This window comes from Camarhynchus parvulus, chromosome 2 (assembly GCF_901933205.1).
Source record: "Camarhynchus parvulus chromosome 2, STF_HiC, whole genome shotgun sequence".
NCBI lineage: Eukaryota > Metazoa > Chordata > Aves > Passeriformes > Thraupidae > Camarhynchus > Camarhynchus parvulus.
Genome location: NC_044572.1, coordinates 95,824,894 through 96,113,251, shown reverse-complemented (window position 1 = coordinate 96,113,251; position 288,358 = coordinate 95,824,894). Strand labels below are relative to the sequence as shown.

Genomic DNA, 288,358 nt, shown 5'->3' with positions numbered 1-288,358 from the left:
CCATTCAATTTTATAATTTCATATTTACCATGTCACTTGGACAGTTCACAGTAGATTCTGAACCACAGAATTAGACAATAGCAGCTGCTAAGTCTTTCCTCTGTTCCATATTCACACGTTTTTCATTTTCTCTCCTTCCAGTTAATTCTGTTCTGCAGAACTGTGATTGTGTCCTAAAAGTACCTCATTGCAAGATTTGGCCCAAAGGACTAAGATAATAATAAATATAACCAGAAAAGGATTAAACTGATTCAATGACACGGAGAGAATACTAAAGTCTCTAATTGTAGTCTGGTTATACCTAGTATCATTGGCTTCTTTAAAAACCTTATTTGAAGACTGATTTTTCTATGTTTTTTATTCCAAGAATGACTCTCATGTTCCTGATGATGTTTATGATACTGATAGATTGTATTCACTCAAGTCAAGAAAGCATAGCTTTGGAAAGGACAGACACAGTCAAGTAATAAAAGAAGTGTGAAGTATGTTCATGCAAAGTGTGCCAGAGACAGAGTGACTGATTGATTGAAAAGACAAAATGTTACTGCTAAGTGTTTATTTTTCTAATTTAATTTAAAAAGTAAAGAACATTTTGTTATTTTTAAACTGTTAAGCTTCAGTGAGATTCCAAGAGTAAACAATTCTCATTTCTCACCTAAAAGAAGTTAAGTAAGATTATGTCAAGAAGAGCAAAAGCTGTGAATGAACCATAAGAATTGTCTGTCAAAGTCTGCAGTTCACAGTTTAGGTGTTATAAAAGGTTAATGATAGGTTTCCTAGTACGAAACAAACTGACTTCTTTGCTCCCTGTATTTTTGAGACATTTTTGAGTTTTGTAGAGCTCTCCAAGGTTTCAGCAATGTTTTGGCAATACTGTGGTGGTTTGTGTGTTTATAAGTGAAGTCATAGTAAACCAAAAGTATCAGCTGAAACGTCCTTGAGCCTCAATGTACGAACAGAAAGTTATCTACAGATCAGCTATGATGAATCTGTATTTGGTGCATAGTAATTTGTTGGATCAAGCAATGCCATCCACTAGGGTAAAAAAAGCAAGAACTGCACCCCTCAGGCATAAGGTAATCAGGAATCACTCTCAGCTGAGTGTGAGCAATAAATATAAACACATTTATGCAATATAAAATAATATGAACTTTCAAATTCCTGCGTGCACACTTTCTCCCATCCTCTTTTGTTTTTCTTTCATTTCAGGAGTAGAAGAAACAAAGAAAAAGGGACGAGAATTTGGTTCATGCATGCTCCCTTTCTCAATAGGGAGTAATAGCTGTAAAGAAAACACTCAAAGGTTTTGAAGTTGCAAGAATTTGATCAACTTTTGTGCTGAAGTTTAGGGTTTAAAAAATTAAGTTAGTTTTTTAATGCAGTATCAAATCCAAAACAAATGTAAAAAATGCAGAACTCATTACAGAACACAGGTTTATAACATCAAGCATGAAAAAAGATGTCTTGTATATTTGTGTAATTCTAATGGATTTACACGAAGTGATTAGTCATAAGAATATCTGATACCCTTTGTTACATCTTCACAAAACCAATCTGAGTTTGAAATTTTCCTGTTGCTGAGGTTTTGTGAGTCAGTCAGGTGTGTTTCATTGTGACTATACACTGCCATGAAATGCACACGGCAAATACATTTTTGTCATAGCAGAAAAGCCATACATTGATCTCTGGTAAAAATCTACCTCAAAACTCCTAATGCAAATTTTGCAGTCTGAACAGCTTTGTTTATTTGGTGTTATGAAACCTGCATGCCTGCATTTTTTAGCAGCCATTAATTGCTGTCTCACACTGTTCTCTCTGCCTTCCACTTCATTAATCACAGGACAATGGTAGGCCAGGGGCTGCGTGATAGGAGCATCTAAACTATAAGGAGTAAATTTTCTGCTTCTGCTCAAAAATGTGCAGTAAGCTGCCCTTCCAATTCTTTTTTTTTTTATTAAAAATGTTGTTTGAAAACCTCTTGTGGCAAGTGAGCTTCCTCGAAGTCACTGTGAAAGGCACTATATTATGTCTAATATGTACCCACCTTAACTGTGGAAAATCCATGCTGGGACAGAAACACCCCTGAATGAGTGGGTCTTGAGGGGAGGCTGAAGTGTAAAATGCAGCAAAAATAATGGGAGCTGAACCTGTGGAAATGGGGATAAAAGAGGCTTCCTAAATGTTTATTGAACTGACTATGTCCTTTTTGTATTTGAATCAATAAAGAAACATTGCATTAATTGCCAGTAAATTAAATTAAGTAAAGTTACCCATGTTAAGGCCATTTTGCCCAAAGAAATGTGAATATTATCCCAATATTACTGCATGGAACGCGCCTGGGCTCGTCTGACCCTTCTGCTTGACCAAAGGTAGCAGCTGTGGTGTTTCACCTCAGATACGCCTTTGGCTAGCTCTATGTTGCAGCTAGGCACTAGGAACAAGTCCAGGCACGCAGGAACTCAGGTTTTACCTCTGATGGAAAGGCTTGAAGCAAGGTGAAGAGGAAAAGGAGACGGATTCTGCTGGAGGGTTAATCCAGAGTTTTATTCCAGGGTCACAGTTCTCTGAATCTTGGTAACAGCTCCAACAGTTTTAAGATATATTGAGATCATAGATGTTTTGATTTAAATTATCCTTAGTTCCTCTCTCAGTAATTTGACAATTTATTTTTCTGACCATGTGGCTATAACTAGAATCATAATCTATTGTATTTGAACTGAGGAACAAGGTGCTAAGGACAAATGATAACAGAATAATTCGTTTTCCATCTCTGCTATTTCCTGCAGGAATATTTTGCATAATGAAAACAACATTCTAAATTAAAATGGTTGCTTTTTACCAATCAAGATTCTTGACTTATTCAGAAGATTTTCTAAATATATTCAATGTTTTTTTAATGCTATAAATTTATATTCATTTTCATTTAATGCTAGATTTCTAGTAGAAATTGAATTCCTGGAGTCAGAAAAGGGGAAAAAATGCTGAGTTCCTGCTTTTATTGGTCAAACTTCTGATTAAATATTCTGTATATAGTGTGTAAAAAAGTATTGGCTTTTCAGCACTTAATTACTTTAGCCAGTTGCCATCTGTTCTTTGAGTTCTGACCTTTCTTTCCAAGTTGCAGCTACATGGAGTGTCTGCAGTCAAGCCAATTAGATCATGGATGTTTCACGCTGACATTACAAGAGATTTAATGTCCACCTGCAGAACCCTGGTTGACAAATTTAATAGTGATGACACAGTGGCCTTCTGCAACCTTCATCCAGCAACAAAATAACAGTTTATTACACTTGGCATTCTTCGTTTAAAATGTGGCACAACAAGCAGTGGCAAAATCACATTTTGATTTGTTTCTTCAGCCCATGACATTAATCATATACTGTCAAAATCTTTTCATGCTAGTTTCTCACAAAGATGATGCAGGTTAACTCTGAAAAGCAACCCCATAAAATTACCCTTTTCTGGTCTAAGAGGAATAGTCACAGGCTGAAATAGCTTTAAGCCACCTATTCTCCCATAAAATTCTCAGACGGTCAAGGTTGAATTTTGCAGGAAGTCAGCCACTCATATCACCTGTCATCTGTGTATGAAAATGACAGACTATCTAAAGGAGTTCTGGAAGCAGAAATACATACAAAATACCAACATATTTCTTATATCAGTTATATTATCAAATGATTGTCCATCAGCATATAATAGTAATACAATATTATTTCAATATTGTTCATTAGTAAATGGTACCAAAGGCATTAAAATCTATCTATGTAAGCATATAACGGGGACCAACCACTTCTGTTAACCTCAAAAATGTCATAATTTGTGAATGTAATATTATCATTGATGAGTATATTTCTATGGGACGTATAATGTAAAAGCTTCTTTACAAAGAATCTTCTGGAAAAATATATAGCTTCAGTACCTGTCTGAAAACATAAGAAGAAAAAAACCTCTTTCATTGAGGAACACTTTGAAGCCGATTATAGATACAAAGATGAGCTGTGAAGCCTATCAGTGTCAGTGAGAGTCAGCCCTTGTATTGATTTTAATGGTCTTTGAATCCGGTCCTAAGTGTGAGATTCTGAAAACCCATTAAGGCACCCATATTTTAAAACTGAACTTCGTGTTTTGAACCACTAACTTTGAAACAGAAAATAAATGCTACATGAAGAAGCACAAATCCGTATCGTTGTATGAGAGCACACTACTTCAGTCCTTCCTGTGCTTACAGTGCTGAGCCAGATGGCAGTATACGTAAAGCACTGTGCTGCAGTGTCTCAGAAGAAATTTTGCTGAGTTTCAAGGAGCCTAATCTCTTAATAGAACTGCAGATTATCTGTGTGCTCTTAATAGGAATCTTTTGTTCCTCTCTGCGCTTCCTCAATGCTGAAAAGTGCAATAAAGCCAACTGCATTTCCACTGAACAAAATTCACTCTATTTCGGTGCTAGGTGGTGACGAAAATTCTAATGAGCCATTTTGCTCATTATGTTTATTTGGCAGCATCAAACAGAAAACTCATACATCACAGAAAAAAGTCTGGCAGTTATGTCATGTTGCTGAATTTTTACTGCTAAATGAAACATTTTCAGAAGTCTGGATAAAGAACTAGGTGTCATTTCATCTTAAAAGTTTAGTCATAATACTGAATTTCTTCTGTAAAGATTCTGAGATTCTTCAACCATTTCACAAGAACATCTGAATAAAGAGAAAATTAAACTGACTTAAACAGCATAAAATATCTTTGTCAAAAGTAAACACATTACATTCAAAATGTTGCACAGAAATTAACTGTATTTTTAAAGTGATCTGTGATGCATATCATAAATATTAAATTTTTCATTTGAAATAATTAGTCACAATAATGTGTTCCTTTCCAATGAAAACTAAAAATCACAACAATAGAAAATGTCTCATTCCTTAATTTACTAGAGCATAACTGCCACTTCTGTGGTCCTTCTTCATTACCATTTAACCATGTCTGTGGCAAGACAATCTGCAAACCAAGAATGATGTCCTTTTGATGCTTTCAGCCATTACTTTCTACACAATTCTTTTTCAATTAAATTTGGGCTAAGAAAGAGTAGCATGCTCCATGTGCTGTGACTTTTTCCTCCTTTGTGACAATTAATATTTAAACTTAGTTTTGTATTTTTATTCTATGAACATAGTTATCATATGTGTGTGTAAACACACTGTCATACATGCTCAGTATCAGTCTTGTTCAGACCTTCTACTGTCCAGAATACAGCAGACAATATTCAAGCAAACAGAAGTACCATTGTTTTGTGGGTTTTTTTGTGACGCTTACATATACTTATTTTATGAACTTATTCTCAGCTGCCTGGCATTTTAAGATTTCTTCAAAGACCAGACTTTCTAACAGCATGGTTGCTATGGGTTGCCCATGTTGTCTACCCAAGCTCTTTATCTGCTGTTACCTGTCATTTTGGGCTGCAGTCATCTCTTCCCTTATGGGAGGCTAAGACCAGCTCTAACCTTTTCTTTTCTCTGAATTTCTCTAGCAAGGGGATATTTCTACCTACTACAAGGTTGTACTCACAACTGTTGCAAAGCTGTAGACTTTGGGTGAATTTTCTCCAACAAATCTTCTACCTCCAACAAATCTTCTACCTTCTCTCCTCCCCCTCACCTCCCTCAGTGTTCTCTTTCCATTATTCGTCACCACTGCAAATTCTATAACTCACCACCACTATATAAGCATATAACAAAATCTATACCAGACCTCTCTTGTCTTTATTTAGGCACCCCAATTGCCTTTCATCCTACCTGCATTCTTAGCCATTCACCTGTGCCTTCCTGACTTATACCGTCTAATATCATGCCCACTTTTACTCCTAATTCTTCTGTCCAAAGATATAGCTTGTATTATTGACTCCCTACATTTGTTTGTGTTCTGTCTTGGTGAGGTTGAGCAGCAAGGTCTTTGTGCTTTATAAAGATCTTTCCAAGACTTGTTCTCAGTTCTTATCCTCAGCATCTTTAGATGAGGTCTACTTGAATGTTTGTTGCCGCCATATTTTCTGAAAAATCCCTTCACCAGGATTTCGTCTCTTGGGAAGCTGAGAAACCTCAGAGAAACATGAAAGCAATAATTATCTGATTCGCTTCTCCTGTGTTTTGCTGCTTTGGAATGTGGTTTGGACATTGCTTACAAGCTGGTCATTGTTTCATTGCTTTCATGTGAATTGTTTAACTTAATGACCAATCACAGCCAGCTGTGTCAAGGCTCTGGCGAGAGTAATGAGTTTTTCATTATTATCTTTTAGCCTTCTCTCTGTATCCTTTCTTTATTCTTTAGTATAGTTTTAGCATAGCATTCTAGAATAGAATAGAATAGAATAGAATAGAATAGAATAGAATAGAGTAATAAATTAGCCTTCTAAGAGCATGGACTCAGATTTATCTTTCCTCTCCATGATGGGAGACGCCGAAAATACCACAAATGTTCAATGCAAAGAAAGTCAACCCAACTACCTAACTCCATCTCTGTCAATTCAGTATGTCAGCTGTCACTCGTGCCATCACTTGTCAGTCCGCCATGGTGCTGGCATTTGTGTGATGCAAACATCAGAGGCGATCAGGTCCCTGAACTTCTGACGTCTATTTTTCCAGACTGTGCCAGTTTGTTTTCGTCTGTTCACTGGTCATTTTTGGAGGGAATTATTCAAGTTCAATTAGAAGACTACAAAGAAGCATTTGACCTCCATGGATAAGGCCAGATTTGTGCCATGTTTATAGATTTTTTATTACTCTGCTCTGGAATTCACAGTGATACTATGAAGTAAATTGCCTCTAAGCAATTATGGATCCATCAAAACTAATGTTCTTGCTATTTTTATCTTTTACAAACAAGAAATAAGTACCAGGGAGCATACAGAACAGACCATTTTTAGGAATAGATTACTACCTCATTAGAAAGCAGTTTGCGCTATAGAGTATTAGAACATTCTTGCTCTTCATTCAGATTAGGCAATCACTGAGTTAATTGCTTGCTGGCTAGATGAGCTTTCATTAGTTCCGAAGTCATCTCATCAGTTATAGTAGTGATGACAGTGGAAATCACTGAAGGAAAAAAATACTACATCATCTTTTTTAAAAAAAATTAAAACAAATCAAAGCACCAAAACCTGATCTGTATCCTTCCAGCAGCTATGCAGTTCATGTCAATTGTCAATGATATACTGAGATACAGTGGCAATAGTCATAAGAGCTAGGAATAACAGCAGATACTGAGAAAAAAGCAAGAGGCCACTGTTCCAAGAAATAATGTTAAGAAATAATAAAAACCACTTTGTTGACAATATAAATTACATATTTTGACAGAAAGTGGTTTGATAAAAGTAAAGGAGATGGAGTTCATGTCGCTTCATTAAAAAGCTAACAGAATGTTATGGTCAGTGAAGACTAGGAGAATTATTGATTATGTGAACAACAACTGAACCGTTAGTAAAATTCCAAAGGTGTCTCTCAGTCTCAGTCCTAAAATCAGAAGTCAACATGGGCATATCTATCCTAGTCCTGTTAGTCATCCATCATTGTTATAGCCAGCCAGAGAAGAACGTGAGTGATACCCACAGTCATTCCAGCTGAGCTGAGGATTTAAGGCTGGTATACTTTATATACACTACATAAATGTTATCTGTGACTCTTGGGATTTAAGAAGAAGCTGAGCACTCTGCAGGAACAAAGCCCTAAATAATCACCTGTTTTCTATTTTAGTAGAACCTGAAGCAGAAAGCTAATTCACATTTGCTCATTGATTTCATTACAATGCACAAAAAGAAGCCAGTCAAAAATAGCAGAAATATTCCATTTCACAGTTTTTTGGTTTAACCACCAAATTAGACAAGAATAGCAAAGCAAATTTCCTTATTTTTAATGTCTGTGATCCTTTCAAATTTTTGAAGAAATTGATTTTGCTTCCTTGAATTAAAGATTATTTTTATCCTTGTGAAAGCAGTTAATGTTGCCAATTATTTCTTTTCAGGCATGCCTGAAACATTTTAATGGGAAAAATTCATCCTGGTGACATTTTTAAGAAGCAGATTTATGCATTCTTAGTATAAAACTATTCTTTATTTCGATTAAAGAAGCTGGGAAGTTGTTAATATTGCAAGATATTTAAGACATTTACTACAATTTAAGGCATTAAAGCTAACTATTTAGGAGAAAAGATTAGGCAGATAGATTTTATTCTCTTAAAATTTGCAAATTATCCACCCAGAAATAAATTATATGAAGCATTTGTTGAAACAACAGAAATAATTTCTAAAGATAAATTTTTAAAATTACTTAAAATACTATTTTAATTTAATGAATTTGGGGTTTTAAATAACTGTCAGGGGTTAATTCTTTTCATCTCAAAAACTGGACTAGGATTAATCTGAAGATATCAAAATTAAAGTTTTCAAGATTTTGGGGTTTTTTTTTTGCATTTAGCTGGATGACAAGTGTGTTCTCCCATCACTGAATTTGATTGAGATAAATTGACATTTTCTGAGAAAAGTGATCTGACAAATTTTTCCTCACAAACTAAAAAGCTGATGTTTAACCAATTATGGGCAAAAAGGTGCTATTCATGATCATTGAGGACAATCAATTCCCAGCAACAAATATCTAGAGCAGCAGTATTATTCCATTTGGTCTCTGAAAACTGGAAAAAACTCTAGTAATCCTTACCTTTACAAAGCCTTCTTTGTTCTTTGACACAGATCAAAATTGCTAACAGAATGAAAGTTGACTCCAGAGTGATGAAATTTACTATAATTTGTACAATGTTGAGAGAAAAAAGAATGTTTTTTACAACAGAACTGGGACAAAATTCTATGCTTGGCTAATATAATATGAACTATCTTAGAACAGGAGAGTGTTAGAATAGGTTTCTTGGTAAGCAGGGTACGAGCTAACAACCTATATCATCACAAACAACATAGAGTGACAAGAAATTTAATTGCCCATAGTTAATTTACATGAATCCAGCTTGAAATGTCTGGAACAATCTGTAAACTATCTGAAACCTCTTCTAAAGCTGAAGGAGCTGGGCTTGTTTAGCCTGGGAAAAAAAGGAGGCTCAGGAGTGATCTTTTCACTCTCTACAGCTGCCTGAAAGGAGGCTGTGGCCAGATGGGTACTAGCCTCTTCTCCCAGGCAACCATTAAGAAGATGAAAGGACATAGACTTAAGCTGCACCAGGGGAGATTCATGTTGGACATTAGGAGGAATTTTTTCGCAGAAAGGGTGCTTAGATATTCGATTATTGCCCAGGAAGATGGTGGAGCCACCATTCCTGGGGGTGTTCAAGAAAAGACTGGATGTGGCACTCAGTGTCACGGTCTAGTTGTCCTGGTGCTGTTCTGTCAAAGTTTGGGCTTAATGATCTCAGAGATCTTTTCCAGACTAATTGTTTCTTTCAGCAGCCCCAAGCAAACAGCAGTCTGGGCCTAATTTCTATCGCATATTTCAGAGATGAAATTTTCCTATCACAACTTCTTACATAAGTGGTTGCTCCAAAGACACTCAGGAAAAGTTTCACAGAATCTTGCTCAAACACAGAATTTTTAAACTTGACAAATAGTTTAAGCATGGATCTGTAGAAAAATTTAGGTTGAAAGAGATCTCTGAGACCCTCTAGCCCAGAATATGACTAATTTGGATGTTGGATCTAGTTAGAAAGTTAGATCAGGTTGTTCAGCCCCTCAACCAACAGAATTTTGAGCGTCTCCAAAGAGTTAATAAAACTGTCATTATATTTTCCTGACATTGTCAGTCAGCTTCCTCTCTAGTTCCAGCATGTACACTTGGTGAGGCTCCTTAGATTTGAAGGATTTGGATGGTTCTTCAGAAGCATTTATTTCAAGAATGGACATATTTGTGAAAATTCTTTAGTGCCAGTTTCACATACAGGCCCTTGTCCACAGGCTGGCTGTGAATGTGGAACTTCCAAACCTTGTCAGTGTTAGGTTAAACAAAGTAAGTGGCTCCTAGTCAGCTCTAAATGAGAGCAGAGCTGTCTAATGTCTATCTGTAAAACTGACTTATAGAATGGATATCCCTAGTATGATATATCTTATTTGCCTAAGGAGCCTGAAAGAACCATGTGGTTGGTTTTGATCCTCATAGTTATTGTGATGGGAAACTCATTCAGGCAATTCTTCCACAGCTGCAAAAAAAGTGGTGAGACAGGCTTTATTTGTGTGAGAGGAAAAAAAAAACCTAAAATGCTGTTAAATATGTTTCAGGATAATAGCATCAATAGCACATCTGATGAGTATTTAGAATAAGTGAATGCCGAATGCCTTATCAGTGATAACACAGGCAAAGGTTATCACCATGTGCCACACATCAAATATTGATCCCACTGCAATTAATCTAAGTGAAAAATTGTCTCCATCAGCAAATGCTTTTTAACAACATCAAAGCCCATTTCTTTTTTGTTCCTCTTCTTTTTAGTGGGAAGCTTCGACCTGTCCAACTAAGTTAGAAATCTGTTTCTTTTAATTTATTAGTTTCCCATGCTTTGTAATTAACCTCCCAGCCTTGGATCCTGAATGAAATTTTCCTTCCTGAAGAAATTTTCACTGATGTTTTTGTTAAATGAAAGTTTTTTTCACCTTCTGGGATTATTTTTGTAGGAATATAAGTGTTGTAAATATGATCCAAATCACCTTCAGCCAGTTTTGAACATAAGAGACCTTCTACTGATTCTACCTTTTACTATTAAAAAATCACTTGAAGCCCCTTTTAATGAATGTTCATACTCACTGGAATTTTGATTCTATGTTGATGTTGCTGTTAGAAGGTGCTTGTAACAAGGTGAGTTTCAAACAGACAAGAACAACCTTTTGAAACATGACAGCAACTTAGATACCACACACTGATAGAGTCAGTGTGTCTTTGCAAAGACACTGAAGAAAGTAAACTCTTATAATGGGAGAGAGGCAAAATTCTGTCAGCGGTTTCTTGAGCACAAATAGAAACAATGGGCCACCTTAGATATTTGTTGGAAATACCAAGTACAAAATGTGCAAAATAGAAACAGTAATTAGAGCACAGGGTAACTTCATTGTCCTCAAAATAGATCAGGGGGTAAACTGTTTGAGCAACAATTATGGGCATAATAAACCAGTTTTAGAGGTCACTAGAGGCACTGAACAGCGTGAACACAAAGCATGAATTTCACACACACTTTTGGTTTTACTCTGCCCAAGTCACATCATGGAACTGATTTATTGGTTGCAGTCAATGCCATAGGATTGACTACAGAAGGACTAAGGCAAAAAGTAGAGTAAACAACTTTGCTGAGCAGAGCACAATCAGACAGTCCAGTTTGTTTCCAGCTGACTGTGTTATTACCTTTATCTTCTTTTTAAATTATGGCAATAGAGTTATTATTATAAATGAAATTCTGGCAGACTTTTCAAAAGGACAGCAAAAAATATGACGAGGACTAACAGTAGAATTATTATAAGGCATTTGCAAATTATTGGTATCGTATATAAAAATACAGCATTATTACTGATTAGCTTAATATTCAATTTGCAAAAAGTTGCTCTCTTTAAAGAAAAAAAATATATTGATTTTTCAGTATCTAAGTGTTCAATACCTATATATGCATTATCTTTTTAATACATTAAATCTTTTCATGCATTTTGTATGAAGATTGATTATATTATAGTGTTGTGAACTAATATTCTATTTTTATAACATTCGCTGGAATAAGGAATGTTTCATTTAAGTTTGCTTGACTTTATCCTAATTTGTAAGAAAACATGCAGAACCAGCGAGGAATGCAGAGTAATAAATACTCTTAATTGCAATTTATGAAGTTGACTCGCCATCATCCAAAGTTATAAAATTACAGTTTGGCACATAAATGGATCCATAAGAAATTTTAGCAAGATGATGATGTGATTGTTGGCTGACAACGACACACGTAAGTGGCTGGAATAGGTATCCTGCTGAAAAGCAACTCAGCTTGCTTTTGGAGATACATGTCAAAGCCTTTGGACAGCCAGAGCGCTCCACAGTGAGAACAGTACAGTCCTTGTGGGAGAATTTCTATCTGATTATTTGAAGAATTATAATTTCCATAGAGAAGAAATGCTTCTCATGCTCTGCAATACTGTATCTCTCTTGGATTCACAGCAGATATAGGAAGAGGATCGGGATAAATAGAGACCAAGGAAAAAGGTGAACAAGGCCTTGGCAGTGACTAAATGGGAGGAGTGACTAAAATGCAGGCAGATCCCTAATCCACTAGTCACCTGACAAGGAAAATAACTGGTCTTTTCTCTGTGCTTGCATAGTTCTGTAAACTTAGAAAGCAATATCACTGGGCCCCCTGACCCCTTGTCTTATTTTCCCCTGGTTTCAGAAGTCCTACACAAGGAACAGAGATTATATATACTTGCCTGGTGACTTTATACCTTTCACTAGTGCTCTGCCTGCCACAGAAATACTATCAGATCATTCACTTCATGAATGGCACTTAGAACAAAAGTCACACATTTCTAGCCTTGCTTGGTAGTATAGCCCATAGGAACCTGAGACAGTGTCTGCTGTGTAGTTAAACCACCTCTTTCCAAATTTATAAATCACAAATAAAAGCCGGTTTTGAAAGATTTACAGTAAGATTTAGAAGGCAAACCTAAATAACAGAGCAATAGTTATCCAGATTTATATCAGAGCCTACAAATTGTAGAGCTACTAAAATCCTTTCAGTTCCTGACATCCAAGTTATATGATTTGCTGAAATTAAAGCATCCAACTCATTTTCATAATGGCCCACAGCTTTTTGCTACCTCAAGCTTATATATCTTTAGAAGGCAAAATAGTTGTACACCTCTACCAAAGCAGTAAAACATTTATTTATTACCAGATGTGAAAGGAAGGTCTTCTGCCTTTAAAAGCAGCTGCATTGAATTAATAATAGCAACATACTGTAATTTTTATATGATACAAAAAACCTAAGTAAATCACCTGATGTTGCTTTTGCAAATGCACATTTCCATGGAAATGCAGAAACTGGATTTATTTGGAGCAATATGTATCATTAATTCACCTTCAAACAAAGCTAGGACAAAATATGTATTTTAAATACTGGATATGAAAAAAGAAAAACATATAAGGGTCTAGTATTCCCATAGAGAAGTTTCCTTTGCTAGAAGAAAATATCTTCTGTCATATCATCAATGAGCTATGTCCATAGAGCAGAGTACTAGCATCCTTAAATTATTCTCCTGGGTTTAGACAAACTACAGTGTTATGTAGGACTAGCTTGAAAGTCCAGTGTAGTGTAATGTTGGCCAACAGTATACAAAAGAAGAGCAATATTTAAAGTGGATTGAATCTAAGCTCGTAAGCACTAGCGGCTGGTGGCTCTTTCTGGTCTACAAAAATAAAAAATATTTAACATTCCCAAATATGAAAGAATTTACAAATATAGAATATATCTGTAATATTCTAGGGTATCATGTGAAATATAACTTGACCACCCAACTTAGAATTCATTCTCAGCACATTTTCTTTAAACTATTTTTTAACTGATTGGGAAAAGATTTTTGTCCTTTTTAGTGTGACGGTATCGTGCCATCCAGAGGCCAACTGGGCTCATTACAATGTTTGGTTCCTAGGATTATACAACAGACAGCCACCTTCTGGTCGTCATAAGGTTTGGTCCCTACTTCATCATTACAAAATATATTTTTTGCTATAAGAAGACCTGAATTTGGAAAGAAATAACATTTATGTCTTAAATGACTCTCAACGTCTTCAGAGTTTTCTATAAGCAGTGCTGTTTAGTTGGTGGCAAACAGGAAGCTGGAGAGGAAGGACTAATGTGAAGAGCTCATTAGCAGAATAAAAGTTAAGCATTAGATAACGAATAAATTAAAGCATTTAGCTTCCCAAAATTCCCAGTTCCCTCACCTCCTTTCTGTCCTGCAAATCACAGTTGCTGAATTTCATAAAGTGGGAGGAGAATGTCCTCTCAGTTTTCAATGCCAATAGCAGAATGTTTATGTTTATATTTGAAAATCCTTAAGAGTTCATTCTCAAACAGAATTCTGCTCACTTACTGAATATTTAACAGTAAAACCAGAACAAAACAAACACATGAAACCTGTAATGCCAGACTATTTATCTTTGGATCTAATATCAAGACACAGTAAAGCATATAATTCTGGTAAGTTATTTTCCAGCCTACAGTATATATTCATAATAATTAGACCAGAATATTTTCCTCTCCTACCTAAAAGATAAAAATAAAAATGTATATATATATAATCAATTTATTCTATGTACACAAAAGATTAATTAAGCTTTAAAAATTTTTGTTCAGAACAACATTTTTCCATTTTTCCTCTGAAAAGGTATGTTAAAAGGATTTATGTTGCCTTACACTGTGACAAAATCATTGCTTGTTTATTATATAATTAATTTTATGTGGAAAAAAATTAAAAATGCTTTAAGACAAGGGCACATTAAAATAATAAATTCTCATTTCTAAGATTAGAGAAAGGAACTCAGGAACTGAAAATAATCAATAATTAAATAAGAAAAGGAAAATAAAATTAATTCAACATTTTACTTCTCAGAGTGACAATATTAAACTTGGTTCACTTTGTTGATTAACGCTAAGCAAAGATTAAAAACCTGACCTCTGTGATGAATCAGTTATTTTCCCAAAACTGGAAAAGTTATCCCCAAAGATTTCTTTAAGAAATGAGAGAAATTGACAGGAAAAATTATGACCATGCACCAGTCAACTCCTACTCACAGATTTTCTGAGAATCATCAGGTTGATTCTTTAACTATGGATTAGGAAGTAGGTAATGAGTAGCAATAAAAGCAAAGGATAACCTGGCAGGGAGAGACTCAGTCAGCAGCAGCGAGCACCACTGTAGGAGTTCAGGGAGTGGGTGAGTACAAGGAGGACTATCGAGGAGTGAGAGAGAGATAAAGAGACTTCTGAAACCACACTTTCCCTGGGACACGTCTCAGAGACAGACAGGATGCATGATATGGAAGACTCCCAGTTGTCCTGCTGCCTAACTGAACACTATGAGTGACTGAAGGGACAGGGGAGTAGCGGTGACAAGTTCCTTTCCATCACAAGGGGCAACAGTGACAAGCTCCTTCCCACTGCAGCACGTGTAGCTCTCCAGTGACCACTCAGGTGCCCTCACATCGTAGGTATGTGGCTCTGCAAGTGGAACCAAAGAATGGATGGTACATTTAGCATGGAGGTGTCACTGAGTTTAAGTTGGCCTATGCATTGTGTCAAAACTACTCCCATAAAGAAAATTGAATGGGTCACTCTCATAGGAAACTTCCTTCTAAAGAGAACAGAAAGCCCAATGTGCAGCCTGAACCCACTTAGGGAAGTCTGTCCCATATTAAAGGGCACCCTCAGTCAGTTTGCAGATGACACCAAGTTGGGTAGGAGTCTTGATTTGCTGGAGGGCAGAAAGAGTTTACAGAGGGATCTGGACAGGCTGGATCAATGGGCCAAGGCCAATCATATGAGGCTCAACAAGAAGTGCTGGGTTCTGCACATGAGTCACAACAACCCCATGCAGCACTACAAGGTGGGACAGAATGTCTGGAAAATAACCTGGCAGAGAAGGACCTGGGGGTGCTGGTTGGCAGCCAATGGAACATGAGCCAGCAGTGTGTCCAGGTGGCCAAGGTCAATGGCATCCTGGCCTGCATTAGAAACTGGGTGGCCAGCAGGACTGGGGAAGTGACCAGCCTCTGTACTTGGCACTGGTGAAGCCATGCCTTGAGTAGAGCATACAGTTTTAGACTCCTGACCACAAGAAAGACATTGTGGCACTGAATTTTGTCTAGGAAAGGGCAACAAAGGTTGTGAAAGGTCTGGTGCACAAATTTTATGAGAAGTGACTAAGGATGCTGTTTAGCATGGAGAAAATGAGGGTTGGGTGGGACCTTATCACTCCTTAAAATTACCTGAAACAAGGCTGTAGAGCGGTCTCTTCTCCCAGGTAGGGGGATGCAGGACAAGACAGAATGGTCTCAAGTTGCACCAGGAGAGGTTTAGATTGGATATTAGGAAGAATATCAAAAAGAGAGGGTTGTCAAGCACTGAAACCAACTGTCCAGTGAAGCTGTGGAGTCAGCATCCCTGGAGGTATTTAAAAGATGTGTGGACTTGGTATTTAGGGATGTGATTTAGTGGTGGACTTGGCAGTGTTGGGTTAATGGTTGGAATCAATGACCTTGGAGATCTTTTCCAACTTAATTCCATGATCATCACAGACTCTAGAAATGTGTAGAGTATTGGTGGCTTGCACAAATAATGTCAAAATCAGAGATGTATGTATTTCATGACCATTGAATTGCTTAAACCTTCCTGTTTGTCACTTCAGAGATTCAATGTAGAAAGGTAAGTTTGTTTCCTCAAGGGCTTATAAGAAATAACATGCTTAGGAAACAATCTTTGGAGTCTTCTTCATATTTGCTGTTTGGACTCATTTGATGGAAGTATAAGGGCAAAGTCTTAAGAGATGTCACTTCACTATCCCAGCTCTCTTCAGACACTCTGTTTCTCTTCTCCAGAAAGTTGCAATGGAAAGATAGCTTTAAGATTTAATATAGTTGCTTCTGGTGAAGTAGTAGAAAGATCAAGTGTTTCCTGACATTTACCACATAGCACATGGTTTCCTTATGCTACAAGGAGCAAGGGCCTACATTATTTAGTCCTCCTTGAACAAGCAATTGTAATCATAACCAATTGTAATCATAACCAATTAAAGAATTTGCATTTTATTATTTTCTTTACAATATTCTAAGTTCTTCACTCTCTCATATAGCAAGTTTTAAGCAGTAAGGCCAAAGGAGTTTAGATCTGTGATGTAGATTAAAATTTTCAGATTAGAAATCTTTTTAAATTTGAAGAGAGAAAATATTTTATGTGGTTTGGATAGGTAGTACTAATATCAATAGAAAAATCTATGGAGACTGTTACATTATGCTTTAACAAATTCATGAGTAAAGAGAAGAAAAAAATTGAAATTAATAGATTATCATTATTGCAAAGCGTTCAGTCATTGAATTTTTTCCTCTATGTTATTCTATGAACTGAAAGACTGTAAAATGAAAATACCACTAAATTAAGCATAAATTATAACTTCATTAAACTGGTCTTCTGTAACTAAGACAAAATTAGAATTCAAAATCTGTTATAATAGATTTATAACAGTGATGATTAATCTCAATCAGTCTTGATACATTGTATTTTAAATACTAGGTAAATACTGGAGCTGGTTTTGTAAAAGTATGGAAAACCTTTACCCCAGTCATCAAATAGCAAAATTCATATTATAAAATGTCATTGTCCTGTTGTCTTTGAATACAATCAGTGGTTTTATTATATTTCATTAGTATTTTTACTGTCCCTTGCTGTATTCTTGTCAACTTGCCTGTGTTGGAAAAAGAAAGCTAATACTTTAAAGAGTTAATTTTCTAGAGAATCTTTATTCCTTCTAAGTGTCCATGGGGCAAACAAATCCAAAGAAATATTATCCTGAAATTATTTTAATAAAAAAGTGCTATTTCCATTTGTAAATACTTTAGAAGGGCAGAGGTGTGGTCCTCTGTTTAGTAATCTCTGGATTATTGTGGTTATTACATTCAAATCATACTTACTTCAGCACTCCTCCTGCAGTCTTTCTGTAAAGGTTTATTCACCCACTTAATTGTGTACAACCTGAATAATCATCAGTGCAAGTAATCAATACTGCAAATAATCAAAAGTAGGGTTTGGTGGAATTTTATATTACATGTAAGGTTATGGTTCTGGCCATTCACTAGAAAGTTAGAATATAAGTGAATCAATGAACTCTGGACTTCAAATAAGCATGTCTATAAATTTACTATTTACAGTTTCATGCAGAATTTGAATTCTCAGGTTGGTCAAATCACCAAATTCATAACCTTCTGTATCTGAACAAGAAGAAGGCATGGGAAAATTTGGGGCTGGGAAGAAAACATGAACAGGATCACTTTTTAGGCATGGACCACAGGTATCCCCAAAAATTGTTATGGATAATAGAGCAAACCGTGTGCTATGCAACATGCAGTACAAAAATTGAATTTGGATATATTCTGCATCGGTTTGTACTTTGTATACAGTGCAAATGATGTATGAGTCTTCATTTTTTTAATGGCCAGTTCTTGGGGAGGGGGGGGTGTTCTCTATTCCTAGTTGTACTGTTGATTACTTTAAACAATATTGAGAAAACTGGAAGTTGCTTTCTATATAAGAAGTGAGCTGCTTCCAATTATGCAGAGAATGTCAGTTTTCCTTAGAAGGGTAATCAGTCTATAATGTTGCATTGAAATGTTGACTTAGCTTGCAATGAGATGCAGTTAATTAACTTGAAGCAGTATGAAGTTCATGTTAAAGAGTCATTTGAACTGAGTGAAAAAGTAAACTCAACTGAACATCAAAAGGTAGAATTATCTTTTTATCCTATGTTTTGACTTGCTCCAAAATCTTAGAAAATAACATCTCAATGCTTTATTACCTTCCTTTAATACTTTTTCTTCCCCTCTTCAGTCTTTTATTTTCTTTAATTTTTGATAAGGTTAACTTTAAGACATTTTATTTGTTAATTTGAATATGCTAGAGTTGATCAAATGGAAATTTGTCAGTGAATCCCTGAATGCCACAGCACCCCAGCTTCTTTCTCATATTTCCAGGCTCTTCTCTGAGCTAATATTTGCATTTGAAATGTATTTTCTGTGACACACTGGTCTCGCCTTTGGTTGATCTAAATGTTAATTTGTGGCATTTTCATCAGGTAGCCTCATCTCCTGAGGAAAAAGAAACATACAAAATGACATCCCTGAAATTATCTTACCATTGGTAGAAAAATTTCAGTGCACTAAGTAAAGGCAACCATTTTTTTTAATCCTAGAAATTAAAGAAAATATATATTTGGCTTTGTATGCCTATATGAAAGGGATATCTCGATATTTGATGCTTATATTTTTGGAATTCTGTGGATAATGACAAAATTCAATACTTTTTAGGACAAAAATAAATGTTGAAGTGTTTTAATTTATTTCAGAGCAGAAAAATCCAAATTTTTAATCAGGTTAATTCATAAGAGATGGTCCAGATTTCCCTTTTTTTCATATAATAATATCTGTCTTCTAAGTACAAGCTGAAAAGGCCAGCCCTAATTTATTCTAACAAACTATTTCTATGGGACAAAATTATTCCTTGTCTCATTAGCTTTCACTATTCAGTGAACTTGAACATATTTCAAGATTAATTTGAAGGATGCAATTTGTTTGGAGCAACTTGCGGCCTGGAAATTAGTTCTGTTTCTCCATGTTCCTTCTTCTCAAACTGGAACTTCATTAGAAATGGTGATTTGGTCTAACAAACTATTTCAATTACTCATAGTTCAATTTAAAAGTTTTACAGTCCAAAGGGAAGTTCAGCCACATGTATCATCAGATTATGAACTCTGAAGTGGTATTTTTTTCCACAGCATTTCTTAGTGTCTCAGTAGAAAATGGAAAGAGCATAAAGAACATATTTTTATATTTTTTGCCTATAACTGTGATTCATACTTAGATGAAAGTTAATATTGGCTCAGATTTTAAAGCAGGAGCAAAGCTAGTGCTAGAGCATAGTATCAAAAATACATGCATGGCAGAACCATACCACTATGGAGTGGTTGATGTTGGAAGGGACCTCTGGAGGCCCTCCAGTTCAAACCTGCTGTTCAAGCAGGGTCACCGATAAGCACAACCTCCTGGGCTTCAGTATTGCCTCTGGTCCTGTGCTGGACGCCACTGAACAGAACCTGGCTCTGTCTTTTTTGTACCCTCCCTTCAGCTGTTTACACACATTACAAAGAGCACTTCAGATGTGGTTCACCACTCCTGAGTACACGGGAAGGATCACTTACCTCCACCTGCTGGCAACACACTTAATGCATCCCAGAACACCATTAGCCTTTTTTTATCACAAGCATACATATTGAAGGCTCATGCTCCTGTTGAGTACCAAGAACTCCAGTATCCTTTTCTGGAAAACTGCTTTCCAGACAATCTCCTGCATGTACCAGTGCCTGGGGTCATTCTTCCCCAGCTACAGGACTTTTTACTCCCCCTTGTTGAACTGCACAAGGTTCCAGCCAGCCCATTTCTTTAGCCTATTGATGACATTCTGGATGGCAGCACAGCTCTCTGGTGTGTCAGAGGCTCCCACCAGTTTTGTGGCATCTGCAAATTTTCAGAGGGTACCTTCTGACCCATCATCCAGGTCATTAATGAAGTAGCTGAACAGGACTGGAGCCAGTATTGACCCCCGGAACACACCACTGGCCTACATCAAGACTTCATGCCACTGATTACCACAGGTTCAGAACATCTGTTTAGCCATTTTTTCAGTCCACCTCACTGGGCTGAAAATTTTTCAGCCCACTGCTCCTCCAGCCCATGCTCCACCAGCTTTCCTGTGACAATCTGATGGGTGTCATTGTCAAAAGCCTCCCTGAAGTAAAGGTAGACAATATCCGATGCTGTCACCTCACCTACCAAGCCAGTCCTAGTACACAATGGGCTAGGGAATATTGAATTTTATAGCCCCTAATAACTAAGATGAGAGAATAGTAGGTTCCTCATGTTTTTATTTAATGAATGAATAATTATTTCAGCAATAAGTTCACAACAATGGCAGCAGTAGGGAGGAATAAAGATACCATAAATGCAAAACCAGTATCATGATAAGTAGGGAGCTTCTAAAAATTCCCAATTAAGCCCTTCAGGAAGATCACTTCAGAATAGCTCCAAAGTAATGATAACAGAAAGACCATAAATAGTTAAAGGCAAAGCAGACCATGTGGGTTTTTTTCTGCAAGCCAAAAATAAATAGATGCATTAGTTAATACTTTTATTATCTGTAGAATTTGGAGAAAGTTATCATCATCACCAATCCTACATAAAATCTGATTATGTCATAACTTTTTTCATTAAATTAGATTTTTCAATTAATAAAAAATTTAAATAAATAGATGCAATGCTAATCTCCCTGAAACATTATTAAATTCTCAAAAGCTCTTATATGGAGTAATAAATTCTAGCCCAAGACCTATACAAATAGGTCACCACTGTGTGTAATATACATGCATTCATAATTGCATCTCTGAAACGAAGCCTATATGTCATATTTGTTAGTGTACATTCACAAGTAGAATTGATAAATATATTGAATTGTTAGATATGATTTTATGAAACATATTTAATGAGTTAATAGTGCAGTTCATATTACTGTAGAAGTCAAAGACAATAAATCAATAGCTTTTATGCAAATGCAGCATCTGAAATAATACCAGCACTTAAAAGTAAACATGTGCTTTAAACCTGGAATATTAATGTTAACATTCAGAATACAATGCAAATCTCTTTTTATTTGAAATGCATTTTCTAGTTCTTAAAATTTCATATTATTAAACTTCCTCTAAAGCAGATAGTTCATAAAATTCAGGAGTCTCCAGGGCAATTAATTCTCTGTTGGGTTACTAGTTTCACCATATAAGCCAAATCTCAAAATACAGCAAGTAAAAAAATAGATGAAATGTTAGTATCAATATGTCTCATGCTGAAATACCAACAAATTCTCATGTTGCAGTGTGAGGAAATATGCAATGTCCTCATGTAAGCCCATGTCTGCTTACATTCCTGATGAGACATTGGATTACGTGTTCTTTTGTGACCTGCTTTACTGAATTATTTGTGCAGATAATTTAAAATTTAAAAGTAATGTAAAGCCTCTGGCGCCTATTTTTCCTTGTTTATAGAAAAGTAAGTTTGTGACTGCTTTCATCTAGTTAGAAGGAGAATGTTCATGTGGAAGGTACTGTGAAGCTTCTACTTAATTTATAAAACAGATAGGATTTCACAAGACTAAAACTGTCCAAATATTGATAAAATCTTCCCAAAGGAGAGAAACCTAAAAGAGTATCTGAAACCATCTTAGAGAATTTATGAGGAGAACTGAGGAAGAATTTAAAGTGAGATTTAAACTAATCATATGCCTGAGGAGTGGCTTGTAGACAGATTGCAGAGCCACAGATCTGGACTTAAAATATTTTTGCTCACCCAGAAAAGCTGCAAAGCATCTGAAAGACCCTGGAATTCAGTTCTGTGTACACATCAGATTGAAGAACCATCAGCAATTTCACTGTGATAGGTAAGGGAGAGAGAGAAAGAAAAAAATTTAAATTGGTGGAAATCTTTGGCCATTGAAGAATATCTTGCTTACAGGAAGCTGAGTAAAGAATGCGGGAAAAAATTGTCAGGAGGGAGAAACAACTGTGGAAATTATCTGTCTGAATAAAAAGGGAGGGAAGCCAGAGAATTTAGGACAAAAGGTATCAAAAACTTTTATTTTTCAGCTCAGATGAAGAAAATAAGACTAAGCCAATGGAAAAGTTTGCTTTTAATGGAAAGCAAAACTTATCAGATTTTCTTTAATCTCAGTATCGTATTTCTACTGAATAAATTGAGACATTAATATTTCTAGCAAGACTTTTGAGGGGTGCAATAAACAATATTATGCCTATAAAAAAAATCTTAGTTAAACAGATCTGGCACAAACATTCGATATGTAGCTTGGATCCATAAAGCATCTTCTGTAACTCTGGTTCTTCTAATAGAAATGAACAGGTGTCAGGGGAAATAAATCTCTCTTGAACTGATAAAAGAGTTGGAAAAAATCAGAGTCACAGAATTGTTAATCTTGGAAGGGACCTCTGGGGATCATCTAGTGCAACCCCCCAGGCAAGGCAGGGTCACCTGGAGCACATTACACAGGAACGTGTCCAGGTGGGTTTTGAATGTCTCAGAGGGGAGGCTCCACAATCTCCCTGGGCAGCCCCAACCAGCACAGCTCTGCCACCTTCAGTGTGAAGAAATTCTTGCTCATGCCGAAGTATAACTTCTTTTGTTTTAGTTTATGGCCATTTGCTTCTTATCCTGTCACTGGGCATCACTGAAGAGTTTGGCACCATCTTCTTGGCACCCACCTCTGTGATATTTATATGTATAAATGCAAACCCCTCTCAGAATTGTCGTTTTCAGACTAAACAGACCCAGTCCCCACAGTCTCTCCTTATAAGAGAGATGTTCCAGACCCCTCATCACCTTTGTGACCCTCTCCAGTACTCCTTGTCTTTCTTGTACTGAGGAGCCCAGAACTAGACACAGCACTCCAGATGTGGCCTGGCTAGGGCTGAGCAGGGGGGAGGATCACCTCCCTCAGCAGGATCACCTCCCTGCTGGCCACACTCTTCCCAAAGCATCCCAGGGTCCCATTGGCCCTCCTGGCCACAAGGGCACTGCTGGCTCCTGGCCAGTTTGTCACCCAGCAGGACTCCCAGGTTCTTCTCTGCAGAGCTGCTCTCCAGCAGGTCAGCCCCCAACCTGCCCTGGTACTTGGGGTTATTCCTCCCCAAATCTAGGACCCTGCACTTGTCCTTGTTGAATCTCATTTGGTTTCTTTCCACCCAGCTCTCCAGCCTATCAAGGTCCCACTTAATGGCAGCAGAGCTTCCAGCTGTATATCAGCCACTCCCCAGTTTTGTATCATCATCATCAGACTTGCTGGGGGTTTCTCTCCATTCATCCAGGTCATTGATAAACAAGCTGAATTAGGCCAGACCCAGTATTGATCCCTGGGCAATGCCACTGACTGCAGGCCTCCAGCTGGGTTCTACTCCTCTGATCACAACCTCTGAGCTCTGCCATGCAGCCAGTTCTTGATTCACTGTTCATTCAACTCACATTTTCTGAGCTTACCCATGAGGATGTTATGTACAGTGTCAAAAGCTTTGCTGAAGTCAAGGTAGGCAACATCCGCTGCTCTCCCCTCCTCAACCCATCCTGCCACAGCATATAGAAGGCTATTGGATTAGTCAAGTAGATTTCCCTTTGGTGAAGGGGAAATGTATATTTCTGATTTAACCACATACCTATGTACTGCTTCTCAGCCAGATATTGATACTGAGATATTTAAATAGAAATTAAAATTTTTGCTATATGATCTACAAAGCAGAACAATAGAATGCAAACAAAGAACTAGATGGAAACTATCTCCATCATGTACCCTGCCCCAAACTGGGGGGAGCTGTGGACTCCCTTAAAGCCAGAGAGATCCTCCAGAGAAATCTCAACAAGTTAGAGGGCTGGGCAGTCACTACCTGTATGAAGTTTAACAAGGGCAAGTGCCCAATTCTGCATTTGGGATGGGGAAACTCTGGATGTAAATACAGACTGAAGAACAAGAGGCTGGAGAGCAGCACTGTGGTAAGGGACCTGGGGGTCCTGGTCAATGGCAAGTTAAACATGAGCCAGCAGTGCCCTGGCAGCCAGGAGGGCCAAGCCTGTCCTGGGGGCATCAGGCACAGCCAGGCAAGGGAGGGGATTGTCCTGCTCTGCTCTGAGCTGGCACAGCCTCAACTTGGGCGCTGGGGGTAGTTCTGGGAGCTGCAATATAAGACATTAAACAAAGTAAAACATTAAACTATTAGAGAGTGTCCAAAGGAGGACAACAAATATGCTGAAGAGCCTTGAGGGGAAGCTGGATGAGGAGTGGCTGAGGTCACTTGGATTGTTCAGCCTGGAGATGAGGAGTCTGAGGACAGACCTCACTGCAGTCTACAGCTTCTTTGTGAGGGGAACAGGAGGGACAGGCACTGATCTCCTTTCTGTGGTGACCAGGGACAGGACCCAAGGGAATCACCTGAAGTTGTGTCAGGGTAGGTTTACGTTGGATATTAGGAAAAGGTTCTTCACCCTGATGGTGGCTGGGTGCTAGAACAGGCTCCCCTGTTCCCAGGGAAGTGATTACAGCACCAAGCCTGACAGATTTCAAGAAGTGTTTGGACAATGCTCTCAGGCATGTGGTGTGACTCCTGGGGGAAGTCCTGTGCAGGGCTAGGAGTTGGACTTGATGATCCTTGAGAATCCCTTCCAACTCAGTTTATTCTGTGATTCGGTGGTTCTGTGATGAAAAAGCATTGGAACTGGTTACTAATTTCCATGTCTTGAAAGTATCAGTGCCTTGATCTCAAATAAAATGAGAAGGGACCATAGGGCTCTAACATGCAGGGTGCTCTGGTGCCCCTGCGTCATGGGAACACCATGAACATCCTGCTGCTAGCACCAGGCAGATCCCCAGAGATGGCAGCTGCTCTGAGCTTGTACATCATCCCGAGGGAGCACTGTGTGGCAGCGCACCAGGGATGGCTGCATGTACAGGCCCCAGACATTTGACACCCTCTACTGAGGGCATCAAACTGCCAGAATACCCTGGTCTGTGACTGATTGAGATCAGCATTTGATTCACCACGGACACTGTCAATAAAATATGCCAGTTTGCCAAAGGTGTTTTTTTGTACCTGGCCTACTGGGAAAATATATTTCTGGGCACAGCCCAGAAAGACAACTATGTCTTAGGCTGTATCAAAAGCAGTGTGATCAGCAGATTGAGGAGGTGATTCTGCCCCTCTACTCTGCTCTTATGAGCCCTCACTGGAGTACTGCTCCAGCTCTGAGGTCCTCAGCCAAGAAAGACCTGGACATGTTGGAGTGATTCCAGAAGAGCAGTGGTAAGATGATCATAGCTCTGAAGAAGTCTTCAGTGAGATGTCATTGGAACATTTCAGTACCTTAAAGGGTAGACCTGTATGCAGCTTCTTGCAAGGGCATGCAAAGGAAATCATTCTATGATTCTATGGTGTAGTAGAATACCAGCTGCTGAAATCCCCTAGCAATTAAGCAAACAAAAAGTGATTCAAAGACAAATCAAAGCCTAAACCAAGATAAGAGGATTAAAGTTTCAAGACAAACTGGGAGAAGTATCACATATGTGTAGTGCAGTATCTTAGCCTGCTAGAAAACTGCCAAAAATACTGCTCAGTAGAGACGAGATCATACAAATATCACTTATTAGTCTTATACAGTAATATTTGGCATCTGCTTATCTGGAACTAAAAGTAACATATCATAGACTGTTTTTAAGGGACGATTTTTCCCATAATTTGGCAAGAAATAGGCAAACTCGTGTGTATATCTGTATGCCTGTGAGTGTGTGTGAGGGCCTGTGCATCTATGAGTTTGTGTGTGTGCATTCACTTAGACATATGTGTTTGATAGAGGATGGGTACAGCAGCCATGTCAACGACAGCAGCTGCTTTGTAAAGATAAGCAGCTGCTGCTCTCTCAGGACGTGAAACACATCTACTGCACCTGAAGGTGCTGATATTCCTTTAGCCATGTCACACACCTCTCTCAATAGTTAATCTGTGGCTCTGCATTTACCACCAAAGATACAGTGTTGTCATAATATAAAGGGTGCAATTACCTGGGCATTAGAGTTTTGAAGTATTTAACCACTTTAAGTGGATAATTACTCATTAATCTGGAGATAACATCTGATTGCCTACTGCTGAATTCTGCAGTAATTATATGTTTATCCATATTATAAAGTAAAATAAACCTTTTAAGATAATAGCTTGTTTCTTAATAAGTTTACAAATGCATCATCCACTATAATTTCTCAGGCAAGATTTTAATTTTTTTCTTTGTAGAACAGGATCCGTTTGAATGAGCTAAAAATTTAGTGCTAATGTCAGTTTTAACACATTGCAGTAGAAAACAATCCAGGGGAAGCCACATTCATTCATATTTTGATACATCAGGGATAATGAAAATGGTAGTCTGTGTAATGGAACTTATAGGAAATCTGCTCCTTGCTTTACTGCTTGTTCATTTTGTCAACTAGTCTGTAAGTTCCAAGGTCAGTGACAAGCTAATGTTCTATCACAACTATGTTATGTTTTAGTAAGAGACATAGCTCTGTGATGCAAGAATACATTTCCTGATTCTCTTTATGAAGCTTTAGCCATTATTGAGGCAGAACTTATAAAAATCTACAGCTGCAGGAAATTTCAGTAGTACCAAGAAAGATAGCTCATGATTCCCATTTGGCATTTTTATCTGCTTCCGTGTGAGAGAAAGGGTAGCTGGACACAAAGTAGATATGACATTGAACATTTCAAAAGTACAATAAAAAATATAGATTATGCAAAATCATTTCTCCTATTTAACACAGCTGCATGAGCACACAAGTAATGGCAAAAGTAATGCTAAAAGTTTCCAGAATTTTGTTATTTATGTTGCACTGAGGACAAAAAAGAAACATAAGAGAGGAAAAAAGATGAGACAAAAAATGTTATTAATATTTCTGAATAATTTTTCTCTTTGAAATTAAGAAAAGATTTAGGGGAAAAGTTCATTCCATCTGTTAAATTAAAATATGTACTTTCTTAAAATAGAAAAAAATCTTGAAATAAATTTCTTCCAAAGGCAGCAATATTGATGCCTACAGACTGAGTGTACATAGAGCAGCAGAATGATTTTCTGTTAGCAATTAGATTTAATTATTTTTATTGATGTACTGAATTTTATTTATGAAATTCAAAGCTGTCAGCAAGATAAGATGGACTAAAAGAAAAATAAAGAGATCTAATAAAAATACCAAGTGGTCTTGACTGGTAGAAAGAAAAGACAGTCCTGAGTAGGGACAAGGACAGTGCTTTATGACGAACACAAAGCAGCTGCGTAAAGATACCATGGGGATTACCAGTAAAAATCTGGATACAGGATCACAAACCACTATGAACCAGTAATGTCATGTTGATGCCAAAAAGGACAAGTATGTATATATCTTCCTTGGAAGCATAAAGAATAATATGGATACACAGAAAGGAAAATATTCTTTACATCTGAGGAAGATGATGGAGAAGATTTACCCACGTCCTAATATCAGGATTCCAGTTCAAGGAAAGTGGTGCCTGAGAGAGAGAGACCAAAGGAAGTCGTGGTTATATGCTATAGAGCTCTGAGCATGCTCTGTGAAGCAGGCTTTTCAATGAACTAGAGATACTTGGTCTGAAAAATAATCTAACGGAGATACAACAATCTTCTCCTGCATAAAACATTGCTGAAAAGACTACTGCTCTCAGTAGTCAAAGGACAAGAAATAAGAAGTTTAAATTCCAGCAAGGGAGGTTCCAGATGGATGTGAGGGACAGGAATAACGGAATATGGAAAAGGAGGTTGTTAGAGAAGTTGTGGACCATAGAAAACTCAGTTATGGAGTCATAGAAAACTCATTAGAAATGCCTACCCTGGATTCCTAAGGTGTTCAGTCACATGTGACAGGTCTGTTCACAGGTCTCTGATCTACCAGATTTGGCTGAAGAGTATAGGTCTTCCCTTCCCTTCCCTTCCCTTCCCTTCCCTTCCCTTCCCTTCCCTTCCCTTCCCTTCCCTTCCCTTCCCTTCCCTTCCCTTCCCTTCCCTTCCCTTCCCTTCCCTTCCCTTCCCTTCCCTTCCCTTCCCTTCCCTTCCCTTCCCTTCCCTTCCCTTCCCTTCCCTTCCCTTCCCTTCCCTTCCCTTCCCTTCCCTTCCCTTCCCTCTTTCTTGATTTAGTTGTCAGCTATAGCTGGCTATATATATCTAGAAGGCTTCTCATGCTAATGTGATACATTTAGTTTTATTTCTAAATCAATAGCCTGAAATCAGAACAGGCTGAATTAGCAGTATTTTGCTCCCAAAATGTAACAGTTAATGACTGCATTACAGAAATTTCGTATTATACCAACTGAATTCTTTGACACTTACTGTTTTATAGAAGAAAAATAAAACATATAAAATGTTGAAAAATGGGAAATAACTAAGTTCTTGTTTTTAAACTAGTTTTCATTTGTATAGTATTAAAAATGTTTGTTCTCACAAACAAAAATTTTCCTTTTTATTTGATAGAGGGAAGAATAACCCTGTGCTCTATATGTGAGCATGACAAGCCATTTCTTTGAATTTCTGATGGCTGTAGAAAACTTGCCTTAAACACAAGATACAGTGTCAAAATATGAAATGGCCAATGGCAGTTCAGAAGAGAACACAACATGTGATCCAGGTCCCTCAGCCAAGTCCCAAGGCCCTGAGGTCCCTCTTGATTGTTCAAAGCCTTCTTGATGCTGCCCACCTGGAAAAGCAGTAGCAGGTCATAATCATTGGCCATAACAGGCTGGGACATTTCTTGGTGATGTCCCTTTACCCAGATCCCAGGAAGGCAACACACCTCCCCATGGACTGGACCTGCCTTGCATTTGGGACCTCTGCTGTGTCAGAAGGCAGTCCACAATGACGACTCCCTTCTTTTTGCCTTAACTGAGGATGTTGTGATGCAGGGGATAGGCTGTTCTGCCGTAGGTGACCCTTTCAAGCCAAGTGGAAATTCAGTCACATTCTCATTTCCCTGGTCCTCAGATTCCAGGGTCTGGCACCTACTGCACAAACTCAATTGCAGATGTGAGGTAGGTTGGAAAGGGATGCACCTGGTAACCTGAGCAGACACCAGGTTTCATTCCCCTCCATCTCTCAAGGTCCCCTCTTTCTGCCTGGTGGTGAAAGGGAAGAGGATCCATCGCTTCCTGTGAAGCAGATGGAAAATGAGTTTCTCTAAGGCATAGTAAAGTGTGGCTCCACCAGTCAGTCTCCTCCTCAGATTCCCTAATCCTTTTCAGTCTTTCTACTTCATCTCTCAGCTCCTCCACTAGGCTGGGCAGATGGACCTGAGTGCACCTCACACAGCTGTTGTCCCTGCTGTCCTCAGAGAGTGGCTCCAGGCTCTGGCACTCTCTGCAGCCTGAGACATAGCCTTCTCATCTGCTTCAGAGCTGCCTCTGGGTCATGACTCCAGCACTTTGCTTCTGGGAGCAGGGGAGGTGGGGCACCTCCCTCTGCTTTAGTTTCAAGGTCTTGCCATGTGAGAAAGCTTACCTTTCTTCTTCAGCATGATTCTTTACTCAAGAGAGCGTCTGTCTGTGCAGTTCATAGAAGAGTCTTCTCTGAAATGGCCCCTTCTCTTTCCCAAGCAGGAAAAAAAACCAGAGCCTTTGAGCAGGGAGACAGGCTTTCCACGCTGAATGAACTCAGCTCTGCAGCTATGGGCACAGCAGTTATCTGCTGAAATGCTCATTACAGCACCAGCCCTTGGAAGCACCAGGTAACCTCAGCTCCACTGACAGGGACATGTCATGTCACCTGATGCACAGGTGGGTTATCAGTACTGAGAAATCTGGACCCACACCTGCAAAAGGGTGTCTTTTCCTATGCTGTTTGCAAACATGTGTTTGAGGGTTTCAAGCATACTACCTTAATTCTTGAACAAAGAGGCAGATGAACAGAGGTGATAGACAAGTTCAATTTCCTTAAATATAAGTAATGCCCATCAGTCACACTGTAGGGCCTCAAAACTTGTTTTGTTTGTAGCAAAGGATTTCAGGCCAAAAATTATGACTAACCCAACCTAAATTACTTAGAGAGCTCTGAAAAACAGCTTTCTTCCCGTTCAACTCTTGGATATTCTGCCTTTTTCTTCCATAAGATTTATACTCACAAGGAGAAAAAAAAAAAACCAACAAAATTGAAACCTTTTGGTGGAAAATAAGAGTTCATTTGTAGCTCTGCATTTAGTTCAAAGCATGCCTGAGATTGATGACTAAAATATTTCATTGTACTGAAATAAGCTTGATTATATTCAGTTTTCTTAATTTAGGAAAATAAAATGTATTTTCAAGCACCCTGCACTATTTGGTCACAGAACTATAAGAAATAGGACAAAAATAAGAATTTCTAAATATTAGGTTTCCAGAACATTGTACGGCTCCTTGTGATGTTGTTTCTCTAAAATCCCTATTCTTCCAACATTAAATGCCTGTCAGTTGACACCTGAAATACAATATTGCCATTGGGGATACTGATAGGTGAAGCTACCAACAACACAGTGGAGTAACTATTGTAGTTTCAACTGTGACAAAATTTCTGCTATCGCCATTACTTTTTTGGCAAAGCATAGAAATCCCTTGCTTGCCAAAGTACTTTCAAGGTCAATGACAAAGCATTTACTGTGAATTCCAGAAGCTGTTTTTATTTTAACAAAATTTCTGAGAAAAAATAGCCTAGTTGCTAAGCTTAAAAAGCCCACAGAGCCTCTCAGCAGGTGGAAAAGTACAGGACTAAGAGTTTGGAGTGAAAAAACAAATAAAATATATTAAGATACAATGAAAATTTATAGAAAAAGTATTTATGACTTCACTTATCATTTGCTCCCTCTACAATTCTCTCTATTCTGTTCAAAATATATCATTTATATTTTTTTCCAACATTTAAATGGCACAAAATACAATATCTATTTATAACAGTATGAGAATGAAAGGGAAGACTTACTTAGGGCTTAATATGCTTTTGAGACCAAGTCTAAAACCTACGAATGCTCTGGAGGGGTATATAAACAATTTGGTAAAGCAGACATTGTTGTGTCTTAGCACTGCATTTAGATGTATAATGGAGTACATGTGCTCCTCAGAATGTGATTAATAACAATTTTCTGATATTTGAAACAGTACTAATTACTACTATTGTTTTTACACACAAAAAATTGAGAATTTCTGTAGTCTGTTTGGAGACTAAAGTCTGTGAGGATGTACTTGGATAACACTGTGTTTGAAAGGCAACTATACATCTATGCATTTAAATTCTTTACAATTAAAAGAAAAGGTAATTTTTTTAAGCAGAACACCCCACAGAATACTTAGGGGGCCAATGTAACTGCCTTTCCTAACTCTTCTTCTAGTAGATTCCTGCATCAGAAAATGGCAGAATTTTAAGAGCTTGACTTAATTTTGCATGACCATAACTAACCCTTCTCAGCCTCTTCACTGACATTATCTGTCTTTAGAGAGACTATTTTACTGAAGGACATGCATGCAATTGCAAGAGACAGCCTTTTCTTTAGTGGTGATCAGGGATCAGTGTAAAGTAACTTCTCTCAGTTGTTTTCTGGAAAATTTTTATAAGCTCTGAGGTTGTACTGAAAGGCACAGTACTAGGAGGCTCCAATAGTTTAAGTGTGAGGGCTATGCCCTATGTAGAGAAATATTTCTTATGTTCTTAATGTGTTTATGAAACTGTCTATGAAGGACAACATGATATGTATTCTGCTTATTCAGAGACTAGAGGAGAGGGTAAGCTGTATAGGTTTTCTGAGTCTCCTACAGGTTTGACTGAGTTTTCTTAATGAAGAAAAGGGGCCCTGTGTGAGATCTTTGAGACAGCAATGGGGAATGAGACAGGTGATATGGCTCCCTAAGCATGAAGAGTACAGAAGCATGCAGACCAAAGACACTGCCCAGACTGAATGCTGCAGAAAGCTAGAAAGCAAAAAGTACGAATTTCCTAGAGGACTCTGAGAGTAGTTAGTTGTTCAGAGCTGTAGGTACAGCACTAGATTATCACTGATGTTCAAAGTAAAGTCAGCTGGGATATAAAATGACAAAAACCCCTTCATTTGCAAGAAAGATCTCATATGATCAAACAGTATTTGAAATTGTATTTGTATACTATATTGTATAATGAGACTGGATCTTGTTGGTTCACATTGTTTTTTATGCTTTTCTTAACTAGGAATTATTTACTTCAGCTTCCAATAAAAGGCTGATAATCTTAATAGAAGACTACTCAGTAGTCTTGGAATGGAATAGATCTTGCAGATGTGTATGATGTCAAAACAAAAGTATTAATTAATCCATTTTCCTACATGGAGATTTTGAGTTACATTATACTTGACTCCCAACACGACTTCCCTATAAGGAATGAGTTACAAATGTTCTTAATGGAGCCTGGTGGCATGAATGGTGCTGTAGGAAGCACCCTTGAAATGTGTGGTGCTCCTTTGCTCTCAGTTGTGGATGAGGAAGACAGTGTTCAAGGCTTGTCTGTACAAAAACTAGCACACTCTTGCTTTTTCACTTTTGAATACCTTCAGCATTATGGTGGCAGCTCAGTGTGCTGCTCTCATTTTACACCACCTTTGTGAGCTGATAAAAGTTGAACCTGCACTGAGTTTTAACAAAAAGAGCCGGCAGGGATGTGAACGAGATAATTTCAGAGACTCTGATTGTAACTTTTCAACATCAGGATAATATGTTTCTGAATTGTGTAAGAAAATGCTGCCTAAAACTTTCTTCTGAATGAAGAAAATAACTACTTCCTCTAAAGGAAAATGTAGTTTCATTTTTACAATAAAATACTCCCAAACCTCATCACCAACAACACAACAAACCAGTTCAGGACCTGCAAAATATAGCAAATTTCAGATGTTTCTCCTATAACTTGTTGGGCTGTTTTTTGTGGTTTATTTTTTCCTGTACTGCTTCTTCATGTAAAGGCAGAATTCATCATATATTTTATTTTGGAATGCTGTGAAGGGTCAGTATGTAACATGCCTGCCTTCAGTCTAGCCTTCCCACTGGTCAATTCCATCCCTTTGATTGCAATTTCCTACTTCATTTCACTCAAAGCAGATTTCTCCCTCCTCCTTTTCTTTTTGCTTGTATTTGGCCTCTGAACTGAAAAAAACCCCATCAATTATTTTATTTAAGTATGGGGTTTACTCACCAATAATTTTCTTCAAGGTTCTTCTAGAAAGTGTCTTGTGGATAATCTTTCTGTCTAAAAGATTTCAATTACTTATATAATGCACTTGGAATAGACAATACATAAACAGAGAATCATAGCTTTGATATGCAAGGTGGTATCGAAGTCCTATTGGTCAAAACAGAACCAAAAAAAAAAAAAAAACATAGAGAAAAATAATTAAAGAGAAGGCGTTCTCATCTTTCCCTTTCAACCACTCACCACTCTCCCCTCTTCTCCCGCTCCTCTTTCATGACAAAAAAAAATATTAGCATCTATTCTTTTAAAGCAAATTCCTTCTCCAACAGTGCTGGTCAGCCTGCCAATCACGTAGGTTCTCTCATAACCTGCCACTGCTCTTATCCTATAGGCACACACTAAATCCCTTTCTCCAGGACAGTTTGTCTGTAGCTGAGTTACATGAAGAAATTTACAGAAGATGGTCCAATGAGAAACAGAGAATTACATTCAATGCTTATCAACTTCTCTCAGAAATACACTTGGCTTTCAAAAGCAGCTTTAGTCAGTACTCCCAGTAAACCTCCTTCTCCATGCAATTTCTTTTTTTCTTGTGTCTTTGTCATCAAATTATGGGCAAAGTCCCATTCCTCTTGTCATAGAGACTCTGGCATCATGGACGGTGCTTGAAACAAAACCAAATTGCCATTCAAAGAAATACAGCACCCAAAATGTCCATCCAACACAGTAGATAATGGTATACTTATTGCATGCTTTTGCTGAAGTCTTTGCAAAACCATTAATATTATAGAATTTATGCTTAGTTCTCATTCCATCTTGGTTTGTTGAGAGTCTTTGGTTACCTTGGCACTCACTGCTTGTGTGAATATCTGGTAAGTCTGGGCACAGCAACACCTGACAGAGAGCACATCTCCACTGCAGTAGTTCCATGTGCCTTGTCTGCTCTAGATGGACTTCACACTCACTGAGAGTTAACTATTTTTCTTTTTTTTTTTTTTTTGGACAAATTTGAAATGTGGGCTCTCTGAGGGTGTGGTGGGATGGTACTGATTTTCACTTCTCCTAAGATTATATTCTGAATACTTTCTAGACAATATGCCTCTATTGCAGTCTGCATGTCTCTTTTTCTTCCATCTACTTGCTCTAAGCTTTTCTGTTCTTGCTCTCTTCATCTCCACCACAATATACCCCTAAGTGGCACTATCAGGGAGCTTTCCAGGTCTGCTTCCAACATTTCAGATTTAAGTCATTGCAAGATCCCTCCCACCTCCAAATGTTAAAAGGCATGTAAAATGGGTGCAGTAATCTGAAAGAGACCAATCCAATTGTGTTATCTACATACAGTAATTTAAATAAAAAAGTCATAGTTTATTCTTATTAAGAAAATAAACGCTCTTATTTTTGTATTATAAATGCTTATTCCTGCGGTTCTTGGCAGGCTGCTATGAATATAAGCTATGCCAGACAAAAATAAGAATGAATCCTTATCCAAGTTGCTCAATTAACTTAATGAATCAATTTAATGCCATTTCAGTTATTCTCTTTTTTCTCATCCCAACCTCCAAAAAAATTAAATACCAGTTCTTGTTTTATCCAACAGACTGGAAGGGTTATGCTCTTACATCTGGAAAGACTGAATTTAATGTTGTTTTGTTGGTTAGGGTCTACTCAGTTTACATATCAAAGTATCATTTTCTCAATCTTCCTTAGTATGAAGAGCACATCATGGTCCACTGGGGCTAAAACTGAAAGATTGGAAAATTTTTGGAATAAAGTGGTTTTTTGATTGGTTGGTTGGTTGGTTGTTTTGGTTTTTTTTTCCCAGCTTGCTATTGATGGTGCAGATTGAAAGTAAAAAAGTCAACATTTTAAAAGATTAGTTGTTTCTAAAGTTTCATTATTTTGGCTATAACCCTTTTGTTACAAGTTTTGTATAGTGAAAAGTGCAGTAGTTATTCTTAAGAGACTTTTTCCACCAAAGTGTTATTTCTATATTTAAAATAAGTAATCAGAAAATATGCTTATTTTTATCAAAACTTCTAATAACACTTTCTTGCATTACTCTCTCTTAGGAAATAATATTGAATTATCATAGTAAATGGATATTGCATCTAAATAAAAGCTTTAAAATCAGATACTCATAATGAACAGAGAGCAGAGCTGTCTGCCAAATTTGCATTTAAAAAGTTCTTAAAGTTTGTTATAAATTTTTTATAAATTCTTAAGAGGTGAATTGTTCTGTTCTGACTGTTCACCTTGAGAAACGAAAAGTTTTAGGCCTTGAACATGAAAGTCCATGCCCATTTTTGTGATTTATTGTACTACTGTGTAGCTAATATTAACCTATGCTGCTGTACGAGTTTCACTTTGTTCAAGGTTAGGACAGTATTAAATTCAAAATATGTAACGTGTAAGAGACACAAAAGAAGTCAAATTAAGAAGTCTTCTGTTTTCACATTCCTTCATGTTACTTCAGGGAGTCTTATTCTATGTTTAAACTGACCAATGACATATTTAAATTAGGATTTTAGGTCACATCTTTCACACTAGTAAGTTCAGTACATGCTAAAAAAACTTCCAAAGTAATGCTCAATTGAATTATGCAGTAGGGTAATTAATGTTCATGCTTTGATCTTCTCGAAATTAGGCAGAAGTTAAAGTAAATGCAATCTAGAATGGATGCAGTAGAGAATGAACAGAAGCTCTTAAAAACTCAACTTTTTACCCAAATGCCTAGGTCTCAGAAGAAATTTTTCTATTTCTTATGCATGCTTTAATATCCTGTTGACTTCCTTTGCACATGGATTTTTGGAAGAATAATAGTGGGCTTTTTTTCTCTCATCACACTGGGGGGAAAACTGCAAACAGAAGTTTCTGGAATGCTTTTTCATGGAAAATATGACTGGAAAAAATCTTAGCAGTAAAACTATAGACTATAGAGCTATAAAACAATAAAACTATAAAGCGGGGGAAATGCAGAAAAAAATTTAAATAATAATTAAATTATTTTGCACCAGTATCTGATGCACTGATTCAGAGTTCCTTTTCAAAGCCTTGTTGAAAATGTGAACATAAGCCAATGCTTGCATTCATTTGCTCTGTATCAGCCCTGTGTTCTTCAGGTTACAGAGTGAAATGTTTGAAAGTTAACACAAGGTACAACTCCCTGTCATTGCACATAGTCCAAGGACAATCAAAAACCCTCTATGAAAATCCATAGTATGCCAAGTAACTGAAGGCTGTAGTACCAAGCACTTCAGGAAAGAGGTAGCTTGAGGACTATGTAATCAATCTGAATTCTGTCATCTCCAAATCCATCTCAATTCTCTTCCTTCTCCTGCTTTTGCAGTAATGGGGTGCTTCCAGGCAGCCTGGTGTGGCTGCTTTCTACATTGCTTAGCAGTAGTACAAACCTGGCCTGGGAATGTGCCAGGGTGAATTTAGCATGCAGCCAAGATTTTTTCCTGAAAAACACAAGTTAAGAGAAGACACATTTCATTTCTTTGTACCTTCAGTCAAATGTGAATGTGACTCCACAAAAAGAGAAAATTCAGTCTTGTCAGCTTCCCGGATTTCCTCCCTTCATGCTCCCCAGTCTGCAGAAAATAGCAGAAATGTGGACATTTTGAAAAACTTCAAATTGGAAAGCATCAGACATTTTGAATATATAAGCTCTAACAAGCTACTATTATAATATTCTGGAAAAGATTTTCTGAACTTAGGCCTTGACACAAGAAAGAATATGTCATTCACTATTAAAAATCAACTAACAAGTAAAAAAGCATTGAAAAGCTGAAAAAAATAATGCCAATAGATTAAAAGAAGTCCTGCTTGGTCTTTCTTTCTCAAAGCATCTCTATAAAATAGGTTTATTTCTTATGCAAACGTGCAAGGCAAAAAAATCCCATAACCTAAAGGGAAATTTTCGAGGCAAAAATCCTCAGTAGCTTCCTACACAGGACACAAATGAGGGACTGCACATTTTTCAGCATGTAAGTGGAATTATCTTTTTGTAAGTTATACATTAGACCCACTCAAAACCCAAATGCATTCGTACACACCGGTGACAGCAGAATATTTATTAGAGCTTTATTAGAAAGAGATATGGTAGAGCACTACAGGGCTTTGTAGCTGCTGTGGAACAGAGAGAGAGATTTTCACCTGCTGCTGTATGGCTGAGCTGTAGTAAGACATGATCCTTAGGAAGGTTTTAATACATATAAATATATACACACATATAAATCTATATATAAGTACATAGGTTGTTTAAAATGCACCAGGAAAATTATGTAAAAGCATTATATAACCATGAACTAGAAGGAAAAAATATTGAAGAAACCATAAAATAAATGCAATAAAAAGAAGAAAGCCAGCTTACACGATTTCAAATTTTTTTACAAGATTAGAGAAAAACTAGTAAAAGAGCTAGTTCATATGTTGGACCTGCCCATTCAGTCCTTTGCAAAACCCAAACTGTTTACGCCTTATAAGAAAACGGGAAAGTGTGAAGAGATTCCTTCCTCTGACATCACACTGTGACTACATCCTAACAAAGGTTTTATTTTTTTTTTTGTTGCTCTGAGGATCCCCATTTAGGTTTTCTGAATACCTGGCTAGTTACATGTCAAAGATCTTAAGCAATTTTTGGGAGTATTCAGAGGAGATCCTCTGTTACCTTTTTTTTAGAGTTTAATCCAATGTCACAGAGCCATTGAACACTTGTTAGACATTGCCTGATTCAGAAAGTCTAGAATGAAAAATGCCAGCAATTAAAACTTATGGTCACTCTCTCTCCAGAGCATGAACATATCTCCAGGAAGATTTTGAAACGGTGAGTTTTTCCTCTTAGCTTCACGTAGCACTGTACGTCTTTTTGATGATACATTAGTAGGTTTTATATTTTTATGGTTTTCAACTGGCATTCCTATGTCATGGGATTACGTGTACTTTCTCCATGAAAACGTAATGTCATTGGTTTTGTAAGGGAACGCTGAAGAACAGACTGTGTATTTCTCACTTCTGCACTGACCCAGCTCTATGCACAGGCATGAAGTTTCCTAGGACTGTGGATGACTTCATCTCTGGCTGCTTCTATTGGGCTCAGTCAAGATGCTATCTTTCACCTTTCTTCATAAAAAAAAAAAATCAGTGCTTCTAAGCAGTAAACGAAATTATTTCACTGAGTTTCCTTTAAACAGGGTAGGAGTGAAAGAGAGAGTTTGTTTTCCAGTTCTCTTCATTGGTTGGGATGGTATGATGACAATAAGAGCATGGTGTTGGGATGAAGAAAGTGTGTCAAACCTGTCTTTATCAATCATCTACTAACTAGGGACCTAAGTTGCAAGTTTTCATATTGCAGAGGAGGGAAGATTTAGTTTCAGATGTCTATGATGTTTTATTACTAGGAGGTAATTTTCTGTAAGCATACTTATCTACAGAATCTATTCTGAGTACCAAACAACCCCATAATAAATAGCAGTGAATTTGTTGGTTAAGTTTAAAATTTAAAAAAATTCCAAAACATAGTATTTTGGCAAAGGTAGAATGTTATTTTTTGTGAGATATGTTTTTAATTGGAAGGGAACTGCAAGACTTAGCTGTAATAACAGTAAAGCCATTACAATCAAAGCTGATCTGTAGTTAATATGTTTGTGCCTGTGTGTAGCAAGTAAAATTGATAGCTTAATGTATTAAATAATACTCTTACAAAAGGAATATTAAATTAGATATAAAGGATACACTGAATGAGTTTGAAGGTCTTGCTTCAAAGGTTTCACCAAAATGATATTTCTGGGGGTTATATGATCCTCTTTTCTGGTCTCCATTAAAGCACAGAAGGTAAACAAACAACTTTTCTGATTCTAAGGAGGGAGAATGTTGAATTTTTCACTTGAGTTCTGCTTAGGTGGCTTTCTGCTGTGACTTTTCTTAATGATCTTAGTGTGGCCAGTCAGGAATGGAATCAGCAAAGCTATGAAGAATTCATTAGGATCTTTTCAATGTAAAGTCATCTAGTTGTTAAGATTATTATGTCACCCACATTTAGGGTTGTTCTACTGCCCACCAGGCTCTGAAAACATCACCTACAATCTCAAACCTACTATTAATATCTATTTATTGAATTCCGGGAAAAGATCAAGAATGATGTCGTTCAAAAGCCTTGTTTTAAGTTCCCCTTCTTTTTAATCTTGGCAGATGCCTAACCACCACCATGCTTGCTGTCATTTCAAAGTGCCATGACCTTCATAGAGGATGAAAGAAATATGCTATTTGCAGCAAACTTCTTCAGTATGTTTAAAATTAACAAGATGGGGACTATAAAAGAGTATCAAACTTTAATTAATAAATATTTTCTAGCTAAAAATGCCTTCCAGAAAAGGAGTAATTCCAGAAAGTGCTGGTCTTAGAATATGAATTTCAGATCCATAGGAGGAAGAAAAAAAAAATCTCAGTTTTCAATAAAGATAATAGCTACTGGAAATTGTGTAACAGTTGCAATTATCTCAACTTGGAAATGAATAATAATGTAGGTTCCTGATTAAAATAGTCTGTCATATTTAAAAGGTAAAACTAGGATTATTTGTAGCAAAAAAAAAAAAAAAGAAAAATACAGGCAGGAAAGAGCAAACATTAAAATCACCTTCTAATAAAAGATGATAGGCAAGTAATAGAATTCACAAATTGACAGTCACAAATGGTCAACCCAGAAGCTTCTAGCAAATTATTGCCATTGCCTGAAAATACATTTAGTGCTTCAAACTGGTTAGGTTTGTGGAGAGTACTCCTTTAAAATTACTATGTTTGGAACAAAAGAATGAGCTAGGTGCCCAGGTCTGTATAATTAAATTGAAGCTATAAAAAAAACAACAAAAAAAATTGCAGTCAAATAAGTCAGATGCTGATGGATTCCTGGATGATATTTAAACATTCATAAAATGTTTAACTCCATTTTACAGACATACACAAGAGCTTTATTGCACTGTTAGGGCAAGAGAGCAGATAACACTTCTATTATAACTTACACTTTGGACCCTGTATTTATTTGTGCATGAACACATCCTAACATGCACATTTAGAAGCAAATGAATGCATGCTAGAGAAGATTTTCTCAGTCAGTCTAAAATGTCACAATTTTTTTTCTTTCAAATGTGATAAGAGAGCAATTTTTCAGAGAAAAGTTATCTCATCTGAAAAGCCTTTTTGAACTATTTGAGCTAGAAAAAAATTGTAAATTCAATTTTTTAAATAATGTCCATACATTTTCTATTTTCTCAGGCTGCAGCTTAAACTGCTTTATACAAGGAAAAAAAATATATTAACTACAATAAAATAGCAATAAATGTTAACCTTAAAGGATAAAGGATTGGCAATTAGCCATGTACACAATGTCATAGTACTTCTGGAGAGTTATAGAAAGTCTGTGATGTTAATATTGAACCATTCTGCAAAGGTATTCAGGTAAGATGAAATGGTGAAATCATACACATATGTGATTGAGGATAAGTAGGGAAATATTTATGTTTTACACTGTGCATTCCCTGAAGGAGTGCCTACCGCCTACTCTACCTGATATTGCAGGCAATGGAGGGTGAGGAATGACGATTTGGTAACACATTAAAAACAGCTCCACTTCCAGTGGCAAAGCACATGGCTGTGAAGACTGAAATAGATTTTCCCTCCTGCCACTCCCCACCTACCCACGCGGAGGACCCAAGCTGGAATTGCTGGGGTTGCGCTGAGCCGAACAAGCCAGTGTCAGCCCAGGGAAAATACAGAGTGCAATCAGGATTTCTGCACACTTCAAAAGAGTGATGCTTGGTTTCTCTCTGGATTTGAAGGCACAGCCATGTTCAGGATCATGTAAATGCCGTATAATCCCCAGATCTTGGGCCATTCCCACAAAAGTTAGACCTCCCTATGATCTCATACTTCTGTGAGTCCCAGTCTTGTCCTGCGAAAGTTACTGACAGCAGCCACAGAATGTCTCTGCAAATCTGACATCTATTTCCTAGAGTAGTCCAGATACACTCCTACAACAGTGGAGTATGCACAGGTTTGGGGTATGGTTACCCAGGATATTCTCAGACCAACAAAGGTTTGCACACTCAGCAGAAGGAGGTGTCTCATCCTGCTCCCAAAAGCTTCAGTACATTTTGCAGTAACATAAATAATGCGAGGTGTGATGCTGAGGCAGAGATTTGCCTCCTCCACTGCCACTAATACTGCAATATTCTGAAATAGGTGAAATCCACCAAGACTGCTCTTTGAACTAGTGAAGGCTGTGAATACCTGGAAAAGTTATGCATCCAGACACCTTTCTCTGCTGTAGGGGCAGCTTGCAGTGTTAGGGGCTGGTCAGTGCAGGTGGATTTTAAAGAAGCCATTTTGTGAACAAAACCAGTGAACTCTGAACTGCTAGAAATCTGTGATTTTCCTCCTCTGTTAGACATCCTGGTCTCAGTAATTACATCTTACCCACTGTCTCCTGCAACATCTGCACACAGAAAACTCACACTGTGTATAGTCCAGAAGTGTGATCAAAAGGATTGACTGGAAGATAACAGCAATGCTGAATATGTGATAGTTGAACATTTATTTGCCTTCCCTTACTTGTAGGACAAGTCACAGTCTGTGTTCTTCACCTGACATCAGTTTTCACAGAATTTCTAAGCTACTACCTTCCTTTCAATTTTTCTTACTCCCACCAGACTGGTCAGCCTGCAAGGCTATGTCAAGCTGCACAAGGATCCTGTGCACGTTCTGAAGGATGGTCCCTACTTAGACATATTTCCCTGGACCTTCCTGCACATCCAAACCTTTCCTACACAACTCTGGTAAATTTCTTTCTCTCAGATCTCCACACCAGCACCTCCCAGCTGGTTGGGAGTTACAAAAGGAGGCACATGTTTGTATATTTTTGAGCACTATGAGTAAAATCTAGATAATAAAACATTTGAAGTCCTACGTCTTAACAAAAGACCCATCACAGCTGTCATAATGAAATACATTAGTTTGCATATCACCACCAGAGTCAGCCTTCTCAACAGACAAAATTGAAGTCTATAAGAACAGTTTCCTTAAAACACGGAGTTGCAACAATACAGCAAAAATACAGAAAAAGAATAAGGCAACAAAATTTGTGATGAAGGCTATATTTAAGAATAGTCACATTTTGTTCCTCAGAATTTTGGCTAGATTCCATGCCTCTTTTTGTTAGGTCAAGCTGAAGTCTCCTTTGAATTTAAGTCAGATCTATCTTCCTCCTATTTTCCCAGGCTCTTGCTGTCTTCTCTCACAGAAATGGGTAAGAAGGGGAAAGGATGGGTCAATTCTAACACAAAAATATGCTAAGATATACTGTCCTAGCTTCCACTTGTGTTTTGGAAGACTTTGACTGTGAAATTTGGCACTGAGACACTTCCTTGTGTCACTCTCTTTTCTCCTCGTTCTTAAGGTTCTTCCACTAACATTTCTATCCTACTTCTTTATTTCCACATTTTTTGGTGTAGGCTGCTTTTTTTTTCCCCTTGTGCACACATTTGTAAAAGATTGTTCTTTCTATTAAAAGAAATATAAAGTGAATAGACCTCTTTTCTACATTCATTCTCCATATCACAAGGTTTAGCTTGCAATGAAATTTATCTTTTTGAAGACTCTATCACAAGACCAGGTTGAAATGCTACCTGAGAGGATAGAATTGGTGGAAAACCAGATAGGAAAATCAAATATAATAACTTCCCTATAAGACAGGAGGGATAGTAGGAAGACAACTTGCTTAGAATGCATTTGGTAGCTTTTGATCTACTGCATTTCTTTTCCTTAACAGACCATAACTCTGACTGTTTATAGACTAGAAACCCATATGAAACACAAAGAAAGGTAGTAAATAGGTGGAATATTTTTTAATGCAGGACTTCCCATGGCAGACATGCTAGAAAACTTGGATGAATTAGAATTCAAGTTTGTCTTAAGTCTTAAGTGCACTTAGCTAAGTTTTAACCTTCAAATCTTTTAAGATAATTATAATGGAAAATAGTATTTTTTACACAATATGGGATTTCATTCCCTAAAAGTTTTCATGGAGCTCTGTCTGAAGATTATTGGAGTATTTTAAGTAAAATGCCAAGCATATTATTTTAAATAGAAAGCTTACGTGCTATTCACCATGTTTCATGTTTAGAAATTGGCAGAAGCCAGTCAGAAAATTAATGTTTTTATAGCTATATTTGTTTGCAAGGGGATTAGGTCTAATGCATTGCCTAAGATTTAGCTGCCTTAATTTGAAACATTATTTCTCCACAAGCAGACACTCAGCACCTTTGTCTTGGATAATTACACTTCATGGTCAAATATATCACCCTAAGCCCTTTATGATAAAGTCAGTATACAAATTCTTCTAACATCACAGCTGCGGGGCGTTGCTCTCCAAAACCAGACTGAGGCAGATATCTGGAGAAAGTAATGCCTCTGGCTGGTGGAATTACCTCTGAGAGAGCACATCTGCCAAGAAAAAGATAGTTTGCCTACACAGTCACAGGGCCCCCAATCACACCCACAGTACTTGGTTTGGGGCAAAGTGGCAAAAGCACAAATTATGATTTGTGTCCAAAGTCGGAGTCTTGGAGGAGCAGAGATTTTGACTCTTACTGGCCCTCTGATAGAAAAGCAGAGGTGAAAATATTCCCTTTTCTGATCTCCAAAACCAGACTAATCAGCTATAATATATCACTCTATAAACTAGGAGATGACACTTTTTAAAATTCACCTTTCTGTCACAGGTTGGGAGAAACAGGGTAAGATACAAACCTAGATATCTACCCTCGAGTTGGGGGATAAAAAAAATAGGTACTGTTGGACTGGATAGAAAGCCAGTAATAAATATGTATGTGGTTTCATGCAGGAGCTAATGGCTTTGCTTTCTACAATGCCCATGGAAAACAGTAGTTTTTTAATATTGTCTATCTACATGATTTATATTTCATGCTAGTTCACAAAGGACTCTGGTTAGTATGTGATTTATGGTTGGACCAAAATAATTTTCTGAAGCCTAGCTGAAGGTAGGCTTTCAACACATTAATAATACATAAGTGAATGTTTCTTTCTTGGCATTGCCTATGCAAATTTCTATTATCATAATAAAAATGACTGTTTATTTTAAATTGGAAACAGCCTTTATGTGAGAACATGCTTTTTATCAGGTGTCTTGAATAAATACTAGCTGCCATTTACTGATAAACTTTTAACCACAGCTCTTCCTTTAGTCTCAGCTGGTATTTGGTCAGGGAAGTAGAGGGAGAAACAGGTAGAAATTGAGAGGATCTCTCTGAGTTCCTCTTTGACAAGTGTGGTAAAAGTCCACCCTGGCTAGAAACTTCAAACACTGAAAACCATCACTGGAAAATGATTCATGAATGTGAATCATTCACAAAGAGTGGACACATAATTTCAGATTTAAAATATATACTGCCTAAATGTGTTCATTTTGTCAAGTAAGCACAAGTGAAGATAATTTCATTCAAATTAATTACTTTCTGTCAGAGGCAAACAGCAATACATATTGTCTGTCCAAAATACTATTAGATTTGATTGCACTTATGTTAGGTAGATCAGAAATTAACTTCTCTGCTTGAAATAATTTGTGACTTGATTACCTGCTGAATCATTTCCCTTTCCAAATGATGATTTCACACTAGCAGCCATATAAAAACCATCGTATTTTTGCAAATATATAAGGCATTTATTCATGGCAATGTATTCTTCAGAAGGAATCATAATCTGTCTTCCCTGACACTGCTCACTGAGTTTGTACCTGTTGAGTTTCTGAGACCATTTGACTTCCTGAGATTTCTGAAGAGACAGAGCATTGGCATGACTGCTTTGAGGAATCTCCCTTCGTAAGTTGTGATCTTCTCAGCAAATACAATGTATGCATGTCACGTGAACACAAGAGTGTTTTTTTGGGGAAGTAACAAGACAGTTTGTCTGTATTCCTGTGATTCAGAGTGGCCTTGGTATGCATTTGTGCCCCAAGCTGCCCATGGGACTCATATGCAAATGAATATTTGATTATTCTGTCTGGTGCTATACAAAGCAGTGGAAAATAAATATCAGACTGATCATTTTATAAGCTTAGGCTGGCTAATTTACACTCTGGAGACCGTGGAATGAAAATGCTTTGTATTTTACACTTATTTTCCTTATCCTTTATGGTATTTTTGTTGTATTTTGTTGTAATAAAACAAGTAATAACAATGCAATTCATACATAGATTTTAAAGAAAAATACAGAAAAAAATAATTGGAGACAAATCTGTTGAAAATTACTATTAGCTATATAATTATTATAAATCAAAACAATTTTCCATTTTTGTTATATCATAAAACAATATACTTAAGAATAAATAGATGATTAGCTTCAGAAATATAGCACTGTCTTTCATTGGCAAGAAATTTTCCACTGTAGAGTTCTGACAAGACATGCATGTTAGGGAGGTGGCACAAATTCTGCTGTGTCCTTATTGCAGAAATTGGAAAACAAAAGAGTGCCCAGGAATGCTGTGTGTTCTGAAACTGCTGCTCTTTCTGAATGACAAACAGAGCAATCATATTAAAAAAAAAAAGATTGCATTAGTTCTATCTCTGTTTGAGAACACATATAATTTTTCTCAGATCCTACAATCCATTTTTGTGTAGCTGAGAGGGGCTGAAGAGGGGCAGGGACTGCATGTGAAACCAGTTCTACAAACTGACAAATCATTCAGGGTTAATCTGTAAGGAAAATGTCTTTTTGTCAGTTAATTGAATAGGATTATGTACTTTTCTGGTTGGCAATTGAAAGGAAATGTTCCTCTCCTTTTTGATCCTTCAAGAGCTTTCTGTACTTTAAACAATCACTAGTCTCATCTTGAACAAAGCTTTTGTTTAATATGTGGTAAGGTGTCTTGAAAGAATTCTCTCGTAGGCATATCCCAGTTTTCTCCCTAAAAATCACTGAATATTCTGACTTGACATATCTTTAAAAAAGAAATTAAGGAGGAAGTAATATTCTGCCCAAAAGTAGTTCAAACTCATCCTTTTGACATTTCACTAGAAATACCAAGGAAGCCACAATTATATATAGGCTAAGTATTTTTCTCTATTCCTTCAGATGACCTTATCTTCTATATAAAAATGCATAATTATAAGAAGTTTTTGTTTGGATAAAAATAATGCAGAGTCTCTATTCCTAGCAGTTGTTCCAAAATTTGCATAATTGGGAACTGAATTGCTAGAAAATAAATGGATAGGTAAAGTTCCACGTGCTTCACTAATTGCTATTAAATTAAGGAAAAAAGATTGGGAACAAATAATAAGGGTTATTCTAGGGAAAGGGAATTCTCTTGGCATAGTCTTGTAATTTTCACACTCCTTAGACTTGAACGTAAATCTAAAAGCAGTCAATGAAGATGCAAGATCATGATGTTAATATTCTGTTTTGTTTTGTTATTTTTTAAGTGGGATACCCTATGCAGTTGACAATTGTCAAGCAAAAATAATTTTGTACCCAGTAGTACCCTTTGGGTACTGCAAGAGTACTACAAGGTCACCCTGAAGACTTCTCTTATCCAGGCTGAACAACCCCAACTGTCTCAGCCTTTCCTCATAGGAGAGATTTTCCATCCCTCTGTTTGTGTTCATGGCCCTCCTCTGGTCCCTCTCTAAGAGGTCCATGTCTTTTCTATGCAAAGGACTCCAGAGGTGGACACAGTACTACAGGTAATTTTATAAAGTTACAATGTTTTTCCTTATAATTCCATCACCAAAACACTGTAATAATTTTTCTAGATTGTATCTTTCCTATTTGCTGCAAGGCTAATCTTTAATGTTGTCTGTTGAATTTTGAAAATCTGAAATAAATCTAACAAACTTTCAACTACAGAATTATGCTCTATAACCGAGACTGCAGCACACCACATACTGCAAATTCCTGTTTCAGAAAACTTCAGGGCAATGGTGCAGTAGAATGTAGATATCTAGCAAAAGAGTACATGAAGCTTTCGTTAAGCTTATCATATCAAACTTTTTCCACAGAAGGAGTTTACTGATCACAATTTTATGTAACAATAGTCATGCACTATCTTGTCAATCCCATATATCTGTAGTTCGTCTTTCTCAAGCAGTTTGGGTCCATTCTTGTCCATTTCTACTTTACATTTAAACAAATCAAACACAATTTCCTCTGGTTTCTTTCCCTTCCTAATGTCTCCTAAACATTATGATTTCTTCAGAAGTCATTCTTCTGCTAGGTCCACCTCAGTGAGCAGTAATTAAACACATGGTCATCACTGCTGAGAGCCTGTGTGTGACAACTAATTTTTCAACTTCAAATGGATTTGTGCCTTTTTTCTTTTTTTCTTCCTTCATTTCTGTAGCTTAGACATTGTTTCATTAAGTTTGTTGCACTGACACAACAGTTCCGCGTTCGCTGATGGGTGTCTACGCGGCTTCCTGAATGCACGAGGCTGAAAGATGCCCTCCCGGGCCGTGTTCCCGAAGGGATCTGCCACCGGAGCCGGGATGCCGCGGCCGGAGCCATCTGCCAGCCTGGAGAAAAGCGGGCAACACCGGGGCGGCCGAGGAGAGCACCCTCCCTGCTTCCCATGTCATGCCCGGGCTCCGCCGGGCCGAGGCGCCCCGCGCCCCCTCCCCGTGGCCCCGGCGGCGGGCGGCGGGCAGCGCCGGCGCTGGGGGCGGCTCCGCGGCCGCGGCGCCGGGGGCGGTGTCCCCGCTCCGCCCCGCCCCGCTCCCGGCCCTGGGCGCGGGCAGCCGCCAAGCCGCCGCCGGGCGGAGCAGAGCGGAGCGGAGCTGGGCGAGGGGCGGCGGCGGAGCGGGGCAGCAAGGGGCGGCGGAGAGCGGAGCGGGGCGGAGCGGCGCGGCCGCCACCCGCCCGGCGGTGCGGGGCGGTGCGGAGCTGAGCGGGCGCGGGCGGAGCGGAGCGGAGCGCGGCGGCTGCCGCTGCCTGGATGCCAGAAGCGCCTCTGGAGCCAGCGGCCGGCGGCACCCGGGAGGGCCCGGGAGAGGAGGAGGAGGAGGCGACGGCAGCGGCGGTGGCGGAGGAGGATTCCGGGCGCGGAGGGGAGGAAGCAGGCAGCGCTTGCCATGGCCTCCAACTTTAACGATATAGTCAAGCAGGGCTACGTAAAAATCCGCAGCAGGAAGCTGGGGGTGAGTTCTTTTTCCCTTCGCCGGCCCTCCCCGGGGTGGGGGCGAGGCACTGGGCATCGCCTCACCGGCCTGGGGGGCGGTGGTGCCCCGGGCCGGGGCCGCCAGCGTGGGGCGCGGCGACCTGCTGCTGCTGGGGCTGCTGCCGCTGCTGCTGGGGCTGCTCCTGGGGCTGCTGGGGCTGCCTCTGATGCTGCTACCGCCGGTGCTGCTGGTGCTTCTGCTGGTGCCGCTGCCGGGGCTTGGACTTCGCTCCCGGCTCCGGAGGGGTCGGTGGGGGAGCGCTGCCATTGCGCCTCGGAGGGAGCCGGCTGCTCCCGTCTCCGGGAAGGCGCCGCTCCTCCCTTCCCTCTCAGCGATCGCCCGCCAGGGTCACTGTCCGCGGAAAGCTGCGCCCCGTGCCCCTGTCCTCCTCGAGTCCCTCAGCCCAGGGCTGACACTCCCCTTTGGCCGTCCCTGCGCTCCCCTGTCCCTCGCCTTGCTGCCTCCGGCAAGGGCTTGGGTGGGGAGAGGAAGGCGCAAGCAGGAGCTGTAAACTTTGTGTACAAATTCTCCCTTTCTCTATCGCTCCCCTTTCGGAGTGGGATGTTTTCAATCAGGGCAGGGTCAGAAACAGAGTAACAGAGAAAAGCAGGCGTGGAGGTGTGATGGTGCTCTGCCCTAGGGCGCGGGGGACTGGGGAATGGGAGCCTGCAGCGCGCCGGGGATGGACAGGGAGGCAGCGAGGTGACAGCCTCATGAACCTAAAGGCTGATACAGAGGCTGACAGTGATTAAAACTAGGAGCAGCCTCTTAGGTGCGGGTGGCTATTCGCAGTGCCCACCAGGATGCTCCGCGACCCCGCGTGTGCTATCAGATTGTCCATGGGCACTTTCCCTGAAGGAGTGCAGCAAATCTTGAAAAGGCAGTGAAGTTGGAGCAGAGTGTGTGCAGAGGTCAGGATTTTCTAAACTTCAGTCGGTGCGGGGAATCATCGCTTTGGGCTGTCTCCTACCCTTTGTGAGCGAACAGGAATCCTTGCTTGCACAGCTACTGATGTTGCCGGTAATCCTGAAAGGTCCAAGTGCCTGTTGGCCTGAGGCTGGGAGGAGGTCTGAGGTTCTTTGTGTTCACTCTTTCGGTTTTTCTTCAGGTGTGCAGAAAAGTGCAGGGTCTCTACCAGCTCTCCCTTCCAGGGAGGTGGTCCCTGCTTCCCCCGAAACGTAACAACAGGGACCATGTGAAATCTGCCCTCCTCCAAGTCGTGCTCTGTGAGCTTATCACAGTGCTAATATTTATCTCCTCCTCCCCCTCTCTCATTCCCCCAGATGCTGTGCATTGCTTGCAGACACAGTGTGCAGGATGGTGGGACACTAATCGTGAATTGGCCTTTGGAGCACTTTGGTGACTTGGCAGGGTTGTTAATTTCAAAAGAACACAGGAAAGTTTGGTCCAAACCCTTAATAGCCTCAGCTACAAATGTTTGAGAGATGGTGTAAATTCAAAGAGAATGGATGCTCTTAATGATTTTGCAGCCCCAAAGTCACTTTGTGCATCAGTCAAGCATTAATCTTATCTGAAGAAGCAATTTCTAAGCTTCAGTTTGTTTCTGGCAGTCCTCTGTTTAACCTTTGCTCATCGGTTTTTCCCCTGCTCAGCAGTGTTATTGGATGGGCCCAACACAAAGCAGAAAGATCATGGTATCCCATCACCTTGATGTTTGTAGTTGGAAGCAGAGTTAATCTATTTGCTTTGCAAATCTGGCTTTGAAGCCATCTCAAGTGTCCTTTAAGTGTGAAATTACGTATATGCATATCTCTATGTATGCAAATACTTTTATATATCTGTGTCTATGTCATACGTGCAACAAATGTAGAGTTCATATCGCAGTAATCTTGGATGATACTTGCTGACCTGTGTAAAAAAATTGTGAAGAGAGTGATATTCCATTGCAGAATATCTTATGTAGCTTGAATATTTTGTTTTGAAGATGTTATCTGATTTTTTAAGGGAGACACATAAAACCTTTTTTTGCATAGATGCTTTCTGTGGTCATAACGATTATCGTACCTCTGCACTAAGCAGAAGGGAAATAGTTCATATGGTGTGTGTGGAGGATTTTCTCCTACTGAAGTATGTGAGGGTGACAATTCAGACTATACAGCCTCAGGCAGGTGGTAGTATAAGCTTAAATATGACATATGGAAATGCACATCTGAATAAATCTATTAAATACAATTTAAAAGGGATTATATTTTTTAGAAAATAGCATCAAAATTCAAATGAGTGTTATGGTTGAAAGGTATGAATATGTGTGTATATATCCATAGCTAATTGGATTCTTGTGACTGAATATCTAAATTAATGCAATTTTTATTCACCCAGTGAAACATTAAAGGTTTGTCTTTTTTTCCTTTATGTCTGTCTCCAAGTCCAAACCTTACACTGGAGCCATCATTAGGTAGGTGAATACATCAGTTTTCAGGGATATAAATGTCTGCTAGCAAATGAGTATTTTTAACCTCCAAAAATACTGAAAAGTGGGAAGAGAACTATAGGTTCTGGAAACTAAGGCTAAGATAATTTTAAAATATGGCAATAGAATTTTATCTCTTGTTATGTTATGTTTCATTCTTACACACTGGAAGTTACTGAGTAGTTTTTTTTGGGCATAATAGTCTACATTCTTTGAATATTTCAAAGTCTCCTGAAAAGCAGATTGATTAAAACTTGGAGAGCTCAGGTGTCTAATACCAATTTTAGTGCTAGACTTGGGCAATAAAACTAATTCTAACCTTTAGGCTGGTAGCCAATTCACTATGGAAATTCTTCCAATTCAGCTTTTATTCTGTTTTGTTTTGTGACTGAAGGAGCCCTGGCTAGGAATCAAATGGAAGTTACTTCAATAGTATATTTATATTTTATTGAAAAAACCCACAACAACAAGCTTTCATTTGGGGAGACCTTTCTGGTAGAATTTACTTCTTTAATTTACAGAAACCCAAGTAGTAAATCTTCATCTAATTGTAAAATAGAAATCTTCATGATTTTTTTTAAGAAGAAGGATGTTTACTTCTGATGTTTTACACCTATACCTTGCTTTAAGTACTTGTTACCCTTTCTGCCTATTTCCCACATACCTTCAAATTCTTAATTGTATTTATGAAGTCAGGACTCAAGCTGGTTTCCTGTCAGTAATTGATTCTGTTCAGAAAAGTGATTTGAAGACAAAAATGATGCCTAAATTATGGAAATACATGGCAAGAAGAACTACAAGAATTTGTCCTTACTTTTTTATTTAGCGATACTTGATCATTAACTTTTATTTTGCCTGCTTTTCACTGTGATCCTTACGTACTTGTTTACAGAAATTCATTAATAAGTAAATTGGATGGTATATTCTTCTGACAGTCCAGTATTTTCAGGAAGATCACATTGTTTTGATACCTTTATGATGCTAAAGTTGCTTTTGTTCTTAGGTTGGATAGTCAGCTGAGGAGGTTTACCAGCCCCTCTGCTGTTGTATTCTGACTCTGGGATTAACATGGTTTCTGCCATGGAGATGTCAGGCCAGAAAGAGACATCCAGCCAGTCTGAACACTTAGTCTGTCTCTTTACTTTTGTTAGGCATGAACTGTACATGAAACTTCTCTCTGGTGCCTTGAAATGTCAAATGTATGTTCAAGGCTATGCAGTAGGCAAGCTCATGTGTATTCGTCACGTCTTCATCAAGGTATCATGGTGTCTTTGAAACTTGGAAACTGTAGTCATTGAGGATGGCTGTAATTAAAATATCTTTATAAAATCTGTTTCCCTGCAGCCTAAATATGCCTTCTTTTCAGCGCCCTGGCATTCCCACATTGTTTGATATTTTGCTTTTCTCTAATACTACATAAAGGAAATTCTCATTCTAGCAGCCATTACATTTGATCTGTATGACCCTTCTTTGAAATAAATTTGATTGTAATGTGGTGTGCTGTTCAGATCAGAATAGGTCATTTGTGTAGTGTGGAACAGGACTGTGCTGCCTTTGTTCTTTTGGAATCTTTCATACTTGTGTCACATTAAAATTCATATGACACAATTTTGTACTGCACTGGCTGTGCTTATAGGCTGAAACTTTCTTGTAGCAGATTGGAATCCATTTGTTGCCTCCTAATAAACTAAGCTGGGAGGATTTCATGCCTTGCTGAAGTGCTGTTTCTTAGAAAAAAAAATTGATGTCACATTAGGAAGTCTAATTAAAAATGAACATTGTGTCTCTTTGTTTTGACCCATATCAACCTTTGAAGTCATAATCTTATTGTTTGTTTGTTTTTGTCTTTTTTTTTTGTCATGCCTCAGCCATAGAATGAAAGAATCCTATCTCTTGGAAATTTTCACTTGGTTTGTTAATAATTACTAATTTTTCCATGTTTCCACATACTAAGTGGAATTATTTTCTGGGTGCTTTATTTTATACTCTAATACACCTATCCAAAGAGAAAATTGTACCTGCCAGTCAGTCTTGATTGAGTAATAAATAGTAGGTTGCTCTTAGTCACCAAATTAGAAGTTTTACCATATAACCTCCCTCTATTTTTAACAATACTTTTAGATTTTTACAGGTACCTTTTCTGTAAATGAACACAGTGTTTCTCCTTCTGCTGTTAACCCTGTCTGAAATCAATCAGGACTAACAATGCTATGACTACAAACCACTGATTGCAGTGTTGTTCCTCTTGAAATAATGCTGTATGTGCCTTACAAAATCCTAACATTCAATTGATATTGTGTGTATATTTTGGCTGAAGAAAGAAAAGGGACCTGCAAAATTTCTTGGATTTGAGATTACATTGATTGATCGCACTGGCTCAGCAAGTGCGTCGTGATGAATACAGAGGGCAAAGTAAAGGTTCTTCTATTTCATTGAGTTGCCACAGCATATACAAAGGAACAAACACATGAAAAAGTATTAACAAGTAGTGCACTTGGAATGGATAACCTTTCCATAGATTGTTTTATATAATTATCTATGGGAAAGGTGCTCAGCCTGATTTGTAAGCGCCAAGACTGCCATTTGTATAACTGCATCCTGACCGGTGATATAAACTGTGAGTTACATCTTGAAGTATGAAAAAATAATTCAAATGAAACTATAAAACCTTACTTCCTATTTATAATAAATTCATTTAATTTTTATAAAGCTCCAGATGGACAGGATTTAGATTGCAGATTCCTTCCCATAAAGGAATTTCTTTTTCACCATCGTTCAAGGCAACCTGAGATATGGAATTAAAAGGATTTCACCGTAATCCATTAAAGAAGCTAGTCACGTTTGCTACTTAATACTGAAAGTATCATTTAAAATACCAATAATTACTCCTTTCATTCTTCTTGCTACAGTTATATGAATGGATTTGAAGAATTGAAGGTAAAATACACAGATTTCCGATTTGGTCATTATGGAAAGAACAATCATCTTGAGCTTCTGACCAGTTTTTGTTGATTAAGCCTATTGTACAGGAAATTGAAAGAAATATCTTGCAGGCATGGTAAACAAGGACAAAAAGTCCCACAACTTTTAATGCTAATGTTTGTGTTAAAGCAACTTGTGGGTCAGGTTTGTGGTGAGAACTTTGAAGTTGCTGTGCTTCCCAGTTATTTTCTTGATATGCTTTTCCAAATCTTAATTTCCAAGAGGTGTGATAGCCAAAGGGCTAGTAATTTTGTAATGGATGGCACTTACTTAGAGTCAAATAGTTCTCTTTTGTAGATAGCATATCACATCCATGTTATCAATGGATTATAGATGTTTCTATTTTTACTCGCGTGTAATACCTTTGGCCTCAGTGAGATTACACCTTATCTATATGAAGATTACACAAAGAAGTGTTTGTACAGATTCTCTCTCTTTCACTTGAATGTTGTGAGATGGTAAAATTTTATTGAGAATTTCTTGTATCTCCTGCAAGGACTTTTGTTTTTCATTTAGGAGTCTGTCATTTTTGTCTTATAATGGACATTATAACCTGATGAAAAGACCCAGCGAAAAGACCCTGAAGTCAATTTAAGGAACCCATTAACTTTGGTGGCTTTGGTTCAGTGTCCATGTGGGAACATTAGCCACATGCATAGAACATGAATTTCCTTGTTGTAAAATGCCTTTCAAATCCTACTCAAAGGAATTGTCCTTTCTGAAATTGGTAATTATGGAAGGAACATGCTCTATGGGTCCTTGAAATATACAAGGAATTATTCATGTAATTCCAGTAGTGAGTTTTCTTCCTAGTTTTTTAGAAATAATCTCTCTTCGAATCATTCATTCAGATTTTTGCAAGCAGTGCAAAATGCTTTATAGCTGTTGCCTGGCAACAACATATTCAGGCAACAGCGTATGTGAGTCAGTTGTTACATGTTTATATATGTGGCTGTGTATAGAGCATATATTTTAGATAGATACTGATGAGACATTTTAAAAAAGGCATGCTATGAAATGCTCTTTTTAAAAATAATAAAATTGAAATAAAGATTTACCCTGGAAAGTTTGTCTTTTGTTTTAGGTTGTGTGAAAGATCAGCTAGCTGAATAGCTTTTCACAAATGTCATGATGTAGTTAATATACTTCCATTCAGTCTGAGCAAGCAGTGTAAAATATTCTCTTTGTTGAAGGCGAGCAATATTTTATATGTATGGCTGCTAAACTATATCCCTCACAGTTCTTTAAATTAATAATGTCTTATTGAACCAAAAAGTGGGTCTTTTGCTGTGTACTGTAGCCTTACATGTATACTATATTTGAAATAACAACTGCAATTTTTGTTTTTAATCTTTGAAACTTGCAGTGCAACTCTAAGATTCAAAATTATTGTGCTGTATTATTGTAATGAATTATAGTTTGATTGAAATTTTTTTCCAGAAAAAATACAGACTTCAATTCTAAATACTATGAAATTTCTTGAAGAAAATCAATAAAGAAAAGCAAGGAAATCTTTTTCTACTGTGGAGAAAGTTTCTATGTGGTAGGACAAAATTGCAAACTAAGAAAAAAGATTTTAGTGAGAGTAGAGTGTGTGCAGTAACTGTCTTGACACTTGGGCACATAAATGCTTACTTTCACTTAATGTTTATTTTAGTATTCAGAAAACACGTTCACACATCATGTCTGAGGAAAAAAATCTGTGTGATTGATAGATTCAGCTCATAATCCACTATATCTGTAAACTTTGTACAAGTTGAGAGAGTTCCAAACACTGAGATTTGCAGCTGGCATCAGAATTGAAACTACTGTCTCCAGGAGTGCTCTTACTGGCTAGGATAGGGTAGGATAGCTTTCTTGGAAAGAGTTTTGAAGATGAATGTTAATTTTGAAGTCTACTTAGAAATTAAGGAAAAAAAAGCCTTTTTGTAAGGTAGTTATGAGTTATGAAATATGCTTCTTCTCAAAAGTGATCTCCCCTGCAAAATAAGTCTTCCACATTCTGACACTTTTTAACAATTGCAACGTGTGAAACATGGCATCGCTGTCATACTGAGAGGTTACAAGCCCATGCAAATGGAGCCTCACAGGAATTACTGTTCACTTAAGATGCACATAAATTAGGAAGATAATTAAGGGAAGTGTGTAAATCTTTTAAAAGATTGATCTTCTTTCTCTCTGTTGTTCAGTTGCCAAAATGTCCCTCATCATCTCCGGCTTATCTGGGCTGAACTTTGGAAAGGTTGTATTCATTAACATGTCAGTGAGGAATTAGAAGCACACAGCATTGACTAGACCTGGAGGAAAAAGTTACACTGTGTCTGCTGGAGGAAGGGCTCTTTGGCGTATTTCCCCTACCTGTTCATTGCAAAAAGAATTAATAGCAAAGTTTAATATCGAAAGGCTGTCACCGCTGTAGAACCAAATTACTCCCATTTCTCAGAAAGAAACCCTTGATACTTCCATTACTCTTTGTTTGTCCCTGGACTTTTTCTTTATTTGAGACAGTCTTGCTCTGAGGTACCCTGCCCTCAGAGTGAATTGTATATTCTCATTCCTCATGCAAACACTTTTTTTTCCTGCGAAGAGAAAAGAGTGCATGAAATCTTACAAAACAAGAGTACAAAGGAGTTTTCTGAATGAGTGGTCATAATTATTGGCTTTGTACGATGCCTAAAAAGAAGAGGAAGCTTCATTTTAACTGAAGTTGACATGTTCAATTATTAATTGCTAGATTAGTATGATAATAAGGTGTATGAATGTGTATAATATATATAAAATAGTATGACAATAAATCCCCTAACAGCAAAGGGTGGAGGTTAATTTTCATAGCTATAGCAAGGTTATTAAAAGATATTTTACTGAATTTTATTTTCTGTAGTTCTAGTATCTTAATCTATAGAATGAATTTTAGAGCTTTTTGCACTGTGGATGAAATAAGCTCACTTGAGAAGACAAAAATCTTTCTACTGATATGTTGGACTCAGTATTAGAAAAGTTAAATTTTAGTCTTTTGTAATCTTGAGCACTTTGATTTGTTACAGCCTTATTCTCAGTTATACTAAGCCCACTGTATACTACATAAATTAAATCTAAATCTGTGTTAAGGCCCCTTATACCAGCATAGTGAGTGCTTTTAGTGTAAATGGGAAACATTTCTGACCTTAACTTTTCTGTTTGTAAAATTAGTATAATCTCTTCTCACCCATGATTGCTTTATTTTGTTTGTCTCAACTATCAACTCATGTTAAGAACTTTAAAATTAATATGTTGGCTAATGCTGACTGTGGTCAAAATATTTTTAGGTGCTACAATTCTATAGAGAACACCGTAATAGTTCACAGTTAGTTTTTGATTTTTGAATTTCATAACTGTGGAATGGCCGAGGTTGAAAGGGATCTCTGGAGGTCATCTCATCCAACCTCTCTCTCAGGCAGAGTCACTGTCTATTTTAATATGATTTGAAGAGGTTTTTTTGAAAAGAAACTTGTGGTTGTGTTTCATTTAATTCTTCTATGGATTTTTTTAAAATCAGGATTTGTTCTGTAATTTATTTTATTTTTTCTTTTATATAAAGAAGAAAAATATTGTGCATTTTCTACCCAGATCTTACTGATAGAAATGACTACTCATCAGTTTTCAGTTTTCTTCGTAGAAACAAGTGTCAGGAATAGGAATGCTAGAAGTCTGAAGCTGCTAACTTTGATAGGCTCTATGTTTCTTTTGCCCTGAATTATTGCACAAAATCTAAAGTGTTGGAGAACTTCACTTTGTAAAGTGGATATTGAAATGTTTAAGGTAGAATTGTTCACATCTTACTTGGCAGAACAATCCTGAAAGCTGAATATGGTGCATGAGACAATTTCATAACTGCTTGGGTTGCTCGTCTGCAGTTGTGGGTGTAAATTTCTGACCTCAGCCATTCAGAAAAGCTGTCTTTGTCAAATATATGGCACATAAAGTAACAACCTTATTTTAAAGCAGGGAGATGGGTTAAAGATATTACTGCAATGTTGTTTTCCTTTCCTAGTGCAGTGTATTACTGGTCAGATTTTGAAATGACATTGGTTGTCTCATCTCCAAATTTTATAAAAGGCATATTCTTCCACATAAAAGTTGGAAACCCCTTACTCTGTAGGCTTATGTGAAGCATTCTGCTAAGAATTGCTAATACTTAGCCTTAAGTTGTATGTTTTACCCATAATGTCTTGGAGCCCAGCATGGGGAACATGTATTTGCATGGACCTAAAGATCTGTGGGACTTTGTGCAGGTTGTAGGGTGGATCAGTTGAGTCCCCTCACAGAGCCTAGAGATAACAAAATGCATTGTTTCTTGAGGAATTCTACCTACACAATATGTGCAGCAAAAGAGCACTATAGAAGCATTTATTCAGGGGAAATATATTAGGTTGCAAAAAAACAAAAAGAGAAAAGTCGAATTATGGATTGCCCATAATAGTAATAGTAGTCTGAAAGCTTCCAGAAGATTTGTAGCTTTCAATATTGTCAGGGAACTGCTTTGCCTATACCAAAAAAGTAAATTTTTTTCTGCAAAAAAGGAATAATTTTGAGATCACTGAGTGATTGGTATCTTCAGTGTGTCATAGCTTAAAGGAAAAGGTTGAAGATGTACTGGGTAGCCTTTGCTAATAAGTGTATTTGTTGAACCTTTTTCATTATCAACACATGTAGGTGGTGATGTATTAAATGAAGTCAAGTTCCCTCATCATGTTACATTTTTCCAATTATTGACTAATCTGGGTGGCTGGGTTTTTTTATAATGAAAATTCTAATGTAGAACCATCCAAAAGAAAAATAAGAGAAAGGAAGCTACTTTTGGCTTCAAGTGTGAGCATGTAGATGAATTGGATCGTCTGTTTCAGGTGTAGGTAATAGTTACCTTGATTAGATCTCACTGCTCAGTGTAGGCACATCTTTAATTTCTTCTGACAAGTTGTAAGATCAAATGTTTTTTACTGGGAAAGCTGTGCAACAGACAAAAAGTTTGTCAGCACTAAATCTGCATTTGCACATAAATTTTGGCTGGTGAGAATTAGTGAAAATTAGTTTTGCAAAAAGCAGAGTGAAAAATCCTGAGATCTGTCTTCCCCAATGGAGCAGAATCTCTGACAACTGTTATTCCCAGTAATGATGTGTGATGTAGTAAATTGATAAATATTTTTTTAAAATGTAGCAGAAGGAATAAGCAAAAGGAAGGAAGCAGTCTGCTGTAGTCTGATGTTGCAGAAAAACAAGAATAGAATTATTTTATGGTCCCAGAGGTCTTAATAAAGAAGAGCGCTGCAGTTTTTTTAAGATGAAGTAGATACATTAATGCAAAGGCTCTATTTCTAGAATATAAGCTAATACACATTATAGGAGTTGTCCAAGACCCAGGGGCCGAATGGAATATTGTGGAGTCATGGCCGTTTCAGAAGGTTCAGGTTATTTTGAAGAATTAAGTCTGAATGCTTGTAGTGTATCATTAGAGATGACTCTTTTCAGACATTTCCTAATCATTTGGGATGAAGATAATGCTTACAAATCATGAAAGGGAGCTGTAACTAATGGTAACAGCTTAGCAGCTGGTAGAGAACATTGGCTAAACTATCGGAATTAGGAATCTGAGGTACATTGAAAATGGAAACCTCACAGTGAGACGTAAGGAGAAATCTGTGGAGCAGCTATGAAATAGATTTATATGAGATTTATGGCCAGTGAGAGGAAAATTTATACTGGTGGACCTCATAGTGTATTTATTTGGGGATAAACTTTGCTGTAGCAGCTTTTACACAATAATATACCTATAGTGTTTAGATGTATTGCTTTGGGATTTTTTGAACTGAAGGAGAAACTTGCAAAGTAAATGCTACTTGTAAATATTTTTGACGTGATTTTGACATGATTATAACATAATGCAGTGTATGTCCCAAGAGGACCCAGAGGTCAAATATGTTTCAAAATGGTTTTGGAAGTGTATTTTCCAGAATTCTCGATGTCAGAAAATAATTTTTGCCTGGATTTTTTTTTTCTCTCTTCTCTGAAATGGAAAATCAGTACTTTCTGCTGTGTTTCTGTATAGTATTATTTTATGGCTACAGTCATTTCGCTTAAGAAAAAAGAATATTCAAAATGAATCTATCCTGTGCTGCAATCTAAATGAAATGGAATTTAAAACTAGTGAGGTGGTGCCTCTTGTTCAATTCTTTAGAATTCTTTCTTTCTTTTACCCCTGGCTTACCTGAAACATTTCCTAGACCAGGATAACTAATTGATCTTCAGAGAGCAAAACTAACAGTTTTTCTTTCTGTAATTTGGAAGTTACAGGAAAGAATATATACCCATTCTCATTTAAACAAACAGTACTTACTTGATTTACTTGTACTGATTTAAAGGGACTGAACTAATGGGCCAAATATCTACTTGTGGGTAGAAAAGCATATGAAGGAATACAGTGTCCTTCTGTACGTGCCAGGCTTTTAAGTTTAGGAAAATGTAAGAAGTTGTAAATTACATTGATTTTGTTGACCTGAGCTAACCTGCAGTGGTGGCACAGCATCACTGTCGCTGGTGCTCAAGGCTGAGCCGAATGCACAATAGATGAAATGAGTTAAGCAGGAGATCTGAAATGGGGAATGCTGCTAGCCACCCTTTGAAGTCAGCTTTAGAGAGCTATAAAACAAAGCAGAGCTGACTGCATAGCCATTAAGATGATCGTGACTGAAATAGTGAGAATGGAAGCTCAACTAGCAATACGTAATTACCAAGAGATTCTTGATTTTTGTCACTAGTGTTTGTTCATTAAGTTAGGCTTGCAGTGACTCTATAAACAAATACAGAGGAAAGACCTCTGGTAAAGAGGGCCAAACCTTCCCTAGATTGTGCAAGTGCCTCTGAAAGCGTGTGTGTTTGCAGGCATCATACACCAGTCTCAGGGCTCACCGTAGCAGTGCTTTGACCAAGCTTCATTTGGTCAGTCCTTTGTTACAGCAATTTCATAATATTCTGTCAATCCCAGCAAATGCTATCAAAGCCTAAGCCAGGCAGAGCAGATCCTCATCTTCAAAATTCTTTTTCCAGGTAGGCAGGTAGTTTTAGGACTGCATCCCATGTAAATGGGATTTGTTCAGATTTCATGCCTCAGCTTTTTTTCAGAATCAGAAAGGTTAAAAAACTCAATTTCTGAACCCAAAAATTGAAATGCTTGTGTAATATTTTGTCCTCAGGACCAGATGCTTTAGGCATAGGCCTTTAATCCCTGTGCCCTAGTTACAGCAATTAAGGTTCATGAAATATAAATTTTGTTACATATGCATCTTGTTTTCTTCTTTTTTCTTCAGTTTCAAAATCAGTCTGAAATATTAATGATCATATTAAATGGACTCCATTATGTGAATTGCTGTTAATATTGCATTCTAGTTATCCTTAACAGATGCAGTGAATGACATTTTCTAACATTTAGACTTAAATGCACGTTCTCTTGCTGAAGGAAATCTTGACTTTAATAACAGAGTTTCTTTGTAGGTATGCCTCTTTATCTGCATTTAAGTAAAAAGTTGCTGAAGGTATGCAGCACTTTGGAAAACCACGGCTTATAATTGTTCATCATTTCTAATGCTGCAGTGCAAATTAATCATTGTGGAACTGTGCTGGAGAGAACAGAAATGCCTAACAGCATTGTGGTCCCTGCCTGAAAGAGCTTACACTCCAACATCTGAGATGTTAAACCTATCCTTCAAAGTCTCATAGCATTTTTTTTTCACTGAAAGATTTCTCTCAACCTAAATCCATCATTCATTTCTGCCATCCTGTCTATGCAAATGGATTTCTGAAGCTTGATTATAACAGTTCCTTTCTCCCTCCACGCTGATGAAGAAGTGGTCACTCATTTGAATGATGTCCCCATCAGTACAGGTTTTTTTGGGACCAATGATAAGTAATGAGGGTGCAGAAGTGGAAAACCAATTTCATTTAAATGGTTCAATAAAAGAAGTGCTGCCTGCATAGCAACAGGTATAGCCATGCTAGATTATATCTCACTTATAGAGATAGTAGTCCCTGCAGTATAGATATGAAAGCTCTCAAATGAAAAATTCCCAGCCTTCTGGGGGATTTGTTTTTGTTTTTGAAGGCAGAGGCGTATGTCACTGTAAAACAACTATATGTACTTTAATGTGGCCAGAAAAGAGGCACTTAGCTGTTCCACTGCAAAAAGAATGAGTTAATAAACCCGGCACACAATCTGTCTCTGCTGTAGCTCTTGGCACACAACAGCCCTAATTGGTGGAAGCTATTGAGGCCTTAATTGCTGATTTTGCAGTACTGCCATGTTTACTGATAAGGTTTAATGCAAGCTAAAATTTGTTAACTAGAGAGAAACAGTCACACTTGCGTGAAGAGTGTGAGGACAAACAGCAGGCTTTTCTGAAGCACCAAATGACGACGAGGTATTTCAGCATGTGACATCATTAGATTTGTCCTTTGAGACTCTTGAAAGGCCTTTCTTTGAGCAGAAGAGCAAGAAAAACTTTGTGTCATAGGGCTAGTGCTGAAATAAGCCTATAGTTGAAGTGATAGTGTTCACCTCCCTGATTTACGTGATGTTGCTCTGTTCTGAATAGATGGAGGGCCATTGTATTTAGACATTAAGACCTTTAGTTCTTAAACTGAGATATCCTCACATTTTATTTTTAACGTTATTATTACACCATAATACAATGGCCTCTTGAGCTACTAACCTGCTGTTTCATTTCTGAGCTATTAAGTTAAAAATCATTGTTACTGGTATTTGAGTTTATGTAGTAGTAATAAAAATACCAAGTAATGATGTTTTATGGCTGTTTATGTCCAAAAAGCTAAAAGGGAAAATAAATGGAAATGTGTTTTGTACTTAACATAACACTCTGGAAGTGCCATTATTTTGTGTCTTAGCATGTTTTTTGTATACTGCATGCATAGCTTAGAGCAGAGGAAAGTGTAAGAAGCTAGCTGAGTGAAAACCAGATGCTGCTGTGAAGTCCTAATGAGTTTTTTCTTTCATATTTGAAAAATGTGACAGTATTCAAAGAGATTTTGTGCTTGCATATGATTAAGATCTATTTAATACTGTTACTGGACATACTGTATCTAGAGTGTATTCTCTAAGCATCTCACACAGTTCATAAAATGTGCATCTGCATGTGTATAAAAGGGCAGATATTGGAAGTACCTTAGTACAGTGCTTTAGTCCAATATTTATTAATGTTCAGGAGATGAGAAACGTCATGTTCGTCAAGTGTACTGAGAAAACTAATAGTAATTAGCATTATATTAATTTTTTCTACAGCTTAAATGGAAATTGTGTCAAACATACATTAATTATGATTGTAAATTTTCTCTACTCCTTAGACCAATTTTGTTTCAAACTGTATTCGGTTAAGTGAGTTGTGACTCCGTGTGGATCTATGACAGTATAAAATATTAAGACTTGTATTACATAGTGGTTTAGATACATAACAAAACAGCTTTACAGCTGTTTAGACACATAACAAGACAGGTTGGTTTTGAGTTTCCTCGGGGCTCTGCACTTCTGTAGTAGTCCTTGTTGGTTCAGTAGTTTTAGCCTTGAAAGGCTGATAGATAAAACAAACCTATCATCAGCGAGGCCATGGTTAAAACTTATCTATGCAGATGTGAGAGGAGCTCCCAAGTCCAAGTCAACAAGGGCTATATCTTTCTGCTGGTTTTAAAAACCTTGAGGGTTTGCAAGTCTGGCTTACAAGAACGACCTTCTTGCCAGGCTGTTTGGCAGACTTGTGCGGATATCCATGGAATGGGTAGCACTTCATTCTTTAAGCAATCTGATTCAGAATCCACTAATGTCTGCTGATGTTGTTACCACAGATGCAGCAAAATGTATCTAAATCCTGTTCATTTTACTAAAATTTGAATAGCAATGTATTTCCAAGGGTTATGGAAAATGCAAAATAATTTGCAGTAGCACAGATCCATTGTCTCTTTAACTGCAAAGCTGTGTGCTTCCTTGTGGGGTTAAAAAAAAAAAAAAAAGCCAAAAAACCTCCAAAAACAAACAAACAAACAAACAAACAAAAAAACACCCGCCAAAAACCAAACCAAAAATAGAAAAAAAACCCCCTAAAAAACAGAAAAAACGCCCGACAAAAAAACCAAAGGGAAAGGAAAAAAATATGTCACTTTCTTTCCTTTCTGTTGCCAAGAAACAGTTACAGAAATGTATCTATCTACTCCCTTAGCATAGGAAAGGGTCTTCTGTCAAATACCAGTAGCAGCAAGTCATGAGCTTTTCTCTGCCTTTTCCTTTCACCTCACTGAAGTGTGAAACAAACAATATAAGATAGTAAGATTTTACTGAGATAAAGTGGGAAATAAACTAATACATTCTTGAACTAGGTAACATTTTAGACATATTACATCTTGCACTTAATCTGGATGTGAGTGTTGGCAATATTATATTACAGTTCTGTCTTTAATTTTCTACCAGTAATTTTGAAATAGCATTTCCTGCATGAACTGTATGAGGTAAATCCCACTTGTGCTAACTCCTTTATAGTGCTTTACTGGTAATGGTCATGTAAGTTTTTGTTTTATCTCCTGTTCCAATTCTTTTCTGGGATACCTTCTTCCCCTTATAAATTGTGATGCAAAATTAAAATTTGGAGGACAAAGTTTTAGAAGAATAAAATGTGACTTGTTTTTGTCTTTCTACAGTATATATTAGCACAAACAGGGTGGTATTTTTTCTGCCTGCTGCTGTGCTGAGAGAGATGGTAGTTCCAATATTCTGTGTAAATAGCAAATCAAAGTTGTGAAACATAAAGTTTGTAGTTTAATGCACATTAAAATTGTGTGTTAATGGACATTATTATTTGCTTTATATTCTACAACAATAATTCCACAATTTGGTCTGTTATTAGGCTTTAGCTGTCCAGAACTTTTATTTGGTTTACCAGAAATAAAGAAATTTCAAATAGAAAATTGCCTTTGTCAGTAATTGATACTTACATACTTGCCTAATCTGAAATCAGTGGTGAGATAAATAGTTTGTTATTATTCCTTTCCTCTCTGTAATCAGTAGAGGGCTCTACCAAGCTAGTCGGTTTCTGGTCATGGTGTTTGCATTTGATTGAGGGCATTTTGAGTGATTTAAGTAGTTAAGATGTTTGCCGATGAAGGAGGTTCTTGATAGCTTTTTTTTTTTCCCCCATGTAAATTAAGAAGAAAGCTCGTGGATAACACATACAATGTAGATATTTCAGGTGCTAATTGCACTTAAGTGTTGCGCTCCTGCGATTGAAAAAGTCATATTCTGGGGCATCTTGTGCTCATTTACTACTTTGTATGTATATGTTTCAGCAAAATATCTTGGATTAAAGAGAATTTCCTGCTTTAAAAAGCAGTGGACTAAATAGTTTAATTTGAATATAATAATAATAGTAATAAAATATTTAATAAGAATGAAACAACTGATATTTTCATGCCTCTATTCCAGTTGGATTCCTCAATTCCTTTAAAAAACTGTCCTGTGAGTTCTTGTCCAGTATATTCTTCTATTTGCTGTTGTCATTTGTATAAGGCAAACAGAATTAATAGTAACTTATATTCTTTTCTGTCATGTCTGGTTTTAGGGCAGACATATGATCTGATTTAAGCAAGTAGGAGTTCTACTACTCCAAGAGAATTTCTCCAAAATTTCTGTGGACCAAGGCATGCAGTCCAGGAAGAAAAAAAATTAAAAAAGAAGAAGAAAAAAAGGCTGAAATGAAGAAACAGTTTGTTTCCATAGTTGCATTTTCCCCTTACAATTCTTTGATGCATCATAAATGTAGAAAGCATGGCTATTAACTTGATTCACTCTCTTTCACAATGCAATGTTGCTGCTCTGGAGAGAGATTTCAGACAGTGCTGGACAAGCAGAAAATAGATGTGGTGAAGCAGAAGTAGCTGTTGGAATGAGCAAATGAAGGAAACTTTAGAAACAGTCAATATAATGTATGAAAAACATTTTCTAAATGAGGAATAAAGGAATATAAGCTAGGTAGCTGAAATTGCAGCTTATGGTTTCCAGCATTGTTACACTTGTTATAGTGGGACTTTTAGCCTGCAATACTTGGTAGTCTTGTGTAGGAGGGATTTTGCTGCAGGAGAAGAGGTCCTACCTGATTCCTTACCATGGGGCTGTTTCAACTGCACATTAATATGACAGCATGTTCTAACAGGATAATATATAAGCAGCACACATGTTGCAATACAGTCATTAAATTTTAAATGTTTGGCTAGATCTGCCTTTTGAATTTCCTTTCTTGCAACTGCAGTGGTTACTAATGTATTATTGATGTAACTGGAAAAAAATCCCTGTAAAATTTCAGGCACTTGACTGGTCACATTTGAAAACACAGCTAAACACATGATGTCAGATATCATTTTCAAGGAAGATAAAGCAAGCCTGGGATCATCCAGTTCAGTGATGCTAATCATATATGGTCAGGATAAACATAAAAGGGAAAGATTAGGGAAGATAGGTTCATGTTTTAGTTCCAGGCTTCAGTTGGCCCTTTATTACCTACATTAAGGCAATTCAACAGTCATCTATGATGAATAATAGAAAATAAACAGCTACAATTTGTGTTTTGCTCTCTCAAACTCTCTGAACCTCTTTCTTTTACACATCTGCTGTCAGTGCTGTTGAGTCAGCAGCTTACTTCAATTCCAGTAATCAAAACTCTAAAAAATTTCTTTCCTGCTTTTGTCTGCCCCACAAAAGCAGCTTCTGTCAACATAATCTCCTTTCATTTTATAGAATCATAGAATTATTAAGGTTGTAAAAGACTTACAAGATCATCAAGTCCAACTTTTTACTAAACACCACAGTGTGATCTAACCCATAGCAACAAGTGCCCTGTCCAGTTGGTTCTTTAACGCTCCCAGGAATGGCGACTCTACTTCTTCCCCGCACAGCCCATTCCAGTGCTTGACAATGCTTTCTCTGAAAAAATTCTTCCTAATGCCTGCCTGAACCTTTCCTGGCACAGCTTGAGGCCATTTCCTCTTGTCCTGTCCCTACTTACCTCTGTTCTTCATCTTTTCCCTCGTGGAAATCTACCCATGTGTCTGCAAAGGTTTAATTTCTGTCCAAGGTCACAGGACTTTGGACTTATCAAGGTTTGGCAGCTGGAAAAATTACATTTGGCAGTATGACCATTTTCTTTGGAGCCCAGTTAATGCCAGCACACTGCTCAAGCTTTGCTCTTAGCTAATATCTTCTCTGCTGAAGGCCTTGAAAACTGCAGACAATTAAGATAATGTTTCTCTTGGTTTCATTTCTGCAAACAGCCCTCATACTACCTCTTTGTCAGCGTTGTAAATTCCCTTTTTCATGTTAGAAGTAATACTTGAGGTGATACACAAATCACAACGAGTATTGCTGGTTGGACGCCTTTTATTCAGTAAGGCAGTGTACCCAGAAGCAGGGGACTGTGCTGGCATGCCTGGAGGGGCTTCTAGTTGGGTATTGAGGAAGAGCTTCAGGGGGCTGTTCACTTATCAGGTCTGCAAATGATGCCATAGACTTTGTCTGTGTGCACCAGAAGCTGCTTTCTTGGGTGGCATGAGCTGTACTACATCTTGTTGATGTTTGTGTGTGCCTGTGGCCTTGTCCTTCTAACAACCCCATCAGCATCATGAGTGTAGCAGCTCTTGCAGTCTCAGTGGGACAATTGGTCTCCAGAGTTTATCAGTCCTTGGGAAACTCTCACATGCTGCTTTCTCAGCAGAGTTAGAGTTCAAATGTGTTTCCTCTCTTTGGGCAGTTTTTGCTAACTAGTTTCTCCAATCAAACATTTAAGAGCCTTTTGATGGCACAGGAAGTCCCATGGTGTGATTTTCTGCTATGTGATTCTTGTCTCATCAGTGACAAGAATAATCTTTTGCAAGCTCTGTGTTATATTTCACACTCCCTTTTCTGCCTGTTGTCTTGGTAATAATCATCAGTATTAGATTAAATCTGAATAAGAAGCTTCCAGCAAGTGGAACTGATGCAAAACTAAGTGCTGAGTGAGGAGTCAACCCATGCAGAGTGAAAGAATGCCAAGCTCTTTATTTGTAAAGTGCAGAAACATGTGATAAGAGTAACAGTCTTATTTATGGAATTGAGAATCAGTGTCCTCTCATGTAGTTACTGTGGCTGCTCAGCAAAATTCACTCTTTTTTCTTTTTTTTTTATTGTGTATTTATGCTATGATGCTACACTGATGGAAAAGCAAGCAGGAGGTTGATTGAACACAACATTAAAAGCCCAGCTTGTTTTGAGAAGGTATGTAAGTGCAGACATCCTCAAAAAATTCACTGTTTTTCACACCAGTTCAAACACTGTATAAGTCTGTTGATCTTTGTAGTCCTCCCTCTTTAAGTTGCCAGAGAGATTTCATGATACCTTAATTTAGGGTGAATTAGCTGAATGTTTCTCTTTACTGGTAACATTGTTGGAGAGGTTGTTGCACAACCGAACATGCATTTACACTAGTGAATATAAAAGTCATTTTATCCTTTTGCCTTATAGTCTGTGGCCCTTCATACTTAAATAAAATGCCGATTTATTAAATGAATACTTCTTTCAATTGTTTTATGTAGTTTCTAGCAAAAGCATAAATAATTGTAGTAATTAAAGGACAGTGTTTGGCATTTACAACTCCTTGTTGCAGTTTAGTTAAACAAAAATAATAGTTTTTGTTGCAAAAATAAACAAAAGAGAAATTACCTGTGTGAATAATAGTTCCATTAGATAGAGTTGTTACCTGACATTTTTGTCCAAACTCTAAAGTTACTTCCTATTATAGCTATGCATCTGGATGGTGAAGGAGATGACAAAGGAGCAAGAATCAAGTAAAGGAATATATTTAATTTCACCAAAATTACTTTAGACAAATAGCTGAATGCAATTTAATTTATTTGAAAAATTCTCTATGTCTCTGCAACTCTGCTTAAGGCCATGCATAAGCCACATAGTAAGAACTTCACCTATCTAAAGTATTTCTGAATTGTCAGTCAGTGAATAGCAAGGTGTCATACTGATTTGAAGTTGTCATCATATGTATTATGACAGAAGCTTCTTCCTCCATGCATGTTTCTGTCGTGTTTCTCAGGACTTCTATTGAGAGGTCACCTCTGGAATGACAGGAATGACAGTATTGGTAGCTTAGAGTCAGATCCCAGTATAAAAGGAAAATCTTGATTTCAGTCTGTGGGATTTTAAGCTATTTTTATCTTACATAAGATAGGATTTTCTTTCCTTATGTTATGCAGTCTTTAATCTTTCCATCAAAAATGGGATCATATGTGGTTATCTTCTCACAGAAACTTGAATCTAGGAACTTACTAAATAACACTGTGAGAAATTGAATTATGTGGGTTTAAGACTGACAATTATGTGAATATATGCTGTACACTTGTAGGCCTGGATTCAATATTTTTCTGCATTTACTTGAGGAGTATTGAGACCTCAGGCATTTCCTGGCCTTTAGATAAAGCAGCTTCACAAGTTTATGTCTGAAAGGCCTTTGAGCAATTTCTATGCAGCATTGGCCTGCAACTCTCTTGTATTATCAATGCTTTAAGTTCTTGGAAGACAAGTGCTCCTGAAATGTGTCTCCTATATGGAATTATTTTGTGGGTATTTTCCTTGAAGCTTATGAAATGATGCAGTACAATCTTATGTCAGACTCTGGTTTTATACACTATTTCTGGTTCTCTATACTATTTCACGATCCTTTTCTTATAAATACATCAGTCTAACACACTGGCATTAAAGAAGAGCTGAGCTGACTTCAGTACATATCCAAGCACATAGGTAGCAAAGCACTAAGAGGACAAAGGTATCTTTTGTTTTACTTATGATGCAATATGAGGAAGACTCTCAATGTACAATTAATGCCAGGCCACTGTTAGTGGTCCTGCAGAAACCATACAGGAAGGGATCAAGGTTGTTCTTCCTGTACAATAGATTTGGTGACCATGAGGCTGCATGAGGAATTTTGCATGGGATAACTAAAAATTGCTCTTCCTGGTTTGAGAGAGCTTGGCCATCCCTTCTCTTCACACCCTGACAAGTCATTTAAAGATCCTACAGCAGCAGCATTCAAAGATTGCTTGCACAAACTGTTATGCTGGAAAATATTTTACATATTGGTTATATGTGTTGTGTGTAGTACAGTGTGGCTCAGTGACAAGTCCTGCAGTAAATAACCTCTTTTTGTGTCTATGTGTTAGGAGCTTTGCCTTAGCACTGAGCAGGTCATCCTGCAAGGAGAATGGCAGTCAGATGGGGAAAGGCCCATTTTTGGGAAGCATTTTTGTCTGTGTGTTTGTTGTTACACTGTCACAGTTGTAGAGCTGTTGTGTGCATCGTTTCACATTCCCACGTACCTGAGGCTGCAGGGAGTGATGCCCACTGTCCTCATGGCATCAGGCTGTGAATTGGGCAGAGAGCTCTGTGCTGAGGGTGCCAGTGGATGCTGGATGTGATGATGTGTTTGTCTGCCAGGCATAATTCCTAAGCATGTGCATGTCATGTTTCAAATAGCTGGCAATCCTCTGCAGTGCTTTCAACAGGAGTGGCTGAGCCTGAACATACAAAGCTATTGAGACTTCATGTTCTTTTGGGTTAAATCTCACTTTTTCTTCAGATTTTTCAAGGGGGTCTAACCCAAATTCTAAGATCTATAGGATATGTTTGCTCAAAATCTTTTAAAACCTGTTTTTATGTGAAAAGCACAGTTGTATGAAACAAGTCTTCAAGTGTTGCAACTCTTTTCCTTCCTTCACACCCATAATGAAATGCCCTGCCATTTCCCAAGATTTTTAGAGCAGAGAAACCAATTTATATAATATAAATTGGTTTCATTTTGTGATGTCTTGTTACTATTCAATAACAAGATTAAAATAATTTAGCACTTATTTTTAGCTTGGTTAGCATTCATAGGGCTGTTTTAATCAACCTGACTTCAGGAAGATTCCATTATGTTAAGCTTATCCCTGGCTGCAGATGAAATAGTTCTGGATTAATGTCATCAAGGTGTGCTTTGAAGGTGGGAGAGTTGGCCTTACATTGATAGCAACTGTATTAATAGCTGAACGTATAATTTTTCTTACAAAAATTGGAGAAATTTTTCTTTGGTTATGCATTCACATGAGACTGAATCTTTTTTTTAGCATGGGTAAGGTGCCCTGAGAAGAGTAAGGATGCTAACAGAAGAATAGGAATCTAGCTTTTGTCTTCACACTTGAGATTCAGTTTAATATACTACTATTTCATATGAAATTAGTTGCCTCAATACTAATAAAAGTAGGTTATTTAAGGGTGACTTTTTATGAGAGTGGTGTAGAACTTCTCTAGCAAGTCTGACTTACTTTCTGACTTTTTTTCATTTTATCCTGATTTCTCAGTGATGCTTTAACTGATTTCATATCTTCTTTGCCAGAACTCTGCATCATTTTATCTCTGTTTTCCTCTATAATTACTCCAGAAGTTATCCTGAAGCCCTTATGGTCCACTTTATGCTTTGCTCACGATGTGTAAGATCACCAGAGTTCACCTTTCCATTTTATTTTTCATTGGTAAAATGGAGATGATGTCAGCCAAAAACCACATAACATGCCTTTTGTCTTAAAGAAAATTAGACCCTGTACTTACAGTATGAACCTTATATCAAAAATCCTGAGTGCCTGGCTCGCTTAAACCCTCTGCAGATCTTTAATTAGAAGTGCAGATTTTCATGCCTAAACTTAAGCATAAAAAATTCAGTGAATAAATGTACTATGATAGGGCGAACTCAGTCCCTTTTAATGAAGAGGTGCATATGCTAACCAGTGATATAATATGTTGAATTTTTTTTTAATTGCGGAATGAAATTCTTTCATTCATGATTGCCAAAGAGTCTGGTCCACTAGTCACATTTGGGAATGGACATCTTCTACCAGTCTATAGTGCTTTTGTAACTACAAATTGTTTTTCATAACTTTTTGTACTGACAAAAATGCCATTAAAATTTATCCTTCTGGGGAGAAAAATCTTCTTAGGGGATTATGCCACTTGTGTCATGGTTAGACAAAGTATTTCAGCCCTATTTAATGGTTTATTCTAGTCATTATTAGAACAATACAATTTCAGGTGTTCTAAATACTAAGGATTTATACATTTTCACTTTATAAATGTGTTTTTCCTTTCAGAAAATACAATCTAGGTTCTTTACATAGCTTTGGTCTTAAGTTACACTTTCTGTAGTATGTAGAAATCCAGCTGTGCATACAGTGATGAAAGTGTAGGGTTATAGCATTATGATTCTAATTATTTCATTTCAGTGATCTAATTATTTAATGGTGCAATATTTTATATATAAGCCTAAAGCAGAATTCCATTTTTGAACTCCTGGAGTTTGGTAATTGCTCATCATTTGCAATTTGTACTTATTCTGGACAACAGATATGTTACTCAACAAAACAAACTTTTCCATGTCATTTGCTTCATTTTAGAGGGCAGCTGAGGAATAGTAGCAGAAATATGTTTGCAGAAGGCAAAGAGATTACAAAAAGACAATAACTGATAGTAACAAAATATTTAATAATAGTATTGATGAAGGTTTCAAATGCAAGTCTGTGATAGGCTGCAAAGTTCGCAGTTGAAATATTATGCATATGATTTTTCTCTGTAGTGTTTGGGAGCTAGAGTGAATAAGCTCCAAGACACTGAATGTGGATGGAAAGGGAAAATGCTGTTTGCCTAAGAACAGAGAATGCCACCATTATTTTGTTATAAAAAGTTGCCCAAAAAAAGAAAAAAAAAAAAAAAAACAAATCTGACATTGTGCTTGGAAACAGTCTGTGCTTCAGTTTCTGTTGAATTCTGTACAGACAGATTATAAAATTACTTTTGTGGCAATGTTTTTGTTGTTCCATACCTCTTTTAAGGTAGCATAAATATAGCAAGTCTCTGGTGTAGGGAAAAAAAGCAAACACAAAGGTAAGATTTATAAGATATAATAAGATTGAAAGTGAATTATTTTAAGAGAAATATCTAATGTTGGTTTGATTAACTGCAAAATATCAGAGAAAGTATAAACTAAAGCTAGGAATAAAAGCATCTGTACAATATCTAGGCACAAAGTTCAGACAACTCCATCATTTTAAGCAGCACACAAACATAATTACCTTAGTTATGGTCTCTCTATTAGTGGAAGAAGCTTCAGGTTTTTTTTGTTCTGCTTTTAACTAGGGTCCCATCTTATACCGTGTCTTCAAAAACTTTGCAGTTAATTACAGAGTAAAAAAAAATAAAACAAAACTAACAAACTAACACACATTTCCAGCAAACCTAGCACCTATTCAGCCAAGCCTAACTGGTTTATGTGATAATGTAACAGTATTCTACCTCAAATTAATGTTTCCACATAAAGTACTGTGGTCAGAAAACCAAGATCCTTGATTTGAATACAACAATTAAACACAGTCCTAAAATTCTCGTGGTTCTGAATTAGAATGAACATAAAATTATTTGTTTTAAAGTGTGTGCTTAACTTTCATGTTTATCAGATGGATGTCTATAAAAGTAGAAACCTGAATGAATTGATTTTGAGAGGACAATATGTTGGAATTGGAGAATATAAACAATGCAGACAAATGTTTGAATAATTTTGCAGGATTTGATTCAGTAAGTCCACTTGCATGTGCCAAGGAAACATGTTATTCAACAAATACTCTTTTTACTCAGGCTGTTTTTTAGATTACTGCCTGAAATTCATAAAATAAGGAAGAACGTTTCTGAAACATTAAGATATCTTCGTGACAGTTGAAATGCAGTGCTACAGGGCTCACTGCATAAAAATTATATCATTCTGCTGGCTTTGAAATATTTTATGACACTTCTTGAGGGCCTCACAACATTAATTTTAAATCAAAAAATTATTCAAAAAATAAGTGGAATTGCATGTCTTTGGAAATGGCAGAATGAACTGTTAGAAAAGAGATGGAGCCATACAAACCCAAATCCATTTCAATTCCCTGGTGTAGTCAATAATGCTTATCAATATACTACTATCAGAGTGTAAGATTGTTCTTCTTTTTAAACCAGAATTTCCTTTACAGAAGAAATTATGAATGTCATTGCATCCCAATATTAATAAGTATTTCCCATTCTTAATGATCAATGAGAAGTACTTATACAGCAGTCTTTCAAGATCAAATACTGTCATGTTTCCCAATTCCTTTTCTCTCTGCCATCTCTTTTCTTCAAAAGTGTCTCTCCTGAACAAGTTACTGGGGAAAAGATGTGGCGTGGTAACAATGGGTGTCTGAGAGTGCCTTTAGGAAGCACATAATTGATGGGCTTGTTATGAATCAGGGGATGACTGTAAGAAAAACTAAATTTTTTCTGAAGCACAGCTTGCCCTTTCATTATGATTCATAGGTATAAGGGTAATGTCTTCTTCCAGTTGATGGAGGACTTGAATGACACTTCCTGTATGGCGGACTGATCTTAATGTGACCGTCATGTTCTTGAGAAAGATAGTGCCAGCATTGCTTCTCTTTTAGCACCACTGTGTCAGGGATAAATCGTAGCATTCCTTATCCCTCCTTTGCACTGGTAAGTACAGTGATCATTCATTTCTGATCTTCACTTCACTTAGGACTGTAAAGCTGGGCAGAGAAAAAGCAAGCTGTCATCATTAGGAAAACAGCAGGTTCACAAGTAAAAACAATGCTTTCTTATTTGGAAGTGAGGTGGAATTGTTGTCCCTTAGGTGAGGTTAAAGAGATTGCTTGCCCCTTAGGTGAAGGTTGCACACTCAATTTCATACTCAAAAAGATTGATCCTAACTCCCCAGAAATCAATGATTTTTAAATTTTTCCCTGCCTTAATGGACACTTTCTTGTGTCATAGCTTTACATCTTGAAAAATTTGATCGATTTTTTAAGCACTTTCAGTAAGTCAATGATCCTTCGTCATTTACCATAATACATCAGGCAGATTTGAGACAGGGGATATATCTTGCTTTCAATCATAAAATAACTTCTTATTTTGCTCTATGGAAGCCTTATTCTGATATCTGTGTGGAGTCAATCCTACAGCTGCTTATTTCCTGAGTAGTTTGGTAGCTGTGCAGTCACTTGTGTGGGGTTCTGCACAATGTCACAGGGTGGCCCTGAGTCCCACTCTGCTGGCGCCCGACCATCGCTTATTTCACTGAAATAAGTGTGCAGCAAGTGGCACTGGGGGCACATGTAAACTCTTCACACAGAAGGGATGCAGGACTTTGAGTGTGGATGCTGTGTCATCATACATGGCATTTTTTTGGTGCTGACATTTCCTATGAGGTTTAGATATGTGATTGTGAAGGACGCTTAAGTGAGAGTTTAGAGTCTCTGCTTCTCAAGAACATTTTTATAAAATTAGTGCCTGCTTTATTACTTATGCCAAGGTTATTTTTTAAAGTGTTTATTCAGTGTATTAGTTTAAATGATGGAAAGCCTTTCCTCCTCACACCTTTGTTCAGTCTTGTTTTTTATTTAAACACTCCATGAATTGTCATGCCTGTGTTTCAATATATTTGTGGAACATTTTATGCTTGGTATTATGTGATTAATCCTCAAAGATTATGATGTCCTCAAATCTGTGTATAATTCAACAAATGTAGATTAAAAAGCTTTTAGGTATTGAAAATCATGGATCTCTTGGGGACCTGAACAATTATTTCATTATTTTGCCAAGGAAACTAAGCCATTAAAAATCATGTGCTGTAAGTTCTCTGAAACCAGAGGGCTGAGTGACACTATTGCCTGGTTTTAATTTGCTTGATCATTTATTTCTTTCCAGCTGGCTCCTTAGAAGCTGATTTTGAAGAGCTCTTCCCACACCAAACGTACTCATTCATATTGCACAAATACCTAAACTTTGTGAACAACAGAATAATTTATCTTTCACTTGATTGCAACCCTTCCCTTCTCATATTTTTAAAGAACATCTGTTAGAATTAAAAATGTAGTTAACAACTTTGGCCAGTTATGTGGAGCTTAGCAGCTGAAAAATTAATTGTAAAAGTTATGTTTGGCCTAATCCAGAGAAAAGCATTTTCTGTTTTGAGGTATGAGTTCTGAACTATGGTAATTCTGATTAGGAAGGCCTCCAAAAGGTGGGAAGTTTCAAGTAAATTCAACTGATACTAATTTATCCAATTTGGTGTGTAAATTTTGTGGAAGTTAGATTCTTGCTACCCAAATACTGATTGGTCCAATTTTTTTTTAATCATTCCATGTGTACAGTTCTGTTGGAGTTTGCAAATGGATTATTTCTCTCAACTAATCTCTCTGTTTTAGAGGAGGCTTTTGGGTTTGGTGTTTTGTTCTGTCCTGTTTTTTTTTTTTTCTTTTTGAAAGGAGTATCTTCAAAATGGCTTACAGTAAGAATTGTGTTTAATACCAGTAGGCCTGGACCATGATGTAGTAGTGACTTGGAATGACAAGCCGCTGTCTTTTACAGGTCACTAAGAAGCCTTCCAAAGGAAGGGAAAAAACAGTTTGATCATTAATCAGTGGTTTATCCTAGATGGTAGATCATATGTATATATGATCACTGAAAATATTTGGCCTTATACTAACATACTAAAGTGATATTTTTCCTTTTAAGGCGAATGCATTTTTTGTTGGCAGTTCGTTGCCATAAAGGTATATTGCAAAATGCGAAATTGTAAGTTCTGTTTATTGTCCCTGGAGACATAGAATGATACATGATTGCCCAGGTTTAGGCTGAAAAGATCTGAATATTCAATCCTCTGTTCTTCTCACTGAGCTACTTGCATTCAGTTGAGGTGGGTAAATCACCTGTCAGGAACTCGAGTAAATTTGGAAATGTACAATGAAGAACTAGAGATGGATACCTCTAAAGTACAACATCCCAGATCCTATGGAGATGTGGGTCACGGTTCTGAGATACTCCTTTGCAGGTATTTCTTAGGAAATCCCAGGTAGAAGTCAAGGATGCAGAAGATAATACCGGGTGATCATTAAATCCTAGATGAAATATTGTTAATAAGACTGTGAGACAGAAAGTAAATGTAGTAGGGAAAGAAAAAGTATTATTCAAAGCTTCTGATTTTTAGAACTTCATGGTTCTCTAACTCACCTAGGAATGTGACACTTGGCTGAGTGCTTCCTTACTTCTTTTCTGCATGTTTCTTGTTACAGTAATAATTAAAGGTTGTTCATTCCCCACATTATCAGGAATTCTAATGGTTGTACTAAGGAGAAAATTTGCCAAGAACAATACCCTTTGAATCACTTAAAGATAATTAGCTTTTTTTTTCCCCCATTCTCTTCTTTTTTTTTACTCTGTAGGCATTTAGAGGAATAAAAGATTTTTAGCATTAAAGGACTAACGGACTTTTTAGGATAAATTCAAAGGTGGGCTAAGATAGTGTTTCTCATGAAATTTTGTACTTATTTAAGTATATAGTACAGTATATGTCCTTCTGTCTGCAGGATTTAAAACTAAAAAATAAATTTTAATACCAATACCAATACTACTACTACTAATAAATACAAAGTTTATAATTTTTCCACTCAGGTATGATTCATGACACAAAGCACATCACTTGTTCATCACCAAAGTATTTCAGTAACAGGAAGCAACAGAAATGGCAGAAATATTAATTACTCACTTAGAAGACAGAAAACATATTGGAAACTTTTTTCAAACCATTGTGGACATTTTCTTGGACCACGTATACTGACTATATTTTCCATATTATCATTTTATAAATTCTTTCATCTTGTCCCAGTTGATTTTTTCTTACATTTCTCCAAGACTCCTGGAGATTTATTACATGGAATTGAAATATGCTTTTAAAAAAGCTAAAATTCTCCTGAGATTTTGGGTTTATACAAGCTCTATTTTTTGTGTGGTAATTGTATAAAGAATTTAGAGGCTGACTCAGTCCAGTGTTGCTGCTTTGCTTACACAACATGTTCTCTGCTGGAGCACTCATGAGGATGACAGTACAGGCATGTGAGCGGGTTTAAGTCAGTAGGTTAAGTACTGACAGAGGGATGCTCTCATTACAAGTATTAACTGGTTCTAGGAATTTATATCATAGAAACAAGGCAGCAAATAAAAACACTCATTTTTCTTACACAATTAAATTGAATTCAATTAAATTGAATTCATAATGAAGGTCATTGTTGATGGCTGAGTGAAAGGCCATTCCAATTCACAATGCAAAGTCAGGATAAGAAGAAATTTAATTCAGGAAGATTTAGTGTCTCTTCTTCCTCTAGTATTTCTCTTGGAAAGGAGCTGTGAAAGCTTTTTAGCTTGTATTAGATAGCAACCAAATTACGGGTACACTCAAGATGTTGTCAATTTTGTGATGTCTGTAGTGCCTTCTGCTTTTTCTCATTTTACTACTACACTTCATGATTTCTGTGCTCTGAAGACAACAGCATAATATAAAAAGGTTAAAAACTTAAGCTAAACATGCTAAAAGCCATTCCTGGAAGTTTGTTCATCCTTCTTTACCTATTCCAAAGTGTGATCTGACACATGGGCAGCCTGGAGAATTCTGTCTGAGTCCAGCAGAACATGCAGCTGCTTTGCATTCAGAGATATTCTAAATCCTTGGGTTTGAAAGGGAACCTTTAATGAGACTACTTACCACATCGCACTTTTTTCCTGAGTTTGACTTCTGCCTGCTTGAAAAGGACATGGTTGTACTTTTTGCAAATTCTAGCACCAGCAGCTCTACTTATTATACAAGTGCATTGAATTAGTGAATGAAGGGAGAAGAAAACTCAATGATTGGCTCTGTCATTCTTGATCACATGTGTCAGACTTAGTCCTGAGGATGAAGTTCAGTGCTGTGTGGTTTTGAGGTGCAGCATGCCTCAGAAAACTGCATCTTCTCTCACTGTGTGTCTGGATAGTATCCTTGTGAATTTTCTTTGTCTGAGGCCATTCCCACCCCCAGGTACTTTCATGTATGTTCTTTCTTTGATGGCTTAGCTGGTTTTGCATTGCTGTTTATGATTTGTCTTGGTTCATGGGTTGCTAGAAATCCATAGGAATTTTGAACAAGAATGCTGATGTGACTGTTTATGTGGCTAATCTATTAATAGCAAGTCTACTGACTTCAAACACACAATATAGTCACTAAAATTTCACCATATAAAGTAAAGTTTTCTAGATTGTTAATTTTATTTCCTTAAGGAAAGTGGGATGCCTTTTTTAAGTACTTTAAATACATCTAGCCTTTTCTTTTAAGGGCTTGCATTCTCACAAGGGAACCACTCAGTGCTGTGATTGGATTAATGCAAATTGGATGGGAAGATTGGGCTGGGGTAGGAGCAATTGAATTTGGAAAGTTTATGAGAGCTGCTAGTTCAGAGTGAATAATAAAATAAAGACAGCAGTTTTGCAATTTTGAAAAGCTCTGTGCTATGTAATAGACTATAATTTAATTCTGAGAGACTTTTTTATTAGATTTTTTCCCAAGTAAAATCACAATTCCTATTGTTCCTTATCATATGTCTCATTACTGCTGCAAGTATTATCCTCTTTATATGATTAGAATGACTCATACGTAGCTGTCTTCGTTGTTTTGTACACAATTGCAGGTAAATAATGGAAGCAATTTGATGCTTCTAAATAAACCAATAGGTACTTCGGGGTTTTTTTTCTAAACAGCGATGTATATTTTAGCAAAGGAGTGATGATAAGCCTTACATTGAGATCATCAACTGATGCCTACCTCTGGTAAAATATTTCAGCATTGGTCAGAGTAATAAGCCAGTGCCAAGCAGTGGTTCCGAGGTTCCCAATAAAAGTGTATGAAGTTTGTCATCATTTACCCTCTTTATCCTTTGTAGATACTTCTGGAAAATATGTTATTATCATTTGTATATTTGAAAATAAAACTGTCATAAGAAATGTACCTAACAAACAAAATAATCAGTCTTTGAGGGAACTTGGCTCTGTAAGAGATGGAACACTTTTCATGCTCTGTTGAGTACTTCCAAAACCAGACAAAGTTAAAGGGAATTGGAACAGTGAGGTTTCAGTCCACTACATTGTGGAATTGAAGGGACTTCGTTGGTTGGGCAGAAAAAAGCATTCGATTCTAGTTCCTGAAGAAGCAATGGTTTAAGAAATCTAAAACCAGGGCAGTGATGACATAAGAAATGTGTTATTGTTGAAACTGTATGATGAATTGAGGCTTCATTCTTACTCTTGCTCAGAGTTGTGTGTAGCTGTAAATTCAGCAGGGTGGCAGTGTCTGAAGTTATCTTAGTGTTGATCACCTGGTTATTTTTTACTTCAAAAATTATAATTAATGATTACCTGGGGTAAGAGATCCTACATTTTGACTTCTGGATTTTACTTATGGAGCAGAGCACAAGTTTAAGTTCTGCTAAAAAAGTTTGGATCAAAGGATATTGGGTATTACTTTTTGCCTGCCTTAGGGCATCTCGAGAAATTTAGTTTACTTACTGCATGCCTACATTAATTATTGTGTGATAGTGCTAGAACATTTTTTATTTATTATCTTTTCTACCTCTTGAATTTTCAATTTTAAACTGATGATTAAAACTTTGCTAGAGCTACTGACTCATATTTTTACATTTCCTTCCCTATTCGCCTTCCCCTTTTCCCCTTTGGATTCAGATAGTAATTAACATAGTAGATGTCATTCAAACTAAGAGGAAAATCAGTTGAAAGTATTATACTGGGAAATGTTCTAGACTAAGATATAAAAAGCATAATTAAAATATTGACAAATAACTGAGAAACTGAGTTGTAAAATAAAGGACAAATCCTACCTATATTTTTTTGTGAAAATACTAATTTTACTTTTTTGGATGTATAAATAATTTCAAGTGATTCATTGGTCTAAATATCTTGAGAAACTAATTATTACATTTTTTCTGTAGAAGTCAGTGTCACCTCCTTCTTCATCATGGAAAGGTCCAAATGGCTGGATCTGCCAGACAGGTTTCCACTGTTAGATCTATTCACTAGATACTGTAATAAGCCCACCAATTCCGCATCAATAATTTGTTGAAGTGCAGAGCTTTCTTAAAAAACTAACGCTCCTTCACCTTAGATTGTTAATTTTTTTTTACCATTAGACATGTAGTCAACCAACAGCATGTACAAATGCACAAGCAAGTATATGTTTCATAGTTGTTCTGAAAAATTTAGATGCTATTTGTATATTTACAATCTGAGCTACTTTCCAAGGTGGAGGTAATTTTTTTCATGCTTTATGAAGCATGAGACCCAGACACTGCTGTTGTTTGTGACAGTTTTTCATTGTATCTGCAAACATATGCTTTAAAATTCAAAACACAAACTACAGTGAAATTTAAGTGGAATAAAAGGGAACAGTTACAAAGGGATATGATAATTGCAGTGAGAGAAGCAACAGTTTAAGAATCTATATATATGGGTTCAAGGTGCTCTTCTTCAGGATATAAATAATACATTACTATCTAACTATAGTTTTAATTTATTGTGTTATGTTAATTTGACTTCGTTTCTTATGAGGAGCCTTCCAGGGACATTTTTCAGAATATATTATCATAATTTTTGGGTTTTAGTATTTCTTAATATTAAAATAAATATTAATTATTTGTATTAACGTGGGAAATAAATGTAATAGCAATAATAGGGTCTAATAATGGAAATAATACCTGTCAGAAATGTAGAGATCATCCTATAACATTTGTGTGATGTCAGTTAAATGAGTGTGAAAACCATGGATTGGTAAGAATGCAATGGTATTTCTCCAGGTGGAAGTAATCTTTAAGAGCTTGTCCAAAAATGGTTACAGATGATTTAAGAGGCCTTTAATTATTTTAGCAGGTTTTGTGGATGTTTCTGTTAGGTTTTATTAGCATTTCCACTTCTGGACTGTGGCTTTTATTCAAAGCCAAGATGTCATGATTTCATGATGTCTGTGTTTATGAGACTGCCACATGTTGCTGTGGAAATTATTAGCAAGTCATAAACAGAAGGCCTACTTCTCTGTGAGGCTTTGCTCTCTTTGCTTCTCCTTATTTATGAATTTATTTGGCCATGCAGCTACTACAAATAGTCAGTATTATTTAGGATACAATTATGGAAGTATCAGTGCCAAAAGTGCAAGAATTCACCAGATGTTTTAAGAAAAGACTGGAATAATAAATAGGAATTTCATATCCCTTTTATACATGAATCCTGATGTTAAAAACAGTTGGATTAATATATTCATTCCAAATGTCTTTTGATTTGCAGCAGTTATATTACTTTTACTTGTAAGTGCTTTTCATCTGTTTCTAAGCTTTCTTTCTCCAAAGCGTTAATTAAATTAATGTTCTGATGTACAGTAGGTTAATACAATTTTCATTTTACAGATGAAGAAACTATATCTAAAAAGGTCACATTTCATGTCAGTGACAGATGGAGGTACACAGCACTCTTCTGCTTTAGCCACCAAGAAAAAAAATCTTCAATCTGTATATTTGCAACTATTACCATAACCAAACACAAATGCACAGAAACTGAACTTTTCACTCTAACTCTACATAATTCCATCAGCTGAAGGAGGGGAGGAAGTAATGAAAGCTTTAGGAGGTAGCCAAAGCAGAGGAATAGCGTCATTCAGGTAGATCAGTCACTAGACATTGGACAAAAATGTGTACATATCATATGTGTTTATGTGAATAGACATGGTGTATGTGTTTATGAATTTACATATACTTAATGTATTTTTAAGCTAATTTTCAAAGAGCTGTGGAAGATATTTTGGGAGATTCGCAGTCTAATTTTATCTTGAGGGGTTTATCATAAAGTGCCATACTTTACAGATATTTCTATTTCCCCAGAGTTTGAAAGTGCTGCTCCAAACCAGAAACTAATAGGAAGAAAAAAAAATCTGTAGTGGAAGGAGCAGCTGGCATTTTCTGCAGAATTGAAATTCTAGAAGTTTATTTATAGACAAAATATTTCATTTCAAACTTGTAAGTAGGCTTTTGAGACCCTCTCTTCTTGAAAATCCTACACTTTCTTAAATCCAAGCTCCTGGGAATTTTATCTAAAGAGCATCTTGGTCAGATTGAAGACCTGGTATCTAGGTTTTCTAGGATTTCTAGGTTGTTCCTGAGATTTTGAGATGTCTGAATGTATTTCTCAGTTGAATTTGAAAGCTTTGATATCTGTATCTCCTCACCAGGCTAGTTTGAGACTCAAAGCTGAAAAACCTGTTAACTTTGGCTTCAGGATGGTTTGAGATGCAGGTAGGATGTTTTTAGGTGACTTGGAACACTTTTCTGAAAGAAAAATTATGATTTCTTATGGAAACTGAAATTTTCCATTGTAAATCATGACACTTGTAGAATACACATTTTCTACCCAAGCCGTTGGCAAAAGATAAACTTCAGCCATTTCCAATAGCATTATTAATGATTACTGAAGACACTAGAGATGTAAGCAAAGAAAACTAGCTTTTGTAATTGAATATAGCAGGATATTTTACATGGTGAGTAATTTGGTTACCTAGAAATGCAGCTAGATACATATTTATCCAAATTTAATTTTTAGCAAGACCCTGAGGTAACTACCATTGCTTGTAATTTTTTCTCTCTATCCAGAGTGAATGGCACCACAGTAGAACATCTGAATAACTTCATCCTCATGGACGCACATACTGCTGCATTGAAACACCCTGCTTTGGTTGCACTTGACATTTCGTTTTTCACCTGCATAGATGATCTTCTGTCCCTGTCCTATTTTCATTTATGTTGCCAGGGAAGCACGGAGGAGCTGTTCAGCAACATGTGCACAGGACATTACACAACTCTGCTCTCCTGTACCTGGTCTTAGACTCTTTACCTATGCTGTAGGTGACCCCTAGAACCTCCATCTCCCCACTTGCAGCTCTTGGACCTGTGAGCCCCTGACATTCATGGTCCCACTTGAGTTGCTGGCACTCAGACCTCACCCTGTGCTTGCAGACTAATCCAGCTCGAAGTTCACTGGCTCCCGCATGTACATGCTGAGAGCTGAGAGTGTACCCACGCACAGTCAGGAGATAGGGTGGGCCGTGCTGTAGCACAAGGTTCAGGCATGCAGAGCAACCCCTTTACATGCAACCAACCTCTGTCCTTTTCTATTTTCCCACTTTTATCCCTCCCAGATCCATCTTAATCCCTCTTTTTACATATCTTTGGTCCTGTCCCTAAACAACTCTTTTTAAGTGTTACAGAATATCAAATATTTTCTCTGCTTTATTCCCAAATTCTTTCATAAAACGTCCTACACCTTGATGACCCTATTTAATGAACATGGCTTCCTGGTGAGAGTTTCCTTGTTTACCTGCTTTAGTGGGTGTCTTCAACAGGGACAACCATCTGCTTGTTTTCCTTCAGTGGCCTTTGGAGATGCCAGTGGTGTGCTCCATTTTCCTTTCTTACGTTACTGAGGATCCTACTGACGTATCACTGCCCCTCTGTGTTTATGGTGGTCAGCTGTTTTTCAGAAAACCTAACATTTGCCATAAGAAAAGATCACTGTTAATGATGTTATTCAGGAGGCCACATAAAAAGTTGCCTCACATTCCTAAAGCAGAGGTTGTGTAGGACTAAAGGTCCTCATGCAGAGCTGTGATTTGCACTACCCCTTTTCACAGCGGCTTTGTGTGAATTCTCATGCTCTCTTATGTCCAGTAGAACTTTAGTCCTAAGGTTTCAGAAATTAAAATTGCTTCCATTTTTACCTTGGGAAAGCTAGATTTATGAGACATGCTCAGGTCACTTTTATTAGATTGAAGCAGAAGTTGCCAATTTCTTTTTGTAGCATAGCCACTGCACTATATATATATCCTACCCTAAAGCAGTACTTCAGGAAATTAGTGTAGTTCAGATCTAGGTGGAAACTGACCTCACCTGAAAGTTGCCTAACACACAGAGGGAGTGGATTTAAAGAAAAATTAATCTCTTTTGTCTTTCTGCACGATATTTCTGCAAATATGATCAGGTAGCTTCTTGTGTAGTAATAACTTGTTTTAGGTTTCTTCTGTACAGAAAATATATTTATAAGATTGTAACCTTCCCCCTAATTTTCTAGATAAATAGGTATTTTCGTTAGGACAGTTACTTTTTGTGGGATCTATTGTCTAAAAATAGAAAATGACAGATAGTCAGAATATCCAAGGAGTTTATTTCTTTATGGAAATAAGGGTAAAAAGGCATAATCTATGTTATTGGTTTTAAATAAACTTAAAGACAATTATTACTGTCATCTGGGAAAGAATATATGTAATCATAGGAAAGCTGAGATTTTCAACTACAGCTTTAAAAGCATTTATATATATATATATATATATATTTAATTTTTGCATGTCTTAGCTGGATTTATAGCTGGAATTTTATAGCTGGAGTTTCATTTGGAGAGTGGCGAACTCCTGGAACAGTTGCTTTTTCCCAGAAATTATTTTATTCATAAAAGAAATTGTATTGTTTGGTGAACTTATTTGATGCAACTTTATTGGAATAAAAGCAGTCATCTGTAATACTCTATTGGTTAAGCTGAACTACATTTCAGGACAAGTAGTTCAAGCTCCTTTTGGAAAACTATATTGAAGTCTACAATACCTCCCCCACCTTCCCTTGCAAGTGACTTTTGTATTTTATTAATTAAAAAAAAAACATACAGAAAAGTAACAGTAGAGGGATTTTTACTGTTAGATGAACAGTTGTTAATGACAGATACACAAGAGGACATGTGCTTCAGACAGGTAAATTATTGAGAGCTTTGTTTTGGTTTAAATATTGATGTTTACTGATTTTCTAGAGTTGGAACTATATCATGCCTCACTGGTTTTTTTTGATGTTTATTCCCTTTGGAGATTAGTAATACATTTTTCATTCTCTTTTGAATTTCTCTTAGCTAGTTTCCATTGATACTCTTATTAATGTGTTTTTCAGTTTATATTTTCTTGTATTGCACTTTTCTTCAGAAGCATTTTGTTCATTGGGGTAAAATGTAGCCTGGTGTACTAGGTTCAGTCTTGCAGAGCTCTGATGTCTTGCCTGTTTCCAAATGATGCAGGCATTCCACATATATGGTAATGAAACCTCCGTGTCTTATAATACTGAAATTTTGTCTGTGTTCTCTGAATTCATGTACAAGAGTAATTATAGTGTCAGATGAGATGGTAGGGTAGAAAAAACACCACACAACAAACACACACAAAAGGACAGCTGATAATCATCTGGTTACTGCAAACTTCAATTTTGTGACACTTACTGAACAGCTAATGCTATTCACTGATGTGGTTTTTAAAGATGTGGTATTTATCTTGTCCATATAATGTGTTACTGAGAGAAAGAAGGGCTGATGTGCTTTAATGATATTATTGAAGGAAGGAGAGGTGACAGAGTTCTTAAGAAATGATTTTGCAGTCAAGTTACTAATATCCTTGGATATGAAAAGCACAGCGCTGTTGGTTGCATGGAAATTTGTGCTGTACAATTTTTATGTGATTTTCAGCTCTATTCTGCAAACAGAGTGTGGTAAGAGCCACATAATATAGGAGAGCATGTCACTGTGGGCTCTGTGGAGTAGTAGAAGGTTCTCTTAAGAGAGTTCTGATGTTTTACATTAAGTATATAAATACTGTTTGAATTGAAAGCTACATTTGCATAGCTTTGTGTAATTAGTTGGCTCTAACCAGCAGCCAGGTACCCGCACAGCCACTCACTCACTCTCCCCACTCAGCAGGTTAGGGGAAAGAATAAGAAAAATGAAAGTGAAAAATCCATTCATTGGATAAAGACAAAGTAACAGATGAAGAAAAGAAGGGGGAAACCGATTCAAAGAAATAACCTCTTACAAGCAGACTGTTTTCCAGCTGTTGACCAAGCATCAACCGCATTTGGAGGCAATCCCTTCCTCTGTCTCAGTTCTTCTTGCTGAACATTGTGTTACATGGTCAGCTAATTTGGGTCAGCTGTTCCAGGCTGTTTTCCCTCCCAGCTTCTTGCCATCCCATGCTGGAGACAGAGTCAAAGTAGTCAGAAGAGAAAACCTTGATTCTGTGCAAACACTGTTCCAAGAATGGCCAAACCATTGCTGTGTTTGGCTATAAATCCAGAACACAGCATCCTGCAGGCTTCAGTGAGAAAAATTAACTTAATCCCAGACAAAGCACACCTTGTTAGAAGAACTAATAAATGGAATATCATGTACCATTTTTAGAATCATATCTGAAATGAAGAGAACTTAACAGCAGTAGGTAGTAAGTAACACGTTTGCATGGTGTGAACGGAGATGTACATTACGTAGAAGTGATGGTGGTTAGAGGTATATGAAAAAGTTGCAACCCTTTAAAAGTTGCTTTATTTCTGCAGATATCTTTGCTCATTCTGCACTGTTTTCCATTATTTCTGTTTGAAGTATTTGCTATTGCTTGTTCATGGCAGCTTACAATGAATGGTTTCATTTGTCTCTCAGTACAGTCAGGCATTAGATCTTGCTGACCTTCAGCAATGCAGTGTTAGTCAGCACACTCATGTTTTTAAGTCTGGATTGAGTAAGGCCAAAAGTAACTGGCTTTAGATGTTCTTTTTTTTTTTCTAATTCATGCCTAATCTCTTTGAATTATACAGTGAATGTATAATTCACTGTATTAGAACTGTTCATTCTTTAGCTTACAAAGGCAGATAAAAATGCAAAGATAAAGGAAAGGAAAAATGAAGTACACAGTGAATATAAGATAATTGTGTTGTGCAACAGAGAGGGAAGAAATTAATTTTATTGTAAAGATTTGAGCTCTGCATTTTATTTTATTCCAATCTCCATTATTGTAATAATTTTGCTTTTTTGCCGAGCACATTGCTGGAGCAGAATTTAGGCAATAATTATTTTGTACATAAGCATACTTGAGATTTGAAGTCCATTACGTTCTTGATATAACAAGTTTTATAAGTCATTAAAAATGGATTTTTTTATAAATCAACCCCCCAAAATTTCAAGAATACAAAAAAATGTGATCTAACACCTAAATTTCAACATTTACCACCATAAAAAAGAGAACTGCCAATAAATATTCATGTTTAAGAACATGAAGTAACTGAGGACATACATTGTGTATTTTCAGTATGACTGGTAAATTGGAAGCAGATTAAGGTAAACTAAATCCTGAGGAACTGGCAAGGCATACTCCAGGTCTATATGGATCTTCCTTTATGTTTGCAAAAATTAGCTTTACCACAGTATTTGCTTAGTGGTATCTTCAGTTACAGATACTTTGTTAATCCTTAAAATGTAGCCTGAAACATTCCAGTCCTCCTTTTGGATTTTTCTTTTACCTTCCTGTTGGATATTTTCTCTAAATGCAGCCTTTTTTTTTCTCTATGAAAAGTCTTACATAAATACACATTTTTAAGAAGATATTCAAATGTCCATCTGTTCCCTGAAACTAATTCTATAAAAAGCTGACAGTAGACACGTTTTTAAACAAATTTCAGATTCAATTCAGAATTTATATTTAAAACTGATTTAATGGGAAGGTTAGAGAAGTCCACTTGATATTTCATAATATCATCCATACTATTCTCTAAAAATTTTTTCTTCAAATAAAAGCCTATGTTTATCTGTTTCTTAATAAGAGAAATGTAGATTTTTCAGATATCTTTGTCTTCTAGGGAGGATTCAGCTCTGTGAAAAATAATTGGGTTTACGAGTGGACAAAAGACCAGGGAGTTACCAACTTGTAATGTAAAACCTGAGTAAAAATATATTGACTTCTTTGTGAGACATCTACTGGACTTAAACACAATTTCTGACTCATATGTGTAGTTAATTATTTATAATGACATATAAAGGGAGAGTCTGAATCAGAACATAAATTCTAACTTCACAGTGAGGTTTAGCTTTATTTCAGCTATTAGATTTTTATCTGGTTATATATATGTATATATATCAAATGATACTATTGCTGTATTAGGCCTGTACAATGTGTTGCACTTGGTGCATTCTTAGCATGTAATAACATGTGCTATCAAATTCAGTACTAGAAAAATTGAAAAAATACAATTGTTTGAGTAGCACAGTAAAGAAGGTGTTGTTTTCTAAGTAACCAATGTTATCCAAAACTACTGTCTGTTCTTAAAAATGTCTTGGACATATGGACTAAATAGTTGATAGCAATGAAAGAATCTTTGTGTATGAGTGTGTAGGAGTTTAGGAGAAGGAAGGAGAAGTAGGTGTTAAACATGACAGTAAGGTGGGAACAAGTGACAATGGGGGAATGAGAAATTTAATGCAGAAACGTATCTTGTGCAAGTAATCCTTGACACTTATGTAATTTTGTGTATGACTGTATCTACAAGCTATATCTGATTCAATACCTCTGCACTCTTGCTCTGCTGTAAGTGTGAGGCAGCTAATTCCTTTTTATTTTAAGGCAATTTTTATACATAAATTTTTATGCACATTCTCTCAAAGAAAATAATCTTGGTTACTGTCTTATGTGTCTACCAGGATGCTGGTAGCCATTGGTATAAGTTGCTTTTCATACAAGACACATAAGACTCTTCAGTTGTGGCTTGGAGGCCCTTGAGTACTTATAATGAAAATTTCATGTCATATCTTTACTTGTATCTTTACTTGACAGAATTCATAGATACTGAAAAGGTGACAGATTTTGTATTTGTATGGGAAAAGTCATATTTATCATGTACCCGATACTTTATCTTTTCAGGTTACATTCCTATCAAGTGTTTATACAGTAATTGAAAACAATAGTTTATTATATATTGAAATAAAATCAATTTATTTATAATGTGTCTAGAATATGGAATATAAGAAAGAAATTATTTACTCTGCTTAGGTTTGGGGAAAAGTTTTCTAACCTTTAACAGCTAATTAATTTAGTTGCTGAGTGATTAAAAGAGCAGTGGATTATATTAAGAAGTTAACAACTCTCAGTAATGACCTGTTCCCCATTGGTATGCCTCTAACTTTATTACCTCTTGTGATAATTAAATAAAAACAGACCTGTGTAAGCTCCCAGGAAACACAACAAATGCTAAATTATGATCTATCATCTTTGTGTCATGCTGATTTTTGTTGCATATTTTATGGTTTTGTTTTCCCTCTGATTGATCGCCACAGGTTTTCTTCATTACAAGTGTTGTTTTAGCATGTGGTTTGGGTTTGCATATGGAAGAACTAAAGATGAAAGGTTAGAAAGGCTGTGTCAGAAGCTCATTGTCATAAAATAAACTTGACAAGGAATTAAGTTTAGTTTTATCAATAACATAAGCTTTTAAAAAGTAGCTGTTGTGGCTTATGACAGTTTACATTGTTTAGATCAATGGTTTTCTCTCCATCGTATTAACAAGAAAGGGCAACTAAAATGACCAAGCTCAGACTTGTGTATAGATAAGAAGGGATATTTTCAGTGTTTTGTAGAAAATGCAGGTTGTCTTAATCTAAAAACATGTCTCTTCCTTAAAACTCTCATTTCTTCAGGCCAGTCATTAAAATGTGACATTTTCAGTTGTGCTGGCACATTCCTTCTGTTGATAACCATGTACAGGAACACCACAGTGAGGGCTCCACTGTCTGTCTCATACAGAGTGTCCTCATGAAGTGAGCTCACAAACCTGAAAGAGCTGGGAGAACCTGTCACCAAGAGCACCAAAGGATCCTATGTAGGTTCTTAGGTCCTTTTATTTAGGGCATGTGCATCCTCCCGTAGTTCATTCATTATCTGACAACCACTCAAAAAATTTTAGACTTTTTGATGTGTTTTAATTTTTTTTCAGTTGTTTTAGGTTCTAGAAGAAGCATGAGTAAAGAATTACAATGTTTAGAAGAGAAAATGGTGACAAGTTCATTCCTTTTTGTATCCCAAAGTTAATTCCAGACTTGTATCATACTTGCTCTGATGAACCCACTTCCTTCAGCAGTTTATATACCTACATAGAGAATCCATTATGAGTGAGAAACAAAACTTTTGACCTTGGTCCTTTGTCCCGCTGCTTTATATATTCCCCTGGTGTCCAAGATCTAATTTATTTATGAACTTGTAGATGAGAAAAAAGACTTTGTGTCCTGTAAGCAGCCAGTGTGGAGTTGTGGTATATTTTCAGTTTCTTATATTTCTGTATTTCTTGCTCTCTTGTGAAACTGTTATATATTCCTCAGGGTTGATGGCTTCATGCCCAGGAGTGTTGCATTTCTGGAGCTAGGAGGCAGGAAAGTATACTTTATATGCTCTCAGTCTATAATCTGCTTGGATGAAAGTCACTGTCTCAGCCAGCTGTAGATAACAGAACACCTTCTTTACATAAAGTATAAACTATCATCATTTGATGTCCTAAATTCAGGAGCAGTTCTACATTGTAGTCTGTGTTAAACAGTTTAAAAACATAAGTTTTTTAACAAAGGAGATAACATTATAGATAAAATTCTCAACATATTTTCCTTTGCGAAATACAACCATACAAAATTTATCCCAAGCTATTATCAGCCAAATATTATTCATACAGCCAAAATATTTAACTGTAGTGGAGATTGTTTTGGGTCTTACTGTTTATGCAAAGAAGTTCTGCAATCAGGATATACATAACTTGAATATGTAAATCAGTACTTTCTTACCTGATACATAAGAGAGAGGTACGACCTATTGAGTTCTTAGTTTAATCAGTAGTGTGCTCACCATTCCAATGTCTTCACTGACCAGTCAGACAGCATTTTGGAGAGGAATAGTTGGTATCTGGAAATCCCTGGAAAGATTCTTCATGGCTCCTATGTGTCTTTCCTATACTGTCAGCACTGATGTGGATGACACAAGATATGAAGCCCTCCTGTGTTGGCATTTACTTCCTTAAGCCCTTGACCTACTCATAATTAATAACCCTACTTCAGTTTATAATTGCAGCTAAATTAATTCAGCTGTTTCGTACCTTGCATCCTTGGTACACAACCAGGGGTTCGGAGTGAAGGTTGGTTAGGCTGAGGGGGGACTGTAGCTGGAGAAAGAAATGGTGACAAGTTATAGTGGTTAGGTATCCTTTGTATTTGTGTATATTTTTTATACATCATGCAGGTGTAATTTTCCAGACCTTACGGCTCACTTCACATGTTCCTCTGTATGAGAAATATAATAAGGATTCTGAAGTTTAAGAAATTTTAGCCTAGGTGATGATCCCTAGCAGAAAATTTCTGGCTTTTTGCTCAGAGCATTTATATACATTCGGTAAATTGCCACTGTCACCAGTTGGAGTAAGAGTGTCACAGGGCAGTACAGGATAATTAAAATTAATGGATTCCCACCAACCAATGACAGCAAAGGACCGCTAAAAGTCATCCAGTTCCGCAGACTGCCCTGAACCTGCCTTATGCCCATCTAAAATTGTGAGCAGGCCTGAAGAACAGGACTTGGTAGATGAGAAGCTGGACCTGGGCCGGCAATGTGCGCTCACAGCCCAGAAAGCCGACTGCATCCGGGGCTGCACCAACAGGAGAGGAGCACGATCAGCAGGGCAAGGGAGGTGATTCTGCTCTTGTGAGACCCACCTGGAGTGCTGCATCCAGCTCTAGGGCCTCAAACACAAGGACATTGGCCAGCTGGAGCAGGTCCAGAGGAGAGTCAGAAAGCCAGGGATTGTAGCTCCTCTCCTGTAAAAAAACAATCTGACAGAGTTGGAGTTGTTCAGTCTGGAGAAGAGAAGCTTCAGGAAGACCTCATAGCAGCCTTTTTGTACCTAAAAGGAGATTGCAGTCAGGATTCATGCAGCATAACAGGTTTATTTCAGGTCATGTGTCTCTGTGTGTATTAGTTCTTCACAAGGCCTAGCCAAGAAGGAGTTACTTTGTGGTTCCTAGAACTCAGCTGGCCAAAGTGTGCAATAGAAAAATAATTACTGTTGAGAAAATGGTTTAATGTTTAGGGTGAAGTTCATCTATTTTTGTTTTATGGAATCTGACCCTAGATATTTAGGGAAGAATTTGAATGTCTGTGAAGAATTGCAGTGCACCTCCAGCAATAAATATGAAATAGTAGTATCTCCATAGTAAATCTGAAAATATATATTTTTATATGTCTAAGAAAAATATAGCAGATTTTAGAGGCAATGGAAAGATAACATAACGTAGTATAGTGGCATTTAGGGATACAGTTTCCTCTGTTGTAAGCATATTAAAATAAACTGGTATCTGCTATTCATCTTTTCTGACTTCAAGAGAAAGGGCAAAACTGTCATGTTTCTACAATTCTAATGCCTTTTCATTGTTTTAAACTTTTGTTTCTCAATTATTATTTACATTGTAAGTTTTCTAGTTTATTAGTCATGCAAAAATACCTCTCAGTAGCAGCCTGATCTTTTCTGATTTTACAGTCATTACACTATAGCACTGATTGATTTACATTACCAATGGCAATGAAGTGGTGTTGCAGCAAACTAGGCTTGAGTTCAATCAGGAAGTGTAATTTTAGCTATGTCCATGTCCCAAACTCAAGGGAAAAGACTGAAGATGGATGTGAAGACACGTCCATTTCACGTGGATGGAGAGAATATTTTGCTACCAGAAGAAATGTATCATTAAGAGCTACTTCAGTAATTTTTAAGAAGTGTATTAGATTATAGTATTACCTCAGGTACTGCTACAGGAGCACAAATAAACAGTATATGTTATTCAGCTTGAGTTTAATACAAGTCTCTGCTCCTTCATAAAAGGAAAATATAGTATCAATTTCTGGAAGTTTTGCAGTTTATGGTCTATGGAAGGTCAAATGAAATGAGATCATTTTCAAATTCTAAACATTTTAAAAAAGGAGTCTCAAGGACAACGCCTAAGACATTGAACAGAGTTTCTGTGTTTGCATGGTTATGTTTATACAGTAAGATAATATTTTTTTACTTCAAAAGGATCAGTTCCTTTCCAACCTAACTTTTTCTTTTTTCTTTTTTTTTCTTTTTTGTTAGAATTTCAGTACCTATAAATAGAAGCTCTTGACATTTTGCATCATTCTCTACCCTTGCTCTTTATATAGAACTCTCATTGATTTCAATTCTGTATATTGAATTAGACTAGGGTGGATAGCTTTTCATTTGTCAAAGATGGGACAATATTAACCTCTGTGCTCATAGAAAGTCTGTTAAATCTCCTTTAATTATGAAATGCTTTAAATAACATCTCAGGATTAAATGTTACCATTTCTGGGCCATCACAAATTGAGTTGCTGTGAATTTATGAAGGAGAGTACAATGATTTCTGAACATCTTTCTTTGAAATTCACTGTTTCCAAAAATTGTGTGAAATTCTGCTTGTTTCTGCAATGGGCATTTGGAGTCATGGTGTTATCTGGTGTCCATCTAAGAGTATTTCAAATTACAAAAACGTTATAATAATCACCTTCTATGGACTCACAAGGATGTATTTGCATTGACTTCCCTCAGAAGTTTTCCCACATTATTACTCTGGAGAGGAAAAAAATTCTCCATGCAGTTTTGTCCATGACAGAAAGGGTCAATGAATTTTTGTCGGTCCAAAATCTCTGCTGCTGATCTCTGTTCTGACTGATTTAAAGATGAGTTGAACTATGAAGTCTTCCTGGACATTGATGTTCCTTAAGAGTTGTCTTAAGAGGAAGGTGACAGTGAAGGTAAAAGACATGGAAATATATAATATTTTGAACTGTAATATTTTTCCTTTTTTGTTTACTCCTCTTTAAACAGCTTTTTCATAGTCTAAGTAAAACTGTCTATGATACTGCTGGGTTGCTGCAATCATGATCCTTGAATATCTGAAAGTTAAAGAGGATGAAATTTTTGACTTGGGATGAGAGTGGAATGGCAAAAACCCTATGAAATTCCAATAAAATGAGTTAATTGTTGAGAAATAAAGGGGATTAATTTCTCTAATACTCATTACTTCTGCATATACTATCTCAGAAGATGCCAAGGCAATACGTTTTATGTCCAAGCTATTTGATATATCCAAGTAGAAAATATAAAAATTTAATTCCCCTAACATATGTAAGCTAAGTCCTTATGATCCCTTAGTGGACAAAAACCATGTTTATCAATACAGAGACACTATAGAGGGTGGTTTTTATTACATACAGAACTTCTGATAACAAAGGCATTAAATTGCTCTTCTGTTGATTGGGTGGATATTGGATGTGCCACATGGACTCTACAAGCAGTAAAGAGAATACGTGAGTCAAAATAACTTATACACAGATCACAGAAATTGGCATTTCCATTATGTTTGAGTCTCCAAGTTCTGCAAAAGTCAAAGTGACTTGAATACAGCCCTTCTCTAGTATGGAAAAAAATTACCCAGCTTTAAAACAAAGCATAACATCCTTTTTACTATTTTACTATTGATTTTCCTGTTTTATATTTGGCAGGTGGAAAGATATAGCTAGTGTCTCTGAAAGCATTGTCTTGAAAGGAGTGCATATGGTTTTAAATGAAACATTTTTCTCTAGTAAAAAAAGGAGCTGTTGTGCATATGTTGGAGGGATAATGCACAGTGCTCCTTCTGAATAGTTATTTAATGTCCCAAGCCTTGATTTTAAAGCTTTGAGTAGCTACAAAATACTGAAGACCTCTTCTGCCATAGAAACAGGTTCTTTAGGAACAGTTCAGTTTTTAGAAACTCTGTTCTTTAGCTACAAACCAAACTGTGTTTTCCCTACAGAAAATTTTAAAGAGAGAAAGTGGAAAATACTGCAAACCAGATACCCAGAAAATGAGGGCCTGTATTTGATGTATCTGTGTTTCCTTTTGCAAGGTTGGTGGTTTTTTGAACTAGAAAACTTTTAAAGATTTGTGTATTAGTTCTTTGTTTGAATAGCGTTTTTAAACATTGCCTTGAGAGCTTAGCATCTTCCAAAATCCCTTTATTCAGATATTTCTATGGAGCAAACAGATTTATTCCTTGTTACAAGAAAACCAAAGTAATAGAATTTTGCATCAAAATACTAATTGAGATTAGCATTACAAGGAGGAAGTCTAACAAGTATATTGTTTATCAGAGAGATGTCTTTATTAATTGCACAGGCTGTTCAGTTTTTCTTTGATATATTTTTCAAAAAGAGTTTCTCAATTAAAAGTGTGGTGGTAAAAGGTCTTACAAAAGGAACGCCTTAAGTAGGTAGATTTTTTTCTGCTATTCTTGTGAACAGAAATTATGCAAGAAAGAATAAAGAAGGAAATTAACAGAGGTCCTTATTAAAATAACTTAACCTTATACTCAAAGCGATTTAAAAATTTGTGGCAGATAATTAGTGTCTAATTCCTTGTGTGTGCAGTTTAAGAGATCAGGAACTTTGGCTACTCCATTATTTCCTCTGCATTATGGTTAAACAGATATGGAGCCAGAATAAAATTTGGGGTTTGTTTTGGTGGAAGAGGAAAGATGTGCTATATCTTTCAGTTCAGGGAGACAGTATGTCAAGAAATCATTTAATTTAGAAAAGTAGGAAATATTGATCTCTAGTACATAATGCTTGAATTCATAAACGTCGTGGTTCATTATTTTATCCAAGCTTTTGCTTCAGGCTTAATCTATATTTGCTCCATTTTGTCAAGAGAGTACAGACTGACACCTGACTACCGACTATCTGATGTGTGAATATGTATTTTTAGGAAACAGTTGAGCCTGTCTTGATCACAGAGCCATATCAAATGTTGGCCAAACAAAGCAAAACAATCCAGCATTTTAGAATCCCTCTGTTAAAAATGTATTACAAAGCCGTTTTCTCCACTGCTGAAGGAAGGTAATCTGGCCCAGTATGTAGTTTATATTTTTATACTTCAATTTACCACAATTTTTTGAATGCTTGCTTTTGCCTTTGGAAAGAAACACAAATTGTTTAGTTTAATCAAAGACTTATCAAGAAATTCAAAAAGATTGCATGTGATTGGAATTAAAATTGTGTTGTTAAAGGGCAGATATAAATATTAATTCAATTTTATTTTTAATTTAGCTAGGCCTGTAGTAAGAATTTTCTTTGAAGAGAAATAAACCTTTCAAACTCCTACAAATACAGATATGCAGACAAGTGATTATGGAATTATGATCAGCAAAGCAGTTGTTATGTTGGCTCTGAATGAGTGAAGCAACACCACTTACCCAACTTTTTTAGCAGAATCAAAAACTGGGTGCAAATGTGAGATTTTTTTCTCAAGCGGAAGCCTTCTGTGCAGTCACTGGTGGTCTGCTTTGAAAAGGTCCAAGTCGCTGGAAAGAGGACACTGATAAATAAATAAAGTGTGGTAATCAATATATGAAGTTATTAATTGTTAAATAATTAATGAACTTTGCAACTGCAAAGAAGTATCAGAACATTATATTATACAAACATGGTTTTTCATCAATTTTACTTTACTTTATTAGTATTTTCAAGATTTCCTGACATTTCTCATTACAAAAATTAGTTTTAAATATTTGTGGCTTATAGTATTTTTTTATATTTTTGCAATATTAATCAGTCTAGAATTTAGCCCTTATTTTGAATGACTTTTTTCAACATTTTTGGTTCAGCCTTTCGGAAAGGATTGTTGAAGGAAAAACTTGTTCAGCTCCTTTAAAAAAAAGCTGTCATGTCATGTCATGTCATGTCATGTGTCATGTGTCATGTGTCATGTGTCATGTGTCATGTCATGTGTCATGTCATGTGTCATGTCATGTCATGTGTCATGTCATGTCATGTGTCATGTCATGTGTCATGTCATGTCATGTCATGTGTCATGTCATGTCACGTCATGTGTCATGTCATGTCATGTCATGTCATGTCATCTCATGTCATGTCATGTCATGTGTCATTTAATGTGTCATGTAATGCGTCATGTGATGTCATGTGTCATGTGATGTCATGTCATGTGTCATGTCATGTGTCATGTCATGCCATGTGTCATGTCATGTCATGTGATGTCATGTCATGTCATGTCATGTCATGCCATGTGTCATGTCATGCCATGTCATGTCATGTCATGTCATGTGTCATGTCATGTGTCATGTCATGTCATGTCATGTCATGTCATGTGTCATGTGATGTCATGTCATGTGTCGTGTCATGTGTCATGTCATGTGTCATGTCATGTCATGTGATGTCATGTCATGTCATGTGTCATGTAATGTATCATGTCATGTCATGTCATGTCTGTCATGTCATGTGTCATGTGTCATGTCATGTCATGTGTCATGTCATGTCATGTGTCATGTCATGTGTCATGTCATGTCGTGTCATGTCATGTGTCATGTCATGTCATGTAATGTCATGTCACATGTCATGTGTCATGTCATGTCATGTCATGTCATGTCATGTCATGTCATGTCATGTGTCATGTCATGTCGTGTCATGTGTCATGTGATATGTCATGTCATGTGTCATGTCATGTCATGTGTCATGTGATGTATGTCATGTGTCATGTCATGTCATGTCATGTATGTCATGTCATGTGTCATGTGATGTCATGTCATGTAATGTCATGTCATGTGTCATGTCATGTCATGTCATGTGTCATGTCATGTCATGTCATGTCATGTCATGTCATGTCATGTGTCATGTCATGTCATGTCATGTCCTGTCATGTGTCATGTGTCATGTCATGTCATGTGTCATGTGTCATGTCATGTGTCATGTGTCATGTCATGTCATGTGTCATGTCATGTCATGTCATGTCATGTGTCATGTGTCATGTCATGTCATGTCATGTCATAGTGTCATGTCATGTCATGTCATGTCATGTCATGTCATGTCATGTCATGTCATGTCATATGTCATGTCATGTCATGTCATGTCATGTCATGTCATGTGTCATGTGTCATGTCATGTCATATGTCATGTCATATCATGTCATGTCATGTCATGTGTCATGTCATGTCATGTCATGTCATGTGTCATGTCATGTGTCATGTCATGTCATGTGTCATGTCATGTCATGTCATGTGATGTCATGTCATGTGTCATGTCATGTGTCATGTGCATGTCATGTCATGTCATGTCATGTGTCATGTCATGTCATGTGTCATGTCATGTCATGTCATGTCATGTCATGTCATGTCATGTGTCATGTCATGTCATGTCATGTCATGTGTCATGTCATGTGTCATGTCATGTCATGTCATGTCATGTGTGTCATGTCATATCATATGTCATGTCATGTCATGTCATGTGTCATGTCATGTCATGTCATGTCATGTCATGTCATGTCATGTCATGTCATGTGTCATGTCATGTCATGTCATGTCATGTCATGTCATGTCATGTGTCATGTCATGTCATGTCATGTCATGTCATGTCATGTCATGTCATGTCATGTGTCATGTCATGTCATGTCATGTGTCATGTCATGTCATGTCATGTCATGTCATGTGTCATGTCATGTCATGTGTCATGTCATGTGTCATGTCATGTCATGTCATGTCATGTCATGTCATGTCATGTCATGTGTCATGTGTCATGTCATGTCATGTCATGTCATGTCATGTCATGTCATGTGTCATGTCATGTCATGTGTCATGTCATGTGTCATGTCATGTCATGTCATGTGTCATGTCATGTGTCATGTGTCATGTCATGTCATGTCATGTGTCATGTCATGTCATGTGTCATGTCATGTCATGTCATGTCATGTCATGTCATGTCATGTGTCATGTGTCATGTCATGTCATGTGTCATGTCATGTGTCATGTCATGTCATGTCATGTGTCATGTCATGTCATGTCATGTGTCATGTCATGTGTCATGTGATGTCATGTCATGTCATGTCATGTCATGTCATGTCATGTCATGTCATGTGTCATGTGTCATGTCATGTGTCATGTCATGTCATGTTATGTCATGTCATGTCATGTCATGTCATGTCATGTCATGTCATGTGTCATGTGATGTCATGTCATGTGTCGTGTCATGTGTCATGTGATGTGTCATGTGTCATGTAATGTCATGTGTCATGTCATGTGTCATGTGATGTCATGTCATGTGTCATGTCATGTGTCATGTCATGTGTCATGTCATGTCATGTCATGTCATGTGATGTGTCATGTCATGTGTCATGTCATGTGTCATGTCATGTCATGTCATATGTCATGTCATGTCATGTCATGTCATGTCATGTCATGTCATGTGTCATGTCATGTCATGTGTCATGTCATGTCATGTCATGTCATGTCATGTCATGTAATGTCATGTCATGTGTGTCATGTCATGTCATGTCATGTGTCATGTCATGTGTCATGTCATGTTATGTCATGTCATGTCATGTGTCATGTCATATCATGTCATGTCATGTCATGTCATGTCATGTCATGTGTCTATGTGTCATGTCACGTCATGTCATGTGTCATGTGTCATGTCATGTCATGTGTCATGTCATGTGTCATGTCATGTGTCATGTCATGTCGTGTCATGTGTCATGTCATGTCATGTCATGTCATGTGTCATGTCATGTCATGTGTCATGTCATGTGTCATGTCATGTCATGTCATGTGTCATGTCATGTGTCATGTCATGTCATGTCATGTGTCATGTCATGTCATGTGTCATGTCATGTCATGTCATGTGTCATGTCATGTGTCATGTCATGTCATGTCATGTCATGTCATGTGTCATGTCATGTCATGTGTCATGTCATGTCATGTCATGTGTCATGTCATGTCATGTCATGTCATGTCATGTGTCATGTCATGTGTCATGTCATGTCATGTCATGTCATGTCATGTCATGTCATGTGTCATGTCATGTCATGTGTCATGTCATGTCATCATGTCATGTGTCATGTCATGTCATGTCATGTCATGTCATGTGTCATGTCATGTCATGTCATGTCATGTCATGTCATGTGTCATGTCATGTCATGTCATGTCATGTCATGTGTCATGTGTCATGTCATGTCATGTCATTTCATGTCATGTCATGTCATGTCATGTCATGTGTCATATCATGTCATGTGTCATGTGATGTCATGTCATGTGTCGTGTCATGTCATGTGATGTCATGTCATGTGTTATGTCATGTGTCATGTCATGTCATGTGATGTCATGTCATGTGTCATGTCATGTGTCATGTCATGTCATGTCATGTCATGTGTCATGTCATGTCATGTGTCATGTCATGTCATGTCATGTGATGTGTCATGTGATGTGTCATGTCATGTCATGTCATGTCATGTTATGTCATGTCATGTCATGTCATGTGTCATGTCATGTCATGTGATTTCATGTCATGTGTCATGTCACGTGTCATGTCATGTCATGTGATGTCATGTCATGTCATGTCATGTCATGTGATGTCATGTCATGTGTCATGTCATGTGTCATGTCATGTCATGCTATGTCATGTCCTGTCATGTGTCATGTGTCATGTCATGTCATGTGTCATGTCATGTCATGTGTCATGTGATGTCATGTCATGTGTCGTGTCATGTCATGTGATGTGTCATGTGTCATGTAATGTCATGTGTCATGTCATGTGTCATGTGATGTCATGTCATGTGTTATGTCATATGTCATGTCATGTCATGTCATGTCATGTCATGTCATCTGTCATGTCATGTCATGTGATGTCATGTCATGTGTCATGTCATGTCATGTTATGTGTCGTGTCATGTGTCATGTGATGTCATGTGACGTCATGTCATGTGTCATGTGTCATGTCATGTCATGTGTCATGTCATGTCATGTCATGTCATGTCATGTGATTCATGTCATGTGTCATGTCATGTCATGTGTCATGTCATGTGTCATGTCATGTCATGTCATGTCATGTCATGTGTCATGTCATGTCATGTTATGTCATGTCCTGTCATGTGTCATGTGTCATGTCATGTCATGTGTCATGTCATGTCATGTGTCATGTCATGTGTCATGTGATGTCATGTCATGTGTCATGTCATGTGTCATGTCACGTGTCATTTCATGTCATGTTATGTCATGTCATGTCATGTGTCATGTCATATCATGTCATGTGTCATGTGATGTCATGTCATGTGTCGTGTCATGTGTCATGTGATGTGTCATGTGTCATGTCATGTCATGTGTCATGTCATGTGTCATGTGATGTCATGTCATGTGTTATGTCATGTGTCATGTCATGTCATGTGATGTCATGTCATGTCATGTCATGTGTCATGTCATGTCATGTGATGTCATGTCATGTCATGTGTCATGTCATGTGTCATGTCATTTCATGTCATGTCATGTGATGTCATGTCATGTGTCATGTCATGTCATGTGCTGTCATGTCATGTCATGTGATGTGTCATGTCATGTGTCATGTCATGTGTCATGTCATGTGTCATGTCATGTCATGTTATGTCATGTCATGTCATGTGATGTGTCATGTCATGTCATGTGTCATGTCATGTCATGTCATGTAATGTCATGTGATGTCATGTCATGTGTCGTGTCATGTGTCATGTCATGTCATGTGATGTCATGTGTCATGTAATGTGTCATGTGATGTCATGTGATGTCATGTCATGTGTCATGTGTCATGTCATGTCATGTGTCGTCATGTGTCATGTAATGTGTCATGTGATGTCATGTGATGTCATGTCATGTGTCATGTGTCATGTCATGTCATGTGTCATGTCATGTGTCATGTCATGTCATGTCATGTCATGTGTCATGTGTCATGTCATGTGTCATGTCATGTCATGTAATGTCATGTCATGTGTCATGTCATGTCATGTCATGTCATGTGTCATGTCATGTGTCATGTCATGTCATGTAATGTCATGTCATGTGTCATGTCATGTCATGTCATGTCATGTCATGTCATGTCATGTGTCATGTCATGTCCGTCATGTCATGTCATGTCATGTCATGTCATGTCATGTGTCATGTCATGTCATGTGATGTCATGTCATGTCATGTGTCATGTCACGTGTCATGTCATGTCATGTCATGTCATGTGTCATGTCATGTGTCATGTCATGTCATGTCATGTCATGTCATGTCATGTGTCATGTCATGTGATGTCATGTCATGTCATGTGTCATGTCATGTGTCATGTCATGTCATGTCATGTCATGTGTCATGTCATGTGTCATGTCATGTCATGTAATGTCATGTCATGTGTCATGTCATGTCATGTCATGTCATGTCATGTCATGTGTCATGTCACGTCGTCATGTCACGTGTCATTTCATGTCATGTTATGTCATGTCATGTCATGTGTCATGTCATGTCATGTGATGTCATGTCATGTCATGTCATGTCATGTGTCATGTCACGTGTCATGTCATGTGTCATGTCATGTCATGTGATGTCATGTCATGTCATGTCATGTCATGTGATGTCATGTCATGTCATGTCATGTGTCATGTCATGTGTCATGTCATGTGTCATGTCATGTGTCATGTCATGTCATGTGATGTCATGTCATGTCATGTCATGTCATGTGTCATGTCATGTCATGTGATGTCATGTCATGTGTCATGTCATGTGTCATGTCCTGTCATGTCATGTCATGTGTCATGTCACGTGTCATGTCACGTGTCATGTCATGTCATGTTATGTCATGTCATGTCATGTCATGTGTCATGTGATGTCATGTCATGTGTCGTGTCATGTGTCATGTGATGTCATGTTATGTGTCATGTCATGTGTCATGTCATGTCATGTTATGTCATGTCCTGTCATGTGTCATGTGTCTTGTCATGTCATGTGTCATGTCATGTGTCATGTCATGTCATGTGTCATGTAATGTGTCATGTGATGTGATGTCATGTCATGTGTCATGTCATGTGTCATGTCATGTCATGTGTCAGGTCATGTCATGTGTCATGTAATGTGTCATGTCATGTCATGTGTCATGTGTCATGTCATGTCATGTGTCATCATGTGTCATGTAATGTGTCATGTGATGTCATGTGATGTCATGTCATGTGTCATGTGTCATGTCATGTCATGTGTCATGTCATGTGTCATGTCATGTCATGTCATGTCATGTCATGTGTCATGTCATGTGTCATGTCATGGCATGTCATGTGTCATGTGCAGAGGCTTAAATCCTGAAGCTATTTTTTTTCTCAGTCTTAATGTTTATTAGGGCATTTCATTTGAATATGTAAGATTTTAACATCTGAAGTAACTATTTGCTTTCTTAAGACTTTTGTGCTTTACACCCATTCCAAGGTGGCCATACTAGAACTGTGGAGCCAGAGCAAGTGAACATACCTTCTTGAAAGTAAATTTCTTTTCTATAAGAAGGTCAGAGCATCCTTTTTTTGTGACACTAAGTACTGCATATTTTTGGCACCTGATGTGAGAGTAGAGTATAACTTTTTATCAGGTATAATCTCTAGGAATCACAATATCATAAAATCTGTCCAGATTCTCAAAAAAAACCCCAAAAAACTCCAAACAGTACTGATGTGACTTTTTTCACATAGTTTTATAGAAGATGTACTTCTTGCCAGCATAGATGCTTTAAGGATTCAACATATTTTCCTCAGAGACACCATATTAATCCACTGATGTCTATACTCAGGCTACATAAAAGGAGCATTATTGACCAGCCAAAGGAATCAAATAATGACTTCTTTCTTCATATATTCCATGAGGAAAGGAAAGAGTTTCAATGAAATGCTAGGTCATGCTTTGTAAATGCTTCTCTGTCTAGCTGTCTTTCACCTTATGAAGGCTTCAAAAGGGACAGAGAGTGAATCACACTCAGTGCTTAAAAATGAAGCTGAAGTTTCTCATCGACTTTGTGAGACTGAGTCCTCATTCAGAATTTATCCTTTCTGGCTGTATTTCTGGATTTAGGAGCCCTTAGTATCACCTCTGGTTTCCAGTTCGACACTTGTGAAGGCTAAATGATCTCTTTTATTCATACAGTCCAACAGTTGCATGTAGGAAAATGTTGGTGGAAAATTTCAGTGTGGACATTAGAGTACGAGATTAGTAGAAGAATCTTCAAAGGTTTCTTTTTACACAGGTTTTCAGTTCAAAATTTCGTATAAGAGTGCAGTTAGATTCAAGACTCAAAATCCTTAAGGAGTCAATGAAGATATTTTAAATTAATATAAGATATAAATGTATTAGAAATGGCTAAGTAAAGACCAGAAATGGCAAAGGAAATGGATACTGGAGAGGGGGATGGTGCAGGGACTGTTCTGAAATGTGTTTTCTGTAATGGCCATACTGTCTCTCCAACTCAAGTGTCCAGTGAAATTAGTAGAGGACTGCTATATTATTAGCAGTAAAACACTGGAGCAAATTCAGAGTGATACTTCTTTCCTTAGGTTGTAATATTCAGTGTTTCCTGATCTAAGGAATTAATTAGTAGGATCATAAATGCTATTCCCTTGTAAGCATTTCCCTTCTGAGTTTGTCTACATTTACATGTGGTACTTATTGATAGAGCAGTAAGTTCCACAAAACTATTTTTAAGGATATGAAGGATATCCTTTATTATTTTATTTACTGCAAAAGTTTCCTCTCATGCTAATTTTTTGCGTCATGAAACAGTGAGCACTTATTCCCTGTCCATCTTTGCCATGGCAGTCATGATTATCTGTGCTTGCACAAGCTCCTCAGGCATGCTTTTTCCAGACTGAGGCATTTCCATTGTTTTAGCCAATCCCATTACAGAATCTGTTATACATTTTTGGTATGCATTCTTTCCCTTCTCCATACATTTCTACTGCACCATGTCTTTTCTGAGAAGCAGTAACTCTGGTTCCAAAAGCTATGTTGACATTTCACAATTTTATAATACTTATTCCTTTCCTATTCAGTCTGCTTTTTCTTTTGTTTTTGACTAATTTGAGTGGTATGGCAGCCAGACTTACTGCTCTGTATTTCCACAGTCCATATCCAGTCTCTAGGAAAAAACAGTTTTTTGGTCACAATTCCTACTTATTGCACTAGTAATAGGGCCAGTTTAAAGGCTAATTCATTCACTTTACTTAATCTTTGAAATTTGCATTTGAGTTGTTCAGCTCTTGTATAACTGCTGTTGTGTTGTAGTAATCTTTTTTTATTCATTTTATTGATTATTTTCCAAAGCCTCTTTTACTAATGCTTTCACTGAGAAAGCCACTTATTTGATGCCAGGGAAAACCCAACCAAAACCAAAACAGTGGTTTAGATGTCACTCAAGCTCCTTGGTAGATTGATGCAAAGAATTAATTTAATTGCTTGTTTTATTTTTTTCTTTTACAGCCTTATATTCTTTGAACGTTTCTTTTACATGCTGATAATCTTTTGGCTCTGCAGGCTCCCACTAGCCCCAGATACTCTTGTTTTTCAAGATTTTTATGTCTCAAAGTGTTCTTTGGCCTGACTTTACATTTAACATGTTAAAATTTATGCTTCATCTCTGTTTTCTTCAGTTGTATACAGATTTCACTTTTTAAAGAAAGCATTGTAAAAATTATTTCTGCCAGTTTCTAGCTGTTAAAAAGCCAGGTTTCATTTGGTCCTTCATGTGTCATATATATTCAAACTTATGTTTTGTGATAGTGTTTATGAAAATTTAAATCATGCTTTAAAAGACTTTAAACATCTCCATTTAATTTCAGTTTACTAATTTAGATACATACATAGCTGATATATTTGAAGTGAATGTTACTGTGTTAATGTTTTAATTTATTAACCTCAATTATCTTGTTTCTTCATTAGAACACCATATATCACCTCCTATGTAGTTTTTTCATTTCTATAGTAGAATGTATTCAACTAATTATTTTAAACACAATTTCCTAATTGCCTACCATTTCAGTGTCCTCATTTGTAATGACTTAATTAATTTGAATTCTTTTTTTAATGCTGTCACCTCAGAGGTGTCATGTTGAAAGTCTTTGTTTCTTTAAAAAAAAGAAAAGTCATTATTTTTTACCGAGAAGAGAGATTGCCTGTGATAGGTAACTGTGCTTCTTTTCCTCTTTCCACTGAGACATTGAGAGATCTTTGCTCAAATACCTCCTTTTCAGATAACTTGTGATACCATTTGCTCACAGAAGGAGTTCCAGCTCCTTAAAACCCAAACAGATTCACTATCCCTTTCCATCTCTCTGATTTCCTTTTTCTGGAGACCTAGATCCCACATCTATGTTTCTGCTTTTATTTCTATTACCATTAGTGCCCCCTTGAAATAAAACCAAATTCCTGCTTATAGGAAGTGCAAATTGAATACATGGAGATTTCCTAACCTGGACACACCAAGATCAAAGGGAGAAACCTAGTTCCTGATTTTATTCTGGCTTTTATATATCATCCAATCAATTACCTCAATATCATTAAGCTAAAACTACAGGAAATAGGAGTTTTGGAAAGATAAGAGACTAATTTGGAGCAAGGCATAACTCCGCAGGCATGAATTCCTCTCTTCAGACATGGAGTAAGGAATCTTTGAAAAATAAAAGTATATAAACATTAATGAAATAATTCAGCACTAAATAAGCATGCAAATGCTTAGCTTCTGAACTATTTCAAAGAATGCCAAAGGAAGCTCTGAGACATTTTTGGCATTCAATTTTCCTCCTTTGTATCCTGTGAAAATTAGTTAAGATTTGCTGGCCAAACCAAGGCAAGCCAAGTCGTCTCCCCCATTGTTGCTATACTTCCTGTGTCTCATAAACAGCCAAAACTCACAACATTTGGTTAACAAACAATTTGTTATATAGACAGTAACAGGTTACCTGTACAGCATCTGGGCTTGTTTGCTAAAAATAGTCCTAATTGCAGTGAATTTTGTTATATGAATATATATTCATTTATCTTACTGGATAATTTCAGCAAACTCATCAAAAGGTAACATTTTACCTTCATTAGTTGAGAGAAACTATTCATAGCATCTCTTATAATTTGGAACAGTTGTGATTTTTTTCCTTTTTTTTTTTTTTTTTGCTCCCCAAGAAAGATTTTTGTAATTTCTAATAACTTTGTTATGTGTTTTTGAATTTGTGAGTTTTTATTTGTTTTACATAATCACTATTTTGTTTATGCATTCAGTGGTAATATTCTCAGCCTAGAAGAAACAAATAGCAAAATGTCAGCCTCCTTGCATGAACATTCCCTCATATGTGTTGCACATAAAATCTCCTTTTTCAAAAATCTTGACATTTCAAATTTGCATGAATCAATACAATGTTTTGCTTTCTAGATGATGGAAAACACATTATAAAAGATTGAAAGTGTAATTTTTGCTGCGTTTTTTTTCACTGTGGATATTTTCTAGGATTAATTGTTGGCAATTTGTATTTGAAGAAGATGCACAGTGGGGTTTTTTCTGTAATTTTCTCCTGAACTTTAAAGTAGTCACTTTTCTAGTTGCACCTTTTCGGTATCAGCACTATCATTGTTCAAATAATCTGCATCAGTTATAATATTTTATACACACAGACACACACATATATATATACATATATATATATATGTGCACTGTCTGCACTTTGTATGTGAAGTTAGGAAAATATCCATGAAAATTATGATTCCATAAAAAAAAAAAAAAAAAAAGCTTTTTACCTCACTGTTTTCCAATCTGTTTTTTATCACCTTCATGTTCCTGGAAAGAGGTTTAAACCATCTATAGGATTCTCTTTCAGGTTATTTTGTATGTAACCAGTGTATGAATACCAACTTTCTCCATTAAATACAGTAACAGTAATGAGGTACTGTTTTACTGTTTTCTCATGGGCTGTCAGCTCACAAATGTTTTGTTCCATGTCTTATTACTGATATTTTTCAGGATGCTATTGTTAATGGAAATTTGTGACTGGTCACTCATGCTTGTCCTTAACTTTAGCTGTTAGTAATGAAAACTTTCTCAATCAATTCACAAACTGCAGTTTTGCTGATGCTGCTCATTTCGTGCTGTGAATTTCTGCCAACGCTAAGCTTGTGAAGCCCTAAGCTAATTGACTTTCCAATTTCACAATTGAAGTAATATTGTGCCAAATTTCTTGGAACATTATTTTATAGAAGTTCGTGCACGAAATTGACCCACATGAGTTGTTTGCCATCTGTTAATAAAACCAGAGCAAACAAACCACAAACCAGAAGTAAAAGAAATTTACAATATCCTTCATGCAGAAGTTGACAAGTTGGTGTGCGAGAACACCATAGAGAAGCTTACATTGACAATCACATTTTTAATGACACTATAGGCTAAGAAAGAAAAAAAAACTTGTAGTAAATATTATAGAATAAAATATGCTAGGATATTCTTCCTCTACACCCCTTTTCTTGTTTCCTCACCAAATCAAACATGTCCTGTGGTTTTGTTTCATGGAAGACATTGTACACATCCACAAATGTTACAGTGGGTGTAGCAGAGTTTTACAAACAATATTTCCAGCTGGAATAAAAATAGAGGATGCAGAGATACAATATTTTATCTGTCAGAAACATAAATGCCAATTTTGGTGGTTTTTTTTTTAATTTAGGTGGTATAGTCTGCTGAAGAAGGAGTTTGCCACACAGGCAGGCTTACAATTTTAATGTGCCTAGCAACATCTACAATACAGTGATAAATAATAGCAAAAAAAAGAATCAGATTGTTTGCTTTATTTTCCTGTAAAAAATATCCTGTCAGTTCATTTTTACTTTGTCCTTTTTTCTTTGACATTTCCACCAAGCACTTAACACTCTTTTTCTTTTCCTGATTTACAAGGAGATTTTCAAATGTGCCTTGCCTCAGCTTGTAGCAAGTCGGCATGTTTGAATTTGCAAATTAAGGTAAAAACTTCTACTGTAACATGTTTTTGAAGGCTAAGTTGGGAATTTTTCTAAACATTGGAAAAGTATAATTTCATCTCTGGCTTCTGCAGTGAAATGCCAAATTTTGGAGTTAGTTTCACTGACTTTCCCTTGAGAGGCTTGGATTGCTCAGACTGGGTTCCAAAATATGCTGACTGAGGAGTGGCCATAAGAAAAGAAAAGAAAAGAAAATTGTAGCATAAGAATAGTCCTTGTCAACTGAAAGATTATTCAGAAACATAGCTTAACAATGTTTTGTTGGAAAAAGCATTTTAAATCTTTCCAAAACAAAAATCACCCTTTTCTCTTCTAAAAAAGTCTATAGCTAGGTTTTCTATTGCAGTATCCTGAAGAAAACTTTTCTTTGAAGATCCAGTCATGGATCTCCTGTATGATAGGTGTCCCAATATCTACACAATCAAATATAAGAATAGGAAAGAACAGTTCCTATATTTTCTTCTTCCTTAATTATAAGCAAGAAAAAGGTGTACTTCTGTCCACAGAGTTGTTTTTTCCTGTTGGAAACTGGAATGGGCCTTGAGGGTTTGCCTTGCCCGTGTCCAGTGGCTTTGTAGGATCAGGTGTTCCAAGGAATTCCCTAATGATTCTCTAACTTGTTTAGAAACAGCCTTTTAGTCACTGTATTTTAGTACTTTATGATCAGTTTATTTATTTTAGGACTGGGAGGCTTACAGGATTTTTTAAGTCATAGGTGTGGATGTATGCACTCATTGCATTCAAGATTTTCAGTTGGAAACTAAGTACTTACTTGGATATGCTTTTAATAGTATTTTTTTAATTATATGTTTTTGTTTACTTATGTTGATGTTGCTGATGGCATTTTCTTTTATTTTTTATGGTGTGAGATTACCTTATATTTGTTACGTCTTCCAGCTTGTTTTTAAAAGATATATGAATAGATTTGTAAGATGAGGCAGTGTCAGGAATGATATTTTATTTTTTGATGTCAGAAGAATTTATAAACAAAGCCATTTACCTACAGGAAAGTGAAAAAGGGTTGTCACCGACTTTTGGTTGAGAATGCACAGTATGCACAGTGGTATTCCTCAGGAACTTTCAAAAGGGAGGCTAGTCAGTGAAGAACTATATTTCTGCATGTTTGCATTCTCTCCTTTCGATGTCATTGCCTTCAGCCTTGTCAAATTCTGCAAAAGGTAACATTTAGCACAAGAAGGCATTTGAAGAGAAAAAATAAATTACTGCCGAAAATGAAATGTTGCTTCTTTTGAATTGTCATGGACACAAAACTCAGCCACTGTTTTGTCAGAAGTTGTGTTACAAATCTTGAATTAATACAAAGCCTGAAGTTTTCATTTTGTTTTAATGTCCCTTTTAAGACTTTTGCCAAGAGCAGAGAAGCAACTGCTTGAGACTGACCCAGTTTATTAACAGAAGGTGTGTTACGGGTCATAAGAATGAAAAGTGCATCTACCTCAGTTGTTTTTCTCCATCAGTGCCCATAAGCTGATATGCAGTGAGCACTAAAAGCAAAACAAATTTATGTGTTTTTCACAACCAGTGTCCCAGCTTCCAGTGGTTTCTGACCCATGAGCTTTCCATGGTTTCTCTGCTTGGTGGTTCTTAACAGATCCCTCTTCCAGCACCTGTCCAGCCTTTCCTTGAGTCCACTGCTATATTTGCATCTGCAATACTCTTTGCCAAAAATGCATCCATGGTTTCCTACCCACTACCAAACAAACCATCTCCTGTGGCTTGTTTGAATCTGTATCTTTCTCTCTTCGTTTCCTACCCCCAGTTCCTCTATTAGGAGAGTTGGTTAATAATTTACCCCCAGCCCTTTCACACCACATTGCTTTTAGATCTAAGACATCTGTGCTTCATTCACCTTCTCTGCTGGCCTCTCCACTGCTTCTCCAGGCTGAAGAGGCCTTTTTGCTCCTCTGACATGAGATGTTTCATACTTTTTCCTCTCTGACCCTTCCTTTTCTCCCTCTTTGAGAGGAATGAAAGGTGGGGTGAGCTCAAGTGTGGGTAAATCATGGTCATAGTGGCACAAAAATGCTCTCCATTTTTCTTTGTTGCTTTTGTGACCAACCTTAGCACTTGATTTACTCTTCTGACAGCTGCTGAGGACTGAGCAGGTGTTTTTAGAGAACTCTCTATACTGTGCTGAGGCTTGAAGCCCCTCTTTTCCTAAAATAGATGGTCCTGATTTCCAGACTTGTGTTAACTGATATGTTTCTGGGTTGCGATTTCCCCGTTTCCTTAATAACCAGCATCAAAAGTCTTTTGGAAACCCAAAAATGTACTAAAAATTAATTAAATATGGGCAATCATACTTAGGTAAATCGCCCTTGTATTTTAGTGTGTATGTTATCTTCTTCCTGTGTCATAATGTGAAGTAGCTGTATATGCTCTTTAGTCATGCACCTCTTTTCTTCTGAAATGCAGCTTCATTACAGGGACATTAAAATGCATTAATGACGTGAGCTATATACCTATATCAAAGTTCAAACTTCTTATCTCATAGAACTGGAAAAAAATTGGCAGAAAACTTTACAATTCAAATAAATCTTTCTATTCTTTTTAAAGAGAACGGGTTGCTAGTTTCATCCTCTAAGATCAATGAATTAAATATGGGTTCAGTATAAATTTTGTGCCCTCCTAATCCAATGATATTCATCTGTTGCATAAGAAATTAATGCAAATTCAGTGTTTCAGGTAAAGATAGTAACCATAAATATGTGGTTTAGATAGATATTCTTATTTTCTCTAAATGATGATACAATGAATTAGCTGAAAAAGTTATGTTTTTAGATTGGTCTATTGTGAACTCTTTTCTTGAGATAAAAAAAAAGTAAGATTTTTCTGCCCCCAAGCAGAAATGGTTTAGAAAAGAGAAATAGGGTACAGGAAGGTATATATTCAGCCAGCTAATAATTGTTAAATGAAATATCTATATAATTCCAATAAAAATTCCTTGCACTCCCAAATTCGCTATTGCAATTCAAAATTCAAATTCAGGTGCTTATGCCTACACATGAGAATATATTTTATGTATAAATAAGGTAATTTTAGCAGACTGCTCAAAAGACAGGAATTTTATCCCTATTTCTATTGTTCAGTGAAGCAATAAGCAGCAGCAATCATGCTCTCAAGAAAGATAAAATGAGTAAAATCCTGTGTACCTTTAAAATAATTGGCTTTGTGTTTGTGCATGCACAGCAGCCAAGGACTTAATGAAAACTTTTAAATCCTTCATTCATACAGCCTCAGAGAGTGTAAACAACCAGGTAGAAGACTTTGATAGACTGCCTCATTATAGTGGTGCCTGTGCCATTTAATCACAAAGCAAAGGCAAGCCAGTGGCCTCTTACAATGTAGAATGTAATTTTTCTATTTGAAAACTACTTTGCACAAGCCAAACTCAATTGCTTTAAAAATAAAAGCTGAGGCACCTATTCCAACCTACTTATATTGACCCATATATATTTTCCTTACAACTCAGGATGGATATGCCTGGATGATACTCAAACTTGTCAAAATATTAGCATACAATACTAAGTTTATTTATTAAAAAATTAGCTTTGGCTATGGAAGTTCTTCATAATTTCTCTCTCTTTCCTTTTTTATTTTATCATAATGAGCATAAACAGAACCTCCATCTTTGGTGCAGCTGTTGGGACTTTGTTAATTTTCTAGAACTCTGTATTTTTTTCAAAATACAGGCCAAAATTTCAAAATATAGATAAAAATGTGTTAGAATCAGATACAATTTAAAATTCTATATTAAAAGCATTTGGGTTTTGATACAAACTGTTTTATCATCTGCATTTTAAGAATGAAGTCTATTTGAAGATGTTAGTCAAATCCATTTTACAATGCTGTCTTATCATAGACTTTAGTTTTTTCTTTTCAATCTTCATTTAAATGTACCTTGCTTACAGCAATATTTGAGTATTTTCTAACTACTAAATAATTTGTGTCTTCTTAATCATGAACGTGCTCTATCTTAATTATAATACTTCATCTTACCAGTATAATTAAACTGTAAGAAAATATGTAATTAAACCTTCCCTGATGGAATACAATTTCTAATTGTCCTGGTTTAGCACCAGCCAGCAACTACGCCACACACAACCACGCACACACTTTTCCTAGTGGGATGAGGGAGAGAATCAGAAGGGTAAAAGTGCAGAAACCCATGGATTGAGATAAAAATACTTGAATAGGCAAAGCAAAAGCAGTGAGGGCAAGCAAACCCAAACAAGGGATGAATTCACAGCACCCCATGGACAGGTAGATGTTCAACCATCCCCTGAAACCAGGGTCCCATGACACATAATGGTTACTTGGGAAGACAGAGACACTCCAAACATCTCTGTTCCCTGTTCCTCATTCTTCTGCCAGCTCTATATGCTGAGCATGACACCATAAGGCCTGGAATGTCCCTTGGGTCAGCTGGGGTCACCTGTCCTGGCTGTGTTCTCTCCCAGCTCTTTGTGCACCCCAGCTGCCTCACTGGTGGGATGGGTTGAGGAGCAGAAGCAGCCACGACTCTGTGTAAATGATGCTCAACAGGAGTGAGAACATCAACTATTTGCAGCACAAATCCAAAACACAGTCCCATACCAGCAACTGTGAAGAAAATTAGCTTTTTCCCAGTCAAAACCAGCACAGTAATATAATGCTTAGCAGGTAGAATCTCTCATTAAGTTACGTACTATTTTGTTAGTAGTGCGTCTTCTATGTATTTTGTTATCGTTCGGTTTTCGGGGTTTTTTTAAGAAGGATATAAATACTGGACTACAAAGTTTACAAAGCCTGTTAGGCATAAATAACTTTGTACAAATGTATACAGTTCTTCAGACCAAGAATGGAATCCTGTGCTATGCAGAACTGCAATGAAAGTCTGTGCAAGAACTTAACATTCCAAAATGCTTGTCAAAGTGAGACCAAAGAGTCTTGAACTGTCAGCTTTCTGCATAGAGATGGATTCTGCCCTACAATTACAGCAGGTTGAAGCATGAATTACTTCTGCCACGACATTTTCTTGCATTTTCGGTGAAAGTTTGAGTCAGCAGATATTTGCACTGCTCTAGCCTGCTTTTTACAGTCAATCTCACTGAAGCTAAATGGAGTCTGCTTATGTCTATCAAGAGGTTCTGTATGCAAATATATGTATATGAGAAGAATGAGGTAGCTGATAGACTGAGTGATGATATTGACAGGGACCTTCTCTACGGCTTCCTGAGTTCCATTATCTGAAGTGAAATAGGAAATACAGATACTTTTTCAGGTATTGAAACTATTCAACATTATTAACTTCATACTTAATATATTGCTAACCATGTGTCAAAGGGAAGCAGAGAAATACACAGCAGAAGCCTTTAATGCAGTTACAGCAGGAGAAGGAGTGTCTGTGAACACCAAGTGCTGTCGGTGAGATAAACCTTCTGCTGTAGACGTGACGAGTAAAATATGCAGAAGCTACCCAGGTCAGAGTAAATCAAATTGATGAAGTAATCAGGTTGCCATCTCTACTTTTCATTTTGACTAATTAGATGCCCAACTAAAAGCCAGTACAATTTACATAGTCATTTTTCCTTGATGTTGTCTTTGTTTTGCTGATTCTTTAAAAAAGATACCCAGTGAACTATAAATTCTATGTATTCTTCCACAAGGCTCGTCTGTTGCGAACAGATACTCAATATTTTTGTTTCATCTGGACCTAAGTTTCACAGGACAGAGTAAGTAATTTCAAATGCAGGAAGTCAACAGCTCCTTTGCTGTATTTTACTTTCTACATATATACATAATTTTTTATTGTGTGCATTTTTAAATTATTTTTATTTATATTTAAAAAATATGTAGGAAACATGGCACCAGTTTCTGGACTGGACTCTCACAGAACTTGGCACAGTCATTCTTTGTCCTGTCATGAAAAATCTGCATTTTTCACTTTTCAGTGAAGAGATTTGTGGCTTGTGTCATGATAAACCAGAGTCCTAATAGTTGTCATTTATCATCCAAAGAGGGACATGGATCTGAAGAACAAGATGATTCCTATTAATGCTTCAGAAAAATGAAGCTTGGCTTTTCCTTCCTTTTCTTTAGGAAACCACACTCATAAGCTCTGTAGAGTAAAACTCTAGGAGAGTCAACCTTTCTTAGAAGGTTTCAGGGTTTCTAACCCCTTCTTAGAGGGTTTTCTCTGCTTACAAACAATAAGGTCTTGATTGTGTTCTTCTGGAATAAATGGAAGGCTGATTTAAACGGAGATAATGTAAAAATAAAAATCACATCCTTATGCAAGAGACCAAATGAAAACTACTGAATAGTTTGAATGATTAAAACCTATATGAAAACCCAAGAAGAACTTCAAATTTAGTACTTGGAAAAAAATTAGATTTCAAATCTGGCTGGTTTTGTTTGCTTATTTACCTTATAAAAGACTACTGAAATTAAATGCTTAAATGAAGACATTTATGGAACTGACAGATACAACAATTAGAGGTCAGCTGGAAAGTTTCTCCTAATATTAGTTTTAAAGAAATATAGTTCTTATAGGAATTATGTTTGTATAAGGAATAAAGAATAGCTTTAAATTGATTGTTTCTAATTAAAAAATTTGATTAAAAAAAAGTTGTTGTGTTAGGCATGGAAAGAAATATTTGTTTTTTTTCCTGTCCTGTATTTGCTTTTCAAAATTCATCTCTCATAATACAAAGTTCTGTTTCACAAATAGCTACATGTTTCTGGGAGAGTCACATGAAAGGCAGTGTAAAATTCTGACCTTTGGAGAAAATGGTAGCAGCCTGAAATGCAACTTAAATGCAGCAGAAGCAGTTCATCACCAGTGGGAATTAATTCTGAATGTCTGTGTTTGGAAAGTGAGAGATTTCCAGTTGTTTACTTCAAAACTATCTTTATATAACTTAAAGAAACTCCAGTTTTTATCTATTTTGAAACTACAACACTTTTCTAGTTTGCTCTTTGCATAAGTTAGTGCTTATTTCACACAACCAAAATATATCTGCAATAACTGAGATGACCAAAGGCAGCAGGCCTGTTCACCCAAAGGTTAATAGGTAAGAAATCTGGTTAATTTAATTTGTAACTCTTCTTGTTATTGTCTCCCTTCTTGTAGTGGTTGCCTGCACAGCTGCTGTAGGTATAATAGAAACTGCAATAATTTTTTACACAGACCAAAATGGTTCTCTCAGATTCTGAGTATAGCCATACTAATTATAGTAACTGTATTTTAACTGTTAAAATTCCCCTTTAAGATGAGAAAACATAAGCTTTCAGAGTTTAAAAAGTGGTATTGCCTTTTTACTTCCTTGGGATTTTTAGATCTATTGAAATTAGAGATTTAAAGTTTTATGCAGGCATGTAATCATCCATATTCAGTGATTTGGTAGAAGCACAGTGAGAAGTAGGGATAATTCCACCATCCTTTCTCTTCTCAAAGCTTGGCTTGGGTAGACCTCTTATACCAAATTACATAAACATCTTTGTTGTACTTTTTAAATCTTCTGCATCTTTGCTGACATTGCTTAAAGGTGTGCTAATTACTGACAGTTGCTGTAATACTGGACACCTGTGAGCTTGGAATTAGGCAAAGACAACCAATTCATTTTATGTAGGGCACTGAACAGGGAGCAGATGGTAATAAGCTTCAGTCAACATCAAGCTGGAGAGGATTCACACCATCAAGCTAGATGTGGAAAACTCAAAATCCTTCGGCTAATCCCATGAGCCAGCCATTCTCCCTAATTGTGTCTTTCCATAAGAAGATGTACTTTACATGTTCCAGTCTCAGCTGAATGAACAAACATGATTTAATGTACTGACTGTAGGATTTTACTAATCTATTTATTAGTTCCCCTTTCAAGGGAAGTTATAATGATGTGTTTTCACTTAAAGCAATTAGAATGTATTTTTAACAGGGGAAATGACTTAGATTATAATTACAGAGCATTATGCTGCACTTTTAATGATTTTGCTCTTTAGAAAAATGAACAGTGAGAATCATTTTGCATAAAGTTATTACTTTGCTCTAACAACCTAATACTAACTTCCTTCTCAGGCTGTTGGGTGACCACAACTGTTGGATCAGGGATATCTTAGATGAAATAAAAAAGAAGAACATGAATGAACATATGCAATTGCATCTGTAGCAGCTGAAATAGTTGAGACTTTGTATAGTTTTGAGGCAAAACCAAAGCTAATTTTTGAAGATTTTACTGCTGTTTTTTTACATTTATAGTTCCCAGTGTTGAATGTCGTAAAATAGAAAATTAAATCTAGTGCTATAGCAGCAACAAATGTATGAGACAGTAAAAGCAATCATGCCTTGTCGTATATGTTTAACAGACAGCAAAGAAAAAAACAAAAGAAAGGACAAATACAATTCTACCCATTTGCCAGGAAGAAATTATGTGACACAAGGGCTTGGCAAAGAGTTGGTTTAGTCTCATGAGAAAAGTGTGCAATCACAAAATAGATATGGAGCATAACAGGTAGGTCTTCCGCCTTCTGCATCCAGTGGTTTGTATGCGTTGTGTGATGGGGGAAGTGGCAGGTGCTATGGGGTCTGGACCAGTACTACAAGAAAATTTCATCCTTTTTCTTCTCAGATGCAGTGTAGACTCTTCTCTTAGAGGGCTATTTGGCTAAGCAGTTTTTGCAATGTTTTTTCTCAAAGTACATTAAGGAAGCTATATACATTTTCCTAACCCTGAGTCTTTCAACCAGCATAGCAATTACTGAAATAATTGATAGTCAATAAAAGAGATGTCTCATGTTAGTGAGGTTATCTCAATCAATCCTCTGTACAGAGACCTAACTGAAAAGTGAACTATTACTCTTCTCTTTAATTCTCTGAAATTACCTCACATCAACAAACCTTACTAGGCCCCCTCCTGTGGAAGGTAATTTTCTAAAAGCATGCAAATAAAAAGCAGAAATGGCACTGTGTTGTAAAACTAAGACAGAATAGGAGAAGGTTAGAGATTATGGATTTACAGTCAAATGGTTGGAAACATTAGTCCTTTGACAGTATTGCTGTAATCTCTTAGGTAAATACTTACATTTCTTAGAAATTTCACTGCACAGTGTACATTATTAAAGGGTGCTTTGGTGATTTGTGCAGTCTGAAAGGAGGGAGATTCTAAGGACTAGATATTTCAATTAAGAAAGAGGGGGTCACCTGCTCATTGCTTTCCTGGACAGGAAATGCATTGGAAATAAGTGAGGATGAGCTGGTTAAATTTGGACCTTGAATGCATGTCTGAAATATGGGCCTGGGTGCAATAAGAACAAAAGTAATGAAATTGAACAAGTTCTTAGTGCAGTGAAATTGGAAGAAATAGGAGGCTGAGATGGTGGGGAGAAGTGGATGAGAAGGGCTCGGCAGATAAGTGGAATAGGAAGGGTGTAATAAACAAGTAGATTCATAACACAGCTCAGATCTCTTGCAGACATGTTTCTGATAAGTTAAAAATAAATTTTAGCTTCACATATAACTTTTGAGGTTCCATCACTATCAGATAAAACATGGATTGTAAATTATGACCTACCTGCATCTCAAAATACTTCAGCCATCATACCAGTTCTCTTTTTCTCCACATGGATACCAGACACTGTGAATCAATGAGCTAATCAGGAGTTTGTGTGATACATAATACTGGAAGATGATCCATGTTGTTCTTTAGCCTTCTTCTGACTCTGTTCTGAAATATCTTAATTTGATTATAGACCCATCTTATAATGTGGGTCATTCATTTAGTCACAGCAGTTTATTAAATCCTCTAGGTGTGGGATGGCTGCTTAAGATGAACTGTCTGGGTGCCACTAGAAACATTTGGCTCTTGTAAAAGTCTATCAAGACTCAACATTTCTGTTGTGAATCCCCGAAAGGGTTACAGGATTTGAGAAAAAAGCTGATACTGGCTCTTGGGGTATGTGGGTGAGCTGGAATTTTTAAGATGTCAGTGAAGAACAAGAAAAGCATGGAAGTTTGATTCAGAGCAGTTCTGTCAAAGATAGGGAGACTCTGGAAGACAGAGCATGTGTTCAATGTGTTATTAATTCTTCCTCCTTTTGCTTTTTACTTTCCTATCACAAGGCTGCTATTGTGTAGGCAGCTTGTCAATGTACAATGCATTTGAAATTCTCTGATAGGAGCAGAGTGACTAATTGGCTTGGCTGTATTGAAGGCATAACAGTTTGTAGTCAAATTATTTCTTTTGTCAGCTTTAAGATCTGTTCTGAGAAATATACTCTATGGGACATTCTTGGAAAAAAAACATTCTAAAATTTCATCAGAGTTCTGTATCTTGCTAAAAAACACTCTAGGAAGTGCTTTTTTGCTTGTTTTCTCTTTATGAATTATGACCATTATTAATGTGGGAACTTTTTTCCAGAGCTTTTTTGTTTGTTAACCAGTAGTGAAACCTATGCTGTTGTGAATATGAATTTACTATTAGTGTTGCTTAGTAAGTAATAAATGGTGGCAGTAGGCAAAACATTTTCAATCAACTTCGTGTCCAAAACGTAGTGTACATTGTATTCCTCTATCCTCTGAGGGCTTTATATTGAGTACTGCTGTGGTAACGCATGTGAAGAGCTCATCCTTTATTTAGATAATTTGTGTTTTCATACAAATGGTATAAGAAATGGGAATGGACTTTAAAATCGAGTGTCTATTTTGAAGTATACATCCATTCACTGTTTGACATTTACTGGAAGTAACTAAGGAACTTTGATGTTATGATTGATTTAAAAAAAACAAACCAATGAAACAAACCAAAGCAACACAAACCACAGCAAAAAAACCAAGGATTTGTTGGTTTGTTTGTAAGTATCTGTGTTAGTATTCTAGCTGAAGATAGTTTGATCCACTTTAAGAGCATACTTGGAACTAGCTCCATGTTTGAATGCTTGACAAACATTTCCTCAGCCTTGCTTTTCTCTCAGCTTTCAGTAAGAGTAGAAGCCATGACGGTGCTTGGGAAATTGGTGTGTTGCTATGGAAATAGATGTGATACCACAAGTTTATGCTTCATTGCCAGATCCAATCTGTGGATATAAATGAGAGGGAAATCTCTAGAATACTGTTTCTGTACAGGGAAAAAAATAAAATACACCAAATATTAACTATGAGTTAATTGAGGTGTTTTTAATACACCATGACATTCCGATTTTTTTTCATGTGGCTGATCCGTAAAGCACTGGCCTAAATTTTGAGAACTTCAGGTTCTGTGCCTGATTCAAACTGGTTGGTTGCAAATCTGTTTCAGCCCAGGAATGAGGGTGCCCTCATAGATATCAAATTACAGCAGATCTTACATAAATACTTTATTGTTCTACTCTCTTGGTTTCATCTGGGATAGAGTTAATTTTCTTCCTAGTAGCTGGTACAGTGCTGGGTTATAGATTTAGAATGAGAACACTGTTAATAACACACGGATGTTTTGGGTTTTGCTGAGCAGTGTTTACACAACATTAAGGCCTTAGCTCCTCACACCACCCCACCAGCAAGGAGGGTGGGAGTGCACACGAATTTGTGAGGGGCACAACCAGGAGGGCTGACCCCAACTGACCAGAGGGATATTCCATATTTTATGGCATCATGCTGGGTATATAAGCCAGGGATAAAGCTGGCTGGGGACCACTGCTCGGGAACTGGCTGGGCATTGGCCAGTGGGTGGTGGGTGAGCAATTGCATTGTGCATCATTTGTTTAGTGCGCTCTAACTAATTTCTCAAATTGTTGTTCCTGTTGTTTTCTCTTCCATTTCTATGCTATTTAATGGTTGTTATCTAAACCCACAAATATTACTTTCCCCCCCCCAATTTTCTCCCCCATCCTGCTAGCAGGGGACAGTGAACGTGCAGGTGTGGCATGTTTAGCTACCTGCTGGGTTAAACCATGACACCTACATTTTCAGTTCCCTGAAACAGGATGATTGTTCTCTAGTAAGCTGTAAGCAAAGTCTCTTTACTAAATTCAATAAATTAACATGGTCATTGATGAAAGAACTGCCAGCAATCATGTTGAAGTTTCTGATTGGGTATCTGCGTGTACATGCAGTGGGAAAGGTTCTGTTAGACATTTATTTTGCTGGGTTTGGAGGGATTAAGCAAAGAAATTGGCAGTGGGGTGGGGGAAGTCCAGACAGGGAGAGAAATTGTCATTTCTGAGACTTTCCCACTCTGCTTGTTTTACTGCAAAACAGGAAATATCTGTCCTGTGGGTCTGAACATGATCATTCATGTATGAGATGAGTGATTTTAGAGGTTGTCCTTTCTTGGACCTCTCTTTCTCTTCCGTGTTTTAGTCATTGCTGCTTGGATAGGTGCAAAGTTTCAGGTGCAGAGGTGAAATTCTTGCTCATAAATGAGACAGCTGAAGTGTGAGCTTTTAAATCACAGCTGCCATTTTCACTGGCAAAATTCCCTTGTTTTCAGATTTTGACTATCCAGGAGTCTCCTTTGGAGACTAAATGCTAATTATTTTATTCTATCGGAAAAAATGGTTCTTCACTGACATGAGAGAGAAATTTATTTCTCCTTTTCTTCCAATTCTCAGAAATCAATTTTTTTTTTTTTTTTGAGTTTGTATTTAGTAGTGAATAGTTGCTTCCCTGGGGTGTGGTGAATACCACAGCAAGAGAAAAGAAGCAAGGTAACATGACAAGAAGGATAGTAAATTTCACTTTATTTATATATTTACCACTATCATATTTTTTCAAGGAATCTACTATTGGGATTTGAAAATTGATTTTTTTGGAATTTTTTTATTGCTTCTGGTGTATCTGACTACATGTCAATAGATTGAAGCAACTTGTTCTGCCTGTCTTCAGCAGTACTTGTAGTTGTCTAGATAAGAATTGAAAGACATAAATTCTAGTTATTCATCCCAGGTGTCATCACAAAGAAGTGTTTGCCCTGTTCATTCAGCTATCATTAATTGCAGATGATGTGCAGAAAATCAGATTTTTGGAATGCTTAGTAGTAAATTCCGTTTTTCATTTGAGCAGTAATTTACATCTGTGGAATTACACCAGTCTCAGACCCTTAGGACTCCTGGATTGGTAATGAAAATGTGTAAAGTATAACAGAAGAAGATTTTAAGATCAATGAAATTTCAACAATGTCCCTTGTAGATTGCAAGGTGTTAAATATGTTTTTGAAATTGTCAGAAAGCAGTTGATTTGAGCCTGTGGTCCCTCTAGCCTAGGTTGTGATATGATTTTGTGATGGATGCTGCCATCAAAACCACTGCTCCAGCAGTGGCAGGACTTAAAACCTGATATGGAAAAGAGGAGCCAGGTGCCATTACAGAAAAAAACCCACCTTAATTTAAGATCTCATATGTTGGCCATATAGTATTTCTTCTCTAAAATTTAAGAAAATTGCCATACTTAATCTGTGCAGGATACTGGTTATCCTAGACTGGTAGTAAAAGGTACGAATTCTGGACTTCCCCAAAAACTTCATGGTACAAATGTTTTGATGACATGATCAAAACTTCAAAAACTTGTGAACAAAGAGTACATTGTGTACCGGAAAGTAAAAGCACACATTTTTACAATAGTTTGAGCTCAGATACAGGGCTGTTTCTGTTCCTTCATAATTTCAGGAGAATGGAAGCCACCATTCCAGTGTTTGCAGTCTAATTTCTATTCAGCTTTTGTTCAGAGCCTGACATCTGCATGAATGTTTTGATCTGTGCTATGTTTCGACTGAAGAGATGAGGGCAGAGGATTATGCAACTCAGAGGCATAAAGCCTGATGGATTAAAAGAAAATTCATATTCTTACTCTAGACAAAGCAACACTAAACTTTTCTCTAGGAATTACTGAACCTTAACCCTGAGACATTGTAATCATATTTTGCCTCTATATAGTGGGCCAAAACCATTGTTAAAAGACCATTGTTTTCACTAAAGTTAACAATACATCAGCTTTTTAGGAAATCCTTTATTTGGAAGGGAGAAAGTTGAGTTTCAGCTGGGGAGGAGAAAGAGCTCTCATCCTAAATTACTTTTTCAAAAATATGACGAAAAGTTTATATTGCTTTTATATGGCAACATAAAAAATGGGGAGGGGAAATGGGAAGAGACAACTAAGGAAGTGAAAAGAGAAAATTAAGGGAAAAACACACTGTATTAATGCGTTCTAGAGTTTCAGAAGTAGTCCTTGATAGACAATTGCCTTTGCTTGAGAACCATGCTTTCAGGGTGTATTAGTGGAAAAACCTCTTGTAGGCTCTGTGGACCAATTTTGCTTTAGCTCATTGAATTCCAGTTTTAAAAATAACGGAGGGCAGAACTGAGAAGAAAAAGGCTGTGTACTTAGAGAAAGAGATCTCCAGGGTTTTTTTCCTCACAGAAATTCCTTGCAAAGAAAATGATAACTCTAAGAGAAAATTTGAGCATTTATGTTGAATTTAGTCATATTTAATTCACTTATTCATAGAATCATGGAGGTCAGCTAGTCCAACACCTCAGAGTGGGACTGTTGACTACTGGTATGTGATTTTAAAATAATCTCAGCCATCACATGAAGTTTTGCTGTTCACAGTTTGCAGGAATTCTCTGCAGCAGTAATGAAAAGGATACTAAAATAGATTTCTTAATGTAAGCACTCTCTTAAAACACATGCACCATCTCATATGACAGTTCTAAGAAATCCTAATCACCTGTAGCAGAATTGGGGAGCACTGCTCTAGAAATTAGGAACTTCAGCCAGCAATGCTTGCAAGTCCTTATGTTTTTTAATAACAAATACTTCATTTAAATTCTCTGTGCTATTTAATTTTCCTCTTGAAGTGCCTATAAATGAGTTAAATTATTTGAATTTTGACTTCTACTGTACTTTCATTTTTAGGATGTACATTCCCCCCAGTAAACTTATGTATAAAGGTATAAAGGTGTTTATAAAGGTATAGACGCACACATTGAGACATTTAATCTTAGGTGTATTTTTAGAACAAACACCCACTTATATAATTGACTTGAATCTCAGAAGAAGTGGTGTAGTGTTGTTAAAAAAGATCAGTGACAAGTAGAAAGACACAACATGCTCAACCTTACAGGAATTAAATATCAGTTGTATTGTGTTACTGAATTAGCTTATGGTCACTGAGGGATTTTTATTTTTATATTTTGACTTGCTTTTCCAGAAAAAACCATCAAAGACTTATACTTCAATAAATTAAACTATTCTTTTCTGTTTGTAGGCATGGGGGAAAGGAAGAGAACTTATAACTTCTCTTTTAAAGTAATCCCATTGTAAGTAAGCAGTAAGACTCTCAAAACAAAGCTGAGAACATGGTCCAAAGTTTGTGCTGGACAAAGAAACCATTATCTTAACCAATTAAAAATATTCTAGTTAGTCCTAGGCAAAATTATTTAGTTAGTCCTAGGTGGAATTATGTAGCTTCAATTTTAATTGGAATGGACTTAAAGACTTTATTTATTTATGTAGACCTGTTAAGAGTAATTCTGACCACCCAACTTAATGACAGTACTTTGAAGCCAAGCTTGGCTCAGTTTTGTGAAATAGACCGTTCTCTTTTCTTCTGGTTTCTGCCTGTGGTAAGTGGGAATATTGGTCTCAGTCCCTTTTGAGCAAGCCCTTCATCTGCAAAAGATGTCTAGAAAAGTTTCATATAAATAAGATATGAAAACCATGTAGTGAACTCTGCTATTACTTTCCACAAAGACCAAATTTTGAAATAATGAAAACCCCCATAGACCTCCTGTCTTCCAATGCTTGTACCATTGAAAACTACATTTTATTTTCTTCAGCCTTCAGAAACAAGGATAGGAGCATCAAAAAGATCTACAAAATATTTTAAAGCACATTACACTAAATCAAGTACTGTAGGATCATGTTTGATAACGACTAAGAATAGGAAACTTCAGCAGTGTATGTAGTAAGAATCAGACAGACTCTTCTATGGCATTGCACAGTGTATCTGGTGGAACATATCCTGTGAGACAATTATTAATGCTAATAATATTCTTCGGTTGCTGTGTTGCTAATAATAAAAGAATGGGGACAGTTCATAGAAGAAAGGAATTCCTGTTGTATGCAACAATAGAAATAGCAGCAGAAACGTAACCATAGAGAGAGGTAGAATTCTGTGAACAATTTAGAAAAATCACTGTAAATAGGGCTGATCTTCCAATTATAAGCCTTCTCTGTTTATGTAATATTTTATTAATTTATGAAGTCTTAGGATTTAAATCTATCATAAACCAAGACTGAACTAATTTGAAGCGATTATTGAAAGATATTTAAATGTCCAGCAGGGCAGACTTAAGGAGACCATAGGGAAAACAGTAGGAACCAGGGACTTGTTAATTTGAAAGGTAGATGAGGCAAAGGAAGAATTACATATTGTGTGCTGAGAGGAGTAGAGCTAGATCCTCCTAAAGAAAAATAAAACAAAAGCCTCTGCCATCAAAAAGTAAGATAGTGCAGCATCCTCAGCTGCTGAGTGTCGCAGTGGCTGTCTTGCTGTGACTTGATGTTGTGAGCTCACTGGTGAATGCTGCATTGATCTAACATGTCTTCACCTGAACAGCTCTCTGCTGATAGATTCCTTACATGTTAAAAGTACAAAAGCCAGTAATGTACTATAACAAGTGATGTGGAGTAAAAGGCAATAATCCGTTCATGCAGATGTTAGCTGCAACAATTAGAATTTGCTCTGGGGCAAGACTCATAAATTAAATCACAATTAACAACAAAAACTCTCTCCAAAGCATGGTGGCTATGTATTAACTACTGAGCACCTATGAAAAAGAACCATGAATGTGAAATGTCTGGCATTTTCTCTCCCTGTGACTCCTCAGAAAGGAAATTATTTCTATCCTAGTGAGCCAGTACCATAAGGACAAGAAGAAAAACTGTCACACTTCAAATACCTCCTTAGATATAAATTGTGTGATGAGTACAGGAGTAGCACCTATTGCATGGCTCTCTGCAGAGGAGGCAGGGCTCAGTGACTTGCACATTTTCTCTCATACATCTATGCCCAACTCTTACCTAACTCTCTCTTGGTTCGTATGCAAGGGTCATTTAAGTGCACACTTTAAAGCAAAAAGAATGTGTAGCAATTGCTGCTCTGCAGTGCTGGACTTAGACCTGTCTGTGTCGAGGCAAGAGTTTTAATGATCACATACGAAGAGTTGCTTGGATTAATTTCTGAGATACGGAAATATAACTGTGATTTTAGAAACCTATTTATGATATACATCTTTTGGGGAATGGCCCTAGTATGTGTTGATTAACATGCAGAGACAGAATTTATCTGCTGCTGTCAGCATGTATTATCTGATATATAGATAATGTAAATATATACCTAATATAAAATACCTCTCAAACTCTGAATTGTTCAGTGAGGATGACTGAGATTTTCAATGCTTTTATTCAATTTTAGACTGAAAACTTCCTTGTCTCCCCTCCCTACTCCACCTTCAAATCAGAAACTTTAATTCTAAGGCATTAAAAAACATGTGGGAGTTCTCACCATGACTTTGTTCTGAATAAAATCAGTCAAGAAGGTGCACTTTCTGTGGACGCTTGATGTGTAAAACAGCAACTGTGGTGACCTATTCAAAAGCAACCATAGACATAAATTCCTGAATATGCTAAGGGTCAGTCATAATACTTTGCTTCTTTAGGTGTTCTAATACTAAAAAATATAATAGAGTTGTTAGTCCATTCTCTCACAGTATCTCAATTTAGAGAATTCTGTATCATACAGAATTTGGCAAATTTTTTGTAGTTCGTGATTCATAGCATGTTCTTACTCAGAGTGGTTATTAATAAAGGTAATCATTCTATTAAACCTACTGGGTATTTTCCATAAAATCTGCATATTTTATATTGTAACCATAGTTTTCTGCTGACTTTTCACATGGAAAGGTTGCTTAACAAGAAGCTGACTTGCTGTGGTTTGGGAGTTGGCTCACTACTGTCACTATATAATAAAGCTGTATCTGTAACCAGCTACCTATGTTTTCAGTCCTAAACTCTGACTAGGATTTCACAACTAAGATAGAAATTATTACTGCAAAACCAGATGTTGCTTCTGGTAGAATTAACACTAGTAAGCACATAGCATTACCACCCTGCTTCTCTTCTAGACTGCACATTACAGCTTCACATCTTACATCTGAGTCCATCTCAGCAGTGTCAGGAAGTGAGAAGGGAGCAACACAGCCTTCTGCGCTTGTCCTATATGCACTTCTAATACTGCAAGTGAGAGAAGGTACTTGTGTTAGGTACTCTTGAACCAACATTCTAGATGTTTATACTCTGTTAAATTTGACCAGAAATGCTACAACTTTTTTTTTCTCTCCTTCCAGCCACTCATGCCCTCAGGTGGTCCCCAGAGCACAGAAAATCAATGTGCTTTCTATTTCTAAGCGGCTGATGAGACTATAAAAATAAATAGCATCAGTGGGGTAGACTAATAATTTTCTTCTGCCCATGGCAAATAGTTGTAGAAGGACAGTCTTATCTCCTGCAAGTTCTGGAATGCTGGTGATAATCAGTGAAAGTAGGAGGAGATATGGGAAACTTGTTTTGAGAGGGTTTTTTCCTCTTAGATAAAAAATATTAGCTTAGTGGGATGACCATAACTCCTTTAACAAAGAAATTCATATTTGGTCTATGAGACCTTGAGTGTTACCAGTTTGGGTCTCAGCCAAAGCACACTAAAGCGTGGGTTTTGTGCATTCACCTGAATGCATTTTGGGTGAATCTCTCAAACTATTCAGGGCAGATTATTTGGAGACCCATCACAGTTACAGGGAATTACAGCAGAGAATTCAGAGTGGTCTTTTGGACTTAGGAAGTTTGGGTTTAGAAATCATCTACTTTTCTTCTGCTTTATTTCCCTGGAGTCATAAGAACGTGGTTCCTAATCCCCTGTAGTAGCTATTTCCCCACAGGACATGCTGTCAGGGAATGTAACATACCAGCTGCATTTGTGTTCTGAGGGAAGCTATTTCATGCTATTTTTCATTGAGTAAAAGCTGTCTTTATCTGTTAAAAATTTGCTGTTGCCACAAAAGCTGAACAGAACTGGTGTTGGTATTTACAAGAGCTAAGGGCTATAGCTTTTTCTTCCAAATCCTCTTAGTTGTATGTAAAAGCATTTGTTTTCTCGTCCTTTTCTCGCTTTGGATTATGTCTTTATTCATTACAGTATTGATGCTTTGTAAAAGCAGACTGGTAACATCTTTAAGCAGAGATTTTCTGGAAATACGTAGCACAAGAGTGGCAGAAAGCAATCACTTATAGAAATCAAGCAAAGTTTGAAATACATATCTTTATGTTTGCATTTGTCTGAAAATTACAACACCCAGAACAAGTCCTGGTTGGGGTTTTGTTGGGTGTTTGGTTTGATTTCTGTTTGTTTGTTTTGCTTTGTTTTTTACTTCAAGGTAATTCTGTGCATGAATATCGCAGGAAATTTCAGTGAATGACTCCATTTTAGTATCCATTTAATTTCTGTCACAGAGTATTCTTGCTAACTCAGAGCTTTTAACTATTTCCACTTACCACAAGCAGTTAATTCATCTTCCTCCCCTTCAGTTAATTTAAACATAAGAAGCAACGAAGGTCTTTGGGCCATGACAGCATCTCTTACAACTATGATTCTTTGTCAGGAGGAGATGTAACCTATAGGTTACAGTAATGCAGGTGATCAAATGCCAGAAAAACAGCACTGGAATTAAACATCCTCTTGAACATTTCTATTTGTATGGTCTTGCTCAAACCCTGCTACAGCCTTCATTTTGCAGAACACCTTATTTTCTATCTAAGATTAATTTCTCCATAAAATCTAGTGGCCATGTCACAGTAGTTAAAGCAGATTCAAAGTGGAATATCTAACTACATTAAAAAAAAAAAAAAGAAAAAAAAAAGGATGAATTTGGTTTGTAGGAAACCAACACAACTGAGTCATGCAACCTGGTATTTCAGAGGTGTATTGAATATGCCATAGATAAATGCCGTTTTTAAAATATGTTCCTGTTCTGTGGTACAGTGTATCAAAATATGTTTGAAGAGCTTTTCTTCTACACTGGAATTTGTATATTTTTTAGTCTCCCTGTATAAACATGATGCACACACTTCATGCATGCCTGTGTGCCAGGGGGAGTGACCAGGCATTTAATAGAGTCACAGATTACAGTGAGCTTTCACCCATTTAGATCAGTGAGGCTGTGTTTGCAAGGTTTTCTAAATATATGCTGAAATGACAAAATGTGCCAAAGAATAAAAGGCTCTAACTTTTCTATTCTTCTCTGAGGATCAATTGCTGTTAGAAATTATACTCCTACATAAATATACAATGGTGCTTACAGTCAGCTCTCATTGTTTTTTCTTTACAAAAAATGCTTTAGACTTAGTGCTGTGCTCAGCTATGTTAAATCCCATGCAAAGCAAGCTTTTTACTTATTTTACCAGTCAAAACAACAGCATCCTGAGCACTTTGATGCCTTTGCTAAGTTATTGCAGAATTTCTCTGCAATAATGTAGAGAAAAGATAAATGATCAGAGGGCTGGAGTGCCCTCCTATGAAGACAGACTGTGAGTTCAGGTTATTCAGCCTGAAGGAGAGATGGTTCTGGGGAGACTCTTAGAGAACCTTCCAGTACCTAAAGAGGTCAAGAGGGCCTTCAAGAGAGATGGAGCAGGACTTCTTACAAGGACATGCAATGATAAGACAAGGGGGAGTGGCTTTAAACTGAGAGTAGATTTAGATTTGATATTAGGAAGAAATTCTTTATTGTGAGGATGGTGAGGCACGATGACAGAAATGTTGTGGGTGCCCCATCCTTGGAAGTGTTCAATGCCAGGTTGGACAGTGCTTTGAGAAAGCTGGTCTAGTTGGAGGGGTCCCTGCCCCACATGGGGTGTAAGCTTGTCTAGTTGGAAGGGTCCCTGCCCCACATGGGGTGTGTGTGAGGAGTGGGTTGGAACTAGATGATCTTTAAGGTCCCTTCCAACCCAAACTGCTCTACAATTCCTTGATGTGTTAGAAAACCTAGCTGATGTAAACCTGAGGAATAATTTTAGATTCTGAAGATAAATTTGAGCTTGTAACCCTCTAAACTAGAGCTGTAAAAATTATTTGAGTTTTTTCCCCTTGATAGTATAGAACGGATGTCTGTGATTACTGTTTTATTCTGGAGCTCTGCTTCATTTTAAGGTACTCAGTTGCTCGTGTTTGATTTTTTAACACTTACTTTCACAAATCCCCTCCTTCCTAACGTAAAGTACTGAGGATCTGAGGTGATCGATACCATCTTTCAGTGTGTGTTATTTCAATTTGTGTGTAATAGTCTGAATTTTATTTTCAAGAGACATAAATAAGAATTCTATCTCAATAACTTGTTTGCTTCTCAGCATTATGTTCCCTTGGTGGTACAATAAATACCTTTAATTTTTTCAAGAAGTGATGACTGTCTACAAAATATGTGAAAAAGCTACCATGTTTCAGCTTAATAAGCTCATCAGCGGAAGAAAGATAGTGATATTTCTATTATTTGTATATGTATTTATAGTAGTAAAAATAAAGGAATCCTAGTTTTCTTCTCTAAATATTACTTTGCATTGCAGTATATTAGGTAAAACATTAAAACATTTTTTAAAAAGCGAGATTTGCACTAAAAAAAAAGCCCTTCAGATGAGTTGAGTAAGGTTCCAGTTCAGTTTGAGAACTTTCTCAAATTTAATATTAAAATATTGCAAAATATTGCAAAACTATAGCTTTCTTTGCTGGTATTTTTTTCTGATTACATTGAGAAAAGTACATGTAGGAGGAGATATCAACATACATGGGTACATAATTATTCCTAAGCAGGTGCTGCACATTCAGTTTAAGCTCAGTGAAATGCTTGACATTTCTTGAGCATAATAATTTCTCAAAAAAATATTGCAAGCTCTGGGATTTTTCTGCTGGATGTGTGCTACAACTCTTGAAACCAAATTTTTTCTTCTGGTTTTGAGGACATTTTTTTGTCATCGACTCTGAGGCCAGACATGAAGTGAGCAGTATTAGTGTTCCTCCAAAAGGATCACTGCAGTTAGTCTTGCCAAAACTGAGTCCGAGATGCAGAAAGCCAAAAGAAATGGCTACTAGAACTGATTTTTTTAAGTAACCATAAGATCAATTCAGATGTAAGTTATAAATTCTGCTGACCTGCAGACTGCTGTGGAGTCAGAGTGTGTTATTTGTGTAGGCTGTCCTTCTGCCCTTGAATTGCCCTGATGGTACTTCAGAACAAAGCAACAGTGGTGAGGCTTTAAGCTAGGGGTGCTTAAGGATTGATGGAGTCATTTAACATTTTTCACAGGAATACAAGGTGCAGGTCTGTTCAGATATGTATCCTCTGCTCTCTTTTCAACACATTAAAATAAAAAGCCTTCATATTCCATAACTAAAGTGTTTGCATGATGAACAGAGTAGTTTAGCTAGTGGAGGAATAGTTGGAAAATTGCTATGATATACTTTGATTTCACATAAATGCCTAATAATAAAATAAATCCTTTTATGGATTACATGTATAGCCTGTGACTATAACACCATAAATTATAGTATATTATAAGCATCTATATGAATCTATAATGGCATGTTATGGCAGCAAAAAGATGACGTGTGTATACTATAACTGGGTGAATTGTCCCTAATCATCTCTCTCTAACCATCCTAATTGTCAGACTGCAATCAAGCCCACAAGGATTGATCTAATCTTAGATGAAACAGTTTGTAGCAGATGTTTCTTTATTTCTTCAATTCCTAACTTTAAATGCCAGCAGATTTGCAATGTGCAAAATATTAGTAATAAAAAAAATGCTATCAGGAATTTTAGGATTTGAATTATGATACTAAAATTATCTAACACCTACTTGTGTTGTTGCAGAAGGTCATGCCCCAAGCTCTGTAAACTAGAAGTTTAACCTTTCTCTGTAATTTGGATGATGAAATGAAGCTCAAGGGTATATGCAAGGTTATCATATATGAGGAATGTTTCCCTGCTGGATAGCATTCACACCATACTTTCAGACAGTATTTCTCATTGGAAACACTACTAGTCTTTTTTTCTGGTGTATATTTGTGGGATTTCTTTAATCCTGACTTGACAGCTTAAACAGCTTTGCTTTTATTGTGGTTGCTTTGTGGTAGATAGTTTGGTAACATTTGAAGAAAATATGTTGAAGTAGGCAAGAGGAGGTGGAAAGTTAGACTCAATTAAAAAGAAAATTGAAACTAAAAATTGAAACTACCCAGGCTTATTGTATCTTGTGGTAAATTCCCAGCCCTACATCCCAGAGCTGCTGACAGGAGCAGGTAAGCTCTTGCTTCTGAGCACAGCTATGGATTCATTTGGCCTCTCCTGTCTGGGTGCTGGAAATCAGATGGCTGTGGTGTATCTCTGCCCTGCTGCTGGGAGAAAGGTGAGTTCCCAGCAGTGTGGTAAAGAGCAGGAGCTGGCCTCAATTCCCTGCCACTCTGCACCCTCTGTGCTAATCTGGGAGCTCAGTGCTGTGCAGCGGTGCTCCGCCTCTCTTGCGTCTTCATAGGAATCCAAATTTGCCACCCAAAATGCACCCAATTAGTGCAGTGGGAACTGTATTTGATTTCTATTGTAAAAAAGGTAGACAGCAAAATCAGAGCTGGTCAAATGTTGGTAGCTCAGCTAAGTGGATTGCAACCATAAGCTGTTTTGGTTTGTAGCTCAGGCTTTTTTTTTTTTTTTTGTTGAATTGATCCAGCAATAGTTTAGATCCTGTAACTTGTTCTTTGGGCTGAGCTATAGATCCCCATTTTCCTCCTGGGCCTTTTTATAGAAAATAACTGTTTCAATTTCTCCTAAGTTTTACTTGAATGTGTGACAAGTGTAGTTTTACTGAAGCAGTAAGGTGTCACCTCTTGTCTCTTCTCCCTTAGCCAAATTATGCACAGAATCAAAAAATGGTGGGTGTCAAAACAGTGATTAAATATTACTTTACTGTGACAACTATTTTTATTTTTCTCATTATGAATGCCATATTTTTAAGTTGTGACTACATTTTTTAATCTCACAGCAAACTGCATTTCCCTCACATACCCCATAGAAATATTCATTTTTAATGGAGATAACTAGTGAGGTAAACCTGAACACATTCATATTTTAGTGTTTTTAATGCATATCCTGCAGATGCTGTCTTGTCAAACAGGAGAGAATGCACATGGCAAGTCAGGGATGAGAAATCAACTAGCCCTTCCTGCAGATAATGAGATGTAAATGCTGAACGGAATATTATTATGTTGTTGTCTTCCTGGGAGAAAATTTGATAGGTTATGCTAGCAAAAAGCTCCATGAGTGATGCTTCAGTGCCTGTCCTGGTCAGTGATGGTTTCTGTTAGTAATTAGGAGCTGACTCATTGCTGTTTCTCTCAAGAGACAAATGTTTCTACAGCTAGTGGCAGAAAATTAGATGGTTTTCCAATATACCCAAGAAAACTGCCATTTGTTCTGTCCTTTGGATAGGTGCAGGGAGATTTCAGAGCATCTAAAGTGATTTGGAAAAAAAGCTTATGGTGTTGTAACTTTATTTTAAAAAAAAAGCATGGGGGATTTTTTTGTTGTTTCTGTTTTCTGTTGGGTTGTTTGAGTGTGAAATTTCTGGAGTAATGTGTAGAAAGTTGTCAATAAAAGTCCCTTCTCTAAATATTAGTGATGACTGGGAAAGCTTTATTTGCTACAGCTGTGGATAAAAAGAAATGTGAATCTCAAAAGCATTTATTGCAAATGTCTAGGAAAAAGCCTTGGAAATATCTGGAAAATGGAAAATCATACATAACATTTCTACTATAAACCAATTATTTTAAATTATTTTAGAAAAGAGGAAAATATTTCCTTCTTTCTGCAAAATATCTAGCCAGTGGATTTCCTGCAATATGTATTTTAATGGATTTGTTATGAACAGCCGTGGCAACAATAAACCAGAATTGTATGACGAGATCATGAAAAGTAATGGCCCATTCAGAGGCCAAATTTTTGCATCTATTAGTCAAGAATATTAAAAAATATGATCATGCTGGAAATGTGAGCTGAGCAGTGTACTATATTAAGCAGAAGAAAAAGTATCAAAATAAGATTATGCAGAGATTTCCTAATTAATTGATCTGTTGCAGTGTTCCGAGTAGAATATTAAAGAAAGGATCTCTGAAGATTAATAGAAATATATCAGCATTAGAAGTCAAATTTCTAACTGGAAAGATTTCAGAAATCATTTGATGGGGGCGTGATAAGGTAATATTGTTCCAGGTTCTGGAATCCTCTCAGTAACAAGATGAGGCTGCTCAGGATCCATCTTGAGGAAAGAGGCTCCTCTCCCCCTCGAGCTTGTACATTGTAATCAAAATCATTCCCATGTGCTATCACAAGGGGCAACCTAATCAATTCTCACCAGACCACAAGTGTGCTGAGTTATTGCCATGGCTTACTGATACATAATTGCACAACATCCTGGGCAATAGAATCTGGAAGAATATTTTTTTTGTGCTTTGCCCATCTTGTAAAACTGAGATAGGAAGGATGTTCTTTAAAGAGGTTCAGCTATGCCTAAGGCTCTGCAGGTAATTTCAATAGAATCCTTCTCAAGATTGTAATGAACAAGATTTTTCTAATTGATTCAATAATAAAAGAAAACCTAAACCCAGCATGTACTTAATGCCATCTTCCTGAATTTCTTCAGTAAGAAATGCAACGGCGTGGGGTAGACTTTGTGTTGTTTGCCCTTGATACAAAATTTTAAAATCATATTTGTTGAACAGTTGAGTACTCATCCGAGGATGTAACCCTGATTAAATGATCAAATATTTGGCATTTCTTCAACTAAGCACTTGTGGAAAACAGTCTCACAGGAAATTCTAAATATTATGGAGACAACACAGCCAGTGGTTCTAATTCTCTCAGTTCTGGAAGGGCTGATGCTGATTTCTCTCACAATGGCTTCCCCAATTATCTGAGGACTTTAGAAGTCTTTCAGAAGTTTTGATTACAGCCAATGGCATCCTAAAGTAGGCCAGGGATAAAAGAGTATCTCACAGTTCGTGAATAATTGAGTAGGCTTCTGTATAACAATGAGGTGCCTTATGAAAGGCAAATGTTTGTTTGCTGTGTGCTCACATCTGCACCTATTTATTCATATTTATAGGTAAATTCATATGCTAATGCTTTTTCAAGCACTAAGATACAAAGTGTCTGTTGGCATAATAAGGTAAAATGCTGCTGAAATGCAATGGAATTGTACATGTTTATACCAGTTTTAAAATTAGGTTGCAAAAAATAAAATCCAAATGCAAGGATGTATCTTGGCATAAGTACATAGAGTATCAGGAGTCCTCTTTGGGCCTTTTCATTCTTCAGATCTCTCCTCTTCTTAAAGGTCTGGAAAAAACAGATGCCAATAAATTGAAGCAGTTGCTATCTAAAGGACAAACTTATGTTTCTCTTCTCTTGCTATTCAATGTTCTCTAAAAGCAAGGGCTGTTCATTCTTGCAGTCTGTGTGCTGAAGCCTTTGAATACATCTCGGTTCTGAAATGTGTGAGAAGGCTGATGAGCATCCTTAAAGATAACTAGCATCAAGCCCTGGTATTTGATAGTAGCTCCCAGCAATAAGGAGGTCAAACCCTTCCTCTAGAATTTCATCAGCTTATCTGCAAAACCTCAAACTCACTTTCACACTGTCCGAAATTGATATCCAGTGAAAAAAAGACTGAAGCCATCATTTGTCTGAACCTGCTCATTTGTCACTAAAGGAAGTGCTTTGGAGTATGCATTAGATGAACTTTGATCTAGAAAATGTTTTCATCCTCATAGGGAGAGGTCTGACTCCATGACTAGGATGTATAGTTTGCCTTTTTTTTAGGAATGTTTCTAATGTACTGGATCTAACTGATACTTCTCATTGCAACAAAATATGACTCTCCCATATATATGCATATAAAAATATATTTTAAAAACCACAAACAAACAAAGAAAAAACAAACAAACAAACAAAACCCTCCACCAACCTTTGAAAACCTTCTGTTTACCAACACAAATTATCAGTTTCATTGTCACCAGCTGTCAAAAATTCAGGTCATCTGCAAAACGCAGATTCCATGTCTATGCTAAAACCCACCACCAAGATGATGACATGAGTTGGTCTGGCTTTTCTAAAGAGAATTTTTTGAGGAGTGTAAGACATTAAAAGCATATAATGAAAATTAGGAAATCAAGAAAACATTTGAAATTAAGATAGTTGTGTTCACCTTGATAACGCACTTCCTAGGAAAAGACTTTCCTCAGAAGAAGAGAAATGAACTGAAACTACACAGACTAAAAAACACCCAGGATCCCAGAAGAGCCAGAAGTATTATTAAAAATGATGCTTTTATTAAATAAATAAATATGTCCCTTTCAGACAGTTGGTACTGTTGTTTTTTAGTAAGGTCAAAATAGTGTGAATATTCTACATCTTTGTGTGTGGAGCTTTTCACACCACAAAATTGTGTTGAGCTAATATGTTTAATCAAGGAATAACTGTGGGAGAAGTGCTGTAGTTTTGGTAAAGTCAAGTTGCAACACTGCCAAGATGTTATTTGAAGAAAGTACTATCTAATAAAGATGGTTTATGACGTCCCAAAGTGTAATGCCATTTTTTTCAGGAAATACGATATTGTCTTTGCTTTCCCTCAGGACAGGTGAAGTAATTTCTGAGATAGAAAGTACAGTTGTACAGTTGCCACTTTACAACCTTAGTAGAAAAAGCCTGGAAGTTCTACACTTTGCAATACATATACTGAAGAGAATTTAATTGTATACCATGGATTCTTCTAAAAGTCTTCATAATTAAACATATTGATACTGTAGCCCAATGGTAGTGTTTTAAAAGAATTCACTTACTTTGACTGATAACATTCATCTTAGATAGTGGCAATAGGATAGTGTCAGTAGTATTATGTCATAATGTGGTTAATTAAGCCTAGTTATTTTAATGACACTACATTTTCTGCTTGTATTCAGTTTAGACAGCAGACTGAGGGGAAAACTCTTCCTGCTCTAATTTCCTTGGGTTTTTTAATTACTTAGGTTTTTTTGGTAATGGGAGGTATGGTAGGTCCAAATTTAACAGTACTGTATTTCTTGTGCTGTGTCATTAAATTTTTTAGAATTTGTACTGAATTAAGGCTCTTCACATATGGCCAGTGGAATCATTGAGTAGTATTGGGTTTGAGGCTTTTTTTGAATCCTTACATCCTTGAATTAATAACATAAAATTGCATATGGTATTGTTTATAGAGCTGTCCAAGTACTGGAGAGAAGAATGAAGTAAACTGCTGTCATAGATTATAAAACGAGATTGATATCTAATCTCTTACTTGCATAATATAGTTTAGAGGATTATCATTAATCAGCTTCTCTTTGAAGTGCAAATTTTACTCTTAAAGTAAAACACTGTCATTTTAAAATTTCTTCCTAAGTCAGTTCTGTACTGAATGCATTTGTAATACTGTCCACCTTTAAAGAAAAACTAATAGCATCCATTGATTTTGTTCACAGATTTTTAGGCGTTGTTGGTTGGTTTTCAAGAAGGCTTCAAGTAAAGGACCCAGGAGGCTAGAAAAATTTCCAGATGAGAAGGCAGCATATTTCAGGAACTTCCACAAGGTAAGTCATGCCTTTCTTGTGAGCTGAAGCATTGCCTGTTTACCACTCTTCCTTGGGAAGAGTATGTTCTTGCTATGTCTGGTTTGCAACAGTACATTGTAAGCCTTGCTGAAAACCTAATCCTGGCAATAAAGCAGAGTAAAACATCCATAAGTCTCAGTGATGCAGGTGAGATATCACACTGGTTTTTTTCCAGATGATCACAAAACCCTCAATGTATTTGAAGCAACAGAATTATGTTTTTTTAGTTAAACACTCATAGTTTGGAAATGTGTAAAATTGGCTGCCTATTCAAATGTTTAATCAATAGTTTTTAGCTAAGTATTACACAAATTCTGAAAATGCTAAATGCCTCAATTGTAATGGTGACACTCTTCAAATGTGTAAGGTTCTTCCCAGAACTCAAGATTTACAAGCTGTGTCAACAAAAAGATTTCTTGCAGTAAAAAGTCAGGATTCGCTGAATGAGGTACTCCCTGCTTTTTCTATCACTCGCACTTCTGTGATGGGAAACAAGATATTTGAGCATGAGTTCTTTCTATCCCACAAGTTACTGTTATCAGCCCCCACAAGTCTGTCAGTAGACTTCATGCTGCCTAATACTAAAGCAGGGTGGGGATCTGTGCTTGTACTATTGCCTTCTATCAAGTCACTGTTAGCTATATGACACATCAATGTTTGATATTCCATTAAACCTGTCAAGTTGAAACACAAAGAGGACCACGGGCCACGCAGCAAGAAGTGAAAAAATGTGAATGTAATCCTAGATCTCTCAAAGGCAGGTGTGATGTTTTTACCATAAAACTACAAATTGGCCTTTAAGTTCCAGTAGCCAGACTGCTCTAACGTGGGTCCCCCTGTTGGGACATAAGTCCTCACAGCTAACCATCTCCAGCATAAGCTCCTCTCTCCATGTGTCCACAGGCCAGGATCCTGCTCAAGCGTGGGCTTCTGATGCAGCCACAGCTCTTCTGCAAGGCTTTGGGGAAGTTTTTTGTGCTGTTTTCATTCTTTTTTGAGCCTGTTATGCCTATAGCGTACTTAATGTGTTAAAGGACTCAGAAAGACTTTATATGTTGCCTTTCAACTGTCATCATTGCAGAAAAATAATATGAAATGCAGGAATTGTTTAAGCTAAGAAAATAATGTTGATACCAATGCAGCTGCATATTGTAGTATTGATGAAGAGTCACCATTTGCAAATGGAAAGGAGGGATGTTACTCTTTGCTATCTGTTTTTCCCCCTCTTTTTCCCCTCTGTGAGGATAGGAAGAAAAGAAAAAGAAATGAATAGTCTTTCCTATTTAAAAGGATAATGTGTTTCTGACTGCAGAGAAAGAGGAATTGTATTTCTTCACTTGGATTATATCCATTTTTTGAATAAAGCTGTGAAATCATTTCTGAAGGTATATTATCACAAAATAGAAACCCAGAATCTTATTCTCTGACTTGATTTTTTTCCCAATGATATTTTATTATTTCATAGTGATTATTCTCCTCACTTGCCTCCATTCTGATAAATAAAATAGTGGTGAAGTAGATGTGCATGGGTTGTGAATAGTCAAGCATGACTATTGAGGGAACAGTGCAGGGTTGTTACAGGATCAAATATAGTTATTTGATTGTTGGTGTTGGACAAAAACACTCTGATTTTCTTTCTTTCTTTTCTAGAGCTCTTTGTTGGTTCATTATATTCTAAAGTTGTTCAAAATGCATATTTATCTTTAGTCAGCGCAAACTATTAACCCTGCCTTGAAATTCTCCATTTCCTTTCTCATTCACAAAAAATAAAGAGGGTATATGGTGTAAAAAGTTGAAGATTAACTATGAAAACTGAGCCTCAATGAAAAAAGTATTAAATGTTGAAGAACTGAAACTTAGTACTTTTAAAGAAAGATTAAAATAGAAGTTGCAAACCTGCCTCCTTATGAAAGGACACATGCAAAAAGGGACAAAAGGCTCTGTTTATTTGCTAATATTCATATAAGACTATACATATAAACCCTGAGATCCTTTCCCCTATACAAATTCTTTGTAAATATTAGAAGAGATTGGTGTAGAGGGGTACTCAAACTGCACTGTTTCTCTAGCAACTCTTGTCCTTCAGATTTTCATATCTGTCTGGGTTACCCTGGGAGAAGGCCTAGGAGTAGCAGTTAGATGGTATTGTGTAAATTTTTTTTGCTTTCTTATGCAGAGATATAGAGGAAAATTTTGCATCTCAAGTGGGAATATGTCAAAAATTAATATCTTTTATTTATCTGTGTTCAAATCAATATTCAGGACAAACACTACCCCAATATAAGTAACTCATTAAGGTCTCCACTTTTCCATGTTTGAGCTTGAAATGAGGCTGAAATTAAATTCCTCTTAAAAATAATTTACCAAGATGACTATATGTATTTCCTATACTTATGTAATACACTTGTGTACTGGGCAATATGATTTAGAGAATGAGCTAAACAAAGGAAAAAACCCAGCACTGGTAACACAAAGCTAAGATAATTAAAAATAGAGATTTTTCTGGTTTACATATGCTAAATAAATAGTCATTAATGAGTAAAAAAGCTGTCCTCTTAAGAAAATTGATTCCTTTCCCCACCCCCCCACCCCCTCCCAAGTATCCAGACTATTTATGGGTCTATTTGCTGTTCTATAATTCTGTAAATTGCTGCTGTGCATTGCTTTGGTGTTGGGGTTTTTTTCTACTAATTTTCTTACTCTAAATAACAGTAATGACCTTAGTCCTAGACAAGTGCCTCCTAACAGCAGCAGTGCATATTACATTTGTTCACCAAAACGTGACCTCATCTGTTCCTTGCAGTTTCTGGTATCAAATTAAAACTTCTCATTACTGTAAATTTAGACCATTGCAGTCTTGCTCAGGTAAGTTTACGGCTTTGCTGTTCTGTTTTCCCTTGAACACTCATTGTGGAGGTTGTGCAGAACAGCTGTGTTGACTCCCATTGCTCCCTCCAAAGAGGGGACAAAATAGCAATACCTCTGCGTCCATGCCAAGGGTGGGTATGCTCTTGGTAGCCACCCCTGCATTGTCAGAAAAGACCAAAAACAGACACCACGGCTTCACCAATTTAAAGGAAAGCAAAAATAAAAAAAAGATTTCTTACTTCTGTAATAGAAGATAAAAAGTATATAAAAAGTGGATTTTTCATGCTTTGGAGACATACTGATCAGGCACTACCAGTGCCTGTAATCCATTAGGAGTGGCTTTCGGGAACATTGTAGCAAATCAACATGAAGATTACTAGAAATGAGAGATCAAACATCCAAACTTGGACTGTATCCAAATGAAATAGAAAAAGCATTACACAGTTGGCCAATTAATTGTTAAAGCAGAATTAGAAAGAGCAGAGTAGAGCTTGAAGAGCAACTAACCAGAATAGATTCTGACCCATGAGGATCAAAAACCTTGCCAAAGACCCCAGAGCATGAAGCAAATGTGCAAGAAAGAGCGTAGAAATGAGCACTTTCACATTGGGGTTTACTGTAGAGAAAAGTGACATGCTCTGGTGTGGGTACGCGAGGAGGAGTTCTGTAGACATATCTTTGTGTTATAAACCTGATCATGGGTACTTCAGGCCCAGCTACACAGGGAACAGAGTTACTCAAGAGCCCAAATGCCACTTAAGGATGATATTGCTGAATTACTAATGGTAGCCCATGAATACCAAAATAAGAATCAACAAATAAGGATTCTTCCATTCCTTGTAAAATGTCCAGTTCCATTCATGCATGCTTCTTCTTCACTTATAACCTAAATGGCCTTCACATGAAGTGAAGATGTTGGGGGTTGGGTCTGTCCCTGACAAGATATAGCTGTCTTGGAGCAAGACAAGCTTGAATCTGTCAGTGTTAGTGTGCTTACCCTTCAAATAAATAAATAGCTGACATCTGGCATAGAGATCAAGACTTACTGATTTAATCCCCCCCAATATGAGAGATTGTTCTGTTAAGATTATGTAAACAACAGCTATCTCCAAGGTTTTGAGTGTTAAGTTAGCAAGATTAAAGCAGGATAAGATTTTTAGATTTATGTTATTTGTTTTTCCTGTCATTATGCTTGATTATTATGTGCTTTATATAAATCTGCAAATGCAAAAGGAAATAAATTGCAAAACATTTTAGCAACAACTTCTGATAGTCAAAAATGTGTATGGGACAGATGGTGTTAAGCACATTATGTAATATGTGTCCACAAAAATAGATAATAATCAAGGAAAAGGACAGCAGTAGCCTTCTAACTGTAGTTTACTGGATTAAATTTGTGACCAGGGCCACACAATGGTAGATACCCTACAATTTTATTTCATAATTTGATTGTCCTGAAGAAACTTGTGGAATGCAATCCCAGTGATTTATGGCAAGTTCTTGTACCAGCTGCAGCAGCATCTTGAACACTTCTTGGCATTAAGGTCTCCTGGGCACACGCGCACAAACACATACCCAGAGAGTCCTGTTTGGTCAGAGGAAGGAGGGGACAGGTTCTCTTTGTGCAGTAACACATGGAATGCAGGAACAATAAGATATTTATTCTTCTACAGCACAGTTCCTGGTCTCTAACTGAGATGACCTTAAACCATGAGGTGCTTATTCGGGATAAGTGAATTCCTGATAACTACGAAAACCACTGAGTTTTGCCACAGTCGTATATGTGCAGCTCCCACAATTCTCAAATGTAATTAAAAATACTTATATATGGTAGCACTATAATAATCTTAATCATAAGAACTTCTCTCTCATTGTTTCACTTAGTTGCCTTTGGGTTGTTCTGGTTTGTTGTTTTTCTTCATGTTCTCTAGACATTGCCAAGTTGCCTAAATAAAGATTCTTATTGCTAAAATATGTGAACTACCCTACTTTTATTCTAGTTTAGCCCAAGAGTTCTGTTTTGCTGTGGAGTGTTTCAGATTCTTATGTTGCTCATGTTCACTACAAAGCAGAAGTTGTGCAAGTTTCCTTATGGACTTCTATAATCTGGCATGTTACTACTATTTCTCATAATAATGCATGGTTTCTCAGCTGTAAAGGCGTTCTTAAAGAAAAGGTAAACAGCCACCAAAATGTAAGTGCTAGGCCTAATTCTTGTGCTTTTTATGGTAAGATATATTAAGACACTTGATTTGCCAATAAATTTGAATATTTGTATTCCACTTCTTTAGGTTTTTTTCTTGCTATAATTGTTATGCTGTCTGGTTTTCACAATCTCAAATTAAAACCTGCCTGGTTTTGCTCTGTTGACCATTCTGCTTCTACTATTAGTTAGTTATCTATAGTTCCTCAATAAATCTTTATTTTCTCATCTAGTTAAATTCACTCAAAAATTCATATTTGATGAAAACTAAACAGGAATACCTTATGAAGATCTGGTCACATTCACAGATGTTGTTTGCTTTGAAAACCACCCCAGAGTTAGAACACTTTTTCCTTTTCCTCTTCTCCCCTTATTAAGTATGGTAATAATTTTTTTCCAGAACTTCTTTCAAAAAATTCAAAATAGTGATCTCAGTGTAGTATTTTCTAATGAGCCCAATGAGCATGTGTGTGACTATGTCAGTTTTGAATAATATATTTTTTATCTGCAAATAATTAGGATTTTAACAAATATTTTTTGTAATTCTTTGCTCTTTGAGGTTGAAAGAGGTGCCCAAATGTACTTTGTGTGGTTTTACATCCCTATTTTGCCAAGTCTTCCACAGCAGAGGTAACTAAATATTCCTGAAAATTATATCCTTGTTTTTCCACATTTTGACATGTAATTATCTTCAAATATTTGTTTACACCACTTTCAAGTAATATCTTGTAGCAAAATCATGTGGCTGGTATGGGAAGGTTATGAAGGACATTGCTTCCATAGGCTGCTATTACTCAGCCAATGAAATTAAAATGAACCCTATTTAAATGAATAACTGTTAGCAAAATAGCTACAGTTCTGTCACCAAACTAAAAGATTTGCAGTAATTATCAGATGCCTCTTAAAATATAGAAGTATTTGAACAACATGGTTGTTCAAAGCAAGCATTCCGTGTACCAGAAAGCACATTGCAGGAATAATTGGAGCTGTGCTGGTAGTAAAGCCGTTAATAGAGTCTGAGCACAACAAAGGGCACCATACAAACAAATAAAACAAAATCATTTTTTACAAAGTTTATATCAAGGCAATAACATCTTCTTTCCTTAACAATGTAATAAAAAAATCTACAATTGGAGCATGCTGACAGGACCTTGAAATCCTACAAATATGGACCTAAAATGCATAAGGGATCCTATGAGTCCCTTCCTGTATCCATTCATCCATCTAAACCTTTAAGTCACAATGTATTAATTTGAAGTGTAAATTCACGGGTAAAGTGTCAACATGTGGTGTTAAATTCCTCAAAAGTGGCATCAGTGGCTGAATCTAAGTATCAAGGAAGGAAATGACAGTAGGAAAATTAAAGATAATCTTTATTTGTAACACAAAGCAGCACCAAGACCTGTTAGTGGTGGTTCTTATATGGAGAGCCATGTACAGTTTAGTACAGAAAATTCGTAGTAATAGTTGAGTTTGTATGTATAGTTTTGCAGCAAAAGGGACACTCTGGTCTTACAAATCAGCTGTTTAAATAGAATATATTCCCATTATATTAAGTATTAAAAGAAGCTGGAAGACTAAACCTTTTTCTTGGAAAAAATAATACTGGGTAGGGGAGTGATGTTTAAATGTTTCAGCTGGAGAAGAAAAAAATATATAATGTAAAAACTATATATATAATGTAAAACTAAATGTAAAATGTCACTGGGCCACAGAACAATTCAGGACCTCTGGAGCCCATCTAGTTCAATCCCCTGCTCAAAGCAGTGTCAGTCAGATCACATTGCTTATGGCCATGTCCAGTTGTGTTTTGAGTATCTCCAGGGCTGGAGGCTCTATGACCTCTAGAAAGCTAAACAAGAAGTTCTGCACCTGCAACCTGATAACTAAAGCAGTAGAAGAGGCTGGGAACTAATTGTCTGGAGTGTAGCTCTGCTGCAAAGGCCCCGAGGATCCCACTGGGCAGTGAGCTGAGCAGCTGTGTGGCAGCAATGAAGCAAATCATGTCCTGGAAAGCCTCGGGAGGAGGATGGGCAGCAGCATGAGGACTCTCAGCCTGGAAGGCTTCTCCATATTGAGCCAGACCTGTAATATTGTGCCTGATTCTGGTCCCCTCACTGCTCTATTCAAGACAGGAAAAAATCTCCAGAGAGTGTCAGCGAGGAAGCTGGAGGTTGGAGAATCTGAGGCAAGACTGAAGGAACAAGATTTGCAATAGTGAGCAAAGAAGGCCTGTGGGCATCTAATAACAGCCTTCCAATTTTGATAGGGTGGCTGAGGTGTTCTCAAGGATCCTCAGGGAAAGGACAAGAGGCAATGGACAGAGGTTGCTTCAGGAGAAATCAGCTTGATATAAGGAATAAAAAAAGAACAGCCAACTGATGTTTAGCACAGCTAAACGTGAGAGCAGGTTAAGCAGAGAGGTCAGTATTTCCACACTGGAAATCTTGAAGACCTAGCTTGGCATGGCCTTTTGTAACCTAATTGAGGAGCCTGCATTCAAGGTGGACCAGATGATCTCCAGGGTTTCCATCCAACACAGACCTTTCTGTGACCTATGAAGTTTATGTCACTAAAGTTGCTACCATAGTTCTTGGTATAACTCTTGGCTGCATGTATTGAGTCAAACTGGTCTTGCCCTCTCCTGAGTGTACTTCAGTGGTGGAAAAAATATACTAAATTTCCTAGTGTCTCTTAAAACAGTCTCAGGAGAACTTTTCTTTGAACTGCTCTAGTGTTATTGCTTTATAGTAGAGGATATGGTGGTCTGTGTGTCAGCTATGTATATTCTGGTTTTGCCATGGAAACCTAGCCATGTTTTGGCAAAGTTCAAAGGCCTTGCAAACCTGTATTTTGTGCATATTTTTTTGAAAGCACTTCTGACTTTGATGGCAAAAATGTTTTGTGTCATCTGTAAAACTTTGAATATGATGGAAATTCAGATAATTTTCTCTCTTGAGTAATGGAATATGTTTCCCTCAGTTCATTCAGGGCTAAAGACTGGTATTCATTGTAAAAACTACTTATCATTTTTATAGACTAGTACAGGGACAGGTGTTTGAGGTGAGATCATGGAGCCATTCTCTCTATGTATCTCCTCTGGCACTTGGTCACATGAAAAGGAAAATGGTTGAATTAAAACTTAAGAGAAGAAATAGACCAAAAGTTAGAGCGTGGGAGAGAAATAAAGGAATAAATGTTCTGGCACTCTATGAAGCACGTTATCCTTTAGAAAGCTGTGAGAGACTCCAAGGTCAATGGAAAGCTGGCTGCTCAAATAATTGCTATGAGAAATGCTGAAGTGAAGAATGGGATGGAGAGATTTTGAAGAAAATATATATTACTAAAAGTAATAAATCTATTTTAATTGACTGCACAAAGCCAGGGAGACTGGTGCAGAGATAGCAATCCCAACAATGAGAGGGAGGTGAACAAGCAAGCAAAGAGCATGGATATGGTCTGTCACTTCAGCTTGACTACTCCTGGTAAAAAAAGTGTGTGCAGCAGGGCAGGTGCACATTAACAGAAAGCAAGGAGAGATTGTTCAGGTTTCTACACCCAAGTAAATTGCTCTCCAATAACGCTACCTCATTTGTTCCAGCAGCTGGGAGATATTCACTTCTCAGACATGGCTCAGGAGAGGCCAGTTCCACAATGGGAAGAGCATGTGTTTGGAAGAGAGGGTTTCAGTAGCAGAGACCCTGATGAAGCTGGGGGAAAGGCACTTAGGAGGGGAGAGACTGGAATTGAGGTCTCTGAAGCAGGTCCTTATTGGTCCTTGGGGGAGAAATCAAGAAGAAAGAATTGAGCTAGAATATAAAACAGCTGGGCTTGCTGTGGAGATTTGCACTAACCAAACTCCCCTTTTCAATGCAAGTGAAAAGCGAAATCTGGATATCTTAAATTCAAACCAAAAGTTTAAAGGAATTTTTTTACTTTCTTTTGCTTTCAACTTGCAATTCCTTGTTTCTTCCCTGCCAATATAATCTGCACATCTCAGAAGCAAGAAAGTTGTAAAAGAAAATTAATATTTGTGAAACTATCTTTGTGAAATATGATTGTGTGATGACCATTACAGAAGAACTTTGAGAAGTCAGATCATACCATTAGGTCAGAAAAACCTTATGAATTTATGACAGTCAAACAAATTTATAAAATCTCTACTTAGCAGAATGGTATTCACCATTTATTCTGACTGTGGTGAAAAATAGTGATGGAAAATCAAATGCAATAATATATTTATGACAATGTGTATCATAATAAGTGTAGAATAGGTACCAATAAACATAAAGATATTTATTTGTCATAAGATACAGGGTAGGAAGGCCATAAATCAGACCCAGTGGGGCCCACTGCCATAAACAACAGGAAAATAGTAAACTAGGCCTATGGAACTAGCAATCAGACATTGAGATCTTCCTTTCCTAGCCTTCAGCACTTGACTCTGCATTTGTATTTTTTCTAATATTTTGTGCATCTATTTTCACTATTCAAGTGTAGAAAGTAGGTATACTACATAAATAATAAAAGTTCATGATGAAAGTTAAAGACCTAATTATCTAGACTGCAGTTTTTTACAACACTAGTAAAAAAATATGTTATGTGAGGAATTTTTCCTAATGACAACATCTTCCCTTGAAGCTACTCAGAATTATTTGTCTGTGTTGCTGGGGAATGTTTACCATATTGCTGTGGAAATGGGAAGAGGCATGGACCCTTCTGCAGTCACTATCAAAGGAAGCAGACAGGTACAAACAGAAGATTATAGTGTATGAGGGAGGGCCAACAGGTTTGTCTCTGTAATTTGTTTTCTATTAATAAAGGGAGATGAAATGTAATAGGTCTTATGAGTACTAAGTTTCATTTAAGGTTATGGTTTACTTGGAGTAAGGGAGGCTTTGCAATGTAAATAAAGAGCAATTTATTATAAAAATTAGCACAAAACTATCTAATTTTTACTTCTTCATAGAGGGAAATTTGAAATTCAAATCACTGGCTGATGAAGGTTATTAAAAATTCATTAGATTTGAAAATGTAGCTGTGTGTAATTGTCATAATAGATACTCAAAATTAATTTATCCCAAATGACAATTAAGCTAAGAGAATTTTCAAATTATCAGCTAACAAACTTCAGTTAATTTTAGAAAAAAATAAAATGAAAACATTTTTAAAAGTTTGTAAAAAATCAAAACTATTTTAAAATAATCCTAAAATAAGGGTTACATTTCTGTTTATAATAATTCCTTTTCTTCTCGTGCAAATTACTTCACTCTTGTAATTTTCTTTTACCTCAGTTTCTATGGCATTTTTCTCTCTTTCACCTTTGTCTCCCAGAGATGTCTGGACCACTTTGAATGTATGTGTACAAACGCATGTAGAGACATTGTCTGAATTTAGATTAAACTAAACTCATTCATTTTCCCTCTATACTTGGTAGTTTTTCATCTAGTTGATGCATTTTTTGATGAGGAGTCTCATAGGTAGACTGGTGCTGTTAATACCTTCTCAAGAATATCTGAAATGGCTCTAATATAAATGTTTCTATTTAAGAGCAGAACCAAAATGCCAATTTTTGCATTGTTGGATTTGGATGGGAGTTATTTTTATAGACACTGAGGCATATTTACAACCTTTAAAAATCAAGAGGGGAAAGTTTTTCTTAATAGTACTACTTTTGTGTTGGGTGTATAAGTACTACTGTTTTCTAGAAACCAGACAAGCCAGGAACAGTCAGCTAGTGGATATGTCTGTGGTTGAGCTTGCAGATGAACGCATATGGGCTTGCACCCCTTGCTGCTGTCCATGGCCAGCAGTGTGTCCCAGCCCCCAGCTGAGTCCTGTGCTTGTGTGTGTATTTCTCCCCTTTGGAATAAGGTGAGAACGCCAAGAATAAGGACTGCAAAGACAAAGATGTCTCTTTCCCTGGCTAGTGTAATCTACTTTTTTCTGACTATGCCTCTTGATAGTTCAGCAGATACTCAGCAATATAGAGGTCCTTGAAATCTGCATCATGAGTTTATTCTCAGCTGGGATTTTTTTTTCCCTGTGAGTGTTACATTAGAGGTAAGCCAGCCTTTGTCTCCTGCTTCTGACCCCAGCCTCCCCCATGGTTTCAAGATCTGGCTAAAGGGAGCTACAGCTGAAATTAAAGGCTTGCAGAGATTGAAACAGATAGGAAGAGGAATTACACCTGGGGCTCAGCCACTGGCATCATGTATGGCATAGATACAGGCATAATAATTGATGTGCATGGAAAGCCTGTGGTTACTTGGATCCTCCAACACTCCTGACCCACTTTGTCAGTGCAGTGAGGGATTTGTGGTTCGGGTTTTAGCTTGCAGTTCAGCAGGAAGAATTATATATACACATCACTTACTGCATTCAAGTGATTACTGCACGTAAGTGATTTGTTTTCAAATTTAGTCTACGTTAATAAACACTTATTTTTAATTGAGCTGATCTAACAAGATAATTTTGGAAACTAATGCAAGTCAGCTGATTTAAGGAAATGAGAGGAAAAGTTTTGGAAAAGTATGTTCCTCCTTTTCTCTCCACTCAAAGACCAGTAACGTATTCCTTTTAATTAACCAGTACCTTTGGGTCAAAAATTGAACAGATCTGGACATAATCATGTACTTTGGGAATGTTAAAATTGGAAACTTTGAAGACTGGAAATGATTTCTAAGTGTCCAGTGTATATTATTGACCCTACAAGAATATTAGCACTCATCTAATGATCTAGTGTTCATAGTGAAATATTGCATAAATATGGTTTGCACGCCTGCTAACTCTGGCAGGAAGTTTGATATTGAAAGCATTTTTTTTAATTGCAGCTGAAATTTGAAAGGATAATTGTGAAACCTATTTTATTTCAGTTGTGAATCATCTTCCCCCTCTGCCATCTCTCTCTAGCATGATGTTATTTTTCAAGTGTGCACCTGGGTTCCAAATTAGAAAATTTGTGTTGTTTTAGTATTAAGGCATTAGTTAAAATTTTGTTAACGCTCACTTTTACAGAAGGCTGTATTTTTCCCCTTTTATTTTAATTCATGCACAGTAGCCTGGTATTCAGATTGCTCTTCAAAATGAAAGGTTTGATTGGAAAACATATTTCAAAGGATCTTTGGGATAGCAAGGAAATGGGATTGAGGAGAACTGGGATTTTTGTTCTGCCAATGGCTGTCTGTACAATTACCCCATGAAGTGTGAATGCATGTTTTTCAGTATGTATTTTAAAATCCTAATTAAAATGTTTGTTAAGGGAATAGGTCCATGTGCACATGAACTGATCAGATTTCAACTATCACTTTCAAACACCAGGCTACCAGCCAGAACTAGAATAATCCCAGAGGGCTGGTTGATTTTATGGGTTAGGCAGCAGCTCAATCCTGACAACATTACAGCAGCACGACTTGAGAGAAAGTAACTTGGCTTGGAAAAATCCCTACATCTTTGCCTAGAAAAGGCAGCTGATATGACTTTAATACACTTCCTCTGCCCTGGTAGGTTTCATTTACCAACACTGTCAACCAGTTCAGCATTTAAAGTAGCATAACAAAAGCTAGTCAAGGAAGATTGTTTTGCATCCTTAATTTTTTTAGAGTTCATTGAGACAAAATTAAGAGTTTGTAACTGCTTATGTGGTAAGTGATTAGTTAAAGCACACATGAAACTGGGTACCCAGGCTGTAGCCCATATGAAAGTCAGATGGTCTAATACTTAGAAATAATTAAGACTTAAAGAATGGAGAGAAGTTTTCTTTATACCCTTTAAAATTTTGAGCCTACTTTCCCCTTCTCATAATCCTAATCTCAACCCCATGAGCTTTATTTTAACTGGATTTTTCCCCTCCTCTGCTCCAGTTATAGCAGAGGAAGATGAGTAGATGATTTTTGTGAGTGCGCTGAAGTTTGGCCAGCAGTCAACCCACTACAGTTGTAAATAGTAATAATTTTTATTTCTCTTCCATTTATTTAAATTTTGAGAAATTAAAATCATTATTTTATTTTCTATTCAGTCTAAATTTACATAATGTCATCTAGGTTTTCCAAAAATGCTGAAAAATTCAAACATATATTTTTTAAATCTCAATTTTATCTGGAGGATAAGAAGGAATTATTCATTATCCTTCTACTATCAGATCTACACATATTTCTTCCTATCAAAGTTTTCTTTTTTGCCCTGACATTACTGCCTTATACTTAGCCTGATTTATTTTAAATATATTCATTAATTCTGTCCGGTTTTGCGCTTTGTCTTTTTTTTTATTTTTATGATGTACTTTTTCAGTTAACAGACAAGATTCTTACTGTTGTTATAGACGTGGTTTCCTTTTAGTACTTAGAGGAATGAACATTTACTTGGTAGAAGTTTCTTAAACACTTACTCCTCTGAAATAGCAGCTGGAGACCTGCCCTAGAGGCTCAATATGGAGGTTGATATGCCGTTCTTTGGCAATAGTCCTGAAAAGTGTTGTTACCATAACAACTCCTTTTCCAAGTGTAAACCCACATGCAGAGATGGGGAAAACGCTTCTGTTCTCTTTCTGAATTGATTTTACTCTTTTATGATCCATTCTTTCACTTCTCTGATCTTGGGATTTCTCTTCTCCCTTATTATGTTTCTCTTGTAATCTTGTGATTTAAGATTTGCTATTCTTTCATTAAATAGGTTTTTTTCCTTTTTTTCTGCCTCTTAGTACATTTTAACCTTAGGTCCTATTCTCCAGTCTCTTGCATCTCCTTGTCCTATTGCTGGTTTTGTGGAATATATGCTGATGTCATGGAAATGTGTTTCATCTTAAATACTCTGAATGGCCTAATACCATAAGGGTTTGTCCAAACCCACAAAGGTCCAAATATCCTTGCAGGTCTGTTAACATCCCTTTCTTAAGCTTAGAAGTTATTTCTTATGAAGAGTTTTCTTGTCCAGCTCCTGCTCACAGCAGAGCCACCTCTGAGGTCCAAGGTCTGAGCAAATGTGGTTGCACAGGGTAATGTCCAGTTGACTCTCCAGGGATGGAGATTGCAGAGCCTCACTGGGCTGCCTGTCCCACTGCTGGACTGTCTTCATTGTGGGAACATCGTTTCCATATGCAGCCTGAACATCTCTTGTCTCAGTTTATGCCCATTATTCATCTTCCTCCCCCCAGGCGCAGCTGGGAAGAGCCTGGCTCTGTCTCCTCAATAATCTCCCTGCTGGCACTGGGGGGACTGCAGTTAGATGCTCCCAAAGCCATCCCTGCTGCAGGATGGAGCAGCCTCTTCCTTCAACCTCTACACCCCACAGGGCAAGAGGTCCAGCTCTGGCTGTCCTGGGGACCCTCTGCTGAACTCACTTTGTCATTGGAATAATTTTTTCATTGGAGCCCCAAAACTCGGCAGTGTCGACGGTTGGTCACAAGATTTTCGGGGTGAAGGAAGAGACGAGATGGGCTCCATGATCAGAAGGCTTGATTTATTATGTTATGATATATACATCTATTATACTATACTAAAAAGAAAAGAAAAGGAGAGTTTCCAGAAGCTGCTAACTACCTAAGAATAGAAAGTAAAGAATGATCAACAAACCTTGCTCTCTCGGACTGTGTCCGAGAGAGCTCAGTTCTGGATTGGCCATTATTTCCAAACACTCAATCTGGGCCAATCCAGAACTGACCTGTTGCATTCCACAGAAGCAGATAACCTATTGTTTACCTTTTGTTTCTGGGGTCTCAGCTTCCCAGAAGGAAAAAATCCTAAAGAAAGGATTTTTGTGAAAAGGATGTCTGTGACACGGCAGGATATTAGAGATGTGATCTAATGAATACTGAGTAAAAAAAAAAAAAAAGACACTTTCCTTGATTTATGGCCTGTTCTTCTGTTAATGCAGCCATTTCCCCAGTCTCAAAGGTCTTTATGCTTTGCAGGCAGCATACTGCCTTTTCTTAAGAGCCCAAATCACATCCAGTTCCATCCAAAGCTGTAACAAAACTTCTACTCTGTGGCAATTGGATTTAGCAATGTCAAAGGAGCTACTGCTAGCTGCAGATAGTGTCACTGAAAGCTGAGCTGGAGGCAGATGTTTAGATGCTTTGAGATCCTGTCTGTGGTCCTCTAATCTGTACTGAGCCAACATCTTGTGTTCTCCTTTTGCAGACTGGAAGCAACATATTGGTGCCTCCTTTGGACTTTTCCCGCTGTGATAGTTGCCATGGCCCTTGCTTTTTATATCACTCTCTTATTGTTGCCATGCTGTTTCTGGTTTGGGGTGGTTCTTTACTGTCTGGGCATCCCTCACTGGAGTCCCTGCTCCTTGCCCCTGTGCTGGCTTTTGCTCTGTGACGTTGCTGCTTGCGTGGTATTACATAACAGATGGTCGTATGTGGGCCATTATTAGAAAATAAGAGGATAAATAATTGCATTTTATAGCTTTCTCTTCTGCTTCTATTTTTTCTAGTTAGAACTTAAATGACAGGAAGGTAGTGTGCAGTGCAAAACAGAAACCCATTTATGTAAATTCAGACCTTTTCTTCTGCCCAGGCAATTTCCAGGACTCTGCATAGTGGAAATAACATTCAATAGATGGAATTGCAGAATCATTTCCCTCCCAGTTTCATATGAGAGGCACATGTTTGGAAGAATTCAAATAAGATATAACCCATAATAGGGCACTTAAGGTTTTATTCATGGTTTTTTGTGGTTTTCATCTCTTTTGGACCTCCTTTCTTATTTACCATGGAATTGTAATTTTTGTAGAGATGCAAATATAATAAGTGATTTGGAAGTAATATTTCTGTAATTGTGGAAGAGTTATCTCATCTATTTAAATGTACAATTTGAACACCAGACCCCACAATATTTTATATACGTAAAGTTTTTACATGTCCATGTAATACAAAAGGAAATCCTACATCTTCAGCTCCATGACTAGAAGACATTTTTAGTACAAGAATCAAACAAAAAATATCCAGTGTTTGTCATAGTGAAGTATTATAGATTAAAGAGAAAGTGTATTGAGTTGTTCCTAAAATCCTTCCTCTTTGAAAGAAATAAACATGGATCCAAAGAAAGTAATCAGAAAAGAGGAAAAATACATAAATATTGTTAAGAAGTAATGCATCTCATTTAATATAAACCTTTACTTAAATTAGGTGTCTTTTGGAATTTATTAGCTTTTCACATCTAGGAATATAACTAAGATACTGAAATTATAACAAAACACCCAAACATTTTAAGTGATAGGTGTCTTAAGATGCATTGACAGTTACAGTTTCATAATATAAAATATTTTGCTAGTGTAATGAAATTGTGATCTTGTAATTATTTCCTGTTATTTACCTGGGTAACAAATGCTCTTTCAAAAAGAAGACTTAAGGTTGATAGACAGGCAAGGGCTAAATTGTTTTTTGAGAGATCAGAAGTTTGTTACTAGAAATCTATTATCTGATCTTTTCTGGCTAGACAGATGTAACTGACCTGTGTGTGCTGTTCAGAGATTTTATTTTTCATATAAGAATCCTAAATAATTTTCTTGATCATCGGCCTATACCTGTGTATCCTGCTATGGCTACATGGCATGAAGGCTTTTTTAAATTAGCAATTTTCCTACACCTGAATTATTTACCAGATATCTGCAGCATGGCTTTACTGGAATTAAACTACATTTGATGTAGCTAGAAACAAGTGGAGTTAGACTTCTGAAATCAGGATGCTTTTCAGATGGTTTCCTAGTCTCTTGGCACAGACATGCCCTAAAACTGAAACAGACCAATTGTTTAGTACTTCTTGTAACTCAGTCTCCTGGCGTCTGACAATGCTTGCACATTCTGGTACGAACAGGGAATTGAAGGAATTTGGTATTAGTGCCAAATTTAGGATCATTGTGCAGAAAGGTGACTTCAATTTTCTGTGAACCTCTCAGGTTAAATATTACTATCATAGACTTCAAGGAAATGAAGATTTATTTTTTTTTCAAAGTGAGGACATAAGCCAAATACTTCCTCTGATCATCTTGTTTTTTTGACCATATAGCATGAGATTTGTTAACTGTTGGTTCTTTCAGAGGAGTCCTTTGCAGTTTCTTCTCTTGTTTTTAAGGTTGATGCACTGCTCTATGTTGAGTTTGTTTTGTTAGGTTTTTTTTTTGATTGTTGATCCACCCTGATGTGGCTAGACAGCATTTACAAGGTGTTGATAGTTATGGACTTTATTATTGCTATGTCACATGTACTCAAGGAAGGAAGTGGAAGCTCTGAATGTGGTGTTCTGCCAGATGAGATGTTACACCAGCACAAAACAAGTTAAAGTTTTGGGCTTATCTCCAGACCAAGATAAAGAAAAACAATAAGGATGAGAGGAAGTGCATTGCATTACTTGAATCAATATTTAAATGATTCATGAGTGATTAAGATATATGAGCAATAGTGTCAGAAACCTTATTATAGGCTCTTTCACCTTCTTGTTCAGTGCTTGATGTATGTGTAAAAAAGTATTACATTTTGGTGAACAATCCAAACATCCAAAAATATTTGTTTCCAGATCACATGTGTTTCTTTTCATCTGTGCTTACAAGGAATCTTTGAGATGAAGAAAATTCCTGGCTGTGAGGGGAACCAAGTTACAGTAGCCAACACTGATGTGTAGCCTTGAGACCCTGATGCAAGTCTGGCCTAGTATAATTTTGCAGGAGTGAGATTATGCCTTTACCAATCCTAGAAGTTATCCTACCTAGCAGCTCTTCAAGGCTATGTCCTTTTATCAAATATTAATGAGAAGTAGAGGACTTGGATGCCTCTGATACAGCTATGTCAAGCCCCATCCCCCTCCACCAAGAAAGAAAAAAATCTGTATAATAGATGAAAAAAAAATATAAAAGAAAGAAAGAAAGATGCCTTGGCAAATTTTGGTAACATGTAAGCTTAGTAACTCTTCCACATCTTTTCACCAATCAGTGTTAAATTGTCTTTCTAGAGAAAAAGCAAAACTGGTTTTAATGACTGATACAAAAAAAAAAATCAAGAAATAGAAAAAAAGCAAACTAGGAAATGTGTGTGTGGGCTGCTGAGTGATGGACATACGAAGCAGGAATTATTGATGAGGAGTAGGAGAACTGAGAAATGATCCAGGTGCTAAGAGTCCCTAGCACATACCACACTGAGCAACATATGGAGAACAGCACTGAATGTCTAGTAGAGAAAAGAAAGTCTAAGTTAACATGCTAATGGTAGTGGAAATTTCTATACTACATAATCATAGCTTAATTTAAAAAAAGGATTTATTTCACCTACTGGAAGAAATCAAAGCATAAAAAATCAGAAAAAATCTATTTGAAAGTTTTCTCACTGAGGAGGCAATATTAGGGATTTTATTCATTGTTGAAATTAATATTGTTCTGGACAGTTACAATTGGGGGAAATAGGAAAACTGATTTACAAAGTTTTTGTTGGTTTGAGTTGTTTTCAGTGTTAGCAAAGTTTTAGGTGAAGTATAATCCCAAACTGGGAAAATGCTCTTTTCTTTTTTTTTTTTTTTTTTTTTGAAGGACTAGGTAAGACTCTTACATATGTAATGGCACAGAAAATTTTTCCCATGTTTATGTTTCTCTTACTGATGCAAGATTATCAATGGTATAGGTAGTTTCAGAATGATATTTTGTTGTTGTGAAGAACAAAAATATTTTCAATGTATTAGACTGAATTTTGTAAACAAGTCCATTATCATACCACAGGGAGCAAATTTTGGTATAACACTCCTTGTTTAAAAAAGTAGATTTACCTAATGTGCTACTCATAAAAAATGGGGACTTTTTTGTACTTTTAAAAATTTTTATTAGTCTTTTAAAACATTCTTAAAATCTGCTAAGTGATGTTTTCAATTATTTCAAAGTAGCATGATTTTTATAAATTTTCTATTTGCCTTTTCAGTAGCTTTGATACTTTTTCCCTTTAAAAATGCTTATTTATTTTCGTGGGTTTTTTAAAAAAATACTAGATAAAATTTAATCCACAGTTTTAAAAACCACGGAGATAAAGCAATCTGGTTGCCAAGGCAAAGTTCATCTTTTCCTTCATACAAGATAATATACTCTCAGGTGTTTTTTTAATTGCACATGTTCAGCAAGTAGAGAAATGACTCATGCTTAATTGGCATTAAATCCAGAATTCAGAATTTCATTAACTTAATTCTCTATCAATGGGAGGATAGACTTTCACAGTTTTGCCCCTATCTTTCTACTCTGAGCATGGAGGGAAGCATACAGTACAGTTTGAAAAGATGAACATTGAAGCAAATATTCATCTCTATTTGATATTGAAAATTATATAAGCAATAGAAATACTGAGGGGCTTATTTGATAATATGACCTTTCTAGTTGTTAGTGTAAATTTGTGTTCCTGAAGTGTTCTCATTTCTTTTTCTGTTAGCTTGCCAAGTAAAATTATGCTTCCTAAAATTTTTATAATTTCCTATATCCTCAAAATGTTGTAGCTAAAATTATTTCCTTCAGTTTTTATAAAGCAAAGCATTCCAATGAGAAAGATATGATTTTTGAAAAAAAAATAGTTTACCTGGCAGAAATGCTTTGGCCACACATGTTAAACAACTGAAGTATTTGACAAGGACATAAGTGTCTCACAATATCCTGTAGTACTTTCAAATAGGTCCATTTTTATGGAAAGTTGTAGACAAGAGGGATATAATTTCTGTGTGAGACTACAAATGGCTTAAAAAGCTTGTATTAAAGAAAGAAGTTAAAATCAGGGAGTTTGGAAGAGGCAATTCATGTAGCTTTGTCACATTGGAGTTACAAGAAGTTCTGTGCTGTCTAGGGATTTCAGAGACAAAGGAAAATCAAAATGTATTTAAAACAAATACCCTTTTTTCCTGCATGGGGACTATTTTTCTTTACTTGCCTTGCATTTTGTTCAACTTAATCTCTCATATGGGTACCAAAAAGCAGCATATAAGAATTTGGCAGTGTTTTCATTGTCTCTTTCAGACATTAAATTCCCCCAGCAAATAAAAAGAACTCTGTTATATGTACATTTTTTGCTGAAAATATTCTTAAGAGTGTGATGGGTGTTGCATATGTGACTATATTAAACAAGGCAGGATTAATGTACTGATCAATAAGATGACTCAAATAACTATCTTTACAGATAGCTGTCTGTGCACTCAAGTATGTCTGTATTTCTGTTTCAAACAGAAATTACTATCAAAATTTTGTAGCTTTAGTGCCAGAAATGTAAGATTTTTGGCTCTATTATCATTATTGTCTTATCTTATAAACATTGCAGGATCTTTCAGTGATCTGTAACACTCAAGTATTAAGAAAAAAGAATAGATCTCTACTATATAACAGAGACTAGAAGAAGGCTTAATATGCCTTGTTGTCATTATTCAAAGCAATTCTTTTTCCTTTTCTGCTATTCCAGAAAGAGAATTTTTCCCTTTTAAGTACAGCAAGATTTAAGGCACTTTTATCTGCATAGTGTGCAGTGTCACACATGCACACACATGTGAAAATGTCACTTTCTGTATTAATTGCTTGTGTAAGAATCACTGGAGCTTTTTCCTCCTATCAGTGTTTTCCCTTTCCTATTGCACCACCAGCTATTTTTAAATTTTTTTTTAATAATAACCTGAACTTTTTCGTGCCCTAAATCATCTTAAATATTTTGCTCTTATATCTTATTTAGCAAGACTAGATCATCTGTACCCTGTCAAGACTAGTAGATCTGTACCTTGTCTTTAGCAAGACTAGTAGATCTGTACCCCTGACTTTGGGGCCTTCTGTGTCTTCAAAATTCAGTTATGACTTATGGAATTGGTATTGTTCCCTCAGGTTTTGAATTCTAGAGTCTGCTCTCTCCTCTGCCTACAAATGCTTTCTTTCCTATCTTTTGGGGGATTTTCTTGAGATGACAAGAGCCCTCTCACACATTAGTTCATTTACCATGCATGGATCAAGGAAAATCAACAGATATTTCACTAACTTCTTTAATGGGACAGGGATATTTGTGATATTCAGCCCTTCTTTTTCCCCCAAGCCAAAAAGAAGTGAAATATATGGATTCTTACAAAGCCCTGAAAATGCATGACAAAAGTTAAAATTATAACAGATTAGGAGCCAAATGGTGAGGCAAATGCACCTGTGTCCAAAAAAAGGTCAAAAGGTCAACCTGGAGAATACAGAGAATTCTGGCAGTCAACCAAAGTTCAGCCTGGAGAATTTCTGGCAGTCTTACTTCAGCCTATAGGAAGAACTGTGGAGGAAATATAACATTTGGGAAAGGCAGCATGGATTTACCATTTTCTCCCATGACATTCTCAATTTAAAGTTGGTACGTTATTATTTATGCAGGTGGATGTCTAGATGATGTAAAGATGGTCAGCTAGTCAGACCCAGAAAGTTGTGGTTAATGGGTTGGTTATTATGTGGTTAATAGGTTGGTTATTAATGTGGTTATGTTGGTTACTAACATGGTCAATGTGGTTACCTGCTTGGAGGGCTGTAGCAAGTGTGGAACTGCTGTGGTCTGTACTGGGACCTCTCTTGATATTGCAGTCAGGGACCTGGAGGAAATAAGGGACCTGCACCAATGTGCAGAGAGCAAATTGGGAAGGATCAGTTGATAGGATTTTGGTAGTCAAGCTGCCTTTACAGCAGCCTGAACAGGCTGGACAAATGGGCTGACATGGACTTTGTTAAATTGAAGAAGGGCAAGAACCAGATGCCATCCTGGGGATAGAAGAGTCCCTGCGATGGCACAGGTTTGGCATTGGCAAGCTGGGAGCAGGTCTGGAGGTAGGGCCCGGATCTTGGTGCCTCAGCCAGCAAAGCTCCATGGTCTGCATAGACAGAACCATGGCCAGTCAGCGCAGAGAATGATCATTCTCCTCAGTTTAGCGCACATTAAACCATGTTTATAGTACCACATCCATTTTTGGCCCACCTCTTACAACAAAGATATTGACAAACTGGAGTGAGTTTTGCTGAAGGCTAAGACAAGACTCTAGAGAAGTCTTCAGTTCTGGTCCCAAGTTTGTCAGCACATAACACATTCCTCTTCATGCTTTGTCTTGGTTTCTTTTGTTGGCTTGATGCCTTTCACTGCTCCTCTGCTATCAATATTTTATTGAAGTGTCTTTGCCCCAATGTGTTCCATCTTTTTGGAACTGCACCATATAAAATCTCTTCTGCTTTAAAATTATTTTCAGCATGTGAAAAGGAATGCTGGAACTGTACACCAGGAGCATAACAATTACAAAGCAAAACAAAAAAACTCCACCTTCATTCAGTCCATTTTTTCTGTAGTCATAGAAGTCCAAACTTATATGGTTGACATTTTTCTGGAAATTCTGCCTGAGGCAGATGTCCTGCCTGAGAAAAACTAACTCTAACTGGATAAAGTTTGCCCAGAGTTCCAAGAAACTGAGAAAAATATTTCAGAATATGAAGTGTTAATCAGTTTAATATGGGCTGGGCCACCTGATCTGGTTGGAATAATATATTTTTCTTCCATTTTTGTTAATTGTAATCATATACATGCATGAAAAGAAAATGGAAATAGGTTGAATTTTTATGTTGTAAATTTGCTACAAGAGTATATTATTGTTGATAAGCTTTTCAAATATTTAGAAAATAAAATGAAAGCTTGAGTTCTTTTGAGGATGACAGATACATTTTAGACGCATGACGATCTAGCCTTACAAGTGTAGTGATACTATTTGAGATATTAGTTGAGTTACCTTCCTTAACTAATGAAACACTGTTCTTCCAACATTGGGTTTTCTATTTGATGCAGATTCTGAAACTGATCCAAGTTGTATGAGTATAGAAATTGAAAAATAGATTATACAGAATCCCAAGCCTGAGTTGACGTCATTGTAAACTATTTCCATGTAGGACTTATTAAAGAAACAGAGTTTTGTGGAAATTTACTAGAGAAGTAGAGGTATTAGAGTTAAGTTTTGCAACTTAAGACTCTACCTATTTATATGGGTTTTTTAACCAATTACCAAGCTTATAAATATAAATAACCCTTGGGGTTCAGGAATGGTACTCCCCATTTTAGTTCTCCCACTGAGACTCAAAACCACACTGCTGCTCACTCACTCCCCCTTCCCCTCCCTTCCCTCTCCTTTGGAATGGAGTTGAGAATTGGAGGCACAAAAGCTGAAAATCAAGGGTTGAGATAAGAATGATTTACTAGAAACAGCAATGAGACAGAAAAATGAACAGTACCAGCAGCACAAAGAAACAATTTACATGGAAAAGCCTGCAACAATATCCGGCTCTTCCCCACCAGGCTTTCTCCCAAGTGGAAGAAGAGAGAGTTCCTCACTCCTGCCCCTGGCAATGAGTGAGGTGGAGTGGAATAACATCTGGGCCTTGCCACACACCTCTCCTGCTTACTGTGAAAAATTAACCCTGTCCTGGCTGAAACTAGGACAGGGGAAAAACAGTTTATAGTAAAAATTGAGCAGTTAAGGTTAATATTTTTATTTGTACTATTTATACACTGGTCTAAAATACTTTTCTTCATTTTAAGGTAACTGAGCTGCACAATATCAAAAATATAACCAGATTGCCTCGAGAGACAAAGAAGCATGCAGTGGCAATTATCTTTCATGATGAGACATCAAAGACATTTGCGTGTGAGTCAGGTAAGTAATTGGTGCTTCATCTCTAGCTTGAAGAAATCAAGTTACACATCAAAGTCTGGCTTGGATGAATTAACTCACAATGCCAGATAGAAATTCTTAGCTTAAAGAAATTTGTGGTAAACAAAAAACTTTGTAGTTTGGGGTTCAGGTCTTTTGGGGTTCGGTAGAGTTTTTTTAAAGGTGTTAGGGGTGTTACAGAGCTCTTTTTTCCATTATTTTTCTTTGCGTGCAGATGATTTAAAGACTGGAGGTTTCCAGCTAAACTTGTAAATCCTAGTAAAAAATAACCTGTAAGATGTTATTAAGTCAAGATGTGAAACATTCTTTTTTTAACAAGCTTTGCTATAGGCAGTTACTAAACTAATAATTATCATGCCATTGCAAATAAGTAGCAAATACCAGCTAAAACCTCAGGATATTTCAAAGCAGGGTGTCAAGCAGTCTGTGGTTTGAATGACTCCATAGCATAGTGACTAGACTAGCATAGAACAAGACTTGGGCATTGGAGTACACAATGGCAGGCAGTTACTTGTGAGACACTGAGCACTGCACAGTTAAAATGCACTATTTTCTTATTTGAAAGTACAATTGTACACATCTGTGTCCTAGGGTATATTTTAACAGAAAAACTTTTTTTTTTTTAAATAGTGGGAAATTCCTTAATGATAAAATTTGTGCTTTTTTAGTGGCATATTTGAAACTTTACATTTTAAAAGTTTATATAGATAATATATATATATATGTTGGTTTTGGTTTTTTAAAATATATATGTAACATTATGTATATATGGTGAAGGGCCTAGAAGAAAAGCCATATGAGGAGTGACTGAAGTTACTTAGTCTGGAGAAGAGGAAACTGAGGGGAGACTTCATTGGAGTCTACAACTTCCTTTTGAGGGGAAGAGGAGAGGCAGACACTGCTCTCTTCTCTGTGATGATCAGGGACAGGAACCCAGGGAATGGCTTCAAGTTGTGTCACGGGAGTTTTAGGTTGGAATTAGGAAAAGGTTTTTCATCCTGAGGATAGTTTAGCTCTGGAAAAAGCTCTGCAGGGAAGTAATGACAGCACCAGCCTGACAGAGTTCAAGAAGCATTTGAAAATACTTTTGCACACATGGTGTCAGTCTTGGCAATGTCCTGCACAGGGCCAGGAGTTGAACTCTATGATCCTTGTGGATCCCTTCCAACTCTGGATATTCTATGATTCTATATCAATATTATCATATAAACATTGCATCATGTACAGTCTAAATAATAAATTAAATACAGTGAAACAAAATCTGAGAAATGTGGAGGAGGTTAAGTGTGCAAGGTCATGAATTATGTAGCTTTTAGATCAGATATTGCAAACAGTGATATGTGTGTTCCATCATGAAAGATAGATTGACTTTTTTTGTTAATTAATTTCAGTTTAGAGACACACTTAGAAAATCTGTGTCTGTCAACAATTGGTTAAACAATCATTAGATAAGTAGTCCACATTAAAGATTTTGAATTCTAGTCTGTAGAATTGATAGTGACTCTACATTATGATTAATAATTGAATAAAAACATTTTAATTATATTCCAACAGCACTGAAGTCAGTCCTGTGGAAATTTTTCCATTTGCCTATGCATGCATTCTCCTTTCCTTATGAGATCTTATTCCTTCCCTAGAATTACTGTGACTCAGGTATATTTGAAAAGAGTGAGAGCAAGTCATAACTTCAGAATTCTTTCAGCAAAGAAGGGACAAACCTAGGAAAGTTCAGCATGTCTGGCCCACTCATTCCTTTCTTTTTAACCTTGAATTTGTAAACACAAGGCACATGTAGTACCGTAACATGCTAGCAGAGTGTCAGTATGTGACGCTCTCCCATTATGCTCTACACAAAAGTGTGTTTTGAGTGGACAGAACCCTGGGTGAAGTGGCAAACAAGTGGAGAGCTTGTGGACAAAGTTCAGACCAAGACAGGTGATGTAGTAGGTGTCTGCTCTAGACCTTCTCATAAACAAGAGAAGGCAAATGAAGCAATCTCAGGGCAGGTGGAAAAAGCCTTATAATCCCAGGCATTGGTATTCCTGGGTGGCTTTAACCTCAGCAGTAACTACTGCAAGGCCACTAAGGCTGAACACAAGCAATCCAGATTTCTGAAACAGATTGAAGACAACTTCTTGATACAGATGATCAATAGTGTGATGAGGGGAGATGTTTGTTCAGGGACATGCTTGGCAGCATCCTGTGGATCCTTGAAGGGCAAAGGAGCCCAGGAGAGCTATCCAATCTGCAAGGACAGCATCCTCTGAGCACAAGAACTGTTCTCCCCATTCTCAGAAGACAAGCTTTACAGAAAATGAGTGTGAATGGATGTGGAGCTCCTGACTCACTCAAATACGCACAAAAAAACCTACAATGAAGCAGAGATTGACTCCTTGGGAGGGATACAGAGGCATTGTTTATTTACACAGGAATGGAGTTCAGCAAGCTCCAGCTCAGGGAAATGCAAGATCAAAAAGGTTTCTTAAAGTATATCAGGAGTGAAATAAAGGCTAAGCATGGCTCTATTGCTTGCTGAAATGGTCGACATAGTGACAAGGGTCATAAGAAAGGCTAAGGCACCTTTTATACTGTGGTTTTCACTTGCAAGGCTTGTCCTCAGGCCTTCCTGGTCCCTGAGCCCCTGAACTTGATGAAGGATTCATGGCAGAGGAAGGCATAGTGAGGCATCATTTAAATCACCTGTATTTCATACAGAAGTTAGTGGAGCTTGATTGTCAAGAATGACAAGAAGGAGGATCCAAGTAACTGTACTCCAGTCAGCTCACCTCAGTCCCTGAGAACACTGCTGGAGCAAATCACATGTAAACGCATGAAGGACAGCAAGATTAATGGGAGAAGAAGAAAACACTTCCCATATGCAAATCATGTTTGCCATGATGAGATGTCTGGCAAAAGAAAAGCAGTGGTTCCTACATACCTTAATTGTAATGGTCTTTGACACCCTCTGTAGCTTCCTCCGTAGCCCCCAAAATTGGTGGGGCATGGGATGGATAAAGACACTATAAAGTGGACAGAAAATAGGCTGGACTTAAAAAACCAAGGTTGTGAAGCCAAGCTTGCAGCCAGGATGTAGTGGATCCCTCAGAGTTGGTGCTGGCACCAATACCAATCAATATCTTCATTAATAATCTGCATGATGAGGTGGAGGGTACTCTCAGCTGGTTTGTAGGTGACAGCCGGTGTGGGTGACCCAAATTGGGAAGGCAGGACTGCTGTCAGAGGGACCTGGACAGGCTGGAGAAATGGTATTACGTAAACCTTATGAAGTTCAGCAAGAACAAAAGCTTTTTGCCCTGGTTTGTGGTAATCCCAGCCACAAGGCAGGCTTGGTGCCAGCTGTTGGGAAGCAGCTCTGCAGAAAAGGCTCTGAGGTTGTGGTGCACAGCACTCCCTGGTCAGCATTAGTAAGGGTCTTCACAGCAGGTACTGGAAAGAGATCTTTCCCTTTTATTCAGCACTTGCAGGAGCACATCTAGACTGCCATGTCCAGTTTCGCGCACTCAGCACAATATTGACATACAAGAGTGAACCCAGGGGAGGGCATCAAGAGTCGGGAGCACATGACATATGAAGAGAGACTGAGAGTTTATTCAGCCTGGAGAAAAAATACTTCAGAGGGTCTTATTGCTTATATGATCTGAGAATACAGAGAAGGTTGAGCTATAAAAGCATCAAATACCTGGCTGTTTCTGAATGACTACAAATCTTGGCTGTGAGCCTAGGGGAGTTTCAATCAGTCTGCCTTTCTCCATGCCTTCAGTCTGCCTAAGCAGTATAGACTGCATCACATCTATCAGATGAGAAAGATACACAGTTTTGTTTCACTAAAATCTGACTCTCTTTAACTCCAAATCTTTTGTTTTCTGAACAAGGAAGATAGGGTCCAAAAACAAATTTAATTCCCAAGTCATTTCCACAGTGAATTCTGTCTTCTCGCAAGGAACTGTTACCATTTTTACTGCTGTTGAAATGTGCCAAGTACTTGGCTTTCCTCTATGAAGCTTAACAAAATTTAAGGAATGTTTGAAGAACTTGCTTCTTATTTAAAATGGGTTACTTTTCTTATCTTGTTTAGTGTCACTGGTATATATGGAAAAATGCATAGACTTTTACAGCCTCCCAGTGTATAGTGATGTACACACAATGGTGCTTATTTTGGCAGATCTCTTGCCACTTCTTTGGTTAACACAATAACTTTACTAATCCCTCTTCTTTCCGGTGGCTTCAGTGTCATAAAAACACTCAAGTGGTTTTGACTCAAGGCAAAAATCTTCTAGAATCATAACTGCTTGACCTTGAATTTTTTAGGACTCCAGAGTTTCATAATGTGGAAATTTTTCTACCATGAAGCCTCTGCATATACAGAAGCAGATGTCTTGTTTCTTATCATCTTGACTTGCAGAGGCAGATGGAAGGAGAGTAACATTAAACTCATTGCAAAAGGACTGCTGAGCATAGAGTCAACAATTTTTTGGAGACAAGGAGAAAGGAATACTCAAAGCTGAGTTGATTTTAGGGACTGAACAATGTGAGTTAGGGGTTTTGTCAGTGTTGTACCATAAAATGCGTTTAAATAAAGGTATCATTTTGGTTTTGATAGCATGAGCTGATGCCTTCTCCTCTGCGCTGTCTTAAAGTGCCAAAAAGCAGCACATTTTCTGGCACCTAGCTTTCTTAATTGTGGAATTAGACACAATAAAATAGTATTCTGTTTTAAAATAGGTCTCTAAAGATACAGAACACTTTGGTTCTCCACAGAGAGCCTGAAAGCTGTGATACCAGCCCACTGGGTGTGCTGGCTCAGAGCCTGTGTTTTTTTCCTAAGCTCCTGCAGCCTTTAGTCCCTCATCTTACTTATTGTCTTCAAGGCAGCTACTGGCAAATCTGAGCTCTGGATGGGCTGTAACCCCTATATTTCCATTAGAATTTCAGCAAATTAGTAATCTGAGATGCATCTAATTGTTGGTAATCTTCATTTGCTAATGAAAACACTCTGGAGAAAAACAAATCAGAATCCTCCATATGCTTTTGTTATCACCTACCCATCACTACCACCAGTGCTCCCAACATCTACAACAGCTGTAGAAATGTGTTCTATTCTGAAGCCCTATTGAAATATTCTGAAAGCAAATCAATCTCATATACTACAATTCCCTGAATAAAAGCATGGGATAACAAGTCTTTAAAGAAGAATTATCTCTCTTCAGGAAGAAAGGGAAGCTTCTTGCTGTCTCTATATCTGTTTCTGACATCTTCTGTAAGTGGTAGAACTTGTGACTTTGGTGATTAGCAAGCAACATTTTAAAATTCTCCGTTACCATGGGAATTGTTTCAGTAGAAGTAAACTAATGAGAAGTCAGGCCTGATTAACTAACATGAAAAGTAGTCTATAACTCAGTGAACCTACAACAGACTTTAAAGCGTGGGAATTCTTCTTCAAACCGTGGGAAATTGCTGCTGCCCTAACAAGGAACATGCTACAATCTCAATTTGAGCCTTCCTGAATATTGTGTGAAAGTTATTGCCATTAAGGGAATTTTTGTGTGGTTGTTTTTGGTTTTTTTTATTAAGAATTATGAAATTCTGGGGGGGGTTGTCTTCATTCTGAAGTGTATAATCAAGCAAGTGGAGAAGGTATTTTAGCTCTGGATTCCAGCTGCTGGGTTTGACATGCTGACTTTCCTTGATACCTTTGCTAAAAAAGTTGTTGGGTTGGGTCTTGTTTGCTTGGGGACCTTTTGTTATTGTTGAGGGTTTTTTTCCTTCAGGTAGGTGTGCTGTCACTTTTTGTGTAGTTACAGCCATGCCTGGATGCATGTATCTGTTAAGATGCTCTTCTTCCGCCAAGCCTGGTACCTGTAATGTGACTGTAAGACAAGCTTCTGAACTGAGACAGGTGTTCTGAAATGCCCTTTAAACTCTCACAAAACTTCTAGATGTGATGCAGTGAGCAATGGTGGCTGTGCAGGACCAGCAATAAAATGAAATTGGAGGGCGTGAGTACTGATTTAATCTAGAATTTGATGGTGATGTTTCGGAAGATGCTAGCATGATGACAATTGTGCCTGAATAATAGGTAGCTTTTAAGGAATGCTGCTTCTGATTTGCACTAGTCAGGGACAGACCATATGGGGGCTTGATTTTTCCTTTAGTGATGACAGCAAAATACTAAGTGATACCAATCCCTGGGCATTTTATGCTTAGTGGCCTCTCCAGCACAGGTTTGTGTAAAATCTATTCTGATGTCTGAATGACAGAATGTGATGAAAACTGATGAACTTTTAAACCTAGCTCTTAAAAAATAAAAACAAAAACCAATTAAAATTAGGGGAGTTAAAATATTATGGACATGGAGATAAGACAGACAAATAGAGCTGAGAGGTGATTCTGGTGATTTGAGAATAGAATGAGTTGTGACATAAGGAGCAAAATTAAGAGAAATCTTAAAACTGCCACTGTTAAGCAAAGCAGACATCCCTTAGGATACTGACCTTTGTCTGTGTTCACTGCAGTACAACACCCCACTCTGTATCAAAGTAGATTAATTGAAGGGGTTTCTTTCTTCCCAGGCATGCATGAACTGCAGCTCTAGAGTCATTACAGCCAAGAAACATCCTCATTATTTTTAAGAGGTTATACTTTGGCTTTTCCATAAAACTTTTGCTATTCAAGTCCTGGCGAAAATACAATTGTGTTATTGCAAAGTGTATATCAGTTACTGTATTTGAAACTTCTGGTTTAGGGGTTTATGCATGTGGTTGTTTTGGCTCCATTCACCATTTTTATTTCTTGAATGTCTTGCTTCTGTGATGATTACCTTGATAAAACTCTTTTATACACCTGCAACATAAACAGGCTTTTTCTTCTGTATTCTTGTGTTTCAGCTTCTTTTGAGTCCAGTCAAACTGTGATAATCAAGTTTTGTCATACCTCTCCAAAAAAAGTTTTACTTTGTTGAAATTGAAAGTCTGTTGGTGTCAAGTGGCAATGTGGGTTTTTTCTCGGTTTGTACATATTTTTTTTAATCTGTTTTTGACATTTGTTGGTGTTGCTTTCTTTTCTTAAAAAAATACAGTGGTGGTATCATTTGAAAAGGAACAAGGTCATTTCATGTTTGTACTGAAAAAGCTTTTGGGCTATTGGCAAATTACTACTGATCATGAGTTGGGTTTTTTCTCTTTGATAGTTTTCACAAGCAAAACCACTATATGCTGAAAGAGCTTAACAGATATCAGTGGAGTATTAGATGCAATTCATATTACCTTTGCCTTTGAGAGTTAGGAAGCCTGGAGGTTTTGCATTAAAATTACTGTGAAACTTTGAGACTTTGAGATGAAGCATCAGTGCTCATACTTGCTGTTGTGACTAACAATACAAATGGCTATATAAGCTTTAAAAATAAAGCTTAAAAATAGAATTAATATTGATATTTTAAAATAACCAGATTGAAGTTCCCAGTTTTGCTGTTATTTTTGTGACTTGAAGCTCCAGGATCATGGAGGCAGTGAAAGTAGAGAACAGCATCCTAAATACTGTTTGGGCAGTGGAAAGAAGAATACAGAGTTCACATTTTGGATGCAGAAGAATAAACCCAAGTAGTTGAAACTATTCTGAAACATGGTATATTTCACTTTTAACATGTCAGGGATTGTTATATGGAAATTTATGACCCCAGGTTTTCTATTTTCTGGTTTTGTTTGTTTGTGCAGAGAGAAAAAGGAACCTGCACTCTCCAGAAAGCATACGGCTCATTGGAGATCAGATGCATGCTCTCACTTCCATATGTAACACGTTGTCTGAGATCTGAAACAGAGTGAAAAGACAGGCATTTCATGAAGTTGAATATGTTGCTCTGGATCCTTACATTCTCCCTTTTTAATCACAATTCTTGAAACACTATCCACTTTCAGGGCAAAATTCAGTCTGAGTCATGGTAATGTTAAAATTTACTTAGAATGCATATTCTTTTGTTCTGGGCAAATAATTTCCTTTTCAGTATTGATGAGTTTTAGTTTCTTTTTTTTTTTCCATTTCGCCTGTAAATAGGCATCTCTGTTCTGACTTTAACATATATAAAGTAGAAGTATTTGGATTCTGCCTCTCATTGCTCTTGGTTGCCAGTTGATCCTCATTTTTCTTGGTTTTCTGTCTGAATGACAGTGTTGCAATTTTCTGACACATACTGGTAATATGTATTACTGGCAAATGGAATGAATGCAGAAAATTATGCTCAATCTTCAGGACATAGCTGTTGATGGATTAGGTTCTACAATGTTGCTTTCCATCCTTTTCAGTCACTTCTAGGTTGTTAATTGACTGCAGACTTAGTTCTGAAATTATTTAAACAATATTTTGGGAAGACAAACTAATATTTTCATCTTTTTCTAGTAGAATGCTAAATTTGAAAACAGCAGACACACAAAATGGTCATCATCTTTTCAGCACTCCTTCCATGTCGGGCCCTGAGTTAGGAATAGTGCTGCATTCTCAGTTTATAGGGCAAATGTGGGACAGGAAGGAAATAAGGTTAATTTCCAGCAGAAACATGCACAGGTGCTGTGGCAAACTAAGTGGGAAAGCTGTAACATTTCTAAATGCAGGAATTGGGAAAGGTAAACTTGCTCAAAGACTGCAGTCTTTGGGAAGCCCTAAAGTTTAGAGTTTGAAAGTCAAAACCTTTGGAGACTGAAATTTGGTTTGGTTCCCTAAATTTTGATTATGTAGTTGTGTAAATTGCAGAGGTGATAAGAATTCAGTTGCCCTTGCTGTTCACATACTATAAACTTGTCTGGAGACTCTTTAATAATGTCTAACATAGTGTGTCTGGATAGGTGCTCTCCATATTTGGAAAGTCATGACAGTCAAGTCCCAGGTGCCTGGGAGAGTAAAGAAATCTCATACCCATCTTTCCAAAAGGTAGAAATTAGGACCCTGGTAGCTACTGACCATCCAAGCCATTCTATGATCCAAGTAGAGAAGTATTATTCATTTGTCCTGGACAAATATATTGAAGTGTAGACGCTATAAGTTCTTTCTTTATCACAGTTTTACTTCAAGGTATTGAAATTTATATGAAATATAAACTGTTCCCATAGGAACAAAAGACAAAGAAGATAGCTAAGATAATGATAAATTATCTATTTTAGAGCGTATGTAGAACTTCTTGAGAGTAAAACATTAGGAAAAAAATCTTCCTGCCTGCAGAAACTCAGCAAGTTCAGAAGACAAAGAGAAGAGATCAAGAAGATTTCAGCTTCATCTGGTAGATGGTGCAAGGTCAGCACCATCTTGAATAGTGAATTTAGAGTGACTAGGAGAAATGCATGAGTCTCAAAGTCTGTGCCCTGGAAATTCAACATACAGTTGTCCTTCCAAGTAAGCATGGAATGGAGGTGGGTTAGTGAGGCTGAAGTCTAGGATTTCAGGCATGTGAAGTTGTGGAATGGTTTGTTGGACTTTAATAGGAAGTGTCTTAGTTGTTGGTTTGTTGGTCTTTAATAGAAAGTTGCTCACTTGTTGGTTCAGATTTTTGTACTGGAGAGAGGGGGTTGTAAGCTGTTAAAAATCAATGAACATTTTAGTATCTGCAGGCTCTATGCTTTATACTAGAACAAAGTACATGTCAGTGAGATGACAGAAGCCCATAAAAATGCAGAATAACATGGTCTAACATTTGGCTAAAAAAAAAAAAAAGAGGCTTTCCTTAGCCTCTGGCTGTTTACTTTAAACTGAAATCTGAAATTGCTAGTATGTTGTGCATCTCTGTACAACATGATTTCTTTCTGATCTCATTTTGAGATTCTTGGTGGTTTTGATAAAATACTGTGCCATAAATAGCTTCTGGTCCTATGAAACAAAGATATGGAGACTGTTTTGTATAATTCATGCCATAAATTAAGTTAGAATAATTTTTAATCATGTTGTAAGTGTGAAAGTCCAAATGTACTTCCTCTCTTGTAAACACATTTTATTAGAAGGTAAAGCAATAAGACACGACCTATTTTAACATGCCTTCATGCTATCTGCACCTGGTTTATAAAAATACTGGCCTGCTCTACACTGCCAAAAGGCATTCACATGCAATAATTAAAGGATTACAGAAAACAGTCAGAGAATCTTGATGAGTTTTGTGCATAAAATTTCCTCATATTCTGAGTTGTAATTGGTAGTTTGCAGATGAAGGGCTGGGATAACTTCATTAACTGGATGACAAATGAATGTTTCAAAGTCTGGAAAAAATCTCAGGCAGACAACTATTCTCTGTATTAAACATTGACTGTAGATATATATGTGGATATAGAATCTAATTTTATTAAAATATCCATGTATGTGGTTGTAATATGGAGTCATGTCATGAAACAACACATTGTGCTTTATAAGGATGAAGTTTACAAGCAAAGTTTTATGTTTTCACTTTAAAATTACTTTTTAAACATCCATGTTACTAAACACTCTGATGTTTGTAGAACAGACTACAATAAGTATTTTTTTCTGTACATGAAACAAGGTAATTTTTTACTTTCCACAACATAAAAGGCTGTGGGATTTTCTAAAAGACTTCTTCCCATCATCATTGTACTTAAGGTTGTTATTTCCACATGCTGTTCAGGTTTTTAGGTACCTTACTCTGATTTTATTAGGCTGATCATAGAAGTGAATTCTTAACAAACAGCACATTTGAAGTTCCAGGGATGGCGATTCCACTGTTTCCCTGGGTAGCATATTCCACTGCTTTATCACCATTTCAGTGAAGAAATTTTTCCCAATATTTAATCTAAACCTCCCCTGGTGCAACTTGAAGCCATTTCCTGGTGGATTGTGCCTTGCCTCTTTAGGGTTTTTTGACATAATTAAAAGAAACAAAAGTATATCAGGTTGAAAAGAGAATGGCATAGTGTGTCTAGTTGAAGGTAGAACAAAAGCCCGTCTCTTCCATCTTGGTTAGTCTGCCCCATGCATTATGCATGTGATGTTCTTTAATTGAGTAATTTGTTATAAGGGCCTCTGCTGTTGTAGGTACTTGGGGAAAAAGGTGAATGAGAGTTAGTATTTTAAGTAGGGTTTTTTTTTTTGTAAAGCCAGAACAAATGGATTCAATTTCTTTCCTGGATTGATACTTTCTAGCACCCATCACTACAAAATGTAATAGCGTATATTTGTATGCTCTCAAATCTATAGCTTCCTGTGTTCTAAAGACTGCAATTTAAAAATAGATTTTTTTAAATGTTCTTGTTAAAGGGAAATTCAAACAAGACATTTTCCTTAAAAATTCAGGCAAGACTACAAAGCTGGATCATCAGAGTAGTTATTCTTCCCCAGTCTTTAGGCTTCTGACCCCCATTAACATGACACAACTGCACCTGATACTGAAATTTTGGATTCTTCATCAGCCTGCCATGATCAGACAAGCAGATGGGTAGTTTTCTGACAGTGCATTTAGGTCTTGATGCATCTGGATTTAGTCAGAAAAGTCTCAACTAGCTCTAAGAATAACACATGTTAGAGCAAATCATCACTTGTCTTGAGACTTATCCCTTAAAACTGTGCAGAAATGTTAGCACCTCGTTAAGGTGCGTCATCTGCAAAGGCTTGTAGTTTTCATTGCCTGATGATGAGAAGAGTCAATAAAGAATTATTTTTTTGGTTTTGTCTTCATGCCTAGATATAACCAGTCTTGGCTGCAAGCCAGCTCTAGTCTGCAAATAGTGCAGCTTTATGTTAGGAAAACATCAGGTCTTTGCAAATTCCCCATGTTTCTCATCTGGTGTGCAGCAGAGTCAATACAAAAACATCATCGCCTGCTCTTACTGGGAAACGCGATGACAGGCCTGCAAGGAGGCAGGGCATTTCAATGGCAATATCCAGGCTGTATTGTTAGGTAACAGAAATCTGCACTACCTCTGTATCCAATATTCATATCTAGAACACAGAGAATATGCCGTCATGTTGTAGTGATTTGACCTTGGCTGGCTGTGCCCACTAAGCTGCTCTCTCATTTCCAAACTCAGCAGGAAAGAAGGAGAAGATACAATAAAAAGTTAATGAGTCAAGGTAAATCCAGGGAGTTGTTTGTAAGATAACGAAACAGGCAAAACAGACTTGGGCTAACTAGCAACAGAGTAGGATAGTGAAAAGTAAAAAAAAAATCTGAAAACATTTTTCTACCACCTCTTCCTTCACAGGCTCAACTTAACTCCCAGCTACTCCCTGAGCAGCACAAGGGGATAGGGAATGAAGATTGCAGTTAATTCATAATATTTTGTCTCTGCTGGGGTCTGCTCTGGCACCTGGAGCACATCCTCCCTCTCCTTCTTTCACGTTGGTGTCTGCAGGGCAGTTTCTCTCATGTTTTCTTTCCTATCATACATTACCATTCCTTAAATGTCTTTTCACACAGGCACTACCAACACTGGTGATGGGTTCAGCTTTGGCTGGAAGCAAGTCCACCTTGGAGCTGGCTGGAATTGTCTCTGCTCAACATTAGGGCAGATTGTGCTCTTTTCTTACAGAAATTACTTCTCCAACACACCTCATTACCAAAATCTTGCCGTATAAACCCAATATGTATATGAAAAAATATTAGTGTATCAAGGAATTGTTAGCAAGTTTAAGATAATGGTATGTGATTGTGTATGAATTTGTCTTTCTTTTCTTTCTTTCTTTCTTTCTTTCTTTCTTTCTTTCTTTCTTTCTTTCTTTCTTTCTTTCTTTCTTTCTTTCTTTCTTTCTTTCTTTCTTTCTTTCTTTCTTTCTTTCTTTCTTTCTTTCTTTCTTTCTTTCTTTCTTTCTTTCTTTCTTTCTTTCTTTCTTTCTTTCTTTCTTTCTTTCTTTCTTTCTTTTCTTTCTTTCTTTCTTTCTTTCTTCTTTCTTTCTTTCTTTCTTTCTTTCTTTCTTTCTCTCTTTCTCTTCTTTCTTTTTCTTTCTTTTTCTTTCTTCTCTTTCTTTCTTTCTTTCTTCTTTCCTTCCTTTCCTTCCTTCCTTCCTTCCTTCCTTCCTTCCTTCCTTCCTTCCTTCCTTCCTTCCTTCCTTCCTTCCTTCCTTCCTTCCTTCCTTCCTTCCTTCCTTCCTTCCTTCCTTCCTTCCTTCCTTCCTTCCTTCCTTCCTTCCTTCCTTCCTTCCTTCCTTCCTTCCTTCCTTCCTTCCTTCCTTCCTTCCTTTCCTTCCTTTCCTTCCTTTCCTTCCTTTCCTTCCTTTCCTTCCTTCCTTTCCTTCCTTCCTTCCTTCCTTTCCTTCCTTCCTTTCCTCCTTTCCTTCCTTCCTTCTCCTTTTTCCTTTCTTCCTCTTCCTTCTTCCTTTTCCTTTCCTTCCTTCCTTTCCTTCCTTTCCTTCCTTTCCTTTCCTTCCTTTCCTTCTTTCCTTCCTTTCCTTTCCTTCCTTTCCTCCTTCCTTTCCTTCCTTTCCTTTCTTTCCTTTCTTTCTTTCCTTTCTTTCTTTCCTTTCTGCCTTTCTTCCTTTCTCCTGTCTTCCATCACTCCTTCTTTTTTTCTCTTTAATATTGGGACTAGCAGTACTAGGGCTCTCAGGTTTTTAATGTACCTGTTTACTTTGGTTATCACTCACTCAATCTCCTAATCCTTTCAGTCTTCTTTTCTGGAAAGTACTGGTATGGGCCCTTACTGGCTTGGTACTAATATGCCAGTGGAGATGTACATAGGTGGTGAAATTCTAGACTGCTTCCTTTTTTCCACTTTTTTTTCCACATTAAAAATTTCTCCAAAGGTAATAGAAGATACAATTACTTAACTCATGGCTATTGTATTTGGGCATATTTCTGCTTCCTTTCCCTTTGGGATTAGTGTAAAACCCCATTTGATGTCCACAAGTTTACTCACACTGGAGTGCAATCCTGGTATCAGATGAGATAAAAAGGCTTCTGATCATCTACATGGAATATAGGTCAGATCTCCTGGGATTTGTGAATATGTATCAACTCATAAAATTAGATGATTTCTGCAGTTCCTGACCTCTCCTGAGAACAGCATACGTTTAGTGACAGCACAAAAATCATGGCTTTAATTTATAGATTGAGTTTGAAATATTGACAAATGATGTATGGTTGGCGGAGCCTGGGCAGAGTTCAATGAAGAACATGATAATTTACTGCTCCAAACCTAAAACACACAATCTATTTTTCATTCTCTGTCACTATTCAGCTTCCACTACATTTGGCTACTTATGGTGTATAAAGTATATGGGGCTGTTGGCAGGTTAACTGTTTCAGGTCTTTTGAAACACTTTTGTCACTGAATGAAAGCAACCTGAGAAGGGTAGTGTGTGCAAAAGAGAACAGAAATTTTTGTGTGCTACTTATGTGCACTTGGCCGTGTATTCAGCATTGGATATTCTATTTCACATAGAGTCTAGGCATGGAAACCTTGGGCAAATTTGTGTACATTCAAAAAAAATCAAACCAGACCATCACCAAACAAACTAAAGTTAAGCATTCAGAGTTCACTGTCCATCCATCTTCATAACATTTTGAGAGTTTGCCCCAACCTCTAGTGGTGTCAGCATTAGCACAGCTCCATGGGCTGTTGAGCAATCAGAATGGCCACTGCAACCAGGGTGGTCAGTAAAGCTTCTACATTGGCATTTCACTGCTGTCTAATTGTTGAGAACTAAAGCAATTTTAAGACTGAACCATGTGTTGGACTGCTGCAGGTATGTAGTGATAGGCAAAGACAAGGTTTTATGTGATTCTTGTAAGATTTTTCAAGAGCTGTCCCAGTTTTTATACCTGCAGAGCAGAGCTGCTTAATGCATTGTCACAGCCCATTCAGTTTTTTAATCTCTCTGCCAATATTTAAGGGGAAAACATATTAAACTATGACTTACTTTTAAGAACATAAGTAAATTAATTTTAGGTAGAAATAACTCCGAATTTCAATAATTCAAGTTGTTCACTTTTCCTGTATTTTAAAAGACTGCCATGGATATGGTAGATATGAAAATGAATCACTAGCACACCAATTGCAGATATTCCAGTTACTAACTAGTGTATTCCCAGACAGCTGAGATTCCTCTGTTTACAGTAATTGATGATCCTGGGTGTCAATTCCAAGCAAGGCAGCAATAAATTTCTCAGGCAGGACTTGTCCTTTTCCCTGGTAAATAAATAAAAATTATTTCCTGTATTAATTTTACTGTATGAGTCAATTTGGGATATTCAGCCTTAAATTCTTGGAGTTCTTATTTTAAATAAGGCCAAGAAGCAAATTGTGCTATAGATGTGCAAAGAAGTTTAATTAAATAATCCCAATTTATCAGTCATAATTGTTGCTTAATGTAGTTTTAAAGGGCTTTAAAAAGTGCCCCAAATATGTTGCTTTTCTTCAAATCAGTATGGCATTTAATGCAATTCAGTCTTCTCTATAAGAAGATTACAATGAAGGAGGAAAATATGAATGTGTTTTCTGTAATTGCAGTTCAAGTACATTCGTACAATGTTTTCACAATCCATATAGATAAATTATTCTCTTTGCTTTAAAAACAGCTTTCTTTTTTTCCAATACCTTTTCTAAAGCAGGTCTCCTTTTAAAGTTTAAATTATTTCAACTGCTTCAAACTGCTTCTAAATCTTTCTTGCAAAATCTGAGGTTAAAACTGAAATTATTCAATGGAGAACATTCATAGAGAAGCTGTTGTTGCCTTTGAGCATTTAGTCATTTAGTTAGCTCTGTTTTTCATTTTGTTTTCAAACTTATAAAATAGTGTATTAATGTGAAAATAAGGCAAGTAAGGTGTTAATGATGACAAATATATTCATTTGTCCCTCCTGCTGAAACAGCTACAATTGGTATGAAAAATTTGTATAATAATAATAGAGAAAATGTGTCTTCTGATTTGAGAATTTTTTTACATTTTGCTTTAGATTCAGTTTTTATCAATTCGTAAGTGTTCCAGAAGACAAAATAAACATCCCAAATAAACATGGGTTTGAGTTTTGCCGGTGTTTGGTGGATCAAACTTGCAGTGCTGTTTGATGGGTTTTGATGGCCATCTGTTGTGGCAGTTTCTACTACAAATCAAGCAGGTTTAGGGTTTCTTCGTATTAGATGGAGTTCTTTATTTCTTAATTCAAATTGACCAATCCCTCACTTCATTCCATAGTGAAGTCAGACTCAACAAATCTGTTCACAAAAGTAACAAAATAATTCCAAATGTGTCCAAGCATATTACTAACACATTCATATAGTGTTCTGGCATATGGTAGGGGATTAAGATTCATATTCAATAAAATTTATATGACATGTATTAGTCTTTTAATGTCTTATGAAGATTAGAACTTTACTTTGAAGTGAAATCTCCATATGAACTGGAATTATGTGAAATCTTGGTCTGCTTCTTAAGGATAGAACATTAGATCCATTAAGGACAGCTGTACATTTTGAAAATGCGGGAGATTTCTTATTTTTTCAAGAAAAAAGGATCTGTATGTGGACTTAATTTTGCAATTATTAATTTTTTTAAATCCAGCAGCATAAAATTACTAGTAGCTCTTGTGAGACTATAATTTTATTGGATAGCATTAAGGAATATTTAGCCTGCATTTTCACTATCATGTAAGACAAAGTTGAAAAACTGATCCAAAGTTCCTTGTTTGTTTTTTAATCCAAGCCTTTCCTTAAAATGTGTATAGTTTTAAAGTTAAAATACATCATATGTTTATTGTTATTTTCCTAATAATGAAATAATATTAGCTGGTCAATTATAAATAATCATTTGTTTGTAAACTAGACATATTTTAAAATATTCCTATATTTAGGACAAAATCATAACCCTATTGGCTAGCAGAAAAATTAAGGAAGCTTAGAATTAGTGAAGTGGAAAAGGGAATTAAGACCATTTAGTCACCTTCTAAATAATAACAATGGCTCACTAAAATAAATTATATCTGTTTCATAAATGGGAAGTACGTTATAAGGTATCCCCCAAAGGTAGCCCTTTGGAGTGCTGCTGGAAAACAATCAACTCAGTTTCAGAATGGTATTTGCTCAGAGACGGTATGAATTTGGCTTTCTCTTTACAAAGTTCTTCACTGACCAAACCTCTCAGTAGTTTAGCATTTGGTTTCAGTTTCAAGGGGGAAAAAATGAATCCTGTATCTGAAGTTTATATTCCATAAGTAAAACATGAAGTCAATATTACATCTGTTACTGATCATTTTGACTGGACCTAGAAATTCAAATAATCAAATCAGAGAATTTGCTGTGGGTTTATGAAATAACTGTGTCTAATAAATGTAAAATTAAATATAATTTGAATGTGCTAATAGACAAGTCTCTAGATTATTAAGTTAACCTGTCTAGGAAGACAGAAATGTGTTAATTATGTTCCTATAAAAATGAATCCAGTAAGAATGGCAAAATATCTTACTGTGTAGCTTCTGCTTTATATTTTAAACATCAACAGTATTACCATGGTAAGTTTGTTCAGTTGTTTAAGGAGGTTAGCCTAAACCTTGCTATAGCTCGCAATCACCTTGCTGAAAAAATAAGAATGGAATTAAATAGACAGCCTGACATTTATCTCTGATTTTTTTCTCTAGTGATGGAAATTAATTAATGCAGGAAACTCAAAAAGCCAATGTAATTCCAAAATGTTGCTGCTCAGTGACAGTGCGAACCTTTTCCAAGTTTAGTACAACTAAAAGTCCATGACATCTGTGTGGTGCAAGAAGCAGTGCTCCTAGCATATGTCACTGAATATAGTAGCACTGTCCTGCTAATAAATGCTGTCCTTGCTGCTGTATCATCATGCTCGCCAGCAATAAAGTAGAAATCAGCAATATTCAGATATGTACGTAACCCCTACCTTATGTTTGCCTGACAATATTTCCAGTGTGTGTTGGGTATAAATAGTTTTCTTCTCATCTGGCATTTCATATTGACAATCATCCTATTTGTTTCTGGGAAGAGTTTATTATTTCTGGGAAGTGTTTATTATTTGTCTGTACAAATATGATTTAGATGAAGATATAGTTTACTATGGTTAAGAACCAGCTGCGAAGAAACTCTAAAAATCATATGTGTCATTAGCTAGTCCTTCAAATGCAATGCCCTACTATGCATTTCTTGATGTCTCGATATATCCTTGGGTTCATATCCTATCAATATGTGTAATTTTATTTAAAATGTAGACATGACTATAATAAGAATTTATATAATAAGACAGAAATCTAAGTAAAAAGGCTTAACATCTTAATATCTGAAGGATTATTAATAAAGTCTGTGATCATGGTAGGAGAAATGGGAGGAGGAAGAAGTTGGAAGGAGAGCTGTATGTTTCTGCATGGTATTATGTTGATCTACTTTATAGGCAGTTTGTAACTGCATGCCTGCTAAGTTAAGAAAATAGTGGAAGCCCATGAATTATGAGATTTTAAGTAATTTTTTTTTAAGGTTGTCGCAGCTATAATTATAATCTCCTTTGTGAATCAAACAGCTGACAGCATGTGAAAATTTGTATGTATGTTGATGAAGGCTATTTTAAATTCTAAAGGGTATTATGAATGCTTTCTTTAATGGAGGTCATGATGAAAAACTACAGATTCATAACTCTAGGTAGCATATTTGTAAAAATCTTTATTCAGATTTGGGAGTTTGTACTTATAAACATTATGCATGTATTTGTGGATATAAACTTTGGGCTTCATGAGGGATCAAATCAAGGGAGTAAATGAAGTTGTCAATTTTTTCTGATGTAAAAAGAAAAGGTTTCTCTCTTTCTAGCTCAGTAAAGCGTTACTTCTCCAAAATGTCACTGTCATTTGTATAACAAGTTTTTTTCAATCATGCTTCAATCTATTATATTGCAATACTAGTTTTGGGCATGGAAACTGATTCCTTAATTATATATGTTATCACGATTCTATGCAAAGGCATATGTTAGGTTTTATTGTGAAAATGTAAAGAATAATAATTGTCTTCCTACCTTTATCCAATTCAAGAACAAAAAAAATGACAGAATTATGTGTATAGTTGCTCTTTATTACTTGCTTGTTATTATAATCTCATTGTAACACTGTGATCCAGGAAAAAAAACCCTAAAGTCATATTTATTTGTTTTGACTAGATTAATAAACCCCTGCTCACACTCGCCACAAAATCAAGAAGGGCTTTTTTTGTTTTTTTTGAGGCACTGGAACTTTGGAGGAGGCCACTCCAAGCAGAAGGAAGAGCAACACTTAAGTCAGCCATTTTCTCATTTAAAATCATTAATGCAGAAAATAGGAAAGGCATATGGCAGCATAAGAATTGTATGCCCATCAGTTATTATGCCCATCAGTTGAGGGTGCTGATGGTGCTGAGTAACTCTTTTTCAAATGACAGTGATCAATTTTCTCATCGCTCCCATTAAAACTCATTTCTCTGTAGAATTTTCTAGATTGCTTTCTCCACTAAATGGTATCAGCCATGGATTTGAATTTAGCCTAAGTCATGAAAAATTGGAATCTTTTGCCTAGAGTCTCGGTGAGGAGCACAGAAGACCAGTCTTTGCCAGTGTATGACTTCATCTCCTCCATAAAGGAAAGGGTAATCCTTCCCTTCCCCTCTAGTTGTGTGTGTGCCTAAAATTCACTTCACAAGTAGGCTGTTAGTGGGCAATTGATCACCAGTGTGCATTAATTACAGCTACATCTTCTGTAAATGCTGTTTCTCACTGTAATCAGCCCCTCTGTTTACAAACCTAAATCCTAATCTTTTGCTGCAGTTCTTGCTTTGTACGGCTCAAAATATTAAATTTAAACAATTTTATACTTTCATGATGAGTTGTTTACCCTTAAATAAAGATGAAAGATTTTAAATAAAGCGATCTTTCATCTGTAGGTCTCCAGTTAACATGCCTTAAACCATTTCAGCAGAGTTCTTGAAGTTTCCAATTATTTAATCTTGGTTGTTTCTGTAAGATTGCATTCATCACAACTTATTTTCTTGGAGAAAAACGACACATAATTGAAGATGGATCTATTTACTGTTTTTCTGGTTCAGCAACATGGTTTTTCTGTTCTGAATCTTAGAAGTCTACTGAATTAAAAAAGAAAAATAAAAAATGTCCTATTAATGTAATGAAAGTATGGATTATGAGTTTCAGCTTCAAGCAACTGTATCTTCTCAGGTAGTCATTTGTGTCTCTTATTGATCATGATGTAGAGAACTCTGGTATATAGTAAAAACCCAATAATCAAAAATATTTTAGGTACAATTTTTTTAAAGACTGTTGTTTACAGGAAGTTTTACCTGATTAGAAAGCCTCTATTTTCATAAACATTCAAAGAATGTATCTTTTCATTAAATGTTCTCTAATTTAAATAATGTTTACATGTACCAAATGTAAAACTCCACTTTATACTGGGAATAAAAGATACAAGTTTAAAATGAGAGTAAGGAATTGATAATGAAGAAGTAATCCCCTTTGGGTTTAAATTCTGTAGATGTGAAATTTGAGAAAGACTTTTCTAATTATGTTTCCTTTGGTACTAACTCCAGACTATGCACTTTAAAGATTTATTTCTTTGCAGTAGCACCACATTAAAAACCCCCAAGAATAAAGTGGAAGACACAGAGTCATTTCGAGCTAATACTTTGTTCTGCCTCAGAGTAAAGTTTTATGCAACTGAGAATCAAGTAGAGCCCATACTGCATTATGATCTTACAGATTATTTCAGTCAGTAATTGCTTTGAATGAGTTTCTTTACACTTCCAATGCCATAAAAACCTTCTTGACTGTCATAGTAGCAAGGACTCACATCTTCTAAACAATAGAGTTTGGGGGAAAATTTTGCATTTATTGGACACAAAAAGAAAAAAATGTATTCTTCCAGGAGGTTTGTTATTATGAAAGTCATGTATAGTACCATGAAGGAAAAAATTCCTAACCTCTTTACATTAGAAGAGGGCAACAATAACACTGCCCTCTGTGCTCAACCAAAATTGCACAACTTTTAGTAAATCTTAAGTATTCATAACTTGAGGTATTGCTTTAATTAGGCATGTTCAGCCAAAGAGAAGGGAGTTTGCAAAAACATCCAAGTGTGTTAGTTACTGTCTGCTCCTACTGATTTAATGCAGAAGATATTCAGATGGCTGAAGTGAAAGTCATATGTTCAAAGGCATAAGGGCAATGAAGCATGTAGTGGAAATTGTATGCAGTTTTTCTTCTGTTTATTGAAAATAGTCCTTTTCACATTGATTTTATAAAGGAAACTAATACTCTTAAAATTATTAATCTAATCTAACAATATTTCTGATCTTCAAGTGGCAAAATTTGCCAATACTTCAAAAATAAAACTGAATATTTAACATTGAAAAAGAAAAGTTAAATGAACCCTAGGATTTGAACCAGTTTATTTGGGTATTGGATTCTCTTACTAAACCATAACATAAACACTTGAAAATGGAAAGGAGGCATACTTTACATTTGCACAGAAGGTATTAAATTTCCCATTCATTCAAAAATCAGCACTATAACTTTCCCAAGAGGAATAAAAATGTTGTGGGAGTAGACTAAATCTGAAATATTACCAATTTTTAAGATAGAAAAAGGCTACTGCTGACTGCCAGTAAAGGGGTAGCAGCAAAAGTTGATGTGAAAGCATCCACTTTGTGTTATGTTCCTGGTGACAGACCTTTTTTTGGACACTTGACTGACGGTGTTTATGCCCTTCCCACTACTGACACGCTGCCTGAGGTTATTTTACTTTCATGCCATTGCAATTTAACATTAATAACAGGTATGAATTGACAGTCCTGGGGAACTGTATAATTCCCATGTCAGATTCTTGTTACTGGCCCATTAGTTTCAGACAAAATGTAAATGTTTCTCCTATGTTTGGGCAGGTTTTCATAATTCTTTCTTTGCACTTTAAACAAAGTTTGAAAGTTAAAGAAAGTTTAAATTGAGAGTGAAATTCTGCCAGGCATATTTTTGGGTAATGATGTCAGCTCACTGTTGGTCTGTTGGACATACTAAGACTTGATAAACATTTGTGGTATAATGAGAGCCACTAGTCTCCAGCATGAAATAGAACACATAATTTTTAAAAATACTTAATAAATCTACCCTCAAGGACTAATTTATCCACTGAATCGCATTTTCTTCCTGGAATGGCATCATTCATTTCTGTAGGATAAATCACAGACTAAGGTGATATACACTTCTTTTTAATAGCAGAAATTGCCATTTTCATGAAGAAAAAGAAGGAAGATGAATTTCCTATAGTTACATTAGCAGTAGTATGGAGCAAAGGAAGTTCCTTCCTTGTAGGCTATTCATTTTCCCATATACTCTCCATTTTTCAAACAAGTTGTCAGAGTTCTGTTTCTGTATGAAAACTACATTCTCAAGCAGCACTGCATATGGGGAACTTTGCTTCTTACTGCTTTAATGGGCCAGAGTTTAATGGACAGTAACATCAATATGACAAATCTTTGAAAATACTTTTTTTGCCTTCAAAATGATTGACTTAACACTGTGCATATTTATATTATTGACAGGACAATAGACAGACTAGTACCTGAGTGCTGGTTATATGAAACTTCCTATCAGACCTGCAGAAACAAATGGGGTATTTTCATGAAAATGTCAGCTTTGATATATCTTAATTAATACAGACATACAGCTGGCTATTTGCAAACACAGGTACATAATTAGATTAATTATCAGAATCCTATTCTTGATAAATCTTGCATCTCCACATAAGTGTGGCAGAAATAAGAGTTTTAAAAACTAATAAATGTCCTTTGGTAATTATTGCAATTAACTGTACTGCCCTTATGTCAACTCAAGTTTAAAATAGCAAATAATTGGGAAATGAAAGTTTCTTTTTATATATATTTTATGTATAATACTTAGATTATATCTTCCCTCACTTAAAAAAAAAGTGCATTCGCAAAATACAACAATGGATAAAGTATAAAGTAACGGAGTATGTTCATATTCTGTAATTCTCATTTATCTTGATTGCTGCGATATTCAGTACTTGTTTAAGGAAAAAAATAATGCTCAAATGAAAGGTGTGTATATCTTTAAACTAATGGAATAGTCAAAAATATGCTTGATTTTGAATAGCTATTATTCATTCAACAGTAAGGGTGTTATCATATTAAAATGTGGAAATGACAAGTTTTTTAGGAACTTGACTCACCAAGAGTATTTCCAAAGATTATTTTCAGGCTTCCTTTAACTTGTTTTGCCACTGCTAGAATATGTAGCATTTTCAGTAAGTTAATATCATTTAACAGTATATGTGGTTTTCCGTATATGACTTTCTTTGTCTTTTGGTTCAATGATTTACACTTAAGTAATACCAAAACACTTTACTCCAGGTGAAATATTCAAAAGTCACCATTCAAGAAAAATACGAGAAAGTTTCCTTAGAAGTAGTATTATTTGAGACAAGAGGAAAAATTCTATATATGAGTCCCACATGTCAAAAAATACCTTCAAATATAGTTGGTCAATAAAAAAATAATTTTGATAAACCAGTTGCTCTCAGAGTTGCAGCCTATTATCTCTGTTCCTTTCTACTTGAAAGCAAGTTTTAGTATACATAGAGTGATTTTCTCTTCCTTCAAAATAAATAGAATGTATGTCCCCTTCCTTGCTTCCCAGCTATCACTTAATGAAAATTTGCCAAATTCATGCATAGGCAGTGTTAATCAGTAATACATTATTATACAAAATAAGCTCTATCCCTCTGTTCCTCTGGGCAAAGATATGAAATAGCCACATTGCTTTAGATTTCTATCTGTGTTTGAGTGTGTGTGATGTGCTCTAGTAAAAGTACCCAAAGTAACAGAGACATGGTCAGATAACATATTTTAAATATTTATAAAATCAAATTATTTTCAAATCATCAAAGGATGATCTATATCCTGATAAAGGATAGATGTTTCTAAGGTATTATTGATTTTGATGAGAAATTACACGCCTGCAGGCAGTAGCATTATTTGCTAGTGAAAAAAAAAAGATTAAGTTGCTTCATATATTTTATGTGGTGCAGTATAATAGCACATCAATCCTGTGGGAATTCTATAATATTTTCTCTTATTAACTTCTAATTAAACCTGAGTGATTTTTAGAAGAGATAAACTTCCACATTTTTCACTATCATCTTTCTTTCTTGGTAAAGAAGATCAGGTCTAAATCCTACTAGTCTAGCTAGGAAAGAACCTCCAGTTTCATTCAGAGTAACAATATTTAGTTGGATTCATGCCTTTTATAGACATCATTTAGAAGGAAGATGAGCTAAGCAATTTGTTCAGCAAATACATAAAAATATTTCAGAAATTAAGAAACTAACATTTCAGATTTATACAGTTTGACATCAGGTAAAACATGAAGATGTAAGTGAGGTTTTTTGATTTGCACAAGGGCTATGCTTGTTTTCCCTTTCTAATATTGTACACATGCTATTTCCAACCTAAATTCTTAACCACATCACTTTATGTGGGTTGCATGAGAAGGGAAATAGGCCTGTCTCTAGGAGGTGCATATAAATTGAACCCTTTTATGTATAAATTCAGTAAAATGATGCTTATAGTGGTTGAGTGGATGTCCCAAAATGGAGGGCACTGGGCTGAGCAGGAGGGGTCAGCACTTCAGGGCTTTATCTCAGCCTAGAGGCATCCAACTGTGCTGGCAACTTGTAGTGGTGGGAGATGGAATGCTGCTGTAGGATTGTGCCACGTGAACACGGAAGGAAAACGTGAAAGAACATGAAGTTACCAGGATTCAGGAGGTGTTTCGTTAAGTCCGCACACAAAATGCTTCCTAAGTTAGGAGTGTGAAAACAATTCCTCCTCTAGCCTTAGAGATCTAGAGGATCTAGAGGCCAGATAGAAAGAGATCTAGAGGGTTTCTGTGGACAGTGAATTTGAAATACGTCCATATATATGTTTCCTTGCCATTCACCCCCTGTCAGTAGAGAATGTTGTATATAATGGTTTCTTTTAAAGTGCAAGTAGCAGAAGAACACTTTTACTATGACAAATTCCTATCTCTAACGCAATTTGCTGACATTATTTCATCATTGCTATTGTATCAACAAACCAGCATCATCCTGTGGTATCACCTATGCCCAAGACAGTGGTCAGACAAGGTACAGCATCACTGTAATCACCTGAGAACTGAAGCAGAAATGACACATAGCCTCAGGCATGACTTAAAACTCAGATCAGCTGCAGGAAAACATTTCCAATAGCAAGTTGCGTAGCAAGCTTACAAATTTGTTCCCAGTAATGTTTCTTGTACAGTAAACAGTGCCTATTTAAGGTCTCCCGTCTCTTCGCATTTTATCTCAGCTCATGAGATTTGTATTGTAGAATTTTATAATTAAATAACAGTAAAGATAAAAATGCAGGTGTTTTGATTTTATTTATAGCTGTGAAAGCATGCTTTACAATTTATCATTCAGTCCAGGAATTCAGTTATCTTAAGAGGAAATAAATTTTTCAGTGACAAGTACCAGTTACAACTAAAAACTCTGCATTTACCACCAATAAATCTAATCTACATGCATTAAAGAGGACAATTTTGCTGACACTTTTTTATTGCTTGGTTCCACTGTAATATTTCATCTGTTTCAGTATATGCATGTAATCAAAATAAAGTAACTGAGATATCTCTGTTTTCTGACATGGTACCTGGCATTCTTAAAGATTGCTGTCATGACACATTTATTTACTGTAAATTATAATAAATAATTTTTTGTATCATAAATAGTATTTAATTTGTTACCCAGAGACACAAGATATTCTATAGATATTTTACAAAATAATGGCAAATTGCTTTATTGATGTGCATGGTGAAAGGAAAATCAAGGGTTTGGTTTTGAAAAGTAACTCACCTGCTCCTAAAAAAAAGTTTGACGTGTCCATCAAGGAAAAGGTAGAAGGCAATTCCCTGCAAATAAGCAATAGCTATCAGAATGCATTAGGCAAGACTAACTCATACACTACCTTCATATCCTTGACCTTCCAGACACATTTATAGATAACGATGATTCTTCTGACAGCAGACACAAATCCTCACAGTTCTGTGGGCAGATATTTCAGTTCTGCATTGAAACTATATTTCCCATAGCATCAAGTCAATCATTTCTGTAAGACAGAAATTTTGAGTTATACAGCAGTACAATGCATGCTATAGCCTACACTTTGCAAAATATAGCCATGATCTTATAATGCTCGTACCAAGATAAGTTTCTTCTGCATGGCAGTTGGAGAATGGTCTAATCTGGGCCTAATCATCAGTGTCTGGCAGCAGTAAGGCAGCAGCTTGAAATAAACTGCCAGCTGAACACTCTGAAAGAGGGTTTCTGCATCCAAACTTTCAAGGCCTAGATGTTCCTGTAAAAGAGATAAGTAGATTGTGGAGACAAAACAAAGGCACATAGAAGAAACAGCTTCCTAGAGCACTTCGTTTGTTTTTTTGTTTCCAAAAACATCTACTGGAAATTTGGTGTGAGAATACATATAAATTGAATTTGTAGCTTTTACATGAGTCCTCTTTTGAATATATATTGATGTGAAATTGGATTTATGGGATTACCAGTGTGTTTCACTTTCTTTTCAGATATTTGTAATATTAGAAAGGTTAGGTAAGAGTTTGTTTACCATCCTCTCATTCTACATTTTCAGTATAAGTCCTTGCAGTCTGGGTGCAAGCACAATGAAAAAAGTAATAAAATACAGATTTTGTTAAATACATAAAATGTTAGATCCTGGCCACACTCCAGGAAAAATTGCAGGCTTTATATATAGAGCTATGCATTCTGTCAGCATATATATTGTTCTGTGACACGGTTTAGGCAGAAAAGAAGCAAAAAAACCCCATGGGAGCCCTTGCTGAGATTTGCACTGTCACCTTTGTGCTACCAGCTTTGCCCATTGATTGCCCTGCCTTTATCTATAATTGGAAGCAGATGTTGGGTAACTCAATGGCATCTCAACTGTCTTACCTGTGTGCTGGTGCCCTGCTCCCTCGCCCCATCCACATGCTGCCAGAATAGGGCAGCGTGGCTTGGGGTCCAGTTCTATCATCTATTTCCCTGACATGAAGCCCTCTCCATGGGAAAATGGGATTTATAAAGCATGGCTTCAGTTCAAAAGACCTCACAAGTATCCAAGGAAATGGCAAACACTGAAAGAAGGGAAGGGAAAATATACGAGAAATTTCTTCATGGATGATTAGAATAATTTTGGAAGTAGATGTTTGAACAAAGGCATCTTCCTTCTTTTAAAAGCTGTAAAAAATTAATTTTGTCTAGAGATAAGCCTATCTTCTCCTTACTCCCATCAGGGAGGGTGCATCCATAGCAGTGTTGAAAAACCAGTGTCCTGTTACCTCAGTCTTATCTTTTCACCTCTGAAGCTAAATGTCATCTGTATGTTACTGACATAATGTTCTGTCTCTTACCACTAGAAGGTGAGGATGTTATGAGAAGACCAGCTTGGGGAATCTGTGTCCTGAGACAAAGACTTCAAAAATGCAGGGACACCACTCTCCTCACAACACTCTGAAAGCACCCCCAAAATCTTGTGACAACAACCATATTTGGTTCTCAAAAATTCCAAAACAGGCTCTGTTATTTCAGCTGTTTGGCTTGGGAACTTAGTCAGCTGATAGCCAGAATAACTCAGGAACTGTATGGATCTGTTCCTGGATTATTCAAGATGCTGAACAAAAGAAGGTATCCAAAGGTTCTTGAAGACCTAGAACTGTGCACCTGTCTCCCTTTCTTGTCCAGTAAATGTTTGTGTGAAATCTATGTCTAACCAGGTAAGGATTTGAGGACTGTACCAATTAGGCTTAGAGGAGTTTTTCTCAGATAAAAAATTTCACTAATTCCAATTATTCATCATTACTAACTGCTTTAGGGCTTGCATGCAGTATTTTTCTCTCTCCCAGTTTCAGTAGTACATTGGAGAGATTGTCACAAAATTATTTTCCCAATGCCCCCAGTAAAAGGACTGGAAAAACTGGCAGTTTAATGCAAACATTTCTAGATTACTGGAATCCCTCACTGTTGAATATGATCAGATAGACACTGACTGTGACCATGGATGCTCAGTGAGTGCATGGTGCTGAGCCTGCTCTCTGGGAACTTTCCTTTAGGTGAAGTCTTTCCTGCACATAAAAGACAGTCAGAGTAGTTGCATGATTTTTCTTGGTTGTAGTTTCACACTGTGTTAGCTCCAACTTGAGATGATGTATGTTTGACCAATGCCAGGGATTTCATGATGGTAAATTTGGGAAGTGGATAGGATGAAGCTGAAGTTGAATAGGAGGATGTTGCACTGTGTGTGGGAATTATGCCTTGTGGAACCCACATTTTGGTGGACTGGCAGATACAGAGCTCTCATATTGCATCAATGGGAAACCCAACTCAGAAAAGACTGGGAGGTTTTGAATCTTTTCATAATGTTTCAACTAATGCTCAAGTTGCCCTGAGACCACAAGAAGGTGAACAGAACTGAAGAAAGTAATTATTCAGAATACTTTGGCAGGCATAGTCTTTCACTACAGCAGAGAGACAAGTTTGGCATTTGAAGAGCGTTTTATAACTATTTTTCCTTTGCTCTTAGAAAAATGCTCTAACACCTTTAGAAAAAGAAATTACCTTAAGAGTTCAGACTTGTCTAGAATGCAGCAAAGAATATTTCAGCTATTATATATGAAGTTTTACTAAATTGCATTTTTTCTTTCAAGAGGGTCCAGTAGAAAAATACTGCCTTGAAAATTCACTATTCCTCTTCTTTGTTAGCTCCACCTCCTATGCTCAAATTTGAGGATGGAAGATGCAGTCCTAATAGTGTAACCCTTTTTAAAAGATCATAAATTGAGGCAAAGAAATTATTGTGGGACTTTATAATAACTCATGTTTCAACACAAACCTATTGTGATAAACCTTGTCAGTAAGAAAGTATTGATTTAACTTCACACCTTTTTTTCTTTTTTTTTTTTTTTAAATATCAACATGAATGGATTTCTTTCTGTTTCCTCAGAACTAGAGGCAGAGGAGTGGTGCAAGCATCTTTGCATGGAATGTCTAGGGGCCAGGCTCAATGATATAAGTCTTGGGGAACCAGATTTACTTGCTGCTGGAGTCCAGAGAGAACAAAATGGTAAGTAACTTTTTATTTACTCCTAGATCCATTCTTAGTTGATAGCCCATTTCATCTTTGCTTGTGCCTGTTGTTGTGAGGACTTTTGCTAGTAGCTGGAAGCACATCATTAGTAAATAAAAATTTGGATATGCTTTTGAAGCTCAAGCCTATTTTTTATTTTTTTTTACAAATAAAGATTATTAAATTCCATGCCAAAAATACATATAGAGTGACTCTGTGTCTTCATTGTGTTCAGATTTCCCTGTCATGGGAAATGATGGCCATGACCCTTCTGTTTCTGGAAATGATGGCTTCTGTGCAGAGGAATAAAGCAGCAGCTGTTGTTTGGCAGACTTTTAAGGGCAGCAATGAACATACCAACAGCAATTTGGACTACAAAACACATATTTGATTTAAACTCCTACCTGTCTTGAATATTGAAGTCAGGATCATCTAAATGCTGTCAAATATGTGTGAAAAGGGCAGTGACAGATGTTAGTCAGCACTAAGCCTGAGTTGTAAGTCTTCATCTAAAGGCTATTTGGATTAGACACATGCACAGGAAGAATGCTAGTGGATGGAATAGGCAATAACAAAAGAAAATCTATGATTACCCTGTCATTTAATTCCTATTAATGAACACGAGGGCAACACAAAATGTGCTCATTTAGTCCTCCCTAAATTACAGCTCTCAATGATTATTACTGTCTTGATGCTTTTATAAGATCCAATAGCTTTCAACAAAGTAATAACACACACTGCCTCAATGGTCATAAAATATCAAGCCAACTATCATTATAAACAAAATTACGTAATTAAATTATAGAATGCATGGCACTATATTTATTATATTATTTCTCTGAACCTAATAGGACGCAGCATGAAATATACAGAAATCTTTAAGGAATTCTGTTCAAAAAGCAGACATGTTGAAATGGGATTTAAAAGAAGTTCAAATGTTCATAAAGTTGTTTACCTGCTATGAGACACAGAATTCAATTTGTAGTCTCAAACTACTTAACAAAGGGAGAGCTACTAATGTTGCAGGAAAGTGATAATGATCAGACAGCACTCAAAGCACCCCATCTGCTATATGTTCATAGGCTATAGGTATAAAACTCATCTGCATGCTACTGAAGAGAGAACTGTGTGAACAGGTGGAGGTCTTTCACAAATGTGAAAGGAAATAAACCTCGTCAAAAAGCCTGGGATGTGAACAGAAAAGTAGTTTGAAATTCGTCAAGCTCTTTCTGCAGTGAATTCATGTCATTTATCTCCAGCAGATTTTGGACTAGATAGAAAATATTACATTTTATCATGCTCCTGAAAGAGATCCAGTTAGACACACATGACCTCCAGGAGGCATATATTAGTTCTGTTGTATGAACTAGTCTTGATTCAATTGCCTTAGTCTAGAAATTAATTGCAGTGTTACCAACCAGCATATATGAACATAATTAGTGTCTTTATTGTTCTAAGTAAATAAATGAAAGGAAACAAAGAGGCAAAGCATGTATTTGTTGTACAAATCACATGAATAATAATGCATAGAGGGTATCATTAGCTGCATTCTTTTAAAACAAGTGACTGAATACATATAATCCAATATTTGACGAGCATGCTCTGCTAAATCATTAGTTACAGTATCTCAAACAAGTAATGCTGATACCTATCCTCATCCTTCCCTCATCCCCTTGATGCACAACTTTGCATTTTAATAAGCATGTTTGAAATTCAAAGTTGTCTTGTTCAGAGGCAAAACAAATTGTTGTGGATGTCTTTTAATCAGTTTGGAAGAAGGAAAAAGTGCAGAGACTCTTACTATAGGTATGAAATTTGACATTTTGTTCATTTATCTATGCTGTAAGAATATGCAGTTGCACTCAAATTCAGGTAGCAGATTTCTTCAGTTGAATGGAACCATGCCTTCAGTTTACACTGGTTATCTTATCCTGCAAACCTGGCAATATCATTCCCCGCATTGACAGTGTTATTGAGAAAGTGACTAGTTCCACGGTGGAATCATTTGGTGATTTGGGTGGCATAATTTCAGATTTTTAGTTTATTTTCTTGCACATTTTCCCTATAAGCAGGGAAAATGCTTATACACATGCTTTACACACATGCTATCAAAACCAGTAGGTAGTTCAAAAGATACCTCAAAAACTTCTGAAAGTCAACTGAGCTTTTGCTTATAAATATTCTTGTTGAATTTTTGTTGACCTGAAACTGAAAGGTCAAAGTAAATTTTACAATTGAAAATTCATGGACAGTGGCTATGTGTATGAAGTGTCTAAAATCTTGCTCTTTGTGAAAATGGCAGCTGTGTCACTCTCTGGATATTTTTTTTTTTGTGTGTGTGTTACATAAAAACTGAATACCAGTGTAGTACCTTTGAATGTCATTTCTTCAAAACATATTGCGAATGTGTCAACTTCATAGAATTCCTCTTGAGTTAGTGCATTTATTAATGCTTAGTCGAAACACAGATGTGAGAATAGAGTTTGTAAAACAGGTAACAGAGTCTCACAGCCTCAGCATCCAGTTTTATGCAAGTTCTGTTGCCTGACCCATACAAAGGCTTTCCTTCAAATCACTGAAAAAAAGATGTCTCTTACTGTTTGATCAAGACCACAGATTGTAATAAATACTAGTGCTAATGGGTTTTCAGTTTTGGATATTTTTTTTGCACTTTTAAAGGCTAAAAAACATTGAATAATGGTGTCATACTGTTCAGCTTTCTATGATATAACAGGTGCTAATGCATTAATCCCAAAAGAACAGATGTATTAATCATTAATTGCATCCCATTCCATTGAGGTTTTTTCAAATAGCCACTTTTCACTAAAGATTTTCTGAAATGTGTAACATCTGGTAAAGATACCTCTTTGGACTAGAAAAAACTAGCCTAATAAAGTGGGTTTTTTTCATTAACTGCTTTACTTTTTCCAAGAGATAATAATTTTAACATTCAGTGTTCTTCATGTGTTCAACTTCTTGCTCATTTTTGTTCTTAAAGGACTTTTTAATGATGTAAGAGTATTCACCAAACATATTAGATAAATAAATTGGCTCTCTCTCAAAAAAACCCCAACTTTCTGATGTGTAGATTTCTGGTTTCTTTTCCTGTATGTGACCACCAAAGCCACTACCCTCAGTTTGAAACATTTGAAATAATTGTTCATATTTGCTATTGTATATGCCCTAGGACCACTGAAATTGCTACATATTACTTGTATTTTTATACACAAAAAAATTAAATTTCAGAAAATATTTGGTAAAGAAGATATGCATTATTTCTCTCATTTGCTTAATACATTTTTTTATTATTTCTGAGCCTGTTTATCGCCCCACTTTTGCTCTTTTGTTCCTTCTGAGATGAGCTTAAGATTTGAGAAGGGAAGACACCAGATTCTCTGTGGCAGGAATGCAACAACATGCTTTGCAAAACCAATTTGCTCCAAAGGCTGACAAAACTGTGGTTTGGTGTGCAAAGGCCATACAGTCACAAGGCAGTTCTGTCACATGACAATAGAAATCTAAGGTACCTGAAAGAGGCATTTATAGCTCTGGAGTGGTCAGTAAGCGCCAGTGGGATCTGTTTCAGCGTAGTTCAGCTGTTGTTTGAACCTCCAGCACTGAGTAGTTCTGCAGTGGCGACATCAACATGAAGCAAACTTTAGAGCTGCTCTGCCTATAGCAGAGGGCTCAGCTGCTGTGGCTTTTAGGAGGGATAGAGAAGACATCTAAGGTACTCTTGTGCAAAGCACGTCAGTAATAGGAAGCTTCTCACTGGATTTCAGCTCCATTATTGCTTTCCAGAAGTATTACCACAAGTCTTGCTGTGTAAACTCGGCTGCTGAAAATGACTATTAGGTGGTTTTCTTTTGAAATTTAAGGCTCACAACTAATGGCTGCTTAGCTTGGAATGATGCACAAATTCAATTAAATTGAGATGTGAAATGAAGCTTCTGTTGTTCTCCAACCATTTTACCTATACTCTCCTGCAAATCTAAGTGATTTGTTGGTGTACCTCAGCCCTATAGCAGCAACCTTGTTTCTGTTTGAATTTCTTTTCACACTGAACACGGTCTCTAGCATTTCTGAATTTCCCTTTAGATTATTTGCTAAAGAATTTAAATATAGTATGAAAGCAAAAGCAGGAGAGGCCTCACTTCAGGTAATTTATTTAGTATATACCTATTCAGGTAATTTATTTAGTATAATGGAAGTGAAGCTTTATATGCAATCATAAGACAAATAATAATACACAGTTATAACTCCATGAAAGAAAATCTGGACTGAGTTGGATCTGATTACACTGTTGACAAGTCTTCTAAGCAACATGCTGTGATTCTTTCATGCACATTTCATAATCCTTAGGTTGCTCAAGCTGCTGCTAAATGGAGAAGTTGTGAATGTAGTGTGTTGACTTTATTTGGAAGAACTGGAAGCTCCCTTTCCAGCTCTCAATGCATTTGGAAGCATTGGCAGTACAACCCAAAACATAATGACAAAAAAATATTTTGGGGTTTTGGGGTTCTTTTTTATTTTTTATCTCCCCGGGTGATGTCATATCTAGAATTTCTCTATTCTCATAATGGATAGTGTGTCCAATGTGTCGCTATTTTCATTCTTTATAAAATGAAGCAATTTGAAAGATGTCATCCAAATGGACACTATAAAATAACAGACTATATTTAATGTGAAAAAGAAATCCGAATATTCAAGATAATGTTGGTTAAAAATCAGTATGTGTAGACCATTAATCAATTCACTTTTTAGGAGCAGGTGCATCTGTTTGGTGAAGATTCTATTTCTATCCATTTTAACTACTAAATAATAGCACTAAAATAGTTGAATACTCATACTAAATAATTTTCTATTAAACTTTTCTTGTACTAAACCATTTTCTATTAAATTTTACTTGTAAACTTGATGTAAAACTTTAAGAAAATGGGCAAACGTTAAAATGCAAATTTTTAAACTGAAGAAAAGTCCAGATCCATCCTTTGCTGCTATATCTTTTTTACTCCTGCTGTATCTTATTTACTCCTAACTCAGTCCTGTGATATCAATATGAGGCTTTTTAATTATGTGGTTTGAGGCTTTATTTTTAAAAATAAATTTACTCCATGATAAACATAATTTTTGTTTTCACAGTTTGGAAAAGTTTGAAAGATAATTGAATTTTTACTTTTCCTCCCTGCCTAATATTTAAATTAGTATTTAATAAAATTACTTCCTTTGTAAGGTTTTTGTTCTTTCATTGATTTTACCTTTCTTTTTTATTTAAAAGCCTTCCACAGGAGCAGCAGTCTTGCTTCCTGGATTTTAATTGCAAGAAAGTCATTAATTCTTGTTAGTAAAAATGTAGCTTTTCATAGTGAACAACGTCCTTGAATCCTCAGAAGAGGATTATGAAGCATTTCTTTGTGCTACATATTGAGATTACAAACGACAGCCAATGCATAGAGACTTAGTAATTACATTCACAGAGCTGACTTGTTTTAGGCATCTTCTAGGGTTTGTAGAATATCTGTAATTTAATACATAAAAGCACTTTGCATGGTTTTTTATTCATCTTCTGTTATCCTTAATCCATTTTTATACAATAGGTTTGCTTTTTGGGTTTTTTTAAATAAATGAAACATAGACAGTTTTATTCAGAAAAGCAAGGTGTTTACAATTTTAATGTTAATCCAGTGAGACTTCAGATTCTTCTCTACCTTACTACTTACCACTGAAACAATTTAAAGTGTTTACCTACTTTTTTATTTTTATTGATATGCTTACATTTTTAATGAATGCAAAGCAGAATATTTATAAGCAAAGGAAAAAAAATCTCTTTTTTTCTGAAAAAAAATCTTCTGAAATCCTGGTTCCTCACTGCATACAGCAGAAGGGAAACATTCTAATAGCCCTGAGATATGAATAAACACAAAATGCTGCACCTTCCAGACTTTAAGCTCTCTTTCCACCTAAAAATTAGCCACAGTTGCTCAGCAGAAGTCTCACAGGTGGAGGAGTTTCTTTCACATATAAATGGAATATTTGCTTTCAAATCCTCTACTTATTTATATAGGTGCCACCAACCTGACTGTCACCTTCTATAAGTAATTTTTTACCCATCATTAAAGCTGAAATGAAACCAAGCATCTGGATTGCAAGACTGCAATGTCATCTGGTCGGTTTTCCAGCTGGGATGATTTAACCAAAGGAATCCAGTGATAAAATGGCAGCATCAGGATCACTGGGCTACCATCATTTTGCTCCCCCAGTACAGCTGGAAGGCCAAGAGCATTTTGGAGTTGCTGCCAAGTCTCTGTCTCAGTCAATATGCTCATTTTCATAAAGACTCTTATGCTCCTATGCCCTGGAAAGCATTATTAAATGTCGTATTCTTGCCAAAGCCCAAATGCTAAACACCTTTATATGCACTATGATGAAGCATTGCTCTGCTTATTCAAGGAGATGGGAAAGAGCAGTCACATTGAGTGAAATAATAAGCGTAGCAATATATCAGCATTTTTTTCTCATCCTGGCTCCCCTACTCCCTGAACTTTGCTCTCACCTGTTCAGAGAAGGGAGGAGGATAGGAATCCTGAATGCTGAGGAATTGTGCCTGTTCAGTCCTGGTCTTATCTTGTCCAACATCACATCTACTTGTTTGGTTTCTTCCATCTCCCTACTTTCTGAGTCCCTTATTTACTTCTCTTTGCCTAGTTTTACTAGCCAATGGACTGTTATTATCTCATCCTACTAATATGCAGATGGTGTCTGAACCAAAGAGAAGCAAGATAACCTATTCAATGTCATTCAGAAGATTTGGTGTCAGAATTCAGCTGGGATTCCCAAATCTGGTCTATGATGAGTGTTTGTTTTTGCCTGGATAAGTGTAAGGGCAAAACATGCCACTAAAGATGGAATGACTGTATTACCATTAACTAGATACCTGCTCAAATATTTTTTGAAATGGAAAAATTCGACCCTGCATGTTAATTAATAAAACCATTTAATAGTATCTACACCTTTCCATGTCCTCAGCTGCCCATTATTCAAAAGTATAGGTTTTGTTTCAAAAGCAAATCTATCCATCATCAATCTTCTCCAGCACATATGTTTGTACACTTGTTTTTCTTGCCAATTTGATTCAGTTCCAAGGGTGCTACGTTTTGCCCTGCAGCTGATGTTCACTTTAATCAGACATACTTCCTTTAATCCCTGACATCTTACCTTAGACACTGACCTCCCATGCAAAGTCAGCAAATGTCTCCTGACAGTTTGAGGATACCATATGTCCTGAATGCCCTTCATGCAATAATATCCTCAAACACATCAGAGAAGTTGAGCATTTCATGACTAACCTAGTAACATCTAAAGCAAGTTGTAGTATTTTATGCCTTCCACACAGCAGTTTAATGTTAACTTCAAAAAATAATTGTACCTTTTCATTTTCTCTGCTGTCTGAGTCATTCTGTCAGTGAAGATGGGGAAAGAGAAAGATTTTCATTCTCACATAGTAACCCCATCCCCCATAGATACACTGTGTTATTTCGTCTCACGCAAGAGAGAAAGAGCTGACAGGCCAGTTACTGCATCTTTCTTTCAAATAGAGGAGGGAAGTGGCAATAACTGACAGCACAGGAATGCAAAGCTGGAGTCTAATAAATGCTAAAAGTACGCTGAACAGCTGTGAGGAATTTCTGCGTGATGATCCCAATGATATATGGATACTGAAAGGGTGCATATACCTACATATACATACATATACATACATATACATACATATACATGTATATATATAATTGCAGTGCAAAGTGAAAGTTATCTTGTTCACCACCATTCCCTTCCCAATGTGTTCTTTGACCCACTACTCCCAAGTGTGAGTCCTTCTATTTAGTTTAGTAGGCATTACATTACACCCCTGCCCCATGCGCTCCTCTGAGCATTAGGGGGAATTCTCCTCAGGGATCTCAGCAGCCTCTGCTAATCTACTTGTGCTGTGTGTCACAAGACTTTCACAAATGTCTGGGGTTTCACACATGGGATCCTAGTCACAAAATTAAACTTTTAGGGCTAAAACCCATTAGTGTGACTAATGAGAACTTGGGCCTGGGAGAAGAGGTTGTGACTAAATGAACAAATTGGGGAGCCATTAATAGGACAAAATTAAATTGACTGAAACAGAACAACATTAGGGATGACAAGTTTACTTATAGCTATGCAGCAATTTTTATTGCTCAGCCAGCAGTTCCTTGCTTTCTCTAATTCCTCAAACTTTTGCCACTTTATTCACACACACACAAACTCACACACACTTATATTTTATATCAACTCACTTGCAGTATTTTAACTGTTTTGTCAAAAACATATATATATATATCAAATGTTTAAAAATTAGAGTCATAATGCCTATGATACTGAATTTCAAACAGAATGCGAAGCTAATTTTGAGTGTTGCAGTAAATTTCTCTCACTTAAATTTAAATTCCTTCCTAATTTTGAGGACACTGACAAAATTTAGTTCCAATGGTAGATTAAAAATATTTAATCCGCTCTTTTTACCCTTTAACCCTTTTTACTCTATCAAGTAATTGGAGGCAATTTTCCTATTACTTGTCCCTCTAAAGAACATTTTCCTAATATTGTTATTGAATAAGTGTTGCTCATGCTCATATTTTGAATTGTTCTTACCTTTTTTTGTCAACAGCTTCAGGCAGTAGAATTGACATTTTGCATTTTTACTCATTTCAAAGATGAAAAAAAACTGTGACAGGAAAGTTGTCAATGTACTGCACTCTCTCCCATATGATGCTATTAAGCCCTGATATTGCAATGCATGTAGCATTAAAATATAGGCTGGCACTTCCAACTGTACAACCAGAAATTTCACTGAGTTTTTCATCCTTTGTAGAAGCAACTCTTAGAAACATTAGTTATTCTTCGAAGAAAATTGCATTTGTATTTAAATTTCTCTTCCTAATAAAATTTACTTCCTTCCATATGAGTTAATGGTGTTTTACATCACCTTGGTTTTTTCCTGTTTCTTTTTCCTTTTTTGTATGATTTTTTTTTTTGCATTGCTTATTAAATCCCATGCAATTCAGGCACTTCAGAAAATTATTAATGCCCTTGACCTCCTACTGCAATAGGTGCACTTTGCAAGCAAAGTGCAGCTGACAGTGATTGATGTCATGACCATAATAATATATCACGTTGAATCAGATGTTTCAAGAAAGCAACAGATGATTAAAATTGTTATTAATTTTGAAAATATGAATTACTTTGGCAAATAAACAGAACGTGAATGCAAGGAATGTAATTATTTACAGACTTCAACAAGTAAACTTGGATTTGCAATTTCAAGGACAGCTTTTCCAAGAGGTAATGGCTGCACATACATATTTTGCCAGGATACCTTTAGTTCTATTCTTTGAGAGAGGAGTCTCTGTCAGAGTTCTCATCATTGTGAGTTTTGATTTGTAAAAAGTCATGGTCCTTAATGTGAGGGTAAAAAAGAACTTCAGTAAAGTTGCTGCAACATATGTCCAAGAGGACTATGCAGATCATCTGTGAAAGGTGTTTCAGACTGCTGCATCATTTATAAGGGGAATGAAATGAAGATGATTCTCTTCTTACTCCTCTCTTATGCTCTAGCATAAGAGGACTGCTTCAGTATCAGTGGATCCTCATCTCTATTAAAGCCAAAAATTTGGTTTTGATTTCTGGATCATCAGAACTAAAGACCTTATTTCTTTTTTTCTTTTTTTTTTCCAGTTTTATTAATTTATTTCATTTTTATTTCCCATAAAATCTTACTTTAACCTGTGATGTCTTTGTGTTTTTTGCCAGAACGATTCAATGTATACCTTATGCCTACACCAAATTTAGATATCTACGGGGAATGTACAATGCAGATCACACATGAAAACATCTATCTCTGGGACATCCACAATGCCAAGGTCAAGCTGGTCATGTGGCCTCTGAGCTCTTTGAGGAGATATGGACGTGACTCAACGTGGTTTACATTTGAGTCTGGAAGGTAAGAGCTAAGGAGATGCAAAAAAAAGAACAAATGAACAGTGGTTTTTTTAATAAGCAGTCTGATAAATTAAATATGCCTCTTATAAAGCAAGACAGAATACATGGCCTCTCCATAGACTTCCTTTTGCTGAATATTGCTTTTCAATATATCCAGGCCAGTGTTTGAAATAAACGTTAATATGTCTCATATTAAAAATGAGCTTAAGCTCCCTCTGACTTTTATTTAACTGTGATTGAAATGTCATTCTTAAGGTTTATGAGTCTCACTGTGCTTAAACACTAGTGTGGTATGATTTGAGTACTTTTGATGTAGAAGAAATTAATTCTGGATCATGGAAAAGGCTCATCACACAAGTATGAATGGAATAACTTCCATTACAGTGGATATTACTCTTTTCGGATGTTCCTGATGACTGATTGCCACCCTAGAGTATAATTGCAAGCAGGAATACAGAGAACATTGTGAACCCATAAAAAGGCTAGCTCTTTTTCCTGCCTGCAGTTTTAATCCTCATTGCCATTTCCATCTTCAGATCAGTTTTAAATTTCCTTAGAGCTCTGTTTTGTCTCTCTTTAATGCATTTCATATCTTGCCATTAGGTTCACTGCCTTTTCTGCATTTCTGCACAAAAATAATTCTGCATTTAACTCTCCCTCTGGTGGTGTTTCAACTTGTATTTTATGGTTCTAGACTATTGTTTTTATGGTTAGGATTTTTTATGGGTCATCATACTTCTTTATGAGAAGGCTGAATTTTCTGAAACAATCTCTGAAATTACAGGTGTTTCTACACTCTTGGGCTAGACACACTGTCTTGTTAAAAAAAATCTTTATATTCCTTTTGATGTTTACTTATTCAATACTATTAACAAATATTCACAAAAGTACAGTTTGTGATCAGAAACAAAACCATGGATCGCATGGACCCTACTGTCTAAGGGGATAGTGGCCAAAATTCCTCTGCCATTTCTATAGCTGAGAGTTACCATTTTACCAGTAATTTGTATATCCAGAATGCTGTCACTAGACCATTTTGACTCTCTGTTAGTTTTCTGTGATGAGTTCACATGAAGACATCATGGAGTTTTTTATTTAATTTTTTTTTAAATAGCAAAAGTTGACCCATGTTTCAACTTGATTTCAATGATTAAGCTGAGGGGCTTATTCAAATACACAATTTTAGCATGAATTAGCATTTCAAGCCTCCTACAGTATTTTAATTCCATTTCAAGCCTCCTACAGTATTATAATTCCATGCTAGTATCTGAATATCATCTGCTCCTACAGTCCGTGAACCACATGACCTGATGAAAAGTGGATTGTTTTCCTGTGTTTTATTATTATGAGATAGCTCTGCCTTTATCTGTCATTCTTTATTGTCTTTGATCTGATTCCTCCCTTTTTGCTTGCTTGGGAGTACTTTATCTGTCTGATTTGAAAATGCATAGAGGTAAAAAAAATAGGGCTAGAGAAAAGTTGGTATCTTCAATCACATCTGAAGGCTATATAGGCCAATAATAGCACTCATTTTAAAATCTGTTGTTCATTTGCTTGGGGTTTTACTTTATTTTTTAATCAACAAATCATCTTTCTCCTCTTTCTGAACATGATTTTCTTTGTCCCCTGATCTGCTAGTACCTTAATACAATAAATTCCTGATGCATGTTGTTTTATCAGAAGTGAAGCACTCATCCATGTTTTATGAGAATGTTATGCAGTAAAAATGTTGTTGCTTTAATTTTTCCCTAAGGCTTAAATATTAAATGTAGGCAATTGCTTTAAAGGAAATATTTTTGAATAGGTTATTATGTTTTAGTGTGTTTTAGCAGATATCCACTATATGTGTATGAGATCTGCATGAACATTAGAAGCTCAGTTTTATATATTTATTTTACATCCTGAGTTTTGGTATTACTTTGTTTGAGAAAATAAATCCCTTCAATAACATAAATGGACATATTCACAATGAGATACTATGTTAAATAAATTAATCAGAATTAAGCTTTTTGACAAATTTATCTTTTAATAAATATATTGATTTTCATTTAAATGGGATATGAATTTAGATGTATAAAACTGAACTTCTCACTTGTCTAATGAAATGCAATGACTACACAATTTGAAGAATGTCTAAAATATGGGAGGAATTAATTCAGGTTCTTTTAATCTGCCAGATTTTTCTGTATAGTTTTGCACTGAGTTGGAGTAAATATGTGCCTTTGCACTATCTATGAAGTTAGACTTGTCCTGATTTTTTTATTATTTATTGAAGCAATGAAAGTAAGTATTCCTTGCTCAGACATTTCCTTAATCTGTCTTTTTGTCTATCCAAACCCTGCTGAGATATGGGAAAGAACCATTTTGTGTAGCTTTGTTCAATGCTGGATGGAGAGATTCTCATTACCTAAAGCACCTGATTAGGGCTAATCCCATAAAATCTCTTCACCTATCAGAAAACAGTCATTCACAACTCCATTAGGCACTACAATAGCTTTGTGTGGATTAATGCTGTTTATCTAACACAGTAAATGGATCAGAGCACATGAGGTAAGAGCATAGCATTTACGTTTTTAACATTAAGGCTTTCCAACTAAGCAGTCTTGTTCTGGATCTGGGAGTCGTTCTGGTTTTGGAAGGGTTAATTTTCTTCACAGCAGCTGGTATGGGACTGGGTTTGGGATTTGTGCTGAGCACAGGTTGGTAACCCAGGGATGTTTCAGTTATTGTTGAGCAGAACTTACACAGAGTTAAGGACTTTTCTGCTTCTCATCCCACCCCATCAGCAAACAGGCTGGAGGTGCACGAGGAGTTGGGAGGGGACACAGCTGGGACAGCTGACCCCAAGTGACCCAAGGGACAATCCTATACTGTATGGCATTGTGCTGAGCATATAAAGCAGGGGGAAGGAGAAGGAATAGGGGGGACATTTGGAGTGATGGCGTTTGTCTTCCCAAGTCATTGCTACGTGTGGTTGAGAGAAGTTTTCCTGGGAATGGTTGAACACCTGTCTGCCCATGGGAAGTGGTGAATTAATTCCTTGTGACATTTTGCATGTGCACAAGGCTTTTACTTTACCTATTCCACTGCTTTTCTTCACTTTTACTCTTCCAATTCTCTCCCCCATCCCAGCGGGGGAGTGAGAAAATGGTTGTGTGATACTTTGTTGACAGCTGGGATTAAACCACAACAGGAGTTTTAATGTTTAATTATCAATGATTCACAGGATTTCCTTAGTTTATGGATATATATGATGTGTTCAGACGCCTTGTTCTCATTATTTTGGATATTGGATACATTGGAGGCACTGGGGAGTTGACCTGCATGGGTGCACTTACTTCTCTTCAAACTTTTAGAGGTGCTGCTCCATGTACATGGGCTAAATTAGTCTTGGACTGTCTCTGATGTTAAGCCTCTGAAATAGGAGATGTGTCCTTACAGAGCTGCCCACCCTCACTGTCCACATGAAGTTGCTCCTAATTTGCAGGGGATTGCATTAACTACATGCAATTTAAGAAACGTGCCAGAAAAGTAGTAAAACAGCTACAGGTGAAACATTTCATAGTCCTGATCAGGTGTGAAGACATCCTTTTCAGTCTCTTGTCCAAATTACAGGATTCATTTTGCTGATGCTGTAAACCAAACAATCACCATTGAATAAAAAAAATCTTACCATAATAAAGGCCATAAACAATGTTTAAATTCCACTCTCTGGTAACTACCAAAGGCAGTTGTCCAAGCTTTCCTTTTGCCAAAACAAGCTGTCTGAGGCATCTTTTTAGGACCATAAGAGGATACTCCCAAGAATTCAGAATTAAGACACAGAGAAAATTAAGCACATATGGACTCCTTGTTCATTTTGAGTGTTTTTTCTTTCACTTTACTGTAATTTTGTCTTTTACATTATTTTCTATGTATGGAAGCTGTCTGGTCAAGTTTGTTAACTGGCTAGAAATATAAAAAATAAAAAGCTGAAGTCAAGTTAAACATGGTGAGAAAATGAGGGGATGGGCTGTGGAAGCTCCAGCTAAAATTTGTCAAATTTTGTGAGTTTCCAGCAGAGACTTTGAGGCAGAAGGTTTTTTTCTTGGATTTTTTGAGAGCAAAAGGAGCCACAGAATCTATTACATACTCTTTTTTCTGAAATACATTTTCTTTTACTCTGTAGACAAGATGTTGAAATTTAAACAATTTCAAGTATTTCCAAGTAATTCATGCTGTGCATTCAAAGAGACTCATTGAACCACACTAAACTATTCCTTCTTTATTTGCCTTTGATTTAGTTTTTTTGTTCATCAGAGAAAATTTAATGAAATATGGTCTTCTCTATCACTTCTAAGATCTGGAATCTGTTCCTTTGGTTAAGAAAAATATTAAGCTTAAGCATTACACACTGGTGACATGAGAATTTCTCAGATTTTTTTCCCAAGACTGATATATTCATTTTCTCTGTGGTACATACACAGATGCTAGGGTTATCTGAAGCAGAAAGTTCACTGTTTCCTTCAGGCACTACATCTGACTGAAATGTTTCATTTGTCTGTCAGTCCTCTGTGGTGATTTTTGGTGTTAATATGAAATGTATTAGTCAATTAACCCTTAAAGCTCAGTCACAGTTAACATGCTCTTTTTTGCTTATATGCCCCTTATGCATGTACCTCGTTAGACAGCTGTCATGGGACTTCATACACTGCTGTACATGCCTGTACCTCCCTAAAGACAAGCCTGCAATTTCTGATTGCTGGTGGATTATCTAAATAGTGGATTAAGTTTATCTATCCTGGGTTTACGATGGAATTATAAATCATATATTTTAAATAATTCTAAATATCATTAAAATCATAAGCTTGTGATAGAATTTGTGAATCATTTTGGGTTGAGCAGCAGTATGAGCACTTGTGCAGCTTCAGTAGATAATTTATCATTTCACATAAATATTAACACAGAGCTCTCAGCATCCCACACTTTAAATAGTTAAGTCTGCTCGGATATTTTCCTTCTTTTACACCTTTGTGATATTTTCAAAAAGCCAAATTACCTGTGATATAAATTTTCTGTGGTTTTATGTTTCCTCATGGTCCCTTCACTTCTTTCTCATATCCTTTCCACAAGTGGCATATATCTCTAAAATCTGAAAATAAAAAACTTTCTTGAAAAAGAATCATTAATCTCTTTTATGTATCCTACCCTGACTTTTTTCTCAGTAATGACACAGCTCTCATTTTAGGGAAAGTGGCATTTCTTAGCACTGAAAAGGTTTCATTAGTTCCTGTTACTTAGCAGTGCCAAGGTTATACTGTAATATGTTGTAATTGTAGTTCCATTCCTACTTTTTTCCATTCCAGCTCTCAGTTTGCCTCTTGCCAAATTCCTGACCTGGAATAAGTTCTATGTTAGTCATTTGATTCACTTAAACCCTACTTAAAAAGGAGTTGAGTGTTTAACTCATCTACAGGACCCTTACTCTGGTTTTGATCATGATACCTAATCTAAGAACTGTTTTACTACCAGAAGCTAATATAGCTCATTGTAAGTGATTTATAAAGTGCTCATTGCATTTTCTCTCTGCCAAGGCTCCTCTCAGACTGCTCTAGCATTGATAAGTCAGAGCAAGTTCCACCAAAACTCACATAGCAATGAAATTCTTCATTATATAATTGACTATGGGAAGCAGAGAGAAGAAAAGGTTGCATTGTACCTTCTAAAGCATTTTGCTTTTTTTAAACCCTTTTTTGAAAATTTTCCTATGATATACAAGCCTACAAAAGATTTTCTCCAACTGACAAAGAATGCCTGAGCCATTTCACTTCACTTCACTGGGAAAGATAATTTTTATGGGAAAAACAATGACATCTTAAAAAGAACTATATTGAGAGATTTCCCTTTTTTAATTTTAACAGAAATAGATTGAAAAGTCAGTGACTCTTAGGACAGAGCACCAAGCTTCATAGATGACGTGTGTAGTATAATAATGGATAAATTTATAAATACTAAATTGATAGCAATGAGCACATCACTAGCTAATTAATTCAGCATTGCCCAAGCAATTTTCTTATGAATTTGTACTGAGTGAAAGACATGCAGTTAGAAAAGCAATCACCCAAATTTTGTCCAGTGAACACAGCAGATATGCAGTTCAGAAGGAAAGCCATCATCTCTGAGGTGTCTGTAGAAGTGGGTTATATTTACAGATCACAGAAGGATCAGTGTGAGTTAGCTGATCACCAGCTGTCCAATATAATTTGTTTATTTGAAATGCTGCAAAGCTTTTTAATGGAATCAATAAGAATGGTGTTGTGTTTGACTAGTGTATTAGCAGACAGCATGTTAAGTTCCTCCTATGATCTTGGCATAGCGTGAATTGTACCTTTCAGTTGAAGCGCCTAATTTGCTTTCTCCCTTCATAACACAGTCACCTCATAATCAAATTAAGGCTTGTTTGAAAATATTTTGAGATCAGCCACCATTTATCTTTCAGGAGGTTTTCCATCCATGTGCGAGCCCAAAAGATTTATTTACTTACCATATTCTAATAGTCTGTTTTTCATACCTATGCTCTCCTGTAGGCATGCATTGTTGGATTAATATTCCTGAAGCTGAATATGGCTAACAAGGTTATTGCTGTGTAATGTATGAGTGCCGAAGAAGCAGACAAAATAATTCATACATTCTTAATCACATTAGGATTCACTTATTATTTCAAATCTGCATTTTAACCTTTGAATTACACAGTCAGCAACAGCAATAATTAATCTCATATGGCAGGTCTGGATAACTTGAAACATCCCAGCAGCAGGTCCTTTTATCTCCAAGAAGCATAATAACCTTTAACTTCTTACCAGAAAATACAGGAGGGCTAAAATAACTCAGATTTGAAACCCAAAACAATTTAGTAGGAAAAAAAAATTGATGTCAAAACTCAAAAGCTTTTAAATACAAAATACTAATAGATTTTGCAATGTTCTTCATTTAATATATAGATACCATTTACAATAAAAGTGTCTGGTTTAGCACTGAAATACTGTTGCATCTCTCCCCCAGCAAGGCTATTTGCATGAGCTAATTAAAAATGCTGAAACTTGACGCCTAATTATCTATACCAACAGTGGAAGAGTGTTAAATGCTTCACAAAGGGCAATCCAGAAGGCCACGTTTTGCACAGAGAACCATGTAGCCAGCAAGAATGCTAAGCACAAATAAATCCTTCTTTTCTCCAAAGCTTATGAATGTAGGATCATCAGTTGAGGAGGAGGTTCAAAATATCTGTTGTGCTAGGGCTATGTACTGTACAAACATAGAAGGAAGTAATCAAAATGCAAAAGCTGGGATTTGCACAACAAAAGAGCCTTGTTCATGAATATGTAGGAGCCTGTGCAAACCCGTGCTTGCACATGCACATGTGGAGCACTGCAGAAGCATAAAGGGGCATGGTTTTATATGTTTGTGTCAGGAACTCTGGTTCCTCTGCTGGCACACAGGTTTATTTTAAAGGCATTTTAGTGTTGAACAGTTGTCTCTTGTATGTCATATGCAAAAGCAATTGCAGTGGAAGTTTTATTCTTCTCTCAGGCTTTAGTCTTCATTACAATGAAATCACATTGAGTATAGCTCAACTGTTGTTCACTACTCTTGAACTGAGAAAGCTGGTTTTGGAAGGTTTTGCCTAATATCTGCCTAATTCCCCCTGTTCTTTCAGGCAGTGTTGATTCATTGTTCTCAGAAATAATAAACTCACTTATAAGTAGCAGCTGAGGCCACTTGGTCTGTTCAGCCTTGAGGAAACTGAAGGGAGACCTCCTTGCAGTCTTCAGCATCCTCACAGTGGGAAGAGAAGGGACAGGTGCTGATCTCCTCACTCTCATGACCAGTGACAGGACGCAAAGAAACAAGATGAAACTGAGTCAGGAGAGGATTAGGTTAGATATCAGGAAAAGGATTTTCTCCTTGAAAGTGCTGGAACAGGCTCCCCAGGGGAGTGGTCACAGCACAAAGGCTGACAGAGTTCAAGAAGAGTTTGGACAGCGCTCTCAGGCACATGGTGTGTCCTGTGCAGGGCCAGGAGATGGATTCTGTGATCCTGATGGATCCCTCCCAGCTCAGCATATTCTATTATTCTATAAAATACTTATTGGCATCTTTTTGTTTTGCTTTATTAAGATGCATTTCTGGAAAATGTGGGTACCCAGTAACTTCTTTGCTTCCAAAAGAGGTCAGTAGAGTGTTTTTGGACATTGCTGTCAGTCACAGATGGATAGCAGTTCCAGAAATACTTCTGTGTTCAGGACATAGTAATTCTGTGAGAGCAGAAATTCTAGCTTAGAAATTTCCATGGTGATTCTTTTTTTCAGTAGCTGCATGCTAACTTTTCATTAGTAAGTTGAATGTCCTTAACAACAAGAGCTTTATACGTATGTAAGTTATATTTAAACACATTTCCCAACATACTTATGATATTTGTGATCTCATGGCACCCAAGGCTGCATTGGAATGTGTCAGTAACTGTGGAGGTTACTAACATTTTCTTTAAATTGGTGCAGTTTTTTTTACATTTTTTGCTTTTTAAACCAATCAATAATCATGAAAATAATATTTCCATCTATTTATCAATTAATTATTCATTTCATTCATTATGTTATTGATTAGAAAAAAATCTGCTTTTCTGTAAAAAGCTATTGATAATCAAAACCAAGACAATAATATTGAAAAAAAACACAAATGGAGACAACATTAGTTCGCAAACCAGAAAATTTTCTTGAACTGGTGAATAACTAGGATGTTTTTGTTAAAACCTTTAAAACATGGTAAATAATTCTGATAATATATATTCTTCACCACTTCCCAACAGCTTCACCATTAGTGAAATCCAAGTTACTTTTTGTGAACTTTTACTACTAAGACAAATACACACACACACACAGAAATATTTTAATAACAAGTGTAAAGTAATATAAATGTTTTCTTCCCAAAATATGTATATAACTAAATATGAAGACCTGAAAGAACTATCCAATTGACCACTCATGATTAATTGTTTTAATTTTTTAAGTAGTGCCTGAATACAAATTCATGTGCTAAATTTCAATGTTTTTTTTTTCACACAGCACTTTGCTAAGGAGAAAACAAGGCTAATAATTGAAAACCATGTCACAGCCCTCCTAGCATTACCATATTTTATATCCCCCCCTCAAGTCTTTTATTGCAACTAAATGTCCTCTCACTCTAATTTAAATTAACTAAAGAACTATTAAAATATTGTCACATAGGGGAGATGGAGAGCACTTTACAGGCAGTGCTTACTCAGTAGTATTCTGGAAAAATCAGGCTATTTGGTCCCACTGGCTCCTTTAATCTTCCACTTATTTATAAGGTACCAAAGGAAGGTTTGCCCCTTAGCCCCTGTAGAGGAAATGCTATTAGCTGCTGTGTCCCTCTTAATGGTACTTCTTTGCTATCACAGTAAGTTATTACTATTATTGCACTATTAATAATGCTGTACTCTGTGGTGTGTGATTTATTTCTGCTGTGAGTGGTCATTTGTCACATATTTTCTAAAAAGCTTCCATCTTATTAGAAAGAGGGGAGGGAGAAGTAGCATCTAATGGAATCTCTCAATTTCAGCTGCTCCAAACATCATTTGATCTTTCTGACTTTTTGGAAGAAAACTCAGTCAGTGCTATAATTCACTGAAATCTTTCATCTACTTAATTATCCTGTCAGTGGCCAAAAAGTCAAATATAACATTGTATTCACATGGCTTGCTTGAACCAGTATATCTAAGCAAATTTTCACATTTCTTTACTATTTTTTTTAATAATTCTCTGTCCAACTTGAAAAATATCCCCTCTTTAAAATGATAATTTAAATGGTTCCTGGTACACTTTCTGAAAACAACATTTTGAGATGAATGACATGGAGGGATTTTATTTACCTGAAATGGCTGAAATTTCATCAGGTTGATTATAAAGGTAAATAGAAAATATCATCACTTATTGCATTTATTGGTATGCAATGCTTAAAAACTCAAAACCACTTGAAACTGTCTTACCATAAATATCATTTAGGTTCAGGAATGGGATTAAGGGCAGAAAACTATATAGTCTTGGGGATGATTCAGGGGAAAGCCCTGAAGTTCTTTCAGATGAGGGTGCCAACCCTTTATTTAATGATAGGAAGGCTTGATCATGTGTATCTCTGCTCATCTAAGAGCGCTGCCACTGCCACCAGAGAACAAAGAGCAATAAAATAAAGAGCTTGCTGGGACCAAGAGAAACTGGAGAGATTGGTGAAAAATGGAAGGGAAAGTTTGTGGGGATGGCACAACAGAATGGGCTAAGCATGTGGAATAGGAAATAGGAATGTGGTAATTAAATGCAAATGGGCTGGTAAGACAGAACTTGATAGGGAGAGACTTCTTTAAAAAAATCCAGAAGGTAACTGGGTTTGGAAATGTGTATCATTTAATGTGTATCATCCAATCACAAAGTGGGGAAGATGTGCACAAAAGTAGCAAGAAGCCATTGTCCTGGATAAGTGTTTGCCATTAGCTGATGTTGACAAAACAACGTCAAATACTTCATTTCACAGGTACTTTGCCTTTTTTACCAGATGCTTCTTTAAGGCCCATGAGACCAATTTCTCAGAGAGGAAGGGAAAAAAAAAGAAAAATGTATGATTGGCTCTCAGCTTTAGAAGTACAGATGAAATGGAGGAGAGCCAAGAAAAAGTGTTCTGTGCACGTGGAAGTAGTGTCAAAAGCTGGTAAAAGGCACCATCCGTGAAATAAAAGCAGAAATAGCAATATACAAAAAGTGAAAAATATATTAGCATTCATCTGGAGACTAAGATTCTGTCTGTGATATAAAGAATACCTATATGTTCCAGATTGACAAAATGTGGAAATACTGTAAAAGACTTTTCCAGTGTTACCAAGGATATTCAAAATTGTTTTAATGGCATATGTGGAATAGCCACAAACATGCCCTTGCTATTATGTGTGTCTCGGAAAGGCAAGGTCACCTTTTGCTACATAAGAACCACAAATATACATTTTGCATCATTCTGCACATCAGAGATTTTTTACCCCTTCTCTTTCGCCCCCAGTACTGATTTCTGTTTGGGTAACTGTATGTAAATTTTTAGTGAAGCAGTAGGTATTGCATCTATAGTTCATGAGGTTTTAAACCTGGCATACAGAATCGTGCACAGAAGGGATTGGCACATTCCAGTGTTCTGAGCAGTTCCATGTTATAAATTTGTTATAAAAGTATTGCTAAGTCAGTGTAGAACAGTAGAAGCCTAAACTCTGGAATATTGAACTAGACAAGTAAACTCCAGTGTAAAAGAAGCTTGTTAGTATTTTTTTCCCCCACAGCAAAGGATGATTGCTTTTTTTCATTTTGCTTTCAAACAATGCCCCAGGTTCCCTGGGCAGAGAGCAGGCATGCTGTGCTTAAAAATTTTATGCATTAGACAAGATGGATTTCATACTTTTAGATTATACTATCCCAAATTTGTTTTTCAGTCTTTGTTTTCCCCCTTTTCTGGCAGACTTGTAAAGGTGCATTTCTTGTCAATTAATAGTACCTCAGTGCTCTGCAGAGAACTGGTCTGAGGGAATATTAAATGGTGGCATTTGAGCACAATGACCACAGTTCTCACCATTCTTGCTTAAACCTCTTCAGTTTAAGCAAAATCCTCACTAAAGATAGCATAAAATATGTCTTTAGCCAATCAGTAGTTTCACACAGGACTCATAGTAGATACTCAACAAAAAAAATCTAATCAGCATAACTGATTGATATTAATCATGTGGAAATGGACATTTATCAAAACGTCAGAAAATGGCCATTGCATCCCATGAGGCTTTAGACAGGAGATATTATATGTGGTACTATAGGAAAATGTGTAGGGAGACCAAGTATGTAAGTATAAACTGTAAATCATGCTTTCTGCCTTTTTTTTCCATTCTTTTACATTCTTTTCCTGTCCTTTTCCAGTATTATCTAAACTATGTGATTATTTGTGATGATTTGCTTTTGCAGGACTATCTTCTTCCATTTCTTTGTGTCTACACCTCTTTTATCGACTTACACCTTTTCCTTCCCACTTGCCTGTGTAATTGTAAGAAGTCCCTGTTTTTATGGAACAAAATTTTATGGAACTATTTTGAAGATATGAAATATTTCGAGGACTCTCAAGATGTTATCATGCTGCCACTTACCTGAACACAAACTAAAATTGATTTTAGCTATCAGGCTAATGAGAAAACCTTACAGAGAGTTTTTCCACTGCTGGAAAGGACTAGCACAAGAATGTCTTATACACAATCAAACTTGGAGTCAGAGATGCCAGGCGAATGCAGTGGGAGTTGTTTGATCCATAACAGAATTGCTGCTGTTTGCAATTGAGAGAACAGGGAAAATCTGTCTACTTCACTTCTGCCTGGCTTGTGTCAAAGAGGAAAAGTTAAAGCAAGTGGGAGTGAAGTCATGTTTCCTCACTAAATTAAATACCACACATAGCAAGTCGGTGCAAGTTCAGTGAATTTTTAATGTTTGTGGTGGGGGTTGTACATTTTCTGTGATTACTTTTTGATGTTACTGCACACTCATTTTCCCACTGAAGGCATTATTTGACCATTGGTGTCCGTGTATATGTCTAGCTAAAGTTCAGGCCAGAACCACGGCCTTCAGCCAAGATCTTCAATTCTAATTCAGTGGCTGACAGATACAGCTTTGGGTTTTTTTTAAACAAATCCCTGCCTTGTCTCATACCTGGCGCTATTGCCTAACCCTGGGGTCGCTGCTGTTGGAGTTGACAACCTACCACTTCTGAGATTAGTGTTGATGAGTCCTTGGATGTCATTAGCATATGTTAATTACTCATTAGTGTATGTACATAGCATGGTGAGTGGACGGCCGTGTGTGCCCATAATATTTGTGTTTGACTTTCTGAAAATTCCTCTATGGCCACAATGGTCAAATGGCTCCTTCATACCTTGCAGGTGGACTGACATTGAGAGAAGACAGCAGTGCTTAAATCCCCACCACAATAAAATCACAACGTGCTGAAAGCCTCAGAGAAATGACTGACCATAAATGCTTTAATGGCTGAAATCACTCTTGATGGTGCATTTAAATGGGGAAGTGGTGGGAGGAACACTTGAAATGCTTATTTTGAAGTACTCTAAAGCCTCAACATAGAATGCTCAGGGTGCTCCTTTCATCATTTCTTCACACTTTTTTTTTTTTTTCAAAAGTGTCCCACTTTTGAAATGAGAGAATGCAGCATTCATTCTTCATAAACTGGGAAAATTGATGTTTCGGATGCATGTTAAAATTATGCCTGTGACTACTTCATCTTTTTTTCCTCTTTCTATGGCTCTAAACATGGCTCTGTATTAGTTCCTTCATAACTCTTACTTCTATTTTTCTGCTATTATTCATCAATCAAAAACATTAATTGCATTAGTTCATTCCTGTTCAGCCTCCAGAAATTTTTCTTTCTCTCCTTATGTGGATATACTTTGATCAGGAAATACCTACTTTGCATGCTGGCTGTCAAAATAAAATGGCACAAACACAGCATCTGGCTGCATCACAGAAGGCACAGTTTGTTTCCAATACCATTCAATCCACAGATAAAAGGTCAGTGAGACATTATAGAACAAATGCACTTGTAGATGATTTCAAATGTTAAATTCTTGGTGTCCTACTTATAGGTATGTGCAGATGCAAAACTGGGAATTATTACAGAATTAGAATCCCAGGATCACAGAATGGGTGAAGTTGGAGGTGACCACATTTTTTAACTTTAAGTTGAGCATCATCAGGTATTCCAAATACTATGTGCAGGGTCACAGCTTCTAAATATCTCAAGTTTCTCAAAGATGAAATAAAATTAACAGATATACCTATACAAATTTGATCCTTGGCTGATACTGTTCTAACATCTGTTAGCTGGCAAATGTCTTCTTAAAACAACAGTTCCTTTCTGAGAGAGGATTGAGTTAACTCCAGAATTCTATCTCATTGTGTTCAGAATTAATGCAGACTCTAGGGACTATCATCTGACAGAATTTCCATCCCCAGCACCCTGAGCGTGGAATAGTCCTGAAGATAACAGTCCTGGAGGGCTCCAAATGAAAAAATAAAAAGGCAGAAGATAAAGATCTTGGGTCACTAAGTTTTATTGCTTTTCTTATAGCAAGTAGTGATGTGCTGCCACAGGGCTCCTGTGCTATTACACTATCATTTATTTTAGCCAGAAATGGCCTTATTTGGGTTTTATATTTAACATTTTATATTTGTCAAAGTCAACAGTATTAATGTAGATTAAATGCTGTATCCCCTGTGGACTGCTCCTAAAGACACAGAAAGAAACTGAATAGTATTGTTATGGTATATTTGTCTTTGTTGGAGAATAATAGCTCTTAACAGGTTTGCAGAAGTCCTGTAGAAATATCTGTACTTGCATATGATCCCAGATTCAAGCACTTAGAACTTGTATCTTTCTTGTTCAAAAGTGAGATGAAAAATAATAGCCAAACCATGATGAGTGGAAAGGTTTAGTCAGACAAATTTAGCTTATGGTAATTTTTGCAAACTCTTTATCAGACCAGAGTTTCACATTGGTGTGTTATACAACCAGCAATAACTGCTCCTTCTGTACTAAAATGATAATAGTAATATAAGAGTTCTTGGGTTTTTTTCTTTCACAAAGCTGGTAAGAATGGATGCTAGTCCAGTAGTTAAATAGTATTAATTAATAGTGTTAAATAGTATTTCATGGTTACCAACAAAACCTGAGCTCTTCAAATTAACAGAGCTAATTATCTAACAGCATTTTCATGTCTGTTTGATTACGTAAACTGTGCAAAATGCAAATGTGTTGTGTATTTTAAAACGTGTCAACAATTGGCTTTATTATCTTGTCTTTGTTTTAAAAAGTGTGACTTTTTCTTTAAAGAAAATGTTGCACTGTCAAAAGTCTCCATAAAGTGGGTTGTTTTATATATACATATGCATTAATTACATGCACTGATTTCTTAAATAATATGAGCTGAATACTAATGCAAGAAGGTAATTTGCATGTGAAACTTAGAATATTTCTTACTTAGAGGTGATGGAAGCACAAACAGCATAGTTCAGTTGCCCCCATCAAAATATCTAGGTCATGTTTTATGAAAATAGTCCATAAAGCAGGAAGAGACAAAAAATGTAGTTATGGTAAATTATTTGGTTTCTACTTCTTAGACTCCAGAGTATTGCTTCTAGTAGTTAGGAACAATGTCTTGGGTATTGGATGTCTTGGGTTTGTGTGGCAAGGCTTTGGTAGAAAGGGGACTACAGAGGTGGCTGCCAGAAGCTTCTCCCATGTCTGACAGAGCCAGTGCCAGGCAGCTCCAAGACAGAGCTGCTGCTGGCCAAGGCCAAGCCCATCAGGGTCAGTGGTAGCCCTCTGGGATAATGGATTTATGAAGCAGAGAAAGAAACCCTGAAGAACAGCAACTGAATCCAGAGAGAGGAGTCAGAATATGTGAGATACAGCCCTGCAGACACCAAAGGCAGTGGAGAAGGAGGGGCAGGGTGCTCCAGGCACTGGAGCTGGGATTCACCGGCAGTGTGCAGACTATGGTGAGGCAGCTGTGCTCCTGCAGGCTGTGAAAGTCCATGGTGGAGCAGAGATCCACCTGCAGCCCATGGAGGATCCCACAGTGGAGCAGGTAGATGCCAAAGGAGGCTGTGACCCTGCGGGAAGCCTGGACTGGAATAGGCTCTTGACAGGGACCTGTGGGCTCATGGAGAGAGGAACCCATGCTGGAACAGGTTGGCTGGAAGGACCTTTGGCCCCATTGGTGACCCACATTGGAGCAGTCTGCTCCTGAAGGACAACCCTCTGGAAGGTATCTATGCCAGAGCAGTTTGTGAAAGGCTGCAGCCTGTGGGACAGACTTTTGTAGCACAAGGTCATGGAGGGCTGACTCCTGTGGGAGGGATCCCATGCTGGAGAAGGGAAAGAGTTTGAGGAGTCCTCCCACTGAGGAGGAGGGGAGGGGCAGAAAGAATGAATGGACAGCAGTCTCCTTTCCCCGTCCCTCTGTGCCATTGGCGGGAAGAAGGTAGAGAATCAGGAATAAAATTAAGCCCAGGAAAGAAGAAGGAGTGGGTGGATTATATTCTTAAGATTTGGGTTTACTTCTCATTAGCTTGTTCTGATTTGATTGGCAATAAATTCAAATACTCTCCCTGAGCTGGGTCTGCTTTGCCTGTGACAGTAACTGGTGACTGATCTCTCCCTGTCCTTATCTTAACTCAGACACCTTTCCTCATATTTTCTCTCCCGTGTCCATCTGAGAAGTGATAGAGCAGCCTTGGTGGACACCTGGCTTCACACCACAGCTTAGCTTCTAGGATCTGGGAAATAGAAAACAGAGCCTCTGCACAGCATGTTTGCTATTACATATGGACATATTTCATAATTGCACATCAATCTCCACATTCCACCTTTAATGCGTGACTTTGAGGCCAGTTTGCTGCTTTTTATACTGTAACCAGCATTGAGAATTATTTGCTATCTTTGACTCTTCAGCACTAGCTAATTTTATTCTGATATATCAAAGTAATTAATATAAACAAGAACATTTTAATGATAAGAGTACGGATGGCTTGGTAGCAACCAAATAAAAGTGGTCTGAAATAAGCCCCAGATAGAATCCTCCTTCTTATCAAAACTGAAACTCAGGAAAAAAACTAAAGCATATATTTTTCCACTGTGGCCTATGATAGACAGGGGTAAACCCTGTGGAAATGAAATAGAGGTTTATAATGCTGGCGAACAATCATTGATATAGTCCAGATAAAGTCACATCCCACTTTCTGCACTTCCATTAAGCAAAAAGTGGAAATGTCTGGCATGCAGAAATGGGTTGGTAACACACGTATGCCTCAGTGGTCTATATGTGCTATCACATGGGGCATCACAGAGACAGTGGCTGTAGAGGCAGCACAGTCAAGGAAAGGAAAAGTATCCCAAGAGGCATAATTACCACCAGTACTGTAGAGAAATGTGTCCTATGTGTCCTTAAAACAAAGAAAAACATTTTCATGAGAAAATTTTTATTTCTGGTTATTATGACTTAAATGATTTCTGGTTTAGGTAGAAAAATTAATAATCTTATAATGAAAAAATACTATTCAGTCACAAAATGAGTGGCCCTATAAGTCTCCCTATAGCAGGGAAAATTTTTAGGGTATCACATCTCTGCTCAGAAAGACTAGCAGTGTATTCATCAGACTAGCACATAAGATTTTTGTTACCATGGCTGCATATAAGGTCTTTAAAAGATTTCCAACTCAGAATGCATTAAGATCCTCTAGGTAATATTAGAGAAGGACTGCTGGATTCCTCTGAGTTGTGGAGTTCCACCTACCTGGCAGAAAATCATCATCAATCATTTCCACTCCATCTGTGAATGTTTTCCTTCTCAGAATTTCAAAATGTTTCTATAAATGGCCTTAGTAGGAAAGCTACACTGATAGTGTGGAGATCCCTTAGTGCATTTAGTTGAAAACACTGTGGATGACTCAAGAAGCACAAGATCTGACCTTGAACAAATCTTCAGGGCTAAGCTCCATGATCAAGTTACTGAGCCATATCAGAGGTCTGATAATATTTGAATTTCCCTGTATTAACTCAGGCCAAATTCGAGGATATTCCACTATCTATATCTCATAAGCATATTCAAGAGCAGTGTAAAGTTTCCCACCTCAGCTTAAGTGCAAAAACATGACAATAAGTGTCACGGAGGCATGGAGGAATGTCTATGGCTGGCAATTAGTAGATAGCATGCATAATTGCTTTTTCTTGTTGTATATTCTTGCTGGTAAATAACCATGATTAAGGGGGGCAGGCAGACACCTCATATATCAAAACATTTTCATTATTTGCTTCTCAGATCATAAAATTTTTAGGTTATCCTTTTGACACTCCAGATAAAACTCTAAAATGCTGACAGCAAGGCATGGCAGTTTAACTCTTTATTCCCATAGGGAATGTGTAACAGAGCACACTCAGATTCTCTGTTTACTCCTTCTGGATGTTGCACTTTGCACCATTTCTGTGCTTCACCTTGGTGATCTTCATGTCCCAAACACAGATTTTTCACAGGACCATTTCCCTGTTTTCACCAACCTTGTCCCAGCCTTGGGTCTTTCTGACTGTGTCTGCTGCGAAAGTTGAATACCTGAATCATTTTCACTTTGTGCACATTTTCTATTAATTGTCTTCTCTCTGCTTCACCCATAGAACTTTCCTAGGTCCCATACATATTCTGTTTATGAAGATACCTTTTTTCCTTATGGATTCCCCCTGCAAAGTATCCCTTTTTTGCCTATTTGATAGTAAGTTAGAAATTTTTATAAGGATTTCCTTTTTTCTGCCTTTGTTTTTCTATCCTTTCAACATAGGAGTTGACTTACAGTTTCATAAAAACATGCATAGTTTATTTTTCAGTTGTCTTGATAAGCATTCCTAGGCATAAAGGGAGCTTTTTATCTAAATATGCTCTTGCCACAAAGTGCTTATTTGCTTTCCTTGCTTTTTTTGTTTTGTTTTGTTTTCTCAGAAAAGCCCAACTTTGGCAGGAAGCAAGCTAGCATGTGTTGAACGCTGGAATGAGCAAAGAATTTGGACCCTCGGGGAAGCTTAGCATTTATTTTGTAGTGAGGTCTGCTGCTTAGCTGGCCTGTCTTTAGTGTATGCTGTGTGTATCGTCCTTGCACACAAAGAAACAGGATTTCTGTCAAAATGGCTTAGCTCAAGTTAAGATAACAACAAACAAGGAAAGAACAAAAGTTAGATATCCACAAGAGAGATAGTGTTTGTGCGTCTCCACTGATAATCTAATTAAATTGGAGGCAAAATTGCTAGTTCCCACCACTTTTTAAAAAATCAAAGCTGTAGCAACACCAGAAATGTGTCTCAGTTCAGAGTTAGATAGTGCATACCAATTAGTTCTTTTTCATGACTGACATTCACAGCTTCAAGGCTTTAAGGAAAGGCTGACTTTTATTTATTACTCATCTTAGAAGTAACAGTCCCATATGTGCCATCTGACTGGCTTCTTTGGCATACAGGAAATGAGCATTACCTAGCTAAGCACTTGTGAGGTGGATCAAGGCAGAGCTCAGAGATCATGATCAGTGGAGTAGAACCCAGCTGGAGGCCTGCAGTCAGCGGCATTCACCAGGGATCAATGCTGCGACTGGCCTAAGTCATCCTGTTTATCAATTACTTGGACGAATGGAGAGAATGTACCCCCAGCAAGTTTGATGATGATGATGATGATGATGATGATGATGATGATGATGATGATGATGATGATACAAAACTGGGGGAGTGGCTGATACAGCTGGAGGCTCTGCTGCCATTTAGTGGGACCTTGACAGGCTGGAGAGCTGGGTGGAGAGAAACCAAATGAAGTTCAACCAAATGATGTTCAACAGGAGCAAACAGGGTCCTGCACCTGGGGTGGAATAACCCCAAGTACCACGGCAAGTTGGGGGCTGACCTGCTGGAGAGCAGCTCTGCAGAGAAGGACCTGGGAATCCTGCTGGATGACAAACTGGCCAGGAGCCAGCAGTGCCCTTGTGGTCAGGAGGGACAATGGGACCCTGGGATGCTTTGGGAAGAGTGTGGCCAGCAGGCTGAGGGAGGTGATCCTCCCCCTCTGCTCAGCCCTAGCCAGGCCCCATCTGGAACTCTGTGTTCAGTTCTGGCTCTTCGGTCCAAGTAAGACAAGGAGCTACTGGAGAGGGTCCAGCAGAGGCCACAGAGATGATTTGGGGTCTGGAGCATTTCTTTTATGAGGGGAGACTGTGGGAGCTGGGCCTGCTTAGTCTGGAGAAGAGATGAATGAGAGGCATTCTCATCAATACATATAAACATCTCTAAGGCGGATACCAAGAGGGTGGTGCCAGACTCTTTTCAGTGGTGCCCAGTGACAGGACAAGGACCAAATGGCCATAAACTGAAATACAGGAAGTTTCACCTCAGCATGAAGAAGAACTTCTTTATATTGAGGTTGGCAGAGAACTGGAACAGGCTGCCCAGCGAGGTCATGGAGTCTCTCTCTCTGGAGACATTTAAAACTCACCAGGACAAGTTCCTGTGTTGCCTGCTGTTGGTGACCCTGCCTTGGAAGTGTGAATTGGTCTAGATGATTTCCAGAGGTCCCTTCCAATTCTAAGAATTATGTGATTCTGTGATTTTATTAATGTAATTTTTGGGCCTTGAAGTGTCTGAGTAAACAGCTCCACTCTTTTAATGAAACCATTTTTCAAACTCTAGCTGTGGAGTATGCAACAATAATTACATCCAGTCTGGTACTGGACATTATGTACTCATGATCAGTTCTCATTTAAGAATTTAAAGTCTATTTCTCTTTCAAGAACTGGAAATGCTAAAGATAGTTATTTATTACCTATTAGTTATTAATATTTATAGTTATTAGTATCAATTAATCATTAATAGTAGACTTTTTTATGATGTATTTTCAGTTTCTATTTGAGGATTATTACCTCTTTTTAGTTATTTGTATGTAATTTGATACACTTTTTAGTATATAAATCAGACATTATTTCTTTAATCCCAAATTATTTGTTGATAAAAAACAAATAATTAAAATTCATTTAAAAATTAAATGAATTAATTTATTTATCTAAATTAAATGTAGATATATGAACAGCTAAAGTTTTTTCTACTTACAATTGTAAGTTATCTTTTATTTTAAAACAAGGGAATAATTTTTCTGGGCATTTCAGTTTTCATTCAAACTTCATTTTTGTGAAAATAGATTTTACCCCTAAAGGAAATAGTGAAGCTGATATGTCAAATTCTTGTCTTCTCATGCAGTTGCTGAATACTGCACTGTTAAACTTTTAAGATATTTCACCAGTGACATGACAGCATGAACTTCTATCCGGGAAAAAGTACTTTTTATAAATGGTGGTGAAGTCAATGAAGTTTCCTTTTTGAAAGGAATTCTACATGGTTAATATACAGTATTGATTCTTATCTAAAAGGCAGAAATTGCATAGTGAGCAAAGACAGTGGGAAACCATTGTATGAATTTGGGACATGTTGAAAAATGCCTGGCAATAGTGGTGGGAAAATGACTATGACTTGAACAGAAATTCTACTTTCAATGGAAGCAAGAACTTTCACTGCTGATCTCTGAATCCAGCTTGTCCTAGGCCAAAAGCTGAGCTCCCACATTCCTCTCTATTTTCTCTCCTGGTTCTTGAGCCAGATCTGCTGATGGTGATAGTTGTGAAAAGCTGCTGCAATATTTAAAGAATTTTAGAAATTGCAATTATTTGCAGAACTGTTTATCTAGTGGTGTCACTGTCTGTCCAGTTATATCATTCTGTAATAATGTATGAAAAAAAATGCACTTTCCTATTTCAGTGAAAGCACTTCATACATTTTAATTCATTGAATCCTTAAATATCTTAAAGCATAGGTTAATGACATCTCTGTTTCAAAGCTGAAAAACACAGAAATAGATCGGCATTTTTCAAGCACCCGCAGACTGCAAGTCTCATAAAAAAATTGAAGTATACAAAATCAGTGACATTTTTCTGACAGTGAAGGTCATACCAAGTTGGTAGGACTGCATTGCTTAACTACAACAGTACCAGGAAAAAAGAGGCCCAGACCTTTGTCATGCCTTTTCTTGAAAGTGATTTTAGGCCATGTAAAAGTTATGAAAATGTTATTAAGTTGGTTATTAATTGATCAACCATGTATGCTTTGAACATAGAGAAATTAACAAGACATTAGCAAGACTAAACCTCCTAAATTGGAGCTTTATAGGGACAGTTATCTGACGTCTAGAAGGACCATAGAGATAACAGCTTTTTGTTCTACTGACTTTGTTTGGACTATATATAAATAGAACAAGACAAGTCTTGTTTCAGCTCATGGGCTTATCTGTTCCTGTTGGCCAGATACGTAAAGGTTTTGCTTTTATGGCAAAACCCTTAAGCTTCAGAGAGCACCTTTTCCTTGTCCCCATCTTCATCATTCTTAGGAGTGCTTCTATTTTAGTCTATGTTTCCTTGTTCAGGAAAGACTGAACCTAACCCTAATGAGGCTACTCATCTTGGTTTATAACTAGAATAGAATAGAATAGAATAGAATAGAACAGAAAAATAGATGGGACTAGACTGGACTAGACTAGACTAGAAGGTCTAAACTCAGATTTTCACTTTACTTCAGAGTAATGGAACAATGCTCTGAGGAGGTGAACAGGAAAACCTGACTACGGCAAAGGGATTCATCTCCTTGGGAGACAGATTAATTATAAGAAGTTTAAATGGAAGGAAGTTTTATGCTAACAATTTTTGCTGCTTTCTCTTGGTTGAGATGTGCCAAGTAACAACTACTTAATTCTTTGGGGCATTAAGTCCTATTAAACTTCAAATCAAGCTAGGGGAATTCAGCACTTTAAAAATGATGCCCACAATTCTCCTTCACCTGCAATTTTGAGCAGCTGTGTGCAGACCATCCATCACTAGCCAGGGAAGCCCTCATGGGGAGGCTGGTGGCAATGGCTTTCCAACCCTGGTGTGACAGTCCACCACAGCTGAGGCTGGGAGGCAGGGCAGTGTGCTGTGCATGGGGTGAGGTGGCAGTGCCACAGCCTGCACTGGTGCCCCCAGCCAGGGACAGACCCTGCTCTGGCAGGCAGTGGGGGTGGTTGGGGTTTGTGTAGTGAAAACAGGCAGCTGAGTCCATCATGCCCCATTGCCTGCTTTTTTCCCTACTTCCTTGTTTTTAACTCTGTAGGATTTTTCATCCTCTGAAACCAACAAAAAGATCATATTTTCCTTCAGTTTCTGAAACCCCATCCTTTTTTCCAGACTTTCCATTTCACGCTGTTTGAATTTTATTAAGATCTCTTTACACAAAAGCAGAGTACTGGCTATATGATGCCCTGAGGGATCTGAAAGGCTGTTGCCATAATGTCACAAAACTCTGGGGACATTTTATTTCCGCCAGAAGCTCTTTGGAGGACTCTGTCTAAGGATATAATATGTCTTAAATGTTTACAGCAGGGATCTTGATCTCCATTGGAATTTAATATAAAAAGCTCTTTTTTAAATCTCTTAATTAGCACATCACATTAACACTGATTAAATAATGCCTATCTATAAAATGGATTTTATTTTATTTCTATTTTTCAATTAAGAAAACTGGTATTATTCCAGAATTATGGATAATATTGTTAATCATGTATTCTTAAGACTGTGAATTTTGTTTTCAATACCTGAGTTGATCATTACAAAGTATTTTCACCAAGTATTTTCCAGAAACATCTCTGTTTACTGTTTCTGCCTCTGATACTTTCTGTTCTTCCCAAACACAGACATGCATAAATTCTTTGTACAAGGCTCACAGTAGCACGTCTCCTCCAGTGAACAGGAAAAGATTTTGTAAGTGTTAATAAGGTTTTTTTTAGACTGATCAACCCTGAAATCAGAAGCAACTGCTGAACTCTCAGCAGTCCCATATATAGCATAACAGCCCTATTCAGTTAACTATTTAAATGAAATTGTTTAGGAAGCCATATCCTAATTTGACAAAAAGATAAATCTCATGAAAAAAAGTAGTGTCTTTTCAAAAAGCTGCAGTATAATTGTGTGTGCATGTAATATAGTAGGACATATATTTAAATTATTATTTAATTAAAATAATATAGATCTGTATGTTCATTTGATGGGAAATTTTTTTGGTAAAATTTAATGCATGAATAATCATACAGAATATAGGATTCAAATTCTAAAGGTAATATTTTAAAACCGTTTGAATGTTGAACTATTTGGGACACATTTTTCTAATTTTTTGTTAATTCTGTAAGTTTTGGGCTTTATGGGACCATGCTGAAGGAGCTGGGATATATTAACAAAATTTGGTTGCTTTAAAACTAATGTAAACATCCAAAGCAATAAAGGAATCTGATGTTTTAAGGCAAATTAAAATCTCCCTATTGTTGATGCATGTTATGCATCAGTGACTCAAGTCAACATTTTTCTGTCACAAATAACTGAAAATCTTTACAGGAGGTATCAGACCAAATAAAAAGGATTTTTGAAATTCCATTTCTGAAACTGCAAGTAGTCTATAAAAAATATGTAAATCAGATACTGATAATATAATGGAACTACTAATATAAATACATTGCATTGCACCGCTGGTTAACAGCATGTACATCCTCCAAATAATGGTCACACAGCAATCTAACATTATTTCTTACTCCTATTTCCTATATTTCCCAGACCTTTTTGTCATTGTATTTACTGTGTACCACTCTTTTTTCTCTGAATAATGCTGCACTTATATCACAGATAAGGATAACAGCAGTTGCTCCCTCAAAACAAGAAAGTAAATTTTATTTCTGGATGAGGGTTTTTTCATTATTTAATCTTCTTTTACAACTGTTCTTATTTTCACATGGACTGAATGGCTTTTGTTATTACCAGGACAACTTTGGATGCTGCCTCACATAAATATACTGACAGAGGTAGTAATAATTTAACCCTTTTAATGCTGTCTTTCAATGCATCATCTTTGTAGTAATTAACCATAATGGCATTTTCAGTTGGTCAGTGTTCTCTTAAAATGTCAGTTTTTCAAAGTCACAATGTACTATGTATTTCTGGCATCAATTGGTTAAAATAATTAAATTTAGCTCACACTTACTGGTGCAGACATTTGGAAAAAATGACAGAAATAACTGACTCTATTACCTCAAGTTTTTATTCCATGCTAAAGCTTCTTTTTCACTATCCAGATGATGATTAAAACTGAATTTAAAAATATGTTAATGAAGTTCTGCCCATCTCTCGGAATATGTTTTTCTCCAATGCTAAAAATAACTGCAGATGTTTGTTGTTTGGAATTTCAGAGCTTAACTGCATCTCTAAAGTTGGCATTTGCGACTGTAAGACATGCACTTTTTATAATAGTTAAGTAAAAATTACACAATACTCATTTTTTTTCTTTCCATTCTGCTTTAATCTCCCTGCAGGATGTGTGATACAGGAGAAGGGCTGTTCACCTTTCAAACACGAGAAGGAGAAATGATATATCAGAAGGTCCATTCTGCAACACTGGCAATAGCTGAGCAGCATGAAAGATTAATGATGGAAATGGAGCAGAAGGCAAGGGTAAGGTCCTTCTACCAAAAGTCTTTAAACTTATAAAAATTGGTAATAAACCAAAGTCAGTGGATTCACCTGTAATGATAGTATCAGCTGTGTGGCTAAGACAAAATAGACTTTCAGATTTATGTACTTTCATGGTTGAGGATCCTTGGTGTGTTCTGTACAATGATATTTGTAGGTGGTTTTTTGGATCAGGGGATGCCATTAGACAAAAGATCCATGGTCACCTTCTCTGAAATTGGGGCTCTGTTACTCAAGCATTAAACCTTTAGCTGTTGTGTTCTCTACTGATGAATGAGTTTTAATTGCTCCTCATGGCATCACAGGTGGAAAAAAACCCAGTATAAACACTTCTAGGTGACAGCAGACATGTTTGTCTTTTGTTTTTTCTTAACTCCCAAAAAAAATTATTTTATAATTTCTACATTATAAGTAGCAATGCAGTTGAGTTCAAATAGGGCTATTTTATTATTTTGTGTTCAAAATTTCCAGTTTGCACAAGTTGTGTTCAAGTGACTACTGTGGAAAAATTTGGAGGTCTTTTAAGACAGCAAGAAAAAAAGCTTTCCCTGTTTCCTTAGAAGTAGAAATGATCTTTAATGGTTGCTCTGGAAAATTGACTTTCAGGCCAGGGAACCTAGTCTGCATGCTTTTCTTCTGCAATGACCATGAGTCTCTGCATATCTTCTTCCGTAGACAGACATTTCAGGTTAATTGTGGCATTTCCTTCTTTTCCTTATCCACACTGTACGTGCCTCCATTCATGCAAATATGACTTATATGGATCTATCCCCCACACTCCACCAGTGTCAAAATATCTTTCTCATTCTGCTGAGACAAAGGCTCTTGCAAGGACCAACCTAAGATCCCCAGTGTTCAACTTTTCTTAATTACTCCTAGGAGAAGTCAGAGAACCAATCAGAGAATGTTAAGGGATGGAAGTAGACCTTAAAGATCATCTAGTGCCAACTTCCCCCGTGGCCAGAGACACAATTTTCCTTATTAATTGAAAAATAAACTAGAAACAGACTTAGATTTCCATGTCAAGAATCTGCTGTGTTGAATGTTCCTCTCAGACTTTCCATGTCTGTTAGGAGAACCTGAATTGGGAAGCCATAAAAAAGGCCTGGTTTTGGTGCTTTATGAAAAAAGATGAATTTTTCCATAAAATTAGACAAAGTAAGAGCCTGTGCATAATAGTGGAGGTGCACAAACTTTGGACAGGAAATGCAGGAAGAGGAGAGTTTACAATCAAGATTAATAAGGCGCAATTGCTGGAAAGTCCAACAAAAGGTAGAATAAATGGAAGACTATTTGAAGAAGTAGACCTGCTGGCAAAAAAACACTGCATTCTGCTGGCCAGAAAGTGATTGAATAAGGGGGGAAAAGCAGGAAAAATGCTTTATTATTTATAATGTGTTTGCTTTTAAAGTGTCTACACCAGTAACAGAAATTAGAACATTTTCATCCTGCAGTAACAAATGCTTAAACCAGGATCATACAAGATTTTCCTTTTACAGTACAATCACTTTCAGCTCTTCCACCTATCAATTAGCAGCTCTGCTGCTTTACAAAGCCATTTCCATTCTGCCATCAGATGACTTCCTTGAAACCATATTTATGAAGGCTGTGGCCATATGGTACGCAATATCCAACTCCGAGCGAGAGCAGGCTGAGAAGCAGAAATGACTCATCAGCCACACCGTGTGTGATGCACTTGTCTCCTGGACGAGGCTGTGCTGTGATCTGCACACGGAGATCAGGAGAGGCTCACAGAAGCTGCTGTGTAAAAGAGGCTGAAAAACCTGTTGATTTTATGCTTCAGCTAATAAACTAATGTTAGTTTGGATTTGGAAACTCTGCTGCTTCTGACTAATAGGGGGCTGAACATTTAAGGGATCATCTGTGTCATCTGCGACATTTGAGTTTTATTCATATTAGAAACAAAATCTAAAATATCAAATAGACTAAGTACATGTTACATTCCATTTATCAAGTGTTATTGTAGCCAATTCCAACAATTTCACCAAACACCTATGTGTATTTTTTCCATAAGGTCTGAAATTGAAATACAAGCAAAAGAATATTTTAAATCAGGGATTTAGTGAGTCTTCCCAAAGCTTGACATTTGATCTTTTTTATCTATAGATCTACACTTGAGGGATTTTGCTCTTTCCTGGCCCTTTCTGTAATGAACAGCTCAAATTTAACAGCATTGAATTAAATCACATATAAATATATATATATATATATATATATATGAATATTTTTTTAAAGTAAAGAAAGGCGAATGCTATATCCATTATTGTACGAATCAGAAAAAGAAAACATATGCAACAATAATCATTATTTCATCCTTCCAATCATTAGAAGTAATATTCCAATGAATATTTATGTTCTGTCTTAATAGGTTTTAAGTAATGAATACACTGAAGTTTCATTTAATTTTTACCAGATTATAAAATCTACTATAAAAAAGTAGTATAATCTAGCATAAAAAATGAATACAGATTATAAAAGAAATTAAAGTGATTTTTTTTACCAGAGAAATTTTTATAAACTATATAGATAATGATTACCTTTCAAAGTAAATATACAAAGTACATCACCATGAGAATACAAAAATAGCAAAAAACCTAAAATTAAAAAATACACAAAAAAAGCCCAGAAACAAATTTCGGTAGAAGAATAAAGGTATTGCTATTAGGCAAATGCAGGTATTTAGGTATGGCCTGTGCCTGAGCCACAGGACACATTTGCTCTATTTATGGAAGTCCCTCCATTCAAAAATTCTGTTTCAGAATGCTAAACAATAAATTCATTTTTATGCTAAAAAATCTTTTGCTCGGGCCAAACAACATGCTGGATAACTGTTAATAAGAGAGGGACATGAGAAGAAAACTAATTCTTCCCATTACCTTTGAAAGTGCATGGGCTAGAAGCAAAAATGTTCTGTGGCAACTTGTACAGTACCAAATCTGCCTCTTTGTCGCCTCTAGCAGGAGAAGCCAAGTCAGTTTAAGCAGGCAGTCATGTGCACGCTTTCATCTTCTGCCCATTTTCCTTTCGAATTATAACACTGGAAGAAAGACTTGAAATATGAGATCAGTAGTCACTGGCATGGGTGTGGATTTGAGCTGGTTATTGGTTTTGCTGAGATCAAAGCAGACTGGATTTTATTCCAAAAATTCAGCAAAGTGGACATTGATCTAATTTAGCTCAGGTGGTTTTCTTGATTGAATTTGAAATGTTGCGTTGGCAGAGTGATAGTGCTTTGTGCTTGCTTTGTTTGGGACAATAAAAATTTTGGGTCAATGCTAGTACTTAAATTGAAATTATTTTCAGGTAAATTGTTAACTGTATATTCATTTTTTTCAGTCTTTGCTTTTTCAATGGATCACTGTAATACAGATGATAATTTTGTTTTGTAGCTTTTTGTGGGAAAGAGGGCAATATTGCAGTGGTTTTTAGTGATTTTAGTTCCAAGACAACAAATTAAAAAGAACAATGACAGTCTTTCTGTTTACATGCTTTTATTTTGTGCTGTTGTGTTACCCACATGAGAGTGTCTTTCCTCTTATCACCTGAACAAACCTCATTTTTTTTCCTCTGTCCCTCCCCATTTCTGCCCTCTGACCACTTGTTTGTTTAGTTTTGTTTTTTTTTTTTTTTTCCTTTGTAGCATTTAGAAGTCTGCTTAGATTGTTGGTCTTGAAATTACTGTGCAAAAATAAAAAGTGTTAGCCTCAGGAATGACCTGTATCCCCCCACTGGCTGTAGTCTGATGTTGAGCATGGAAGATGCACAGCTGGGTGTGTAACAGCCAGCTCCATCACCCCTCCCCAGTCCCCAGACTGGACTGCAAGCTTCTTTCACTTCCTTTCTTTTAACCTAGGTGCTTATCTGACTGAGCCAATCCCGTTTGCTAGTTTGGCAAAAAAAAAAAAAAAAAAAACACCTACCTAAAAGGAGCAGGCTTCTTCAGGTTTACCACATTGAATTGGCTTACAGAGGCAGCAGCAAACCATTGGATCTTCTCAGTTGTCCTGTCCTAAGGAGAAAAAGAAAAAGAATAATTCATCCCCCATAAAAAAATGCTTCATCTAAAAGAAGGCTGAATATCCTCCTGTTTGCCATCAGGAGATGATGTTGGTTTTGGTGATCTTTTTCTAAAGAATTGGTATTCAGATGGTTTTTACATACGAGCATATGAGCATTTGTTCTCAGCAGCACTTGTCTGTCTAACCTCTACACCAGGATGACAACATGGCATTGGAATTTTAATTTCTGATTTTCCTTTCTAATGCCAGCTTTGATCTTCTGCCATTTAACTTCCACTAAAAACACTTCTAATGTAGCTTCTGCCCTCACTGTTGTTGAAGGGTAGAAAATGGGAGGTAAAGAGCTGTAGATTTCCTATGTTAGGACTACACATATGAGGGAGGAATTTTAAGGAAATACTTATACATTTGTACCTCTACAAATTACTTCTTTCAAGAGCTGCCAGTAAAAACTTATTGTGTATTCGCAAAAGAATAAAAATTTACAATATGTAAAACAATAAGCCTAAATAAGATAGCAGTAAAATTGATGTTAGCCAGCTGAACTTAATCAAACATCAGTAAGATGGAAGTGTAAATGCAGGAATAAATTGTAATGGCCCAAGTTTCATAACTTATTATCTTTGGAACTTTCCTATAACATTTATTTTACTTTAGACAGCAGAGCTAAAAGCCATTTTAGATTGTGATCTTTTTAACATTTCCCAGAAGATAAACACCCTTATGAAACACTGCCTCGGTATATTTCTATTCTCATCATTTACAAGTCTTGTCTTTAAAATTCAACTTAATATAAGTGAAAGAGTCATCATGATAGATTTCTGTTATTAAAAAAAAAGGTAATATCAATGAGTTTATGTATTATTTCTTTAAAATACATTATTAGCAGGGAAATAATGAATCTACCAAAGAAGACAAATATCAGGCAATGAAACTGGGCTTAAGAAGATGTTAGAAGAGAAAGGTAGTTAAGAAATAAGACTGAGAGTAATTTCTTCCAGTATGAGGAAGATATTTCACAAGACTGGTCTGATAAATATAAATTACAGAATTGTCAGAGTATTAATGAAAATGTAAATAAGAGTTAAAAATGTTAATGCAAATTGTCTTAGAAACAGGGAAAAAAAAACTGTGAGGCTGGAAGAAATAACAGCATGAGTTAATTAGTGAACTTTTAATTTTTCTTTATTCTGTAAGTCTGTATTATCTTTATGTGTTTCAAACCTGGTTACAAGCTAAATGCATACTCATCAAACGTTACAGGATCAAATATTAACAGACACATCAAATATTCTAAATTTTAACATGATGGTTTCAATTTGAAGTATTCTGTTTTTGCCACTGCATCTTCAGAGCATTGACTGGTTTACAGTTATTATTGATGTCCTTTTGCAATGGTGTGCCTATCACCTACTATTTCAAGTTGTGTAGTAGGGGAATTTCAGAGAGATACTAGTGGATGCTGCTGACCCAATGAATATTTGAAACATTTAGCTAAATGCATTTTATATATCTTTTGGGCTTAATTTCACCACTGTAATTTACTTAGTATAAAAAAGCTCTTTTATGTTGTAATTCTGCCTAAATATGTTTAGGTTTATTCAATTCCTGAGGGAGAAACAGGAGAAGAAAATTCTACAGTTCATCCAAAGATTATCCCATGCCATGATAATAAGAGACATTGGTCTCTTAGTATGTTTTCTTCTCTTTCCAATTTATATGTAGGCTCAAGTACTGAGATTCTGAATGCAGATGATGATTCATGAGCTCCATGTACTTTATGCAAGTTAAAGCATAGCCTCAGGTCAGCTATTCATGCATACTTAGCTGAATATTGTTCTGTACTTCCCATTTGAAACTATGTATGGTGTTGCTGTATAATGTGTGTCTAGAAATTTTATAACCCTGTAAAACCTGACTGCTTTATTGCAATACTGAGCTGGTGAGTTGCTTACTTGGTTTTCATGGGTGCTGTGAAGCTTACTTCTGTAATAGGGTAGGATAGGATAGGGTAGGATAGGGTAGGATAGGGTAGGATAGGATAGGATAGGATAGGATAGGATAGGATAGGATAGGATAGGGTAGGGTAGGGTAGGATAGGATAGGATAGGATAGGATAGGATAGGATAGGATAGGATAGGATAGGATAGGATAGGATAGGATAGGATAGGATAGGATAGGATAGGATAGGATATTTCTATTGGAAAGGATCTTCAATGGTCACATAGTCCCACTGCCTGATCACTCCAGGGCTGACCAAAAGTTAAAGCACGATTTTGTGGTCATTATCCAAATGCCTGTTAAAGATTGACCATCTTGAGGTATTGACTCCTTCTCTAGGAAGCCTGTTCCAATGTTTGACCATCCTCCCAGAAAAGAAATTCTCCCTAGTGCCCCATCTAAGCCTCCCCTGACACAGCAGACACTCCAGTGGTCAATCTGTCTGAGACTATCTATAAATTTTGCCAAGATTAACAACACCAGGAACTTTGAATTTGTTTTGGTTTTTTTTTTTCTCATAAGTCAGAATCTGTGTACATTTTGGTTTTAGTTTCATAAACCGAATTCCCACAGGTAGCGGTAATTTTCCATAATATTCTTGGTTCATTTAGTATATAATGACATTTTTCTTTACTCTGATGTCTATGAAAGATTTTTTAGAATTTTTCCAGACTCTTTGCTAGCTTTCAGGCTCAGAAAACTGTGCGTGCTCAGATGAAGTAATCCCAAAACATACATTGCAAGTCTATTTTCAATGTTCACCGCTTCATAAGAAAGCAGGAAATTTTTGGATATTCAGACTGGGTGATAGTTAATGATTCTTTCAACTGGACTGCTTTTACTTTCTGATTTTAAAGAAAATATTATCTTGAATGTAGACTTATTTCATTGGCATTTTTCAGGGGCTACTAGTCATATCCAAATACTGCAGCAGTATTCAAAAACTATCCAGAAGGTGTCATTCACTTTCTAAAAGAAAATACCTCATCCCACTAAGAAATTCAAACTTCCACAGCCACTAGTCTCCCATTCATTCTTTCCTTACCGAGTCAAGACCTTTTTTACCCCTCTTCCTCTGTGAACTGCAGGATTTCATTGTGCCCCTATATGACATCTTGCAGTCAGCAAGAGGTGTAAAGGTGAGGCGTAAAATCCAGATTCTCCAAGGAACTCTGTAGGTTTTTGACATTCCTGGATCTTTCCTGTGTGTTTGAATGAAACCACAGAATAGGGAAAGTCTTTACTATGGCAACGAAGGGTTTGTGCAGCTGCTCCTACAAAGTGGTGGGGGTGGGACAAAGCTGTTCCTCATGTCAAAAACACTGCAGACAACATAAAGGTTTGTGGGGTGTGTAGGTAAGTGGTGTGGGTAGGTGTGAGAGCAGAGCTGGGAAATCCTTACATAAGAGTGTGTCAAACATTTTGGTAGCTGGTGATGTAACTTAAATGCCGTTTTGCCATTTGGAAAATAAACTTGCCCTGGAGTTTTGAATGTTTTTGAAATGGTAGTAATCATGAGGGTTTTCATTCAGAGTATGATGGGAAAAATTAAATTATTCCTTTGTCTGGCACAATTTTGAACTTTCTCTTATGCATAGCCATAGGGCTGGATGATCTTGAATACAAAAAGGTATTTTAAATCTCTCCTGTGGACTAAACCCCAAGTACCTTAGTGCATGGATGGGCATCCTTACCAAGAAATTACTCTCATTCTTTTCTCGTTAAAAATTTCTGGAATATTTTTTATACTGTTGCCATGTTCTTTTAACTATTTGTCCATCGTGCTACCTAAGTTTCAGATTGAAATCTGCCTTCCTGCTAATATAAACTGTGAGCTCAGCCAAAGTTTGTATGAAAAGCTTTGTAAAGGTGTCTTACAAGTGAGGTGATACAATTTTTTATCTGCATGGAGCCTGCTCCATCCTATGAATCCATCGTGAAGCTGCATACATGAAACCTATAAACACTATTTTCCCTGCTCTGTTCACCTCAGTTACATGTTTGCAGGCAGCTGGGCTGCACTGTGAACATTTCTATTTAGGTCACCGCAGTCTGGGTAGCTTGTTTGAATGCAACAGGGCAAAGATGTTTTCATAGTGAGATATCCAAAGATGCAAACTCTCCTGAGAATTTAGCGTGTAAGCACTTTAAAAATCCCTGTGGCCACCTATCTACATTTTTAGGCTGTTTTTAAAGAGCTATTTCTTAAAAGTCAGATATCATTTATTTCAACTTTACAAAGTTGCATTTGAATATAAGAGGATTTGAAGGTTAGTGACATGAGCAAATTTGTAATTTTTTTTTCACTTTCCTTGTGCTTTGCAAAATATTGCATGTTTATAGAGATAACAAAGTAGTTGGAAAGACACTGTCAGGCTAAAATTCATATTTGTTTCCAGAAATGCAGGAAATGAAGAGCCAAAGAACTTTTCTCTAAACAAAATTGATGATTTGTTTAGAAGTTTTGCTCGCTAAAAGCTGTGGGTGATATGAGCTATAAATTAGGAATAGCTGCTGTAATTATGTGGTGGATGTTGCATGTCTGACTGAAGCCCAGCCCTCCCCTTAACTAATCTCAGAGAAGCATTTAATATGGAAGTTTTCTTTTGTATTTTGTGCCTTTAAACAAGCTCACTTGTGTAACTGTGCTGGTAGGTTCATGTCATTGAACTCTCTCAACAGAGAAGCAGGTTAAGTTGACTGAAGTATTACTAAAAAATAATCCTCAAACAACCTCACCAGGGGGCTTAATTTAGTATTAGTCTCATATCTGCTATTTTCAGAAAACTGTTTCTTATAAAATGAAGCAACTATAGAGCTTCTATTATTATTAGCAAAAATAATAGCTGATGAAGTTATCCAGTGCTCTCAGGAGACAGGTATTATTATAATATTAATAGTAATGAGTAAAATGAGGCACAGAAAGATTAAGGCCAAACTCAGCTGTATATAAATTGCCCAAGGTCATAAAATAATCAGCTGTATGCTAGGCACAGCACAAAAACAAAACAAGAACAAAACAAACCCTGAATCAGAGTCAGTTGCTTATTCGCAGAAGAATGATCCTCTGAAAAAGGTATTGTTCACATGGTTTTCATCAGTCTTTTGAATTATATCATCATTTTGTGTCTCTTGTCAAGCAAGGCCTTCCTCTGTTGCAATAACTCTGTTTAGGAGTTCTTTATATCACTCAAGGGAATAGTTAAGGCTTTGTCTCTGATTAATAAAAAACTTCTTTATTGATGATTTAGAGAGGGGCACTGTGCTTCTCAGAGAATAGGGGAATTATAAAAAGTAATAATCTGAGAAGGGATCAAAAATTCTCATAACAGCTCTAAAGTTACTTTGTAATTCCCTCCTGTGCTTTTTGTGCTTTGCCTCATCAGGTACTTGTTGGTAGGACAAAAATTAGGTGAAGTTCACCCTATGTCTTCGTTTTGTGTTTTTTCTCCACTTCTGTTCCTTTTTATAAAGATTACAAGGATTTTAACATGAAAATTATTTATAATCTCTCTGATTATGTTTCGACTGAAGACAAGAGATACTGAGTATCTAAAAAAGCCATATCTGATATGCAGAAACTTTCCTGTACTGCAAGTACATGCAGTCTTTCAATATGTATTTATTAGATTTATTTAGAGCCTATCCAAATAGAGTTTGGTTATGTTCTTTTTTTTTCTCTCAGCTGTGGGTTGTTCTTATGCTACTGATGTCTTACATGATGCCAGCCATGCTAAGAGTTTTTATTTATCAGCTGTGCAGGCATCCAGTTGAGGAGAATTGTTAGGCAGTAGTAAAGACTGTAGACCCTGTGCTGTTGGTTTGACATTCTTTCACTGACCACAGTAGCTGAGTTAAACAAAGATGTGTGAATACTACAGTTAGCAGAATGTCAGTTTGGCTCAATGGCACAGCACATCTCATTAGCTCTCAAATTTTCAAATCCATTGAATATAGGATCAAAAATACTGGCATTGGAAGGGTGGTCAGCTCACCTGCTTGTCTGTTCAAAGCAGGTAGAGCATCTGAACTAGATAAAGCTAGCCAGTCAAGTTTTGAATACCCCCAATGACGCAGATTATGGGAGCTCATTCCAGCACTTGTCTGTTCACAGTGTGAAAGATTTTTTTCCTTAAGTTTGTCTCAAATTTCCCTTGCAACTGCCTGTGACCTGTTGACTCTTGTCCTTTCACTGTGCATCTCTGGTAACAGTCTTCTTTGCAACATATTTTTCAGAAGAGAGAGAAAAAATGGGTTTAGATTTATTTTAGCCTTTGCTTTCTCATGGTGAATAAACATCAGACATTTAATCCAGCGTCACTGATCATGTTCTGCTTCTTAGAGGTTCTTTCCAGGCTCTCTCCAGTTTGATATTCCTCTTGTGCCTGGGCCCAGACTGAAGATTTTGTGAACATAGCTAAACTTCCAGATGTAGTTTCTCAATTGCCCAACACGGGGGAAATGTGACTTCTCTGGTTGTATTTACCATGCTTTTGCTAATGTGGTCCAGAGTGCCATTAGCCTCCATCACTGCATAGATACTCTGGTCATTCACATTATCACTAGGACAGCTAGTTCCTTTTGGCAAAGGTTTTATCTAGCAAGTCAGTCCCCAGAAGTATTTGTGTGCAGTTGCCTTGGCCCAGTTGCAGCATTGACATCTCTCATTGCTGAACTTCATGACAGTCCTGTCAGCTTTTCCCTCTGCTTTGCTGAAATCCCTCTGAGTAGAAGCCCTCCGGTCTGGGTGTTTGACTATTCCCCCTGGTTTGATGCCATCCCCAAATTTTCTAAGATTTGATTCTGTCCCACTGCCCACACTGGTGATGAGGATGTTAAATGTAATGAAGTACTGTTCCATCTCAACTGCAGGAATAGATTTTTCAAATATATTTCAGTTCTGCAGCATTCAGCAGTAAGGAATTAATGAAGATTTTCTGTGCTATGGCAGAAGCATCCATTTCTCTGTTTCTTATGACTGTCTCAGGGTAAAAGCTGCTAGTCTCATAGCATATTCAGTCTGTCAGAATTCATTTCCATAAAGACTGCTGCCAGGCAAGATTCATATGGTTTCGTATGACTGGCTGTTGAAAGCACATCTCTACAGTCTTTGTGATTCAAAACCTGTTGATAAATCAGCAAAGGTTCTTCTCTTCATTATCTTAATCATTTCCATGTAGAATATAGTGGTAAAAGTTGCAATTGTTACTACCTGAGAGATTTTGTAGAATCCTTTGTAAAGTGATGGAATTTCTGTGATGTGTTCACACACATTGTTTGGTGTTCAGTTTTCCATGTGTTTTGTTTTACAAGGAAGAAAAGCAATGGAGTTGCAGATTTCCATGGCAACGGGTATAATTCTATTTCCTTTGTTTTGTGAAGCTGAAACAGGCAAAGGATTGGTTCATTAAATAACAACTAGGGATTTGAAAAGGCTTGAGTTATATGGCATGTAGTCATGTATGTACAACTTCTACTGTGCCAAGCAACTTTTGCCAGCAGAAAAAAAAATACTTGGTTTTTGTCTGAAAATGAAATTAGGAGAAAAATGTTACTAATGGTAGGATTTATTGGGCTGGTGCAAGTATATGGAAAGATAAAGCAATCTATGAACATTTCTCTGTCTCCCACCTTTCCAAACTGAATTCCTGATTTGCAGCTACTTTTGCTATATTAGTAAATAAACATCAGTAAGGAAGCAAAAATTTCACTGGCTTCTTTTATAAGCAGAAGTTTGAATTGCAATTCAGAGAATCATGTTTCTCACTACAAGTTGTTTCTGGGCCACAAAACCCCAAATACTTCCAAATATACATGATATATTTTTATTTAGAAGTGTATGCATTGCTTTTTAATGATCTTTTATTTCAATTTTAAAAGAACAATTTTAAAGAAATTCAATGTTGAAGAAATCTCTGGCTGTATCTATCTATATACATGATCATGGCGTGATCCCTGTGTGCAAGGACATACAGTGGAAAAGAAGAGCCGTTTATTTTTATATACTAGCTTCTCAGTTGATTTTAGATCTGTAAAAAACTCATTAAAGCCATGCAGCTCCTGAAGGAAATATTTAATTGTTAATAATAGGTTTTCTTAAATTAAATTAATGTGTGCTCATATATGCAGGCATATGCCTCCCTCTCGCTCCCCAAAAATATAGTATGTTTCAAAGCTAAAACTTTACATTCTATTACATACAATGTAATAATTTACATTCATGTGTATTGCATATATATAACTAGCGCAAGTATGTGTGATTCAAGATGCATTTCAAATGTCTAAAAGTAAATAGTTAAAAGGAAGGAACTGTGTTTTTTGGAAGATTCTGAAGAGTTATCTGAGAAGACTTTACTACATAGTAGTAATTTTAATGCCTTCTAGGTTTGCTATTTCTTGTTTTTAATTGAAATGTCTTTGTATGACATATAAAACTAACTTCTGAAAATGTCAGAAAGTAGAGGTCAGCCAGACTATGTGTGTTGCTGAATACTGGAGTCATGCACTGATAAGCTTAATGAGGAATATTCATGAAAAGTTATTGATAATTACTGTTTCAGAAAGTATTCAGAAAATTGTCTTCCTGTCATTTTATTAAAGTTCATTGGTCAGTAATTTCTCTATACTGAAGAGGCTAAAAGAAATGTGATTTCCACAAATATGTGTAATTGGAAACTGCTGATTTGTTTTAGACAATAGAAGAAAAACTTCTTGAGAAATCTTAAGAGGTCAAAGTAATTTGCTTTATCAGAAATAATGGAAGCCAAATAACTGTGTGGGGAACAGTGAATATGGATTGCAGCATTTTTTAGAAATCCAGTTTTCAGCCCCAAATTTATTCAAGTGGGGTTCTCCCAACTGAGGACAGTCTGTGTTCATCCCTATTTCACCTTTCTTGCCACATGCTTGAGAGAGGTTTTTGAGTCTGTTCTCCACTGAGAGACATTTTTCATACCATGGCTTCTACCACACCAGTTCTGAAGCAAACTTCTATGAGGTCAGAAAGGCTGTCCTTATAGTATGCTCAAGTAAAACACTGAGACTTCAAGTGTCCCAAATATCTGTTTAAAATGTCATATCTTTTGGCAAGTAATTCCATGAAAAAAGATATCCTTTGAAGACTTTGCCAGAGCATTTCAGGCTGAGGTCAGACTCTAGTAGCTTTGTAAGAGGGAGGAATACTCAGCAGAGCAAGGAGAGTGAAAAACAGATAGGGGAATGAGGACTTGTATGTCAGCACTGATAGCAAGCCTCACTATTTTTAGCCCTGGCTTGACAAACCTCATGAAAGAGCCACTTCTGGAACTCCATAACTCTCAGGCTGAATTACCCAGAAAACACTTGCTCCAAATGAAGAAGACAAGTTTTTGTTGATGATCTCTTTCTTTGATCTCTCTAACTGATGCATTTCAGTTTGTTCTTTTCCACCTCAACTGACTTATCCTTACACTCTTCAGAAGAGAGATCTGGGACTCCCCCTATTCAGTAAAACCTTCTCTATAATTTTGGAAATAACAATCACAGACTGGTTGAGGATGGAAGGAATCTCTTGTCCAACCTCCCTAGCTCAAGCAGTGCCACCAGCTGGTTTTCCAGCAACATGTCGCAATGTCTTTTGAATATCTGCAATGTGAGAGACTGCACGACCTTCCTGGGAAATCTGTGCCAGTGCTTTTTCAACCTCATAGCGAAGGTGTTTCCTGATGTTCTGGAGGAATCTCCTGTGTTTCGGTTTCTGCACGTTGTCTCTGGTCTTGACACTGGGCACCACTGTAAAGAGCCTGGTTCTGTCTTCTTTGCCCCCCTCCCATCAGGTATTTACAAACATTGATGAGATAAAGCCCTCCCTGCTCCAGGCTGAACAACCCCAGCTCTCTCAGCCTGTCTTCACAGCAGAGGTGCTCCTTCCAACTGATTATCTTCACAGCCTGCCCTCTGCACCTGCTCTAACAGCTCCCTGTCTTTTTTGTGCTGGGACTCTTAGGGCTGGATGCAGTGGCTCCATGTGGGGTCTCACGAGGCAGAAGAGAGGGAGAATCACTTCCCTCAACCTGCTGGCTCAGGTGTGGCTGGCATTCTGTGCTGCAAGCATACATAGCTGGCTCCTATTTCATGGCCACAGAAAGGACAATCAATATCTGCAAATAACTTCTGTGCAAAACTGGATTCTCTTGTCATGTATATATATATATATATATATATATATATATATATGTATTTATACATGTACTTCTTGAAGAAATTAGCTCAGTTGTGTTTATTTCTACTAAGACCCCTGCAGTATAGCCAGGCTTGAAATAGTCTCAGCTCTTTCCATGTTGGCATTATCTCCCATGTTGTTACTGAATGATTTTATGCAATGAAAAATGGATAAAGTATTACTTATTTATAGTAAAATGGCTCAAACCTTTGAAAAATGAAAGAATATGACCTTCTACCCTCACACTAATTATTATTGTTTCCAGGAAACTTCTTTCACAAAAGGAAGAACCCCACAATTTTGTGAGGGAATATGGGTGAAGACAGGCACCTTACTGACTTTCAACAAATATAATCCAAATGTGCTGTAAAATGTATCTAATTTTCCTCCAACATTAATCCCTTCTGTCTGGCAACATTGATCTATTATGAGCTTCTTTTAGAGGACAGAAAAATAAAAGAAAAAAACTTTTTCAGGGGATTTGTGAGGTCATATATTGGTGGGGGATTTGCCAATAATATGTATTCCGTCAGGAGCAGCAAGCTAGATAAAACTGTAAAAAAAATATAAAGCAGGGCATAGCAAATAAATACCATGCTGATACCTATGCATGATTATATTAATAGTTGACGTGGTTAACACAGTCCAAGCAACATACATAAAAATGAACATAACTATGTTCTAAGCAAACTAAGTGATTGTATAAAAAGGGCTACAGAAAACTTGTAACCAAAGAGTATTAGTAACACATCACCAAAGGAAAGAATTTTCTCATTGGTATTTCATAGGACTGTATCTGCATCCAGTTTTATTAAGTATTTTCAAAGAAGGATCAAGGCTCAGTCTAGTCATTATACTTCCAGATCTTACATTTATAACAATGTGGAAGTGGATCAATGAAGAGACAGAATTCAAAATGACAAATTGGAAAATTGTTTGGAGCAGGAGAATTGATTTAAAAAGAAATATGGGCAAACCTTGCTGATGAAGAAACAGTCTGCTTTACAGTACTGGATGAGAACTGGTTTTTTGTAAAATAGATCTATGTGTCATAGTATAAAAGTTGAATCCAGGACAACAGTTGCTGCTTTTGCAAAAGAGACAAACATGATACCCTTTTTTTGGTCATGATAAGAAAATAAGAAAACTCTGTGCCAGCTAATTGACACTTGTGAGGTGAAATATATTTCCTAAGCCCTCTTTCTCTTTAAGGCGTAACACACAAAGTAACCTTCTTTAGAGTTAGAAAGAAAAAAAATCTAAATAATGATATTAGATTCATATTTCTAGACTACTATTCTCATTAGTCTTTTGTGACCTAGTTCTCTTGCTATTTGTTTAAAGACACTAATGAGAATTTGAAATGAGACAGAGGGTTTTATCCATAATAAACTAACCTATTTTCAGAGCATATCTGTAAAAAGCAAACTGTCCTTATTGCAGACTAAAAAAAAATATGGAATGAACTATAAATTGCTCAGTTTGTCTCCTCAAGCCAAATGTATTTTCTGTCACCTTCATGTTTTGACTTTTTAATGAAAAAAAATAAAACAGAGAGAATAATATGCTAAAAAGATCAAAGCTCAGAACCCTAATAGAGTTAACAGGCTCCATTTTTGGAATTGTATTCATTATTGGTATCAGAGTAACAAATCTATTGAAGTCAATGGAGATAGCCTATGGGAATTAAAAGAAAATTTACTCTTTAAGACTTTCATAAAAGGGCAATAATGAAAAATATGGGAAACTTCTTACAGTGACACATTAATAGACTTCTTTCTTTTTTTTTAATTTCTATTTTAATCAAATAGACCTGTAAGAATAATAAAGTTGTCACTGGAAAAGCAAAACTTCAGAGAGCTCAATATTTTGGATATTATGGCTTTGGATATTAGATTTGGATACAGGAAAGAAATGTTCACTGTATGAAAGGTATTTTATAATACAGATTCTGGGGGAAATGGATGAAGCCTAACTACTACATGTTTCCTGTCAAGTAACAAAAATGCTTCAGTAATATTTGTGGCTTTTATATTCCCACCACAAAATTCCCTGAATTAATATGGTTTTGATGTGTGCATTTCTACTTTTCACCTAAGGTCTAGTTAGGTTCTCACTTTCTACCTCCTAAACTGGGAAAAAAAGGTTAGGTTATGTTTTTTATTTCCTGAAGCAAGTCTCATCATATTTGAGAAATATTTGTAGCCAAATCATTCTAGGTGCATGTTTAATTTGATATATTGATTTTACTTTCCTCTATAAGACCAGAACACAGGTGCAACATAACAAAACAGCCCTCAGTGAAGTCAGGGAATGCTTTGGGTTGGAAGGGACCTTTAATAGCCATCTGTCCAACCCCCCTGCAATGAGAAGGAACATCTTCAATGAAACCAGGTTTTTCAGAGCCCGGTCCAATCTGACCTTGAATTTGTCCAGGGATGAGGCATCCAAAACCTCTCTGGGCAACCAATGCCAGTGTTTTACCACCCCCCTCATAAAAAATTCCTTCTTCATGTCCAATTTAAATTTACCCTCTTTTAATTTAAAACCCTTACTCCTTGTCCTGTTACAACAGGCCCTTCTAAAAAGTCTGCCCCATCTTTCATATGGGCCCCTGTAAAGTACTGAAAGGTCACAACAACATCTCCCTGAAACTTTCTCCCTGAACATCTCCAGTCTGAACCCCAATTCTCTCAGTTTGTCTTCACGGGAGAGGTGTTCCAGCCCTCGGATCATTTTGGAGTCCCACCTCTAGATGTGCTCCAGCAAATTCCTGTATTTATGCTACGGACCCCAGAGCTGGACACAGTACTCTGGGTGGGACTTCACCAGAAGTGGAGCAGAGGAGCAAAATCATCTCAAATTCATTCCCAAATAGAAACATTTACTTCTTCTCTGTGTCTTTGCTATCTGTATCATGATGGGCCCTTTCTGTACAGTTGATGCTTATGTATCTAAACCTGTTTTGCCAGCTCCTGAGAAAAATGTGTTGGTGTCGGAAACAACAGCTGAATATTGGCCTGTTATGTAAGAACAAATCCAGACCCAGAGATGTTTTAATTTTCTGCATGGTAAACAGACTTAATGAGATAGGTGAAATAATTTTAAATACATTTTTAACCATTACATTTCTGTTAAATGAAGGACAGTAATAAATCTGTGCAGAATGATCTACCTGCTTTGAGAAAAGAAGAAAATTTAAAGGTTATTTACTTGATTTTCAACAGTGAAAAGTTCTCTGTTTGCATTAGCTGCTTTAAAAAAAGTGGAGTGCCAGTTGGTTTTTAATGAGGCATAGTAAAAAGACAAAAGGGAAGGGCATGGAGGACAAAGTCTCTGAACTTATAAATGTGTTCTCTTTCACTGATCTGGAACACCAGAGGTCTTGAACCTGAGCATCTAATTTTTTAACAGTTAGACAGTTTTGTAAATCTTCCCTGATTTACAAGTTGTTTGTTTTGTTTTTCTAGTTTAACTTTATTAGCTACCAGAATTTAATTTACAGCTGGGAATAAGAGATTCTGAAAGAGTAGATTGCTGCACTTTAAATATTAGTTTAGCTTGTAATTATTAATATAGCAAAGAGCAATCTTGTAGTATATGAACAATTACTAATATGGATGTTTTTATGTATTTTCTTCACTTTGGTTTTCAAGGTTTTTTTATCTGAAACACCCACAGTGTAACATATAAAATGTTCTCCAGAGAAAATGGGTTTCAGTCAATATATTATTCAATTTTCTTTGAACAGAGGAATATTTTTACTAACAGCAGTTCGTAGAAGTAAGCATTCTGTCATTGTCAATTACATTTGATCAACAATGTGAGTTTTGTATGGATAAAACAGATTAAAAGAAAAATTATAGCTGATGGTAGTCTACTATTCAGTAAAAATAACTCCATGGATAAATTAATATTATTATCCCTTATGTGATATACAAGGTAGTAAGGACTTCAAACCCAAAGGTTTACGTTTCTATTTTAAAGTCGCAAGTGAAAAACAAAATTGATATTTTATTTTAAAGTTTGGGTTTTTTTTCTGAGGATGATATTGTAATAAACTAGAAATTGCATTTTTTTTCTCTATAGAGTCCCCAGAGGAATATGGTTCATATGGTCCTATTGCAGTTAGCATATGGTGATAATTCTTACCGAAAAGGTGATATCGGAGGTTGTTCCTTAGTTAGGGAATCTGAGGAAACAAAGTATTGTGAATGCTTTCAGTGCAGTCTTCTGCACTAAAGCAGTTCTTACCTTATTTTATAATGAGAACAGATTTTTTTTTTAATTCTCCTAAATCTCTAATGTGTGCAAATAAAGTTCTTCTGCATCAGTATTGGTCAGATCAGGCAGGAGTTAATCACCTCAGATCAGGAATGATGATACATTTAATCATATTTTCCATTCAGTCCATGGATTTGTCTTTGAGATAATAAACTGCAGTCAAAGTGGTTCTATTTACTGGAATTATTTATTTCAGAATGCATACTAAGAAAATGTTTTGCCTTTAATTTACCTCCTGAGTCATTAAATTATTAATAAATAAATGGTAAACTAAATTTTAAAGATTATTTTATATAATTTTCCTCTTTGGCAAAGTTACTCTTGTTACCCCTGCTATACAAACATGGTAAAATAGTATAAGAGGTTTTGTTACTGTCCTGGTCTCTACAATAAAGGAAATTCTGTATATCAATAAAATTTAAACCCCCAAGCCTCCCTAAAGTTGGAATTTTGTGATAAGGCGTTCAGACTTCTTTTTTAATGAACTAAATGCTTCTGCAGGCTCTTTACTTCATATCAAATAGCTTCTAGTGATGATCTGCATCACTGGCAAATGAAATGTAATACTTGGCTATAAATGAGCAGAAAAGACATTAGCTGTAGACTGGGAGTTATTTTGAAGACAGTTCTCAAGAAAACAACAACAGAAGTAATTACAGCAGATTGATCTGAAACAAAATATATTCCATGCATCAGTTTGTGTTAATACTCAAAATTTAAAATCATTTTAGATCTTTGGGTGGATGTTGTCTCTAAATATATTTCGGAGGAAGGAAGAGATTTAAATTACAGAATAATATGAGTTTGTATAGTTAAAAAGGGCTTTTTAAAATTTGGCATTATGATTCTCAATGAGGAATCCCTAAGAACTAATGACTAAACCTGCAGTAAATGATCCAAACCTTGAATACCTTCTGCTCTGTAGCTGAACTCTCTGCAAATGAGTTTCTAGGCACACCCTCTCAGATTACCATCCTGGTGCCTCCCCTGAAACTAAGAAATTTTTCATTCTAAATATTCAGACATAATTGATCCTTCAGTATTGATGTTTTCAGACATCCTCTGAGAAAATTATGCACGCAATGTTACGGTGATTTGTTAGATCCCAAAAAATTATTGATCATATTTTATATTCTATAAATCCAGAGATACAAAATATTTGCAAGTGCATTCTCTTTTCTTCTAGACACAGAAAGCATAACAGGAATATCCAAAGAGGTTGCCAGGATGCACAGTCCTTCATCTTTCTTTTTTCTCTCTAGTGTTGCCTTGTCTTTCACTCACATCAATAGTTTGTTGGAGACAGAGATCTCGTTAATAAAGTTGACATTCCCCCTGTCAGGTTTCTCTGCTGTAGCTCTTGGTCACAGGGACACTTACCATGCAATTCCCAATTTCAGTCACATAAAGTCCCCCAGACCAGGAAAATCTGCTCTTGAAGCTGAGCCTGCTACTGGTGATGAGATGCCTCCTCTTCAAAGGAGGATTAGGAGATTAATGACTCTCCATTGCTAATTCTCTGCTGGTTGTCTCAGATTCTCTCTTAGCATCTTTCTGGGTATTCAATCCAATATGCAGGCTAAATGACCAAAAGGAAATGTCATTGCAGAGGGATTTTAGAATTCAGGCATATGTTAATCCATCGTTATTACAAAGTTAAAGAAAATAACAAAACCCTGGCAGCAAGAAGAATAGCTGTAGATAAACTGGGACATATTCTGGTGTCCAAATATTAACCTCTGGTAGTAAACCTATAGACGCAGATACACTTTTGCAGCTTTTCCCTGAGCACTCACAGTGCTGATGCTTGTAACACAGTTTAAATGATAGTGTAAAACCTGTGGTAGTTTAGAAAATAGTATGTGCATAACAACATAGATTCAATTTACAGTTTTGATATCATTTATCAAATATGCTTATGTGTGACCTTCTATTTATGTTTGCTTTGGCTTTTAGCTCCAGACCAGTCTGTCTGAACCAATGACTTTATCCAAGTCGATCTCCCTTCCTCGTAGTGCATATTGGCATCACATCACCCGGCAGAACAGCGTTGGAGAAATCTACAGTTTACAAGGCAAGTTGCTTATAATGCCATCTCCATTAGCTTCTTTCCATTTCACCAGAATTCATGCAAATTGCTTTTTATTTGCACTGGTTATTTTCTCTCCATTTCATTTTATCAATTGTCAGGAACCTCAGCAGGATTCCCAAATTTACATAAAACAGGTTTCTTTTAGTCATTTTGTAAACAAATGGTGAAAATTATTTCTAGAATCACCACATAAAGTTGGATAGACAATTTGGCTCAATGTAGCTTCTCAGTAGCTAATGAATGTCAGGTTGTTTTAGTATTTTCTACCAATGAGATGGGGCAAGTATTTGGGCAACCTCAGGGTGCCTAATTAAATCTACATAAAGTGGCTGTATGAGTTGCAAGATTAAAACAGAGTAATTCTAGGAAGAAGAGCTATTCTTGGTAAATTTGCTTGGCAAATCATATATGTGAACTGTTGACTCAACTAACTTACAGACCTTCAACAAATCATCTTCTGTCTATGGTTTTCTTTCATATGTTTAGATTTGCTAAAGCCTTTAAATGCTATAATTAGCATAACTTGATGATGATGATTCACTGCTCTTAAGCTGAAATTGATTTGTATCTTATAAGAAAATGAAATTATTGTTACATTTAAAATGTAGACCTTTTAAAAATAGCGTTTTGTAAACATACCGCTTTGTATTATTTTGAAAGGCCTTAAGGATTTCGTTTTAGTTCTCTCTTAATAATCTGTTTGCATACACAATTTACATTTAGATAGGAGGTTAGAAACTGCTTACAAACAAAAGTACCCAATGCAAGGAGACAGTACATATTTTCAATAAAATAAATGAAATCCAGTATATAGATGAAGGACATTAAATGCTTTGTTTTGTGAATTATCACATAAATTAAAGTCAGCAGGTGAACTGTGCATTCAGTGGGTGAGTCATTAAAGGGTATAAGCATTTGTTTCCCATCATTCTCCACAGAGCAAAGTTAATTTTTAATCATGTTTGTAGTCTTACATTTAAATACCAGTAATGGAAAAAAGAAAATAACCTTTCAGAAGCTGTTTGTGAAAAAACTTATACTTGTACCTCACCCTACATATATTCATCATATCACTGATGTTTTTTAACGGACACAGTAATAATGCAAAAAAGAAGTTTATTTGTAGAGATGTTAGATTTCTTCTTCTTGTGTTCTTGATGTGTCTTTTCTTCATCAGCAAGACACTAAATGTGTTATATTCACTCTCAACAATCTTTTCTTCCTTATAAATGGCCTTCAAAATAAAGGAAAGCAAAACTGTATATATAAACTAACAATTAAAATATCTATACCACCAAGCTGTGCAGCATTCAACATACTGGAAGTGTATTATTAAAAATGTAAGATTTTTTCTTTCTGGAAGTATGCAGATTTTATTCACATTTCCACTGAAACGTGGGGCTAATAAATATTTCAGAAGTTAAGATTTTCATTTTTCCTACATGTACTATGATGACTGAAGCCTGAGAAAATGTAGTTAATTTCAGGAAAGACTGATTCAGTTTTGCCAGTGGGCAAGGAAGTGCATCCAGAAGACACTGGTTGCAAAACTTTTCCATGCAAGACTACCATTCGCTATCTGTAATGAAAATCTCTTTGAACCTTCTGCTGCAATTACTAAATAAAAACAGTGAATTTGCTGCAATTACTGATTAAAAACAATGAATTTGTGCAGAAAGTGAAGCGAGTGCAAAGTACACCTTTTCCTCCTCGCACCTTGTCATTCCGACAGCCTTTGCACTGCAGGGCTGTCAAAGCATCAGCCCACAGAAGCTCTGCAGATGTGGGTGGAAGGTGGGCAGCAAGGAAGCAGATTGCAAGCATCACTTCAGCCCTCACCTTCACAGAGCAGCCAGCTGAGAGGAGCTGGTGCAGAGGGAAGAATCACCTTCTGCTGCCATAATCTCCTCTGAGCTTCAAAAGGTGCCTCGCACCTTCAGAGAGGAGAGGTTTTCTTCAGAGAATGGGACACAACTTAGCTCTGCACTTCATGGGCATTTACAACAAAGCTTTGAGCATTCAAGAAACAAATTTGAAAATTCCCCACATACTTCTAAACATTTCACAAAATAAAGTGAAATAAACAGAGTGATGTCTACCTGTATCCAGGTGACTGTCAGTATCAGTAGTAGTAGCCAGGCTCACTGCTAAGTACAAGTGCTTCCACAGTGGCAATTACTTCAAACTTGCAGTCTGAAGTGACTAGAATTTAATTAATAGCAGCTGGTGATGTATAAGGAGCAATGAATATGTGCTCATACTACCTTAGATAAATTGGCTCTTTGGGAGTTATTTAGCAGTCAAATTTAACTTAATTAGTAGTGTGCGTTGATCTGATAATGAATATGCTATGGAGTAAGAAGGTAGTGGGTTTTGTGATTTTTGCTTTTTAAAAACTACATTTCAGATGAAAAAATAAATGAGTGTTGGGTCTATTATGTTCCATTAGCCCATGAAAATACTTACATGTTAAGAACTGTAGAAATTAATACATAGAATAATAGAGCTAAAGTAACACGGGTTGCACAAAATATTATCAAATGAGATGGGATAGTTTCTATTGATAATCCAGGTTTGCCTTTAGTTGCAGTTTAGAAATTAAATAGTGTCCTTTAATATTTATTATCAAAGAGTAATTTAAATAGCCAGGGAAAAAGACCTCTACACCATTTTTGTGCATACATGAGTATGACATGCATGAATTGTACATGTTCATAAATAATTGACAGCTCTAAAAAAAATTTGAGCCCAACAGAAGATAAGTATTCATTGATATGTTATGCTATCATACATCAAGATCTAAAAATTGATAAAAATGAGAATCCAAGAGTAACCTTATTAACTGAAATCATGATTAAGATGGAAAAAATATAAAAGCCATATAGGCATGTAAAAAATACCTTGTATGTGTACTTGTAATTCAGTGGTTATTATTTATACCTGCCAAAAAATTTAGCACTGTTACACAGGATATTTAAAATTGCAAAAAAACCACATGAGTTCTTATACAACAAAAGATATTAAGGAGAATTCATCTTTTTTGAGTTTGTTTTTTGGTTTGGTTTGGTTTGGCTTTTTTTTATTTCTTTTCATTTAGAGCTTTAAATTTGCTTAAAATGAAAAAAAAAAAAGATTGCAGACTGAATTTTCAGCCATCTGAAGAACTCTAGTCCTTGCCCTTTAGAGTTTGGATGATACAAATGTTAAACACAGTCAGTTTGTGTATTATTATATAAATAAGGCCAAATAGAATTTTGGTATTGAAACATTAATTAGCTTTTTGTATTGCAGTTATTGAAATCCCTGAGGAAATTATGTTCAGAAAATCTAATTACAGCCTGGCCTTTTTCCAAGAAATTCAAAATTAAGAAATGTTTTCAATCACTCCTGTTGTGTTTGATCTGGTTTGTCCTCATTTTTTGGACTTGGGTTTTGCTATCCATACTCAAAATAATGAACACCTACCCACAAAGGCAGTGCTACTCATTCCATGAGAGTACTTATGTGAAAGATCACATATTTCTATAAGAATTACACCAGTAACATCTTACCTGCTTCTTCCTAAAAGAGAACACTAAAGGGTTGGGTTTTTTTTTTCCCACAGTACTGCTTATCACAATTTGCTGATAATGAATTTTATTTCCTCAATCACAAATTATTGACACAGTTTGTTGTAACCCCATATCAAAGTAATTAAATTAGATGGACACATACTAAGAAGCCCACTAAGAGTCAGATTTTTAAACATAGTGAGGAATTTTGAGAAATAAAACTATCGTCTTTGAACAAATAGGACTTCAGCTTGTAAGCACATGCCAAATCCATAAGCAGACAGAAATAAAAAATGGCCCTGATGAAGTCTGAAGGAATTTTGCTGTTAAATGCAATTACCTTTTGTATGTCACAATAAAGATGCAAGAAACATAAGGTTGGTTTTGCAAACCAAAATGGAGGGAAGCTGTGGTCCCTATGTGGCCTTGGTAAGCAAGCCTGCAGTGCACATTGTCTTTTGGCCTTGCTAGGTGAGAACTCACTCTTTTCTTTTTTTCTTTTTTCTTTTTTCTTTTTTCTTTTTAATTTATTTTAAGCAGGATAACATGTAGTCTTAATCTGGTCAGCTAAAAGGTGTTGTCCATAAAAGGGAGACAAAGTCACATACAAAAAACCCATCTACACAGTTTTCCAGCCTTTTCGAAGTAGAAACTCTAATATGTCACTAAAAATAATCAGAGAATATTCAAGTTGCTAAATATTTAGAGGGGTTTGAATCATCCTGTTCAACCTTCCTTAAGCTAATCCTGCAGGAAATTCTGATGTAGGCTTCTGCAGCTTTCTGCAAATTAAAGTATGTAAAATGAATGGGAGAGCATTCGTCATTTTGGCATTTCCATTGTTTGTTCATATGCCCAGCAATAGAGTACGGAATCCATTTCCCCATCTAATCTTGGTGCCTGAGCAATGTGAATAACACAAAATGTTAGAATATATCTGTTATATAAACCTGATCGTTCAGTAATTTTTCAGTAAGTGTCTACCAGCGGCTAAAGCTGAAATGCTTTATAGCGTTCCACATTCCCATTTCCTTTGCTGAATCGCATCAGGACCTTCACATTAGTAAATGAAGCCTATAAAATTTGAGATATGAATAAAGGACACCTGGAACAAGATACTTACTGAGTAGAAACTGCATAAGAGCTACATTATTTCAAATGACTGTATTACGTCTTCTCAAGTCTTATGCAGTAGATTTGATCCTTTCCTTTTGAGCTTTGAATTTCTGTGCTAAGTAGTGCATCACTAGACTGATTTTAAAGCGACATATTAGAAGTGGGATATGTCTTACTCAGAAACCAGTAAAGAACTTCATTTTGCTCAACAGTGATTGCTGCCTCTAACCAAGAGCATTACTGACAAGCTCTAAAGAGTATCTTGACATATTCCCATTCATTCTAATAAATCATTACTGAGTTAAGAGGTTGTTTCAATTATGAGCCATGAAAAATAGAGGAAGGTGGGAAGCCAAATATGATTAATAAAGCATATTTTGCTGTCAAATTCAGACCTTCTGGTTTCATTTAAGCCCAATACTTTGGTGCCCTTTCTCTCAGGAGATGGTCCTTCAGTGAGATCACTTGTCAATGGGGTTGTTCTGTGCCAGACCAGAAAGCACAGAAGTCACTCTACTCTTGCCTTGAAACTAAAAGCCCAAATGGAGTAAGGAGAGCAATTAAATATTGGCTGATTGCCTCCTCTCCCCTCCAAAACCCAACAAATGGAAGTTCTTCAGTGCAAACTACACAGATTCTTAGCTATAAATCTATTCTTATGTCTTAGCTTAATGAGTTCATTAGTATGTGATGACAATAGCTTCTCACTCACTATTAGCGTGAGGAGCAGATGAAACTTTGCCCCCAGCTTTACGTAAGTGACACCAGGAATTTTTACTCTGGCTTTGCCTGAGACTCATTGCAGTTATGCTACAGTCATTTGATCTCTCTGCTTTCAAGGACCTGCAGTGTGCCATCAGAGCTGCAGTGCAATGAAAGAATGTGTGCATTGGGAGAATTGGCATAACCAGCTCCACAGATGCTTTCAGCTGGTACTGGGTTGTCTGAAGAAGAAAAGTTTGCACTACTAGATCAAAGAGAAAATTGAAATACTTGTCAAAGATCAATTTTGTGAGGATTGCTTTTTTTCTATTAAATTGTTTCACCAATAAATCTGGACTGCTTTAGCTGTGACTATCTGATTTTGTGTTAAGTATGTTATCATGGTTAGAATCAAAAAGATTGTCAGTTCATTTTTGTAATTTCAAACAAATTGAAATACTTTTATACTGACAAATCACTCAAATTACTACTCAAAATCATGGATGGTTAAACCCCCTTTAAGACAACTTGGGGTGAGGGGAACCCTGCATGCTTGTGAAAAAAATACCTTGCCAAAAACATGTGTTTTCTTTAGTATTTCTTTGCAGGAACAGTTTATACTTATTTTTCTTTCATTAAATATTTTTACAAAAAGCAAAGAAATTATTGAAATTGACACTTCAATAGAACATGTTCATAAAATATTTTATAAACCAGAAAAAATGTAAACTTGAAAATAGGCTGTGTAACAGGAAGAATGGGGGAATGTTAATAATCCCAGCTTTGCCAGCTACAGCAAGGAAAGAATCCAGGCCCAAGGATGTCAAGTGCAATTTATTGCATTCTGCTTTCAGTGGAAAAAAGATCCTCCCTTCACATTATAAACTGTATGACATAAAATAGGATCCTATAAAGGTATAATTAAGGGCTGGTTTGAATTGACATAACATTGACCTAACTGACTCTTGTTTGGTTGTTATGAAGTTTAAAAAATATATTTTTAAAGAAGGGGCATCATAAGATCTCAAATACATTAACCTTACATTTCTATAAGATTTTCTTTTACATGTATCTCATTTTGCTAATGAACAAAAAATTGTGGTGAAAACATTTGTGGCACATGGCATATGGTCTGTTGCTAGCATAGACCTATTTATTTTCTTGGTAAGGCCAATTTAAGCACAATGAACGCCCTACTCAGTATGTTCAGTTTAATCAAACCATAAGAATATGTTCCATATAACTCTATGGTGAATTTGAGCTGTGCAGAACTGATTAAAAAATCATAGTATTATTCAGTAGAGACAAAAAAAAATGTTCAAAAATCTTAGAAGGTCTTTCATTTTCTATTTGTTATAAAAAACCTTTTCATCTTGGTGAATTTTTATATCCTGCCAACTTTTTATTTGATCAAAATGATACATTGTAAGAAACTAAGATAAATTTCACAGAAGTAAGAACTATGAATAACAAAGGAAATGTCCTGGCAATGCAGAGTTAGCAAGATTCCACCAAAGTAAAAAGTTTATCTTTTCAAAAACTGAAGTCTGCAGCTCCTTGCAGTTCTATGTTTAAATACTAGAAGCAAGTTGGCTGCTTAGCTGCTGGATACTAGTTTATCCTTCAAAAGTCTTTGAATTTTCCTTTTGGGGAATGATTTTAATGAAAGGTTCATGTCCTTGAGTTTAAAAAATGAAATATTCTGTTATAAACTACATGGAAGAAAAAAAAAAATACAGTACCAGATTTGGAGAGAGATAAGAGATAAAGGACTTGGTAGAAACCAGAGTTGCATACTCTGAAATTTACATGATAAATATCAAAACAGAGTGAAGATAAAATAATAAGATTCCTACTACTCTCTTTAATGACTCCATTATTGATGTTATTGTTGGTAGGTCAAGTTTACATGCAGAGGTACAGTGCCATTGGTGTTTTCTCTGAGCTGGTTGTAGTGAGTGTGACATAGCATGGCTAGTATGGTTGTGTTTCCATCAGTGTCCTGTCTCCTCCCAAGTGCTCAGCCCAGCACAAGGAAATGAAGGGAACCAGCAGCCTGCGGTGATGAGGCACAGCTTTTTGCCCTGTGCCTGAGAGGCTGTTCTACCCTGGGTGTGTTGATTAAGAGGCTAAGGACACATCTTCTATCTGCCACTTGTCCTCCTTATGCTTTCATCCTCAGTCAGGATAGCAAGAAAGTCAGAAATAATTCTTTTTTTTCTCTCCAAACTCTGTTCAGCCTAATAGAGCCAGTGCAGGATTTTCCAAAGCTGCTGGATATGAGCTGAATTGGTGCCACTTGCTTATAGTCACTATTATCATGCACTTGGGGTAAAGCATCTATTTTATCACTTGAATATTTAGCTGAGAATTGTGCAAAGCTGTGTTTTCAACCTGAAAAAGACACATGGCTAGTTAGCTATAGCTATACCACTTTTTATCTTTCCTGAATTAAATGTAATTAAAATAGGAGTTTTATCAGCTGTTTGGTTTCAGCTTCCAAGAAAAAGTCTCTTCTCCTGGCTTGCAACACTGCTCATTGTTTTTGCATTTCACTAATTAAGCATTTAAGCTAACAGCCTTATTCTTTTCTCTACTGAAATTCTGTAAAATTGTCATTACTGGTATGGATCTTTTCCATGGAAGTTACTGAAAATTGCATGAAGCAAGTTTTCATTTTTACCTCATTTTGCCACTTTTCCCCATATCTGTATAAATAGATAACAAAATCTTTTCTTCCTAAGTACTGATACACACAAGCCAGTGTAGCACCTGTGTCTCCATATACTTGCCTGCCTTTTTGCTAAAATAGGTATGAGGTTTGGTTTTCTTATTAAGTTTCTGTATGCTTTATTATGGTTTCTAATGGGAGGTTGTCAGATTTCCTAGTTTTTTGATTGTGAGCTGAAGGCATCCAACCATGAATGCAGGTATCCAAATGTGCTTTCTATTTCTTCTTTTAATATGTGGACATTCCAGGTTTTGGGAATAATCACAAGTAATGGTGTTGCTGAAAATTTGTTTCAGAGTCAGTTTATATGTGTTGAACCTTTTAATTTTAAAAATTTATTCTCATGGTAATTGTTGTAAATGCATCAATTGAAATGATTGGTTGTTGACAGGTTGTGGCCATTTATTTTTATCTGTTATTGTTAAGCTGTTCCAGGACATCTCAGCGGGTTTGCAGGGCTTCTGTTTGTGAGATGAAAGTTCTATCATCACCAAACATTTTATGTCACAGACATTTTATGATGGAAAAGATAACCTGCTCTGGGTTGGGAAATGGAAATGTGTTTCATTCAGTCTTGTCAACTGTCTCATTATTTCCCATTCATCAGAGCAGGTATTTAATTCTGAGACATAGCTCAGCAGTTTTTCATCCCTTTCATGCCTCTTATAAAAACACTTCCCTCTGATCAAACATGTGTGTTTTGGGTTAAATATCAATCTGTTTCTGGAGAGTCTTGTTTTTCTCCTGTCACCATGTATCAACTAACACAACCCAATTTTAACAAATAAATAGGGGGAAGGGCTGGGAACATGGTCATGGACAGCAAATGCCAGACATTATCTGTACCAGTGTGTGATTCTTCACTCCTAATAAATACTGGTTTTCATGAGCTAGTCATTTTGACTCTCCAGGATACCAATGAGAAGATCTCTTCTCAATGCCTGTGGCTGCAAAATTCCTGTAACTTCTAGGCCATAGATCTTCTCTTCATCTAGTATAAGAATGAGGAAAAGGAATTTTTCTTGAGCTTTTTTATAATTTTGTACCTGATTCCCTGGCAGCATTTCAAAGCGGAGAACTTCTCCTTCTTATGCTCATGGACTGGACCAGCACCAAGGTGTCTTATGACTGAAGAAATGTAGAGAACAGCTCAAGATCCCTCTTAACATATTCTTATTACCTTAGTTGTACTTCAAATCTTGTACAGAACTGTAGGAATCAGTCATATATTTTTTCAATGATGTTTATCATGCAGTAAAACACCAAAGAGGGAGACAAGTTAAGCTTCTGTCTTCGTAGTGTGACTTGTGTTTTGCTTATGTTGCAGTAAATAGGAATCTTGCCAGGGACATGAATGACATACTAGTGCATAGGTACTGTCAAATGGCAAAATGTGCAGAGAAATAGAATACTATCATTGCTATGAATATAAGATGCTTGCCCATTTTTATTTTATTTAAATATTCAAAACCATGCAAGGTGTAAAAGAAAACCTTCCTAACTAGACAAGAGAGAGAAGTTAATTTGTTATTAAAGCATTCTTCCTTAGCTATTGCCAAGTCATCCTTGCTCATGAAAAAAACCAGCCAAATTCTGCAGACCTTATAGGATGACAACCTCCCTCTATATCTCATGTCCACAAGCACTATAGCATAAACCAAATCCCTACCTCTGAGCATTTCTTCAGTGGCCCATGTAATTATGTAGAGCCTTTTGATGGAAGTCAATATTTATCCTAATAGTTATGGACCTCAGTGCATTTTATGTGATACAATATTTGCACATTTGCTTTGGCCTTAAAAATTATCTTTGTGAAAGACATTTCTTTGTCTTATTTTTTTACACCAGTGAGGTTAGGAAAAAAAAAAAAAAAAAAACTTTGACAATATCATTGCAGCTCTGGAAATGGTTAAATGTTTTCATAAAGCCTCCTCAGTACCATCACACAGCATGAAATTGTCCCAACATATAGCACTGCAGTATAGATTAATAACTAGAGAGGGGGTTTATACCTTTAGACTGTCAGTAAAGGAATATTCATCCTCAACAGTAGGGGAGTCATGATGCCCTTATCTCCCTGAAAGCAGCCCCTAGTCAGTAGGAGCTCTAACGCCAAACTCTGTGAGCTGCCGCTTGAAGCTATTTTTCATCCTGAAGTGATAGATAGAATCAGCTTTGAACCCTGTTTTTGCTGACCTCAGAAGAGTAAATTACCTTACACTTTGAGGCAGCATGACTCACCGTCTGACTGTTTGTACAGCACTTGCAGTTTTCACCTACCTGGGAAGGAATCATTGCAATCTGGTAATTATTGTGACAGCCAAGCATTGGTCTTCAACCAAGATGTTATAGTTTATGTACCTACTCTTTGAAATTTGTCATTTCTTTAAGTAGCCACTAAAGCCATCAACCCAGAGTTACTTTTCAAGAGATTTTTTCTGGGACAGAATTATTCAGAATTAGTTCATAGCATTTTGTCTGAAATGGAAATACTTCTATGCATTTTGCTGACATATTTACTTAGAGGACTTTCTACTTTTCCAGATAATTACAGTTGGAGGTGGGGGGTTGTTGGGAGTTTTACTAACAGAAACTGAATACAAAGCTCATTGATATGTGTACCACTCATTATAGATATCCCCAAACATCTTATACAATAAGGTCATGCAAAAAAATTAACAGGATTTTTTAAACCTTGAAAACCTTTAAAAATATTACATAGATCACAGTTAAATATATAATCATAGATAAGATTTGGTTTTCATATATTATTACACAACATGTTTGGATAAACTATTGTAATGAAGATGTTATTTCAATGTGAAATCTCTTCTAAACTTGTACCTGAAATACCTCTAAATGTGCTAAACCCTGCATGTGTTCATTATAAATCTTGTAAATTATATATTCAGTTTTAAATGTGTGCAAACTTAAATAATTCACATCCAGGAGTTATGTGAGGAAAAACCAGTTTTTCCTCACAGAAGTGTGTATTAGATCAAAAAATATTATTCAGTCAAAATTGGACTTAAGCAGAAAGCCATGCTACCTATCAAATTATCACATATTTTTATTTTTGTAAAGCACGTGACTATATACAGAATCTTGTAAATCTCCTTACACTGTCTGTGTGACACATTTCTCTTTTTTGAGTTGCCCAATGAACATTAATTATATTTCTGTTAAAATTTTTTCTCAGTTCTTGCCTGTGTAACATTGTTTTAATTTCTTGTAGATCATACAAGATTATTACTCTCTATTATTCAGGTGCCTCTGATATACAAATAGTTGGTGACAATTAGGTCCAGTATTCCTGATCATATGTCAGAACAAAATGAGTGCCAGATCCCAATCTGTTCTAGGTCAGCTTTGCCAAAGAGACTTCCAAGTGTTTTTGCTGAAGAGATATATATTTTATGCCTACTCTACATAAGATATCAAAAGTGTTTATTTCACCACCATTATTATTCTGTACTTGTAGGATCTGATATCATAAATTCAGTGGTTCATATTTACCACTTTAATGTGCTAAAATTGTTATCATTCTAAAGTTTCCTTTGCTCAGTAGATGTTTTGGTTTTTATCCCAAGCTGTGACTTCATACTTTTAATGTTGGCATTAGGGCTATGTGCAAAACAGTATCACTAGTGTTTGCTGTGCACTAAATCTAGTGTCTTTGGAAAGTGCAATAGACATATTTGCTGCCGCGTGATAACTGGAAGCTTCCTTCCTGAGGACAGGCATTTTGGGCACAAAGACATAAAGGAACAGTTTCTGGCCTGGATGGTCACAATGGAAGAATTATGGTTACACACTATTGCACCATTGTACCAAAATCTAGATGCCTTTTACAAGTTTTCCATAAGGTGGAAAGCAATTCAGGTCTTTCATATTCACTATAACCATCAGTACACTGAAAAGTGAAATGAAGGGCAAGAAGAAAGTCTACCTAGAAGTCCACATTCAGTAGTGTTAATGAGTGTTGTTAAGTTGAAAGCCTTCGTATCTTCAAGCTCTAATTCAATTAAAGATTTTTTTTCTGGGATTTTTTGCTTGCTCATTTGTAAAAGGAGAAAAATCTCTGCGTGGATTTGGATACATAACAAAGACATATAATTTATTATAAGTAATAAAAATCCTGATTAAAATATTGCCTTGTTTCCTTATGATCATCTTGATGCATGGAGTAGAGCAGTTGTGATTTGACAAAACAGTAAGTCCAGTCTGAAAGTGCAACTGCTTAAAAAGAAATGCCATGGCTCTGTGATTCAGAATGCTGAGCTGGGACATGCTTATTAAAATAGTTCACATTTGTTCAAAATGTTTTGATAGGTAGCTTTGTTAGGGCAACCTTTATGCCAAGTTCGGTATCCTTTGGACATTATAGCAAATCAGGTATTGTCTGGTCTCCAGTTTTGGCATAATGCCAAGGTCAAGGCTAGCGTGAACACCCTGCTGTGTTCTTACCTGCTCACTGTAAACAAGCTCATATTAGGAGGCCTGATCTAGATTCATTCTGTGGGATCAGCAGGTGCATCTCTGCCTCAGTGGCACCATGACCCAAATCTCCATTTTGACTTTTTCTCCTTGCTGTGGCAGCTGTGGGGCTCAGGTCAGTGTTCAGCAATGAGACCTCCAGCAGGGATGCAAGAACCAACACACAAGTTTTGAAATAAAAATGTAATTGGATCCTGGCTCTGAACCAAACTAACATTTAAATTGGCCTAAGTCAGTCAGTCTTCCTTCCAGATGCAGATTACTGCTTCCTCAGTATTGCAGGGGGTATGTTTCCTTGGGGTTCTGGAAGCTTTAAGCCCTTAAATAGAAGTCAGCACTGATACTGATATGATTATAGCAGTTCATGCAAGCTGGAGGTGTGACTCCTGGGAAAGCAGATAAGTGCCCAGAATTCACACCAGCTACGAGAATTGTTAGTGCAAGAAAACTTTAAATATTGCAACACAGCTCTCAGTCCTTCTTGAGACCAGGTGTCTCAGCAAAGGCTTCATAAAACAATGTGAGTAGTTCCAGATACCCATATTTATGGGGTGTTTTTTACAGTCCATGTCCCAGAAAATTTGAACATTTAAAAAAAATTGTGGGATTTTTTTTTTTCTAATAAGGGATTTCTGTGATAACCTTTCTTTCTCAGTTCTCAAAGCTTATGTTGTGAAGCAAGATCACTGGACTGGCACAGACATAAAACAATTTCTTGTATTATGGAAGAGAGTGGTATATATGGTCCCATGGAAATTCTTTGGAATTGCTATTTTGTCTCTGAAATTAGTTTTTTTTCCTCACTGAGAAACAGGATGATTTGGAAAAATATACATAACCACCAATGTATTTTTTTTGTACATGACTGAGATAAAAGGTGTTATTCATTAAACATTACTAATGTCTGATTATGAAATTAAGCAAATAATTATTATTTAATTTCTTATCATAATTCCTCAAGAAATGGTTAATATTAATGGTTTTGCTGTTTCATTTTTACTATTCACACTTCTTTCACTAATGGGAAATCTCAATTTCATCACTTTACTTGAAAATCTGTTTCCTTTCAAGAAGCCAGAAATAGACAAAAAAATAACAGATACCTGAGAGTGGGAGGGTGGGAGAGAAATGTTATCTGAGATTCTTATCAGGAAAGTTCACTTTTCAAAAAGTGAATAATCAGTATTGAAGTGTGTCCCTCCCACTAAAGCTGTGTGCCAGGATTTAAACTTGTTTTAAATAGCTGCTGTATTTTCATGGCTTGAGAGTTTCAGTTTGGTCTTGAGCTTGAGCATTTTAGGAGAAAGAGGAAATTATTAAACTCTTCCGTCTTCTGATTATCAATCACTTAAAAACCATACATTGTACCTGCAGGTTATCTTATAGATACTAGCAATGAGCAACTTTACTTTTTGATCGCACTGTAGCAGGGCTATATAGTCTTTTATTTATTTGACCTAGAGGAGGAAGTGTGTTTAATATCATAGACTCTTCCAATCCTATGGAAAATAAAGAGAGAAGAAGATGAGGTTCTGTTTTTTGGTCGCTCAAAAAAAAAAAAAAATGAAGCATCTTGTTCTCTGCCCTGGAATGTTAATAAAAGCACTGTAGTGACAATAATATAGCCTTTTCCAGGATGGAAGGAACAGAAACGTATGTTCTGCCTTCTGGCAAGAACAATGGTGAGGCATTTTATCTGTCAAATCTATCTGAATGTGCAAGGCTTCCAGAAACATGGTATCTGTGTACTGAAATATGGGAAATTTAATTTAACAGCTCCACAAACCAAAACTGATGAAAACAGAAAACATATTCTAGAGAATATGTGTAGATTTTAGGAAAAGGAGGAACTTCAGAGATGTTGATTTCATATCCATTATCTAAATAGATTTTATATACATTATCTAAATATTAAGTAGTTTTAATGTGTGTATATAATATTGATAGTGCCTAAAGAAGAAATTGGCTTTTTTAAGACACTCTTAAATTGATCCATTTTGATAGCAAGTTTTGAGTATTAAAAACTATTATGGGATCTATTTCAATAAATTAGAATTTTAAATTTCCTAATTGTTTGGGAGACTTTAATTTATTGCCTTGATATTATGAGATAGTGATGAGTTATGATATATTACTTTTCTAAATTTTTATTTTAGAGGAAAAAAAAATCTAGGCAAATATTTTTTATCAATATAATTTGATTGCTTGACTCGAATTTCATTTATTAATTTTAAAAATAAAATTAATTTAATAAATTTTAAGAAGGTTTAATCAAAACTGCTTTTAAGTTGGAAAACTTTGTGCATATATGTCTGCTCATAACCTTATTTTCTCACAGTGCATGCATAAATTAACTCAATTCTGCATCTGTTTTTGACTAGACATGTTATATTGCATCATTTTGTTGTTTGTTGACATAAGAGAGTACATATGTGAGTGGAGTCGTATAATTTTGCTTTGATTTCATACACATTTTTTATCTTGCATTTCTTCTGGCAACAGCAATCAAAACCAATTTTGGCCCCCTGTACAGATGGATATACTTAATCTTCTGTTAGTATATTTTCAGGTGATAACCGCTTTGTTATTTTCAGGATTGCATTTAACATGCCAAGGAGATTAAGCACCATTATCAGACAAGAGCAACTAACTGTGTCTGTGAACAAATTACCTTATCTGTAATCATTCTTAAAGGATTAGATCACACGCATAGATTTTAGGGAACATCTGGATCATTAATCAGCTTTGGTTTAAATACTTCCATTATTTTGCTTTCCACTTGAAATTTCTAAGCAAAAAGGAGAAAAAGTCATATTGACCTCCAAAATATGTCCTCAATATCAATTTAGACACATGGTCCACCAATATAATCTGTAATTTCCTGGTAGTATAATATAATGCATTGTAGAATTATAATTCTGTTCATTGTGTTAGCAAAGGCCATCACTGTGTATAGGAAAATTCAGGCAAAGACACTGGCGAAAACATAAAAAAGACAAACCTTAGAACTGTCACAGCACATTCAACCCTTTTAAAGAGGAAATATAAAAGTACTCAGATAAAAGGGTGAATGAAGGTGGGGATAGTCATGCTCATTTATGTGCAAATTTTATCTCAACATTTACCCTTTTCTTCATGTTAAGCATACTTTTTTGTTGTTGTTCACATCAAATAGCCATGGAAGAAACAGTTAATTATTTTACTTTAGTCACATTTCTCTCATTCTAAATATAAGCATACAGTGAGATGATCCAATATGTTCCTAAATGTCATAAAGTCATAACCAGTCATCAACATCTCTGTGGTTTCAGACAAACATATGGAGGATACATATGATGAGAACATCAGTTTTTATCACTAAGTCTGATTATACTGCTGAATTGGCTGAAACAAGTGGCACATGGGTTTTACCTAAAGGACAGGGACATTCTCCACTCACCATGAGACCAGTAGGTATGAGTTATTTCTAGAAAAAGGAACATTTTAGCTGAAATTATCTGAACCCTCCAGGAGGCATTCTAGTTTCACTGTCCCATGCACAGTATGTAGGTATGGACTACAATTAAAGGACTTAAGAGCTGTTTTATTGTCATTATTGCCATTGAATTGCAAAGAAGTATCTGTCATTGCAAGAAAATGTTTCTTGCCCTCAGGAGACCACATTTTCTGTGAATGGAAAAAGGCCAATATTAGGTCAGACCTGAATATGCATACTTTGGATGGAAATTCTGTGGATTTTTGATGGAATAAGAAGGAATAACCTCTATCAGAGCTGTAGAAGTGCAATAAGAGGAGCATTTGAAACTGCAGGATCAGTATAACTTCTTAGTCTATAGTTTATATTATACTATTACTTTTGCTAGCAATGGGGTAGACTATTCATTCTCATATTTAAGAGGGTTATATTTTTCTCAGAGATTTTATTTTCCTTCTCATCAGCTCAGCTGGTCTCAGCTCTCTACCAGAGCTTTACTAAGTAAGTGTTAGTTGTGTCCTTTGCTCCCATAAGTAAGACAGTGCCCTAAGTAGTGTCAAATATCTTAGCCACCAGAACAATATATGAAACAGTTTCTGAAGCCTAACTTGGTAAAATTAATTGGCTTGTAGACCAAATGCCATTCTGTGGTCAGAAACCACAACAGTTACAAGACTACTTAGGTGCATCTCTAGACACAGTTAAAGAAAAAGCTGAGTGACGTAAATACTCTTCCAGACATATCTTAGTGCCACTAGGCACTGGGGCTTTAAAAGAAAACTGGATTGGATAAGCCAGAGAGAAAACAGCAGATTTTTGTGGGCGTAAGTGTACACAAATACATTACAAACCACAAATTAGATCTATTATATAGCAGTAGAAATACTGTGGTGCAGAAACTTCTGCATCTTCTACTTTGATTCCATATTAATTATTATTAATCAGACTAATTAGTGAACTTGGTTGGATTTGTCTATCTAGGATGCTGAAAAAAACCTGTGGTGATGAGTGCATACAAATAATTTTTCTGCTGCCCCTTCCCAACAAGAAGAGGAAACTTCAAAGGAATGTTTTAGCACAAGGATACTGTATAAGAGGAGTCAGGTTGTTCTTGCTAAAATGTTGTGACAGAGGAGCAGAGTTTTAACCAGTGTTACTGGTCTAACAAAATTCCATCCAGACCATTCAGCCAATTGAAACAAGAGTATCTGTTGAGATGGGCTGTTTCTCATGTCTGTACACATTTTTAGGGTTCAGAATAACTTTCCAATGTGCATCTTTGTACTTTTCTTCTTCTCTTTGACACGGTGATGGTTTAAAGTGCAGCACAAGTTCCTTTTTCCTGAAGAAATTATTTACTGTGCATTTTTACATGAAGCTAAGCATTTCTTAGAGCAGGCTTATCATAGTTCTGCATGTAGTCCTGACAGTTGGAGATCTGTTATTTCCTTGGCAAAATTAAACCTTCAGTGCTGGGTTCCTTTTCCACAATTTTAGCATAATAGCAGGGTGGAGACATTAAATTGCTAGTGAAACCTTTAGAAGTTTAAAAATTTCTTTCTTCTACACTTTGTTAAGTCTAAATCCAAATGTATGTTTTGGTTTAAATTCAGAAAAAGAGAGCATAAAAGTGATAATTTTAATTTCTTAGTATTAGATTTCTTTTAGTTGTTGTGAAGTTCTCACATGAATTGCTAAATGTTGTTTTTTTTTTTAATTCCCACGCTGTTAGCAGACAGTGTCACTGTTGTAACATTTTGTTTGTATGTGTAGCCATACGGTGCTCCTGCTTCAGAGTTATTCTAAGGCAAAGTATGTAGGGGGAAAACATCTATGCTACCATTCATTACTTGCCATTTACACAATTCATTGTAATGGTTCTTCTTGCTTGTTTAATGGTAGAGTAAAAAATAAATATTTTTATGCTCTCAATCTATACTTTTATGCAATATCTGAAGTCATATGGCCAAATTACTGCTCATTATTAATACTAGAAAATGGAGTAACTAATATATAAATATTAATTTGTATATTAATACTATAATAATATTAATACTAGAAAAGTGGGTTTAAATGTCCTCCTTGTTCAATACACTTTCAGGCATTTTAACATCTTTCTGGGACTATGCATGGTGGACAAATCTACATATGTCTGGATGAGAAAGTGTGTCCTAGAAACATAAACACATTTTAAATTGGAATACTCTGTCATGTGAGAAAAAAAGGAACACTTTCTAGACCTATTTTTTTTAATGGATCCAACTAAACATGCTGCAGCTTCAGACCCAGGCAATTAAGATTTGCTGTTTAGTACAACACTGAGAGGATCAATCAACACAATGAGAGGATCTGAAAGTACCCTTGACATAAGCAGAAGTTGGAGCACAGCATCTGCTTTCTTTAAAAACAATCCTACAGCAAGAAACCATACTCCCATGCAATTTTAGTTTGTGAGTTAGGTCTGGTAAATGTAATGCCACCAAAAGTGCTGATTTGAAATGGGGGGACACAGAAATAAAGCACACCCAAGCCCTTTGTTTTTTTATCGAGGCAGTGACCAGCATTTTGGGAATTACCACATGAGTAAATGGCAAATATTCTTTCTGCATGGTCACAAATCTTTGAGCATGCTCACTATTTAACCTGTTATGAAAATGACAGCATGAATTGTAGCACTGTCAGTGCACCATCTCTTCCCTGAACCAGCAGAGCTGGCCAGGAAAGAGTAAAAATTTCCCTGTTCTGTTACTTTTCTGTGTTGAGGGAATCTTCATTAAACTGGATCCCTGGGCAGCTGCCAGCTGCACCAAGGTACTGCAATGGCATAGATTTAGCACACAGATGTATGATTTTTTTCAGACTGTACTTTTTCCCCCTGGTGAAATTTCCAGAATTATTTCAAATATACCATTCTCCCTAGCCTATTCCTGATGGAAGGGTAGTATTGCATCCAGCTGATGCTGTTGTTATAAACACAAACTTCTGCACCCACACTAGTAGTCTGAGCATGTAGTAGCTGAGTGAATAAAGGGGGTTCCTTTGCATTCAGTGGGTTGTGTGAAATACAGGTGACTGCTCGCCTCAATTTCTGAAGTGAAAATTCCCACAGGATACATCAGTGTGAGATATATCTGCAGTAGTTGTTGTACGTGCTGGAAGTATGGGCAAATAAATTAACATGTTGTAAAGAGTTTGAAGATACAGTTTAATTTCTTTTTAAAAGTCTTCCTGCATTTAAAGAGAAATGCCCTTCAACAGGAGATTTATTCTGTATTCTTTACTAACATATCTTGGAGCTTTTCCCAGCTCATAGGGAGAATACTGAGGAAAAAAAGAAAAATTTCTATATAATAACAAAACTGTTTAATAATAGGTATGCCTCTCTTGGGAATATATTATCTAATTCCTTGAATATGACTTGTATGATATATCTAGAAAGGAATTCAAAGTCCAGAGGCTGCCAAGACCTGCCTATACGACTGATCAGTCAAAGCAAATCACCTTGTCAATAACTGATCCATTAAACTCCACATAAGCTGTCTGTACATTTACTTGGTATCAAAATAGAAACAAGTTGGGGTTTGGCCTTGTTTGTTTGTTTGTTTTAGAATGGCTATAAATATCTCTGCTGAATCTCAAAACACTGTTTACACTTTTCCTGCAAGCTAAGCATCTAAAGAAGTATGTTTTCAAGTATTTCTGAAGTGAAAACATTCTTCACTTCTGAATGTGGTCAAGTACATTTAACAATAACCAAAAATGTCAGTACATCTTCCCCCTTTTGAGCTGTGATTTGTTAAATTTCACAGTCATATTAGGCAAAAATCTTTTGCAAGACTGCAGAAAATAACCAGAACAAATGAGCCAGATATAAAAGAAAAATTTATTTCTAGCTGTTTCAGATCGAAGGGTGACACTTCACTCTTTGATAAGCAAAGGATATTCTTTATTGAATTTAACCTTTCCAGCTTGCTTTGTTTTCCCCAACAGTTTGCTTTCCTTGACTCTGTAAGCCACAGCACTAAGTATGTGGGACAGACAGAGGTGAAATCCTGTGCTTGTCTAAATGTGTCATCAAATTTAAGCTTTCATTAGAATACAGAAATTTAAAAACTTATTTTCTTACATTAAATATTTCCAAAACCATACATTGGCTGTGATCACAGGATTCCCAGCAAGGAGCATTGGGCAAGAGAGGGGAGAAAACCTTGTTGGCAGCCTATTTTGGGACTAAAATAACAGGTCACTTTCCTCTTTTTGCTTCTTTCTGTCAGCAGTGTGGTTGTATCCATCCAGAACTTATCTTGCAGCTATTTCATGTAGCTGTCTGTGCTTCAGCCCTTAGAAATTGTGTATCAGCCCCTGAATGGATTAATGCAAAAAGAAGTCTTTGATTAATTCTCTGCCACCTTCCGCTCTTTTCCAGGACTCAAACAGAACTATGTTCCACAAAGATGGTTCAAAACCTACGGCTGAAAGGAGAGAACGTGGCTTTAAAATGCACTTACAGCTTTTCTGTACATAAAGAAGATAACCATAAGATATAAAGAATAGCAATAAGCAACTGAGCAGGTGCTGAGCTGTAGTGGAAGGGGTACTATGGCTGTTTCACATCCAACAAATCTTCTTGTGACTGAATGCCAACCCCAATGTATAGGTTAAAATATCTTTGTGTGGTCAATTTTTTGTTTTCAGAGCTTTTGCAGTCCCTTACATTTGTATTTCAAGTATATGTTTTCAGAAGGCAAGAAGTAACTTTTATGGATCATGCATTAGATGTGTGGTTAGAGATGAGACTTCAGGACTAGATTTCATGAGCTTATGAGCTAATTTCTTCTCACTGTTTATATGGATTGTGAGATTTTTTTTCCCCTGGTCTTTGTCAACGAGAACCAAGTTTCAAGCTACTCCCTCAATCTACAAGAACCACTTACGCTTTCTTCCTCCTTACTTTTTCTTCTGAGTGCAATATCAGGTATAGTTATTCTTCCTGAAACAGGGTAGAATGCTTCAAACTGCAGGACTGTTATTCCTACAAAATTCCAGCAACCTCTTCAGTGTTGCAAAAGGTTTTCACCTAATACAGTTCTGCAGCTGAACGAATCACAGCTCAAAGCCAGGTGGCATATGTCTTGTGACTATGCATTCTCATAAATACAGTACGGCTGAAGCCTAAATGGAAACACATCTTTTTGAAACCATCTGTTCTTACAGATATCTGCAACAATAAAGAAAATAAAGGCTTTAAATGCTGCTATGCTGTTTTAAACCTTGGAGGCATTTCCTATTGGTCTTTCTTTTTATTATGAGATGCTCTCAATTTGTTTCACTTTGAAATAGCTTAGCTGCCATGTTTGTTGCTGTTCTGTTTATGAGCTTTGGAGAATCTGACTATAGCCGGCTTATAGATATATAAATATTTATAAAACAGAACATTTACCATGGTGGAAAGTGCTGGGTTGCCCTCTGGTGAATGTAGCTTGTCTTTGTACATTTTATAGTAGCTTACAGGGTAAAGCCTTTCCCCTTATTTCTTCTTTCTTTATCTGAGGGAAGCTGTGTGTGAAAGACAGTTCTGCAGCAGCTCCCATAAAGTTGGTACTCCTTAACTTCTACTTATTTATTTAATTTCATCACATCACTCTTATGATGTTTTGACTGTAAAAATGCTCAGTTGGAACAATTTTCCTATGTTTCTTACTTGGGTTGAATCTGTTGACTTGTTGAAGATGTAATCTTTTTTTTCTGTTGCAGGCAGTAAATGCTAAAAAAAGGAATACTATGGCAGTTCCACGTCCAACAAATCTTATTGTGACTTAAATCTAATGTACAAGGTTAAAATAACTTTTTGTGTTTCATATTTTAACTCTGTTTTCAGAATTCCTGTAGTCCTTTACATTTTTATTCGATTATAGAGATTCTCCTAAAGTGAGAGATGAAAATTCTCAGAAATTCAAGATATAAACCAAAATATGAAACTGAAATGCAGTGATATAAGTTGTCCCATTTCCCAAGGACTAACAAAGCAAAAATGACAAAGGGAGAAACAGCAAACAAAGCTATGATTCCTAGTCTAGAAGGTCAGTATTAATCCACTGGTTTATCTGAAATAGTTAAACCTACGGGCCATGTATTTGGCAAGAAATTCTGCTTAGGCATCAAAATGGGCAGGAAGGAAAGGCACCACAGGCATCATCCCTAATTATCCAACTGGCAGGTTTTTTCTGCATATAACTACTTAACAGCATGAATTTGCAGGAAACACATTCGGTCTTTTTTCTATCGTGCCTCGTTGTCAGCAGGGTGATAGAGAAGGGAAAGGTTGCTCTTGACCAGCCTGGAAAAGATATCAGCCTCTGAACCATGACACATAATTGCCTTTTTTCCTCGGGGCCGCAGGCACGGGCTGGTAGAGAGAACTTTCTGCCCGAGTGTCTTCTCCTGGCGAAGGGAGAAATGAAATGTCACACCAATTATCTGGGCAGTGGACAGTGTAAGGAAAACTGGCTGCAGCTCTGGGAAGCTGCAGCCAGATCCCCAATTACTGAATGAGGCTGAGGAAGTTTTTTATGGTGCTGGCCCCGCACTTGGCTGTCACGCTGCGCACAAGAGATCCCAGCACACACGGGGTCCTGAGGTGTGGCTGCAGTGCCCTGAGGCTCTGAGCCTTCCCTGGGGTTAACCAAGTCACTGGGGCCTCAATCAGCTTTTTCTTTCAAAGCACAAAGTCATTTTGATGGCATTCAGAACCAATCCTCCTGAAGGAGGTGAATTCGTGTGTCTGCAGCTGATATCTGGACAGTGATGGAGCTTGGAGTGATGCCTGGGTGCACAAAAAGCTGTGCTCTGCTTCAGTGTTGTTTTGGTGGTGGGAGGAAAAAAATGTTATTCAGTGCACCAAGAATGTTTAAACAAGAGACGGATTTTGGCTAATTATTTCTCAGCAAAACTCGGTCTGTCAAAAAGTACAACTGAATGTGAAATATGATATTGTTTTATCAGGAAATTAAATCTCCTGGGGAAAAAAATTTCCAGTTTTTCGGTCAGACCAGGTCATTCTCATCCAGATGCTTTATATCCAAATTATACACTTTTCTGGTGCATGAAAAAACACGCATTGTGATACAGTCAATTAATATTCACAGTTTTCAGCAGGTGTGCTAACTTCTCATATGACAGTGGGACGTTCTGCTAAGTGCTGTGACATGACAGCAGCTGTGATAAATGGAGCTGAGATATTAAAATCTTTTAAGCAGCAATGGTATTCCAGCTGATAAAGCACCAGTTTAAAAAAATGGATTTATTTAGAGTTTCTAAGACAGGTAAACAGCCAAAGGAGTCCAGCAAGACATATTACAAGTGATAAAATGGTTAACGGTGTGTCACAGCTTGCTATACTTCCATATATTTCTCTTCATTTCCCTCAATAATATTTAGTTTATGCTCTATAAAGCATACTTTTTTATCAAGTCCCCTTTTAAATGTATGGGCTCTTAAGGAGCACATAGTAGAGGAAGAGGGGTTATTTTACCTGAGACAGTCTAGGTATATGAAATAATCCAACAAATAAATAAATCCTACTTTCTATGGTAAAAAATACTGAAATAGTAAACTTCAAAAACATTCAAGATCTACTACAATATTTTTTAAGATTTTTGACATTAGATCTTGCATTTTCTGCAAATCACTCTCTAATGCTTAATGAAAAACATTTATGCATGATATTGCTGATGAACTTAAAAAACATGATATGGAAATATGGAAATGGGGGTTGTAGGAAACCTTAGAAAAGTTATATCTGATCTTCTCATCAAAAAGTTGTGCACCATCTATTGCTTGACAATATTTGAATTTTTCAAATAAAAATAATATTTTAATACTAATATTTCTCAAAAAATTAAAAAGTCAACTATATCTATTTTTGATCGTTTATCAAATTAAAATTATTTGCAAAAAGACTTTCATCTGCAAATAATATCTGCAGGGGTGGGTGATTATGTTGTTTTGTTATTTGCTGTTTAGTTTTTTCTAAAAACAAAACCAACCTTCCTAACTTAATATGTAATATTAGATGCTGTATATAGTGATGAAAATAAATTAAATAGCAGAATTTAGAGAGACACAGGAAACAAAATTTGAATAATACTTTATATCAGCCATCATGATTTGAAAAAATCACCACAAAGTACCTCTCTTTGGAAATGCACATTTAATATAATTTAATTTGCAGACAAGTCCTACTGTAATACCTCTGCTTTCTTGTTGTTTCCAGTTAGGCAGGAGTTAGAGCCATTACAAGATGATGCTAATGGGAGGAAAATAAGAGAGGCTCTGTTTGAAGAGGTGCTCCCTTTTGTCACTAGAAAAGGACTGTACTCCATCCATGTGCTTTTACCTTTGAGCACAAAGCAGGCAGCACAGTGATTGCTGTTACTGCAGAATAATGAAAAGAGTGCTTTACCCTCTGCATGGCATCCCAGGCAGAAAGATTAGAAAGCTGGAATCCTCCCAGCCCTATTCCTCCTGCATCACAGGTGGATTGAGCAAGGGGCAGACCACCGTCTTAGTGATTTCATATTGATCATAATTTGAAATTATTCTCACTGATTTCATAGCTTCTAGTTGGTAAGTTAAAGATATGTGCATATTAGGCTCTTGTTAGGCAAAAATAGGGCATCAAAAGAACTGGAAAGGATTTTGTGTGAAATCACAGAAGTGACTACAGTAGATGTAAAGTCTTTGATCAAAAGGTGATGCTCAGTAAATCAAAAACTGAATTCTACTTTGAGGAAAGGAGGAAAAGCTTTCTGTCAGATGGTGCCACTGTTCTTAAACTTAGAAAGAATGCTATTTGCCTGTTTTACTCTGTTCAAAGTTAAAATACTAAGGTAATGATTCCTTTTCCCTCAACCCACTTCCTACAAAGGTGCTGTCGAATAAAACAGCATGTCCTGTCGAGGTTTTTCTTTTCTTTTCTTTTCTTTTCTTTTCTTTTCTTTTCTTTTCTTTTCTTTTCTTTTCTTTTCTTTTCTTTTCTTTTCTTTTCTTTTCTTTTCTTTTCTTTTCTTTTCTTTTCTTTTCTTTTCTTTTCTTTTCTTTTCTCTTCTTTTCTCTTCTTTTCTTTTCTCTTCTTTTTTTCTTTGCTTTTGGGGGGGAGGAAATTCAAGATATTTTAATACACCTCTGCTGCTTTTTCAAGGCAATTAATTATTAAAATGAAGACAAATAATAGCTGGCCAGTACAAACAGCAAGGCTGCATTTTGTGTTCCTTGCTGCCAATGTTTTCTCATTTTTGCTCTTAAAGTAACAATTTAGTAGGGATAGGATGGGTCTGTAATGGATCATGATGGTCCAGTTGCCTGAGTCATTGTTATTTAGTCATTCTACCAAAGACATAAAAATTGGATTTCCCCTTGCTCATTGCTTCTATGGAAATCCCATGGTATTGTCTGAGAAACGCATTTATAGGCACAAAGCATATGGTTCACAGCCCTCAGAAGCAGGTCTGAATATCTTCTAAAATTTAGATAGCTCCCCAGTCTCATTTTAAATTCACTTCCAGATTATCCTCTAAGGTAAATGGACAGACAGATTTCACATCCCAAAAAATTTCCTTTGTTAGTATATGGTTGTTCTCAAAAGGCAAAAAAATGCTTCATTTTGTTTTTTCAAAGTGCATTTATGAAGCCAGGTATTGTTGTACTGAGTGGCAGACATTTTGAGGTAGTACCTCAATTTCTGAGCTGCTTTAGAGGCTTCTGTAGCCATTACTGTGTTTCATTAAATATTCATTGCAAAGAGACATAAGTGGAAGTAACTAACTGGATCCCATTCTCCCACTAATGACGGAAAATATAAAATCTTAAAAGAATGCAAAGATCATGGGAGAGACAAAGCTCTCCAAGAATCACAGAATGCTCCCTCTTCTGTGTTTTAGTGGTGCTCATGTCTGCAGCTGCAACACTATATAAAGAAAATTATTTTAACTGCAAGTTCTAGCAATAGGATGTAAATATGGTGATTTTGTGATGCAGAATCAGTGTCCTGGATAATCAGGATAGTGCAGTCATCACTGGTGTGAGCTATAGCATAAAAGATTTTATTCTTTTATTGGTTGTGGAATAAATATCCATCTATATTTTGTTAATAGCATACCTGTTCTATAAGAGTTATCCCACACCTCAGCCTGAGGACTCAGCTAAGGAATACACATTACTTCTTTGTTCTGTAAAAAGTAATGAGTAAAAGTCCTCACAATTTCTAATTATTATTGCTCCAGGGAGGAGTACACTATAAAGACATAAATTGGAAAAACTGGTAAAAGTCATTTGCTTTATGAAATTGTTTTTTAGGGAGTTGGGGTTTTTTATTTGTTGGGGTTTTATTTTTGTTTTGTTTTGTTTTTTAAAATTTGTTTTATTAGTGGTTTCCCTTTAAATTTTACTCTTAAAATAGAGAATATATATATGTTTAATTTTATTTTGGCGTTACTCTTACAACATGAAGCTGGTACTTCATACAACACAGTTTTGCAAGCTGCCATTTTGCCTTAGTGTAAAAGTATGATATCATGTTTCACCAGGTATGGTACCTGCAGAGTTGTCATTTCTGCTGAATTGATACTTTAACTTCCTTTTAAATCACAGCTGATTTTCAGCTCTCTAAATTCCCATTTTTTTTGTCCAGCCAGAAAGCTACTTGTATTCTATTATTTACTTCCCTCCTTTTAGAGCTGTACTAGTAAACCTAAAAATTTACATGCAAGGTAATAATTTTTGCAGTGTTCATGGAGGAGTAGTACCATAACTCAGGAATACTGTCTCATACTGTATGCTTCCACATTATGTGCTGCTCTGCTATAATAGGCACTGAAAGGAAAAATAATAGCACAGAAATCAGCAAGCCGTGGTGGCAGAAGCTGGTTTGAATCTCTTTTGTGTCTGAGCTGCAGTTTCTGCATTTCACATGCCACTGTGTGACTACCAATAGCAGAAAATGACTGGAGCACTGGATGGTCTAGCCACATGTAAAAAATTCCAGAGATTTCATTCAGGAACTGTGAAGTGGATCCTCTATATTAGTTTTCTTTCCCTTCTACTGCTGATGGCTCCATGCTATCCATCTTGCTGTTAGCTAAACTGCTACCAACCACCAATATCTGTAACATTCAACCCTTCTGAGAGATTAATTCCTCTTTGTTCACCTCAGCATCTCTTACCTGTGTGCTACAACTGCAGACATACATAATGAATTTAAAATTTGTGTTACAGTTCTTTCCAGTTAAAGCCAATGGCAAAATTGCCATCAGTAAAGTGCCTTGCTTTGATGTCACACCCTTTTCTCCAAATGTCTGTAAGTGTAATTACTTTGTACATGCCATGTTCTGATATGATTGCTGATTATTGTCTTGCGCTGTGGGCACGCTTTTTTGTCATTTCCTGCCTTGCTTTAGTAACACTTAACTAACAGGCAGTGGGAGAGGACAGGATGAATGTCATTTAAGAGGTGATAGTTCTCTACCCCTTCCTGATTCAGCAGATCATTCCAGCGGGTTTGTCAGGACTCTTTTCCCAGCAGCTGGCATTAAGGAAATCTTTTCAAGGGACTGCTGCTGAGCTGCTCAAACAGCTTCTGTGATTTGAGAGACCGCAAAAGGAATGCTAACAAAAAACCATCTTCAGCTAAGGAATGGGAAAAAGCAAAACACAGGACAGAATATTTACAATTTTAATAATGATCTTCCAGGGAAGGCACGTGGGTGGTATTTTCTGTGTTTTGTACTATTATCTTTGGTTTTCATATTCTGTTTATTTGCTTATTGTTGGGGGAGATGGATGTGGAAGGAAGTGCTTCAGTTTAAGCTGTTTCTTCTGTGTCTGAAAAAGGAAAAGGGACTCCTCCCATCTCCAGAAACAAGCAAATCAAATTCCTTGACATCCCTTAGCAGATTTACCTCCACTCATTTCCTCTACTTTTACACAAGTATGATAAAAATGGCACAGTTTGTTCACACTGAATCACAGTCAATTCCCTTTCAGGGGGAAAAAAAAAGCATAAGAACATCACTTGCATCCCTCAGTGAATTAGAGCCATTGTTTTTGATTTCCTGGTGGGTAATTGAAGGCTTTTACAGCTAGAAGAAATTATTTATAGAGTCATGAAAAATGGATTAACTTTTCTGAGTGCTTCATTGATGTTTTAGACATCTACTTTATTCCAATTAAACTTCTATAATCTAAAAATCAATAAACTTCTTTATTTTAGAGAATAAATTATAGAGAAAAATAATTTGTTTCATCTCTGTGAACTGCCTTATTGCCACATATTTTATATATGCAATCTCTGCAAGGAACAAAAGAATTCAGAGTGCTGTTACACTCAGTACAGACAGAAACCTTTCCTTTATTCCATCCATTTCCTAAACTGTTCAACCACTTGCAATGGCTACTACCAAACACCTGAAATCATACCTCAAATGCATGTCATAAAATCCATTTCTGAATTTTTTGTTTACTGTGCCTGCTGTCTGAAGTCTCATTAAGGACAGTCTATAATCTCAAATTGCACTTTAAAAAAAATAAAAATCCTTTCTCCTTTAGAATTGGTGGAGAGGCATGTATTCCTGCCTTCAAGTGTTTCAGGAAACTTTTTAATATTTCCAGAGAGCTAATTATCAGCTAATACAATATTTTACTTTACATGGCATCTACTGCAGCTTGAAAAACTTTTAAGGTCTTCTAGAGAATACTTCTAAGGACAATTTAATAGAAAATTATTTCATAGAGACCCCAAATCTGAATAACAAATGGTTTAATAAATGTTTTTAATAGATGGGTAAAAAATGAAAGGGGAAAGATAGAAGTTCTGAAAGCTGTGTTTCATCCCTGCATATATTAATGTGAGACCTTCTCTGTTTTTTTCTCATTGGTGGCAGGAAAAAAAGTTGAAAATCTTTAGTCAGTTTAAATAGCTCATTTTATCAAACTGGGAAAGGTGCTTTTTATCTCCCGCAAACCACCCTCCTCCTTCTTTTCCCAGCAAAATACACACAAGCAAGGCTTATTCCCTGTGTTACAACATAAATACAAAGTTTCTTGAAGGAAAGGCATTTTACCAGACTCCAAGAGTTTTTCCTCTTCTTGGACAACATTGTCTGCAGTTTGAATGGCACTTTGTCCTTAGGGAACTTCCTTCAATGGAAGCGCAGTAATGGGATGACTCTGAGTTTTACAGCAGAGGTAGAGGAAAATGATCAAAAACAGATGATGAATTCTGCTGCTTTTGTGCAGTGAGAAGCTCTAGCATGGCTTGAACAGGACTGAATCTGCAGTGCAACCATTTGCTGAGGTAATCTCAGGCACAGCTGATGCTAAAATGATGGTCCCGTTGCATCTCAGATCCATTTCCTGCCTCTCTGAACAACCCAGAAGTGGAGCAGACAGATCTGACTCCATAGTGGAAACCAAACATGCATAAAACATGTTTTGCAATTTGATTTGCCTTTTTTGTGTCTTTGCTTTTGATAAGGCTTAGTTTTGCTAACATTAATCTCCCTATTTCCCTGGCTCTTCCGATGTGCAAAGAAACTGGCTGGGGGTGCAAAAGGAAAGGCTCAGATGTACCACCTGCATGTCTTAGACTTTGTTTTAGATGTGTTTTGTTCTCATCTTCTACTCACATAATAAAATTGTCTTTTAAATATAGTTTTTGTAGAATAAATATCCATTTGGGCTGGCAAAAATCCTTTATCCCCATTTTTCCCTGTGTTAAGCAATGTAAGCTGTACAGCCTGCCAATTTTTCTCTATTTTTTAATTAGTTCTTTCCAATCAAGGCTGTATTTCACTTACATAAAATGTGGTGAAAAACATATTCCCTCCATCCTGTCAGACCAAATTTGCTCTCTGACTGTGTTCTCAGACCTCATGTGCTGAGTTTCATTTTATGGCAATATTTTCATAGGCTAGTGATGAATCTTTGTGAATGGAGTGTTTATAATGAAAATACTACTAGGCTAGGAAATATTGGTCAATATAAAGATCAGCAGAATTATAACAGCCACAAGATTAAACAGTACTGATCAATCAATAGTACCTGCAATAGTACCCCCTTTTCAAAGGCAGTATGCTGTCTCCACACTACACACTTGTTACGGATGTAAGTAATTTTTTCCCTCATTTCACTTTAGATATTCTAATATTAAATTAGAATTTCACTGTTTCACTCCATCTCTGTACTATCAGTTGAATTTCATCAGGCCTGTATAGAGTTTTCTGGAATAGTGTATCCAAGGGGAAATGTCAACATGATTTGAAATGCAATAAATATTTAACAGTGACATATTCCTATCATCAAAGTGATATGCAATGTATAAATTTGCATTTTTACGTTGAATTTTTCAGTAAGATGCTTTCTGTTACATCAGTGATAAATTTAGACACTGATTTTTTTTTAACAATCTATCTGATAAAATCTCTCTTTTGAAGGGGCATTTAGTTTGGCTGTAATAAAAACACAACATTTTGAGGAAGGGAAAAGTGAACACTGAGCTAACAAACTGGTAAACCAGGATGATGACACTACATATATAGTTATCATTTATCAGCTTTAAATTATTCTGGTACATGTACATTGTAAAGATGTAAAATAAAATTATACTCCAATTTCTGCCCAGACATCTACCATCAGTTGGCAGTCATAATGACTTCATGCTCTACCCAGGAGTCAAAATCTGATAACCAAGTGTGGAGCTCTACTTACTTAGACACTGCAGAAAATTATTTAAGTAACTGAATCCACACAATTTTATGTATCCTTCACATTTGGGTTTTTTTTCACTAGCTTTATAGTCTTCGTGCTTTTCAATTATTCCATGAGCAGGTTAATTTTTCAGAGTATTTTCTTTTGTTGGTTTGTTATGTCTCCATGATACGAAATAAACACTAAAATAATTTCCTACTTGGAGTTTTCCCTAGCTGTTGTCTCTTCCCCCTACTTTAGCCTTTCCCATATGCACTTAGGATCAGAGCATTCTTTTCTTGTTATTTCTTGCATTTTGCAATTGGATCTCATTCAAATGTTCCTTGGAGGGAAGGAAATTTTCACTTGCAGAAATTTCTCCTCTACCTTTTTTTTTTCCTTAGTATTACCAACATACATAGGTAATACATACATTATGTATGTATTTGTGAAGTCTGCTTTGTGAAGTTTCTGTTTAAAAAGTTCATTGAGTTTTGAGCTTGAATAGGAAAGTGAAACTATATGCATTATGTATAAAAATGCTTAGTCTTTGTTTACTTTTGTGGTGAATGAAATAAATTTACTTGGCACAGGCACAAGTTCAGAAACAGCTAGTATTCTCATTATGAGCCTTGATTTTACAGCTTATGTGGAGATGTTTTATATTAGGTTTTATATTAGTTTCTGGTTGACTGAGCCTGTGGTTTAAAGAATGAATTAGGCCACCTTGGACAAAGTACTCAGCCTTTTCAGGTAGCTTTGTGTAGGGCACTCATTCAAGATTTTATTTGCTGTTAATTAACTTGTTGGCATTTTGATACATTTTAGTGCTAAACTGCCCACATTTCCTCTCAAAAGCTTTTCCTCAAGGTCGTGATGCCTGTATCTTTCAGTACAAAACAAAAGCCTTGACCGTGGTAACTTCTCCATACACACGAAGTTTGGATCATCTGTGTAATGGTTCAGAGAAACCTGCAACTCTCCTAACTTAGTGCAAGTCAGGAAGAGCACCTCAATACTTTCTTTAACTGATTTTTTTTTAATAGGGGATTTTTTTCTCTCACAAGTAAAATTTCTGAGAATAAAGTATTTCATTGTATTACAGAATGGTTTGGGTTGCAAAATGAGGCTGCTCAATGCTAGGCTATCAGGGTTCCCTGAAAAATACTTTTAAATCAATAAACTAAAAAATTCAAATTATCATTGCCGAAAGTTTCACTTCTATAGAATCCATGAAACCAAACTAAGAAATCCTTCTTTTTGAGAGTCTTCAGCTGGAAAATGTTGTTTGTTTTGTAGCTAACTTGGACCTTAGCCTAATTTTGTGTCAAGTGGGAACATGATTGAACCATTTTCGACTGTGTTGGCATAGTTAAAGAGCTGGACTCAGGTCAGAGGGTGAGAGGGGGCTGGTTTAGTACTCCAATATTAGCACAAGTGCAAAAAGCTGCAAAGACAAAATGAATTAATCTCTCCAAGGACTGGTGTGGTCTTTATATGGAAGACAATATAAGAAAGCCAGCTACAAGCTTATTATGCTTACCTGCACATTGGCTCAGAGCACAAAACTACAAAACTTGCTGCTCCAATTTCTTTTACTTAATCTCCTTGAAGTTCAGGCACACAGGCCTACAGTTACAGATAATAAATAGAAGAGTACCAGTCAAAGAGATATCATATGTAAAATAGATCAGTTTTTCCAAATATGTGTCAGATTTTGGCAGCAGAAACATGAGCAAAAATGGAAAAGACTATTGGGTAATGTGAGATGTGTAAATAATTTTCTTTTCCCTGCCCTGGGTGAAGGTGTTAGGTGGTAGGGATTTATATATATGTCTCCTCCCTTTATAAACACACTTAAATGCATGATTAGGAAAAAAAAATTTGTAATGGAAACCAATTAAAAGTAGAGAGCAAGATAAACCTACTCATTTTTGAGAAAGATGTGATTGATGTTCTAATATTTCTACAACAGGAGCTACATCAACTTGTGATAGTCTAAGTAGGTGATTCACAGGTTAAGTGCAGCAGGACAGCAAGTATTTAAAAACACTTCCCAGAAAAACACAGCAGCAATTAAGCCAACCTGGCCTTCAGTCAATACACCGGCTTTAATTACACCTTTCAAGATACTGCTTTTAAATAGCTGCTATTTTAGCTAGGGATATAGATGAAATAATGTTTGTTTTTCCTGTGCATAATATTTACAAGCAATTCACATTGTAGGTATTGAAACAATTTTTCTGTGTTTCAAAATATTGACATGTAGACATAGTCTTCACAAAACTCCAGCATTATTGTGCCAAAATTGGAATGTTGAAAATCAGCATATTGTAAATGTACTGGTCTTAAACTGGCATTCCTGCAGTCTCTTCTGCATGCATAAGTAAAGCTCCTTCTTTTCTAGAGGAGGACTTGATGACAATGCCTAAGACTTTTAAGTTACATAATAGTCTTCCAATTCTGGAAAGTGATATGGCTCTGTAACAAATCTGTATCTACTCAGGTACTTACTAATCTTGATGCTGTTCAGTTTAAAAGTTACTATTTTTATTTCAAATTCTGAGGAAAATGAAACTATTTTTCAATTAAGAATGGAAAATAAATATTTTGAAAGGGGGGAGGGTAAGAGTTTGTCATTCATTCTCTTCATATATTTCCTACGTATTTTATTCTCAATTTAAATTAGTTTTATTCAAAAGTATTTATATTAAACAAACTAAACCATTTTCCTAAAAATCTGTCCCAAAAATTAGGTTTTTGATATTCTTTCTCCCTTCAGAAAGATATATGTATCTGATGGAATTAAATCCAAAATTATTTTAGAATACATGAAAGTTGGAGCCCAGCTGTGTTCCCTGGAGTTTTTATTCCAACTGCAGTTAAATTCAAAGGAAAATTTGTTTTTCTTTATTTGGAACTGAAACAGGCCCACAGTTTCACTTTCAATAAGTCTATGGAAATCAATATGCTGTAATGTAGTTTATGTTGTTTTTCAGTTTCCATCTGCTGCCTTCCATTGCATCTTTTTGTGAGTGACAGCATAATAATTGCTGTACCAATTAATGCCCTTCCAATCCAACTGCATCATTACTGCAAAATAAATGTTTTGCTTTGTAGCAGTTTGTCCTGCTATGAAACTTTGCTTTAGTTATTCCAATCATCTAACAGCAGAAAAGGAAAAGCTGCTTTGTCATCAGTAGCTCAATACAAGACACTGTATATTCAATAGAGAGACTTGGCAGAATTTTAACCAGTATCAATTTATATATAGGATAGCAGCAATCATTTATTTTCTGCCTTAAATGAAAGTATCCTTTTTGATGCAATAATAGCCACTTAACTGATTTGAGACTGAAGTAGGGGGGTTTTTTGGAGAAATTTTTTTTCTTTATCCAGAATAAAATACGAAGTCTGTTTCTTTGAAACAAAAGCTCTTAGAGGATAAAAGCTTCCATCTGAAATAAGCAGCATAAAAATTTAATTCTTTTCAGTAAGAGTTTAATTTTCCCTAGTGGGATTTCTGTGCATAGCTGCAGTGCCTTTCCCACTCTGTCCTGTGTCCTAACAAAAATGCTGCAAAGAATATCAGAGGTTGAAGCCCTTTGAGACAATCTTCCCCATTCAAATGATATCCTTAGTTCAATCTCTGGGCCTCCTCTGGTATAAATAGGGGCTTTCACTGCTATTGGGAAAGTCCTTGGAGAATGCACATCTAAATTAAAGACTGGTACTAGTTCTGGGAACTTTTCTGGCTCAAGAGTTGCATTTAGTCCAGTGAGAATTGTGTGAGGAAACAACACAGAGCTAACTCCTTCTTACTAATGTTTCATTCTTGAAACATCTGTTAGCTAATTGGGTTTTTTCCACCTTCTTGCACTATCCTGTTGTGCAATGATAAAATCTCGTCATCTCTGTTTCCCTGCTTCCCTGACGGTTCTGTTTATTGTGAACAACAGAATTTTCCGATTAATATTTCTAAAAAGAAACAACTGGTTTACAATGGAGCAATTGATTCACTTTTTTTATTCTTAGCTTGCACTGATTGATTAATAGAAATTTTTTGAGCACAAGTTTTTCTGTAGCATTTATAGAAACATCTATAACAATTGCAGAACTCTTGGAATCGTAAAGTCTCAGAGACTCCCAAATACAAAACACAATACTAATAAAGATATCCAATTGGCTTTAATTTAATGAGTTCAATTTTGTGCTCATAGTCTTGGAAATGGAAATATCAAATTTTATTTTCAAAAATAAATTTATTATTCTTACCCAGAAAAATAGGAATGCATTAGAAGTACATCCTTTTGTTTGTAAAGTCATCTGTTCAGAGGTTAAGAAATCCCAGATGATAGCTTGCTATGCAGCTGCAAATGTCTTTATTGTTACCTAATGGCTATCTCATATAAAGTAATTAAAGGCCTGCAACAGAAGCTAAAACACAAGAGCCTCTGGTTCTATTAATTTTTAATCACTGTACTGCAGAAACATAAACTTATATTAGATCTTGGATGGGAAAAGCTTAGTCACAGGGTTTGAAAAGTGCTCCTGCATCAGAGCTGTGAGTAGTCTGGTGGCGATGGCGCTCACCCGCGTTTGGGGGCACATTGCTCACAGGTCATCATTTGCCAAACAAACCATCTGGCAGGGAAACCAGCCTGAGAAAAAACCTGCCATCTCTTCCCCTTGGCTGCTTGTTCCTGCTCCTCAGCTTTGCCAGCACAGAGATTTGTAGGGCTCTTGCAAACCAGATGACCGAAGTGCTTCCGTCTACAAAGCAGCTTTGCAGTCTCAATGGCTCAGCTGAGGGACAGTGAGCAGCAGTGTCAGTACAGAGCAGAAAGGGAGCGTTTTCAGCTGATTTTCCACAGAAAGTGTAATGTTGAACCTTACCCGCAGGCAGAGGGGAATTTTAACACAGGATTTGTACATCAGAGATGAGTGGTCTAACCAATGAACATCAGATGAGAATCGCTTGAATTCTTGTATTTGAAAATAAAAGAGTGACCTTTATTTCATTTAGAAAAGAAAAATTGTTGGCACTTGCCTTCTGGTTAAGAATTTGAATTCTGAATCTAAAACAGAAACATCTCCCAATAAGCAGCAGTAAGGGAGCTTTTAAAGCTTATCCCTGGATCTCTTCTCTCTTTTTTTCCTTTTCATTTAGCTTAGTACTGCAAGTTTTTTCTCAGAAGTTGTGATCGATCTACTTATATGTACATCAGTCACTGCTGTTACTAGGAAACCATTGGGTTTTTCCTCTAAAGAATTGTTATAAATAAGCACCATGCCATGAAATAAGATCCTTGCGTATACTTCCTCTGCTTCCAACATAATTAAGATCAGGAAAAATCTAATTTAATGTCATTTACTGGGTTACATTAAATTTTCTTGATGGATCATTCATACCTAATTGCTTTGGACTGCAGCTTCATTGCATTCTATAATCCTGAGAGTAAATTTGAATAAAGGATGAAGCAGGCTGAATAATACTTATGTTTCCAAGGTCCTGTCCTGGAACAGAAAAAAAAAGCAACTTTTCCTCTGTAAGCCATGGGGGAAAAAACCTCCCCCAGCTCCATTGGTGTCTTCAGGTCATGAAATCTGTGTGAATCAAATTCATCTTGTGCTGACTTCAGAAGAATTGTAGGAAGAGTTAGTTTTGTGTTCTTAAAAGCAGCTGTGGTAACAAAGAACTGCAAAATCCACAAACAGTATTCTTATTCTTCTTCTCTATTAACCTATTAAGGCCCAAATGTGACTGAAGCAGGAAACTTAGAAGGCTGCCGAACTTTAATCCTTAACTGCAAAAACTTTACCTGTATCTTTAGTTTCAAAATCTTCACTGCTGACATAATGTGCAACTTTGGAGACACTGCAGTACCTAGGCCTCCATAAGACTGATGAGTTGTATGAATCATAAAATAATATTTAGGAAAGAAAATAAAAGGATCTATTGTAGTACAGCATTTCCAGTATGCAATATGCTGAATTTTAACAAAAAGCTGAAAAGTGCCCTAAATTTTGAAAATTTACTACTTAACAGTCTTTAGTCAACTTGGAATCTTTTGGACTCTTTTATTATTTTGCCACCATCATTTTCTTATTCATTTATTGAAGTATATTAACATAGTTAATTAGTTTTTAAAAAAAATATATAAGTTGAAAATAAGTATATTGCCTAGATCCATTCTTTACAAACTTGTAACTTTTCTATTACCCATAGCTCTCCCATTTCATTTGAACCAATGTCCTCTACTCTTTTTGTTATTATTTTCATAGATTGATGTCATACTGTTCAGCTTGAACCTCAACCAGACATCTTAGACCTCTTGGCTCTGCTAAGTGTACCTTAATCTTTTCAATCTGTCTATCTCTCTTCTATTTCACTACATATCCTAGCAGTTAGGAGAGAAGAACTCTCCTTAAACTCTTTGGCTACAGAATGGCAAAAACTAGCCCTGTTGCGACATTTAGCATCTACAATTTTTCCTTCAAAGAACCGCAAGGGATGTGTTGGCTTTTGGAAATGAAAGACCTGAATTTCATTTCCTTTTTAACTATAATAGGTTCAAATTCATCTTCTACATTCTAGGACACTGCCTAAATTCCTTAGCTAGAAGTTAGAAATTTGTATATTAGGGGCACTCTTCATCACTGTATTAAAGCTCCACTATTCTACAAAAGTGGATTTTAAATTAATTATACAAGGTACAGCAGATGATGCAAATAGGTCTGAGTTTAGGGAACTCTGTGGTTAGTAAGTCTCTTTACTCTTGCTCATTGTCACAGGGATTGTTTTATACTCTTTGGATAAAATACATGACGAAAATGAAGGAAAGTTATACCTTGACATGTTTTATTTATCTTTATTAGTAGGAAAGAGACAAATTTTACATGGAAATCATGTGCCTACTTTAGCAGTTCCTTATGGCATTTAAAAGACATATAATTCTGCTTCTGTGTATAGGGAAAGCAAGATTTTACATCCTGAGAAGGAAATGCAGCAGATTTGGAACACAAAATTAAAATCTAAAATCATTCATCTTCTCATGTTTAGGTTTGCATTAGATTAAGAAATAAAGTGACAGTAATTGTGATGTAATCTCAAATAAAAGTAAAAAACTAATAAAGTCCTTATATAATATCATGGTTAAAAGTTGGTTAAAGCAATAAAACCTTTAAGACTATTCACAAACATTATCAGCTACTGTGCAGCTCAGACCTCACAGTCACCATAAAATTTAGTTCAGTTTGATGCAAAAGCTTCTTGAAGCACAAAGCATTTAAACCTTTCATCTCAGTCAAGTTTTGGTAGTCAATGTCAATTTAACCCCATGAATGAAGAGTAGAAATACACATAAAAAATTCATCCTGCTTTGCTTTCTTGTGCTGTGAAACTGATTTTATGATCATTAACATGCCACTGGGAATTCAGATTCTGGTTTTATTGTCTTCAGTGTCACTAAGATGTACCTTCTATTCTATTTTTCATTTAGTTGGATTTTTTTTCCCTCTTGGTCCCAGCATTGGTCTGATAGTCTCATGTTCAGGGGGAGCTAAAGGAAATATGAGGTAGGAAAACTATCAGGTTATAAAATTGGGTCACCAGGGTTACCTGAGTTTCATCACTGGCTTTTCACATGTGGTTTCCCATCTTTCTAATTAAAGCAAAGGTTATATGAAATTCACAAGCCCATCTGAAAAAGTGCACATCCTGGCACATCCTACTCCCAACCATTATTCTGCCATGTGCACGATATCCCACTACCAGTTCCTTTTGGAATTACAGTGGTGCTGTGCTTACCTGACAAACTGGCATCATGTTCAAAGGACAGTAAGCAAATGAAGTGGGATTTGTGGAACTAATCCCTTTGAAACCCCTGGCATTACCTTCATGGGCAGTGCTTCAGGTAAAAAAGATGTGCACTAGTTTTTTCTGAGACATAACTGACATACCTAAGACTGGTTAAGTAGAAAATACACAAATACGACACTGAAATTTTGAAAAATAATTGTGACCCTAAATTATATCTGAGTTGGGTCTGGGGCCTTTTGCCTTGGCTGGGAATCTGTCAGCCACTTGCACCCCCAGCCACAGGGAATACCCTCTTCTGCAGCCCCAGACGGGCCCAAGGAAGCAACTCTGCTCTCCAGGCACCCTGGCACTGTCGGACGGTAGGAAGTTAACCCACTGGAGTCTGTGTCCGTGGTGAAAATCTTCCAAGCCCACCTACAACCTGTGTGTTCATGTCTCCCTGCTCCAGGTCACAACCTCGGCTCAGCGAAGGTGTCCCGGGCGCAGACATTTCCCAGCTACCCATCGGAGCAGGGCGAGGAGCACCAGCAGCCGCTGTCGCTGGCCAGCAGCTACTCCTTCAGCTACGGCTCGGGGCTGGTGCAATGACAGCCGGGGGCTGGACATGGACAGCTGAGCCTGGAGCCTCCTGCCAGCGCCGGGGAGCCGCTGGCCCCCTCTGCACCCACCATTTGCCGTGAAAACTGATGCCGACCAGCTCCAGCCGGGGCGCCGCCGATGCGGGAACCTGGAGAGGCGGCTTCCCCGAAGCAGAGGCTAAGTCTTTATTTATTTATTTTGCCGTTCCTTTTGTCGATATGTTCAGAATGGAGGGGGTTGGGGGGTTGGGGGGAGGGAGGAAGGGGGACACGTCTGTGTTGTAAGAAAGTGGTGGAAACAAATGAAACTGTGTTGGTTGGTGTGAAGGTTTCTGCATGACCGGAGAAGGTCCCTTCTGGGGCTCCATTGCAATGGCGCGTTTGACACTGGGGCCTTCCTTCCCACCCCCACCAGCAGGATAGCCTGTCTTCACCCACAACCTCTGTAGGTCCTTGCCACAGCCTACAATTCCCGCTGGAGGCACTGAAATGTCACCTACTCAAGATGTGGCATCAGTGCTGTGAGGGTCACCTCCAGATCCGAGCAGGTTCACCCACTGCCCTAGAGGGTGGTTGGGTGTTTTTTGAGCCAGACACCAACAAATACTGGAGCAGCAGGCTGATATGTTTTGTTGGGAACAGGGTTTGGTGCATCAAGGTAAGGTTATTGCCTGGTCCAGCTCTAATCTTAAATTCCTAGGGCACAAATTCATCCCTTACACATGCAATTTTCACCATGCCCCTAAGAGCTGTGAACATCCCTATCAGCAGCACAGTCTAGTCCTCAGAACTGCTGCAAAGTCATCTTGTTTGCAAATTATTTAGGTAACCATGCCTGCAAGCCTAACTTTAAAAAGTGGGAAAACTATCCTTCAAACTAAAAAAGCGGGCCACTTGCCCAGCTGGCAACTGCCCGTGCCACAGCTGGGCCAGACATGGTAGAGCTGAGCTCTGGTCTTGTCTTTCTGGTCAGCGTTACTTTGATTTTCTGTGTTTCCTTCTCAGATTTCTGTTCTAGATGCACATTGTATCTTGTATGATCATGTGTCAAGCATCTGTTTACTCTCAAAAGGAGGATGAGTACCTCCCAATGGAAATTTTCTGTCTTTGGAAGACGTCTTTAAAAAACGAACTGTAGTAGATGTTTGTAATCAGTAATGAGGGAATAAGTTGGAAGGCATACCTGTAGGTGGGGAATGAATTTTATCTATCCTGAACATTTACATTTTTGTACCTGTTATCAAATATTTATGTACCCTTTGTGATGCCCTGAAATGTTTGAAATTGTGAGGAGAAAAATTTGCCCTCTTGTATGATCTGAGGAGCCTTGTGTTCTGTTCCCAGTGTGAAATTATTGCCATGATTACCAGAGGGATTCAGTTCATTGGTTGTTTCTCAGGACAGGTTGAGGAAATGTATCAAGGAGCAGACACATAAACGCTTTCCCAATGAAACAATCGGTTTTATGTACTATAATTTAACGGAAAAATTGCTGTTGGGTTGTTTTATATATGCACATTATATATATATATGTATTAAGAGGTATGGAAGAAACTTCTGCTTTTGATTAAACATTTACTGATACAGTATGGTCAGCTTTTCTCCAACCATTTTCCGGCTAAGAG

At 36.6% G+C, this 288,358-nt stretch overlaps 1 protein-coding gene across 1 annotated transcript; it reads left to right on the top strand.

The window, feature by feature from the left end:
- Nucleotides 1-48,506: 48,506 nt before the first annotated feature.
- Nucleotides 48,507-286,955, top strand: DOK6 (docking protein 6). Its single transcript, XM_030971505.1, has 8 exons — nucleotides 48,507-48,787; nucleotides 138,615-138,722; nucleotides 162,347-162,461; nucleotides 191,510-191,629; nucleotides 201,467-201,656; nucleotides 226,749-226,887; nucleotides 247,387-247,504; nucleotides 286,604-286,955. The coding sequence occupies exons 1-8, from the start codon at nucleotides 48,722-48,724 to the stop codon at nucleotides 286,741-286,743; spliced, it is 996 nt and encodes a 331-aa protein (XP_030827365.1). The 5' UTR covers nucleotides 48,507-48,721; the 3' UTR covers nucleotides 286,744-286,955.
- Nucleotides 286,956-288,358: the final 1,403 nt, after the last annotated feature.

Bases quoted from the DNA above. Each gene is read 5' to 3' on its own strand.
- DOK6 (XM_030971505.1), top strand. From the start codon at position 48,722: ATGGCCTCCAACTTTAACGATATAGTCAAGCAGGGCTACGTAAAAATC. The intron at 191,630-201,466 runs GTAAGTAACTTT...GTTTTTTGCCAG, and splicing joins AGTCCAGAGAGAACAAAATG to AACGATTCAATGTATACCTT. The intron at 201,657-226,748 runs GTAAGAGCTAAG...ATCTCCCTGCAG, and splicing joins TTTACATTTGAGTCTGGAAG to GATGTGTGATACAGGAGAAG.